This window comes from Pelodiscus sinensis, chromosome 1, assembly GCF_049634645.1.
Source record: "Pelodiscus sinensis isolate JC-2024 chromosome 1, ASM4963464v1, whole genome shotgun sequence".
Lineage (NCBI taxonomy): Eukaryota > Metazoa > Chordata > Testudines > Trionychidae > Pelodiscus > Pelodiscus sinensis.
Window position 1 is genome coordinate 310,667,201 of NC_134711.1, and position 276,065 is coordinate 310,943,265.

At 45.4% G+C, this 276,065-nt stretch overlaps 2 protein-coding genes and 1 long non-coding RNA gene across 12 annotated transcripts; 1 reads left to right on the top strand and 2 right to left on the bottom strand.

Annotated features, from left to right (window-relative positions):
- Positions 1-54,200: 54,200 nt before the first annotated feature.
- Positions 54,201-169,858, top strand: PICALM (phosphatidylinositol binding clathrin assembly protein). Of its 9 annotated transcripts, none has more exons than XM_075919405.1 (23): positions 54,202-54,645; positions 89,425-89,567; positions 99,485-99,560; positions 102,015-102,117; positions 109,974-110,067; positions 110,629-110,740; positions 112,427-112,533; positions 118,192-118,233; positions 118,847-118,932; positions 122,549-122,672; positions 124,552-124,688; positions 128,120-128,208; positions 132,612-132,761; positions 133,922-134,002; positions 140,127-140,234; positions 142,643-142,774; positions 142,869-142,899; positions 144,174-144,273; positions 146,910-146,933; positions 149,295-149,354; positions 153,371-153,475; positions 161,757-161,858; positions 168,527-169,858. In XM_075919405.1, the coding sequence occupies exons 1-22, from the start codon at positions 54,516-54,518 to the stop codon at positions 161,847-161,849; spliced, it is 2,127 nt and encodes a 708-aa protein (XP_075775520.1). In that variant the 5' UTR covers positions 54,202-54,515; the 3' UTR covers positions 161,850-161,858; positions 168,527-169,858. The 9 variants fall into 9 exon arrangements, with proteins under 9 accessions (XP_075775521.1, XP_075775520.1, XP_075775519.1 ...); XM_075919404.1 differs by having other exon boundaries at positions 54,203-54,645; positions 128,120-128,220; XM_075919406.1 differs by lacking the exon at positions 146,910-146,933 and having other exon boundaries at positions 54,201-54,645; positions 128,120-128,220.
- LOC142826564 (uncharacterized) lies at positions 136,306-140,137 on the bottom strand. Its single transcript, XR_012900774.1, has 3 exons — positions 140,005-140,137; positions 139,353-139,409; positions 136,306-136,474 (listed from the first exon to the last, which is right to left on the bottom strand). It is a non-coding gene; the product is annotated as an uncharacterized LOC142826564 (long non-coding RNA).
- Positions 169,859-184,212: 14,354 nt separating the features above from the next.
- CCDC83 (coiled-coil domain containing 83) lies at positions 184,213-244,224 on the bottom strand. Of its 2 annotated transcripts, none has more exons than XM_075919414.1 (11): positions 243,987-244,010; positions 233,986-234,108; positions 225,691-225,775; positions 224,375-224,543; positions 217,262-217,429; positions 197,293-197,384; positions 194,878-194,946; positions 189,786-189,907; positions 187,107-187,201; positions 186,132-186,316; positions 184,213-185,274 (listed from the first exon to the last, which is right to left on the bottom strand). In XM_075919414.1, exons 2-11 carry the CDS (start codon positions 234,069-234,071, stop codon positions 185,098-185,100), a joined length of 1,248 nt encoding a protein of 415 aa, XP_075775529.1. In that variant the 5' UTR covers positions 234,072-234,108; positions 243,987-244,010; the 3' UTR covers positions 184,213-185,097. The 2 variants fall into 2 exon arrangements, with proteins under 2 accessions (XP_075775529.1, XP_075775528.1); XM_075919413.1 differs by lacking the exon at positions 243,987-244,010 and adding an exon at positions 244,066-244,224 and having other exon boundaries at positions 184,214-185,274.
- Between the last annotated feature and the right edge of the window lie 31,841 nt (positions 244,225-276,065).

Here is a 276,065-nt window from a genome sequence, read left to right on the forward strand (position 1 = left end):
GAGGAAGTATCTGTCAATTGTAGTCCCAGTGCTAATGAGGCTAACTGATTGGACTGGAAGTGTCCCATACTTAGCTAAGTATAGACACTATCTACACTAGCTGAAGCAGTTATCTTGTCAATGCAGTTAATCCACCTCCCTGAGAGATGATAGCTAGATCGATAAATAAATTCTTCTGTTGATCTAGCACTGTCTACATTGGGGATTAGTTGTTATAGTTACATCTCACAGGGGTGTGGATTTTTGAATTTTTCACATACTTGAGAGACTTTGTTGATGTAAGTTCCCAGGGTAGGGGCAGCCAATTATTTTTTGACAAGGTCCAAATTTCTTGATCAAGGTATAGTAAAGGTTCAGTTTCCAGAGAAAATAACAAAGAAAACAATCAACAATAATGATACTAATGAGCAATGAAAAAATTGGGACCCACTCAAAAGCATTTGGCAGTCCAGATTTGGCAGTCCAGCCTGTTGACTACCAGTCAACCTGTGGAACTCCTTGCCAGAGGACATTGTGAACACCAGGACTTTAACAGGGTTCAAAAAAGAACTAGATAAATTCATGAATAGGTCCATCAATGGTTATTAGTCAGGATGGGTTGGACTGGTGTCCCTAGCCTCTATTTGTCAGAAGCTAGGAATCGGTGACAGGAGAGGGACCACTCGATGATTAACTGTTCTGTTCATTCCCTCTGGGGCATCAGGCATTTGCCACTATCAAAAGACAGGATACTGGACTAGATGGATCTTTGGTCTGACCCAGTATGGCTGTTCTTACGTGTCTTAGTACCTGGAAGACTGTAATATCACAATCTTAACCAAGGCCTTGTCTGTATGAGAAAATTGTACTAATATCACTTAAGCTGTGACTTTAAATTAAGCATAGGTCTGCACTACAAACTTATATTGCTATAACTATGTTGCTGAGGGGTGTGGAACCCATGCCCCTGAATAATGTAGTTATATCAACCTACCCCCTAATAGGGATCTGTCATTGACATAGCTACTGCCTCTCAGGGAGGTGGAGTGCTACACCGATGCAAGAAACTCTCTCACCGACATAGGCAGCATCTTCCCTAAGCACTACAGTGACAGAATTGTACTGGGGCAGTAATGCTGCTGCAACACGATAGTTAAATGATTGCAGCACCCTGCATGGACACTCTTCATTCAGTATAAAAATGGTTTTTATTCGGATTAGTTTCAATTGATTGGAAACAAGCTTAAATTAAACCAAAATAAGCCTCTCTTGAACTAAAGTAAGAGTATCCACATGGGCAGCTGAACCACTTGATGTCATCATTTTATAAAACAAGTGGAACTGGTACAAGGACTGAGACTTAAACTTAATCTAATCTATTTGGTTTCTACCATTATAGTATCTGCGTTTTTTTCAAGACTAGATTTGAGATTGAATTAAGAGATGAAGAGCTAGTCTAGGCTCGAAAATTAGGTTGGTATCACTACGCAGCTCAGGAATGTGAAAAAAAACCCACACCTCAGAGCTGTACAGTTAAACTGACCTAAGTCACTGTGTAGAAAGTGCTAAGTCAATGGACAGATTCTTCAGTTGACCTAGCTACTACCTTTGAAAGCACTTACCTGAATTACCTACATGGTGGGAGAACCCAACTTGTTGGCACAGGTAGTGTCTACACTGAATTGCTACAGAAACACAAGCTGCAGTGCTGCTGTAGCATTACAAGTGTAGATAAGCCCAAAGAGTGGTGCAGTAGTTTGAATACTAGGCTAGAATATGGCAAACAAGTCCTGGTCTACCACAGATTTCCTATGTGACCTTTTAATTACTCTGTGTCATAGTATTTCCATACCTCCGAGCAGTGTGGTGAGAATAAATGCATGAAATACTGTAAGGTGTTCAGATATTACATAAAGAGGCCATACAAGCAACCAAGATTGCACAGGCACCAGCTTCAAATTTCCTCAGGGTGCTTAACACCTGCTCCTTCCCTGTTTCTTTCCTCATGCCCCATCCTCACTCCTCTGTCCCAGTGCTTACATGTTACAGAACAGCTGATCCATGGCAGGAGGGCGGCACTAGGAGAAAGGGGGGCAGAGTTGATTGGCGGAGCTGCCAGAGTCAGTGTGGGAGGGGAGGAGATTGACTGCCAGTGAGTGCTAAGCACCATTAATTTTTTTCTGTGGGTGCTCCAGGGCTGAAACACCCATAGAGTCTGCACCTGTGCAAGATTGTTACAGTTTGAGTATTCCCCTAGTTCAGTGGTCTCAAACCTTTTTACACCCAAGAACACTTTTTAAATGTCAGGACAAGCCAGGATCTACCCCATCCCTTTCCCAAGACCCAACCCCTTTCTTGAGTTCCTGTCCTCTCCAAACTTTTCCGTGGACTACCCTCACTGATGTGGCCCCCAACTGAGACACCTCACTCTTCTAGCACTCCTGCCTATATGGGATGAGGGGAAGGGACAGGGAGGACTGAGGTTCAAGGCTTCCCATAGGCCAGATTTACTTTTCTGGGGTTCCAGAGTTAGTTGATTTTGTGGCTCCCTTAGACTCTGGCGTGGGAACAAAAATGAGGGGCTCAATGTGTGGGACAGGGCTGCCAGCAAGTGGCAAAGAGAGGCAAGATCTATGTGGGAGGTGGGGTGCAGAGTCTGGAAAGGAGTTTAGCAGTAGGAGAGGGTGTGGGGTGGGGTACGTGATGGAGTATCAGGGTGGGGGGTGGAGGTTGGGGCAGTAATGCAGAAAAGGTGAAAAGGTGAGAATGCAGCCAAATAGCTAGTTGGGGAAGGAGGCAAAGAAGTGGGGAGTAAAGGAAAGTGCAGCTTCTCCAAAGTAAAATTGTATCCCCCCTCACATCTTCCCTCTGCTCCAGCCTTGCTCCCCTCAGCCCCGTGATCCCCCCAGCCTGATCCCCTGCATTACCCCATGCCCCTCAGTGCAACCCCTGCCCCTTCCCATCCTTCCCCTGCATCCTCCTTCACCCCACTCTTGCTCCCACATTCCTGTGCCCCTAGCACACTCACCAGCAGGACAGCAGTGCTGGGACTTGCAGCCTCTGGTGAACAGTGCTGGGGCAAGGAGGGAAAGGGGGCAAAGTATCTTGCTTGTCCGGCCCAGCCATTTGCCTGCAGGTGGTGGCTCCCAGGCTGAGGCTGAAGCAGACAGAGCCCAGGGCCACCCAGGGCTGGCTTCAGCCAGGCCAGGTGCAACAGGACACTGGGAAAGGGGCTCTCCAAATGCACACACAGCCTGGCCGGGTGCAGTGGGGCATTAGGGAAGGTGGCTCTCTGACCCTGCACACAGCCCACGGGAAACAGCGTGGCATAGTCCTGTCCCCAGCACTCCACTTGTGCCAGCTGCCCAGCCCCCTTTCAGTGTGGGGATGCGCTCATCCCAAGCAGCTGGATCAAAGAGGGGCAGCCCCCTAAGGGTGTCGCAATTAACTGGTTGATCGCGATTAACGGGTTGGTGACCACTGCCCTAGCTGAACTCTAACTCACTCCCCAGCCACACTCCTGAGTCCTTCTTTGAATTAAAGCCAATCAGTCTAGTTCTTCAGCCACTCACAGAGTTCCAGGATAAGATATACCCTGAATTTCTAATGTAAAAGGGGAGATGGGAGACCCCCTTTCACTCTTTTTAGGACTCCTTTGCCCATCATAAAGAAAAATGAACAAAGCTATCTATTTTGTTCCTTTGTAATTCCCCTTTATTAGGCAGCAGCCTCACTCATCACATTTGATTTTAGCTTTTCGTAATTCATTTGCTAATCTCATTTGGCATGAAAAACTGTTATTCCATATAAGTTCAGCTAACATCCCTCAGTATAATAATGCATTCTATTTCTCTAGCATAGTTAATCAAAAAGGATCCCAAAAGTACTTAGGTTGTGGGCTGCCTTCTGCTCTCCTATAACATATTGTGGTGAGTTTTGTACAGCGATCCTTTAGCTGCATTTCAGTCTACCTGGCTGTGGGCAGTCTCTTGGTGGGAAATGCAGCAGCCATTCTATGCCACTAATATTACACAGAGGCTACATCTACACTGCCTCTTTTGTTGGCAGAGAGTATGCTAATGAAGCGCTCATTAGCAACTTCTCATGCCTCATTTGCATATTCTCTGCCCGAGGCTTTTTGCACAAAAACAAGCAGTGTAGAGGGATCTGTTTTGCACAAAAAACCCTTTTGTGCAAGATTTGTATACCTCCTTTTTTGAGGCATAAGGATCTTGCACAAAAGGGCTTATTTGCGCAAAACAGATCCATCTACACTGCTTGTTTTTGCGCAAAAACCTCTTGCGCAAAAAGCATTGGAAGAGAATATGCAAATGAAGTGCAAGAAGTTGCTAATGAGCACTTCATTTGCATTGCCTCTTCTGCAAAAAAAGAGGCAGTGTAGATGTAGCCAGAGGGTGGGAAATGAGAGTAAGGGAAATGGCATTTGGCTTTTAAACATCTCTGTTTAATGCAATAACTTCTTGGATGAAATAGTTTATTTCCTCAGAGAGGACTTACCAATGAAATGAATCTATGTTTTGGACTGTAGCACTGTTTCAGTAATGGTTTCCAGGAAGTTTGTGATTATCTTTTGCACCCAGCTAAGCCAGGTGGCTGTTCTTCATCAGTGTTCCTTGAACTGTCTTCTGCTTTGGATACTCTAGTCTTGAGGAATGTTTAGAACAAATGGTTGCTGTTGCTTAGAACTGCTGTATTTTGGATCAAGATTTCACTTGCATTCCATTACTATAATCTGAGTCTTGTTCTCTTTTGGAATCTTTGGTTTTCACTTTCTACACCATCCTTTGAACCCACGTCTCTAATCACAATCATATGGTTGATTCTTAGCCCCAAGTTGCACTTTCTGCAGTTCAGCAACAGGGCTGGAGCAAAATAGCCTATCTAGGCTTCCGGTATCCCAAAATATCTATTCCGTGTCTTTTAAACAAGCCAGTTATTTCAAAATAGCTTTTGAAATAATAAGCTCACTATTCTGATGTCCCTGTAAACCTTGTTACACAAGGATTAAGGGATGTTTTGGAATAGCGCTCTATTTCGAAATTTGGCGCTGTGTAGACCGTGCCAAATTTTGAAATAAGCTATTTTTAAATACACTAGAAATAAGCTATGCAATTTGTATAGCTCAAATTGTGTAGCTGAGTTTGAGTTATGGGTGCAGTGTAGACACACCCTTTTGTAACTCAGAATCAGACTTACATGGTTCACAATAAACAAACACAAGATCTGTCTGTCTGCCTCTTTAAAGTCAAAAACATAAAAACTAAAAAATCTCAGATGGGTAGCCATTTTAGACTGTAAATTTAAAAACAAAGAGAAGTCCTATGGCACCTTAGGGTATGTGTAGACTGCATCCCTCTGTCGGCAGAGGGATGCAGATTAGGCAGGTCGACATTGCAAATGAGGCAGGGATTTAAATATCCCACGCCTAATTTGCATTAAAATGGCCACTGCGTTTTGCCGACTCAGCACTTTGTCGACCAAAAAGTTGCAGTCTAGAGGGGGATCTGTTGAGAAAGAAAGCCTTTTTAGACAGATCCCTTATGCCTCCTGCAAGGAGGTTTACAGGATCTGTCTAAAAAGGCTTTCTTTTGCAACAGATCCTCCTCTAGACTACCACTTTTTGCCAACAAAGTGCTGAGTTGGCAAAATGCTGTGGCCATTTTTATGCAAATTAGGCATGGAATATTAAATCCCTGCCTCATTTGCAATGTCGACCTGCCTAATCTGCATCCCTCTGCCGACAGAGGGATGCAGTCTAGACATACCCTTAGAGACTAACAAATATATTATATCCCAGCTTTTTGTGATGATGAAATGAGTTTTACCCATGAGAACTCATGATATAATATATTTGTTAGTCACTAAGGTGTCATAGGACTGCTCTTTGTTTTTAAACGCAAAAGTTGACTGTTTAGACACAGTGTTTAATCGAGGGACCTGACCTGGTTCTGGGCTAGTATTGAGGAGCTCCACTTGTGTTCCATCCCACCTCCACTCAGCTCTACCCTTCAGAAGAAGCAGGCAAGCCCATCTTACCTGATATGCTGGCTCGCTATAGGTCATTATCTTCTCCTGGCCCTTCTAGGCCTCTGGAGGACTAATCTCACTGGTAGCCTTGCTTGGATGGGCTTTCCATAATCAAGGGGGCATCAGGGCACTGACGCTTTCAACAGGGGGCAAAGAAGGCCTTACAGTCCCCGTCACATACATTTATATCTAAAACTCTCCTGACACTAAATTCCTTATTTAGGGCCTATTCCAAAACCCACCGAAGCCAATGGAAAAACTCTTACTAATGTCAGTGGTTTTGGATTAGAGCCTTATTGGAGACAAGACTTTAATGTCCCACAAGGCTTGTGACAATCCCCTCTCCCATGCTGTATAAAATTGTCTAAATAATGTCTAAATAATGAATAAAATCTACATAACTCAAAGATGCTTTGGACAAAGTATCTCATATAACCTATCAATTTTAATGTCACCATCTGCTGGGTCATATATCTTATTTTGGTGTATGTATCATTCTTGTATGTAGTTAGAAATATGAGGTATGGAATAGTTTATGGTTTTAAATGTGCAAATGAAAGCCATCAAGAGTGGGAGATCAACTTAATGACTTGAGAACAGCCTTCTTTGTCCTTTAATTCTAAGCAGTGGTTGGTCTGAGGAAGACATGTGACCACCCCATTGGTAGGGTCTGACCAGTTTATTTTCCATGATAAGTGGGAGAGAGAACAAGTTCCTGCCCAAAGTGGAATCTATAAAACATTGGGAAGCTAGATGGGTGGTCGATGCAGCCAGAGCTGGGGGAGGCAGGCCCCCAGCCTCACCTACAGCCCTGCCCCCACCACAGGGAGAGGAGGAGCATGCATGCCCCAGCCTCCCCAGAGCACTGGGGAGGGAGGAGGCCATGCAGCCCAAGCTGGCCCAAACCTCCCTATAGCAGGCGTTCTGGGGACAGAGTGTGGGTGGGGTCATGCCTGGCAGTTTCAGAGGGCAAAGTCTTCCCCCGCCTAGCATACCGAACACCCATGGGAAGCTATCTTTCCCTTTATCTCTGGCTAGCATGATACACCCAAGAGAGTAGCTGGAGATCCAGGGAGGAAAAAAGATCTTTCCTGGCTTGCAGGTTTGTCCAAAATAAGTACCGTTTTAGGGTGAGTTTGCAATGAGCTTTAGTATGTTGGAACTAGCTATGTGTTTTCTTTTATTTTAAATTTGTAATTTACTCTGCTCTGTCTATTTTCGCTTGCAACTACCTAAATCTTACTGTTTGTACCTAATAAAATTACTTTTATTTACTATCAAGTTCAGTGTAAATAATTGTTACCTAAGGGAGCAATCAGTGTGTATGTCTTCCTTTGATGGTTAAAGGGGGCTTACCTGAATGTGCTTTTAACATATGAAACTTGCACACCAGGAAAGATGGATTTATCGGGGGTTTGATCCCATTTGGGAGTTGGTTTCCTGAATGCTGTGTCCTGGAACTGCATTCTCCTTACAACTGAAGTAATTCAGTGTCTACATTGCTCTTCGGGGTGGGGAGTGATCTCATCTCTGTGCCTTGGCTGGGGGAGACCAGGAGATCTGGCCTAGGAGGACAATGGCACCTTGAAAACCAACACATTTATTTAGGCATAAGTTTTCATAGGCTGGAACCCACTTAGTCAGATGCATAAAATGGAAACATCAGTTTGGCAGGGGTATAAACAAAAGCAAAGATGGGTGCATTGCATTACTATGCAGAGGACCAGTGCTAATGAGGTCAACTCAGTCAGGGTGGATGTGGCCCCTACTCCCTATCGTTGATGGCAAGGTGTGAATACCAAAAAAAGGAAATTTTCTTTTTGTAGTAAGCTAGCCACTCTCAGTCTCTATTGAGACCCAGTCTAGTAGTGTCAAATTTGCATATGAATTCCAGCTCTGCAGTTTCACACTAAAGTCTGTTTTTGAAGTGTTTTTGCTGAAGTATGGCAATTTTCAAGTCTGTTATCAAGTGTCTAAGGAGACTGAAGTATTTTCCTACTGATTTTTGAATGTTACCATTCTCAATGTCTGATTTGTGTCCATTTTGGCCAATGTATAGAGGGGCATTGTTGGTGCATGATGGCATATATCACATTAATAGATATGCAGGTGAATGAGTCTCTTATGGGAATGAACCCAACTGAAATGATAGAATCATAGAAGACTAGGGTTGAAAGAGACCTCATGAGGCCATCTAGTCCAGCTCCTTGCTCAAAGAAGGACCAACCCCAACTAAATCATCCTTCCAGGGCTTCGTCACACCCACCATTAAAAACCTCTAAGGATGGAGATTCCACCATCTCCCTAGGTCACCTATTCTCATACTTCACCATCGTCCTAGTGAAATAGCTTTTCCTAATATCCTACCAAGACCTCCCATCTCCAACTTGAGACCATTCCTTCTTGTTCTATCATCTGTCACCATTGAAAATAGCCTGGTGCCACCCTCTTTGGAACCCCCCTTCAGATAGTTGAAAGCTGATCTCAAATCTCCCTCAATCTTCTCTTCTGCAGACTAAATAAGCCCAGTTCCCTCAAGTGCTCCAGCCCCCTAACCATTTTCATTGTCCTCTGCTAGACAATTTGTCCAATTTGTCCTCATCCTTTCTGTAGTGGGGGGCCCAAAACTGGACACAATACTCCAGATGTGGCCTCATCAGTGCCGAATAGAGGGGAATAATCACTTCCCCCAAGCTGCTGGCAATGCTTCTACTAATGCAGCCCAATATGCCGTTAGCCTTCTTGTCAGCAAGGGCACACTGATGACTCATCTCCATCTTTTCAGCTACAGTAATTCTCAGGTCCCTTTCTGTAGAACTGTCACTTAACCAGTTGGCCACCAGTCTGTAGCAGTGCTTGCGATTCTTCCATCCTAGCTGAAGGACTTTACACTTGTCTTTGTTGAAACTCATCAGATTTCTTTTCCCCCAGTCCTAGATCATTACGTATCTATATCTCCGCCCAGTTTAGTGTTATCCACAAAATTGTTCATGGTGCATTCTATCCCCGTTACAGATCATTAATGAAAATGTTGAACAAAACTAACCTTAAAACCAACCTTTGGAGTACTCCACTTGATACTGGCTGACAACTAGATTTTAAGCCGCTGGTTACTACCTGATGTGCCCAATGATCTAGCCAGCTTTCTATCCACTTTATAGTCTATTCATTCAAGCCATACGTCTTTCACTTGCTGACAAGAATGCTGTGAGAGATGTAGCAAAAGCTTTCCTAAAGTCAAAGGTATATCATGTCTACCACTTTCTCCATTTCCACACAGCCCATAATAGAAAGCAATTAGGCTGGTCAGTCATGACTTGCCATTGGTGAATCCATGTTGACTGTTTCTGATCATCTTCTTCTCCTCCGAATGTTTCAAAAATTGATTCCTTGAGGGGCTACTCCATGATTTTTCCAGAGACTGAGGTGAGTTGGTGCTCTCCATCCAGTTGCTAGCCGGCAGATGTCCATATCACAAATCCACTGTTCCAAATGGTATCATTACTGACCTCTCCCACAGAGAAACCAATTGCTGAGTCAACACAGAAATTAAATGACCCTCTCAGGTCCTTCTAAATGAGAGTTAAAAATCCCTGGAAGTGGAGTACATCAAGGAACCTTGCACTGCTGTGGGCTTCATGTTGCTCCTGTTCTTTACTTTTTACTAACATCTAACAAGCTAACATCTAAAAAGTTACATTTTTGCATAAATGTGGAACTTATGAATGGCATCAGCTCAACATCCCCGGATCATGAAGCCCTCTCTTTATTCACAGAATATATATACACAAAGAGCTGCAGTATAAGCCTCCCCACACTCACCACACCAGATTTGGGGACATGACATCTTCTGGTGAGGGCACTCTCCAAGCTATTCAGTCTTTAGCCTTTCTGCTTGTACTGCCCACAAATGCACAGCTGATGCCAAGCAATATTGGCTTTGTGATGTGGCCCCTGTCCACTGGAAACATAACTGAACCCACCAAATATTTCTCAACATGCCACTGCTCAGCCATGAGACTGTAATAACTTTCAGTCTAGAATAGGGATCCTCACACTTTTTTTTTTTGGCTGGGAGTGGGGCCTCCTTTGAAAATATTGATGTCTGTGATTATCCCCTCCCAAAAAGTGATTACCCACACTTATACAAAGCCACACTTACTTCTGTGCTGCTCTCATGGTGGCTCTGACTTTTGAGCTGGGCACCTGGCCAGAAGCCACCATTATCATGACCCTTCCCTCCCCCCAATATTCTTATGATTGCTTTTGTTTGGGGATCCCCAGTTTGAGAAACACTATAAAAAACAGCTGAAAGACCTCAGCTGATCAAACCTCCCTCTATTCAAATTATTAAACCACGGCATATTTTCTAAAACCAGTCATGTCCACAAAAAACATTAAAACCCAGAAAGAAAAGTCCATAGACTTTAGTAGATTAAACCAATAGTGTTTTACACAAATTGTTCTTTAAAACCTATGGAGTTGACTAGAGAATGAGATGATCTCTATAGTATTTTAAACCTTCCCATAATAAATATTCAATATTATGGGATGGTGTTAAAAGTGGAGAAAGCCTATAGAAAAGACATACTTACCTATGAAATTAAAAAAGATTTTTAAAGTGTGGAGGTAGAGGGAACAGCAGCAACTGCAGTTTACTTGGACCCTGAGAAAGGCATCTCGGCCCCTCTCCAGATGATTTGCTAATAGGCTCCAATGAGGTCTGCATGCAGCTGGCTACAACAGTGGATCGCAAACTGAGCTTCACAGAACTCTTTCTGAGGATGCACAGAGAGCTGCCTGGTCACCTGATGCTGGCTTTCTTCCTCACTTCCCAATGCTGACTAGCCTAAAATACATTAAAAATGCATTAAACACCTGCCTGATGTTTTTCTATGTAAACAATTGCAGTATTTGCCATCGGGATGTTATTAAATAGTGAATGAGAGGAGAGGCACCCATGAAACAACCTTTGATGCATTCCACTCTGTGAAACATTTTGAGAGCTCTAGACTTATAAAGCATGGGGTATAAAGCAGGGGAAAATGAGGGATCTTTCTAGCTCCAGAAGGAATGTAGAAGAGACTCCTGATTTTAAAATAATACAATAAAGCCCTTAAAAAGTGGAAGTTTCCACGTAGTCCTGGTGTTATATGACCCTTCCTCTTCTTGAGTTTAGAGTGGACATATACCATGTTTCACCTTCAGAAGACAACCACTTTAGTGTAAGAAGGTTGTTTGTTCTGTTTTTTCTGAAGTGGTTTGAAGCTGATTTCAGTTTGGTGCCCCTGATGAATAGCCGCACTCCCCTAAGAAGATCTTGAAGGACCCAAATTGTTCTAAGATACAAGTGAAACAATCTATTTGAACAGGGTTTCCCCTTTTTACTTTGATATGTTTTTCCTCTTATTCTGGTTTGTCCCTGACAACTTTTACTAAAGATAGATTGATTTGTGTGCATATCCCTGGAGGAGAAGAAGAAAAAAAATAAGATCAATGGTGTATTCGCAGGCAGTGTTCTGTCTAAGGTACAACAGCACATCTTCACAGCACAGAATTGACTGACTGGGCAGGGCAGATTAATCACCTGGAAAGCTGTGCTGCCTTGCAGTTTAGAGGGAACACTAGTCACTTGGGTTTCAGCTTCCAAACATGAATGTTCAAAATTTAGGCCACTTGTATTACAGAGCTATGTTGAGTATCTCGAGCACAAGTCTGTCTATGTAGACTGTGAGGCACACTCCCAGCTGCAATGGTAACATATACTTAATGCCTCAGACATAGTTATCTTGCCTTGATACAGGATTCAAACTCTCTCAACTACTATAATCCAACAATAGAGATTTATTTCCTTATTTTGTTCACTGTCACAGCACATGAAGGGTTAAAAGGATATCAGTGGAGTTGTGCCTGCTTATGTCAAAGATGAATTTATCTGGGAGATGTTAAATTTAGGTTCAGACAACAGAGGTTTCTCAGCTGACCTTAAGGATGACCAGGACATTTTTATATAAAACAAGATGAACTTGTACCATTTTTTTTTGTTTCCTTATGATCAGTAATGAAGACCAAAATGGGGTTCGCCTAAGAAAAAAATAGCTTGCTTTTTATATTAGAAATTCAACTGATATCTATCTTGGAAGAGACTGGAGAACTTGTGAAATTCTAACAACACAAAAGACAAAAACAAAACAAAAAAACCCAACCCACAAAACCCTGATGGTTGAGCAAGTGAAAGAGGAAACGATTTTTAGCCATTGTTTGCTTGGGGTTTTCATTATTTTTGTTAAGGCTTATTTAACTGCATTCCCTAATGAACACTTTGGAGAAAACTTTGCTAACAATCCAAAACCCCCATTCCTTTAGCTTGCAGTACATATCTCCTGAGACATCTGAGAAGCCAACCAGCAAAACTGGGACAGAGTTGCTATTCACAGGGCATTATTTTAAAATGTGGTATAAAAATTACCAAGTCAAACCATCCAAAGCTTCTTTATACAACATGAGGGAACAAAAAGAGGTAAATCCCCTTTCATAGAATCATGGAAGATTAGGGTAGGAAGAGACCTCAGGAGCTCATCGACTCCAATCCCTTGCTCAAAGCAAGACCTACCTCAACTAAATCATTCCATCCAAGACATTGTCAAACCTGGCCTTAAAAACTTCTAGCAATGGAGATTCCACACACACACCCCAGCAATCCATTCCAGTGCTTCACCACCTTACTAGTGATATAGGGTACGTCTAGACTACATGCCTCTGTCGGCAGAGGCATGTAGATTAGGCTACCAGACATAGAAAAATGAAGCGGCGATTTAAATAATCGCCACTTCATTTAAATTTACATGGCTGCCGCGCTGAGCCGACAAACAGCTGATCAGCTGTTTGTCGGCTCAGCGCGATAGTCTGGACGCGCGGGTGGCGACAACAAAGATATTTGTCGACCACCCAGGTATGCCTCCTGGGATGAGGTTTACCTGGGTGGTCGACAAATACCTTTGATGTCGCCACCCGCGCGTCCAGACTATCGTGCTGAGCCGACAAACAGCTAATCAGCTGTTTGTCGGCTCAGCGCGGCAGCCATGTAAATTTAAATGAAGCGGCGATTTTCCTATGTCTGGTAGCCTAATCTACATGCCTCTGGTGACAGAGGCATGTAGTCTAGACGTACCCATAGTTTTTCCTAATATCCAACCAAAACCTCTCCCACTACAACTTGAGACCATTGCTTCTTTTTCTGTCATTTGCTACCACTGAAACTAATCTAGCTCCTTTCTCTTTGAAGCCCCTGAAAGGTAATTGAAGGCTGCTATCAAGTGCCCTCTTCTTCTTCTGCAGACTAAATAAACCCAGTTCCCTCCACCTCTCCTCATGTGCCCCTGCTCCCCTAATCATTTTTCTTTTTACTTGCCCTCTGCTGGACTCTCTCCAATGTGTCCACTTCCTTTCTGTAATGGGGGGGCCCAGGATTGGCTGCAATACTTCAGTCCCAAATAGAGGAGAATAATCATTTCACTTGATCCACTGACAAAGCTCCTACTAATGCAGCCCAATATACTGTTAGTCTTCTTGGCAACAAGGGCACACTGTTGACTAATATCCAGCTCCTCACCCACTGTAATCCCCAGATCCTTTTCTGTCCTTTTAGCTTCTCTTGACTTGCTATAATCCCAAACGTCCTTTCAGTCTTCTATCTACAGCTTTCATCTTACTGTGTCTTGACTATCTTAACAATATAGGCTATTTCTTGATGTTATTTATACCAGTGTAAATTCAGAGGGACCCCATTGAGGGGATTACAAATAGGGTAGGTGCCTAGAAGAGTTCATTCACTACAAGGCCATTGCTGAGGTTAGTGGAGTTTCTCTGGTGTAAATGAGCATGGAATCTGGCCCCATTCTCCACATCAGCCTCATCCTTGTTAATGACAAGTTCTATGAGGATGGCAGTTCCCTGCATCTGAATGCACTGCTGACATTAAACAGAAATTCAGCCTTGAGAGCCTCAGTCTGTGTGTTTCGCATGCAGCTCCGGTCCCTTTCCTCATGTCTGCACTCTGATCTATTCAGCAGCTGCCAAAATCCTGCTTAGAAAAAGTCAAATACAGGCAGTCCCCGACTTACGCGGATCCGACTTATGTCGGATCCGCACTTAAGAACGGGGCTTTCTCGCCCCAGAGCTCACAGGCAGCGGTCCCGCCACCTCGACCTCCGGGGCGAGAAAAGCAGCTCCCGGTGCCCCTGGTCTGCTGGGGACCGTCTCCAGCAGACCAGGGGCACCGGGAGCAAAGCCGCAGCCGTGGCGGGTTCCCGCGCTTCTGAGGCTTTGCTCTGGCTGCTTCTGAGGTTTTGCTCTGGTCAGTTTCAGCAGCGGCTGAATCAGGACGCCTGGGGCAGATCAGCTGGGGTGCTGCTGGGTTGGTCCAGTAGCGCCGAAGAGCGGCGCTACTGGAGCAACCCAGCAGCACCCCAGCTGCTCTGCCCCAGGCGTCCCCAAGTCAGCCGCTGCTGAAACTGACCAGCGCTGACTACCGGAAGCCCGAGGCAGAGTTGCTCTGCCCCGGGCTTCCTGGAATCAGCCGCTGATCAGTTTCAGCAGCAGCTGACTTGGGGACGCCTGGGGTTCTTAAGTTGAATCTGTATGTAAGTCAGAACTGGCGGTCAGTTTCAGCAGCGGCTGAAACTGGATGCCAGTTCCTACTTACATTCAGATTCAACTTAAGAACAAACCTACAGTCCCTATCTTGTATGTAACCCGGGGACTGCCTGTAGTCTCTATGGTCTCTCATTAAAGTTTGTTATGACACATCTGCTCCAGTAGTTTCCCTTATATCTACGATAGCACTAGAAAGGCGGAGAGCATTTTATCAAACTTAGAATTTCTTAAATAGCAGATGAGGTTGATCTGGTTGTTGCTGTTGCAGTTTTGGGGCTATGGCTATTATTTGATATTGGCACATCCCTTTCAAGATAAGTTGTGTAACATTTAAAAATAATCATGTGAACCTATTTACTGTTCCCACTGGAATAATTTTATGGCCCTAGAAACTCCCCGTTTTGCTCGTTTTCCCACTGGAACTTTCAAAATTGCCAAACCCACTTCTACTTATGGCATTACCAGCAGAATTGCTTGAGTATGAGTTTGTTTTTTGTAAATGAAATAAGTTAATGAAGCTACACAAAGACGAAAACATGGTTCAGTCACCAGCATATGATACATCAGTCTTACTATCTTGAACCCTGAATACAGGGGGAGAGATGGACAACCATTTATTGGGCTTTTTCCATCTCTTAACTGCTGTGACTGACACCATCTCCTTAGTGTATGTGCAGATAATACCCCATAGACTAGACCTAGGATCTTCTGAGCTCCACTTGCCCCAGGACCACAGCAGAATGGAAAAAAAGGAAACTATATTTCATCTGTACAGCCCACGGACCACATGGAGCCAATCTGGCACCTAGCATAAGTAAAAACAGCCTCTGGGAGACATACCACTACCATTTCTTTAATACAATAAAACCAATACATTTGCAAGGCCAAAACTTTCAGTTACATATAAGTTGTGACAGTAAATAATATAACCCTTATATAAAGATCACGACAATTAAGAAATGTAAGCCTTAAAAAGAATGGAAATGACCAATTCAAATTCCTTGCATACCTATTCTACTGGTCTTACAGTTCATACATTACTGTACACAATACAGATATATGAGCATTCACCCTTACACATTTTGCTAGAAGCCTTAATTCTGATCCATAGCTCATACTGAGGAACTCTTCCCATATCGGTCTCAATAACTATATAGGGGTATGTCTACACTACAAAGTTAATTCTAACTAACAGCCGTTAGTTCGAATTAACTTTGGTAGGCGCTACACAGGCAAACCGCTAGTTCAAACTTAATTCGAACTTAATTCGAACTATCGGAGCGCTTAATTCAAACTAGGTAAACCTCATTCTACGATGACTAACACCTAGTTCGAATTAACTAGTTCGAATTAAGGGCTGTGTAGCCACTTAATTTGAACTAGTGGGAGGCTAGCCCTCCCCAGCTTTCTCTGGTGGCCACTCTGGGCACCACCAGGGAAACTCGTCTGCCCCCCCTCCCGGCCCCGGAGCCCTTAAAGGGGCATGGGCTGGCTACAGTGTCCGTGCCAGGTGCAAGCCTGCCAGCACCCAGCCATCAGACCCTGCACCTGGCACGGCTCGAGCCAGCCACCCGCTGCCACCCAGCCCTCCGCCTCTTCCCGGGACCAGGCTGGCGGCTCCCAGGAGCCTGCCTAGGTCCACAAGAGGCGGGCGCCCGCCTGGTCTAGGACAGACATCGTGGACCTCATCCACGACCTCCGCACTAGGCACAGGAAAGTGGCCATCTAGGGGAGGATAGCTGCCAGCCTGGCCACCCAGGAGCAGGTTGGCATGAAAATCAAGGTGGTCCACTGAGACCCCCGACCCTGAGCCCGGAGCTTAGAATGGCCGTACTGGGTCAGACCAAAGGTCCATCTAGCCCAGTAGCCTGTCTGCTGACAGTGGCCAACACTAGGTACCCTGGAGGGGATGGACCGAAGACAATGACCAAGCCATTTGTCTCGTGTCATCCATCTCCAGCCTTCCACAAACAGAGGCCAGGGACACCATTCCTACCCCCTGGCTAATACCACTCCATGGACCCAACCTCCATGACTTGATCTCACTTCCCTTTAAACTCTGTTCTAGTTCTAGCCTTCACGGCCTCCTGCAGCAAGGAGTTCCACAGGTTGACTATTTGCTTTGTGAAGAAGAACTTTCTGTTGTTAGTTTGAAGCCTGCTACCCATTCATTTCATCTGGTGTCCTTTAGTCCTTCTATTATGGGAACTAATGAAGAACTTTTCTTTAGGCACCCTCTCCATACCACTCATGCTTTTATAGACCTCTATCATATCCCCCCTCAGTCTCCTCTTTTCTAAGCTGAGAAGTCCCAGTCTCTTTAGCCTCTCTTCATATGGGACCTGTTCCAAACCCCTGATCATTTTAGTTGCCCTCCCCTCTCCCATCCTCTCTCTTCCCCTCTCCCACCTTCTTTTCCCAGTCTCCCTGAGTTTTGTTCAATAAAGAGAGTTTCTATTTTTGAACACACGTGTCCTTTATTTTGTACATCAGGAAGGGGGGCTAGGGAGGGGTAAGTGGAAGGAGGTGAGGGAGGAATGGGGTACAAGCCTCCGATGGGGAGGACTGGGCTGGCTCTGCAGGCTCCTCGGGGTGGAAACTCTCCTGAAGCCCCTTGATTGACCCCCCCCCCCCTCCGGATGGCAGCCTGTGGCAAGTGCAGCCGGGCTGATGGCCGAGTGCTGTGATGTGCTGAGTGTGGGCACTCAGGGCACTCCAAGCCAGGACTGCTTTGCAAGCGGGGAACCCCTGAGAACTGTCTGTCCGGGGTGGGGGTCGGGACCCTTTAAGCACAGCCCTCGGCTAGCCTGAGGCAGCAGCTCCACACTCTAAGTCCTAATCTGATGCCCTGCTGGCACTGCTTCCGTCCAGCCTTAACCTCAGTTCAGGGTCCACTCAGTGTGGACATGCTAGTTCTAATTAGCAAAACGCTAATTTGAATTAGTTTTTAAGTCTAGATGTGCTAATTCGAACTAAGTTAGTTCGAATTAGTGCTGTAGTGTAGACATACCCTAGTTTACATAGCAGAAACATACACCTATCTCACCAAATGCTGAAGACAAAATCCCTCGCAGCTTCCCTCTGTGTGCTAGCTAGCTGGGATTTGGAGCAACCCTGCTATCTGGGTGTGTGCTTATGTAGAGCAGGTGTGGGTCACCCTCCCTTTTCCCCTTTCCCCCTAAGAGCCCCATAGGGAATTGAGGAGAGCTGGGCTACTGGCTTGGGAGGGGGAGGTATAGCACTTTGAGTTATTGGGGGGAGACCTTTAAATTACCCCCCACATCCCTCCCATTAGCAGATCTTGTCCTCCTGCGTCCCTGGCTGGCTCAGAAGTTTTGCTCACTTTTTTGAGGTGGTGGGGGGAGGAGGAGAGCTGCTGCTGCTGCTTCTTCCCCAGTGTGATGCAGGTGGGTGCAGAGAAGATGAGTGTTATTGAAATCAGCTCTCCCATGTGCCCCATAGGGAAATGAGTCACAGTGGGTGATGTCTAGCTGGATGGTTGAAACACATTTACCTTCCATTCAATTCTTAATGACCTATCCACACCCTCAGATTTTGTTTATGTTTTCACTACAAGTTGTATTTATCAGTACACTGAAATTTCTCAGGTCAGGGCCTTGTTGAAGCTGTTTCTGAGCAGTGTTGTTCTCCTTCCACTGATTGCTCATGTGCATTCCAATATGTGTGTGTGTGCAGGGGCGGCCCTAGACTAACTGCCAGCAACTGGCACCCTAAGCCAGTGGTCCCCAACACGGTGCCATTTGTGTGCGCCCACCAAGTGCTCGGGGTTGGCCTGGCCCCGGGCACGTGGTGCATGCATGCTGCCGGAGCTGGCCCGGGCTCATGGTAAGCACCGGCCCCGGGAGCGCCGCGAATTGGCCGCTCGTGCCCCGGGCGCGCGGCGCTTGTGGGGAAGCGCTGGCCCCGGGAGTGCAGTGCTTGGGGGGGGAGGGGCGCCAGCCCCGGGTGTGCAGCATTTGGAGGGGGCGCCGGCACGCGGTGCTTGGAAGGAGCACTGGCCCCGGGAGCGCGGCGCTTGCAGCGGGGGGCCCGGCCCCAGGAGCGTGGCACTTGCAGCGGGGGAGCCCGGCCCCGGGAGCGCGGCGCTTGCAGCGGGGGGGCCCAGCCCCGGGCGTGTGGTGCTTGGGGGAGGGCGCCGGCCCCAGGCGTGTGGCATTTGGAGGGGGCGCACGGCTATCGGGGGGGGCCCGCCCCTGGGCGTGCATGTGTCCCTGCCCTCTGGCGCCCGGCAGGCGAACGGCCACGCCCCCTGGCGCTCAGCAGCCTCTAAAGGTTGGGGACCACTGCCCTAGGCGAACCATGAAATTGGCACCCCCCCCAACCCCAAGGGCAGATATCTACTGAGGGTTTTGGTTCTGTGCTAGGGGGGAGGGGGAGGATGGGGTTCTGTGGCTGGGGGCTGAGGGGCTGGGGATGGCGTTCCGGGACTGGGGGCTGGAGTTCTGGGGCTGGGGGCCAGGGGCCAGGGGCCAGGGGCTGGGGATGGAGTTCAGGGGCTGGGGAGAGGGAACAGGGTGCCAGTCGGGGGAAGAGAGTCCCCTGCATCCGCCTCCTTCCAAGATCCCCTCCCCCCAGAGAGAAGCCGGCATGCACCTCTCCCCCTGGGCCGACCTCCCCCTCCCGCGGGGCAGGGGAACCCCCCCCCACGTTCCTCCTCCCCCGGGGCCGGCCGACACCCCCCTCCCGCGACACAGGGGAACGCCTCCCCGCGTTCCTCCTCCCCCGAGGCCGACCCCCCCCAGTGGCCCAGGGGAAACCCCCCCGCATTCCTCCTCCCCCGGGGCTGACCCCTCCCCTCCGCGGGGCAACCCCCCCACGTTCCTCCTCCCACGGGACCAACCCCCCCCTCCCACGGCACAGGGGAAACCCCCCGCGCGCTGCCTCTCCCAGGACTTACCCCCCTCCTGGCCGCAGGGAAGCCGTGCTCCAGGTAAGGCACCGGAAAGGGAATGGGAAATTGAAGGCGCAGGGTTTGGAATTTGGCGCCCCATGCAACTTGGCGCCCTAGGCGGCTGCCTAGTTTGCCTATAGACACGGGCCGCCCCTGTGTGCGTGCGCAGCGTGCACGCGCCATTGGAAGTTTTTCCCTCAGCAGTACCCTTAGGGCCAGCAAGGAGTCCCCAGGAGTGGTGCTGGTATACCGGCCCAGATATACCCCTTCTGGCCCCCTCACCCACTCAGTTCCTTGCTACCGCCATGATGGTTGTTGGAACAACCCTCAGCTCCTCAATGTGATCGTTGTCTTCATTGTTCTTCTTCAATCTTTAGTTAATCTTCAGCTAAGTGTGTGCAATTTAAGTTAAAGACTTTTTTGTTGTTTTCTGTTGATTGCTCCCTGCCGCAGCACGCCGTGCACCTGCAGCAGGGCATGCCCGGCCCGCAAGGCTTTAAGCCCTGCAAAAAGTGCAATAGGCCTATGCCGTACGGTGACCCGCACTCATGCTGCTTAAAGTGTCTGAGAGAAGCACCTTACAGAAGCCTGTAAAATCTGTAAGGCCTAGGGTTGCCAGGTGTCCGGTATTGACCCGGACAGTCCAGTGTTTTCGCTACCTGTCCAGTAATAAAATTCAGAAAATACCGGACACCTAAAATGTCCGGTATTTTCTGATTTTCTTTTCCTGGCCAGGAGGCGAAAATACCAGACACCTGGCAACCCTACAAACATTCAGCACACAACTTCCCGCCCTCTCCCCTCCCCACCCCCGCCAGCCCTCAACACCCCCAGGCCCCCGACCACCAGACCCCATGCTTACCTGGTTCCACAGGGAAGCTAAGTTCTAAAAACACAAAATGGCCGCCAGCAAAAAGACCAAGGGGAAGCAATGCCTCCCCTGGGTCTTAGTACTCAACCGCTCCCCTGTTCCTATCCCTATTCTGACTGCACTCACTCTGAAAGGGCTGTTTTAATGCTGTTTTATTAATTATACATTTATTTATGTATTTATTTATTTATTTTTGCTTAATAAGTCTTGGAGTCCTTTTTTTTGTTGTTTTTTGCTCAACAACTTTGGTCTCCCCCCCTTTTTTTCTTCAACAGAATTTTTTCCCCGGTGTTTTTTTTGGGGAGGGGGGGGGACAGTGTTTGGTATTTTTGGTTCAACCATCTGGCAACCCTAGTAAGGCCTTCAAGCCCAGGACAAAACGCAAAAGGGAGTCGTGCCTTCAGAGCCTCCTCCCGGAGCACACCATGCCTCTCCGGCCCCACAGGGACCCTGGCACCATTCTGAAATGCCGGCGCTTCAGAAGAAGAGGCAGCCTAACAGGGGTCGGTCCCCACCTAGGCACATGCCCTCCGTGCACCCTCCAGTAGGGCACACGGCACCGACGAGCCCAGAACCCAGACCTTCTAGGTTAGGTGGGCCTGCCTCCCAGCAAAGGGACATCAGCCCTCTGGAGGACTTCCTAGAGCCATCCACACCGCAGGCCTTGGAGACAGCAAGGGTTCTAATTGACTCCAGCACCCTCTAAGTGGCACGGGGACGCTCAGCACCGATCGTCTTCCGGGGCGACTGAAGACATGGTGCATGAGGGCAGACATTGCCCGGCCCCGATTGCACCGCATGCGGCACTGGCCATCGAGGTACTGACACCCTTGGTACCGGACTCAGTGAGGCAACATCATTCAGCACCATCACCGCCCCAGGGCCCATCGGCACCTACCTCCGTACGGGACCCCCACGCAGCCATGTCTCCTCTACTGCCTCGGCGCCACAGCAAGCTGGAGTCCATGTCTCGACGCACCGCAACTTCTTCAGCACCTGCGTTGGCACAGCCCTGGTCCACCTCGGAGTATTCATCCAACTCCAAGGCAGAATCGGTCCAGTCCTCGAGGGCCTCCATATCTTGCTCGCGGTGCTGATCCTGCTCTCGGCACCATTCCTGGCACCGTAGTCCTCCACTCCCGTACCAGCAATAGTGGGCTCAGCCAGTTTCGGTGCCCATGGTGCAAACATGGCCCCCTCAGCCTCCAGGGCAATGGCCCTTCTGGACTACCTGGGCTTATCACCAGAGCCAGGGCACGGACCTCCCCAGACCAGCTTCTGTCTCTTCAGGGCCACGAGTTCCTCCATCGGCAACACCTCTGGTCAGGTCCCCCACCTCGGTACATTCTCTACCTCCAGGCCAGTCATTCCCAGGTCCAGGGGGAAGTGCGGCTCCGGTGAGCCAACCTCCCCCTCTTCGTACATGGACACCTTGGACAATCCAGATTGCGAGGATGCCCCCATGGGTGAGGTCCAAAAGTGGTCATCATCATCCTCTACGGACAAGGCGTTAGCCAACTCCATCCCATCCATGCCCTCCATGGATGCTAAAGCCCATCAAGACCTCTCCACCACCTGGCCCAAAGTTTGGGGGTTCAGGCGGAGAAGGTTTCCGACGACTAGGATCCTACTGTTGACATTCTGCATGCCAACACCCCCTCTAGAGTGGCTTTACCAGTCAACAAAACAATGACCAAAATCTCCAAAGCCTTGTGGCAAACCCCCGCCTCCATTCCTCCAATGGGTAAGCATGCAGAAAGGAAGTACTTTGTCCCCCAAGAGAGTAACGAGCAACTCTTCTCTTACCCTCCCCCAGGCTCATTGGTGGTGCAAGCCGTTAATCAAAGGGAGAGACAAAGGCAGCCTGCTGCCACCCCTAAGAACAGGGAGGCCAAAAAGTCTGACCTGCTGGGATGGAAGGTCTACGCGTCTGGGGGCATCCAATATCGAATTGCCAACCAGCAAGTCCTCTTGTCCTGTTTCGCATACAACACCTGAGCGTCCATGGACAAGGTTACGGACTTGCTCCCTAGGGACTCCCACTCGGAGTACAAGGCTCTTCACAAAGAGGGGAGAGCAATCTCCAGAGCGGCTCTCCAAGTGGCTCTTGACATGGCAGATGCCACAGCTCGAGTGATGGCCACTGGGGTGGTTCTGCACTGTAGCTCATGGCTCCAGGATTCTGGGGTGCCGCTGGAGTTCCAAAACACCATTCAGGACCTCCCGTTGGAGGGCCCCTTGCTCTTTTCAGAGCAGACCAACCAGAGACTTCATGGCCTCAAGAATGCCAGGGTGACGTTAAAGTCCTTGAGCCTGCACACTCCTGCTACCCAGAGACATCCCTACTCAAATAGGAATGTTCCTAGAGTGCCTACCCAGGGCCCATGCCCCGACTTCACCCGCCATAGGAGCTGGAGTGGCAATAGTAGGAACAACAGGCGCCAGCCGTGCCCAGTCCCCAACAATAACCAGGGGCCCCCTACCAAGCCCCTGGGGCCCCGTCAGGGGTTTTGACGGGACCTTCAAGGGCATCTTACCAGTCTCCCCTCTAATTTTCCGGGACCGTTTATCCCATTTCCTCCAGGCCTGGCGGTCTGTTAGGGTATGTCTACACTACCCCCCTAGTTCGAAGCCTAATCCGAACTAGCTAGCGCGGCACGGGGTCCAACCTAGCCGGCATTTAAAAATGGCGCCGGCCGGCTTTATGCAAATGAAGCCCGGGAAATTCAAATCCCGGGCTTCATTTGCAACTCCGTATGACTACATTACCCCCCCCCCCCCAGTTCGAACTAGGGGAGTAGTGTAGACATACCCTTACATCTGACCAATGGATTCTGGAGATACTGGAAAGGGGTTATGTAATCCCTTTCCACTCACCCCCTCCTCCCCAACCTCCTACCCCGTCCCTTTTCAGGGACCCCTCTCACGAGTCTCTGCTACAGGAGGAAGTAAATCATCTCCTCACGCTAGGGGCGGTGGAACGCATTTCCCCCAAGTTTCGGAACAGGGGATTCTATTCCCTTTACTTTCTGGTTCCAAAGGGGAAAGGAGACCTTTGTCCCATTCTGGACCTCAGAGCTCTAAATTCCTTCATCGTCAAGATAAAATTCAAAATGGTGACTCTGGCATTCATTATCCCTTCCTTAGCCCCTGGAGACTGGTATTCTGCCCTTGACTTAAAAGACGCTTACTTTCACATTTCAATTACCTCCCACCATCGAAGATTCCTATGGTTTACCGTGGGCGTGGACCATTACCAATTCACAGCCCTCCCCTTTGGTATTTCTACGGCCCCTCAGGTCTTTACAAAATGCGTGGCAGTGGTGGCTGCCGAGCTCAGAAAAAGGGGTATCCAGGTGTTCCCCTACCTAGACAACTGGCTCCGGAGGGTGGAGTCAGAGACTCAAGTGAGAGTCCACATCACCACAGCCCGCAAATTCTTCAAAGATGTAGGCCTCTGTTGAATCTGGACAAATCGACCCTGAGTCCTACCCAGATAATAGAGTTTGTGGGCGCCACCCTAGATTCCCTGGCACAGAGAGCCTCTCTGCCCAGCTCCCGGTTTCTCTCAATACAGACAGTGGTCAGGGTGCTCCAGAACTTTCTGGTGACCACTGCCCAGACTTGCATGCAACTACTGGGCCTCATGGCCGCCTGCACTTATGTAGTGCAGCATGTCAGACTGCTCATGCGCCCACTACAGATGTGTCTATCGCAAGTCCACAACCCGGTCATCCACTCTTGGGACAGGGTGCTTACAGTCCCCACCACCCATCCTTGCATTGGAATGGTGGACCCACCAGGCAGAGGTCTGTGCAGGGGTTCCATTCTCCAGACCAGTGCCGTCCATCTGACTGGTCATGGACGTGTCAGACCCGGGCTGGGGAGCTCACCTAGGAGATCTCCACACACAAGGTATGTGGTCTGCGGATGAAACCTCCCTGCATATCAATGTCAGGGAGCTCCGGGCAGTCCAATTGGCTTGTGCGGTTTTCCTTTCCCTTCTGAGGGGCAAGTCCGTCCTAGTTCTGTCGGACAACGTGATAGCGGTGGTGTACATAAACAAGCAGGGCAGGGCCTGTTCCCCTCACCTGTACTTGGAGACGATCTACCTGTGGGACCTCTGCATCGGAGCAGACATCCACCAGATGGCCTCCTATCTCCCAGGCTCCCAGAACATCCTGGCGGACAGGCTGAGCAGATTGTTTTTGGGTCATGAGTGGTCCCTGCACTGATATGTAACCCATTCCATCTTCCATGCATGGGGGTCTCCTCACCTAGACCTGTTTGCCACCGGGCAGAACAAGAAGTGCCTGCATTTCTGCTCCCTCATGGGTCAGGGGCAGGGTTCCTTAGGGGATGCTCTCCTCCTCCCCTGGCTGCAAGGCCTGTTGTACGCCTTCCCGCCTTTTTCGCTAGTTCACAAGGTCCTCCTGAAAGTGCGGGAGTTCAGGGTGTCCCTGATTCTAATCGCCCCAGCATGGCCCAGGCAACATTGGTTCTCGACCCTCCTCAGCCATTTCTGCGAGAGGCCCGTATCCCTCCCACTGGTCCTGGACCTGATATCCCAGGACTCGGGCAGGCTCCACCACCCGGACCTGCAATCGCTGCACCTGACAGCATGGAAGCTCTGTGGTTAACGGCAAAGGAGCTCCAGTGCTATGAACAGGAGTAACGGTAGTTCGGAATAGGAAGCCTAGTCCGAACTACCTAGTCTGTGCCGCGTGTAGTCGCGCGGCACAGAGTCCGCACTAGTGGACATTTAAAAATGGCGGCACCTGGCGAGATGCAAATGAAGCCCGGGAAATTCAAATCCCGGGTTTCATTTGCAACTCCGGTTGCCTACATTACCACCCTAGTTCGAACTAGGGTGGTAGTGTAGACATACCCTAACAGATTAGTAAGACAGGATTTCCCTTTACAGAAACCATGTTGACTTTTGTCCAACAAATTATGTTCTTCTACATGCTTCACAATTTTATTCTTTACTATTGTTTCTACTAATTTGCCCGGTACTGAAGTTAGACTTACCGGTCTGTAATTGCCAGGATCGCCTCTAGAGCCCTTTTTAAATATTGATGTCACATTGGCTACCTTCCAGTTATTAGGTACGGAAGCTGATTTAAAGGATAGGTTATAAACCACAGATAATAGCTCAGCAATTTCCCATTTGAGTTCTTTTAGAACCCTTGGATGAAGGCCATCCGGTCCTAGAGATTTGTTAACATTAAGTTTTTCTATTTGTTCCAAAACCTCCTCTAATGACACTTCAATCCGGGACAGTTCCTCAGATTCATCACCCACAAAGGACGGTGCAGATTCAGGAATCTCCCCAACGTCCTCAGCCGTGAAGACTGAAGCAAAGAAATCATTTAGTTTCTCCGCAATGGCTTTATCATCCTTGATTGCTCCTTTTATAGCTCAATCATCTAGGGGACCCACAGGTTTTTTAGCAGGCTTCCTGCTTCTAATGTACTTAAAAAACATTTTGTTATTTCTTTTTGAGTTTTTGACCCTCTACAAGGGCCACTTATCTGGCTACGTGGCAGCAGTTCTGCTGTTGGGCTTCCCAGAAGAGGGTGCACCCAAGGCGGGTTCCAATCCCCCGATCCTAGATTATCTGTTGGACCTTAGGCTCCAGTATCTTTCTTCCTCCTCCATCAAGGTTCACTTGGTGGCCATCTTGACCTTCCACCCAGGGGAAGGGAGGAAACCCTATTTGCCAATCCAATGGTCAACAGGTTCCTGAAAGGGCTGGACAGGCTCTATCCCCATGTCCACCAGCCTGTTCCCCAGTGGAACCTAAACTTGGTTCTCTCCAAACTTATGGGCCCCCCGTTCGAACTGTTAGCAACATGCTCCCTCCTCCACCTATCTTATAAGGTGGCTTTCCTGGTGGCGATCACTTCCGCCAGGCAGGTATCTGAGCTTAGGGGACTCACATCAGATCCCCCCCTACATAGTACTTTTAAGGATAAGGTTCGCTCCGCCCTCACCTGGCTTTCCTGCCAAAGGTAGAGTCATCCTTCCTCACCTCCCAGGACATCTTCCTACCGGTTTTTTACCCTAAACCGCACGCATCTGGGAAAGAGCAGGCTTTACATACTCTAGATATCTGTAGGATGCTAGCCTTTTATTTAGACAGGACCAAACCATTCCGGAAGTCACCACAACTTTTCATGGCTATTGCAGATCGCATGAGGGGCCAACCCATGTCCACCCAGTGAATAGCCTCTTGGATAACTGCCTGCATCAGGGAGTGCTACACCCTGGTAGGCATTTCGGCTCTGCCCCTTAGAACCCACTCCACGAGGGCAGTGGCCGCTTCCACTGCTTTCATTGCACAGGTTCCCATCCTGGACATCTGCAGAGCCGCCATATGGTCCTCCGTCCATACGTTTGCCAACCACTATGCACTGTCGCATCAGGCCAGAGGGGACGCTGCCCTGGGTAGGACGGTCCTTCACTCCTCTGTAATTTCATCGTCCAGCCCACCTCCTTAGGTTCTGCTTTGGAGTCATCTATATTGGAATGCACATGAGCAATCACTCGAAGAAGAAAGAATGGTTACTTACCTCGTAACTGTGATTCTTTGAGATGTGTTGCTCATGTCCATTCCAAATCCCCACCACCGCCCTTTATCTGGAGTATGCCGGTAAGAAGGAATTGAGTGGGTGAGGGGGCGAGCAGGGTTATATATGGGATGATATACTGGCGCCACTCCAGGGGGCTCCCTGCTGGCCCTAAGGGTACTGCTGAGGGAAAAACTTCTGACAGCACGTGCACGCTGCGTGCACACACCTACATGGGAATGGACATGAGCAACACATCTTGAAGAATCACAGTAATGAGGTAAGTAACCATTCTTTCTTTCATTAAGATTAATAATAAGGAAATTTTCTTTGCTCCCATCTGCAAACCTTCTTCATGCTCTGGAAGTCACTGGGGCTCTGGAAGTCACTGGGGTTCCTAGTGTGAGAATCTGAAGATAGAGTGTGATTGTTGTGACTTGCAGTTTCAATGAGGCACTTAAACTCAGAAGAACTCAGTGGAAATATAGGCTCTTTCCCATGGCAGTGAGTCTCAGAAGCTGGGTCTACAACAGGGGTGGGCAATAATTTCTGGCTGGAGGTCAATCCAATAATTTGGAAAGTGGTTGAGGACCGCACTCTTCTATGATACTAATGGAGGGAGTGCAGGGTCTGGGATGGAGGTTAGGTGCAGAAAGGACATTGGGGTAAGGGAGAGAGTTTGGGTGAAGGAGGCAGTTGTGACCTAGGGCACTGGACTGAGGTGTAGTGGGTTGGATTGTGACCTAGGGAGGGAATTGGGGTATAGGAGGATGTGCATGGGATTGAGTTGTGAGCTAAGGCTAGAGGGGACTGTGATCTGGGGCAGAGGATTGGGGTGCAGGAGGAGGGCAGAGGATTTGGGAATGTGGAGTGGGAGGGGAAAGGGTTGGGGAAGGGAAGGGCTAGGGTGCCAGAGGCAGTCTCTGGCCAAGAGACTTACCAGCGAGCAGCCCGTTCCTGAATCAGCCTTGCTGCTGCAGCCATGTGTTCTGTAAATAACTACAAGCCCTTTGTGCATTGTGTCTGCTTGTTATTGAAACAGGCAGCTGCCATTGGCCAGTTTCTGGCCAGAAGCTGGCCAATGGGATTGTGCTGGGGGTGGGAGCAGCTTCTAAAGCTTCCCTCCTGTTCTCTGAGCTCAATTTTTAAAGTGAAACCGGTACACAGCTAGGGTGGCCGGGTGGCCAGTTTTGAACCAGACAGTTCGGCATTTGAACTTTCTGTCCGGGAAACAAATTGAGAAAATACCGGACATATAAACGTCCAGTATTTTCTAATTAAGTAAGTTTTATTATTATTATTATGAGTATTAGTACGTAGTTGCGTACTGCCTGGCTTGTAGACATGCTCACACTGCTCACAGCCAGGCAGTACGCAACTACACAGTAGAGAGGACAGGGGTGGGGCCGGGATGGGATGGAATCCCCAGGGCCGGACTCACCCATGTGCCCCGCCGGGACCGTGTGCGGGACGAGCAGCACTCTGGGATTTACATGCGCCCGGGACAGCCCCGCTCCCCGACAGCCAGTTCCCCCCCGGCCAGCCAACAGGAAGCAGAGTTGGCCGGGAGAGGATCCGGGGAGCGGGAATGGCAGGGGAGGAAATGGCCGGCGGGGAGTGGGACTGGCCAGGAGGGGATCAGGGAGAACCAACAGGCAGGAAGCAGGGCGGGAAGCCAGGGCATCTCCCCAGGCTTCAGAGCCCAAGCTAAGCCCAGCCACATAGCTATTTTAGCAATTTAGCAGGAGCTGTGCAAGCTCAGTTTGGCAGGAAGTTCCACCCTTTCATCAAAGCAAAAGGAAATGGGAATATTTTTAACAGGCTCAAATATTTCACAGAGCCTTATTTTCAGAGGGATGAATAGTGCTTTTGCTGGGCATCTTTTGGTATTTGGCCTTGCACCAGAACACCGATTGCAGAAAGCTCTCTGTACCTTCTCTAGCTACAATACAGAATCACTTTTTCCCGTAGCTTGTTATTAGCAATTGTTAAAATTGCATCTTAGAGACCTTCCAATCGCATATTCAACTGCTTTTGCCAGTATCTCATGTTGGCTTGCTCACTAATGGAGTCTGGGTTAGGCTGCCTAGGGGATGGCTCTTCCTGGGCATCCTGCCAGTCTTTGACAATCACTGTAGTAATGACAGCTTTCATCCGGCAACAGAAGCTGAAAATCAAACAGAATGGCAGCCAAACGTAAGTGCAGACTGGTTTTAGGCTGCATGCTTGGTTGTACAGAGCAGGATTATAATTCTGCTCTGGTACTGATAGGCACGTTATATATGATGCACTGTATGTGTATACCATGCCTAATAAAATAATTTAGAAAACCTAGCCATTGCTTGAAGGGATTCTCAGTTGTACAAATATGTGGTCAGATTCATCACTACACTGCCTGCTTTGCACTGTTCCAGTACTGTAGTTATGTCCGTGGTGCATATGACTAGTGAATGAAGTTCATAGCACTCTGCTTTATCAGAGCAGCACAAAGCAGCCAGAGTTATGTGGAGTTCTGATTCAAATACCAGGGAAGAAGGAAGAATGGTCTGTAGACTCATACATGATGAATATGAAGGCAGGCACTGGGCAAGGATGAGGTTTGAAATTCTGCTCCCAGATACACTGGTTCAATGCCATTGTTCTCCATGCATTTATCTCCAGCTTAACTATACGCACATTTGGCTTTGGGCTAGGAGGATTTTCCCAGTGTGGTAAGCAGGGTGAAAGAAGGTGCAGAAATGAGAACAAGAGGCAAAGACAAAGGGTATTTCTTCACAGTACAGTTTGCCTGGGTTCTTACCTGCATGTCGCGCCGAACATCACTCCTGACCACGCACAAACCTCTCTGACCCTGGTTTGGTGAGAAAGAAGCAGTATCACAGTACAAAGAACCATAGGGTGCACCTCTACGAGTCCTAACACCACTCTGCTGGGAGTGCTGTGCCCATGAGGACACAGAAATGCAAGTGTACTTTTCCCACTCACAAGCTAAGTCAGTGATGGGCAACCTGTGGCCCGCAGGCCGCATGCAGCCATTGGGATTCTATGAGTGGCCCACAAGACATTTTAAGCCTGTTGGCTGCCCGCCGTGAAGGGGTCCCGATCCTAGAAGTTAAAGACACGGACGTTAAACTCTTCAGGGCATCCATCAGCCTTCCCTAGGCTGCCCGCTGCGAGGGGACCTTGTGTCCCAGCAGTTGAAGACTCGGGTGTAACATACACACACACACTGCCCTGACCATCGGCTGACAGAATTGGCGTAGTCGGCAGGATTGTGTTATTGGTTCAAATACAGCAGCATGAAGCCAGTCATGATTGACATGGATTTTAGCTGTATAGAGAAAGAATTTGCCCAAGAGGGATGGGGCAACCCTAAATGAGATAAGAGATGTTAGGGAAAGGCACTTGCACCTAGCTGTTAAAGGGTGTGTGGCAAGCAGCCTGTTCCAGCTACTGCAACTTAGTAACAGAGCTGATAAGGGTACAAAGAGAGAGATACGAACTCTGGGAACAATGCCAGAACCTAGATACCTGGGTGCGAACGCTAAATAAGGACATGGAGCACATACAGGAACGGCTCCTCCCGAGGCTAGAGAGGGGAAGGAGAAAATAATTAATGGAGAAAAATGAGCTTTTGGAGCTGGCTTTAAGAATTTTCTGGCTCAAGCCCCTGTTCTCCCGCCTTCCACTGTAACCAAGATAAAACAGTTCAGCATTCCAGCGAAACTATGGCTCTGGTCTCTGAACTAATTAAAGATCTGGAAAAACGGGGAATCTTAATTTGTACCTACCCCCCGTATAATTTGCTCAGGAAGCATGCTCGCTGGAAATGAGCCCCCACCCACGAGGAAGCTCTGAGAGACAACTGATAAACGAGATACACACTTATCAACTGATAAACGATTCACCCTAATGCCCCATTTCATTTGTACCTCACTGTGGGAAACACAGAGATGTCCTGCCTTATGAAAAGGTGCTTCTGGCAGCCTAAACAGCACTAAGGGAAACAGAGGAGCTAACCCAAGCTCAAGACATAACACTTCACACTCCTCTCCCAATCATTAAGCCCATATTGGAGGGAAAGGAGTTGCCACCGGGAGTAGCCCAAAAGAAAATGACTGTCCAAAGATGAGCACTCTATTTACACCACAGACTCTGCTGCAGCATGGATGTTATGAAAACCCTATACTGAGAAGTTTAAAATTAGTAATAGCTGACTGCAATAATAAACATTCAGATTTACCTATTGAAAGGAATCAGGAGGTGTGGGTGGCTAATTGGAAAGCCCACCCTCCTCACCAAATTAATACTGAACAAACCTGTGTCATTGGGAAAAGTCATTTAGCAGGAATCAGGATGGACCATAAGAAGAAAAAAGCATGTGAAAGGAGAAGGCAAAAAGTTTTGGAGCCCTATGGGCATAGTTGAAGGAATAAGGAAAGTAAAGCAGACATTGGAAAGTTACTAGGAATGAGGAACATTTTCTTTGAAAGGACAAAGCAAGTGATTTGAGGGTATATGTGAAGGTAAAAAGTGGACTCCGTGGGAGTGTGGAAGGAATTAAGCGATGGTTGTAATATGTGAAGGGAAACCTGCTTTAAAAATGATACCTCATTTCTTTGCAGCCTTTTTCTTAAGCAGTGTGCAAATCATTTAAGCAAAGAAACAATCAAATTTAAACATTTGGGTATGGACACTTTTGTTAAATCTGCAAAGGAAAAATTAGGGATTCTACTGAAACTTAATTGGTTAACTGCATAAAAGTATAAGCTCTATATATCGTAACTCTATTTTTGTAGATTTCAAATGAACTAGTTTTATTTTGTTTTGGATAATGTCCTCTTGCTTAAAATTGCAAAAAGACAAGGCACAAATTAGTTAGTGCTTGTGTTGAGCATTCAATTCTTAAAGTTAATTTTAACTCTCTAGAAACCAAATTATTATTTTAGAAAGCTTTGAAGCTTCACTGTCTCTTTTCAAGGCTGAGTTGATAACATTTTTGGCTTGCTTTCAAATCCAACATTATATGTGAATACAGGCTGCCTGGCTATTTCAAAGGAAAGTGGACAAGGAAGGCTGTGGCGGTCTCAGCAGACACATCCACTGCACCCCTGACTGCAAACATAGAGGGGTCAGCTCAGCTTGCAGAGCTGGCAGCAATCAAACTAGCTTGTGAGGCAGGTGCCAGTACCATCTACACTGACTCCTATGCTGTATGGGCTGGAGCCACCCAGTGGATAACTAACTGACAGAATAATAACTGGGAAATAGGGGGAAAGCCTGTTTGGGGATTGGAATATTGGAAATGGATATACCAGCATGCAACCCAACATGCCTTAAGCATAGGTCATGTGTCAGCTCACCAAAAGAACAACACCCCAGCTGCACAGCTGAATAACTTAGCAGATGCACCAGCACAAATTTTTGCTGCCCAGGTGGATTGGGAACGCCTGTACACTTGGCTACATGAAACCTTGGGACACACAGGAAGTGATGAGCTGGTGAGGCAGGTACATGCTAGGGGGTGGCCTATCACCCACAAACAGGCCAAAGATCTGGTCCAAGCTTGCACCCTTTGTGCTAAGCTCAGAAAACATATAGCAGAAGGGCAACGGTTTGCCAGACTAAGAAATGGAAAAGTACTATGGGCAACCTGGCAAGTAAATTATATTTGTCCACTAACCACTAGTAAGCAAGGGTGGAAGTATGTTTTAACTGGAGTAAAAATTGTTTCAGGAATTGGTTTTGCTTACCCAACCAGATGGGCAACAGGGTTGTTTACGATCATGGGACTAAACCGCTTAATAGCCCTTGTCCCAACACCCCAGGAGACTCAGTCTAATGGCATGATCGAATGCTGGAATGGACTGTTGAAAGCCTACTTGAGACCCACAGATGGTAAATGGGGAAACAGATTAAATCCTGTGGTGAAGAGATTAAACAACCGGCAGACCTCTACGGGCAGTCCGATCAGTAAGGGATTCTTCCCTACAGGGAGAACCTCTCCTAGCCCCACTGTACCACTCAAAGATTCTAAATATGCACCTGGAGACACTGTGGTAATCAAACACCCCAGTTTGGGAACGCAAACCCGCGTACTGCACTCCTACAAGGGAAAAGAAGTCTGGACCACTGCAAACGCTGGGCTGACACCAATAACCATTATTGAGGCTTGGATTGTATCCAAGACCGGCAAACCTTATGTTTTATTACAGGAAACTGAGGCAATAGCCCCAAACAGACCTCCCCTCCTTGTCCCTCAATATCCTCCCTCCCCGATGGGCTCAGGCAGTGCGACAAGAAGTCGGCATTTGCGTGCATTTGCCCCGCCCTATGCACAATCGTGAATTTATATTGTTGCAAAAACAAGTACCACCTCATTATGCACGGATTGGACTCGCACATGTTGTGCATCCACTGTTAGGGCGCATGGTCCATCATCAGCCGAAACGGGCTTCCCAGAAAATAGTAGCGGAGGGCTTCTATGGCCCACCGCACCGCCAGGGCTTCCCTTTCTATGGTCGAGTACGCTTGTTCATGCGACAGCAGCTTGCGGCTTAGATAGAGGATAGGTTTCTCAGCGCCTTCGTGCTGTTGGGCCAACACGGCATCGGTCTGCACCAAAAACGGCTTGTTGAAGTCTGGCTGCGCGAGCACGGGTGCTTGCGTTAGGGCCCGCTTTAGCTGCTGAAACACTCTCTCGCATTGTGGGGACCAGCTCACCCTCTGGGGTATTCCGTTCTTTGTCAGGTCCGTTAGGGGTGTGGCTAGGGTGGCAAAGTGCGGTATGAATCGCCAGTAGTACCCGGCAAGGCCCAGGAACTGCCGCACTTGCCTCTTTGTCACGGGTGTCTGGTGGTCCCGCACTGCCCGCACTTTGTCCACCTGGGGTTTCAGTTGCCCATTCCCCACGACGTAACCTAAGTAGGCCACCTCATTCTGGCCAAAGGTACATTTGCTGGGATTCGCCGTCAGTCGGGCATCCGCTAGCACCTGTAAAATCGCCCGTACGTGCTCCAGGTGGTCCCCCCAGGACGTGCTATAGATTACCACATCGTCGATGTAGGCTGCGGCGTAGTCTCGGTGTTCCTCTAAGAGGTGGTCCATCAACTGCTGGAAGGTGGCTGCGGCCCCGTTTAACCCAAACGGCATGGTGAGGAAATGGTATAGCCCAAAGGGCGTCGCGAACGCCGTCTTTTCTTGTGATGTAAGTGTAAGGGGGATTTGCCAGTAACCCCTCGTTAAATCTAACATCGTTAGGTACCGCGCTCTCCCCAACCTCTCCAGCAGCTCTTCCATCTGGGGCATCGGGTAGGCATCGAATTTCGAGATTGCGTTGACCTTCCTGAATTCTATACAGAACCGAAGAGTCCCATCCTTCTTGGGTACTAGGACTATGGGACTGCGCCATGCGCTCCTGGATTTCTGGATCACCCCCATCCGCAGCATCTTTTGCACCTCTTCTTGCACTGTCCCCCACAGCTTCCTAGGGTGGGGTCGAAGGGGTTCCCGGACTTTCCGTCTGGGGGTTGTTTGTACATGGTGGTAAATAACTGTGGTGCGCCCTGGCTGCGTCAACAAGACCGCCTCGAACTCATGAAGGAGCGCCTGTATTTCCCCCTTCTGCCTCCCCGTCAGTGCGGGCCCGAGGGCTGGCTCCTCTTTTGTGGGGCCCAGGTCTCCACCCCAGGGTCCTAACTCTGGGTCCGTCCGTCGTGTGGTCGCCAACAGGCTTTCGCGTGTGTTCCATTTTTTTAACAAGTTGACATGGTAAACCTGTGTGGATTTGCGTTTGCCCATCAGCCGGACCTCATAGTCCACAGGGCCCACCTGGCGCAGGATCTCATAGTGGCCCTGCCATCTCGTCAACAGTTTGGAGTCCGTGGTCAGCAGGAGCAGTAGCACTCTATCCCCCGGGACGAAGATTCGGCTCCTGGCCCCTTGGTTGTACCATTGGGTCTGCCTCGCTTGTGCTTCCCGGAGGTTGACGCAGGCGAGCTCTCCTGCCACTTTCAGTTTTTTTTGTAGTTCGAGGATGTAACGGATCGTCCCCATGGTGCGAGAGTCCTGCTCCTCCCACTCCTCTTTCAGGAGGTTCAGGACACCCCTGGGTTGTCGTCCATATAAAAGTTCAAAGGGTGAGAAGCCGGTGGACGCTTGCAGCACTTCCCGCACCGCGAACAGCAGGGCAGGCAGGAAGAGGTCCCAGTCTCGAGGGTCCACTCCCACGAACTTCTTCAGCATTGCTTTTAGTGTCCTATTGAAACGCTCCACAAGGCCGTCCGTCTGGGGGTGGTAGACGGACGTCCTAAGCCTTTTTATCTGGAGCAGCTTCCCTAGTTCAGCCCTGACCCGTCCCGACACGTTTGGGCCCTGGTCTGTCAGGATTTCGCGGGGGGACCCCCACGCGAGCAAAAATCTTCACCAACTCAGCGGTCAGCCCCGAGGCCTTGGTGTTACACAGGGGCACCGCCTTGGGGTAGCATGCGGCATAGTCTATGAGGACCAGTATATACCGGTTACCTCTTTTCGATCGTTCGAGGGGTCCTACCAGGTCGAAAGCCACCCATTCAAACGGGGTATCCACCACCGGGAGGGGTACGAGTGGGGCCCAGGGTACCCTCTTATCCCCGGCGTGCTGGCACTCCGGGCAAGAGACACAAAAGTCTTTGATTTCCCTGTGCACCCCCGGCCAATAGAATCGCTGGAGTACTCTTTGTGAAGTCTTTTCGATCCCCAAGTAGCCGGCCCACGGACTAGCGTGGGCTAGTTCTAATACCCGCCACCTGAATTGCGCCGGGACTAGTAGCTGCCGGGTCTCTCCCGGCTCCCCCGGCCGAGTGGCCACCCGATAGAGTCGGTCTGCTCTTACCTCGAAACGGGGGTTCCCTTGGGGCTGAGGTCCATCTGTTGGGCTTGTCTCCGCCTGTTCCCAGGCGTGGGCGAGGGTGTTGTCCTCTCGCTGCTCCCATAGGAAGTCCTCACTTCCGCTCATCTCCTCCGCCCGGTTACTTCATGTTGCGGTCTCGCCCGCCTGAGTTTCGGTGAGGCCGCTCGGTCCCCAAGGATCCCAGGATGCGACCACTGTCTCGCCCCTAGGGGTCTGGCCTCAATGCTGCACGGCCCGCCGGAACCCCGGCCAATCCCTTCCCAGGATTACCGGGTAGGCTAGTCTCGGGGCCACCACTACCCAGCAGCGGGCTTGGCATGCCTCGTCCCGGATATGTGCCCAGCGAGTAGGGTACTGTCGGGTTTCGCCGTGGATGCATCGCACCACTATGGGTGGGCCCCCGTCGCCACCCCTTGGGGTCCCCTCTTCCCGTACCAAAGTTTGATTACAGCCTGAGTCCACGAGGGCCCAGGTTGCCCGTCCGTCGAGGCTTACCTGAATAGTAATTCGGGTAGGTTTAGGTCGCTGAGGTCCCCTCTTGGTGAGTGCGGCCCGCCCCAATGAACAGTCCATAAAGGGGCATTCTCAGCGGAAATGCCCCTCCTGGCCATACTCGAAGCACGCGCCCCACTTGGCGCTCTCCGTTTGCCGGGGTGGGGGTTCCGTGGCTTCGTTCTGGGGCGCTGGCTCCGGATTTCCTGAGCCTCCGGGCCCGGTATTTTTCTCCCAGTGAGCCCATGGGATGGGTGGGGCTACCCCTGCCCCCTGGCTTCTGGCAGGGCGCGCCCGCCCTGGCAGTGTGGGTCCCCGCCCTGAGGGCTTGGCACCCTGGCGGTTTCTTTCCTCCTCCTTGGCTGCCAGGTAGTTTTCCATGATAGCCACGGCCTCTCCCAGTGTTGTGGGTTGGTGGCGCCTCACCCACGTTCACCCCTCGGGTGGTAGTATCTGCAGAAATTGGTCCAAGATAATCATGTCCACCACTTGAGTGGCCGAGCGCCGCTCAGGATCCAGCCAACGGGTGGCGGCCTCTTTTAGCTGCCGCACCACTGCCCTCGAGCGCTCCCCGGGTCGGTACCTCTCGGCCCGAAATTTTTGCCTGTGGGTGTCAGGCTTCACCCCTGCTTGGTCTAGTATAGCCTCTTTTACCTTGTGGTAATGTAGGGCGTCTCGTGCAGGCAACCCCCTATATGCCCCCTGGGTGGAGCCCGTCAGATAGGGTGCCAACAGAGTTGCCCTTTGTTCCTCTGGCCAATGAGCGGCCGTGGCCACCCTTTCAAAGGTAACTAGGAAGGCCTCCGGGTCGTCGTCCGCTGTCATTTTTACCAACCGCAGCGGCAGCGGCAGGGCCGTGCCTACGGGCCCCCCCTTGGGCGGTAGTCTCCCCGGCCCCCGCCTCCGGCTGCTGTCGTTGCTGTCCTAAGACCTCTCGCACTAGCTGCTGCTGGTCGGTAAGTTGCTGCAGCAACTGCGTCTGCTGCTGCTGCTGCTGATTCTCCACCAGCCATTTCAGCAGCTCTCCCACCTCCATCTTAATCCAGAAAGACTTTTCTTCCCTCTTTTTTTTTTCCACTCTCTCACTCTCTCTCTTTTGGGGTCCCCTACTGGGTTGCCCACATTCTCCACCAGTGTGGCGAGAGGGCTCCCCCGGCCCGCTTCTCCACCTTAAAGAGACAGAGGAGCTGGCTTTCAGACACCTCCCCTCTCCCGCTGCCACTCTGCCCCCAGTGTCAAATTTTCCCCCTGGCTGTAGGGGTTCCTTGAAATTCTTCTGAGTTTAAAAGGGTTCCGTGGCCAAATCAAATTGGGAAACACTGCCTTGGATAACTGTCTCTAAAACTTTTCTATCTCTATTTGCTTTATTAAGAGGTATACACACACCTCTTACACACAGGGGTTATGAAAATGCTGTAAGACCAGGAGGTGAACAAGGTGATACTGTTTTGAGTGAGCATGTAAGCATCACTGCCTTATGCAGGGTGAAGCCAAACCAGCCCCACTGTGTGCCATAGGCACTCCAATATAAGGTCTCATTTAGTTCAAGTGACAGAGCTCCTGGTATTTTGACCCAGTAGGAATGGAGTGCAAATCTCAAATTCTGAATCTCCATGATTTGGAAAAAGGGGTAAACAGTGAGGTGGTAAAATTTGCAGACCATAAACTGCTCAAGATAGTAAAGTCCAAGCAGACTGTGAAGACCTTAAAGTGGATTTCATAAAACTAGGTGACTGGGCAACAAACTGGCAAATGAATTTTAATGTTGTTTAATGCATATTGGCAAAAAATAATCCCAATTACATGTACAAAATGACAGGGACTAAATTAGCTATTACCACTCAAGAGAGAGCTCTTGAAGTCATTGGGGATAGTTCTCTGAAAACAACCACTCAAACTGCAGCAGCAGCCAAAAAAAATAGAATGTTGGGGATAATTTTAAAAGGGATCAAGAATATCTTATTGTCTCTATATAAATCCATGATACCCCCGCATTTTGAATACTGCATGCAGGTATGGACAACTCATCTCAAAAAAATATCTTGGCATTGGAAAAAGTTCAGAAAAGAGCAACTAAAATGGTTAGGGGTTTGGAGTAGTAATGGTATAAGGGTATGTCTACACTACCCCGCTAGTTCGAACTAGCGGGGTAATGTAGGCATACCGCAATTGCAAATGAAGCCCGGGATTTGAATTTCCCGGGCTTCATTTGCATAAGCAGGGCGCCGCCATTTTTAAATCCCCGCTCGTTCGAACCCCGTGCCGTGTGGCTACACGCGGCACGAACTAGGTAGTTCGAACTAGGCTTCCTAGTTCGAACTACCGTTACTCCTTGTGGAATGAGGAGGGATTTGTACCCTTCTGTGGTTTGGCCCTCTGGCCAGTACACAACACTCAGTGTGGGAGTTGAGAAAAGATACAAGCTGAAAAAGGTCCATTGCAGGCCTGGATGGGAGCCAAATAATGGATTCCAGAGATGAGGATCCTCTGATATTTTGTCCAAACACAGGAGGCACCCTAAAGATGTGTACTTACTACCCCCAAGTTCTTATGGCATACAGCACTCCATGAGTGATAGTAAAGAATCTTCCACCAGGCTCCTAGCAATGGAGGGAGTATGTCACAGAGCTATTCCTGCCCCCTGGCTATCCAACATGCCCCTGCCCCAGCCAGGATCTAACAAATGGGGAAACAAAGGAGAGAATATTGCCCTTAATCTGTGGCTCAATTTCCTCATCTGTAAAAAGGAGTTAAGAATACACACTTGCCTACCTCTCAGGCAGGTGCGGAAAATAAATTTTTATCAGGAGCTCTTTGTAACTGCTACACATTTTACTGGGAAATGCACAAGCAGCATAATAAAAAGAAATCCTACTTCAAGTCAAAGCAATGATTTAGCTGAAGCCTTACTGTAAAGTAGCCACTTAAAATAGCAATGGGTAATTCTTACTGCAATTTTAATATTACAGGAAGTGCAGACTAGCAGGCATTGTTGGGATGCACAGTGTACGGAGCAACCTTACTCTTCGTTTGAAAAGACATTAGAATGGTTATCATCTCTGATAGAGTCTTTCAGTGCAGGGAGCCTCTCTAGCTAAAGGGAATAAGCCTGAGTGTTAAAAAGAAAGCCTTATTTAATACTTTACTTTTCAAATGCCTTAAATTTTCCCTTCTTTTTCTGTATCTTTAATAAACACATTGGATACATCTAGACTGGCATGATTTTCCGAAAATGCTTTTAACGGAAAAGTATTTGCGGAAAAACGCGTCTAGATTGGCATGAACGCTTTTCCACAAAAGCACTTTTTTGCGGAAAAGCGTCCATGCCAATCTAGACGCGCTTTTCCGCAAAAAAGCCCCGATTGCCATTTTCGCGATCGGGGCTTTTTTGCTCAAAACAAATCTCAGCTGTCTACACTGGCCCTTTTGTGCAAAGGGACTTTTGCCCGAACGGGAGCAGCATAGTATTTCCGCAAGAAGCACTGATTTCTTACACGAGATTGTCGGTGTTCTTGCAGAAATTCAAGCGGCCAGTGTAGACAGCTAGCAAGTTTTTTCCGCAAAAGCAATTGCTTTTGCGGAAAATCTTGCCAGTCTAGACACAGCCCTAGTGTGATGGTATTTGCCATGATACTATGAACCCTCGGGTGTCTAAACTCCAAATGTTTAAAATTGTTCAGTATGAGACCATTACAGGTCATGTTAATACCTTTGGGTGCGTCTACACAGCATCCTAAACTTGAAATAAATGCAATTTGCGCTGTGCAAATTGCATATCTTATTTTGACTGTATTTCAAAATAGCTTATTTGGTGCATCTACACAGCGCTAAATTTTGAAATAATATGCTATTTCAACACATCCCTTAACCCTCATGGAATGAGGGTTACAAGGATGCTGAAATAGCATGATCGTTATTTTGAAAAATATTTCAAAATAAAAGGCGCATTTAAAAGATGCGGGGTAGCTATTTCAGGATACCTCCAGTATCCCTAAATATCCAGGCTGTCTAGACATGCCCTTTGATTCTTTGGGCTCCTTTACTCCAGCTAAACTAGTGCAACAGTCCTTATAATAGAATAAACGTAGATTTGCCTTAACACTGTGCTAGGGTTGAATTTTTTTCCATTTTCTTGTATAATACTCAGTCCTGCCTTGAATGCAGGGGCCTGGACTAGAAGACTTCTCAAGCACTGATGTGAATAACTCCTTTCCTGTTACATAAATAGCAATATTTACACTATGCAAAAATAAAAAGAGTAGGTGAGGAGCTCAAGTAGCCTGAATGTCAATGATTTCTACCTATCCCATAATTAAATTTAAAAATAGTTGCAGTCACACCTCCACACTGGCATTTGAATAACTAAAAGTGGATTGGCTCTCCTCACCCTTCTTTCTGGTGACTCCCACATCCGTGTCAAAGGTATTACTGTATGACAGCCAACACTTAAGTAGAGGCTTGCTCAGAACTGATTACAAGCTGTGTTACTCCCAGTTGGACATTTGTGCTACCTGCAAGACAGGATCTGCTTTTTTTTTTTTTTAAATTGCTGTATACAGTGAAAAGTGAAAATACCCAGAATGTTCCCTAAACATTCCTTGGAGAACTTCTCTATGGTGTAAACCAAGACCAGGAGAGAACTTTCAAAAGACCTATTCCAGCCAGCTGAGCTTTTCAGTAGGCTCCAATAAAACAAAGTTAAGTGTTTATAATAGGTGATAAGCAAATTTCCTGGAGCAGACCAAAATGCCAGCAAATTCTAATCCTGTTCCTGACCCTGGCTCAGATTTGCGACCACAAACCCCAGAGAAATCGGTAGGAGCTGCAAGAGCTTGATACTACTAAAACACAGGACTTTGATGCCTGGCCTTTTGGAAAGTCACTGTATGTCCCAGTTTGTAGATATTAGTATAGTACTTTGAACATGCAAAATGCCACGCAATTGTAATTATCTCTTCTTAGCCGTGTTAAGCTGGAAACTGGACTTTGAGAGTTGCATGTCTTTCATTCAGCATCATTTGGCTGGATATCAAAGGCATGAGGAAATCATGTTAGCCAGGGACAACGCCTTGTGGGGCAAATATTCAAAATGGCCGAGACCAGATTATCTTTTGGTGCAGACAGTTACATAGTTAGAAAGCTGACATTTGCAGCTCCACATCCAGGTAGAGAAGTTTGGGGTAGTTGCCTCTGGTTCAATGCTTTGGGAAACCCGGGGGGAGGGAGGAAAGCCACAAGAAGGAGAGTGATCTGGCCCCAGCTTGCAAAGCCCAACCATCTCCCAGTTGGGTCACTCTGCTTTATGGTGGTGATGGAAGCAGCGTGTCTCGGCCCCAGCTTACTACACTCCCCCAAGTGACATGGCCGGGAGATGGCTTAGCAGAGAACAGAGGTCTGGGTCTGGGTCACTCCATTTCCCACTGCAGCGAATGAGGGGGATCCAGATCCTTACTGCCAGGGCTAGGCCCCATGGTAATATCCCAGGTCATGGTGCTCGGGGAATGGTGGCCTGTGGACACCTCAGTCATTTCTCCTACAGGGTCCCCTCCATGAACCTATCCTAGTTTATTGATAAGAAAACAGAGTTTGTTTGTTTTTTTTAATTGGAAGCAGGAACTTCCCGCGGCAGTCCTTGTGTGACCAGAACAGAGCTGGAAGAAATGGATTGAGCAATATCCATGTCTAGGGAAGGACTAAATCTTGGAACAACAGATATGTGAGTAGAACAGGGAATGTTTAGTCAGACTGATCAGGTTATTTTCTTTATTTTGGGGTTTGTTGGACTTTTCTGTGCTGAGCCCATGTACTCTGTCCTCCCACTGCCTTCACTGTAACTTTTAAACTGAATCCCAGGGAAGAAATTATCTGTTACAAACCATCCTTTTTTTTCAGTTGCTCTGTAATATCTAGTAACCAAGTAATGTTTTACCAAGTATGTCTTGTTTTGTTAATAAAATCATCTTTTTAAGACTATGATCTGATTTCTATGTTGTAGAAGGCAGGACGTTCTGTGTGCATGTGCCTAAAACTACAAGGTCAGCTATTAAAGAATTTAAAGAGGGTTTTTTCAAGCTCTCTTCAGAGGGAGGGTTAAAAAGTGTGAGGGTATCCTACATGAAGAAATTCCCAAATGTGTTTTTCTGGGTTGTCAAATGGGTTTTTTGAATTTGGGTGGTGGCAGTGTACCATCCAAGGTCAGGAAATCTGTGACCTTAAGGAGTTTTTAAACAGAAGCCTTATCAGCAGGGTATTTTAAAGTCTCTAGAGGCTACATCTACACTACACAGTTATTTTAGAATAAGCTATTCTGGAAGAGTTATTTTGAAATAAAATATTTTGGAATAGCATGTCTACACTGCAGGGAAGCCTCAAAATTAGTCCAAGGCAGGCATCCCTAATGTAGACATACTATCTTAATTTAGAGCCCAGGAGGAATAACTTAGAATGGCCCTGGTGAGGGACTATTTCGAAATAGCAGAAGTGGAGTGCCTACACATGCTATTTCGGAATAGACATTCTTCATAGAATGAGGTTTACAGAAGTTGGAATAAGCTGTCCGTTATTTCAAAATAATGGAATTGCTGTGTAGACACTTACGTAGTTATTTCAGAATAATGGGCATTATTAAGAAATAACTTTGCTGTGTAGACACACCCTCTCATGGGCCTCCACCTTCTGCACTCAAAGTGCCAGAGTGGGGAACAGCCTCGATAAGGGAGAAAAAAAATGACAGCATACAGTTGAGCAGGCCATGAAGCGGAAAACAAGGAGTTTAGATATGAAGTGGAAGGTATCTGAAGAGGGGCTGATCATGCCTGGGAAAGTTGTAAAGACATATCCGGATTTTTACAGCAGTATTTAGGATAATAAGAGGGCTAGGGGGACAGTCTGGGAGGCCATGTTTTTCTTCCTATTTTGGTGGTCGGCCACCCAGAGTCTGAAGCCAGCAACTCAAATGTTCTGACTGATACAATATTTTAATTAAACAAATTGTTTCAACCCCAATCTTCCAGTCTCAATCTTCAGAACTCCTGCTCTCCCAGTTAGGCACAAAAATCCAGACACCTTTTTGGTCTCAGTGAAGTATCAGCATGGCTCTGAAGCAGAAGACATTACTCCAGCTCCTGGACTGGCTAGATGTAAATAATCTTATAAAATGTTTCATACACGTAGAAAAACCCCTCCAATAAATAATCATCACATAGTTGCTCCTTAATTGGCTGTATATTCATGTGGCTGCAGTTTGGTTTGCCAACATGTTTATGTTCCTGTTTTCTTTATTTAAAAAAAAAAGAGGCAGTATTGTTCAGGGCTTATTACAGGGGACTGGGAGATAGGACTGTGTTCTCAGCTCCGCCACTGGGTCCCTGTAGATCCTTGGGAAAATCACTTAGTGGTAAATGCACCCCCCCTACTCTCTTGGTTCAGAAGGCATTGGCTGAAGTAGCATTAGTGTAGTCTTCCTGTGTGTCAGAAGGAAATGGTGAGTAGCATGTGCAGGGATTCTGAATACTCCACCCCCAATGCCTTACAGCAATGCTGAAGCTTCATGCAGAGTAATACAAATGGGATTTCATTCCCAGATGATGTAGAGAAGAGGCCTGTGGATCTCTAATTATGGTGGTCAAAGGTGGTAAAATAACCCTTATATGGGGAGGCCACAGCAGCTGTGTGGGGTAGGCTGCAAAATGAATCAGTGGCTATAACTGTCATCGTTTGTCTCTGGGGAAAGTTTCTGCCAGGTGGGTAGGTGTGACTAGGGATAGGGAATCCCTGGTGTATAACTTTGTCTGAGCCAGAGAGTGAGGAAAAGGGGACACAGAGGGAACGGATTCAACAAGAGTTTGTACATAGATGGCCTCTTCATTGGGGTTTCCAGAGAGAGAAACCTCATCTTCCACTGAACACTTGGGGAGAAATTCTTCATAGGGATCTTCCTTCCTCTTATCCCTCTCTTGTGAGCTCTAACCCAAGCAGGGCCATCAGGTCTGTGGAGCAATACTGAGGACCTGTAATCCTATAGACTTCAATAGGAGATTTGGGTGCTCAGCATCTCAGGCTCTGGCCTGAGGACAGTAGGATAAATCACAAGGAATAAGCACATCCAAAAGCAATTTATTCAGAGACACAAAGGTCCTCAAAGTTGGTCTGCACCTTTATAAGTTCTATCCTCCCACAACAAATGAGATACATTTCAAGGGGACATTCCATGTTTGTCTGCACTGGTGGAACAAAAAATTAAGGACATACATCAGGCTTTGCTGACAAAAGGGGAATTTTGCTGGTAAATCTGTGTCATATAGATCAGGATTCAGGCAGGGTATGCATGCTACACTTCAGCTTCAGAAGGTTGTATTTTTAACTGGCATCCTATCCCAACAGAGGAAGAATATTCTTGCAGAAATGCCTGTGAAACAGTGAGTCATCCTTTCAAGGAAAAGTAGAACGCTCCAGAGAGGAGAAGCACATAAAGCTATGTTCCTTCAATGCACAGTGGAGAAGTTCAACTAATCTCTTCCTCTAAATCAGGGCTATTCAATGTCACGTCCATAAGCAAGAAGAAACAGCCACATAATTAAGTTCTTGGTGGGAAATGGTAAGCATTTCTAAATACAGACAAGTCCAGTAAATAATAAACCTGTTAAGTTGTCAACACAACTTTTTTTTTTCACAACTCGCAGCTGTGGGCATTAGAAATCATTTTAGGTAAAATTTCTGCTCATTCCTAGATAATAAGGTCCATGTATGCAAGGATAGTATGGACAGCAGCTCTTCACAATGCCACTCTACCATACTGTCTTAACTCTACCCCGGAGGGACCATCTCTAAGGGAAGCCCCTTCAGACATTGCCGAGAACACTAAGGGGCTCTGGCAGCAGAAAGTCCACCCAAACGAGGTTTGCAGTGGCACAGTACACACAGGCTATGTCTACACTGGTGCGATCTTGTGCCAGAGATATGCAAATGTGGATAAATCCCTGTAATATTATATTTTGTATTAAGATCTTGTCCTTTTAGATATATCTTTGTTAGGTGTTCTTATAGAATCTCTGTAACATTTCTCCTAGAACTTTTATTAAGATATATAGATCTTGTAAGAAAAAATGTCTTTTGAGCTCTCCCCTTTCCTCAATTGCCCTGTTGAAATGAATGAGGTGTGAATGGAGACTGAAAGGGAAGCACCTCCAGCAGCAGTTGCAAGGGTGGAGAAGGTCTGGGAGCCAGATCCAAGCCAGTCCCTGTGCAGTGAGCTCATTAAGAAGACTGGACATACAGATGCCTTGGGAGTCCAGCAGCAAGTGCCTGCCCTTGGAAGAACTCTCTTTGAAGCAGCATTAGGAAAGGCGAGGTGATGACTAATTGGCTGAATGAGAGGGATAAATAGGAGGCATCTTGCAGAGGGACCCCGGGTTTTCGTCTTGTCAACATGGGAGCATCGATCCCAATCGGCAGAAGCCTGGCTCCACCCCTCCACCATCTGACTCACCTGGCCAGTGCAGTGAGGGGGAGCAACTTTTGGTAACAACAAGATGGAGTGTGGTTGTGTGTGTGTGAGTGTGTGTGTGTGCATGAGTGTGATGTGTCATATGCATATGATAAGTATTGATTATTCTATGTGTGTTCAATAAATGTGGCGTGTTGCCTTATCCCCCTGAAAAAGATCCCGACTACTTCTTTTAAGTAAAACACAAATGAGGCTAAGCATGGAATATCTGATAGGAGCTATTTCCAAGGTAAATGAGATTGAAAGGAATGCAGTCCCTTCAGAGCTCTCCCTGATGCCTTAGTCCAGGAATGGGGAAACTTTTTGGGTTGGGGGCCACTGACCCACAGAAAAATCAGCCAGGGACACAAAGAAAAAAATCCCCTCACTGAGGTGTCCTCCGAATTAGAAGCAGAAAGACACTCCCCATATTCTCCTCACACGCCAGAGGCTAAAGGGGCCCAGGCTAGTAGATTTTGTGTGTTCTAGTCTCATGGGGGGGGGGGGGGGGGCACGCAACCCAGACTCCCTGGGCCTTAGGTTCGCTGCCTTAGTCTTTGTGAGCTGGTAAGGGAGTGAAATTTGTTAACTGTGGCCCAGTATGAAGTACTCAGAGAAGGAGTCTTATCTACTTTGTGCTCCTGCCAAGTCACAAGAATACAGCCAGCCTGGTATGATAGAGAAAAAAGTTTAGTTGTCTGCTCTGTCAGTTTGTTAGAAAGTACAGAGTATTCCCCCTAGTAAGGCAACAATAATTTAGTTATTTTTCAACGGTATTTTTGGTTAACATTTCTTTTGTGTGCCAAGTATTACTTTGTTCTGATTGTGTGGGAAATGAAAAAACGGGATAACTGCTGTGTCCAAGGCTGATTTGGCTATCTTTAAACTGCTCATTATAACAGCACTATTTTATTCTATTTTAATATATTAGAGAGATGAACAAACACATCTATTTTGGTGCACAATTACTTAATTTTTTAAAAGCTATTTTTGCCACCTCCACCCCAGCCATGCCATAATAAGGGATTCCGTGTGAGTGCAAGGGTCCATTTATGAAGATCCATTTGCAGAATCAAGCCCTAAGAATGTACATTCTGATAGCATCTCTGTTCTGATAACGTCACTGATTGGGGCCAAGAAAAAACGGAGAATGAGTACTGAGCTTTTATAAGACTTGATGGGCAACAATTGCTGTCAAATTTCTGCTTTAAAGTTAATTTTTTTTTGCTTAACCAATTTTTACATTTGCTAAAGTAAACCACTAATCAAAGTTTACTAGCATTAAACATGTTTGCAGTCAGACTTTAAGATATTTAGTATTTTAAAAATGTAAGATCAGCAAAACATACTTTGTCTTTGTTAATTTGGGGATAGAGTGTGAAGAAAGTCAAGATGCCAAACTTGTAGGATGCGTCTAGACTGGCATGATTTTCCGCAAATGCTTTTAACGGAAAATTTTTCCATTAAAAGTATTTGCAGAAAAGAGCATCTAGATTGGCACGGATGCTTTTGCGCAAAAGCACTTTTTGCGGAAAAGCGTCCGTGCCAATCTAGACGCAGTTTTGCACAAGAAAGCCCCGATCGCCATTTTCGCCATCGGGGCTTTTTTGCGCAAAACAGTTTTTAGCTGTCTACACTGGCCCTCTTGCGCAAAAGCATTTGCGCAAGAGGGCTTTTTCCCGAACGGGAGCAGCACAGTATTTGCACAAGAACACTGACAATCTTACATTAGATCGTCAGTGTTCTTGCGCAAATTCAAGCGGCTAGTGTAGACATCTGGCAAGCTTTTGCGGAAAAACTTGCCAGTCTAGACGCAGCCGTAGTGTTTATTCCACATCCAGGGCACCTTTTTCTGCAGATACTCTATCAATACTAATTTGCATGCTCTCAACTCAGACAAATTCTTCTCTGTATTCAATGGGAATTTTGCCATTGATCAACAGGACTGGGATTTAGCCTCTGAAAATAATGTGTACATAACAAAATATACCTACAAAATATCAGATTTGTAGTTTTAGCTGCCTATTTTATTCTCTTCTATTTAGAACTGTTCTTGCTGAGATGTTCTTTTGAGCATCTGAACTTTTATGTCAACAGACTGTTTCACAAGTTACTTATCTTCTACTTTCTCTACAGCTGGGTTATATAATATGAACAAGTACAGCTCAGATAAAAGGATAAAAAAACTATTATCTTTTACTGTTTTATGGGCTCTGGTGGCTAATAAAATTATACAGCACACAAAGCTCAATAGTACAGCTCCAACAGTAAATCTGCATTCAGACTTGTTTTGCAATGAACAAGCATTATTAAGCAGATGGTTAAAAGAAAGTTTAAAAAAGGATACAATACATGCTGGATTATTGTCTAACTTAATGACATCTCAATGCAGTTCAGCAACTATATCCCATTTGTATGGATCATGCTCCTTCATTCCTATAATGATAAGCACCATCCACTTGTCTAGCTTTCCCACTAAAAAAAGCAGCTTGTTATATGTGCAATGCCTCAGCTGGCATGTAACCAAGAGTCATCACAAAATTTGGTCCACTGGTTGGCTCATTAGCTTCCCCAGACTGGGCTGGATACCAATGCGCTATGTGACATGAATGCTGCAAGGGTTATGAAACAGTGTCAAGTAGAGGAGTAGTTTATTATTAAGAATTTTAAATACATTTAAAAAAGTGGTTCCTAAGAGTGGAAATGGTTTGCTGTATTTATTGGTGATGAGATGCAGAGCCCCTTAAACTCTTAGGTCACAGGTTCAAATAAAGACCATCCTGGTGATGAATGAAAGTTATCTGCTGGTCATTTGGTGGCCCGTGTACAATGAGTTTGGTGGTCACTGACCAGTTGCCAATATTCAGGAGTCCATATCACAAAACCTCCATCACAGGCATCTTGTACTGACACCCTCTACACCCAGGGTCACTTTGGTGAGAGATTTGTTTGCAATATTAGCAGACAGAACAATTATTGAATGGGCACGGAGAACAAGTGATCTGTTCATCTGTAGGGACAAACTCTCTTAATTGAGATTGGGGCCCATTGGTGGGCCAAGCATAGGTGTGGGAAGTACAGGTGTGGGGGGTACTGCAGCACCCCAGGTTTAGGGCCCATTGTCTCCACTGCCAACCCTGCCCCAGGATCCCAGTTGCCAGCCTGATGGCTGGGGGGTCTGCTGCCAGTACAGTTAGTCCCTGAGGCTACGTCTAGACTGCAGGCTTCTTTTGGAAGAAGCTTTTACCGGAAGAGATCTTCCAAAAAAACTTCTTCCAAAAGAGAACGTCCACGCTGCCAAAGTGCATCGAAAAAGCAATCTGCTTTTTTGAAAGATAGCGTCCACACTGAATGGACACTATCTAGCATTTAAGTTGTGATTACTATGGATGGAGTGGCCACCAGGGCACCTGTGCTTTTTCCTCTTACCTCTTCTTTCAAAAGAACTCTCTTTTCCCTGTCCACGGACACCTTTTTCTGAAAGAGCTCTTTCGGAAAAGGCTTCTTCCTTGTAGAAAAAGGTTTACCAATGTCGGAAAAAACCCTGTTCTTTTGATTTTTTTTTTTGAAAGAATGCGATGGCAGTGTGGATATAAATGAAGTTTTTTTTCAGAAAAACAACTGTTTTTCCAAAAAAACTTTGTAGTGTAGACATAGCTTGAGAGAGTTTTTAACAGGAATCATCCCATTAGCTACATTTATATTATTTATAGAGTGGCAATAGGTTGAAGTGGCTGTTCTATTCTAATTCTCTACTTCCAGTTGCCTATATCTTTCTTTAAAAGTATTCCTTTGGGGCTGGAATTTGTTACCTTTGCTCTTGGCTCAAAGGTGATTGAAAAATATGATAGGAGCTATTTCCAAGGTAAATGAGATTGAAAGGAATGCAGTCCCTTCAGAGCTCTCCCTGATGCCTTAATCCAGGAATGGGGAAACTTTTTGAGTTGGGGGCCGCTGACCCACAGAAAAATCAGCCAGGGACACAAAGAAAAAAAATCCCATTACCGATGTGGCCTCCAAATGAGAAGCAGAAAGACACTCCCCACATTCTCCTCACACGCCAGAGGCTAAAGGGGCCCAGGCTAGTAGATTTTGTGTGTTCTAGTCTCATGAGGGGACAACAAGGTGGGTGGAGCGCAACCCAGACTCCCTGGGCTTTAGGTTCCCCACCCCTGCCTTAGTCCTAGTGAGCTGGTAAGGGAGTGAAATTTGTTAACTGTGGCCCAGTATGAAGTGCTCATAGAAGGAGCCTTATCTACTTTGTGCTCCTGCCAAGTCCCAAGAATACAGCCAGCCTGGGACGATAGAGAAAAAAGGGTTGGTTGCATTTGGTGGCTGAGAGTGGGCACAACTAGGGGAGGAGGGAAAAGGTTGTAGGCGGTTTCATTAGTTGGGAATAGATGAATTGCTTTGCCTTTGGAGGTAGTCTTATCTGTAGCTACCTATAAGGTGTTAATCAGGCCATTTATCATTGGGATTGAGTAGGGTTACATGGAGTTTTTACAGATGTACCCGTTAGGGCAGTAGAGACTATAGAAGGTCAGTCAACCCCAATTTGACTGCATGACCCTTTAAGGTTTCTAAACTTGTGGCGCAGATGAAGATCTAGGGAAAAACAGAGGCAGGAGTTAGGAAAGAGGAAGCAGTCACAGCAAATAGTACGTGTTTGAAGAAAACATAGATTATTGGCTGTCTAAGGAGTTGGGACCAGGAGCCTTTTAGAGTATGATGAGGTAAGGGTTACCTCTTGCCCAGCAACTAGGATAAGCTCTGCAAAAGAGGGCAGTGTATAATATGCCTCTTTCCTCATAACCGGGAAGAACTGCTCTCCTAGGTCAGGAATGTAAGGACCTAGGGCCTGGATTTCCAAAGGTATTTAGGGTTATAAATTAAAGTCTAAATATGTTTAGGAGGTTTAGGCCTAAATAAAAAGAAACCATATGAGAAAAGCTGATCTAGGGTTGTATGTGGTCTGAATCCACACTGCCCTAAAAAGGGCAGTGGGACCCTGAATGGAGAGGACTGAAAGGAGATGGGGTCAGATATACAGAGCCCTGTGTGGATAAAAAATTGGTATCCACATCCATATTCATATCCACAAAAATGAACAATGGATATCGGCTATTTAAGGTACACAGTGATTCTGTCATCAAGAGATGCTAAATAGGGAGGTGGTAAGTATGTGGATTAAGGACAATGTTCTGAGGAAGGTTGTTAATACTGTGGATTTTCTGGAGGTAGTTGTGTTCTAGAAAAAACTGGTGCTTTGTACACAGTGAGTGGTTTGAGGATGATTTCTAAAAGGCCTGGCAGTCTTCAATAAGGGTGCATCTACACTGCAGGGCTTAACTCAAAATAAGCTAAACGAATTGAGCTACGTCAATTGCTTTGAAATAGGGAGCGTCTATACAGGACTTATATATCGAAATAGAGCACTCTTCCTCCAACTTCCCTTATTCCTCGCATAATGAGGGTTACAGAAGTCGGAGTAAGAAGTCCTCCAGTTCAACAATATTTTGACACTATTTTGAAATAATTGCCTGCTGTGCAGACACAGACAAATTTATTTTGGAATAGCGCTAGTTATTTTGAAATAGTGTTGCACTGTAGATGTACCCTAAGAGTGCCCTACCCAGAGCTGATGGGTCTGCTCTGGTTGCTTGTGTATCTTGAGAAGTATGTAGAATTCCCATGGAGTGAGTTCCTTGAGGTCTGGGGATGATATCATAGAGTGTCTCTTGAAGATGTGGGGAGAAGCAGAGGAGGCAAATTCTTTTTAAGAGTTTCCTGCTACCTACCCCTATAGCCTTAGTCTTGCTTGTTTTTGCCAGCTTTCTTTCATCCTGGTGCAGATCTCATTTGTGAGAGACATTAGAGCTGGGAGCCTCACCTAAATGCTGCTTCTGCACCCATGGGCGGCGAGTTATATGGGCTCGTGGTGCCCGTGCTCCACCAATATTCAGAGCTGGGGGCCCTGCTTCAGCAATATTTGGAGCCAATATTTGGAACCGTGGGCCAGCCCTGCCCCCGCACTCTTGCAGCACATGCTCATGCCACACACTAGGTATTTTAAATGCTGGCAGCTCGGCAGGCAAGGGAGAGGGAGTCTACCCGGGGCCTGGGCGGTGAGCTTGGGGAAGCTCCCACACTCCTGCAACAGCCGGAACCCAGCAGGCAACCCCGCAGGGTGGACGCTCAGACTCTGCAGCCCCAGAATGAATGGCCAGTGGATGCCAGAGCGGCCTATACCCCTTCGACGGACAGAGGGGTGTCAGGGCCTGATCACAGACTCCAGCCCCGCAAACTGGAAGGCAGAAGGTAGGGGAGGGGGAAAAATAGGGGGAAGGAGTAGGAGGCAGGTCAGGAGAAGAAAGGGGCAGGCATCAAGGGTCTGCGTGGAAGAGAGACAAATGTGTGGGGGGGAGTGAATGAGGAAAAGGGCAGGAGGGGAGGTGTCAGGGTGATGATGGGAGAGGAGAGGGTAAGAGCACTGGGGATTAGAGGGGGGAGGGTGCAGTGCTGGGAGAAGGCTTGAAAGAAGGGGTGGGCATGAGAAAGGTGTGGCTGGAGCAAGTCATGTGTGAGGGCACAGAGGGACGAGAGGGGAATAGGGGCAGAGGGTGGTGAGGGGAGGGGCATCAGGGGAAAAGGGGGCAGGGGCAGTGAGGGAAGGGGGAGGCACCAGAGGGTGCAGGGCTAAGGGAAGGTGCAGGTGCCAGGGGATTCTGGTGGTGAAGCAGAAGGGCAGACACCTGCAGGGGAGGGACCAGCACTAGAGAGAGGCAGGGGAGGTTTGTAGAAGGAGGTGTTAGAAGAGGGGATGAGAAGGTGTAGCTCACATGATCAGAGTGGGACTACTGGAGGAGTGGACACAAGGGGAAGAGAAGGGCTGGTGGAGGGGGACAGGCTGCAGGAGGGCTGAGGGCAGTGAGAAAGGCAGGAGTCAGGACAGCAGAGGAGGGTGAGGAGTTGGGGGGGGGCGGCAGCAGGCACCAGGGGAGCTGATGGAACAAGGGGAGGAGACATGGCAGCAGAAAGAAAAGGTAAAGGTTTCAAAATATTTATAAATAACTTGGGTGCCACAATGGCACACCCAAACAAGCAACATGAACACAGGAATGGTGCACAACACAAAATTCATTCTGCTCATGGGAGGAAACTCTTAGGCTATGTCTACACTGGCAGTTTCTTGTGCAAGAACATCTTGCACAACAAATCTTGTGCAAGAAGTCTTGCGCAAGAACATGTCCACACTGCCATGTGCGAGCTGTGCTTTTTACACAAGAGCATCCATGGCAGTGTGGATGCTCTCTTGCCCAAGAAAGCTCTCCACACTGCTTTCTTGCACAAGAGAGCTTACACCTGTTAGGAAAGAGCATAGCTCCTGTGCAAGATGCCCTCTCTTACCACGCCGTACTGTAAATTTCCTTGTGCAAGAGCAGGTGGGCAGTGTGGATGCTCTCTGGGTTCTTGCACAAGAACAGCTGTACTTGCACAAGAAGCTGCAAGTGTAGACATAGCCTTAGAGGAAACACTTCCCCCAGCCTCTCTGCCCCGGAGTTAATGTCACACACATTGGGTTAATGCAACTGCAGAATAGCTGCATGGGGGGGGGGGGGGGTTTAGTGGGGCCAAACTATTCACTGTTGGTAGGTGGATGGTGGGAAAAGTCCTTCTAGAGGGGTGACATGACACCTTTTACTTCTGGTCAGGTGTCCATCTTGCCCGGAGTGTGTTACCTCCAGAGGCGTGGCTGGTGGGGTGGGGCGTGGCTAATGGGGCACCACCAAAAATTGTACAAAGCTGCTGCCCATGGCTGCACCATTGTGCGTTTACAATCAACTCCCTCCTGTCGCTTCTTCTGGGAAGTTAGGAAGGGCATTTAGGGCACGCTGCAGATAGAGCCAGTGCGCTGAATTCAGACAAGCACCGCTGCCCAGAGGCTGGCAGGTGCCCAGCAGCGCAGCAAGGGCAGGCCCTGGCTCACTCACACTTGCAGACAGGGATCGCGCTGACACCCCACTTCGGCAAACGAAAGTACCCCAACACCCAGGGGCCTGTCCCCGGCCCAGCCAATCAGCAGCAGAGCTAGAGACTGAACCCAGGAGTTCTGCGTGCCGGCGCCAGCTAACCCCTTAGGAGCCAGGACGCGTAACCTGGCGCCGACCCCACCCCACCCGGGACCTTGTACAGCGGCTCCCCCTTATTACGCCGGGACTGGGGGAGCATCACGTGATGTGGGCGGGGCAGGAGGAGGAGCAGCGAGAGCTATATGATCCGCGCGGGCGGGGCCCGGCTTTGTGAAAAGAGGGAGGGGGGGGGCAGTCACGTGATTTCGGCGGCCCGGAGTGATCCGAGAGGCGCTGCGTGGCCGCCATTTTCCTGCGGCGCCCAGTGTGCGTGTGTCCCCCGACCCCGGCAGAGCGGAAGGAGCGAGGGGCGGGGGCGGGGGCTGGGGCCGAGGGCAGGAGGAGGGGGCCCTGCCCGGCTGACAGGGCCGTCCCCGGGGGCGGAGCCCCGCGCAGCTGCCCGCCGCGGGGCAGAGCGACTTGTCCGAGCGGGTCCGTTCCCCTGTCCCGTCCCAGCCCGGCGCCGCGCGGCCCCGCAGCACCATGTCCGGCCAGAGCCTCACCGACCGCATCACGGCGGCGCAGCACAGCGTGACCGGCTCCGCCGTCTCCAAGACCGTCTGCAAAGCCACCACCCACGAGGTGATGGGGCCCAAGAAGAAGCACCTGGACTGTGAGTGCGGGGTGGCGGCGGGCGGGGGGAGGTCCCCTCCGTGGGGTCGTGAGTAGGGGGCAGGCGAGCTGTTTCCCAGGGCTGCCGGGGGACAGTGAGTACAAGGCGGCCCCACCAGGGACCGTGGGGACAGGGAGCAGGAGAGCTTTCCCCTGGGGGCTGGCGGGGAAGAGAGGCGTTCCCTGGGGGCTGAGTACTGTCGGGAAGGGGGTAGGAGAGGTTCTGCCATGGGGAGAGGGAGGGGAGGCAGGAGATACCACAATCCTCAGGACTCCCGTGGGGGGAATAGGAGGGCATAGGAAAGGCTCCCCCAGGGGCCTTGGAGTTTGAGAGTAGAAGTGGGTCAGAGGAGATTCCTCCCCAGGGGTCATGGGGAGCTTGAGAGGGGCAGGAAAGATGTTCCCTGCTTGGGACCTGTGAGGACTGTGAATAATATGGGGAGGAAGGGGAATGTTTTCTCTCTAGGTGGTGTGGGAACACAAAGTATCAGGGGAGGGGGGAGAGTGATTCCTGCCCTGCCAGGGCCACCTCATCTGAAGAAGAAGGTTTTGCCCATGAAAGCTCATGATATCATCTACACATTTTGTTAATCTTTAAGGTGCTACTAGTCTATTTATTGTTTTTTAACTTTTTCATTCTCTTGAGGCACCTTTTCCCATAGATTCATAGGCCTGAGTGTACTGAGACTGGGCTTGCTTCAAGGGATTCTTCCCCTGACACCTTGAGGCTGTAAATATTTGGCAGACTTTCCTTCAGTCCTGCAGGGACTTCCTCCTCTCCCCCATTGCTCAGGACATGTGAATGATGAGTATCTGTGGCTGTCCTCCTAGGAACCATATACCCCATGTTTCTTGGGATTGTGGCAACTGATAGTATCTGGGAGGCTCCCCCATGATTCTTCTGCAAGTGCTTTGTCAGCTGGGGTGTCATGCTGTCTGTTTTCCCCCTCTGTTTAGAGTAGGGATGTTAAACATTGTTTAATTGAATAGTCAAATAACCTTATGCATTCTTATTGATCAGTCGACTATTTTGTCATCCCTGGGGGCAGAGCCGGCAGCCAGTGCACTCTGGCCTCACTCCCAAGAAGACCCTTGCCACTCTGCACTGCTGCCACTGTATCAGAGACAGCAGCGCGAGGTCTCTGATGGGAGCTGGCCCACATGGGGAGCCAGTTTAAAAACCAGCTCCTCTTATGGACTGCGGCTTGTTGCCCTGTGCTGCTGCCTATGATAAAGAGGCAGTGGCGTGGGGTGGCCTGAGCTCCCGGACCCAGCGTGAGCTAGAACTGAGCTGGGCTGCCTGCCTGCCTGGCTCCTAATATGCTTTAAATGCAGAGCTGCAGCAAGGGGTAGGTCCCGGACCTGTCACAAGCCAGGACTGAGCCTGGTTGCTGGGCAGCCTGCTAAAAGATTTAGTGGCAAGTGTGTGGGTGGGAAAATGTGTAGTCTATAACATTAACCTATAAGCTTTTGCTTATTGGTTAATAGACTACACTTTTACATTACTAGTTAAGACCTCATGCTGATGGTTACTGAGAGGGTAAGGATGTCTATGGCTCTGTCCTCCACTCTCTTCCACCCTAGGGCTACGGGGACTTTGAGAACCTGTGGGGTTGTGTCCTCCAAGATGACAGTAAAATGGTTCTTCATAGCCCCTTTTCACACAAGCAGAATATGAGTTGTGGCCTATAAATGTGTTAGTAGCTGAGAGATCAGCTCCTATCTACTGGAAATCTCAAAGGGGTAGTTGTGTTAGTCTGTAACTAAAGAAACTTAAACAATGAAAGGTCCTGCAGCACCTTAGAGGCTAACAGAAATATAGATAATATTAATATAGAAATATAGCTTTTGTGAGCCCAACCCACTTACTCATATTTGTCATCTGAAGAAATGGGTTGTGCCCACGAAAACTCATATTATTTTTTGTTAGTCTCTAAGGTGCTGCAGGACCATGCATTGTTTTTTATCTACTGGAAGGACGTTCTGTCCCCAACTTTCCTCTCAGGATATTTGGAGCCAAGAAAAAGCAAATAGTCTGAATGTACAAGGGAGTTTCCTTACCTACACAGCTTGTTGGAAGGGCCCATTTCCTCTATCACTCTTGCAGTACATTCCCTAAATCCCACCCAATAAAGGGGTCATATGTATTGAGTGCCTGAGAAGTGGATTCTTCTCTCCCAAAAGTTCCTCCTCCTTCTCTCCCTGCCTCTACTTTCCCATGAGGCCATGGTGACTAAGAAAACTCATCTATATTGTGAATACCTAGGGGAGTGGAGTAGAGCGCAGTGGACTGGGGCACTGTTACTTCCCGCTGGCACAGTGAATTAGAGCGAAGTGGCACAAGCTGCTACATGTAGTGTTCTGCTTTCCGGGTTCCCACCGCTGCAGTGAGTGCAAAGGAGTGGGGGATGCTAGCTCCTCAGATCATACCCCAGGCCACCCTAGTAATGTAAAAGTGTAGTCTATTAACCAATATGGGGGATTGTCCTGTCCGTAGAACAGTTGGGACAGCATGGGGCTTCGAGTGGCTGCCCTGAATCATCCTATGGATGAGACAGCTCTGGCCAACAGCATCCATTCCTGAAATCACCCCCTGGTTATTCAGTGGAAGTACAGCATGCATACTAGGGACATCTCTCACTTCTTGCTCCCGCCCTTGCTGCCTCTGTATCAGAGGCAGCAATATCTATATCAGAGCAAGGGGCGGGGGAAGCAGGAGCCAGTGCTGGGGGGAGCTGGCTTAAAAGCCTTCCCCACACTACCATCTTTGGGGGGGGGGAGGGGAGGGCAAGCCTTTTAAATGTATTAAGAGCTGCCTGGCTCTTACTACATTCAAAATGCAGGACAATGTAGCACTTTAAAGACTAACAAGATGGTTTATTAGATGATGAGCTTTCGTGGGCCAGACCCACTTCCTCAGATCAAATAGTGGAAGAAAGTAGTCACAACCATATATACCAAAGGATACAATTTAAAAAAATGAACAAATATGAAAAGGACAAATCACATTGCAGAACAGAAGGGGGATGCGGGGGGGTGGGAAGGGGGAGGAAGGAAGGTAAGTGTCTGTGAATTGCTGATATTAAAGGTAGGGAGAGTGGGATGTTTGTGAGTTAATGGTATTACAGGTGATAATTGGGGAAACTGTCTTGGTAATGGGTGAGAAAGTTCAAAGACTTGTTAAGTCCTCGTTGGTAAGTGTCGAATTTTAACATGAATGACAGTTCAGAGGATCACTATTCTACATTCAAAAGGAAGAGGTGCAGCGAGGTGTCCCTCTCCCATTGTCTAATTGAGTAGTCGATGGAAATTCCATTGACTACTCGACTAGCTGATTACAGGTGGCCCCCAACTTGCAATGCGATTGGTTCCTGGGGAAGCGTCGCAAGTCAGGGGCATCATAACTTGAACTGCATTTACGATAGGTGCTGTGTACCATCATAAATGTGGGCCGAGGACATAAGTTGGGGGGTTTGGGCCCCTTCTGCACTTACAAAATGGTCGTAAGTGCAGGGGATCACAACTTAGGCTGTCGTAAGGCGCGGGTTTTCTGTATTCTCAATTTAGCATCCTTAGTGCAAACTTTGAATAGCTCAGCCCTCTCCCTTCACCTCAATTCATAAAAGCGTAGGCCCACAAGAGATACACCAAGAATGATAGGTATGTCCCTAATAAGTCCTCTCCTTCCTACCATATACTTGTGATACTGTATAGCCATTTGTGGAGGGAGCATTCTTCTTCCAAAGCTGTAATATTAACTGAATTTGATAGACTAAGCAGTTCATTGTAACTTCATACTAGGCATCTCAGTTCAGATCCTCGATAGTGCAATAACACACATAATAAAATCTTGTGCGCTCCATACAAACAAAGACAATATAAATGTGGGATATATTACATTTTAAGTATAGTGGGGGAGAGAAGAAATATTTTCTCCATTATAAAGATGAAGATCTGAGGTACAGAGATGAAGTGGCTTGCTCAGGGTCCTATGGGAAGTCCGTGGAAGAGCTGGAAATAGTATCTATTTCATGAGTTCTAGTCCACTGCCATAAATATAACACCAACCTTTCTGAAATAGAGCAGCAAAGAAATTGGTCAGTTTTAATGCGTCAGTAACTGGTTTGTTGTTTTGTTCTGACAGATTATTTTTGGTGATGGTAAAGTACTTTACCAGCTTCATTTTTCAGTGTAGTTCATTCAAAGATTTCTGAAGATGAATTGTTATTATAGTTGATTATTATGCAAGTCTAGGTAATTTGCATTGTTGACTTTTTTGAGCTACTCTTCGATCTTTTCTGGATTCTTATATGATGCTAGCTTTGTATCACTCTTTCTAGATTTTTTTGTGGACTTTTTCAGGGTCATCAAGTCTTGCCTTCATCACAGTACAAGAACTGGCTTTCTTGCTCAAATCACCAATGGGTTATTTGGTTCTGCAGCTGTTGTCTTTATCTTGTATCAGTTCTCAGCTTCTTTTGATTTTGTGCATCTTACTTCATCTGTAGAACACAGCTGTGTTTATGCCAGGTGCCTTCAGACTTCTGATGTCTCCTTCACTGACCTTTGTCTTTGAGCTACAACATGGTCTAACTTTTAGTAGGGTCATCATCAACTTTAATATATTGTGCTGTTCAAGCAAAGCTGCTAAGGAAAGGTTTCCCACATTCCTTTGCAGCTTAGACTACATGCCTAAGTCCATCGGTAGCTCCTGATTGAGAACTGTTTCTTGTATGTTAATTTATATGATAAGTAAAAGTTTAGATTTAATGAGCTTGTTTTGAATCAATTTTATATTTGGAGCACTAGGTAACTGTACTTTCTATGACACATTACAAAAGGTATGCTCTTTCCCATCTGAAATGTTGCATTTTATAAAAACTCCATGTTGGAGCTCATCAGTGACAGATACTACCAAATTATATTAGTAAAATGTTGGAGAGTTCATAGGTGCATTCCGTTACTAAAAAACTTGAGAATTTAGTCTACCCACAAATGGTATGCTTTTTCTAAAGCACACACGGAGATAGTATTTGAATGCTTAGTATTTCTTTAAAAGTTTGATCTTTTATCAGCAGTTGGTCAATTTATGCATAAATCATAACAAAAGTTAGACTAACCTGTCCCAATGTAGTCCTCTTAAATTTGTTTAAATTGTGCAGGTACTCTGTATATGTGTACTAGCTCTAGTACAGTGTGCTTGTTAGGAATCTTGGAAGTCCCCTAGTAGTTAAATAACAGATGTTATATTGTTTACCATTTCCAAATGGTTCCAGTTTAAGAATCACATCCCCCTTTACCTTGCTACAATCCATTAAGCTGCCAACTATTTAAAAAAGGCAAAATACTTTGCCTGTGTTACAGTACTTACTTTGTGAATCTCCTCTTTTGTGATAGCATGTTAACTTTGTGTTTTAAGAATGATTTACTATATCCATTCTTACGCATGATGTTCTCAAGATCCCTCCAGTTTCCTACTAATTTACGTTTTTTCTTAAGAGGAATAATAATTTGGGACAAAATATCTTACTGGCATAGCACAGGGAGATCTCTAAAAGTTTAAAGTCACGATAATATCAGATTTGAAAGAAATAGCTAAGCAATGAATGTTTAGCTAAATATAGATGAATGCATGGCTACAGTACAGCATAAAAATAAATTAGTCAAAGTTAACTTGGCATCACATTGTTTTCAGTTTTTTCTTGATATTTCGCATGTGTTGTGTGAATTGTAAAACATAGTTCAAGCAATTCTGATGGAATCTGTAATACATTTTTGTGATTGTGACTGACATTGTATGTTAGGTGGTGGTTGAATATTGATTGCCATGCTCTGACGTTTTGTTTTATAGAAGTGTTCTTAGAGATAGTGTCTCAGTGCATATTTTTCTCTTTGGTCTGTTATGACTAGTGGTCAACCAGCATTGTCTCTGAACCGTTTTAGTGTTGTTAATGTGGTACTCAAGTCTGTTAATAGAAAATTCATGTTACAGGATGTTTGCATCAGGTTTGCTATTGGAAGTATAGAACAGTCACTTTGAAGTAATTAATGTGCTTTTTTTAATTGAATTTTATTTAGGCAAGCTTTTCACAAACTAATGTAACACACACAGGAAAAATATACACCGAATATACCTTTGATTAACCCTCCCTATAGTTATTTTCTTGAGTAATGTCCATATGGACCATTAGCTGTATTAAACCCAATGAAAATATTTCTTCTTTAATGAAAATGACAGCTTGTAGAAACCTAAGGCCTGAAGTGACTGGTTCTGCTACTCCAAAAATAACTCAGCCCCTCAGTTTGTAGAGCATAGTATTAGAATATATACCAGAGGGAACAATGCTGCAGCAGCTGGAAGATGGCGTAAAAGGCTTATTAGGTGCCCTCAATCTCTAACTCCTGTGGTTTTTATTTTGCAATTAGTATCAGAAATGTTTTCAGATTGGTCACAGTTAAGGCTACAATTTAGTCATGGGTATTTCTAGTAAAGATAGTGGATTATGTTCCCCTGACTAAAACTTGGAGGGGAGGAAGTAACTCAGGGGCATGCCTTGGGTGCTGCTGCAGGTGCTCTAGGGCAGGGAGTGTGCAAGGGACTGGGGCAGTTTCCTTATCTGGCTCCTGGGAAATAGCAGTCTTCAGCTCCTAGCTCTACTTGCTGCCTCTGCTCTGCACCAAGCCGGGTAAGGAGACGGGGGCAGTGAACTTCACTATGAGCAGTGGCTGCAGCTGGCCCAGGGGCTGTTCAACTATCAGGTGGCACTCAGGCCAGGCACAACCTCTGCTGCAAAAGTTACGGAACTCACAGAATTCATGACTTCCTTGATGAACAAGGGACCTTAGTTACTGTCCTGCAAATGACACAGAAAGGTCAAAACTTTTAGAAAGGGGGTTCCATCTTGAATCTAAATTCAGATGATTTGGTTCTCCCATAAAACTTTCACTTTCTGATACCAGGATTAGATTTTCTGGCAGCATTGCTTTTTTGGACTGAGCTTTTTGTAACTTTTCCCTTTTTACTTCTATGTGCTTCATCCTCACCAAAAGAAAAGACTTCAGTTTTTCTTACCCCAGAAACTCTTAGGCTACATCTAGATTACATCCCTCTGTCAACAGGTTTACAGGATCTTTTGAAAGCCTGCCTGCGATTTTTCAAAAGAACCGCATCTAGACTGCGGTTTTACTTTCAAAATGGCGCTTATTCGAAGGAGCGCCATGATGCAATTATGCAAATGGAGTGCGGGATATTTAAATCACCGCTTCATTTTCACTTTTGAAGTGTCTCATTTACATCCCTCTGTTGAATGAGGGATGTAGTCTAAACACAGCCTTCGTGTACATACAGGAAGCTTTACCCAGCATTGCTTGTGTCCTTAACTCAATTTTTGTTTTTTGGAAAATAAAATGAACATGCTTCATTTGAATAATTGCTTTGGGGTGAGGTTGGGAATTAGAGGTTTAGTATGCAAGCTGCTCTTGGGAAAGAGGGTTATGCTAGCCATCTCTCATTGTTGCAGCTTGTGATGGTGTAAAAGTGCAAACTATTAAGTGATGAGCCTGGGCACATCGGTTAACCTTCATGCTTACATTCAGCCTCCTCTTCCCCGATACAGCCCAAGACAGTGGGTAAGGGAGGGCAGGCAGAGTTGGTGCTTGTGGTTGAGCAAACTTGTAAGCAGGCTCTCCATAAGCACCGGCTCTCTGGGAGCTGCCTTATCCTGCAGGTAAACGTGTAACCACTGAAGTGCCTCTCCATGGCTGCTGCTCTTCCAGCGGGCACAGCTGTGATGGGTGCATGTCTCCTGGCTGGGGCAGGTCCAGGTTTGTCTTCACCCTGCAGTCCCTACTCAGACGCTTCAGGGGGTAGACAAGTTAGTCTGTGCAGGATAAACTTAAAAAACAACAAATAGTCTGGTAGCACTTTAAAGACTGACAAAACATGTAGATGGTATCATGAGTTTTTGTGGGCACAGCCCACTTCTTCAGATGACCAGAGTGTTGGATGTCCAGAACTTTTAAATCTTTAGACATAGAAGACTTACCAGGCATTGTCTGGGTCCTTCAGGAAAGGGAGCTGGCAGTGTGGGGGGATGCGGGAGTCAGGGCCTTGGGATTTTGGGAGCTCAGGGCAGGAGACTGGCAGTGGGGGGGGGGTTCTGGAGGTGCTTGCCCATGACTCCCTCCCTCCCCTCTTGGCCCGGGGGTGGAGGGCCACAAGGAGGCTTTTCTCCCTCCCTCCCCACTCTCTCATTCCAGTGCAGGAGGGCAGTGGTGGCTGTCTCCTGGGTAGGGGGGCCCCCACTTACCTGGTCTGGTGGTAGACAAGATGGTGAGCCCTACCTTTCCACTCTCTTGATGATACATCTGCCTGCAGCGATCACTCTGCAATATAGCTCTCCCCTGTGCTCTCTGCCCCCGGTGGTGACTGTGAATACTGTGTCCCTCCTCTCTCTCTTCCCTTCCTTTCCATATTTTGGAAAACAATCTCATTCCCTGTATTTGCCATTTTCCTGACATAAAGAAACCCTGACCTTGCTTTAAGTTAGGAGAAGAGGAAGCTGCATACCAAATTTGGTGGTCCTAGCTCTTACTGTGCAGGAGGAGTTCTTGAACAAACGGACTCACAGACAGACAGATGCACATTTCTAAAAATAGATAAGCACCTGTTTTGCTTTCTACAGTAAACTTCCAATAATACAGCATCTTTAGGACCCAGGGGGTGCCGGATTATCAGATATGCCGGACTATCGGAAGGGGGGGGCTCTGAGGGGTCTAGGGTGGCGTGGGGAGGATGCCACCCCAGACCTCTCATAGCCCCCCCTTCCGATAGTCCGGCTCTGCCCCAGGCGTCCCTGATTCAGCCGTTGCTGGACAGTTTCAGCAGCAGCTGAATCGGGACGCCTGCGGCAGAACAGCTGGGGTGCTACCGGGTTGGTCCCACAGTGCCAAGGGGCAGCGCTACGGGACCTACCGGCAGCACTTCAGCTGCTTTGCCCCCGGCTTCCCCGATTCAGCTGCTGGTCAGTTTCAGCAGCAGCTGAAACGGGGAAGTCGGGAGCAGAGCACTTCCGGGTTCCTGATGGTGCCGGACCCTCAGATGCTGGACCAATGAAGTTTTACTGTAGTATTGGAAGTGCTAAAGTTAACGTCTTTTAAAAACACTCTCTGGTATTCTCTGTATGTATATTTACTATGGTACTTGGTGGTAGTTTCCAGTTTAGCTACTACATGTTCCAAATGTCTAAGGGCGCCCACAGTGTCAGTGGATAGCTGTCATTAGCAACCGTTGTGTGACAGGAACCACAGCAAGGTGATATGTGCTCAAGAAGCAATTCTGTAGTCTGAAACAAACTCTAGTACTTGTTAGGGTTGCAAAAGTGTAACTATTTAAATGGTTAACTGATAAGCATAGCTTATTGGTTTCTGTTACTGAGGAGCCTGCTATCATCCTGTGCTGCAGGCTTTGTAGTATAAAGTTACACAATAGAGCCCTCAGTGCAGCTGGCTCCCTGGAAGGGGGGCCAGGAGTTGGTGTGCTGCACGTTCTGCAGTATAAAGCTTATAAATAAGTTTTATACGGCAGAGCCTGTAGTGCATGTAACTGCTAGGATTTTTAATGGTTACACAGTTACAGTATTAATTTATGTACGCATGCACGCACTAGGTTTTTCCCCTAACATCATTGTAATGGATTTAGTTTGAACATGATGGAATTTCACAAATATAATTAATATTGTTGGCTTCTAATCCGCATAATCAGTTAGCATTTGTTTTATGAGAACAGAATCTTTTGTTAGTGAAAACAACATCCAAACATGATAACCCTTACTTGCGTGACAAGCTATAATCCTGTTTTGTCAATTTACCCATGTTGAGGTAAGAAAACTACTTTTTCAGCATTAAAATCAGCACAGCATACAAACTTAGCAACAGCATTATTCCTATTTGGCTAGAAATTAGAGGAATTTTAATGCAAATTGTGAAACATCAGTTTTAATAGTGATAGAAATGTAGCCGTGTTAGTCTGGTGTAGCTGAAACAAAATACAGGACTATGTAGCACTTTAAAGACTAACAAGATGGTTTATTAGATGATGAGCTTTCGTGGGCCAGACCCACTTCCTCAGATCAAATAGTGGAAGAAAATAGTCACAACCATATATACCAAAGGATACAATTAAAAAAAAATGAACACATATGAAAAGGACAAATCACATTTCAGAACAGAACGGGGATGCGGGGGGTGGGGTGGGTGGGAAGGTAAATGTCTGTGAGCTAATGGTATTAGAGGTGGGGAAAGGTAAATGTTTGGGAGCTAAAATTCGACACTCTACGCGTCGGTCTCAGCAAAGACACTAACTATCTTACCCATTACAAAGATAGCTTCCCCAATTATCACCTCTAATACCATTAGCTCCCAGACATTTACCTTCCCTTTCCTTCCCCACCCCGCACCCCCTTCTGTTCTGAAATGTGATTTGTCCTTTTCATATGTGTTCATTTTTTTTTAATTATATCCTTTGGTATATATGGTTGTGACTATTTTCTTTCACTACAGGCAGTCCCCGGGTTACGTACAAGATAGGGACTGTAGGTTTGTTCTTAAGTTGAATTTGTATGTAAGTCGGAACTGGTACATATTGTAGGGGGAAACTCTAGCCAAACATTTCTCCAGAGCTCAGTTTTATTCTCCCACACCTCACTTCCCTCAGTCCTTTATTCTCAAGCTGAGGTGTCTGCTGAGAAAAGCCGCTCCGCGTCTCCCTGGTCTGCTGGGGGGGGAGGGGGCGCTAGCTTTGCGTCTTCCTGATCTGCTGGGGGGAAGCAGCTAGTACGGGGTTGCCTCACCCTGTTTGTAAGTAGGGATCCGATGTAAGTCGGATCCATGTAACCCGGCGACTGCCTGTATTTGATCTGAGGAAGAGGGTCTGGCCCACGAAAGCTCATCATCTAATAAACCATCTTGTTAGTCTTTAAAGTGCTACATAGTCCTGTATTTTGTATCAGTTTTAATGAAAATTTGCATTTATTCTATATATTTGATGTAGACATTATTAAAATGATGTTTTTGTTTTATATTATCGAACATGTTTGCTAACGATTTTTGGCATTTAATGTTCATGACTCAAATGATCTAATTTTTACAAAATGTATATGAAAAATGTTTTCATTAAACTTTAAACAAAATCCAATAAAGCAACTGATTTGTTCTGAGCTAAAGATTGTGCTGTGATGTTTACATCCCAAATATTGCTGCTTTGAGAACATGACAGTAAAACTTTCAGAGCCCACAATGAAAGATACAAAAAAGTTTTACTAAATTTCAGATTACACACACAAATAAATATGAAACATCTACTGAAATGGAATGCCCCATAAATGACCATAATTCAGCAGCAATTTCTGTAATATTTCATTAGCTTATTAATGTTTACATTCAGAATATCTAGACAGACAAATTCATATTTTGATACTAAAGTAAAGCTGCTATGTTAAAAACCCCATTTATAGTCCCATTTATGTTAAAAACCCCATTTATACATTTGTAGTACAGTATAGTTATTTGCAAAATTATGCAACTGCAGACTCTTCTTTGCAGTTTCCAGTGGAGTAAAGCTTGTACTTTGCTTCACTATGTTAAAGATTTCTTCTTTGATGTAACTGTAGCATATATGTGTAAGGATTTAGTACATGGTTTTGTATTGCATGTTTTTCTTTTTTGCCGTAGGAGTAACTGATTAAATTACAAATTGATATCCGCATTTTCACTGACGAATAAGTGGGTCATTATTAAATTAGAATCACTTTTATTTTCCAAACATGTTAACTGCCAAGAGAAATAGTCATGAGCTACACTTATGGCTGTAAATGTCAACCAACTGTTCCATAAGATAGATTTCCAGTTTCCCAGTTTCCTTGGCTTTACTTTCTGCCATAATATTTATTTAATGCAAATTGATGTTGTGTCTGCATAATTAAACCAAGAGTAAAGGCAGTGTAGCTGTGAGTTTAAAAAAATACTGTTTATAGCTCATTCTTATTTTAAACTAGAAAGAATCATGTGGGTACATGTTGTTTACATATATGGCTGACTATATTGCACACTAACAGGGCATTCCTAATTCTTTCTTGCACTAATATTTGTTCAAACTAACTTTACATTGGTATAAAAGCTGATGTAATAATGAACTAGACTATGCTTTTTCCCCTGGGATTCATTTTGCAGGTTTATGATTCATATGATTTGTTGTCTTTGTGTATTAAGGATGAAAACCTTTTTTTTATTCTAAGTAACACTAACTTTTAAAAAGTACAGCTAGCTGTTTGGGAAGTATGGGAATTACTATTTCATTCAACAAGATGAAAATGTATTTTTTAGCTCTTAATGTCATTATTTCCCCCTCTAACTTCAGTGTTAATTCTGTGTTAGCTAGTCTCAGATAGGGACACCTTTTTAATGGACAGCTTTTGGGTTTGAATTTCTGTGCCATGATTTGTAAAATGTCATCTTTTACTTTAATTAAAAATTGGTTAGTCTTTCAAATGACAATCCATGCCACTTGTCTATAGTGGTGAAAGACAGTAATTTTAATTTGGATAGTGATTTTTTTTCTAAATACTTTATTGCAATTGCAAATGTATGCATTATTCTGCCATCCCTAAACTATTGTATATTGCACTGCTGTATAACTAGCTAATTCTGAATTTCTCCTAGAAATGGCTGAATTTCAGTTGTGGATGTGATAGTACTGGAAATCTAATATCTAATGTTACAAAAAACCTGGATTTGTTTATAAATAGGGGCATAGTATTCACACTTAAGTGTGCATTCACCTTCAGTTTAAATTACTGTTCTGGAGAATTTTTTTCTTTTTCTTATCAAGTATTTGAAATGCACAGTAGCTCTTTCTCTTCTTGGATTGTAACATCTAATGCAAAAAATTAGAGCCAGGGTTAGTAGATCCATAACCATTGGAAGAACACAGAGTACTTAGTAAATGGGTGTGTAATTTTGGAGACAGGGGGAGAGTTGTAGAAGCTGAGGTATAATCTAGCATTTCTCTGCTTAATGTTGGCAACTGGAGCTTAAAATTTGTTTTGCATATACTCCACTGTTCATGATCACACACCACGGATTTCAGACTTCTTTATTCAGAAAATAAAAGAATATAGCTCAGAAAACCCTTTTTCAATAAATTAATGAACCATTTAAAAGTACAGTGTAAGTATTTTAAGACTCAGGATAGGCTAAGTAACTTTTATTTATTCATTCTTCATTGGTACAAAACATTTAAGCAAAGAATAAAAACAATAGCAGGCTACATAAAAGTAATTTTTACACTTTGGTAAATCATCATTTGTCCAGCTAACTCATGAGTTGGGAGAAGCAGATAACCTAGCTGAAAGTTTGAATGTCTGGGTCGGGTTGCTAGTTCTCCTTCCTTTTCTAGGGCTTTGAGGTTTTAGAATCTTGTTTTATCTCAGACTTACAGCCCTGGAAAGAGTAAACCATTCTAGCCTTGATGGATCTATCCAGATAGCTTCTTCCCTCACTGAGGACCCAACCATTGTTATCTGCTGTTTTTAAGGTGTGTTTCTGAGACTGTCTTATTTGTTTCATGTCCCTTGAATTTTCCCCATTTACAGCCTCTTTTGATTTTACTCCACAAGCAATACTGACAGTTTTTTCTCATATAGAGTAAACCTTAGTGAATGGCAGCTGCCAAGAAGTTTTGCTCACTACAGTGCATTCAATAGTTATATTTTTCTCACTGGCAGATGTTTTAATCATTTCAATAAAATTGAAAGTTAATGTAAACTTGTAGTAAGCTAACTTTGCCATGTAATGTCCAATTTCATGCAGACTTCAGAGCAGCACTGCCATATATGTTGAAAGTCCTTAGTTACTTTGTAGTAGAAAGAGCCTTTCAGCATGAGTGTTTTCAGAAACTGAAATGCTGAATCTATAGGGGTGCTTTAATGGTGCCTAATGCAAGAACTAAATCTAGGATCTTGGTTTATCTTTTTAAAATTAAATGTAAATAGTTCATTATAGCTTGCTTGGAAGAGTGCCGCAACCCACCTCAATTACAAGACACAAGTAAAATCCATCCGTGTGTGTGTGTGTGTGTGTGTGTGTGTGTGTGTGTGTGTGTGTGTGTGTGTGTGTGTGTGTATATAAATAAATATATATAAAAACCATTGCAATGTCAGTGATAGGGTTATTTGAGATGTTTGGACACAGTATGTTTATGAAGTTCCCCTTTGCCAAGCCTTTTCCGTTTTTGTAAAACAAAATGCAAATTGAAATAACTATAATTCTCCTCCTAAATCAAATAAAAATGAACGAATAGGTTTACTGAAAGAGATGGGGGACACTAATGGAAAGAAAGCCCTATTAGCATAGTGAAGGGCATAACTTGATCAGCTGTCTCCAAGATGTGTTTTTTCATAGGAGATGCAGATCCAGAGGCAGGTGAAGCTTTTGTGGGGCTCTGGGTGGGAGGAAGTGGTGACCTCTCCCCATCTCTTCCTCTTGCCGTCTACTCCCCAAATGCATGCTTCTGCCAGGGAACAGGGTCAGGGTATGAGGGCTTGATTCTCTCTGCTTGCCCAGTGTAGCTAGCAGGGAGAAGGGAAGCTTGATCCCAGCAGGAGCACTAGGTGGGTGGCATCGAGTAAGTACCTGCACTAGAACCCTGTCTCCCGGTAGGTGCATGAGGTGAAGTGAGCAGGGGCACCTAGTTGGCCAAGGCCTTGGGCATGGCTTCTGTTGGTCCAGGGACTAATATGCCACTTGGCAGGGCATATGCTTAAGGGTCTTGGTCTGAAACAAAAATCGCAATTTGTTTCAAATAGTAAGCCCAGAGCAAACCTTTTTAATTCAGCTACTTCCAAAACGTATCTTTCCTCCAGTAATTTTGAAAGGAAACTAAGACATCAAGTTCTATTCTGGATTACATATTAGTTGACAGAGGAAAATGTGTTAAATGATCCGTTAATATGGAAGGTTAACATAAGATCCCCCAAACAGGGCTAGTGTTTATTACTGAGATAGGAAATGGAGTGAAGAGACAGTATGGTAGCAAGTGAAAACCAAGGTAGAGGAAATCAAGATCATGCTGAATGGACAGAATAATTTGAACTGCACATAGGTAATGATTAGTTCTAAACTAACTACATTATCAGCAGAAAGATCTAGACAGCATTTTAGACAGTTCTGTGAAAATCTGTGTTTAGTGAGAAGTGGTAAAAATAAAAAAAATCAATTGTAAGATGTATACGCACTAGTATAGAAAGTTCTGCCATGACATCGATTGATGGTCACACTCACTTTAAATATTATTCAGTTTGGATCATCCCATCTGTAAAGCAACATAGTAGAAGTAAAGTATCCTGTGAAGGATGACTAAAACTAGAGCTGTGAGAAGACCTGTATGTGCTTAATTGTTTGGGGTAGGTGTGCACTGCACACCGTTTAGAATGGATATAAATGGCAGTGTAGACAGTGAGGCTTGGTAGGTTACCTACATAGCTCTCTACACAACCAAACACTGCCTTTCTGTAGAGTCCTGCTGCTTCCCCACTGCCAAAATCCTTCCTTTCTAGGAATGTGAATGACTAGTTGACTGATAAGCAAATGACTGTTCCTCTATCTGAAAGAGGCAGCAATGGAGAAAAATGGGGGCGGGGGAAGGCTTCAAAGTGGAAGTGCCACATGGAGCCCAGGGCATGGGCTGGAGCCCAGGCTCCATGTGGCACTGCTGCTTTGAAATGCCGTGGAGAGCACAGCATTTCCTGCTTGAGTCACCCTGCTGGCCCTCTGTTTCCCGCATCATTTATTAGATTGGCCAATTAATTTAATTTTAACATTATTATTCCCTTCCATAGGGAAGTATGCCAGTATGCCATAGGGAAGGCTCCTGGATGGAGAGGTATCCAGGAAAGGCTAAGGCAACACCCGGCTGCTGGAGCCTTTCTGTAGTTCAGAGAGTTCCTGAAGTCTTTTTTGCCACAAGAAAAGAGATTCGAGCACTGGGGAAAGGCTCTGACTCTCCTCTACCACCAGGGCCTTTCACTGATGTATGGGATCAGTCTGTTTTTGCTGCAATGTCCTGCATTTTTCCCCATGTATTACACATGCCACCTGTGGTGTGCAGTACACATAGCCGTAAATGATTAAGACTGCTTTATCTGGGGTCAGATTGGAGATGCAGACAAGTAGTCAAGATATCAAGTTATTTGGGTGCTCTTGTTTACTTGGAGCAGCTTCTCTCAAATAGTGAGATGGGAGTAAGCTTTTTACATTTGCCTGCCACAGAAACTTATTTCTCTCCAAAATAACACTGCTGGGAAGCTAAGACGTGAGATGTAATTCTTAATTAAAGAGTCACCAATGAAATTGAAAGGGAATGCATATGAGAATTTTTGAAAAATGTACTCTGTGGAAAAACATTTTTTCTTCAGTGTCAAAAGTGATTTAGGAGTTTGTCCCCTTGAAACAGTGGCATTTAGGCATCTGTGTGACCTTGGAGTCTTTGGGAAAGGTATCCATATTGAATAATTAAACTGGCAACCTCACTGACTTCAATTTCTGGCTGAGAGTTTTCCAGAGTTCAAAAGGATTAGACATGTATGAATTGTACGTAGTTACAGTCAACACTTCTAAGGTATATAAATTCCTGTTTCGAGACAACTGGATAATTGTCCTTCATGTGGGGTTTTACACCATTCTTTGACGTATATGTTACTGAACACTATGGATGTAAAATTTCTGTTTGGCTAATCGAATAGTCAATGCAATTTGCATCCATTATTCCATTAGTCGATAAAGGCATTTCTGCCTTTGAAGTGTAGCAACAGCTCCAGGACTGTTGCTATGCTTCAAAGGAGACAGTGCTGCAGGGATCACAGGGCCAGTAGGGGTATTAAGCAGTCCCCACTGAGCCTGTGCTCTCTGTGGTATTTCAAAGCAGCAGCGCTGTATTGAGCCCGGAATCAGCTGGGGACTACCCTACTGACCCTGGGTTCCATGCGGTGCTGCCGCTTTGAAATGCTGCGTGCTATAAAAGTTATGACACGTCAAACATCCTGATTCTTGAATTGTAGCTGCAGGTGGCATGTAGTTGGGTGTCTCAAACCTTTAGCTGGAAATGCCACCCAGTACTTAATGCTGCATCTTGCTAGCTAATTCTGTTCCTTATTTTTGGAATCTGTCTGGTGACATAATTTTTCCATTGCCTCTGTATTGGCTAACACTCAATTTTGGGCATGTTCTTTTGCCTTATGGGCAACTAACACCATTTGTCCCTATTGTAAACATAGTGGTCAGCACTCTACTTTCAAACAGATGTTTTATGAATTAGAAATCTCACTTTATTTATTTGATTTGCAGGTAGACCATATTTGCCTTGTTGTCATATAGTTCAGATTGTAATGTGGGAATACTAAACTAATTCAAGCAGCCATTATTGACCCTAACAGGGCTTGGAAACTGCTTGCATGCACTCATGTGTTATGCTGGCCCTTTTCTAAACCTCTCATATTTGTTCTCAGGAGCTTCAGGTTCTAGTTTTGGTGATGAGGATTCCATTGTGCTAGAGTCCAAAAAAGTCTGACCCAAAAGTTTACAATTTTTGCAATGGCACAGACAAACAAATGGAGGAGTACAAGGAAACATGAGAGGATAATGTTCAGCAGGATAGCCTGTGGTTTCAGCTCATCAGCAGCCTAACTCGCAGCATCACAGCAAATGTGGATACAGGGTGTCCCCGCTGTAAGTCACCCCGGATACATCCATTTTGCACTAAAGTCATTGACACTTGCATTTCAAGTCCTCCCATTCCCCGCTTTTAAATCCCTCAAAAAAAAAAATTGCGCAAATGGAAATCAACCACGGGAAAAAATTCCTTGCTTTCAGTTGTTTTGCTATAAGTCCAAGTTTTTTGGGATGTATCTTGGACTGTATACCAAGGACGGTCTGTATGAGGAAGGTAAGACTACCTTTGTAGATATTCACAGGTATCTTCTCACAGATATGATGAAGTTGACATGGAACAAAGCACAGAGATGTTAAAAAAAAATTGGCGAGAGTGTGATGACACGACTGGCACAAAGTTGATATTTTGATAGTGAACGAGGGATGATAGGATAGGCTGTGAAGAGCTTTGAAAGTAAAATGAGCAGTTTGGTATAGTAGAGAAAGTGAGAGCCAGTAGATTAAATTAAAGAGTGAATGTCAAAATTAACTCTGATTCCTTATGTAATAGAGGGAGGATCATAGATCTGTAATCATTTTATTGTGTAATGTATTATTTTGGTAATAAAAGTGGTGGCATTTGGGAAATGCCAGTTTTCCTGCCCAATCAAGGAATCACCCAGGGAACTGACCTTCAAACCCCTCTATAGTAAATATGGCATGAGATTTTTAGGTGTGCTGAATTTACTATTTTATTAAATAGTACACTTAACACACTGCATTAGTGCAGGTACGCTGTAGTCCTGTAGCAGTTCAATGAACATGCCTCTGAGAGATGACTGAATTGCTGGGAGGATCTTTCTTGCTGACATAGAGTTGTCTGTATGGGAGGATAGGCCTCTAACTCTGTAATTGAGGGGGTTGGATTTTTCACTCTGAGCGGCATAGTTATCCTGATGTAAGTTTGTAGTGTAGAGTAGATGTTATTTTACAGTGGCTAACATCGTAGAGTACTAAAGGCTTGTTCAAAAAGTTCCCATTGAAGTACATGTTAACAATTAGGCATGGCACACTTAAAAATTAAGACTAGCCTTGCTACATCAATCTGGACTGGGAAAAATTTATCACCGTGAGAAACGTAATTAAGTTGACCATTGGATATAAATTTTCCTAGCTAATGGAAATATTCTTCAGTTGATATCATCACAGGCTCTCAGCAAATTACAAATTACATTGATAGAAGGAGCTTTTCCATCTATGTAGGAAGTATTTACTCCATCTTCAGTGGCAAAGCTGCAGTGCCATATCTGTGTCACTTTAGTGAGTGTAGAGTGGGTATGTCTTTAGAAGTTATAGCTTAAATCGAGCATTAATTTTTGTGTCCACTGAAACGTGCTCTGATTTCATCTAAATGAGTGTTTTCACATATAAATAATAGTATGAAACATAAAATTTTAGATTGGACAACATTCTTCCTCCTTCATTCAAAAGAAAAACAATCAAGATACAAAGTATGTAATCACCCAATGAAAACCGATTGGGTATACAGTAGGGATATAAAATCCCTTTTAATTGGTTAACCAGTTCAATGGGAGGTTGTGGAGCAGCCTGCCCCTGCCTGCTGAGGAAAGGCTGCTTTGACTGGGCTGGAGTGTTCCTGCCTATGGCAGGCAGAGGGCTGCTTTAGTCCCTGCTAGTTAACCATTAACATCTCTAATATACAGCCAACAACTTATCAGTCATAAAAGTAACTTTAATATAAAACGAGTTTGGTTAAATAATGAGCCGGGGGGGGGGAGGGGGGGAGGCTGAATCTTATCTTGCCTGTTAAATTCTGGAAGATTTTGGGCTGTATTTGTTTTCTGTAGGGGCCCCTTAAACTTGATTTCCATTCACATTTTTGAGGCCTTTCCTCTGCATCCTTTGGACCCCAACTCTTGAAATGAAGGCAAGCAACACGGGAATGCAGGGGCAAGATTAGAAAGGCAAAGGCACAAAATGAGATCAAACTAGCTACAGGCATAAAGGGAAACAAGAAGACCTTTTATAAATACATTAAAAGCAAGAGGAAGACCAAGGACAGGGTAGGCCCACTGCTTAGCGAGGAGGGAGAAGCAGTAACAGGGAACTTGGAAATGGCGGAGATGCTCAATGACTTCTTTGTTTCGGTCTTCACCGAGAAGTCTGGAGGTGTGCCTAACGTAGTGAATACAAGCAGAGAGAGGGTAAGTTTAGAAGATAGGATACACAAAGAACAAGTTAAAAATCACTTAGGAAAGTTAGATGTCAGCAAGTCACCAGGTCCTGATGAAATGCATCCCAGGATACTCAAGGAGCTGATAGAGGAGGTATCTGAGCCTTTAGCTATGATCTTTGAAAAATCATGGCAGACAGGGGAGATTCCAGAAGACTGGAAAAGGGCAAATATTGTGCCCATCTATAAAAAGGGAAATAAGAACAACCCAGGAAATTATAGACCGGTCAGTTTAACGTCTGTCCCAGGGAAGATAATGGAGCAGGTAATTAAGGAAATCGTATGCAAACACTTGGAAAGTAATAAAGTGATAGGGAATAGCCAGCATGGGTTTGTGAAGAACAAGTCATGCCAAACTAATCTGATAGCTTTCTTTGATAAGATAACGAGCCTTGTGGATAAGGGAGAAGCGGTGGATGTCATATACCTAGACTTTAGTAAGGCATTTGATACGGTCTCGCATGATATTCTTATTGATAAACTAGGCAAATATAACTTAGATAGGGCCACGATAAGGTGGGTGCATAATTGGCTGGATAACCGTAGTCAGAGAGTTGTTGTTAACGGTTCTAAATCCTGCTGGAAAGGGATAACAAGTGGAGTTCCTCAAGGGTCTGTTTTGGGACCCGTACTGTTCAATATCTTCATCAATGATGTAGATATTGGGATAGAGAGTACTCTTATTAAGTTTGCAGATGATACCAAACTGGGTGGGGTTGCGACTTCTTTGGAGGATAGGGACATAATTCAAAATGACCTTAGCAAGTTAGAGAAATGGTCAGAGGTAAACAGGATGAGGTTTAATAAGGAGAAATGCAAAGTGCTCCACTTAGGAAGGAACAATCAGTTCCATACATACAAGATGGGAAGCGACTGTCTAGGAAGGAGCATGGCGGAAAGGGATCTAGGGGTCATAGTGGACCACAAGTTGAATATGAGTCAACAGTGTGATGCTGTTGCAAAAAAAGCAAATATGATTCTAGGTTGTATCAACAGGTGTGTTGTAAGCAAAACTCGTGAAGTCATTCTGCCGCTCTATTCTGCACTAGTTAGGCCTCAGCTGGAGTACTGTGTCCAGTTCTGGGCGCCACATTTCAAGAAAGATGTGGAGAAATTGGAAAGGGTACAGAGAAGAGCGACAAGAATGATTAAAGGTCTAGAGAACATGACCTATGAAGCCAGGCTTCATGAACTGGGCTTGTTTAGTTTGGAAAAAAGAAGATTAAGGGGGGACATGATAGCGGTTTTCAAATATCTAAAAGGGTGTCACAAGGAGGAAGGCGAAAATTTGTTCCTCTTGGTTTCTGAGGACAGGACAAGGAGTAATGGGCTTAAAGTGCAGCAGGGGAGGTTTAGATTGGACATTAGGAAAAAATTCCTAACTGTCAGGGTGGTCAAATATTGGAATAAATTGCCAAGGGAGGTGGTGGAATCTCCCTCTCTGGAGATATTTAAGAACAGGTTAGATAGACATCTGTCAGGGATGGTGTAGACGGAGCTTGATCCTGCCTTGAGGGCGGGGGGCTGGACTCGATGACCTCTCGAGGTCCCTTCCAGTCCTATTATTCTATGATTAATGACATACGGAGAACTCCGCATACAGCCCGGGGCCAGTAGGAAGTCCCACTGACTCCGGGCTGCATGTGGGTGATCCTGGGCTCCATGGCTTTGAAATGCACAAGAGCCCCTGCTGGGGACTCTTGTGCATTTCAAAGAAGGCACCCACATGCAGCCCAGAGTCAGTGGGACTTCCTGCTGGCCCCGTGCTTTATGTGGAGTTCTGCATTCTTCCTTTGAAATGTACAAGAGCCCCAGCGGGGCAAATGCTTATCGGATAGTCAACTTGTCTATAACATCCTGAACACAAATCAGATATTCAAAATGGTAACACACACAAACCTGTCAGGGAACATTTTAATTTGACTGGGTATGATGGAGTGTATCAACCCCACGCTGGCTTGAGGGATTAACCAGTTTGGGCTGACCACAGCAGAGGAAAGAGCTTCTGACAGTACCCCCGGAGCAGCCACCTCTGTTGGCCCAACGTCTGTGCAGTTCCCACTGCTGCAGCAGTAGCCACTGTGGCAAGTGGATGACTGGGAGAGCTATTAACCAGGAGGACACAGGTGGGGAATATACTGGCCAACAGCTGGGGTAGGAAGTAGCCCAAGAAGGGGAGCTGGAGGCCTCCCGGCAAGCTTGGCGTGTTTAGGGGGTACCTCCCACTGGGAGGGCCTGGGCTTCCCTACCCCCACTTCTCTTTACACCCGGGAGGGTGAGGTTGGGGGGTGGGGGGAGGGAAGAGAACCTATTGCAATAGAGACTTAGCCACTGGGCCTTATTGCCATGAAGATTGGAGTGCTATAGATTAGGCCACTAGGCCTTACTGCCCCCCTGCCTGGGGAGACTATAAACTTGGCCCCTGGGCCTTACAACCCTGCTAACAGGTTGCTAGAAACTAGGCTGCCGGACCTTACTGATTGAGGCACTACAGGCTAGGCTGCTGAGCCATAACACCCGGCTGATAGAGGCTACAGGGAGGTCCTTGTCAAAGGCTTTCTGAAAATCTAAGTATACTGTATCTGCTGGATCCCCCTTGTCTGCATGTTTGTTAACCCCTTCAAAGAACTCTAACAGATTAGTAAGACATGATTTCCCTTTACAGAAACCATGTTGACTTTTGTCCAACAAATTGTTCTTCTACGTGCCTGACAATTTTATTCTTTACTATTGTTTCGACTAATTTGCCCGGTACTGAAGTTAGTCTTACCAGTCTATAATTGCCAGGATCGCCTCTAGAGCCCTTTTTAAATATTGGTGTCACGTTAGCTACCTTCCAGTCATTAGTTACAGAAGCTGATTTAAAGGATAGGTTACAAACCACAGATAATAGCTCAGCAATTTTCCATTTGAGTTATTTTAGAACCCTTAGATGAATGCCATCCGGTCCCGGAGATTTGTTGACATCAAGTTTTTCTATTTGTTTCAAAATTTCCTCTAATGACACTTCAATCCGGGACAGTTCCTCAGATTCATCACCCACAAAGGATGGTGCAGATTTGGGAATCTCCCTAGCATCTTCAGCCATGAAGACGGAAGCAAAGAAATCATTAAGTCTCTCTGCAATGGCTTTTTCGTCCTTGATTGCTCCTTTTATATCTTGATCGTCTAGGGGACCCACTGGTTTTTTAGCAGGCTTTTTGCTTCTAGTGTACTTAAAAAACATTTTTCTATTTCTTTTTGAGTTTTTGGCTAGCTGTTTCTCAATCTTTTTTTGCTTTTCTTATTACATTTTTACACTTGATTTGACAGTGTTTATGTTCCTTTCTATTTATCTCACTAGTATTGGACTTCCACTTCTTAAAAGATGCCTTTTTGTCCCTCACTGCTGCTTTTACATGATTGTTAAGCCACGGTGGCTCAAGTCTCTTACTATGTTTTTTTTTTAATTTGGGATATACATTTAAGTTGGGCCTCTGTTATGGTGTCTTTAAAAAGTTTCCATGCAGCTTGCAGGGATTTGGCTCTAGTCACTGTGCCTTTTAACTTCTGTTTAACTAACATTTTTTTGTGTAATTCCCCTTTTTGAAATTAAATGCCAGGGTGCTGGACTGCTGAGGTGTTCTTCCCACCACAGGAATGTTAAATGTTGTTATGTTATGGTCACTATTCCCAAGTTGTCCTGTAATCGTGCTCTCCTGGACCGGGTCCTGTGCTCCACTCAGGACTAAATCGAGAATTGTCTCTCCCCTTGTGGGTTCCTGTACCAGCTGCTCCACGAAGCAGTCATTTAAACCATTGAGACATTTAATCTCTGCTTTCTTCCTGAGGTGACATTATGCCTATTATGTCAATCTCCTTCTTTAATATGAGGTATTCTAGTTCACCCATCTTATTAGTCAGACTTGTAGCATTTGTGTACAAGTACTTTAAAAATTGCCACTGTTTATTTGTCTGCCCTTCGCTGATGCATTGGATTCCTTTATATGCGGTTGGTTGTGTGCTCTGGCCCATTTTTTGTCCTCTCCCCTCCTCTTTCTGACTACAGCCTAGAGAATCTCTATCAATGGATTCTCCTCTAAGGAAGTCTCCATCTGATTTGTGTGTTTCTCCGCACCAATCGGCTTTCCCCCGTCTCTTTGTTTAAAAACTGCTCTATGGTCTTTTTAATGTTTAGTGCCAGCAGTCTGGTTCCACCCTGCTTTAGGTAAACCAGGTCTTACCTGGTTCCAAGTCAAACTGCCTATGTAACCTTAATTTTGTGTCTGGTGTGAACACATGGATAATACAGTATTTAGTGTTATAGTCACAATTTTCTCCTTTTTTGGAGGGGGGGACCTCTGCTTCATTTAGGTGCTTATTGGTTGATGCACAGTGAATGTTGCAGGGAGGTATACTAGTTCATTCGTACATTATTTTTGTCTAAATACTGTCTTCACTGTTACATTCTTCATCCATTTACAGTGAAATGAGAAATCTTGTATCTACATGCATGTACTTCCAATAAACTATGGTGGGACTTCTATAAATTTTTTAAAATCAATGACCATGCATAAAGTCTTTGTTTTGGTGGATTATTTTGTGTATAGTTTAGTTTTATTTGTTTTCTGCTTTAAAACTGACTTTGTTCCAGTACATGGCAGAATCTAAACCCTTTCATCAGGTCACCTAAAACCATGTTTTAAGCTTAGGGTCTAGAATGATCAATGATGAATATTAGAGTACTACCACAAACTGGAGCTATGAAGACTGTTATGTAATAATAAATACCTCCTCTCCAGTGTGAAACTTACTGGACTGTGCTCAGATTATTAGAAAATGCTACATTCATTATAGTTGTTGCTGTGTGCTTGGCCTTGAATGGTCAAGCACATAACATCTGCTTTGCAGTATAGTTAACGATCGTGTCATCTTTCTCTTCAGCTCATTTGAAGATAATCCATGTTACTGCAAAAGAATGCTTTATTGGCCATGTGTGCTCTGTAGAATTTATTAATATTAGAACAGTTTCATAGGCAAAATAACCAAAACTATTTAAAAAAAACACTAGTTAAAATCACTAGTTGTGTTTTAGTCTCAAGGGCTTTTTCTGCCAAAAATATGCAAACTTAATCCGGTATATTAAGTTCTGTGGAATGGATCCACATACCCATGTTTGAAAGAAGAAATCCACTTTTTCTTGACCACAATTGTTATGAATTTAACCATTTACTTATCAGAATTCGTTTACCTACAAGTGTGAAGTTTAAAATAAATTAACTGCTTTGTGAAATCCAGCAGGCTTCATTGTCAGCAGTTCACAACTTTGTATCCCTGCAATGTTGAAACCAACATGCATTTTTATCAAAAGCTTTTTCTCTTTGTAGTGTTAAAAAAAAATACAGCTACATATGATAAGCAAAATTGTAGCATTTTCCTTAGCTTTTTTTTGTGTGTTGTTTTTTCTGAGCCACCATAATGCATGATATTTGTAAAGGATTCAGCACATCAGTATGCACACTTTTGTGATAGGGCTAATAATTAGGACTCTCAAATGATTTTAAAAAATTGTGATTAATCATGAGGTTAAAAAATAATTGTAATTTTAATTGTGTTAATAACAAACCATCCATTTAAACAATTTTGGATGTTTTTCTACATTTTCAGTTTTATAGAATAGAAATTATACAGTGCTCACTTTACATTATTTTGATTGTAAATCTTTTTTATCTTTTTTTATACTGCCATGTGCTTAGTTGAAAATTTTACATTAACTTTTTCATATTGAAATCTGTTTCACTGTGATGCTACAATCCACAAATTTTAATTGTTTAATTTAGGGCTTACTTTCATATAGATCATTCACAGCTTTTGTGCTTTCAGCATACATTTATGATAGGTCTACTTCTATAGTAAGTAGTAGAGATCTAAGTGAATAGTTGACTAGCTGATAAGCCTACGCTTATTGATTAGTCGAGTCGACTACTCACATTTCCCCTTTTCCCCTTGCTGTCTCTGTCCCTTGCCGTCTTTGTATCAGCAAGGGGCGGTGAAAGCAGGATCCTGTGCTGGGTTGGTTGAGCCATCTTAAAAGCTGGTTTTCCCCCCAGCACCGTCGATAGGGACCTCAGCTCATTCCCATCTCGCAGCGGGTCTAGGACCAAACCCCACATAGGCTCTGCAATTTAAAAGGCAGTAGGAGCTGGAGAGTCTGCTCCCTGGCTTCTACTATGTTTTTAAATGCAGAGCTGCAGTGGGATTTTGTCCCAGACCTGCTACGAGATGAGAATGAGCTGAGGTCCCTATCAACTAATCAAGTACTTGACTAAAATTTCTATTGACTACTCAATTAGCAAATTAAGCTCATTTTAACATACCTAGTTAGTAAAAGCAAGAATTTTTGGAAATTGCATTGGACTTGCAGCCAAATATATATATTTTTTTATTATGCAGGTTAGACCTCTCTGTTCCAGCACCCTTGGTACCTGACTGGTCCCAGATGATGGATTTTGTTGGACCGGGGAGGTCGTTTCTGGCCCCCCTGCAACCAGCCGCCTCCAGACCTGACCCCACCGCCGGCATCGTGGCTGGCTCCCCTCTTTCGCTGGCCCCCGTTGCCCTGTCGGCCCCCAGTGCCCTGCCACGCAGCTCCACACACACTTGGACTCCCACTGCAGTGCCCAGCAGCCTTGCTGCTTCCGCGCACTGGGGCCTGCTACAGTGCCCGGCAGCTTCTCTGCCTTTGCAAGCCAAGCTACAGCTGCAGGGCCTAGCAGCCCTGCCACCTTTCCGCCCTTATTCCTGCTGATCCACTGGGTAGTCCTGCTGCCTTGAGTGCTAGGCCCCTGCGGGGCAGCCCCAGTCCTGCATGTAGGGCTCCCACTGCTGTGCTGGGAGTTCCATTACTGTGCCTGAAGCTCTCACTGCCCTGACAGCCCTTCAGGGCTGCCAGGCACTAGCTCTCCACCCCGTCTCTCTGGTCCTGGAGAACCAGAGAGTTTCAACCTGTATTAAGTGTACTCTGCTCAGTAAATTTTGTGAATTTATTCAGAACGACTAGAGCATCTTTCCTGTAGCAATGTGTTTGTGCATTTTTTTGCCATCAGTTTGTTCGAGCATGTAAGAAATATTTATGCCATATTGCTTGGGAGATCTTATTTCCCAGAGAGAAAATGGGATACCGTTTGGGGCTGGCTTGAGGATTGCCCCCCCAAGGTGTGCACCCAGCTGAGTGCATGCACACATCATGAGACAGTCACTGGTCATTCCAACCCTGCTGCCCCCTCGCCCCAAGGATATCTTTTTAACCCTGCTGGACCCCTCTGCAAGACTATCGCTTGAACCCTCCTGGCAGGCTGTGCCTTGTCCCTCTGTATGGGGATGGCATCTCTGCTCACCCACAAAATGTTCCTCCATACCACATTCTACTTTTTTTTATAAAAGTGGATATTTGTTCCATCTGCTTTTGCCATGAATTACATGTCAGCAAGAGTGAACAGTGCAAATGTCCACTTAGGCCAAAAAAAGTGAAAATGGCCTCAACAAGGCTTAAAAAGAGGCTGTTTCAGCCAAAGCAGAGTGTACAGTCATGCTACATAAAGCTCCTCTAGCCAGTTTTCTGTTTAATACTTCAGTGAAGTCATAATGCAGAATGCACAGCATCAGTTTAAGTATGTGGCAACAGATTAGTATCAAACCCAGGAATATGAGTTCACTTGGACTTCTAGGAGAAACTGGTGGTGTGGGGGAGCGGACAGGCAGCCTTTGTTAGAATGCCAATACTTGAATTACAATAGGAAAAACCAAAAAACAAGCCAGCCAAGCCAAAATGCCATTTGTTTACATACTGGATCGCTGCAATATGAAAATTGGATATATTAAGCAACATTAATAATTAGTTCCACAGGCTTGTGGAGTTCTTGCTTTGATGCTCTTTATGATGAAATATGTAATTAGAATAAATAAAAACCGGGATAATGGTCATGACCTTAATTTCCTTGGGTTTGTTTCAAGACTGATAGCTTGTGGTATAGTTCCATCTTCCTCTTCTTACTGCTCCTTTGGTTGGAAGATTTCCTAAAATCCACTAGATATCTATAAACTGGCTACTTCCTAGGTCTGCAGTACTTCCACTTCAAATCTTGGTCCTGTTTCCCTCTAGGTATACATAAAGCTTACATGGCAAAGAATAATTACTCCTTTGTGTTAGAGTAATGAGTACAGAATAATCCTGTTTATTTGATTATAGTGTCTAGAATTGTCATGTCTGGGAATGTAACCCTATTTTCCCCATTTTATTCTTTAGTTCTATAATATGTTTTCATGTAACGTAGTTTTCTAGGAACATAATTACCATGTTACATAAAGATTTACTGAATATGTGCTCTGACACAGTGGCCAAAAAGGCTAATGTGATTCCTGTTTATGCATACAAGGATCACAAGTAGGAACAGAGGTTTTTACCTCTGTTCAGCATTGGTATGATTGCTGCTTGAATACTACGTCTAGTTCTTGTGTTGACAATTAAAGACTGATGTTGAGTAAATGGAGAATGTTCAGAGAAATGCTACCAGAATGATTAAAAGATTAGAAGATATGCTTAGGGAAGGAGACTCAAGGAGCTCCATCCATTTAGCTTCAGAGAAAGTTAAGAGGTGACTTGAATAGTCAGTAAGTCCTTTGGCCTATGTTTAGAACAAATACTTGTTGTTGGGCTCTTCAGCATAGCAGATTGTATAGCATCAGGGTTTTCTACCTGTGATTAACCAAATATGTTTCTGATTTCTACGGGGGTCTGCTTCTCCATTTGAAATTTTTAGGGGTCCAGAAATAAAAAATGGTTGAAAACTACTTGTATAACACAATCCAATGGCTTGAAGTACAAATTTGTGCACATTTGTGATAAATGAACTATTGTGTTTATTCTAAAAGATTTGCTCTAGACATTTTTTGGAGGAAATTCTGTGACTTGTTTTACACAGACGGTCAGACTAGATGATCACAGTGGTCTCTTTCTTGTGGCTTTGGAATATATTTATCTGTTCAGCTAGTTAACAAACTGGGTACACATGGTGTACAGGTCTCCTTCATGCGGAATGGAAAGTTTTCTATTTTAGCAGTATTCAGTTTTACACTGAGGAATAAATGTGGTTAAATGACATAGTATGTGTTTTGTCTGTCTTCGTAAAATCTTAGTGGGCTTGTCCATGTTTTTTCAGGTTGGGAAAAATTACAGTAACCCTCCTTCACTAACAGGTGGGAGAAGGCTGACTACAGTTTTTATTACAGAGAAGGTATTATCTAAACTGAAAGATGAAAGCAGCAGTTATGGTAGCAGTCTTGAGTTATTGAATTTTGACTGATCTCCTTAGGTGTGGTCAGAGGTGTGGGAAACACTTTTTTTCCGGAGTGGTATATCTGAGTTTTGGAAACATTTTCAGACTGCCATTTATGAATAGGAACATTGTGCAGAGTGCAGGTTATAGCTTAAACACTTAGGAAATATTAATACACCATATGTACAGTTTTCGCATATGTTCAGCTTGCAGTATGTCCAGTCAGTGCTAATGATGTAAACCAAAAGGTTTGAACTAAAAATAAGTTTTCATTTTCAAATCAGAATTTGAAATGTTCATCATAATTTTTAGAAACCATACTTTTGTATGGCTTTGTATTGAAATAGTACATATAAGAAGGGGGGGAAGAGATTGCTCAGTGGTTTGAATATTGGCCTGCTAAACCCACGGTTGTGAGTTGAGTGCTTGAGGGGGCCATTTAAGGATCTGGGGCAAATCTGTCAAGAATGATACTTGGTCTTGCTGTGAAGGCAGGGGACCGGACTCAATGACCTCTCAAGGTCCCTTCCAGTTCTGAGAGATAGGTATATCTCCATATTATTAAGAAGGGATGCAAGAACTGCCAGGAATTTGTTCTGGTGTTTTCATGAGTAGACAGTGTTATCCTTGCTTGAGCACTGCCTTGAGTATGTTGGTTTGCTTTTGATGGAGAACTCCCACTCTCACAGTAGCCAGGAGACTTTGAGAAGGATTGTAAGGCAGAACACCTCCTTCTTGCTAGCTGGAGGGGTAGGGAAGAGTCTCCACCTCTTGTAGCTACTGGAAAGTGGACTAATATATAAGATTTCTTGTAATAAAAAAGGAAGATGGAACTCCCACAGATGGTCTAAGGCAGTAGTCTCTGACCTTTTTAAGCACAAGATCACTTTTTGAATTTAAGTGCAACCCAGGATCTACCTCTGTCCCAAATACCCTTGCCTCGTGTCCTTCATGCCTCTTCTCTGAGCTCCTGTCCCTGCTCACTCCGTCCTCCCTTCCTTTCACCAGGCAAGATCAGAGGGTTGGGGCACAGGCTCTGGTCTTAGGCTAAGGGATTTGAAGAGTGAGATGGACTCTGAGCTAAGCTTGGGACAGAGAGTTAGGGTGCATGATGGGGTTCAGGATACAGGCTGTGTAAGACAGTTGGGTCCAGGGGACTCAGGACTAGGACTAGCCTCTTGGCCAAACAAGTTAGGATCACCTGTCAGAGGCTACAAAATCTACCAGTAGATTCCGATCTAAGGATAGTATGATAGAAATCCTAGCACTCTTGCCTTGCCTAGTAAGCATTGCAGTGATTCTCTATAGCCGTGGTCCCCAACACGGTGCCCGCAGGCGCCATGGCGCCCGCGGGGGCATTTGCATGCGCCCGCCAGGTTCTTGGAGCTGGCCTGGCCCCGGGTACATGGCGCGGTGCTTGCGGGGGGGGGGGAGCGCCGGGCGCGTGGCGCTTGCGGGGGGGGGCTGCCCCCGGGTGTGCAAGTGTCCCCGCCCGGCGGGCGAACGGCCACGCCCCCTGGCGCCCGACAACCACAAAAGGTTGGGGACCACTGCTCTATAGTGCCTTGCTTTCGGTATTGCTAGTGAGGGCCTCACCCTCATCTTTCATATTTACCCCTGATCAGTAGGTTTAATCTTCGTGGGTAGGTGTTTGCCCTCTCATGCCTCTGTATGTAAACTAAAATTGTGAAATATATGTTCCAGCTAACTATACAAAAAACAGTACAGGTAGTCCCTGGGTTATGTCAGTCCAACTTAAGTCTGACCCCTAGTTACGAACGGGGGGGGGGGGGGGCCCGCAGCTAGTGCGGGGTGCCTCCCGCACTGTCGCCGCCTCCGGCGGCGCGGGGGGCACTTCTCTCCAGCAGACCAGGGAGATGCGGAGCTAGCCCCCCCCCCCCCATCCCCTCCAGCAGACCAGGGAGACACGGAGCGGCTTTTCTCGATGCGTAGGACGTGGGTGGCGGGACAGTTGAGACGCGCCGTGATCCCGCCGCCCACGTCCTCCGCGGCGAGAAAAGCTGCTCCACGTCTCCCTGGTCTGCTGGGGGGGGGGCGCAGCTAGTGCTCCCTCCTCTCCCCCCAGCAGACCAGGCTTTTCTTGCCGCTGGTCAGTTTCAGCACCGGCTGAATCAGGACGCCTGGGGTAGAGCGGCTGGGGGTCTGATGGGTTGGTCCCACAGTGCCAAGGTGCGGCGCTACTGGACCAACCCAGCAGCCCCCAGCTGCTCTGTCCCAGGCGTCCAGATTCAGCTGCTGTTGAAACTGATCAGCGGCTGATTCCAGGAAGCCTGGGGCAGAGCAGCTGGTCAGTTTCAACAGTGGCTGAATCTGGACGCCTGGGACAGAGCAGCTGGGGCGCTGCTGGGTTGGTCCCCGCAGCGCTGCACATCGGCGCTGCGGGGGCCAACCTGGCAGCAACCCAGATGCTCTACCCCAGGTGTCCCCAAGTCAGCTGCTGATGAAACTGATCAGCGGCTGATTCCAGGAAGCCCGGGGCAAAGCAGCTGTGCCTCGGGCTTCCTGTAGTCAGCCGCTGGTCAGTTTCAGTAGCAGCTGAATCGGGGACACCTCGGGTACAATATGTACCAGTTCCAACTTACATACAAATTCAACTTAAGAACAAACCTACAGTCCCTATCTTGTACGTAACCCGGGGACTGCCTGTATATTCACATAGTAGGAATTAAACACAGCAGTGAAATTTATATTAGAATGTCTAAGTGCCCACCAGCAACCTATACTTTCTCCAGACTCTTATCTGGTGATGTGATGGGAATCTGTAACAGTCTCTTGTTAAGTGCAGGAAGTGGAAGATTTAAAAACAAAACTGTTGTAACTGTTATCCTTGTTCCCTATTGACAGTTGTATGTATGTATGTATGTGCAGGACTAATCTGCAAGAGCTGCTTATGTATGTAGCAAGGTCTGTCTGAGCTGACAGCACCTTGCATACCATGCTTCTGCGCTCTGTTCTTTGCCTCACTGCTGGTGTGATAATTGCTAATAGAAGTCAAATGTAGCTATCCAAAAATATTTTATTAGCTAGAGTTAAGTAAAGTCAGTTCATTCATATGTAAATATTGGTGACATAATAGCAGAAAATTTGGAAGCCTTATCAATCCATTGATAACATGCTATGATAGTTCTTGAGAGAGAAAATTGTGTGATCTCCCTTTCCCTTTCTTCTGATTTGTGGCTGGTTAAATTGTACTCATTTGAGTTTCGATGGCAATTCTTCCATTGCAGGTCTCTAGCCACTTACTTCATTACAAAGCCCAGCTTCTCAATGGTGCAAAACATTGAATTTTGTAAATGGTAGTTCAGTACATTTTGTGATTATTTTGGGCGCTGTTTTCTTGTCCTGACATTTTTTTTTTTTTTGGTACTACTCCTGAATGTAGCAAATTCTGGACCAGTGTAACTTCAAGTGCATTTCTTGCTATAGAAAATTGTCTCTTGAATGCGTTTTCTAGATACTATGTTTAAATCAGATCAATTTAAAAATGAATTACTGTAAAACTGTATTTTGTTCAAAATTGACATCACATATATAGTAGCCCAGTGTCTGTGCGTCTGTAACGCTGACGTACACAGCCACACCCCCTGGCCATGTATGTCAGCGCCATGCCCCCCTTCCCCTCGCTCCATGGTGGTTCGGGCCACACGGCCCCCCTGGACATCCCTCCCCCCGCCAGCGCTGCTTCCCTCCCCCCTTCCTCCTCCCCCCCATCCTCCCCTCCATCCCCACAGCCCCCAATCTCCCCCCTCAGCTCTGCTTTCCACCTGCCAGCCCCGCCCCCTTTCCCTTCCTGTCTGGTGCTCTGTGGCACGCTGCGCCGCTCCCAGCTGAGCAGCGCTACCACCGGACCCCGGCGGAGGTGGAAGCGGCCCTTTGTGGTCCGCGCTTCCCACGCGTGGGGAGCGGGGACCCCAAGGGGCCACTTGCCGTCGCTTGCTTCCCTGCCGGGGCCCAGCTGAGCACCACTCAGGTGAGCCTGGTGGGACAGGAAGAGGGGCGGGGTGGTGATGTACATGGCCAGGGGGCGGGGCCGTGTACATCACCACCCAGCCCCCCTCCCTCGTGGCAGCCTGGCTGAGCAGGCAGCACTCAGCCAAGCACCACGGTGGGAGCGAAGGGGGATGGGGAAAGACGGGGGGGGGGGGAGAGAGAGGCAGGAGAAGGCGAAGAGAAAGACAGAGAGAGGCAGGAGGTGGAGCAGAGCTGAGAGAGAAGGAGGTAGGCAGGGGAGAGAGAGAGAGAGAGTGCGCACTCAGGAGAGAAGCCCTGAAAATCCTGTCTTATGACGGATTAATTGGCTAGTATTTTAATAAGTCCCATTTTAAGATTTTAGAAAAATCAAACCTATCTGAAGATGGTTTTCTTTGTAATTTAGTGCAATATGCACAAGAAATCCAGTTTTCAATGTATTTGATAAAATTATGAAATAGACCAGATTTTAAAACTTAGTAAGCACAAAGGCCAGAGTTAGTCAGACTTTTCAACCTCTAATCTGAAGTGGTTAACTTGATTCCTTAAGTTGTTGCATTCATGCTCATTTTTTTTGCATTCAGCATAATTACATTTCTGAAATTAAGGTTGCTTGTATGCTTGCTTTCCTCATCTATCTAAAATAATCATATGGGCACACATTCTGATGCCACTTAACCAAAAAATAAAAATAAAAATCATTCAGTCCAAAGAGTATAAGGACACTTCTATGTGATATGGTGACTGAAATATTTTAAGACCCTGTTTTTGCTGCCCTTTAATGGGCTGAGAGAGAAGTTGGAAGTAAATATTATTTTCCCAGATAAATTATATGCAGCAATTACATTTTGTGCAAGAGTGGTTCTCTCACATAGGAAAGATGGATGATTCATTTGTTCATTTTAGAATGGCTTAAAATTGAAAAAGTCAATAGTGTGCATGGAAAAAGTACTCTTTATTGAGAAATAACATAGAGGAGGGCTAGAAATGGGACTACATGACTCAGAGATCTGATTAACAGGATAGGAGGACTTTCATATCTAGCTCACTAATTTGAGTTTGACCAATGTCAGTGGTGATAATGTTACCCTACCGTTGCATGGCTTTTCAGTGGTCTGTAGGAAATAGTGTCAGTTTAGTTTGTAATAGACAAGTGTTAACTGCAATGGCAATTTTCATGATTAACTAATGGTATAGTAAAGTATGAGCAAACACCAAAGATTAAATAAGCATAGAAAGTGACTCTTAACTGTAGAAAGCCATTTTTAGAATGAAATTGAGAAGCATATTTTTAATTATACTATGTATTCTGTGGCTGAATGACACTTTTTAATGACTCTCAAACTGCAGCTCTGAGATCTTCCTAGTGAACTACAGTGTGACCCTTGATAGCTAAATCGGAGGTAGGAAAGACTGCATAATCTCCATAGAATGAAAAACTGAAATGTATATCATCATGCTAACCAAGTTTCAAGAAAACTAAATGTATAAGTAAAATAACAATTAATTTTCTTGATTACAGATTTAATCCAGTGCACAAATGAGATGAATGTGAACATCCCACAGCTGGCAGACAGTTTGTTTGAAAGAACTACAAACAGTAGCTGGGTAGTGGTTTTCAAATCTCTCATCACAACCCACCATCTAATGGTGTATGGAAATGAGGTAATACAGCTTTTGTATTCAAAAAATTGTATCTTTGCTATAAAGATACATCATGGAGATGGCTTTGACTAGTTACCTTTATAAGAAAATGTTCAGTATTTCTGCCTTTGTACTTAATAGGAAGTAATGCTTCCTGGAATCAGCCGCTGATCAGTTTCAGCAGCAGCTGACTTGGGGATGCCTGGGTTTCTTAAGTTGAATCTGTATGTAAGTCAGAACTGGCATCCAGATTCAGCCGCGGTTGAAACTGATCAGTTTCAGCAGTGGCTGACGCCAGTTCCGACTTACATACAGATTCAACTTAAGAACAAACCTACAGTCCCTATCTTGTACGTAACTCGGGGACTGCCTGTACTGCAGAGTTCCTCATTTCAGGGTGGATTTGATTTTAAATGAAATTGAATGTTCCCGATTAGTGATTTAAATCAATTTAATCATGTTTTTCTATGTAAGAGGGCATTCTTGTTAGTTGTTACAACTTTAATACATATTCTTCACAACTCAGAGAGATGTACAGTTTGTACCTCTGAAAAACAGCACTCTGGTACTGCAACATCTGGGATCTGGTATGACCATGGATGGTTTTGGACCAGAAAGCCCAGGAGCCTAAGGCAGGAGGGTAGGCCTGGGCTGAGCGCAACAGGGTCAGCAGCCCAGCTAGCAATGTGGGGCCACACAGCAGCAAGTGGCTGGAGCCTGGTGGCGGGGGGCCGGGACTGGCGTTCCCCAGGAGCCTGGATGCTGGTGTTGGCCCTCCCGCCGCCAAGTGCGGGGGCCAGAGTTCCCTTCCCTCTCCCCTCAGGAGTTACCCTGCCTCCGCCCCACTCGGAAGCACGGGTCTGAAGCCCTCCCCCCATCTGGGAGAGCGGGGCTAGAATGCCACAGCCTCCCGGACCATGGGGCTGGAGCCACTGTCTTCCCCCCCCCCCCTTCCCCTCGGATTGCTGGAGCCCAGCCAGGTTGTAGGAGGGCAAGGCAGGATGCCTGCTGTGGGGCAGTCTGCTGGCAGCAGGCGATCGGTTTGGGGGCCTGTGGCAGGGGACCTCCCCTGTTCCAGCAAATTCTCTTGTTCAGGACAGGTCAGGTCTCAATGGTGCTGGACCAGGGAGGTCAAACCTGTAGGTTTCATTTTTAGAAGGTACACGCTATACGTTTTTTTAAACGGTGATTTATTTTGAAAACTTTTCACATTTAGTTTTATAGCTATAGCAGAAAATGAATTATTTGCTATTTCATTTACCAAAGGTAATTGAAGCCTATATTTATGAAGTCATAGTTCACTTATATCCAATTGAAGAGGTTAATCATTAATATTTGGAGGATTTTCTTGCCCTGCTGTTTTAGAGGAGACATCACCAGACAGACATTTAAATTGCTTTATTTAATTATAACAACAATGTTCTATATTCTAGACTTTTTTTCAACAGCAAATGTAATATTTAACAAAACAAGAATATAAATTTTTTGAATTTAGGTAAACATTCAAGTTTTTTTAGAAATCAGGTTTGTTTTTATTTAACTATTTTAGCTAAAAACCATTTAATAAAACATTAAAAAAATCAACTCTTGTCAGCCAGGCCATCATGAAAAACTTAAAATATTGGCTTCTGCAGCTAACTTAATTGTCTTCACCTTCCATTTTTCTGTTTGTTCATAATCTGGAAAAGAAAAACAAGCTGGTACAGGAACCCACAAAGGGAGAGGCAATTCTTGATTTAGTCCTGAGTGGAGTGCAGGATCTGGTCCAGGAGGTAACTATTACAGGACCACTTGGGAATAGTGACCATAATATAATAACATTTAACATTCCTTTGGTGGGACGAACGCTTCAGCAGTCCAACACTATGACATTTAATTTCAAAAAGGGGAATTATGTAAAAATGAGGAGGATAGTTTAACAGAAATTAAAAGGTACAGTGACCAGAGTAAAATCCCTGCAAGCTACATGGACACTTTTCAAAGACACCATAATAGAGACCCAACTTGAATGTATACCTCAAATTAAAAAACATAGTAAAAGACCTAAAAAAAAGAGCCACCGTGGCTTGAGCACCATGTACAAGAAGCAGTGAGATAAAAAGGCATCTTTTAAAACGTGGAAGTCAGATCCTAGTGAGGTAAATAGAAAGGAACATAAATACTGTCAAATCAAGTGTAAAAATGTAATAAGAAAAGCAAAAAAGATTTTGAGGAACAGCTAGCCAAAAACTCAAAGAAATAGCAAAATGTTTTTTAAGTACAGTAGAAGCAGGAAGCCTGCTAAAAATCCAGTTGGGCCCCTGGACAATTGAGACACAAAAGGAGCTATCAAGCATGATAAAGTCATTGCAGAGAGACTAAATGATTTCTTTGCTTCTGTCTTCACTGCTGAGGATGTTAGGGAGATTCCCAAACTTGCACCATTCTTTGTGGGTAATGAATCTGAGGAACTGTCCTGGATTGAAGTGTCACCAAAGGAAGTTTTGGAACAAATTGAAAAACTTAACAGTAACAGATCACTGGGACCAGATGGCATTCACCCAAGGGTTCTGAAAACTCAAATGTGAAATTGCGGAACTATTAATTGTGATTTGTAACCTATCCTTTAAATTAGCTTCTGTACCCAAGGATTGGAAGACAGGCAACATAACACCAATATTTAAAAAGGGCTCTAGAGGTGACCCTGGCAATTACAGACCAGTAAGTCTAACATCAGTACTGGGCAAATTAGTTGAAACAATAGTAAAGAATAAAATTGTCAGACATGTGGAAGAACCAGTAGATATAGTATACTTAGATTTCCAGAAAGCCTTTGACAAGGTCCCTCACCAAAGGCTCTTGTGTAAATTAGGTTGTCATGGGATAGGAGGGAAGATCCTTTCATGGATTGAGAACTGGTTAAAAAACAGGAAACAATGGGTAGATATAAATGGTACATTTTCAGAATGGAGTGGTGTAACTAGTGTTCCCCAAGGGTCAGTCCTAGGACCAATCTTATTTAACTTATTCTTAAACGATCTAGAGAAAGGGATAAGCAGTGAGGTAGCAAAGTTTGCGGACGATACTAAGCTGTTCAAGATGTTCTTCACAGTCTGCTTTGGTCTTGACTTTCACAAAGATCTCAACAAACTGAGTGACTGGGCAACAAAATGGAAAATGAAATGTAATGTGGATAAGTGTAAAGTAATGCACATTGGAAGAAATAACCACAACTATACATACAATATGATGGAGGCTAATTTAGCTACAACTAATCAGGAACGAGGTCTTGAAGTTACTGTGGATAGTTCTCTGAAAAGTCCACGCAGTGTGCAGCAACAGTCAAAAAGCAAATAGGATGCTAATAATTATTTTAAAAGGCATAGAAAATAAGATGAAGAATATCTTACTGCCCCTATATAAAACTATAGTACACCCACATCTTGAATACTGTATACAGATGTGGTCTGTTCACCTCAATAAAGATATTTTGGCATTAGGAAAAGTTCAGAAAAGAGCAACTAAAATGATTAGGGGTTTGGAATGGGTCCCATATGAGGAGACTGGGACTTTTCAGTTTAAGAAAGAGGAGACTGAGGGGGGGAATATGATAGAGGTATATAAAATCATGAGTGGTGTGGAGAGGGTGAATAAAGAAAAGGTATTTACTTGTTCTCATAATATAGGAACTAGAGGACACCAAATTAAAGGGTAGCAGGTTTAAAACTAATAAAAAAAAAGTTCTTCAAACAGCGCACAGTCAACCCATGGTACTCCTTGCCAGAGTGTGAAGGCTAGGATTATAACAGAGTTTAAAAAAGAGCTAGATAAATTCATGGAGGTTAAGTGCATAATAGGCTATTAGCCGGGGGGTAAAGAATGGTGCCCCGGCCGCTGTTTGTCAAAGGCTGGAGAAGGATGGCAAGAGACAGATCACTTGATCATTGTCTTCAGTCCATCCCCTCTGAGGCACCTGGCATTGGCCACTGTTGGCAGACAGGATACTGGGCTGGATGGACCTTTGATCTGATCCAGTATGGCCATTCTTATGTTATGTTTTTAAACTCTCCTGATTTTTCAGGTCCCAAACAATTTCTCAATTAGAAATGAGTTAGTTCAAAGGAAGAAAATATAATTTCTACACCAGCAGAAGAAGCTACTGCTATTAAAAGTGAGATGATCTCTTCAACAGTCTTTGAATAGAAGTGCTTTAAATGATTTCCACCAGTTCACTGGTGTGACTTTCTTTTAAAATATCAGCAATGAACATATATTTCTTGAGTGGTTCACCCTTAGCTCTAAAGTTTTACTTTTTGCATTATGGAAGGATGATTGCTGGATGCACACATCGTAGCCAACTCTTCATCTTCAGCAATTAAAGTTTGACCCTGCTACCGAGTTTTGAAAAAATTTGCATGAAAATGAGTTGGAGATGGTGCTTGTCCCATTTTTTTTAATACTTGTAATTTAACTGTCATTACATATTTCTCTCTTTAAGATCTCAGTTCCTTCCAGGTTTCAGCAGCATCAGCTGTTTCCCTGCATTTTGTTCAAGACTACAGAAATAGGCTTCTGGTTACACATTGTATGTTCAGTGTTTTTCTTAAGCCCAATGTTGAGAATTTTGGCTGTGATAGTGCCATCTTTTTTCACGATTTTGTTTACAAACTTCCATCAAATTAGGCCAGTTCTTGATACAGTGCACAAATCAGTCCACTGCTGAGGTCCATTTTACATCTTGTAGGAGAGTTAACTTGGTCCCTCCCACTTTTTTCAGAGAAACTGCTGCAAAGTGGTTGTTAGGGAATTATTTTGAAATTTCAACAGCGTTTACCTTTATTTCTGTAACACTGAAGTGTTTAGCTAGGAGGTACATCAGATGAGCACTGCAACTATATGTTATTAGATTGGGATGCTCTTCTAAATTCCTTCTCATCTTGGATATATTTGCAGCATTGTGACCAAGCTGCATGCTAGACATTTGATCCCCCCCCACACACACACAGTTTCTTACAGCTTTTATTGCTGCTACTTGTAAGTATTCTGCTGTGTGTGCATTTCCTGATGCATCAATTGTTTTTGTGAGGAAGACATTCCCTTCTGTTGTCACACAAGCACATATAATAGAATCATTGTGGACATTGCTCCACCCATCAAGACTCAAGTTGTTTTATCCTCTAGACTTTTTGCACACTTCTCTATTTCTCTTTCATACACTTTATCCAGCAGTTTACCTGCAACATCTGCTATTTTGGGTGTACTGTATCCTGGTCTTTAATGACTGAATCATGTTAATGAAGTATGGGCTCTCAAGCATGCGGGAAGGAGAGTTTGTTGAATAAACAAACTGGGCATTTTTTTCATTAATTACCTCTTTTTGAAATCTACTGGTTCTTTTTTAAAAACTTCTGCTTATTTCTGTATGTTGGAGATTTTGGGTTTTTTTTGCTACAGGTGATAGTTATGTGACATACATGATGTGACTGAAACCCTATCATTGACAGATAACTCAAACTATAGGAAATGATGGTGATTTTGAAGGTGGATTGTCTTCAGAATTCAGTATGTTGAGGATGGATTCTCCTAAACAAAATAAGTCAAGTTATATAATTACTATTACCATACTGCTCACTTAGTATTACTTGTTCCATTCACTGATACTCAGTATTACTTTAAAGGTGAAATTGTAAAAGGTAGATCTGTCCATCTCAGCGATGTGTTTTTATCACAACTGCATCACAAATGACAGTACCATAGAGTAACAACTATATTTTTTGCTCAAACATGAGAATTCAGAAATAAACCAGAAGGAGGACAGGCAGTCCTTAAGAAAGAAGTATGAAGTAAAAAAGTTTACCAGTCTGAAGATCTTGCATGTTCAGACATGTTCTTTTCATCATCTTCAGCGCAGCAGCCTCCTGATAACACTTCTCGTGATGTTGTTTCATTCGGGCAACTGGGGCAATCTTTCATTTCTTTCTTTGCATTTAGTGTGCTTGCCTATCTTGCCTATAGGCAAAGGAACTTCCTTAAAATATTTCCAAAATGAGTCTTTTATGACCTGCTGCCATTATAGGTTTTCCTTTCCAAGGAGAGAATAGTATGGTAGATCTCAAATCAATCATGGCTACACTCAAAGACCTCAAGACTTCTGAAATATGCTGCTCAAACAGATTCACTTCTCTTTCTACTGCCTATATCTCACTACTGACATTTATCTCCAGACGTCTTCTGTTTGTCCAGATCTATTCCACCCCAGCAATCTTCTGTTGATTGAAGTTTTTGAAACATTGCACTTTTACAGTCAGGTAAGGGACTGAATTGGTGTACCCAAATTTGCAGAGGGACAGGGGGGGGATAGCTCAGTGGTTTGAGCATTGGCCTGCTAAACCCAGGGTTGTGAGTTCAATCCTTGCAGAGGCCATTTAAGGATTTGGGGCAAAAATTTGTCAGGGATGGTACTTGGTCCTGCTATGAAGGCAGGGGACTGGACTCAATGACCTTTCCAAGTTCCCTTCCAGTTCTAGGAGATAGGCAATCTCCATTAATTTAAAATTTAATTTAAATTTAAACAATAGGGTTGAGATCTGTTAATTTCTCACTTCTGTATATTTACTTCAAAAATTTTTTGCTATTTATCAATCATGTTATCTCTGGAGACACAAATCCATAGTTTGAGAACTGCAAAACTAAACCTCTCTAATGGTATCTTCTAGACTGGGGTGGGGAACCTTTTGTTGGTTGGAGGTCACTAGCCCACAGCAGAATCAGTTTGGGGTCCTACAAGTGAGAAGGAAAAATAGGGGCACACCTTATTTGCAGGAGGAGTTGCTGGCAGCATCTGGTTGAGGCTGGATAATGAAGGAAGTGGCTGCCCAGCTGACATGTGGCCACCCGGTGTGGAAAAGGGTGGCAAGTGCTCAGGTGGGGAACTAGCTCCTGTTTCTGCGCTGCTGCCTGGCCCCCTGGTGCAGGGAAGGATCTCCAGCATTTGATGCTGTATGGCTTCCCCTTCTGGCCACCTTACCTGCATGCTCTTCTTCTCCTATGTTCAGGAGGAGGAGCCAGAAGTTTCTGGCTGGTACTGCAGGTGAGATTGGGGTGAGATCTCTATACGTAGCCCCTGACCGACCCCTCCTCCCCCCTCCCGGCAGCATTACACAACTACTGGATCCCTTGGGGCTGGATTAAATTGTTTGGGGGGGGGCAGATGCAGCCCACAGGTCAGAGATTCCCCACCTCTGTTTTAACACAGCACTGAGTCCCATTGGGGAGATAGGTTAATCTATACTGAAGCTTCTGGAACCCCATAAGATTTCAGGCCTGTACGCAGGGTGCATGTGAAGGGTCTGAGCCACGTTTTCAGTTGAGATTTCTTTTAAGATAGTTAGCCACAGGAGGGCAAACATTTTATATACCCATTAAAAATTGCAGTTGCATATAAAACATTAAAACTTGGCCAGAGATTGGTAAAACCCAAATTCTCAGTGAGCTCCCATTTTTACACTTGACCACTTAAACTTTACATTTGGAGATAACTCAGAAATATTATAGAAGTCTAGTGTAATCATATTGTGCCTAGAATTCCAGACACACAGGGAGGGAGAAGTTGTATCTTTTATTGGACCCACTTTTCTGTTGGTGAGAGAGACATGCTTTTGAGTTTATACAGAGCTTTCCTTCAGGTCTGGGAAACATGGTCAGTGTCAGAGACTTTGAGAATACTTTTTATTTACCTGGAAATAGTAGTATAAACCTCAAAAAGCAGAACTCTTAGGGCATTTCTTGCTTTTGATGCTTATGATAAATGTATTTGAGCCTGTATCAGACCATCTGCTCTTGCATCTATTTGCCTTTTTTAATCAACAAAAGGTCTATAATGAATAGCCTCAATCTGGAAGGAAAAAAACCTGAAGTATGAGATACAGATTAGACAGGATGAAACCTTTCAATCTCCTTTAGGTTATTGAATTTATTTTTATATGGATAAAAATCTTTATGTAGAATTAATAGTAAATCTTCATGCAGCTAAATACCACTTAAATAAAATCCCAGAATTGTATTTATGGATAATTATATTAGATAACTAGAAGTAAAGTTTGTCAACTCCCACTTCACTTTTTGGTACTGGTAGCCATCATTTCCTTGTAATCTACTGATATCCTGATGACAAATGCCAATGTGGTGATGTAGGCACTATAAGCGAAGAAAGTTTTTGTAGTACAGTCAGTCCTGGGAACCACTGCATGTGAGAAATAACCGATTAAGAAATTTTGAAACAGATGGCTGTGGACGGACACTGTACACCATCAGAGAGAGAGAAAAAACCCTTAGTTCTACAGAGGTATGATCTCTATCCCTCCCCAACTACAATGTGCACACTGGAAAATGAAAGACTCCCTTTTTTCAGCTAGAACAGAGCAGCATGATTACATCTAAATAATGTCTTAAAATACAGACACTCACTTCCAGTTGATTTTATATTACATGGAGTGACTACTGCTAATTTGATCTGGTAGAGAAATAGTATCCTTCCCTACTATAGGTTGGACCTTGCTGGTCCAGCACCCTTGGGACCTGATTGGTCCCAAATGAGGGGATTTACTGGACCAGGGAAGGTCCCTCGCCTCATGACCTGTGTTTGCCACAAAATTAGGGCTCCAGCCTGCACCCACTGCTGCCCCAGCCTCCCGGGGCTGTCTAAATGCTGGCTTTTCTGCTGCCAGCCTGGAGTGCCACGGCCAGAGCTCCGCAGCTGCGGCATAGCTGCACAGCTGCCTGGTTCTGTGGCTGGATCCGGAGCTATGTAGCCAGAGTAAAGCAGCTCAGCAGCTGTCTGACTCTGGGACCAAGGCTGGAGTTGTGAAGGGTCAGGGACAGAGCTCCCCCGGCCACTGCTGGGGCCAAAACTCCCTGCTGTGCTGTTCATTCCCTCCCCTCCCCACCCCACAAGGTTGCCAGTACTCCCTAATGCGCTCCTTCCCTTCCGCCAAACCTCCCTTTTCCTGGGCTCTATGGTCCAGGAACATTCATGGTCCATGCCGGACCACATTTGTTGCCAGACTGGAGAGTCCGGTTAAGGGAGGCACAAACTGTAGTTTCAGGACATCTGGCATTGTTTGTGTGGAGATGGGGGAGAGGTCTTGTCTTGTGAACCAGAATTCCTTGTGCAGAAAATGAGTCAAAGCAACTGAGAAACTGAAGAGTTAATGTCTGATACATTTACTGCTGAGTCATTTCTACTAAAGCAGGAAAGCACAGGATTATGTATTGTTAAGATATGCACTTCTGCTACAGGTTGAAACTCTCTTAACCAGGATTCTCTTGCCCGGCAATGTCCATCGTCCGGCATTGATGTTGCAGGACTAGAGAGTCCTGGTGGAGGGCCAGTGGCAAGGATCTCTGTAGGGCTGGCAGGGCAGTGGGCTGCTGTTAGCATGTGGAAGCAAGTCTGAAAACATGTGCATGGCTGCCTGGTGGGGTTGCGAGCTGCTGTAGCTTGGTGGCTCAGGGATCTGTGGTATGTGGCTGCCTGCTGGGACCCAGAGCTCCTGGTGGGACCCGGAATCCCAGTGTTTTGCATGCTGCTGCCCAGCAGAGCAATGGGGCCATCAGGTGATGAGCAGCAGGGAGTCCAGAAATGACATCCCCAGGACCAGGTCAGGTTCCAAGGGTGCTGGACCAGGGAGCTCCAACCTGTATTTGTCATAATTAAAGGCTTGATTTTGAGGGGCACTGAGTATCTGAGTCCAAATAATATGAATGCAAGCTGTATGACTTTGCTTAGAAATATATGGGTTATTTGCCTATTTGCAAGTTATGCTCCAATTTTTAAAAAAATTTTGATAGCATTGAATTAAGTAACTAAACTGTTTGCATGCTGAATTAAATAAAATTCTAGCAAAGCAATAAGTTGTTGATGAAAAATCTGATTCAAAATGTTCTTTTATTCCATGTAGCGTTTTATCCAGTATCTGGCTTCCAGAAACACATTGTTTAATTTGAGCAATTTCCTAGACAAAAGTGGATTGCAAGGTAAGGTATTTTTGTTATAAAAACCTAACTTAGTATTTTAGCAAATAATTAACATTGTATTTTCACAAGTTATAGTGAGCTTCCTCACTGCAGTAGTTAAAGTTACATATAATTCCAAGAAGTGAATTTTAGTACATTTTTTGTGGATGTCATTCAAAATCTTCCAACTGACTACATTTGCGGCAATGTAGAAAATATTGCCACATGAAAAAAAAACAAATACAGTTTTGTATCTTACATAAGATGCTTTTGGTTTTAATAATGCTATTTATTCTAGTTCTGAACAAGTTTCCAACAGTTGCAGATACCAGATAAAATTAGGCTAAAGCTCTCATGATGCGTTTCAGTTTTATCATTGGTCAGAAGAGATTTGTTCTTGATACTGGCTGCTATTAGTTGAAACAGAGGGGCAGGTAGCACTTAATTTTTATTTAAGTTGGTGGTCATCCAGCCTACCCCTGGTCCTATGTAGGATTAATTAAATGAATGCATACAAAATAAAATTTTCAATTTCTATGTTGGAAATGTATTCTACCAAGGAAGAAATCAATTAAAAAAACTAATATTAGTGCCGCATAGAGGTGTAACTGAGATGGGAATCTTATTGTGTTAAGCACTGTATACAAGCATATAGTAGGAGACTGGTCATACTCCAAAGATAATGATTTTATCAGCTCAGAATATATTGTGTTTTCTACAACAACAAACTTCACAGCTCCAGCATCACACACTGGGGTCTTCATTTTATTATTATTATTATTTTATTTGAAAATGATTAAATTCTATCTTGCAAAATTCTTCTTGACGCATTACAAAGAAAGCAGGGGTATGTCTACACTACCACCCTAGTTCAAACTAGGGTGGTAGTGTAGACATACCCCAGGGGGATGGGAATGAACAAGAAAATAATGATTATCTGTTGTCATGGTAAAGGGTGGAGAGACACAGCTTTGTGCTTGAGCTGTTCACTTTTTGTGTATTCTTTAAGTCTGGGAGAAGCATAACAAAATACAAGGACAAAATCTAACTCTTGTACGTGCTGTAGTAGGGACCAATTACTTGAAACAGAAGTTTCAATTAGATGTCTGGCTTTGTTGGAGTAGGCATGAGGCAAGATTCTGATCCTTATTACACAGTTCCCCCTGTAGCGCATTGTTGATGCATTGACCTATTCTCAAGTTACTAATTTGCCTGTACTGAAATAGCAGTTTTTGTCTCCAACTTTGCACTTTTATAGCTGTTTAAATTTTGTTTTGCCATAATTGTAGTATACATACTCTGCTGATGGCTATGAACTGCAGTTTTCATTGTGGTAAATGATGCCAAATTGTCAAGCTGAAACTTAATTTTCAAAGGTAGGCTGGTAATAGAATACGGAAAGAGACAGTCACCATCTAATGCCACTATTTCCATATTCTAGCTCTGTTATTTCTTGAGAATAAAGTGGAAGATAGGATTTCTTGATCTGCACCTGTAGGAAATATTTTTGGATGTGATTAAGATGTCAGCCTAATTTTACTGTCTTCGAATGTGCAAACTGCCACTGATTAATTTTAATTTAGTGCATTTTGCTGTATTAACACCCAAAAGAGTACATGTGAATTGTGAGATTGGCTCTGGAAACATAAGACTTTTGTACATACTTGTATGCTAGTTAAGAAATCTTACTACAGATAAATCAGTAAGCATAAATAGGCACTTTATATGGTGGTATCCACAACGTTATATAAAAATACTTAATCTGCTCACTGACTTCCAGGAGATTATTAATTTCAGATAAGAAAAGAAATTTCACAGCTCCTGTGACATCTCTGGATATATGTTGCATCATATTTTCAGGATGTTTACAGTACAATGTATAGCTCTTTACATTCCAAACTTTTTGACTGTCAAAAAATTGAGACCAGTCTTTTGTAACCATTTCTGTATATTGGTGGGTCAGGAGAATGTTTGTTTTTGTTTACAAGCTATCTGTAAGGCTGTGTCTACATTGGCGTCCCTTTCCGGAAAAGGGATGTTAATGAGACACATCGCAATTGCAAATCCCCCACGGCGTTTACATGGCTGCCGCTTTTTTCCGGCTTGGGGATAAGCCGGAGAAAAGCGCCAGTCTAGACGTGATTCTCCGGAAAATAAACCCTTTTCCGGAGGATCTCTTATTCCTACTTGAAAGTAGGCTTATTTTCTGGAGAATCACGTCTAGACTGGCGCTTTTTTCCAGCTTATCCCCAAGCCGGAAAAAAGCGGCAGCCATGTAAATGCAAATGCCGCGGGGGATATTTAAATCCCCCGCGGATTTGCAATTGCGATGTGTCTCATTAGCATCCCTTTTCCGGAAAGGGATGCCAGTGTAGACACAGCCTAAGTGTATATCTCATTGCCTACTCAAAATAATTGTTTTTTGTACAGGAATTGACTGGACGAGGGATAAGCTGTTAACCTTTTCTCTTGTAGGGTATGACATGTCCACATTTATCAAACGGTATAGTAGGTATCTGAATGAAAAAGCAGTTTCTTACAGACAAGTGGCTTTTGACTTCACAAAAGTAAAAAGAGGGTAAGAGCTGTACTTATTTTTATTTTTAGCATCTGGCTTGCAGTACATACTAACAAGCTATGCTCAAATAACCATGTTGGATGTCTTTTCACTTGTATTGATCAATATACTCTGTGCATTATGCACTAAAAATGTCAGTGCAGTTGAGTTATAATGTGTTGTATTTCAGAAATTTTGGGGAACACCTTGTCTTTTGAAAAATATTAAATGGAAATAAATCTGTGAGGCAACTGGTGGTAGCTACCTAATCTGGCCAATAAGCTTTTCCTTGATATTCCAGAAAGCTATTCTTTTGTTTGGCACCATTGGTGTTTAAATATGTTTCTCATTTAAGAAAGTTACGGGGATAGGCGTTTATGTGAAATACCTTACTGTACTTTATCGTCCTCCTTTGTGCTGTTCTCAGAGTGGCTGTGTTTACAGTCCATTGTACTGTAATGCACTGGGGTAATTAGAATGACCATCATGTCCATTTTGGGATGGAGAGTAGTGGAAGTTACATAATCACTTTATGCATCTATGGCATTCAGTGGGTAACTGCTCGCTAAGCAACTTCTTTAGATATGGCATACATTAAAGTTATAGTGGCTCTAATATTGAAGCAATAAAATGAACGTTCTTTAAATGAATGTTTAATGTGACTTCTGCCATTGGTGATGTTCCCTGTTTCCTCAAGTTTTGGTTCTGTTGGCTAGCAGTACTTGCTGGGACCCTCTCTACTCCACAAATGTCTTTGTACTCCCACCCTCATGGTATAAAGGATGGGACCAGCCATTCCTCAGGTTTTTTTTCTTTCAACAGTGGCAAAAAGAAAGCCTTGCTTCTCTGTGACTTACAGTTGATGTTAGCAACTAGTGTAGCTCTTAAATAGTTAACTTTTAGTTTGCCTGTAGGCTTTAAAGAAGAAAAAATGACTACCCTTTTAATTAACTTTTCATGATTGGTATGCATCACCTTCTTTCTTCAGCCCTTCTATCACCCAAGATAATATTGAGGCAAGTGGTGGACTTTTCCTTAAAATAATGAGAATAAAATTCCTTGATCGTGAACTCTCCATACCAAAGAGAAAAAAAGGTTGGTGTCCCATTCTGGGCATTCGTCTCAACAGGTTTGTTCATCATTTCACGCTCAGGATGGTGACACTGGTCTTCCCTGTAGCATCAAGTGTGTTTACTGAGTATTTGGCAATGGTAGCAGCTTGCTTAAGGAGACAAGGATTCCAAGTCTACTCTTACTTCAACAATGGAATGATCCAGGGAGTATTGTCTCTGTATGTGATCTTAAAACTCTTTGCCACGTTGGGCCTCAAAATCAATAGAGAAATACCCACACTTATTTTTCTCAACACTTAGAGGTCATAGAAGTAGTGTCAGTAAGAACTTACCTTCTACAAAACTTCAGTCCATAGTGGACCTCATGAACTACAATCTCAGTCAAAGACTTCAGTTAGACCATGACTCAAACTTCTGGCACATATGGCCTCATACTTAGAATCTCAAAACTGGAAGGAACCTTGAGAAGTCAAATCCAATCCCCCTGCACTCTTGGCAGGAGCAAGCACCACCTAGACCACCCGAACAGGTATTTGTCTAACTTGCTCTTAACTATCTTCAATGATGGAGATTCCACAACATTCCTAAGTGCTTAACCACCCTAACAGCTAATAAGTTTTTCCTAATATCCAACCTGAACAGCTCTTGCTGTAATTCTGACTTATCAGACATCATTTTTTTCTCCCTCCTCCTTGTTATAACCTTTTAGGTCAGCAGTGGGCAACCAAGGACAGTGAGTGGGCCACATGAGTGGCTCTCCTTTGTCTTACTAGGCCGCAGCAGCCCGTGGCACACTGTGTGTACCACCTGTAGACCTGCGGTCCTCCTGTCTGCCTCCCACCACCATGTTCCCCATGTACACTGGGGTACCAGAGCACCACACTCCCTACTCCCTCCCCCCCCCCCAGCACTTTGAATGCCACAAATTGCCTGATTTACACACGGTGCTGCTCCTTCTCCCACACCCCTCCAGAGCTTGAATAGCTGCAAACAGCTGATGTGCAGCGTTCCAGCTCTGGGAGGGTGGGGGAGGAGCAGGGACAGAGCCCGAATCTGGTGCTCCAAAAGAGCATTGAGGGAAAGAGAGGGAGGAGTAGGAAGTGCAGGAGTCCAGTAGCCAAGTGCACGAGACACGCGTGGGGGAGGAATAGGGATGTAAATGGCTAGTTGACTCTAAACAAATGTTTACCGGATAGTCGACACACTCATGGACTAGTCGCTTCCTTCCCCCTCTCCCTTGCTATCTCTATCAGAAAGAGGCAGGCAAGAGTGGGGGAGAGGAAGGAGTGCTTCAAAGCAACAATGCTGCATGGAACCCGGGGCCAGAACCTGGGCTTCACGCAGCGCTGCCACTTTGAAATGCCACGTGAAGCCTGGGGATTGCTTGAATACCTTCTGGCCCCATGCTCCCTGCAGCGCTTTCGCCTTTTGAGTTGCTAGGCGCCCATATCAACTACTTGAATAGTCAATGCAGATTGCATCAACTATTCAATTAGCCAATGAATCTAAATTTAACATCCCTAGGGAGGAAGGTGTAGTAGTCAGATGTCACCATTTGTGGTCTCCTGCTCAGTCAGTGATAAACCATTCATCTGTGTGTATATGCTCCTCCTGTATGTATGCGCTGTTGACTTTGCACAAGTAGTTGACAAAGCAGACTCCAGGGGAGCTCCAAAAGATAAGGATAGAAGGTACCAGGTCAAGTTTATTGTCAAATGAAGTACAATAATAGTTGTCAGTCAACTCTACCAAACCATTACACATATTGACAGCGGACTCAGCTTAGTCAGTGCCAGAAATGCGACACTGTCCTCTTGGCTGGACCAAAGACAGGTCTTTGGGGTACGTTTTTTATACACAGGTATAAACAAGTTACGCATCACTCCTGACATATCAGGTTGCCATTTTCTGACACCCCTAGATTGACCCATTATCTTGTATATGGGGGTTCAGTCATTATCATTCATGATGTCAATTTAGACCCTGTCCTGAACCAGGGTGGGTATGTTCCTGTTATATATGAGGTATATATTGTTTCTTCCAAGGTGTTCTGTTACAGCCGCTATGGAATGCCTAGTACTTCTTAGGTATGAGTTTCTGTAATATCAGCCCTGTTCTTGCCAACTTCTATGAGCAGGGGCCTGCTTCTTGTTCAGTTTCACTTTGCATTATATTAGCAAAGTCTTCACCATTGCTGTCTAGGCCTCAGGCCTTACACCAAGCCTGTGATACCTGGGATTATGTTTCAGGCTCTCACCTTACTACATTGGGCAAACAGGGATCTGTGGGCTGCAGGTGACACCCCAGTGGGCCACATGTGGGCCACTACTGTTTTAGGTATTTGAAAGCTCATCTCATTCTTGTCTTTACAGAATAAACAGACCCAGTTCTTTCAGTCTTCCCTCGAAGGCCATGATTGCTAGATCTTTCTTAATTTGTATTGTTCTTCTCTAGACCTTCTGCAATTTGTCCATATCTTTCCTGAATTGTGGCACCCAGAACTGGGCACAACTCCTGTCAGTCCCCGTAATACATGAGGTTCGAAGGGATGCCGGAAAGGATGAGACCACAACTGGGGGTTTCAAAAAGCACAAACTGATTTTATTTTGATGGCGCCAGACAATCATCAGAACAAAAATTAAACAGATTGCCAGACAACACAAAACAATTCCCTGAGGCTTTTCTAAATCACAATAATTCCCAATAACTGCCCAGGGGTTAGGAACAGTTGAATTAACACTGGTATTATCCATAGGGCTGATTATTTACACAACTTTATACAAGGAAACAGTAAAAAACCTAAACCACAACTATTTATAAACTAACTTAGTAACTTTTTAGCCACTGTCACTTGGCAAGCAATAAGGACAACTAAAAAATCAATTAGGATAGGGATGATGGGGGGGGGGGAGGGGTGTTATACCAGTTCTGGAGACAGCAGGAACACAAGTACCGGTCACACGCTCATAAACTGTCTCCACTCGGGTCGACCAACTTGGAGTACGCTCAGTAAGACTCAAGAGCGGGGGGTGCAAGGCGTCTGGGTGATCAGGCCAGGCGTTCACTCAGTGCGAATCCCCAGTGAGAGAGGGGCTGCCTGCCTGTTTTATTGCCTGTGAACTTATCACCCCATAGGTTGGTTTTTGCTGCAGTGGGTGGAGTAGCAGGACTGAGCACCAGTCAGCCCACTGGCTGATCTGTTACTGCAATGGGTGGAGCGAGCAGGGGAAGATTATTAATTTACATGCCCTTATATGGAAAACACTCCACCTCACAGACAGAGCCCCCTATACCAGCCTCAGAGGTATTACAGGCTATGGCTCCCTGCGACGGGCAGCCATTTCTGATGTTCTGTCTCGGACAACTCCAATTGAGACCTAATCAGCATGGACTAGAATGGAAGATTTACTACTTGTGTCTTGCTTACAACATTCTCTTAATACAACCCAGAATTATGATTGCTTTTGTTGGCTCATATTTAGCTTGTGGTCCATTATGCTCCATAGAGCTCTTTTTGCAGTACTCCTTCCTACATAGTCATTTCCCACTTTGTATGTGTGCAACTTGATTGTTCCTCCTTAAGGAGAGGACCCTGATTTGTCTTTATTGAATTTCATCCTGTTTACCTTAGACTTTTTCCTCTAGTTTGTCCATATCATTTTGAATTATAATCCTATCCTTCAAACCACTTGCAACCCCTCCCAGCTTGGTATCGTCTGTGAACTTTACACTGCTGAGGCAGCTTGACATATTTTGCCTAGTCTCCAGGCAGGGGCAATTGAAATCCATGTAGCAGATCCCCTTATAGCCATGATGGTCAAGATTCCACAAGAAGTTCTGTCCTCATTAACTGGGAAAGACCCACTGCAGGTGTTCAGTGTAGTTCTTGTCTCTGCACCTCTAGGAGAGGCTCATTTAGATCCCTTTCAAACATAGGGCCTGTGGTCACTTCCAGGAGTTCATCTGCACATAAACCTTCTATAATTGAGCCATTCACTTTCCATGCAGGGCATTTCTGTTCCAACAGTGTAGATCTACCATCTGAGGACTGATAAAACACCACAACTATATATTTTGTCAGTCGACAGACCATTTGGCTTTGGGTTCCATGTGTTCATCACTGCATTGTGCCACTGGCCCTGCATCTTTCAGTTGTTCAGAGTTTGCTAGCAGGTCTCTTCAACACACAGTTCTCAGACAACCACAAGCAGTTGGTGAAGGACCCAGCATTGGAGAGCAGCTTTCGCAAGTGGGGATATCTAAACTCACAACAGACCAAACAAGCAATGCTAAATGTTCCGCTCTACAGGGGGTTTCCAGTGCAGGCTCCCTGTCCTAGGTCTTTTTTTATCCCCAGGCACCAAGACTGATGTATGCCTTTCTTTTAACCCTGCGTGTCAGAGTCATGAGGTCGTAAGGCAAGATGCAGGATTGATGATTATAATGGCAGCCAGCAATTCTGTCATTTTGATCTGATGAACCTCTCATTGTAGCCTGCACTCACTTTGCCTTCTCTGCCCAGTAGCCTTGCAGAACCATCCAATTCTACAGCTTGGCCAATTGTGATATCTAAAAGCCTAGATCCTACCTGACTGACATACCCCCAAAAGAATTTGTTGACCTGAAATTTAGACTATTGCGTTCCAAAGCAAAAAAAAAAAAAAAAAAAAAAAAAACCTACCCTCAAATTAGTCTGATTTAGCTTCATAAATAAAAGTCTTTTTAGTTGAGCATCTTGTCACTAGCTGTCTCCGTCAACATCCATTCAGCAGTATTGGACTAGACACTAGTCCTGAAATAATGTGGACTTTGTTTGTTTCATAAGACTTCATCTGGTAGCACTATCTGAGAATTACCTTTTTCCAGGACTGCAGTGTATTTTCTTGCTCCAAATGGGCTAGATCCTTTAAGTGCATTATTCATGTTTCTCCCTTAGCTTGTAGTCCCCACCTCTGGGTCCTCAGTTGCAGTATTGTCAGGGTTCTTGGTTCCTCCACTTTGAGATCTTTACTCCCTGTTCCTTTGTTTCATCTGTAACCTCAATGAATACTGTCATTATCAGCTTGAAGAGTAGAAGAGATTCAAGGCACTCAGGACAGATTTCCCTTTTTCAGGGTTCCACAAGCAAAGGGTCACTCCCAAGCCTCTTCCTATATTCCTGGCCAAAGCTTTTTTTCATGTTTCATATGAAAAAAGTTGGTTCATTTCCCTGTTTTCTTCCACAAGCTGCACTTAAGCTCTGAAAAAGCTAAAATTCATGCACTTTATCTAATAGTATTATGGTGGAATCACTATAGACAGTTACTTTGAGAGAATGATTACTTACAGCACCTGTGATTTTTAGGGATGTGTTGTTGTCTATGTGGATTCCATGACCTGCTCTCAGGTGCTCCTTTCCTATTATTATGAAGTTGTACTCCTCTGGAATTCTGTATTGGTGAAAGAACTGAGGGACATTTGGTCCTGATCAGTCCTTTATGTCCTTGGGGTGGGCAAGTATATCTGTGGTACAGCTGTGGCTCCCAACCACACTACTAGTGAAAAGAACCCACTCTTGACCACCTGAGGCATAGGTACACCAAGAGTGGGATCCACGTGGACACTGCTCTTGAAGAAAAACATCTGCTTTAAGAGTATTAAGCTTTCTTTCACCACCTGACCAATCTTCTCCAAGAGAGCCTCTTATAGAGAGTCAAAAGGTTCATACTTAATTGTAAATAATTATGTTAACAGGAGGAAGGTATTGCTGGTGGTCTTTCCTGAACATCTTCCTTTTCCATCTGTAAGAATCCTTAGCTTTTTGTGCTACAGTGTGTCAAGTTTTTAGTTTCAACAAACAAGAGGTTCTAAGAAGTTGAAGTTTTTACTTGGGTATCAAGTATTTTTACATGTGTAGAAAGCAAATGTTTAATGTCAGTAATTTTTGTTGATTGTTTATTTCCTCCTAGGGCACCTTCATTTTGTGTTATCCTTTGTGTCTTCTCTGGACATCTAGTTGAACACATCAACCAAATGTGAAAGTTAGATCTAGATAACTAACATTATTTGTCAAAAAAAAATTCCAATTTTATTTAAAAAAAAAAAAAAAAAAAAGCCTTGTCAAATATAATTGTAAATTCATGTTCGGTATTCCTGTAACTACAGATTTCCACATACAGTATATTTTTACAAATACTTTTAAAAGATCTTAGGGAGATGAGGTGGGCGAGGAAGTATCTTTCATTGGACCAGCTTTTGTTCATGAGAGACACAAGCTTTAAAAGATCTTGTCATACTGATTTGACTACTGTTTTAGGTTTTACTAATAACTCTAGATTTATAGTTAAAATTACATTTAGGCAGTTGGAAAAGCTTAGGCAACTTCTGTTTCAGAAATAGATTTCAAAAGTTTATTTGAAAAGGATTTTTAGAATTTTAGAAAATCTATCTTTGAAACATGCTTTTTAAATTGCTAATACTTCTATAACCATCTTCTGCATCATAGATGAAAGTGTAATAGTTTTGAGCATGGCCATTTCAGTTTCTTAGAGAATAAACACCAATCCTTGAAGATCCCGTCACAGGCACTATTTTCTAGCCAAGAAGAGCTGAATGTGCCTCTTCTGGACAATCGCTATTCGTTTGGCCAGACAACTTGAGTATCGTAAGGTGTGCCCCTGCATCAGTCATCTGAATATGCTGCCTCTGGCATTGCTATTCTTTTGATCTGTTTCGCATGCTTCATATTAACTAATTTCATATTAACTAATAAAAAGATTCTTTCATAATCCAGTTGGTGGTTTTTCTCTTTTGTTTGCATAATAGGGCTGATGGAGTCATGAGGACAATGAACACAGAAAAACTCCTCAAAACTGTACCAATTATACAAAATCAGATGGATGCACTTCTTGACTTCAATGTAAGTTTAATTTCTGCACCCATCAGAGTCTGTCCTTTAAAACAATTGGACTTGTTTTCATAGCTTGTGAAAATCTTAGAAGACAAGTGATACAATATGTATAAAATAAAACTCCCTTCTATATTTTTAACTGTCTTATATAATTAGTTTGAGGAACAAAATATACCAGGTATATTGCCTTATATCTATCTGGTATACTCAAATTTAACATGAAGTACTGATGCCACAATAAGACGACCATTGTTCATTTTTAGGGATACATGTGTTTAAGATTTTTTTTAAATAAACCAAATGTATTCCGTTCATTCTTTTGTCCCTTCTTAGTCTGTGATATATTAGTCATGTATTTTTGTTGATCTGCTTTTCTTTTATATATTAAATGTGTCATCTTTGCTGATGGAGCTTCCAATTAACTTTGAAGGCTGCCATATTATATGCATAGTCCTCTTGTCAGTGGAAATCATGTTTTGGGGTATGAATATTGAAACTTAGTTATTAACTGGAAGTTTTCTAATAAGATGTCAATACTGATGAGCTAACTTTCTTTTCTTATCTCCCTAGGTCAATAGCAATGAGCTTACGAATGGTGTAATAAATGCCGCCTTCATGCTCCTCTTCAAAGATACCATTAGACTCTTTGCAGCATATAATGAAGGAATTATTAACCTTTTGGGTAAATATTATTCTACAGCATTAGCTGTGTGCAGTTTGGCTCTTAAAGAAGTAGGATAAAAACTTCCGTCTTCATGGACTGCTTCAAGAAAATCTTCATTTTTTGCAGCAGTTTTGTTACCAAAAATTCTTTTGCCTAGTTAGTACTTTCCTTACATGTAATCAAAAGTATGCAATTTCCTAAAAATGAAGTCCAAGAATTTTTTGGCACGGAGAACTGTTTTTCCTTGAACTGTCTTTTTTTTTTTTTTGCTTGTCACTGAACCGTTGCTCAAAGTCAGATAGTAAAATTGTTACAGAAGCGCAGAAAGTTTTGTTTTTGTAGCTAGAACTTAATTCTAACAAGTTGCTAATCTTTTTATATGTATTATATTTGGATATTTGACTGGCTACGAAGGTTTTTATGTTGGTGCCAATCTCTGTGAAATGAGTATGTGGTTTCAACTATAGCATGATGTCACATAGATAGGGTCATCTCAACCATGAAAAATGAATCAGACTGTGAAATCCAGGCTTCCCTCCCCCCATGAAATCTAGTCTTGTGTGTGCTTTTGTCTATACTGTACAGATTTTATGGTGAAGATGGTCATTTCTCAAACTCAGTTCTGACCCGAAAGGGAGTTATGACGGGATGGGATATTTTAGGGGGATTGCCGTATTGCCACCCTTATTTCTGTGCTGCCTTCAGAGGTGTACGGCCAGAGAGCCGTGGCTGTTGGCCAAGTGCTCAGTTTTGAAGGCAGCTCCCCGCCAGCAGCAGCACAGAAATAAGAGCAGCAGTATCATGCTACCCTTACTTCTGTGCTGCTGCTGATAGTGTTGCTGTCTTCAGAGGTGGGCTCCCCATCAGTAGCCACTGCTCTCCAGCTGCCTGGCCCTGAAGACAGTAACACTACCTGCAGGAGCACAGAAGTAAAGGTAACAGTATTTACTCCAAGAGAATTCTGTGTCATAAGTTATTATACATACTGTTTAATATTCTGCAAAATTCTGTAAATGTTATTTGTCAATAAATGTGGCTCCAGCATGGCAGTGGGGAGCACAGGCTGTTGGCCACATGGAGGTGGGAGATCACCCTGAAACCCCCACTTTTCACGCTACAGGGACTTAGCAATGAGGCTGCACCTGTCCCTGACACAGTGCAAGGCCAGGGCCTTACCCCTCTATGCTAAGTGCATCAAGTGTGGTTAGGTAGGTTCAGAACAGCAGAGTCCAAGCGTGGAGGGGTTTAATGTGTGGCGATCCAAGTATTGGGTGGGGGAGAGAGAGCTTCTGTGTGGGGTAATATTGTTGCAGGCATTTCAGTGGGAGATTTGAGTGCATGGGACTCTTTGGAGGAATCTGGGTCTCTGCAGAGAATCCAGGTGATGGAGATTGGTGCTCAATGGAGAGGGGTGTCTAGGTGTGGAGAGATAGGAGGTGGAGGCTCTGTGGGGGCTCTGGGAGCAAGATGCAGTTGGAGTCTGGGTATGTCAGAAGGATCCATCTGTAGGAAGGTTCTATGATGTAGTATCATAGAATCTCTGCTGTGAACATGGAAAATTGAATGAAGAAAAAACTTTTTTTCCTCAGTAATGAATGAAGTAACTTTAGTCTTGCATGATATAATTACTTGCACTCTCTGTTTATAGCATGTGTATATAGTGTATTTATTTCTTATGTGATTTGAATACTTTCCCATTTGCAGAAAAATACTTTGACATGAAAAAAAACCAGTGCAAAGAAGGCCTTGACATTTATAAGAAGTTCCTCACTAGAATGACAAGGATCTCAGAGTTCCTCAAAGTTGCAGAGGTAAACCTTACTGGAGTCAAAATTGCCCTCATGTTCAAATAATTTATAAAATACTTAAGGCTTACAAAGCAGCTATTGTTTCCTTTCCATTTGGCACATTTAATTTCCATCAAGTAGCATTTTATCAGAATTTAATATGAAGTGGACCAGCTTATTAAGGACCTGATGGTTGAAAAACATTTTTTTGAGTTGACAATAGCTGCTTTTTGTTGAGAAGAAGCTTATAAGAACAAACTTAAAAATGTCCTACTGTAGAAGAGGCTAGTGGTTGCTGTGGTCTAGAGAAGCATTACATGTTAGTGTATATACTAAGGATGTTAAAGGCTAGTGCTTATCAGATGGTCAGTCGACTAGTCAATTCCCCCTCACCGTTGCTGCCTTTATTAGATAGGCAGCAAAGGAGTGGGGGGAAAAGGGGGTACTTCAAAGGGCAGTGCCGCACAGCTGAGCTGGCTCAGCTGTGCGATGCTGCCCCTTTGAAACACCCAAGTGGCATTCAAAGGGGCAGCACTACACAGCTGATAGCTGATCCTGGGCTCAGCTCTGTGGCGCTGCCCCTTTGAAATGCCACCTGGACGACTGCGGAACACCACGTGTAGCCCAGGCCCAGCAGTGACTCCGGGCTGCATGTGGGTGAGCCAGCTTTGAACTATATAGTATATCCCCAGCGGGGGCTCTTGTACATTTCAAAGGAGGAATGTGGAAGTTACTGTTGAGCAGTCGATGGAAATTCCATCAACTACTCGACTAGTAAATTAACCACAATTTAACATCCTTAGTATATACATGCATAAAATGTAGCTGCACCAGGCCTTCTTTAAAAAGTAAACTTATGCAGACAAAAAGCGTGTGTGAGGCTGTCTTTATTTTCTTTCCACGAGACAATGTCTAGCCCTTTCTCATTTGGTACCAATTCTGGTATGTCTGTATTGTATAGCTTGTAGAGTGATTTGGAATGTGGAAGATAAAAAGGGCTGTATCAATGTAATATATTATTTTTGTACTTCTAGATACAGACTATGTCAGTAAACAGTCTATAAACTATTTTGTAAGAGAAATGATCTTATGAATCTCCCTTCCTAACACAAATCATTACCTGCTTGATTCTCAATTCTTCTCTGCACCATCAAGGAGGACACTCCAAACTTAGGTGTGCTAACATTTGAAACTCACTGTATATACACATATTGTACATGGATTTCTTTTTATTCTTCTTCGAGTGATGTCCTCATGGGTATTCCACAGTTGGGTCAGGCTTGTCCCACACTGAAGGTCAGGACTTTTTCTAGCAGTGTCTAGTCATGCTGCGCATGCTCGAGAATGGTGCACGCTGGTTGCACCTTTGGAGTTTGCGTATGCAGCCTGACTTCCCTCAGTTCCTTCTTGACCACCCTCGATTGCAGATGGAGCTCAATCCCTCTCCTCTCCTCTTCAGTTCTCTGTAGATAGGATTTTAATTGTACTTAGTTAAAGGTGTTAGTTCTTTGTTAATTTTATATTTAGTATTAGTTACTTTAAAAAAGAAAAAAAATTCTCTTCATAATTATTGTAAATAATTAAGGCACAGCCCCTGAGTGACAGTGCGCTGCTACCCTCAGACCTCGACTTTGTCGAGAGAGAGAACTAAAAGAACAAACAGAAAAGACAAACAGAATAAACTGATTATCTTGGAAAAATTTCAGAGAATAAGACCTGCTAGGTGTATAGCTACAGACATGTCTTTAAAAAAAAAAAAAAAAAAAAAAAGGATTGGACAAAAGTGGCGGAACAGCAAAATGCGAGGCTCGTTTGATTTTAAGAAATGTGGAAACTGCTGACACCCAGTGCCCTCTTCAGCTGGCCATAGGTCTTGTATTCATTGCCTAGTGGAAGCACATGTCTCCCAGAAGTGCATCCATTGCTGTAGCCTTACAGTCAGAGCTTGCAAGGACAGGGAGCTCAGGCTATGCATATAGCTATTTGATAAGGTGCTCAATTCGCAGACAGTGATGACACCAATCAGTCGAAGTCTTCTACTAAGCAGAAGAAAACTTTAAGCTCTGCCTCACATAAGCCCTTGACCAAAAAAAGGGCATCTCCAACCTGCTCCCTCCCGCCAAGGGTTAGTACAGGAGACAAGCCAGGCACCGCACGCCCCCATGCCGTGTTGGTGACAGACCTGAAATCACAATCTGCGGCATCCACTACTTCGGCACCAAAGAGACCGGTGCCAGGGAACAGGATAAGACTTTGGCACCGCCAAAGGGTAGATCAAAATCAGTAAAATTAGTGCTACGTACGCCAAGCCCAAAGTTGGTGCCATCACCATCGTCGCCAATGCCACCTCCATCAGCACTGCACTCCATGGCACCTCAGGAACCTGCACCGAGCTGTCATTATCCTGCTGCATGCAGACAAGAATACAATGCACAATGGTGCCACATATGGAACTGAGATCTAGATCCCCATCTGCTTCCTCCTTGAGGCATTGATCCTGATCCTCCTGCTCAGTTCATGGCTGTCCTTCTCCATCACAGTTGCTATAATGTGACAGTATGGCAACTACAAAGGGGCTCATCGAAGTGTATTCTCATCCCAACAGTCATCTCCTACCAGAGCTTGTTCATCCTACACTATAGACCAATCATACTATTCGCACCATCCTCTGTGGTATCCTGAGTGGTCATATCTCCCACATTACCCATCCCATTGATCTCCATACAGTCATTGAGCACCCACACAGTACTGGTCTACTGGACTGTCAACGTTGGCCCACAGGCCTGTACCTCCTTCATGTCCTCATGCCTCTCTTCTCCAATGGTGGATCTGGACACAGAGGAAGGACAAATTATCAATGGCCCTAATGCCGACCAACCTGATGTATCACCAACTGAAAAATCCTCCTCATCACCAGATGAGGTAGTTATCCCTGATGACCTGTCAGCAACAGATGACCTGAATCAATTCCAGGACTTGTTAAAAAGAGTTGTTACCAGCCAAGAAGTGGTATTATTAGAGGTGCCAGAAGAACAACACAAACTTTTGAAGAAACTTCCTCCTCCTACTAAGTCAAGGATCGCACTACCCATAGATGAGGCAATTATGGAAGCAGTGCACGAGGTCTGGCAGACACCAACCTAGATCCGCCAACCAACAAGAGGGCAGGCAAGAAATATTTTGTCCCCTCCAAAATAGGGCTTTTTATTCCTTCAGTTGCAACCAAATTCTCCATTTGTTGATGCAGCGTAACACAGATCTAAGACCCCATAATACAGATCTGCTACACAGAACAAGGATTATAAGTGCTTAGATCTGTTTGATGGGAAAATGTATTCCTCCTCAATGCTGTAGCTTGACATAGCCAACTATACAGAACTGTGAGCCAAACACGACTTTGATAACTATTCTAAACTGACAGAATTAATGCAACACCTTCCTGATGATAAAAGACCTATATTAAAATGTATAGTAGAGGAAGGCTATACTACATCTTGCACAGTGCTGCAAGTGGCTCTCGACTCCTCTTACACAGCTGCAAGAGCATCTGCAACATCTATTGTCATGAGATGCATGTAATGGTTACAAGCAGCAGGGGTCCCCAAAGAGCTCCAGACCAAAGTAGAGGACCTAACATTTGACAAAAATAAGCTCTTTGTGGTGAAAATGGAAGTCCTTCACTCCAGTAAGGACTCATGGAACACCTTACACCAGTGTTTCTTAAACTTTGAGACCACAGAACACCAAATGATAATATTTTTTTTTATGCAGAACACCTATGAAAGTTTTCTTTAAAAAAAAAAAAATCAGACAAAAAAAGAAGTAACAAAAACAAATAAAAGGTTGCGGCACACACGCGAGTTGTTCACTGAATACTGGTGTTCCGTGGAACATAGTTTAAGAAATGCTGCCTTATGCACTTCGGGGATGTATATACTCCTATATCGTCGGAGATGGTATACTCCCTACCAGAGACATAGAAACTTTACATTTGGCAGGCAACAACATCAAAGTCCATTGAACAACAATTGCTTCAGGCCAAGAAACCAGCACCGACAAGCCATAGCACTCACTCGTCCACGCATCAAGACTCCAAGTAGCAGGTTTGAGGCTTTGGTTGAGGGCCTGCATTACCTCTCCCCTCCACCAGTGCCTTCCCAACACTCCATAATCCAATATCATTTGCGCCCTTTTTACAGCCAGTGGGCGGCAGTTATCACAGACTGCTGGGTCCCAGAGATCATCAACCCTTGTCCATACCTCGCCACACTATCCTCGACTACATTTTGCAACAAGGTGTATCCATTTCATCCGTCAGAGTTCACCTAGCTGTGCTTGTTGTATTCCACCCTCCAATTGATGGCTTCTCCATTTTTGCTCGCCCTATTTCAGAGAGATTCCTCAAAGGGCTACATAAGCATAATCCACTGTGTAGACCTGTTCTCCCATGTGGGATCTGGAATTAGTACTCAGTGCACTTTCCAGACCACCATTCAAGCCCATGGCCAAATGCTCGCTCTACCTCCTAACACTAAAGAGGATGTTTCTAACAGCCATCACTTCTGCAAGACAAGTTAGTGAAATTGTCTCTGTGAAATACTGTGTAGGGAGGAGATGTGAGAGCAGCAAAGTCATTCTCTGCTCCCACCCTTCATTCCTGCCTAAAGTTTACTCTGATTTCCATATCGAGCCTGTCATCCTTCTGGCCTTCTGCCCAAAACCTCATGCTTTTCAAGAAGTGGCTATTCTACATTCCCTGAATTTCCGAAAGGCATTCTCATTTTACATAGACTGTACATGGCCTTTCTGGAAATCACAGACCCTATTCATTTCACTAGTAGAGCGTTCCGGGGAATGCCACTTCTGTGGCACCAGGTCTCAAAACTGGTAACATCCTGTATTTGCCAACGTTACTCCCTCAATGGCACACATCTTCATATGTGCCTTAAGGCACACTCAAGCAATGGCAACATTAGTAGCCTTACTGAAGGGAGTTCCGCTTAAGGAAATTTGCGATGCTGCTACCTGATCCTTTAACCACACTTTCATGAGGCATTATGCAATTTCTGCACAAGTGAACACCTGTGTAATCCTTTCACCTGCATAAAGAAACCTAGCCAAAGCCCACCTTTCATCTTTGGGGTACTGCTAGGTAGTCACCAACAGTGTAGCACCCATGGGGACATCACTCGAAGAAGAAAGTGAAGTTATTTACCTTGAGTAGTAACAAAAGTTCTTCTAGATGTGTGTGTCCTCATGGGTGCTCCACTAGCCACCCTCTTCTTCGGTTTGACATTCAAGTAAGAGGGTGTTCATGAAGAAACTGAGGAAAGTCAGGCCACACACACGAACTCCAAAGGCACGAATGACACTTGCCACTCTCGCGCATGTGCAGCCTGACTAGACACTGCTAGAAAGTTTCTGATATGCAGTGCGGGACAAGCCCAACACCAAAAATGGAGCACCTAAGGGGGGACACATTTGGAACTGTCATTGCTGCACAAGGTGAGTAACTTCTCTTTTCATTTATATTTGTTTTATTCTAAAAACTTAACTAAAGCTCCATTGATATAATCTAAAAAGTATATACACGATTTTTCATGAATTCTCCTTTTTAGCAATGTAATATTTAAATAAGCATATGTGGTCACCTCTAAAGCTCATGAATCTGTTTTGTTACAGCAAGTTGGAATTGACAGAGGAGACATACCAGATCTTTCTCAGGTAAATAAAACTGTTATGCATGTTGTTCCGTTCTTGTTACGTGTTTAGAAAATTGGGAGTCGTATATTGGTTTTCTTGCATACATTATTACCGTATTCTTAAATTATTAGATGAGTTGTCACTAAATTGAACTCCAACCAGGAAGACTTTCACTCTCAAATTCCAAGATCCTACTTTATGAAAATGCAAACTAATTACAGTTGCAATATATTAGTTGTCAAATTAATGTCATTTTGAGAGCATGTCGGTGTATTGTTTCAGATGCATACAGCTTCCTTTTTAATCTCAATCTAAACTTAAACTACTCATTTCAATTGTGCATTTTCTTTATACCTTTTCTGAATCTTTATTTTTCCAATATTTTCATGGATTGCTTTTTTGATGGGTAATAGATGAGTAATAGAACTGGTATGGTAGTGGATGATATTGTATCACCTGATGTAAAATATTTTGCTCAGTTTATTATGTTCCTAGCACCAAAATACTGTGGTGTCCAGTTACCCTCAATTGCATTCTCTGGCACTGTGGTGACAGAATCTTACTTTTCTTTTTTATCTTTTTAGCTGGTGCCTGATTTTTGTCTTGGATTTTTCATATCTATGCCCTTTTGTAGGCACCAAGCAGTCTTCTTGATGCTTTGGAACAACATTTAGCCTCTTTAGAAGGAAAGAAAATCAAAGACTCCACAGCTGCAAGCAGGTATATGTGCCTTAGTCCTCTTATACAGTTATGTTAAGAATCAAATGTTAGATTCCTTACATCAGCAGACAGCTGCTTCTGTTACTGTATTGCTTCTCTGTGTGCGTACTTGGCTCCTCGAGTCTGCTGCTTTCCTCCTTAATCCTCCACCCGATCCCTTAACTCTCCTGGCTTATGAAGCCATACACCAGCCACCTGGACAGAGGCAAGGAAAGATTCAAGGCTCAGCCAGTGAAGAATGATAGTTAAATGAGCTTTTGGCAGATGGAAGGGTTATTGGCATTGTTCACTCATTAAATTGGATCTTAGTGTGAAAAATATATTCCCGTGGCTATAGTTACCTGTTATGTCCTGCATATTTGTGAAGCCACAGGAGAAAATTTGTCAAAGGGGTGAAAGATGGAGTGCAATGGCTGTCTGCTGAACTTGAACAGCCAGACACAACAATTATCACATGAGGTCCGTCCTCTTATGCCAGTAACCTGTTAACGTCTGCAGGCTCCATTGCAGTAATTGCTGCAGGAAAACTTTCTTTTGTGGAGGAAGAAATAAGTCTGCCATCCCTAGAAATCTTCAAGAGCAGATAGCAGTGTAAGTTATGGAAGTTTCATCACCATCTTTCAAACTGATTTAAAGGATATCAATGTGTACGTAACAAACTGCCCTGCCTAATTCTAGAGAGGAATGTAAAGCAGATAGCAAGTTCACTTTTTGTTGTACTACTACTTCTAGTGCAAGTAAATTAATTAAAAATTGATAGTTGTGGCTTGCTAATTTGGGAGTCCCACTGCTGTAATGGAAAATGCATTTACAGTTACCCAAGGTTCTTTCTCTTGTATCTGGCTCGCCTGCTAGGCCTGACTAAATCACAATGAAATAAAAAATGGGTCCTGATTCATAGCAGATTTGGATCCACAGTGCTGGTCACTGCATGGGCCTGTAACTTATGCTTCTAGGAGGTATTCCCAGTGGTATGCAGGGTGATGATGGGGTGTCGGCCAAATATGACGTACAGTTCAGTATAAAAGTGGTAGGTCTGTAGCTCAGCATCAAGTCGACTTTGACGTCATTGGACTTCTGGTATGTCTGCTTCAGTTCCTTGGCTTTCACACAGCACTGCTCTGGTCTCTATTGTACCCCTTCCCTTGCATCCCCCAAGCAATCTTCTTATTGATATCAGCATTACAACAGCTTGTTCTGGGCTATGCTTGCACAGTCTGTTACCGTATATTCCGGCGTACAAGACGACCTCTGAAGTTAAAAAACATCCCCCAAAAATCGGGGGTCGTCTTGTACGCCGGATGCCCCGCCGCCGGAGCCCCTCCGCGGCTTTGAAAGCCTCGGGGGAAGCCGGCGGCGGGGCATCCCAGGCGCGCATGGGCTGCCCGCCCGCCGGAGCCCCTCCGCGGCTTTGAAAGCCTCGGGGGAAGCCGGCGGGGGGGCATCCCATGCGCGCCTGGGATGCCCCCCCGCCGGCTTCCCCCGAGGCTTTCAAAGCCGCGGAGGGGCTCCGGCGGGGGGGGAGCCCATGCGCGCCTGGGATGCCCCTCCGCCGGCTTCCCCCGAGGCTTTCAAAGCCGCGGAGGGGCTCCGGCGGGCTGGCAGCCCATGCGCGCCTGGGATGCCCCCCCCGCCGGCTTCCCCCGAGGCTTTCAAAGCCGCGGAGGGGCTCCGGCGGGCGGGCAGCCCATGCGCGCCTGGGATGCCCCCCCGCCGGCTTCCCCCGAGGCTTTCAAAGCCGCGGAGGGGCTCCGGAGGGGGGGCAGCCCATGCGCGCCTGGGATGCCCAGCCGCCGGCTTCCCCCAAGGCTTTCAAAGCCGCGGAGGGACTCCGGCGGGGGGGAGCCCAGGCGCTCCTGGCGGCTTTGCTCCCGGTGCCTCTGGTCTGCTGGGGACCATCTCCAGCAGACCAGGGACACCGGGAGCAAAGGAGGCGGAAGGGCGCTGGGGTATAAGATGAAACCCTATCTTTTAATTAAAAAGATAGGGGGTCGTCTTATACGCCCAGTCGCCCTATACGCCGGAAAATACGGTATCATAAGTAGGATATTAAAAAGTGTTTAATATGGTAACAGTGTATTCGCTAAAAATCTTAGTGGTTACATGTGCTGTGGGTTCTGCAGTATAAAGCTTTGTTGCAAAGCCTCTCCAGGAGCGAGGCCCCCAGCTCCCAGGGAGAAGGCTTAACAATATGCATGTTCTTCATTTAGTCTTCTAATATCTCATGTTGTTCTTTTGTTTCTCAGAAAAGTCTGAAATAGAGTCAAAATACATAAGTTGGATCAGGCACTAAAATGCAAAATCAAGTCCTGGAATTAGAGATTTATTTGGGAATGTCCCTGGTTTTAAAATCATGATATCCACTTGTGATTGTTTTGCTACTAAAAATTAAGAAAAACTTAATTAAAAATACATTTCCATGTAACACAGTGACATTAAAATATAAGACTAACTTTTAAAACTAAATTTTAGTGGGATAGTGCCAGTCTTGAATGATTTTTTTCTCTTACTGTACTTGTGTTATCAAAAGTATAATAATGTAAAGTAAATCAAACAGGTTAATTTTTTTACTGAGTACTTAGACTAAAATAACATTTTCTTATTTTAAATTAAAATTAAAGCAGATTTGTCTATGCAGATTTTTTTCTAAAGGTTGTTTATTTTCTCATGTTTCTAAAATGTGATCACACATTTGAAAGAGCCACAGGATTGATTAAAGATAGAAAACATGCCTTACAGTGAGAGATTCAGAGCTCAATCTATTCATCTTAACAAATGGTGGCTTGATTACAGTTGATAAGAATCTGCATGGGTAACAGATAGGTAATAATGGGCACTTCGGTGTAGTGAAAAGAGGTAAACATAGTCCAGTGGCTGGAAGTTGAATCTGGAGAAATTAAGATTGGAAAGATGTTCCTCTTTCCGATTGGTGAGAGTAATTGATTTTTGAACAATTTATCAAGAGTGGATTCTCTATCACTGATGATTTTTAATTCATGATTGGATGTTTTTCTAAAATACCCAAAATAATTTCTGGAATATAACTTCTATGGCTTGTGTTAAACAGGAAGTTACCCTAAATGATCAAAAAAGACTTTTTTGCATTGTAACTGTGAAAACTCTTTTCCCTGGGAATGTAATTGAATCAAGTGCTTGAGCCAGATGGCTTGTTTTATGTGCTACTTTAAAATACAGTTAAATTACTTACCAGAAGTTCTATTCCTCCACAGAATGTACAAGTTCTCATTTTCAGTTCAATTTCCAGAAATTAACAGAGGACCAGAAAAAAAAATCAGCATCAATTCGTATGAAGCAGCTTGGAAGGGGCATAGGCAAGGGGTGTAATGAGAGCCAGTGTACAAGCAAGTAGACAGCACCATTTTTAGATGTTCCTGCTTTGCAGTATAGGCACTTAAATTTTGCACTGCAATATTTTATTTAACATAGTTTTATTTAAGTAACATTGGTTTATATAATTTCAGATTTGTGTGTCAGACAGGCTAAGATAACATATTCTATAAAGGGATTGAGAAAAAGCAAGCAAAGTATATCAGCTGTTCGCCTCATGTGACATGTATATTAACAACCGGTTAATTTTCCCCTGTCCAATTATCAGGGCTACCACACTTTCCAATGCAGTCTCTTCCCTTGCAAGCACTGGCCTGTCTCTCACTAAAGTGGATGAAAGGGAAAAACAAGCTGCATTAGAGGAAGAGCAAGCTCGTTTAAAAGCTTTAAAGGTAGGTGTTTTACTGTTTGTAAAAAGTAAAGGTCACTTTTTTGTACTCACACATTGTGTGTATGCATCTTGTTAGTGTCTTACAGTCTTCAGAAAAACAGTGATCAGTGACTTCGTATTAAATGTGCAATGTTTACAAAGGCTACAGGCCTCATAATATAGAACTCTTATTTACATGCATTTATAGGGGTGCCCATAAGTCCTGTTTTTAACAGGACAGTGACTTATTTAAGCCCTCTTGCAGGTGTCTTGCCTTCTTTAAAAAAACCAGGCAAATTGTCCCTTATTTTCTACTCCTCCTGCTGGTCTGATCAGGCTGCAGTCAGAACAGCTGCAGCGCCTTCCCACCCCCCTCTCCGGGGGCGGAAAGGGGGCGAAGCCGCAATTCCCCCCTCACCACACACCTATGGGGCTAAATGCCCCCTTCCTGGCTGATGCCCTGATTTGCAGTGCCCCTTGAATGGCCATCATACACACTCACTATAACCTACTGGATCCATACTTCTTCCCACACCCTAAGTCAGGAGTGGTGGGGCTCAAGTTTGGAGCAGCGGGGCTTAATCCTGCATGCCCAGTACTCTCTGGGCAGAGTCTGGTCTGGATTAACTTTATGTGGGGCCCTCAGGGGGAAATGAAGCATGATGCAGAGAGGTCAGTCCACAGAGGAAGGGGCCAGCTAGAGGCAAAGGGCCATGTCATGGCAGGGACAGGTCTACTCTGTCAAGGCCAGTGTTGGGACATTATTTACAAATTGGTAGTTGTCAGACAAAGTGGGCCACCTGGCCCTGTGCTACCAACATGAGCCTTTCCCTTGAGGGCAGGGCCATGTCATGTCCCACAGCTTCCTGACTCAACGTGCCCCCTAACTCCCTATTGCCAGTCTCTTCCGCACCTTACAGCCCTTCCAGAAACACAGCACGCCTGCCCAGTACCCACCTGCCCACAGCTCCACTACAACTTCCCAGAACCCTCACTCCTTAGTCTCCCAACACACACATCTTTCCTGCCACCTTACAGTTCAGCTACCACCAGGGCCCTTTAGACACACACTCCTCCACACCCTGCCTCTTGGTTGCATTTACTGACACTGCTGACAAGCAGCTGTGTCTTCTGGGCTGAGCCAGCAGCATAGCCAGGACTGGTCCTCGAGGGGTGGGTGGGTGGGTGTGTGTGTGTGTGTGTGTGTGTGTGTGTGTGTGTGTGTGTGATTTTTACCTCCTATTAATCATAGTCATGCAGTATTTCTTTTTAATGGTTGCTTAATCATCTATGCAGTACAAATGTTCTCCTTGATTTCTGTTGAACTTGTTTAAACTCGAACGGTTTTACCAGATGTCCTGTATGGCATAGGAGGAAAGGGCCAGCTCGAGCCATTCATGTGCCCCGGGCAGCAGGCGCACAACACATGCACGGCTCCGCCCCCGGGTGCACGGTGCATGCATGGCCCCGCCCTGTGACACGCAGCACACCTTATAGCTGCAATTGGGTGTGCGGCACCTAATTGCAGCTCTAAGGAGCGCCGCACTCCTGGGGCCGAGGGCCACGCCGCACCTGAAGGGTGCCCCCCCTGGGTTGGGGCCCTGGGCAGCTGCCTGGCTAGCCCCCCCCCCTTAATCCAGCCCTACATAGGGAAATATGGTCACCCTGTTCATGTATGTCATAAAAGTTGTGGATGGTCCCTTCATCAGTTATGAAGGGCTTTTAAAATAAATATGTATAAATGTACCAAGTTTTCTATATATAAAATAAACATTCATATGTGACTGCCATCGTATTGTATGAAAGAAGTCAAGAGAATTTTTAAAGGTTTTACTTATCTCAGAAGCCATATAAACAATTCATGTTTCTGGATTTCTTATGCCAGCTCACTTTCCCAACAGGAACAACGTCTAAAAGAACTTGCAAAGAAACCTCATACCTCTTTAACGACAGCAGCCTCTCCTGTGTCTACTGTAGCGGGAAGCATAATGACCACCCCAGGCATTGATATTTTTTCCACCCCTAGCTCTTCAAATAGGTATGCTTCAGTAGTTTCACTTAAGTTAGTAGTTCGCTCCAGCTGCTCTGCCATTGTGTGTTTGGAAAAACTTACTCTTACCTAAAGTCCATACGTAAGAAGCGATTTTTTTTATAGTCCTTTCACTGAGAATAGTCCATTTGTATAAGCATGACATTAGAAAGAATAGTCCTTCCTCTCTTAGATGAAGTTGCATAATTACCTTGCATTGTTCTTAGTCTAAATGCTAATTATGCCCAGCACATATACTCTCTGCCCTCAAGGACCTTACTAAATAGATTGGCAAAGGTGAGAGATATCATATTATCACTACTAGGTCCAGAGGATGGTGCTTAATTTAATCTCTCTTCTGTGTGGGAGCTATGCAAATTCTGTGAATTACTTAATGCCAGTCCTGACCTCCCATACCAACAGTTCTGCTCTTTCAGTTCTGGGCTTCATTTGAAAACATACTGTTAGGTCTGGCTTACACAATAGAGTTAGATGGACATACAGCAGCCTATGTAAACCTAATTGACAGTGTACACACTACAGCGTTATTCCCACCGATATAAGTGCCCCTTATACTGACTTAACTGCCTCCACAAGAGGGTTAAGACTTGGGGTGAAACAATGTCTGTACAAGCGACGAGGAGTCCTGTGGCACCTTATAGACTAACTGAAGTGTAGGAGCATAAGCTTTCATGGACAAAGACCCACTTCGTCAGATGCATGTAGTGTCTGTACAGACACTACAGATTACTTACATTGGCTTTTGGCAGTCATTGTCAGGAAGGCCAGTCACAGCTCAGGCTATTACCTTGGGATGGGTGTGAGGCTCCTGCTAGAGACAAGCTGCCCCCCACCTACACTTGGGGCTCCTGGCTCCCAGCTGATGGGCTGCCCAGAGAGGGAGACAAATTGCAGTCCATATGCCACATCTGAACTATCAGGCCCTTCAGTCTGGCTCCTGAGTTCCTGGCAAGGAACAAGGTTAGGACAGCCTTGCCAGGAGGCATCAGCACAGCCTCAGGGCAATGTTGTGAATAGGAGGGGCTAGTCCCTGACCCCTCCCCTTTTATCTACTTCTCTTATAGTCTCAGATCTCCCAGCACCTGGGAGGTACAGTCACTGTGCTGCTAGCCCCAATGCTCCAGGCGTCGTGGCTGCAACAATGGGCTGTGTGGCTATAGTGCTGCCAGTCCCTCTGCTCTGGCACTGTGATCAGAGGCCAGGGATCTTGGGGGAGAGGTGAAGAGGCAGGGAGTGGGGGTTTGGGTTGGTCAAAGGAAGGGGAGTGGTGTGGGATTGGATATGAGGTAGGGAGCAGGGGCTGGGCCATGCCTGGCTATTGGGGAGACAGAGCCTCCTCTAGCATTCCCTCTCTGGCTCTCCACACAATTTCCATACACAGTGTGGTTTCCCACTCCTGCCTTATACAGAAGAAGTCATCTTAGAGTCCCCTAGACATCCTAGATCTAGCAGTGTAAATACACTTTGGGACATTTTCCCTAGCCACCTCCTCAGTGGGGTTTATTGGATCTTCTGGGGACACTCTTGTGAACAGTTTTTTAGGGTACCAGCCAAAAAGATGACTCAACATCTGCTGGTGCCACATCATTTTCTGAGAAACCATCCTCTGGCAGCATCTACTTCATTGGTTACGAAGAGATGCAAGATGAACGGGCGTGTCAGACTGAGGAAACATCACTCCTATCAGCCAAGTCCTCTTCCTGGTGCTAATGCCATTCCTGCTTTTTTATGCTGATGCTTTCAGGGTCTTCAAGCGGTGGCCATGTTTATGCTAATGAAACGCTGGATATTTAAATCCCTGCTTCATTAGCAATTTTGACGTGCCTAATCTACATCTCTCTGTCGACAGAGAGGTATAGTCTAGACAGCCTGAGATCCTACAGTGATGGGCACCAACACATAAGTTATATTAACCTTTTCACCTCCAACATAACTTGAATTTAAGAGATTTTTCTGCACTGGGTATGAAGTATTTATTACTAGAAGATTAACCCAGTGTTGCTCAGGTCCATAACTCAAATAAATATTGGATTTTCTTCATTTAAATCGTTACTCTGGGGTGGGTCTGGGGATGTGGGAATCAGTATACAAGCTTCCCCAGCGAAAAAGGACAACCCCACCCCTTTCTCACTGCTGCAGCTTGGGGCAAGGTTAAGAAGCGCCTGTCCATGGCTGAGGCAGCTACAGTGGGCACATCTGGAGAAGGGGGTGACAGACAGACACTCAAACTCTTAGAAATATAAGTAGATACCTGTCCCTTTCTTCTACCTCCTGCCCCATGCTATCCCAATGGAATTATAGCTGTCTCAGTCCCCATCTCTGGACCTCTGTGGTCATTCTGCAGTATAACTGTTCCTCTTGCTACACCCCTCCCCTTTCCATTTTATGTGAAACAATCAAATTTCAGGCACTTTCTATTGTCATGGCATAACCAAACCCTGACCTTGCTGTGTTATAAGAGGAAGCTGCATAACAAATTTTGGTGGTCCTGGCTCTTACTCTTTAGGAGGAATTCTTGAACAAATTGACTCCCTCCCATTTCTAAAATATATAGTATGAGGCTGTCCTCTATATTGCTGGTGATTAAAGGACTATATAACTTGATGTACTATCTATAAAAATATAATGACACAATACTCCAGATTTTGAAGACATCTTCTATAACTTTAAAATCTTGGTTTTTTTCCTCACCATTGTTTGAAAGATACTTGACAAACACAAATGCTGTAATGACTTGTGTCCTTCTCCCCCCGTTTCCATATGTTAATCCATGGAAATTTTACCTCTTCCTCTCAATGAGATTTGGTGCTTTGGGTTTGGATCTGTTTCCAGTGCAGAGGTAAATAAATGTACCTTTTTTATGCATCAGCATTACTGACAACAGTACAGCTCTGGCCAGTGTTTAAAGAACTTGCTTTAACAAAGTATATCATTATTACCGTCCTTTAATACAGCGGAGAATTTGGCTCAGTAGTGTAGCTGAGTGATCAGAGGAGCTATTTTTAGTTCTAGTCTGGGACAAGTTCCCTGTCTGTTGGATTTTCTGTCACGTTTAGAGCTGCCACTGGCTACCAGTAGCTTCTGGGAGGCCATTTTATATGCTTGGCATAATTGAAGGCATTGCTCTGACTACACTTAGACATTAGGGTCTGAGGAAAGAGTGAAAAATTGGTAGGTTAAGACCACCAGGCTTATGCTTGCTATATGATGGATTGGCACAGAAGGGCTTTAGCATAGCAGAGAATTGAGCTTGCTATGTTTACAATCCAAAGATATTCCACATCAAATTAAAAACAAACTTCTAGAGCTGTGCCCCCTTAATGTTTGTTTAATCTAATAGTTCATAATAGCTGAAACACTACCTTGTACTGAAAACTATTTGACACAGTTGAAACAGTTGTCCTAATTTGTCTCTGCAGCACATCAAAGCTACCAAATGATCTCCTTGATTTGCAGCCAACCTTTCATCCATCTGTACTTCCTGTGTCCACTGGGCCACAAGTAGGAGGTACGTGGGGAGGTAAGAATTCTAAAATATATCATGCTTCTAATTTCTGTATAGCTACTCTCCCATCACTGATATTCTCCAGAGTTTAGACTGTCCTCCTTGCTAAAATATGGAAACTCTCTGAAATCTTTAAAGTGAATTCAGCAAGGTTAAATGTAAGAGCTATATGTGATGGAAGGAGCAAACATAGGTACAAACTAGAGCATGGGTTCTCATACTTCACTGCAGTGTGACCCCCTTCTGACAACAAAAGTTACTACACAAGCCCAGGAGGGGAGACCAAAGCCTGAGTACCATAGCCCTAGGTAGAGGGCCAAAGAAGAAACCAAAGGGCTTCTGCTCAAGCAAGGGATCTGTAACTTCAGCCCTGTCACTCAGAGATGAAGTGCTCAGCCCACAGCAATGGGGCTCAGGATTCTGCTTTGGTCCTGAGCACCAGCAAGTCTAACACCAGCTCTAGTGGCCCCATTAAAATAGGGTTTTGGCCCTCTTTAGTTGTGGGTGGTTGTGACACTCACTGAAATTAGAAGGATGCAGAATCTAAGGGAGCTACTGGTAAAATAATTTAGTATGACAAATTGCATGTCAGCACTGTAATACTTTGTCCAGGGCATCCAGCAGTCCAGAGATTGAAGAGATGCTTCATCCACAGCTGGGAGGAATCTTCCAGATAGTTGTCAAATTTTTTGGTGCTAAACATCCCAATATAAGAGACACTCAGTTTTGAGCACAGGTGAATGAATGAATGAATTTGAAATAGTGCAGAAAAGATCAGTTCAAATTATTTAAAATATTTGAAACTAAGATCTGAGATAACCATGAATTGGGCATCTTCTCTAGAGAGAGAACGCTGAAATAAGACAGTGCAGTCTGTAATATAAAACAAGGATTCCAGTTAGGCAAGGAATACAAACTACAAAGGCACATGCTTATAATTTTGGAGCAGAGAATTTTGGGTGAATATTAACAAAATGTTTAACTAAAGAACAGTTAAGAAATAGAAAAAAACTGCATGGGAGTGTTGGAGCACTTTGAAGCTAATGAATATTAGAACTGACTTGATCTTTCTCAAGTTTTGTTTAATAGTAAAATTATCCCTTCACTCCATTGCATAGGGTGGTCTGGACCCATGAGAAGCCTTTTCTGATGCATATTATGTTGTAAACCTGTGCACATCAATTTTTTTTCCTGACTAGCCAACACCATTCCACAATTAAACACATTAAACCATTTTCCTTCATGAGTATTCAGTTCTGAGATGCTTAGCAATATGGTATAAGCATATTTAAACATTTCTTGGTTTGCTGCACCTTCCATGTTTCTTCACCTATTCCTTTAAGAGTGTTCTAGGATTTTGCAGATCATGGTGAAACATGTAATTGATATATAAACTCACTGTTGGATTTGTGGGTATCAGGAGAGCACTAGAAACTTCAAGGAAGTGGTATATATTCTTTTGTTTGTATATAAAGATGTTGGATTAAGTACAATGGTGAGCTATCTGATGTAACATTTTAACTCCATAAAACCATCTAATAAATACACATTATCTTTCCAAATGAACCCTGAGTACTAAACTCTCACTTAAAATTGAGAAAAGAACTTGGTTTCAAAACAGTCGGAATATTTTATGTGAATACTTTTGGATTAATGAAAATAAAGGCATTAGAACAGTGTTATTTCCTGGTTTTTCTTTGACAGGATGAAATCACTCAACTTACCTCATTCTTCATTTTGTGAGCTTCGGTCTACTTCAACTAATTTTTCCACCTGCTTGAGTAAATTTTCATGAGATACTGTATATATGTTACTTGCTATTCTCTGTGGGCATGCATGTGTGCACTTTCTGTATAACCTTGACAATTTACATTTGTGAGCAGTAAAGCTTTACAGAAAATTCCAGGTAGTACCTGGTGGATCTGCTACTGAATAGTTGCTGTGGCTTATTTAAGTCCTAAGATTTCAGGTTTCACAGAGATCTCTAGAAGTTTTTCTTTATTCTTTGGTGCTTCGCTAACTAGTGATGATGGTTTCAAAAATAGGATAATTAATCTGTATTTCCTTTTAGGGATGTAATTGTGCAGTCGATTAACCGATAAGCTTTTGCTATCAACTATATGCATTTCCTCCCACCCTTGACAGTAAATTTTTAGCAGGCTAGCCAGCAGCATGGCTCAGTCCTGGCTCACACCAGGTCTGGGACCTACCACCACTGCAGCTCTGCATTTAAAGTGTAGTAGGAGCCAGGTGGGCAGGCAGCCTGGCTCAGTTCCAGGTCATGTATTGGAGGCAGCAGCACAAGGTGGTGACAGGCTGCCAGTCTGGGCAGCTGGTTTTTAAACTGGTTTCCCTCATGGACCAGCTCCTGCCTTGCACCCCCTGCTGCTGCCTCTGTTACAGAGGCAGCAACGTGGAGTGGCAGGGGGCTACTTGGGAGTGGGGTCTTTGTTCCCCTCAGGTTTTAAGATGCATGCATCTGACGAAGTGGGTCTTTGCCCATGAAAGCTTACGCTCCAACACGTCATTTAGTCTATAAGGTGCCATAGGACTCCTCGCCGCTTTTCAGATTCGGACTAACACAGCTACCCCTCTGATACTTGATTTGTGTGTGTGCTTTGTTTGCCAAGTGTCAATTTGTACCTTAAGCCAACTGTATTTTTGAAATGTCCCTAAATATGGAATTAACCATACTTGTCTTAATTGTACTATTTTCTGTGTATTACAAGGGAAGAAAATACAACCAAGAGAGGATAAAACTTGGAAGGGCAGAATGTCAAATGAAAATCCAGTTTCATTTACACTGTTTTAATCAGTGTGCTCAAATTTTCTTGTATAGCCCTCATTGTAGACCATAATTACAAGGCTGTAATGTTAAAGCCTTAATTGTGGGTAAGATATGTGGGCACAGGATTTCTTATTACCATTTTATAACAATCATGGTCTTGTTTAATAGTGTTTATCTTTTACTAAAGCATGGTTTGTCAAGTAGTTGGTCTAAAAACATTTTCTTATAAGGCCTCTGAGCTACTCCACTGTTGCACATGAGCCAAACTGAATCTGGGGCAAATGAAGATTATATGTTTTTTTATGTACAATAGTTCATATCTAAAGCCAAATGCCTCTTAAGAAAAATTGCAGCCACTGTTCTGAAGTTTCATACTGCTCAGGGCTAAGGTGAGACTGAAAGCTATGACTTAGCCCTATCTTGTGCAGTACTTGTTATGGCAAATTGACATGAATTAATTCATATTTGTGTTGAATATATAATATTTTGCAAGTTGCATTTGAAACATTACAAGTCTTAGTTTGATCTTGGTATGAAATCAGTTTCTCTGTTCAGCAAGTGTAAAAATGCCAGAAATTGAACATGACTATTCAAATAGCAGAATTGCAACTGTTTTCTTTCTCATTCTCTTTCTCTTTTTTATTATAAAAAAAATAAAATGAGAAACAGAGTGATGTTTCTTGTCTGGACACTGTTCAGGAACAGCAAGCGGCCTGGCAGCTCAGCCTGGGCAGATTCTGCCTCCTAAGGGTCCTGGCCGCAGCCTTTTGGGCAGCTTGTCCCCTGGCCCACAGGCTGCTTCGGCTGGTGTGAGGTCCACTCGTATAGTTGTCTTGCTTAAAGAGCCAAGTTTAACTCTCCCCTCATTTCAGTGGCACACAGGGTTGAGGCAGCAGTGAATCAAGCCCACTATGATGAGCCTTCTGTCATCTGCTGATCCATGGGATTGGTGCTGACTAGATCGCCTGCCTTTCTTTTTTCTTGCTGTTAGTGGTAAAAAGGAGAATACGCTAGTTTACCAGCCCACCTCAGGAGGAATAGGAGCTCCCTCCTGTCCATTTCTGACCTCTATTAGCCAGATATATTTGTTACTTTCAGACTCCAGTCCTAGCTTGGATATTTTTGGCGGGCAGTCTCAAATTTGGTTGCTGCTGCTTGAAGCAGAAGCAGCCAGCCTTTGCTTTGTGGCCAATGCTATGTTCCTACTGAGCTAATTACTGTCTTTGTTCCAAGCAATGGGGAGACTCTTTCCTAGAAACAGGAAGCATCATAGATTTGTATGGTATTTTTGATCCTGTCCCTAAATACATCCTTCTTAGAAAAGGACATGGTGTTCAGAGACTGGTATAAGGCTATAAACATGTCTTAGGTTCTTCTTATCGGTTTACTGGATAACAATTCTGCTTTGTAAACTAATAATTTGTATTATGGTAACACATTGGACTATCTTTTCAGAACCAGGATCTGTTTGTTGTTCAAGATGCACTACAGACTAAAACAGTTGCTGCCCACTGAATAAAACAATGTGAATTGTTATCTCTTCTGCTGTTTCTAACCCTTAATTCTTTACTAATTCAGTTCCCCTTTCTTCTTATTCTTACTCACTGGCATTACACAGATCCATTTTCTGCTACTGTTGATGCTGTTGATGATGCCATTCCAAGCCTAAATCCTTTCCTCACCAAAACTAATGATGCTGTTCATCTGTCTGTTTCTTCTGATGTGTCTACTTTCACCAGTAGGACACCCACCCATGAAATATTTGTTGGTAATGTACCTTTTAGCTAAATAACTGCTGTAAGATATTTCAAAAATTGCATTGTTTAAGCAAGTACATATTTTTCCAGAAGCAAATTAAAATCTGTTCTAGTTTTAATTATTGGTGTGAGCTCACTATTTTATGTTAACTTCTAGTACTTCTATTTCTATCATAGCTATATTAAGTCATTGCTTAATTTACAAAAGTAGTTGTCAGACATTTCAAAGTAGTTGAAGCATGCTTCAGTTTAAAGCAATTGAAGAGACTGCCTTAACAGATTGGCTGATCTTTTGTTTGCACAATAAAAGTATATTTATGTAATGAAGGGCTGCGTAATAAATATATTTAAGGGCCATATTTAATATAATTTGTAGGCATGCAAGAATGAGAACAGATGAAAATGCCACTTGTTTTTGTTGATTGTCATGAGCTTGTAAACATGGCAGTTTAATCTGAATTTCTTTGGTGGCATGGAGTTTTTGTTTAGAAATTATAATTTTTAATTGTAGTGATAACATTAATATTGACAACATTGATCTACAATATTTTGGTACTCTAACTTTGTAAATTACCATTGATACTTATCATTGATAACTTACTTAAACTCGCTAGCTCGCTACTCACTCACCCCTCCCCCAACTCAACTTTAGCTACTGTAGATGAAACATCAGGATTGCCATGTTAAAATCCTCCTAAAACTTGTGTTAGCGGAAGTACATAGTAATTGGATTATTTCTCCAAGTGGAGAATGCAGTTAACTATTTAAAAGAATTAAAAATACAACTTCCAATATTGCAGCAAAATGAAAGGTAGATCAGATTGTTTAGCATAAATAGTTGACACTTAAGGTTTTTACACTCATTTTTGTCTTGCAAAGATGTAAAAAATGATATTTGAGCAAAAAATGTATGTTTTAGTTATAATTTTGCAACAATGTCTTTCTCTTCATGTTCTAGATAATATCAAACTTATGTTTCCCTTTTTAAAGTGTTTGATACATTATGTTGCCACTTTTGGTTCCATTTTATGATTAGATTATGGACGGGTGTAGTCTTTTTAATTTCAGTTCTAAGTATTTGGCAAAATAAATAGTATGCTTTGGCTCTTTTCTTTTCTGTAACTCTCCTATTCTTTCTCTGCTCTTTCTATTGTGTGATATGACTTATCAGATTCATTTTGTGGTCCTCAAGCTTACCCTAATGCTTCTCATTTCCGCAATGAGCCCTCTACTGTAGCCGGTCTATTTGGAGGTAGGTGGTATGATATGGCTTTGTCACACACAGCAACTTGAATTAATTTGATATGCACCTAGAAAAAAGAGAACCTCTTGGTGCATTAGTTGGCTTACAAAACTGCATTATTTTGATACATTGGTTTAAAATTTCCAATTACTTAATTGCATCAATGCAGATAGTCAAGTGAATGACAAGACCTTATGTTTTAAATTTGTGCTGCATGTTTATTTGAAGTAATGTGCAATAAACTCCTCTGTTTCAAGGACACTCCTCTGTTCCTAATATTCTAACATTGCTACATCTTACACTGAACAGTTCCTTATGAAAAGCAACTGTTACAGCAGGATCCAATTTAGTTTGTTCTTAAGCAGGGCCCTGTGTAAATCATGATTTCAGAGAGGACAGAGGAACTGTGAAAATGCCTTTTGTGTAGTGTAAAAAAAAAAAAAGGCAAGAATGTCTACAATAAAGTCTTTTAATATGAAAAATGACCTCAAATTCAAAGATGGAGTAAATTGTATAAACTTGTGTGGAACACTAAATTGCTGTGTGCATGCGATAGAAAGAAGTAAACATTTAGTGAACTTCATGTGTTTGTGTTTACTGCTGATTTTAGTTGTAAATTTAATTAAATATAGTTGTGTAAGTCATTCTGCACAACTCCATGAAATCCAATACTTTTCCATTTACAATGTTTTCTAAAAAATGAAGCGATTTACATAGAGCCCTATTCATAAATGATCTTACCCTACCCCAGAGTTCTAAGGTAGATGAGGAAGGGTAATTTGGTAATTTACAATTAATTTTGGTAAGATGTCTTTTTGTCTTCTGCTGATTGATGTAATTATTGGCATCTCTGTTTTCCTCAATTTTTGTTTTGTTTTGTTTTTGTTTCTGTCATGTGGACCCTTCTGGGCTAGGTGAATCCACTGCATAAGGACATCTTTTGTATGAAATTATTGGTTTCTCCACTTGGGCTTGCAGGGTTGGTATATCAGCACAGCAACTTGATACTTGTGCAGCCCCAACAGTGATATAGTGTATCTGCAAGTCACTACATAGTCTGGTGTGGATATACATTAGTAGCCCTGTTGCTGTTAAGGAGTATTTTCTGTAATTTATAGAGGAGTTAGTGTTTGAAGACACTATGAAATTGTTTTTCAGTTAAGTTTACAGGAATTGCTAAAGTTAAACTAATCTCTTCAGTGGTAATTAGGGATGTCAACTAGACTATTAACCAATCTGTTTGACTACTCCCATTCCTCCCTCTCCCCCTGCTGCCTCTGTATCAGAGGCAGCAAGCTGGGGGAAGCAAGAGCCATTGCTAGCTTAAAAGCCGGTTCCCCCTGCACCAGCTTTATCAGAGGCAGCAGTATGGCGGGAGCAGGGGAGGCTGCCGCAAAGCAGCCTCTGCCTGAGGTGAGCATGGGCCCACCACGGGCAGAGGCTGCTTTGTGGCAGCAGCCTCTGTCTGTGGGGTGCTTGGACCCCCACAGACAGGGACTGCGCCAGAGCAGCCTCCCTTGCCTCCTCTCTCCCCACCCCCACCCATATCTCTGTCTGGGGGGATCTCGGACCTCCGTGTTCAGGGTGGCAGGCATCTGGTCCGCGCAGGTTGCTGGTTTTTTAACTGGCTTCCCTTGCAGACTGGCTCTTACCTGGTACCCCATGCTGCTGCCTCTGATACAGAGGCAGCAGTGTGTTGTGGCGGGGGCTCCCCGGGATTGGGCTCAGAGCACACTGTCTGCTGGCCCTGCCCCTTGGAGACTATAGAATAGTCTACTAGCTGCTGAGAATTCATGCGGTTAGTCAACTAAATCTAGTTCATAGATTTCAAGGCCAGAAAGGACCATTGTGATAATCTGTCAGCCGACGGTCAGGGCAGTGTGTGTGTGTGTGTGTGTGTGTGTGTGTGTGTGTACACTATACACCCGAGACCGGGGTCCCTTGCAGTGGGCAACCTGGAAGAGGTTGAAGGGCGCCCCAATGAGTGTACAGAGAGAGCTTATTACACTTCAGATTTCAGCTGCTAGAATTCACAATTCCTTCACAGCGGGCAGCCTCGGGGAGGCTGAGAAGCGCCCCAATGAATTTTGCCACCTGGGTGTGACACAAATCCAAACGCCCAAGCTCTCCCTATATCTGTCCCTAATGACCAGCTGAAGTTCTTTTAAATTGTGCTTGGTTCTATTACAGCAACTGAAGGAGTCAGGTTAAAGCTTAAACAGTTACAGGTTTATTTGAGGAAGCTTATAAATCATATGGTTGCAATGGCTATTGTTCTATTTCTTAATTACTAGCAAAATATAGATCTTAAAAATGGTTACAAAGAAGATAAAGATAGAAAAATAAAAATAATGGTACCAAGTAACAGCTTACTCTTTCTATGTGTACACTTAAGACAGAGGACCACATCCAGGTACAATTTTTACCCCCTTCTGTGCCTCTCGACTCCAGCATGTCAGGCCAGGGCCGGTCCCTCAATTCCTAGGAAAGACGAAAATACGAGGTGGGCGTCCCCATAGAACCTCGGGAGGTCAAACACCTAACCTGACCAGCAGGTAGAGGGTAGAATGACACTCAAAGTGAGTGTGTGCTGGACCTATCTTATACTCATGGGGTCACGTATTTCTCTTGCTTATCTGTCATGCCAAATGGGGCTGGTCTGTCTTTTGTGAGACCAGTTCTTACAAGGGAGTTGTGAACTTAATTTACACTTGTAAGAGAGAGAACTAAATTGGAAGTACTGGGCATTCTTTTCTCAGTGGGAAATTCCTCTCCCAGGGACTCTGTGTGTGTTCAAATCAACATAGGTGCCAGCCGGGCACTCTCGCATATCCTGATCTCGCATCAAAGCAGATCAAAGCTTAATGGCTATGCTGATTGCCTTAATCGCTCTCTCTCCACATATCTGTTTTTTCAGCTTCTCAGGATCAGATGAGCCAGCATAGACTATGCTGATTTTACTGCTCCTTCTCTGCCCTGTATGCTTCAGAGAGGCAAATAAGATGGATGATATGGGGGGTGGCTGTCTGGCTACATAATCTCATCTGACCTATGAACCACAATCCATAAATCTTTAAAAAAAAAAAAAATAATTCCTAGAGCATATTTTAACAAATCAGTCTTGATTTAAAAATTGCCAGTGATGGAAAATTCACCATAACCCTTGGTAAATTGTTCCAGTGGTTGGTTATTCTCCATTAAAATATATGCCTTATTTCTAGTCTGAATTGTCTAACTTCAACTCATAGCTATTAGATTGTCGTACCTTTTTCTGCTAGTCTTGTTCTCTATGTAGATACTTAAACTGTGATCAAGTCATCCCTTATCATTCCTTTGTTAAGCTAAATAAATTGAGCTCCTGGAGTTCCATCGCTATGAGGCAAATTTTCTAAACCTGTAATTATTCTTCTAGCTCTTCTGTGAACCCTCTTCATTTTTATCTGTATTTGGTACTGGTGGCACTAGCTGCTGGAATACTGCATCCACAAATCACTTAGCTAGTACCACCAGTGCCAAATACTGATTGGATCTGACTGATCCTAGATGAGGGATTTTGCTGGACCAGGAGAGATCCCCTCTTCTGCCCCTACCCATGCCCTGCTGCCCCACCAGGCTTCTTGGCTCTCGCTGGCAGCCCAGCAGTGCTGTGTGATGGGCTTCCTGTACTCCCTCTCCTCGGCAGTCCTGCTGAGCTGTGCGCCAAGTTCCCACAGCATGCCAGGACACTGATCCTGGAACATCAGTCTCCTGCCGGACCAAAGATGTTCCTGGACCATAGAGTCCTGGTTTATAGAGGTGCAACCTGTACAGAGGTAAAATAGTCTCGATACTCCTAGTTGACATTCCCTTGTTTATCCATCTATGGATCATGTTGGCTCTTGCAGCATCACACTGGAAGCTCATTTTCAGTTTATCCCCTCTGGCCCCCAAATCTTTTTCAGTCACTGCTTCCCAGTATGTATTCCCTCATCCATTTAATTAGAATTCTTTTATGCACATCTCAAGACTGATGAAAAAGCAATGGAAAACAAAGAAGCTTACTCTTTCGAGGAAAAACATGCATAATCATTGGTTCTTCACTCCTGTTTTCTCATCTTCCAAATCAATTATTTGCCAGGCACAAACTCACTTAAGAACTTAAAGGGTTTTTTCCCCCCCTCCTCACTGGTTAAAATCTTTGGAATAAACCTGTGGCTGAATAATTGCCTGGGTTGGTGACAAAAACCCAGGAGTAAATCTGTCCTCCCCCGCTACACAGTTACAAACGGATGAGTCCGTAATGCTGTTCTCTTGATTAGGATTTTTCAGATGTAGAAAACAAAAGTATGAGAACAGGAGGCTTGGTTTCAGAAGCAGACTTTTTGAGGAAAGCATAGACTCTGATGTAAATCAATCTTTCTGTTTATGCAATGATTATTTTTAAAAAGCCACATTATATCCTACCAGATGGATTCCTCAGTAAATTTGAAATCTCTGAAATGCACTTGCATCCCTTATCTTGCCATTAACCCATTACTCAAAGTTTCTGTGTAACAAAAAGGAATAATAATTAGCTGTCTTGCAGGCTTTTGGCTCATCGTTAGTGGCTTTGCTTCAGCTCAACTGTTACTTTATGACATTTAAGTGTGTGATTGAAGAAATACAATTGTTATTGCCAAGGGGTTTGTATTTTGTCTCCGTTAAAAAGAACTTTATTTTCTTGAGGTAAAATGGTTTTCCATGGTAGGAAAACATTTTAGCAAACAGAAGAAAGAAAAGAAAAAGTTTGGTCTTTAATCATTTGTTTATTTTGATTAAGATACCTTTATTTCCAGGTGAACTTGATCTTGTTTAATCACTACTTCTTCACTCAGTGATATAAAAAACAGAGCTGCTACTGTTTCACTGATCAGGAAAACCAGTTTTAAAATGTTCTATTATATGATAGGCAAAATAAAATAATTTAATGTTCTTAATTTATCTGCTCAAGTAAAATGGCAACATTTGCAATATATACTGCAAATAATATACAGTATTAATTTTGGCTTTATTTTATTTAATATAATGAACTGGGTCATAAACTTTCACTTATCTAGTATTTAATAATATATTATACTTCCAGAATGGTGGTGTGCATTCAGTAATTCTTGCAACCAGTGAAATGGTGACTGCCTGTCTGTTCTACAGATGCACAGAAAATAAGGTGGTGCAACTTCTGACAAGCCAACAATTAGTGAAAGAACTGAATGTTAGAACTTGTCTGAGTCCTTGTCCCATGCCTCAATTACCGGACATACTACTAATGCATTCCCCATAGAATTATACTGAACAGGCATTATAAAAATATTGGTAGTTAAAATGTCTAAGTAGCTTCAGTTACCTCTCAGAAGATCGTCTTTGTACATTGGTGAGACATCTGTCCTAGGTTTGTGATATGCTGCAATAAAAATAAGTAATTAAGTAGCAGCACTCCACCTGTTAGCATAAAGGCATGGGAGAATTTGCAGGGAAGATTATATGCACAGATTTAAGTTTCAGGAGCCCATCTTCCTTTTTTGTGAAGGTGTGATAGTGGCACACCTTGTGAGCATTGGGTATGAAAAAGGCATATTGTTTAGCCCTGATCTACACTAAAAATGTTAGATGGATCTAGCTGTGTTGCACAGGGTAGTGAAATATTCACATCCTTGATCCCCATAGTTTAGTCATATTTTACACAAGGGATTAAATGATGCTCTTCGTTGGGGGTGGATTACTTACCTTGAAAAGCCCCTTCCATAGATGTAGGAAAGCATTTGTATGTTACAGTGGTGCTGCTATAGTGCCCCTAATGGAAACGTGCTCTAAGTCTCACCAAAAAAGAGTTAACAGTATCTTGAGATTCTGTGTCTAAATATTGTTGACCTTGTCTCTTGTGGATTTGTTTGGGATAAGAAGGAAAATGGATTTGGAAAAAGACTAATTGAAGCAAATTGTATCTTGTGTGCATTTCTACTTCAGGGAGTGATCTGGGCCTTTTTTCATATACTCACTTATTCAGTCGTTTGAGTATTATTGAATAGCTGCAATCTGTACACATGGTTTGGTATATATTTCAGAGTGGATTTGTGGAACAAGTGTTATATAATCCATTTTTATTCTCTGTTTTGTTCAGGGTTCACTCCTTCTCCTGTTGCTCAACCACAGTCCTCAGCTGGCCTTAATGTTGACTTTGAGTCTGTGTTTGGAAACAAATCTTCTAATGTCGTCGTAGATTCTGGTGGTAAGACGGACTATCATTAATGTAGGCAACAAATGTGCTTTAATCATTTGGCATTTGTGGAAGGTAGATCTCAGAAGAATATAAGAGTGGTTATACTGGGTCAGGCCAAAGGTCCATCTAGATCAGTAGTCTGTCTTCTGACTGTGGCTAATGCCAGTGCCGGAGAGGGAATGAACAGAACAAGTAATCATCAGGTGTTCCACCCCCTGTTGCCCATTTCCAGAGTCTGCCAAACAGAGGTTAGGCACATTTGTTCTTGGGGTGAACACTGGAAAAAATTGCCCGGGGCGGTTGGGGAATCTCCATCTGTGGAGATATTTAAGAGTAGATTAGATAAATGTCTGTCAGGCATGGTCTAGACCTGTGGTGCCCATGGGCGCCATGGTGCCCACCGGAGCATATGTGCGCCCCTGGCTGCATAGCACATGCACGGTGCAGCCCCCGCCTCGGGCTCACGGTCACAAAAAGATTGGGGACCCCTGGTCTAGACAATACTTGGTCCTGCCATGAGGGCAGGGGACTGGACTCGATGACCTCTCGAGGTCCCTTCCAGTCCTAATATTCTGTGATTCTATGAAATGCAAATTGTTAGGGTGAGACTCCTGCTGGTAAAAGCAAAGGGGAGTTAAACTAATAATAGCAGCATCTTTTACTTCCTTTGTATATCATCTTTGTATTTTGCTAAAAGGCTTTTCCTTTCTAATGAATATTTCTGATGGAATTGCTGTATAGTATTTTTGGATCACTCCTTTTATTGAGACTCTGATCCTGCAAACACTTACACATGCAAGTAACTTCACCCAGATTATTTTTTTACTAACTTCAGTGGGACTAAGCCCATACTGTTGTTTTAAATATTTGCACAACTGGCTTTAATCACTTACCTGATCACAACGATATATGACGATTTAATATATTACATGAAATATCAAGTAAAGTTCTGTCTTTACTGTGTAATGCTGTGAAATTAAAAGGCTTTTTTCTACATCGTTTATTTAGTGTGTCTATTAACCAGTGAGTCTGTCTACCCAGTATCCTGTCTTCAAACAGTGGCTGATTCCAGATGTTTCAGAAGGAATTAACATAAGACAGTTATCAAGTGAGGTTTCCCCTGTTTTTCCAATTCCAGTTTACGGCAGTCAGAAACTTAAGGACACCTGGAACGTGGGTTTACATCCCATCTTAGCGAATAGTCATTGATGGACCTGTTCTCCAGGAATTCACCTAATTATTTTTTTGAACCCAGTTATACCTTTGGCCTTCACAGCTTCTTCTAGCAACAAGTTCTACTGGCTGTCTGGATTTTGTAAAGAAGTACTTCTTTACATTGATTTTAAATCTGCTGCCTTTTAATTTTTTTAGGTGACCCCTGGTTCTTATGTGAAGGGGTAAATTACCTTACCTTTCATTATTTTATTAGACTTCTATCATAAACTCTCTTGGTTGTCTCTTTTCTAAGATGAAAAGTCCCAGTCTTTTTAATCTCTCCTCCTATGGAAATCCTTCCCTATTCCTCTTCATTTGTGTTGCTGTACTACTTTTGGAAAAGATAGGTTATAATTGGAGTTGGGGCAACCAGAACTGTATGTAATATTCAACATTTGGGTGTACCATTATGATATTTACTGTCATATTTATCCCTTTCCTGATAGTTCATAATATTCTATTAGCCTTTTTTTACTGTTGCTGCACATTGTGCAGATGTTTTCAGAGAGCTATCCACAATGACACCAAAGTTTCTTTCTTGAGGGGGTCACAGCTCCTTTGTACACTTTTTTTAATAGTTAGGATAAAGTTTTAATTCCTGATTTTTTTTTTATTTGTGTTGAAATAATTTGGAGCTTAATCTTCTCTTTAGGGTTTGATTGTTTCAAGTTCAGGATAGTAAATTTTGATTGTTTCAAGTTCAGGATAGTAAATTGCCAAAGCCCCATTATGCACACACTTCACAGATAAATTAGGCTTATATTGAGTAGCTTTAATTCTTCTGACCACCCAGAAGTTAAGCCTTTTCTGCTTGATGGATTTTATACAGATTTGGGTTAGCATTCCTGTGCTTTTAAAAATATTTTTTTTCTGCAACTGGAAAATCTAGAGGCATCTTGACTTTTAAAATTGTACATGTTATCCTGAAAACCTTCCATACTTGAAATTTTCATTGCATTTGAAGCAAACCTCTCCAAAGCAGCTATTCTCATGTGTCATTAATATCTGTGTGTTCAGTTGAGGTATAATGGCTTTATTCCCTTAAATTACTGCAGTTTTATGCAACACTTGATTCAGTCTTCCATATTTTTAACCAATGTTTGATTGGACTCCTTCCCTCCTCCCCCGGTGTAAGTGTGTAATCTGACCCTCAGTGGGAGCCTCAAATTTAAGACCTGTTTTATATGTTTTATCATTTTAAGGCTTTGATGAATTAGGCGGACTCCTAAAACCAACAATAACCTCTCAAAACCAGAATCTTCTGGTTGCCAAGCTGCCACCTAACAAGTTAGTATCAGATGATTTGGATTCATCCTTAGCCAATCTTGTAGGAAGTAAGTATTTGGAAATTTTCAAGATAAATGTGAGTTTAATTCTATGAAATGAACAGGCTAGTTAGTAAATAATGTTTTTATCATTCTGTGACAGATTTGGGCATTGGAAATGGAACTACTAAAAAGTGAGTTTATCAAACTTTGCAAATCTTAGATTTTTAATAGCTTTTGTTGATAGTACTTAGCACTTCATGTTCATAACCATTGTGTGCATGCTAATCTTTACAGGAAATCAGTACAGGCTGAACCTCTCTAGTCCAGCACCCCCAGGACCTGACCAGTGCCAGCCCAGAGAATTTACCAAACCATGCGCAGGAGGTCACTATTGTCTAGCAGAATTGCCAACACTTTCATTGTTTACTGGGCTCTTAGAAGACATTTAGGGATAAATTAGAACTAAACAGCACAGAACACTGAGAGCTATGACTGGTGGCCATAAACAAACTTTATAGGACCACAGGAATCTTGGCCACACCCATGATAAGTGGACATCCAGCTAACTAAAATCATGCCAGACCAGAGAGTGCTGTGGACTAGAGAGGTTCAATCTGTATTATCACCATTTTATAGGGGAGCAATCTGAAATATAGGTGAAGTGACTTGACCCACAGCTGCGTATGGCATAGGAGCAGATCAGCAGCAGCAACAAACCGGGGATTAGAGTTCAGGGCTAAATCCTGTTGTTGCTGTGTTAATTCCTCTGGATCCTGCTGCCTGTTAATCTTATTTAGTGAATGATCTTCACAAAATACATAATTTATTGGTCATTCAGTATGTGGCTTTTTTAGTATTACAGTACATGCCAGCAATAACAAGCAGCCCCATAACAGACCTCAGCACATCCTTTTTCCAAAGATGTGAAATAAAATTATCTTTGTACTATTCCATGATGTTGAAATCTGGGTTGTAATGGGCCAGTAGGAGAAAAGTGAACTCTTTATCCAGAATAATTATAATCAGCTTTATTATTGTATTTAACAAGCACGGTATGTTTCAGCAACTCCAGCACCACTTCAAACAAAAGAATCCTGTCAATGCAAGCAGAGCTGCTGTAGTGCATTTTGTACACAAACACTGTTCTAGCTTTGAAACCATCCAGAAACTTACACATATCTGCTCATGCCCAGGCTATAATTTGACCTGCAAAAAATGAGCTAAGAGTATCACAGTGTGTCTATGCAAAGAGAAGTAGTTGTGTTTAAGTCACTCTTAGCTAGTTTGTTAGCTGAATCAGATCTACATTTTACAGACCAGGCATATTATGACTGTACAGGTTGATTTGATGACTAAACGCATAAAGGTTATGGAAATAGACAAGCTTAATTGACTAATGTACTATATCTGAGGATGGTGCAAAGAAAATCTGTTTTCTGATGTTTCTTTAAAAATTTATTTGAAGTGATGTAAATTGGACTCAGCCAGGCGAAAAGAAATTAACTGGTGGTTCCAACTGGCAGCCCAAGGTTGCACCTACAACTGCATGGAATGCTCCAACAATTGTAAGTGAAGTAGTGAGACGTGTGTAATATAAAATATAAACAAATGTAATAAAAAGTTGTGGAGGTGATGAGTCATTACATTGGATAGGCTATGAAGATTGAATGATAAATGAATGGTTAATTTGAGAATGAGTATTGCTGTTGTAACAGTAACTGGGTGGCCAATGTCATTTACATTTTCCCCTTGTCAGATGCACTTTTTTCATTGTATATGACATCTTTTGTAATATGATTGTGAATTAATACTGTAAACTGAAAGTATTGCTAGAGCAGAATCTTAGGTTGTAGAACATCAAACTCTGAGTCGTTATTTGAGTAGAGTGACTTGACATTTTAAAAATGGTGGTGATTGTTGGGACTGTTGAATTCTGTTGAAAGTGTGGAAATATTCTTGATACAATACTGTGTGGTGAACCTATTTGAGTCAGTTTAAACCTTTTCAAATTACGGTGAGGATCTTCCTGAAATTCTTAGACAAGTCTACAGACCCACAGGTTGAAAACCATTGTTCTATGGTAACAAACACCTTTCATTGACCCCTTAGACCAAGGTTTCCTAACTTATGGGTCAGGATGAGTCACCATTACATTTCAAAAGGGTCGCCAGGTGTCTCCCCAGGTGGCTCTTACGGAGCCATTCACATTTTTTTTAATTGCCCTGGGTCACCAAGTCTTCCTGAATTGTCAAAATGGGTCCCCATCTGCAAAAGGTTGGGAACCGCTGCCTTAGATATAGTCTGCAAACCCCAGGTTGAAAATTACCGGTATAGACCACAGCACTGAGACTACTTCCTGACATGAGGCAGCAAGTAGTGCACCTTTGGCTACCCAGGGATGCGGGAAGGATATTACAGAGATAGAGATGTCCTAGAAATGTTTACAACTAGTACAGACACAGCCTGAAGTGTATGCTTGCTTTTAATAGGTCTAACTTAAAACCTTCAGTGACGAATCAGATTTTTCTCTAGTTTGCAGCTCCATTACAGATAGCATGCGTTTTGGGTTGTATATCAAAGTAGTTTGTTCTCCCATCCATTAATGTGTCTGAGAGAGGGAGCTATACTTAAGTAGCTCCTAATAATACTGGTGGGAGCTACAGTACAACTCCAACTGTCCAGCATCCAGTGGTCCAGCACTCCTGATAGTCCGGCACCAACTGGAACCCAGAAATGCTTCGGCCAGCTGGACAATTGGAGCTGCTCTGCCCCCGGCTTCCCCAAGTCCACCGCTGCTGAAACTGACCAGCAGCTGACTTGGGGAAGCCAGAGGCAGAGCAGCTGGGGTGCTGCCAGGTTGGTCCTGCAGTGCCATCCTCTCCCACGCTGCTCAGTTCCCTGCCGATTTTTTTTCCCCCCCCTCTTCCCCCACCCCAGACCCCTCATAGCTCCCCTTCCGGTACTCTGGCATATCTGATAATCCGGCATCCCCTGGGTCCTAAAGGTGCATCAGTTACACACACACACACACACACACACACACACACACACACACACACACACACTCCCCTGGGTCCTAAAGGTGCATCAGTTACACACACACACACACACACACACACACACACACACACACACACACACACACACACACCTGTGGCTCTGCATTTAAAGGGTTTTGAGAGCTGGTAGACTGGCACACTGCCTCAGTCCTGGCTCGCACTTGGTCCAGCATCTTACCCCTGCTGCTGCTCTGCATTAAATCTAGAGCATCAGGTGGGGTAGCTGCCAGGACCTGGTGCAAGGCAGGATTGAGTCATCAACTTCCTTTAAATGCAGAGCTGCTTATTGGGTTAATTGTGTAAAGGACAAAACTTTTGTCTGCTACATGATTACCAAATTATGTGCTTTCTAACATCACTAAATCCTACTCTTTTAACGTAAATTGGATAATGACATACAAGTGTAATAAACTTAACAAAGCAAGTGTTTTGATCTCTTATGTCAAACAGTATTACATGATTTCATGATTTAATAATGTAACACATGATTTGTTACAGATTTGGACAGAGAAACAGTATGTCTTTTCAGGTCATCTGCCTGCTGTCATTTTGGGTGGCAGCTGCCAACTCAGATCTTATATGCAGGTCAAAGTTGTTGTGGATGATAGTCGCTGTAGTAGTAATCTAGTACCTGAATGATTTCTCCTGTGCTTGAAGATACTTAATTGTTCTCATAGCAAAATATGTGAGATCTTTGTATGCAGCTTGTAATATAACATTGCATTTGTAAATAGTTCTTTTATTAATATTTAAAGACAACATCAAGGCATATTGCTGTATAGAAAACCTTTTTCACTATTGTTTGGAAAAAACTAGGATGAAATTGGTTTGTTCATCAGATTCTTGTCCACATAGTAAACCAAGTGCTGTGCTGCTGCTTCATAAGCTTTTGAAAAAAAGGAAGAATGTGTTTTTGGAAAATAAATGCACAAAAATAAATGGATTATGTGGACAAGTATGAAACCCATAAGCTGTGACAGTATAGTTTAATCACTTGGATAAAAATAATTTTTATTTTAGGGCAAACATGAAGTGTACTTGTGAACTAAAATGTTCTTTATATATATATATTCTGTTATGTAAATACTTGTTTCTAATTCAGTGTTATTGCATTATATAATTGTTCTCCCTGGGAAATACAGAATGGCATGCATTTTCCACAATACGTAAGTGAAAAAACCCAGCCTTTTTGCAATCAATTGGCATGCTGTATTAACCACTGCTGTAGCAGAATCTCATAACCTTCCTGCTATTACACATTTCTCATATTAAGATCTTTGGTGTGCAGAAAATTTGAGCTTTTCCTAGCATATTCAATTCTCATGGGTGTTCTGCAGGCTCTTGAATCGATGGATGGCATGGGAAATATGGAGATTTTTTTCCTTGCTTTAAATTGTGCCATTTGCTGCCAGATAGCTGGGTCTGTGTTTGTGCTGCCTTCAATGCATCTGGTACAGTTTGAATGAAGATAAGTTGTTTGTGTTTGAATAACTGCATGATATCTCACAGGCTTCTGTTATAATTGGCACTTTATTCACTTTTATTGTAGATCTTGTTTTCAAGTAGGGAGAGACCAGTATATTAATATTCAACTAAACAAAGAGAAAATCTCAGTTCATGCTTAAGTTTATAAAGGGCAAGCCATAACTTGTGCATTGTTTTCTTAGAGGAATGCAATCTTACTCACAGATCATCTTTTTGTATTTCAACAATATTGGTCTTTCCCTTTATTCAGTTTTCATTGGGGGATAATTTTAACAATAGCAAATATAAAGTTTGTACTGAAGCACTGCAAAAATAGTTATCCAGTTTTTGTATGTATATGTATGTGTGTGCATACATATAATGTGAATGACTAAAAGAATGTTCAGAGCTTCTTGAACTGTAAGTAATAACAATCTAGCTAATTCTTTAAAATAGTGATCTGTTATAATAGCTGCTAGAGTGCTGACTACCATTGGCTAGTGCATATTAAAGAGCAGCTGATACCTCAAAGAAAGGTTCTATTTAGAAATAGACCTCCTTACATCAAGATTTTAAGACTTGATTGAAGGTGAAATGACCTGTATGTGAAATATGGTTCCCTACAACATATCTTTTCTCCAGTTATCTTCTAAATATCATAAGTAATACTGATTCCATCACTGTCTTTGAGATACTCTTGCAAAATAAAACCTTTAATGCAAGCGACGTGTATGAATCCATGATCTTGAAGTTTGCTTCAGTTGTCTGTAGTATCATGAATTACAATTTTCACAGAAAACAACTAGGCTATCACAAGCAAAGCATTATTAATTTTAAGTGAGGGAATAACAGGAAGTGGAGCTGATAAAGATCCCTAGATATCAGTCAATTGATACTTAAGTACTCAGCTAGATACAGTTCTTGTCTCCATGCAAAAAGTCTGTCCTAATGAATTGGATCAGGAGTGTGGAAAGATGAAGTGGTATCAGAGGCTCTTTTATATATGCATTGCATTTTATAAACAATAGGGGATATATTGTCTGTTTTCTGTTGATGGAGCTAAAGCCTAGAGCAGGGATGCTAGTCTCACTCTTCCATTTCACAAAAGCTGTCATGTAGTGACTTTAGTTTATATGTATTGAATAATAGTAGTGACTTACCACTTTTTTAATTCATTGTAGTAACTAGGATATTCCTAACAGTTTTAGAGAAACAAACTTTGTGGCTGATCAATGTTCTGTAAATATTGTGGGACCGTGTCTGCACACTGAGATTTTAGAGCTATCTCCTACCATTGCTCTAGCATAGGTGCTGCTCCACCAGTGATCAGCCACTGACGTACTATGTCATGTAGACTCACTATGAATGGGGTTAGACAACAGGGTGGTAAAACACTGAAATTCATCCTGCTCTAGAACTTCCACCATTGGTAGGTCTGGCACAGCTGTATTAGTGCTGAGGTAATGGAGACCCCCATTCCCCTAAAAACTTTAGTGTATATGTAACCTAGTTTGAAAAGAAAGAACTTTGGGTGGTTTTAGTCTAGTAGTAGTAGTAGTATGGCCTATATACTTGGTTCAGTTTTTAGAATTAGAGGGGGAACAGTTCATTAAAATAAGTACTAAGTTCTGTACTTCAGTGGATTTGGGAAGCATTCGCGTTTATCATGTAATATTGATTTTATTTGTATATAAAGTAAATATTTCCTGAATTTCATATTAAGTTCAACATGCATATATTTATCTCTCTACACATTCTTTGGAGTGGAGACTGAGAGATCTATAGGTGGACATTTAGATTACCTTGAGCCAAAACCCTAACAGGTTTGGTCTCATCAGTAATTATGCACATCGAGTCTTTCTACAAATCTTGAGCATAAGTTTTGCAGTTGATCTAAAATCAGATAAACTTTAACACCAACCTACCAAGGCTAATAGGTGTTAGTTGATCTCTTTTGCTATATTAATATGCTGTCTAGCCAATGCTCCTTAAGGCAATTTATTATCATATATACAACTCAATCAGTCTTTCATGCATTTCAGTATTATTTCTTTTTGTCTTAGGCACCACCTGTAATGGCCTATCCTGCTACAACACCAACAGGAATGATGGGATATGCAATGGTTAGTGACTTTTCCTGTAACTTAATTTGTCATAAACATGGTTTCCTTATTAATTTTATTAAGAATTAGTTGCAAACATAAAGCATTGTAGAAGCAATATGTCAGTTGATCTGAACATGTTAAGTAGCTTTAATATCAGCCCCCCTTGTTCATTCTTCACTAAACTGAATCTTATTTTTCAGCAGGAAAATAAACTATGGTTCTTAAACACACCTCTACTCTTTTTTTCTTCACCTACCCCCTGGATGATATTTAGTGCATATTGCATTAAGTAGTTATGCTATAGGCGTGCATGGGGCAGTCCTCATTGGCAATGACAGTGTCAGGGCAGGATGCAAAATGGAGAGCAGATACTCCCACGACTGCTAGTTAACATTGAAGTTAAATTTCCAGTCAGTCACACATTGTGCTTCTGATCCCCCATGCTGATTATCAAGAAGCCAAAAAAGAAATCACAAAGCTCCCTTTATTGCATTCCAGTTCTCTGGTTCCCAGTCAACACCCAGAACCAGTACAGTGAGAAGTTGTGTTACAACTCTGCCCACATGTACAAAATGTTCTTCTAACTCCAAAGGGTCAGCCACACTTCCAGGTCAATATACCCAAATGCCATGCTGCCAGCCAATCTTTTAGTATCTAAAACGAAAAGGTTTATTATAAAGAAAAAAGAACAAGAAGAGAGATGTTAAATGATGATAATCTCACACACATAATAATTTAAAGTCCAAATATCAGGTTCCAAGTAGTATTGATGAGTTTGCTGGCTTGGAAGTCCCTCTAGAACACATCCGCAGCTTGACTGAGTCATTCAGACCTTTGTTCAGAGGTAGGTTTGTAGAAAGGTTAATCCAAAGGTAAGAAGCAGAAATGAAGACAGGAGGGCCAAGATGCAGCTGCCTTTTGTATTCCTTTTGCCATGAGGCTTCTACTTCCTTTGTCTCAAACACAAACCGCTCAGCACGTGGCCTGGAAGCCTTATAGCCTCTGCCTATGGTCAGAAGTGTACTGAGTAGCAGAGCGAGCGGCCAGCCTTCTATGCTCTGCATCTTGCCTCGCCCCAGTTGGGTGCGTGGTGGTTGAACAGGGATCCAACCAGCAGCTGGACCCACCAGTACTGATGGGATGGTGAAGGGAGACAGAAAACATGGGACAATATGCCCTTTAAAAAAAAAAAGTTGGGATACTTGCAGGAGGGCTTAAATATGGGACTGCCCTTTTAAAAATGGGACATCTGGACATCTTAGAACAGGCCTGGGCAAAACATCTGCCATGGGCTGCATCCATCCCACCAAGTCACTAGCTCTAGCCTGCTCGTGCAGTGGGGAGTCTCATGCAGACCCCCTTGCATGCCCTGCCCCCACATGCAGTTCAGAAAAGCAGGTGCTAGGCTGTTTGTGTGCCCCAAACTGTGAGCCCAGAGGAGAAGGTGGAGTGGTGCTTCATGGCACAATCTCATTGGCCAGTTTCTGGTCAATGGAAGCTGTCTGTTTGAAAAACCACTCCCCACTTCCCTCTGGCTCTTATTCACAGAGCACGTGGCCTTGCAGCTTGTGCATGGGCAGGCAAGGTTCTTGCCTGAAAAATGTGCTGGGCTGCTGGCCAGGATTCTCACTGGTAAGTCTCTGGCCAGAGCCTACCTCTGCCCCCCACACCTTCATTGCAGGAGGAATAACGGTAGTTCGAATTAGAAGCTTTAATTCAAACTACGTAGCCCGTGCCGTGTGTAGCTGCGGGCAGGCTTCATTTGCAAGTTCGAATGACTGTTAGCCACCCTAGTTCGAACTAGGGTGGCAGTGTAGACATACCCTTATTTACTAGAATCTCACCCAGGTTTTCATCTTTCCATAATTTCAGTGGCAGTGGTCGACTTAGCATTTCCCTTTTTTTAAGGTCCTTATTGACACACAAGAATTTTATTGGATGACTATTTAGGAACGTTTTAGAGCTATATTTCAGACGACTCAACATCATGAAGAAAGCAAACTAATATAATTATATGTAGGTCAGATCTTTGTTTCTAGAACTTCAAATCTGGAGTAGTAACACAAATATATAGAAACATAGAATACTAGATCTGGAAGAAACCTCGAGAGGTCATCTCCTTCCTCAGCCCACCATTTACGTAAGACTTGCATGCCATATAATTAATGGCACAAAAAGGTCTAATGGTGAAAATTTTACAATCTGCATTTATTATAGACCTTTAACTTACATTTATACTCTGCTAGTGCAAGTGCTACCATAGCAAGTACTTCCTTGAACTAACAGTAAAATGTGGAGCCTTCTAATTGTCCAGTTAATCTAACTGTGAATGGAATAACTCTATCTAGATTTTAAGAGGAATGAGCACCATGTTACTTAAGGAAAGAATTAAGTGCACCTTAGCCTGTTCCTGAATGGAGGGAAAAACATCTAAAAATAATGCTTCTGTTATGGTTGACATTTTTCTCACTACTTAATCAATGACTATATTTACAAAGGTACTATTGTTAATTCAGGTTTAAAATTTGTTTAACCCTTCTCAATTTAATTCCTGCTGAACTCCACCAAAAGATTCCCGTTACCAAAGTATCGAAGTACCTACCAAAGAAGGAAGAATTGCACAAAAATTCTGTATGGGACCCTACTCTCCATCACTTGTATTCAGCTGCTATTACTTAGGCTGTGTCTAGACTACAGAGTTTTGTCGACAAAAGTGAACTCAGCAGTTTTGTCGACGCTGGTAAACCTCATTTTATGAGGCATAACACCTTTTGTCGACAGAGTTCTGTCGACAGAAGGTGTTATTGCATGTAGGGTTGTGTCTAGACTACAGGGTTTTGTTGACAAAGCAGTATCTGCCATCCAGCAGACCCTGTTAAACATCCATTGTAAACAAATTATCTAGGATAGCACTGTGCTGCAATTTGAGGTTAATAGTACCAGGTTTTTCCACTAAATAAGTAGCTGAACTGTAATGTAAACCTCTATAGCTGGGTCAATATGATTTAAAAAAAAAAGCCAAATTGGTCCACATTTTAATTATGAGGGCTGAGTGAAATTCACAAACACTCAGAGTTGGGAGAGGGAATGGAAAGGGGAAATACAATTGAATTAAGTGTGTTACTTGTATGGGTCTTCAATCTCAACAGTAATCTGACAGTCTCCTTAAGAACATCTAGACATCTCTGTCAATTAGGAATTAAGCCATTATCTTGATTTTATATGCATATTTAATCAGTTCTTGAAAGTATAGTATAGCCACAACGATGGCATGTTAAATACCCATGTTATGTAATGTAACTTGTGCTTTCTTGTACCTTCAGCATATCGGGTGTGTCTAGACTACAGGGTTTTGTCGACAAAAGTGGATTTTTGTCAACAAAACTATACCTGCATCTACACTGCTGCTGAGTTCTGTCGACATAACGTTGATGGAACTCAGCAGTTTTGTCGACAGCTGTAAACCTCATTCTACAATGAATAATGCCTTTTGTCAACAGAGTTCTGTCAACAGAAGGCATTATTGCATCTACACTGTCCTTTGCGTCTACACTTTCATGTCGACAAAGCGTCTTGCATTGTCGACAGAACTAGATGTAGTCTAGACGCTTTTTGTCGACAGAAGCTTTGTCGACAGTATCTGTCGACAAAACTTCTGTTGACAAAAGCCTGTAGTCTAGACGTAGCCATAGAGAGGAGAGATCTTATCAAAGTGTCAGTGTTTGTGGTCAATATGTTTGTGGTACTAACTCAAGTTCTTTATATATATTATAAACAGCTGCTTAAAGCCTCAAATGTTTTGAGGGCATAGTACATAGAAATAGCTTCAGTATCTGCCGTCCAGCATAAACATGTTCTCTAAAGTGAAGGTTTGCAGCAGTCATTTTTAGGGACCCTTAGTTTATTGTCCAGTTTCAGAAGCCTTTTCTGTTATTGATCAAAGTGAATGCTTGAGTCATTTTTCACCCATCCTCCCCTTTATGTGTTTGTGTTGACTGATTTGTAATTCTGTGCTTTTCTTTGTTTATTTTTAGCCATCACAGGTGGGAGGTGTACCATTAATGACACAACCAACATTAATATACAGCCAACCTATCATGAGACCACCAAACCCTTTTGGCCCTGTTTCAGGAGCACAAGTGAGTGTAAATCTAAAATATTTATACTTGATACTGAAAATTGGTTGGTTGCCAAGCTACAAATAGTTTTCTTATTTTCACCCTCACTGTTTGTTTTAATGATGGTTTTATCTTATGTGGTGACGTGTCAAGTCAGTTTCCACTGTGCCAGACGGAAAAAGGACTGGTTCTCAGCTGCTTATTCCAATTTGATGCCCACAAATTCAAGGGTCAGTTGCCTGGAGGAGGTGGTTGTTGGCTTTCTTCCCTTTTGCTTTAGCTGAATAATGATGGGAGACTGTTCTTAGTCTGACATTCATGCATCCCCTTTAATCACTAAACTTGTGTTTCATTGTACCTTACCCTCATGTTGTTCTTTGCAGCTTCTCCCAGAAGCACATCATTATGCAAATTTGTTTCATGCCAGACTTCTGAATTGCATTGCAATGTTACCTCTCATGCTCCTAAACTCATACTTTTCCAAAGTAAAATACCCCAAGGCTTATGCAGCCATAAGCCCTTTTATTATAGCACTGTATGTCAAAATTGCAGGTAATTCCTGCAGAGGTCAAATTTGGGCACCAAGTATGGTCTCTGTAAATCTGTGAAAGGTTTCAGCATCTTATGACCGTGTAGTCCTGACTTTGCAAACTCTAGGAACCACACTCCCCTCACGCCGCCCAGAGATTATATTTACCCCTTTCCTGAGTGTACTGTCCCTACAGGGTTTAAAGCTGGCCAGCACCTGTAAACCAGCCTTGGATTCAAAGAGCTAATGTACAACATTTTTAAGTCTGTCTGGATCTTTTGCCTAACATTATATCGTTCCAAGTTTTGTTCTCCTTCATTGCCCAGGGGAAGTAATTCATGTTGCATTGTATGTACATACATAAAGGATACCTAGTTAGTGTTGGCAGTAAAAAAAAAAATTATTATTTCAATTTTGAGTAATGGGTTGTAGAGTCAGGGCAGGCTCTGATTAATAGTTTCTCTCATACTGCCTTCTGTATGTTCTGTACTCCGTTGTCAACATCTGAGTGAAAAGGAAACTAGTTTATTATCCCCTTCAGTGTTTGTATTGGCTTGTTTGATGGAAGCCTCACTTTAAAAAGTGAGTACGGGCAATAGGTATTGCAGTTGGATTCATAACATTTTTTTCCTCTGATCTCTGCCTCATCTTTAGTTTAGTCCAGAGCACTTTTTCATTCTCTTCTTTGTTGTCTTCTCTTGAGAGAGAATTTTGAATGAGAGATTCTAAAGAGAGGGGTTTTCCAGTGCTCTTTTTCCCACCTTTTGAGAGGACTCTAAAACAAGAGAGACTGCTTTGAGGAAATCATGTTCATTTCCATAATAGAGGACATCGAAATATATAGATGTCTGACCTTCACAGGCTGATAGGATTAAACAATGACCCCTCAATTTTTACATTCCAATAAAATGAGGTTTTTGTCGTCAATGCTAGTTTTTCTCTTCTGAAAGTATTGGTGACAAAGGGGCTATAGCAGGGGTCGGCAACCTTTCAGAAGTGGCATGCCAAGATGTAATGTATTCACTTCTGTTTATGATCTGTGTGTCATCGATACTTTTTAAAGTCACTAATAGTCCTACTTATATTTTAACAGCTTCATTAATCTCTCTCGGTAGCCTCAAGTGTGCACCGCATCCTCCTTCACCTCCCTCCAGCCCCCACATCCCTGTGCCCCAGCGCACAAACTGGCAAGACAACAGCACTAAGACTTGCAGCCCTCCGGGAGCAGCATTGGGGCAAGGAGGCTGGCGGAGAGAGGGCTGAGCCTGGCCCAACCCCCCAGAGGCTGGCAGGGAGAGGGCCGAGCCTGGCTGCATGTGGCTTTCAGAGCAGGAGGCAGCCATGCACTATTCAAAATCTTGCGTATCACTTATGGCACGTGCTGTATGTTGCCAACCCCTGGAATATCGCATACTCCTTTTGCTGCAGAGAGCTTTGCCTTTTACTTTTGATCATAATGGGCCATTTAACTATAGATGCGCTATATTGTATAACATGGGTTAATACATATGGCCATATACAGAGAAATGTGTGTAAATAAAATGTACATATACACACAGTAGCCGTATTTATAAGTGAAAGCTATTAGACGTCTGTCGGTCTGCCAGTGTTGATACTGCTGATGCAGTGACTTTATTGATTCGCTTACTTCCTTATGCTTACAACTCTGCAGAGGCATCAAGTGGGAAGTCCTCTCACCATATTGCAGTGCTTTGCCCCTCATCTCAGGTTGATCAGAGTAGTTGTGTCCACATTGAGCCTCACCTCTTTAAAGTGGGGACTTCAGGATAGCATCTTTTGCAGATCATCTTGTCTTCTATCAGCTAGAAATGTTTTTTAAGCTGAAGACATAGGGGTTTTTTTCCTTTCCATTGTTTCGTTTGGGCATATAACAGCCCTCTGTGTAGAATCACTGTCTCATCTCCCATCTAGTTAGTAGGGATGTTAGATATCGTGTGTGTGAGTGATTGTGCAACAATTTTTAACAATTACTTGGTGATTGAAATGGTCCCCAGTGATGGGGCCAGCAACCAGTGTGCTCCTGGCCCCACTCCCAGAGAGTCCCCTGCACTGCTGCCTCAGATACAGAGGTGGCAGCGAGGGGCAGCAACAGCCTTTGTCTGTGGGGCTCCGAGCTCTGTGCCCAGCTCCCTACAGACCGTGGCTGCTTCGGCCTCTCTCTAGGGCCACCATCATCCTGCTAGGCTGCCGTGGACAGAGGCTGCTCTGACAGCCTCACCTGCCCCCCGTGCGCTGGGAAACTCCATGGAGCTGGTGCTCATGGGTTTTTATGGTTTTTATGCCTGCTCCCCCCATGCACTGGCTTCTGCCTATCCCCATTTTGCTGCCTCTGTGGGAGGCAGCAACGGGGGCAGGTGGCTCCACAGGGACCAGCACACGCAAGGAGCTGGCTTAAAAGAGGAAGCAAGGGGGGGAGTGGGGTTGTGTGTAGTCATTTGGATTAACCAATAAGCCCAGGCTTATCATTTAAACATCTATATGCTAACATCCCTATTAGTCAACATCTCTAGTTTACGGATCTTCCGTGCAGCATTAAGGGCAGAAAGTGCCTTTATTTAATATAGGAAAACTTCACCAAATTTCAAATTGACTATCTTTTAATAACAGAGGCAAACTTTACTACTTGATATTTATTCTGTCACTTGATTGAATTTGGTTCTAGAGTAAATATGCATTTAGATGTATTGTGAATGCTTAAAATTACAATCCACCCATTCCTGTAGACACTGCAGGGGGTAGGACTAGATTGAAACCCAACTAGGGCTATAAAATAGGGATGATGTGAGGAGAAATGAGTGCAGTTGAAGTGGGCAGTGTGTTTAATCTGGCGATATGTAGGTTTCCTTTAACCCTCATACTGGACTACACACATGCAGTTCTTTCCATATATTATGGGTCTCCAAGACCCCAATGTCAGCGAGGAGGAAAACACATGGATTCATTTAAAACTGGATTCATTATAACCAGTGAACTATAAAATTAAGTTAAATCGTCCCTAGATTCAGAAACACACTGCACAACACTTGGGTTGGGTTTAACTGACCCCTGGAAGTTTTTTATACGTTGCACATTTTTTTAAATATTTTTCTGTCTTCCTCTCTGGAAAATATGTAACACTTTCCTTATTTTTCAGACTCTGGGTCAGTGATCACCGTGCTAGCCACTACTTCCCTAGAGCTCTGAGGCAAGGCTGCAGTGATCCTTACCTGCACTGGGTCTTGACCATTTCGGTACCCAGGTTCCTGAGAAACGGCCCAGTCTTACTAAAAAATGTATTATGCCATGTGTGATTGAGCAAAATCCAAACAATATGTGTATTCAGACTTGCAGTGTGCAATGCAACAGTGAGTTTTTGCCCCAGCAACATCTGCCAAGTGGTGAGAGTTTACAAAGTTTCAACAATTGTGGCTTCCTCAGGAAACTCATCTTAGCAAGCATGAACTTCCCAGAAGATCAGTTTGATAATCTATTCAGAGAAACCCAGTGTGCTGGTCTGTTAAGATAATGGGTCAAAATATGAGGCAGATACAGGTCCCCAACACCCTTTTGGTTCCTTTTTTGAAAACCAGAAACTACTGAAGCTGTTGTAAAGACAGTGCTGAAAGATTCATAAACTCGTATCCTAACTGCAGTCTCAAAATAAAAACAGTCTGATGCTCTAATTACCTGCATAATTAATTAACTTAAGAACAGCCATACTGGGTCAGACCAAAGGTCCATTTAGCCCAGTATCCTGTCTGCCAACAGTAGCCAATGCCAGATGCCCCAGAGGGCATGAACACAACAGATAATCCTCACGTGATCCCTCCCCTGTCATCCATTTCCAGACAAAGAGAGACTAGGGACACCATTCCTAGCCATTGATGGACCTAACCTCCACGAATCTATCTAGCTCTTTTTTGAACCCTGTTAAAATCCTAGTCGTCTTCAACATCCTCTAGCAAGGAGTCCACAGGTTGACAATGCGCTGCATGAAGAAAAACTTCCTTTTATTTGTTTTAAACTTGCTACCTATCAATTTCATTTGGTGACCCCTAGTTCTTATATTATTGGAACAAGTAAATAACTTTTCCTTATTCACTTTTTCCACACCAGTCATGATTTTATAGACCTCTATCATATCCCCCCTTAGAAAAGAGGAGACTAAGCTGAAAAGTCCAAGTCTTTCAAATCTCTCTTCATATGGGACCCGTTCCAAACTAATTATTTTAGTTGCCCTTCTCTGAACCTTTTCTAATCCCAGTATATATTTTTTGAGATGAGAAGACCACATCTGTACGCAGTATTCAAGATGTGGGCATCTCATGGTTTTATACAGAGGCAACAAGATATTCTCTATTCTTTCTTTTTTGAATGTCGCTGCACACTGAGTGAATGTTTTCAGAGAACTAACCACAATGACTCTTAGATCTCTTGAGTATTTGTAGTTGAATTAGTCCCCATCATTTTGTATGTATAGTTGGGATTGGATGGATGGATGTAATCTGGGGTCTGACCCTAATAATTTTTTGAGTCTCAGATGAGAAGCCATGTTAGTCTGTAACTTAAAAAACGAGTCGTCCTTTGGCACCTTAGAGACTAACAAAATATATACAGTACAGGTTGAAACTCTCTTAACCGGGATTCTCTGGTCCGGCAACATCTGTGGTCTGGGTCGCATGTTGCAGGATCAGAGCATCCTGGTGGAGGGCCAGTGGCAAGGATCCCTGCAGGGCCAGCAGGACAGTGGAATGCCTTCAGGAAGCCTGCTGTCAGCACATGGCAGCAGGTCTGCCCAGCACGGTTGTGAGACACAAGCATGACTGTTCGGTGGGGCAGGGATCCACGGTGTGTGGCTGCCCAGTGGGACCCACAGCTGTCTGGGGGACCTGGAGCCAGGGCAGCGATGGCTGCCCAGCAGGAGGTGAGTAGCTAGCTGGAAGGCCAGCAAGCCAGGCAGGGGGAGCCAGCTGCAGGAGGTCCAGAAATTACCTCACCTGGTCTGGAAAAATCCCTCATCTGAGGACAGGTCAGGTCCTGAGAGTGCCGGACCAGGGAGGTCCAACCTGTATCATGAGCTTTTGTGGACACAACCCACTTCTTCAGATGAGTGGAACAAAAGGCACAGGAAGAAGTGGGTTGTGCCCATGAAAACTCATGCATGCATGTGCACACACACGCACTTGATAGTCGCTAAGGTGCTACAGGACCACTTGGGTTTTTTAAAAGCCTTTTGAGTGACTCTTGTTACACTAAAACCACAACAGGTATGCAGACAAAACCCATGCTAAGAGTTATCTTTATCATGGTTTGAGAATCCTTAAGGAAAGAAAAGGCACAGGTTTGCCTATTATGTTTTACTTGCATTTCTGTACATGTTTAGAGTCCAAGAGGTCCCCAAAGACCTTGGAAATGTAGAACTTTCATTTTCCTCAGTGACTAACATTGAAGAATCTAACTGACCTTTTTCATGAAATCTTAGCATGTATGGTGATCAAATAAATGCAGAAAGACCTCATCCTAATTTGAGACTACTTAAGATGTGAAGAGGCATAGGTTTGTCATTAAATCTTTTATTTACATTTGTGTTTTGGGGTCATAGAGAAAAAACTTCAGGATTTGCACTTCCTTGAGAGAAACTGATTTTACTGGAAACACATCCTTTTGTTAGGCATTTACTGTTCCACCAAGGAGAGTTTGACACTGGCCCGATCATTTATTTGCCGCAACTGAGTTTTTAAATGTCTGACATCAGTAAAATCTTAGAAGGAAAACAAAGGAATATTGTGAGAGCTGTTTCACCATGCTAAACAGAGACAGTGTTGGCTATAGATATTTAAATTATTCCGGAGTTGGACTATAATAGTCAGTGACACTAGAAAAATTGTCTATTGAGAAATGATCATTTCTTACTTGGGTTTAGTTTACGTAAGATTCTTTTTTGTAGTAAGTTGGCAGTGGTCTTGTTAGCTGAGCTACACAATTAGATTGCTCTGAAGTGAGGCTTACCTACAGGTTATACATCTAAAATCCGTGATTCTCTGGTCCATCAACATCCGTGGTCTGGCAGGACCACAGATGCTCATGGAGCAGAGAGCCCAAAGGCAGGAGGGCTAGCCAGATGGGACATCAGAGTTGGGAGTCCAGTTGGGGGTAGTGCAGGATCAGAGCTGGAGCCCTCCAGCAGCCCTCAGAAGGGGGGGCCAGGCTGTGGCTGTGCAGGGGCATGTCTAGAGCCCCATGGCTTCCTCCGTCTGTGCACGGCCAGGCTGTGGCTGTGCAGGGACGGGTCCGAAGCCCTTGGCTTCTCCCAGCTGTGCCGGGCCAGGCTGTGGCTGTGCAGGGACAGACCCGGAGCCCCAGGTTTCCCCCAGCTGTGCAGGGCCAGGCTGGGGCTGCATGGGGACGAGTCCAGAGCTCCAGGTTTCCCCCAGTTGTGCATGGCTAGGCTGGGGCTGCGTGGGGACGAGTCCAGAGCTCCAGGTTTCCCCCAGTTGTGCATGGCTAGGCTGGGGCTGCGTGGGGATGAGAACAGAGCCCCGTGGCTTTCCTTGGCTGTGCGGGGCCAGGGTCGGAGCCCTAGCCCGACATTTGCTCCTGGCTGCACAGGAACGGAGTCCTGCAGCAGGAGCAAAAGCCTGTGTCATGCAGGGAGCCAGCAGTAGCTGGGCAAGCAGCCCAGCCAGGTTGGGGGGGACAGGCAGGGTTGCCTGCTGGGAGGGGGCAGCCTGTCAGCAGCAGGTGATGGGCTTGGGGGTCAATGGCAGGAGGCCTGTCCTGGTCCAGCAAATTCTCTTGTTTGGGACAGTGCAGGTCCCTGTGATGCCAGACCAGAGAGGTTCAGCCTGTACTTGTTGGCAATTTATTGTGCTGTATTGCAAAATAAGCTGATGGTTGATTCATACTAGGCTGCACAGTGCCATGAAGGTGATACTAATGTCTTCTGTCACTAGATGTATTAGACTAATGCTGTGAACACTTTGCTCCCAGCTTTCCCTTTCCATTTGTATATTCATTATCCACACCCCTTTCTTCCTTCCTCCAGCCCTCTTCCCTTAAAGCACCCTGATTGAAATATCTCTTTTGGCTTTTACTTTCTATACAGCACTTGGAAAATCACTTCAAACTAGTCACCATAAAGCCCCTCAGTCATGAATTGTTTGAATAATATTCCTAACTCATTATTGGCCCATTAACAAAAATATTTGTTTTTAATTAGATAATAGTACTGATCTTACCATTAGATGAAATAGCAAAACAAGCAAAGCAGGAGAGGGGGCTATTCTCTACCACAAACCTTTTCTTAGAAAATTATAATTTATTCCCTGCAAGATTCTGGTGACTGGAGAAGTGGTATGAAATTCTGACATCAGCCAAAACAGTGGAAGCCGAGTATTTGAGGGAGAAAATAATTTACCTTGGCTTTCCTAGCTGTAAAATAGGAAGAATGCTGGCGTCATTAGACCTAATGTTTGCAAAGGGCTTTGAAGAAGAAAAATAAGTGTGAAGTATCCTGAACTCGGTTGACTCTGCACCCAGACATGTCCCCTTTACCACTAATAGGATAACACCTAGCTTGTTTCCACAATACGCATTCCATCAAACAGGCCTTCAGCTTCCCATGCAACCAAGGGTGTCTGGTTTTAATGATCCATTTCTGTCCAGGATGCCTTTTTAGATCCCTTCCTCTTCATTACATTTTCTGCTTTCATATTCTGTCATGCTGAGACCTTTTTTTCTTTCTTTCCTTTTCTCTGTCGTCTTCTCTACCAGCTGTCTGCAGCATCCAGCCCTTCCAGTCAGAGTCCTCACAGAGCCTCAGGAAAGGATCCCTTTGCAGAACTCTCTCTCCAGGATTTCTTGTAGAACAACTAGGTATTGCTCACTGTTCTGGGGAGATGGTGGTTTTTATAAAGTGAAAGATCATTTAAAGAGTTCCTTTTTATATTTTCTGGGAAACGTATATAGCTCTTCAGTGATACTCATTAATACATTAAGAAAGGTACTGTGTCACAGTGGGGGCATTGTGGAAGTAGCAAATGTTTGGTGTTCTCCTGCTAGGTGCTTTTGTTAGACGTGACTTATCTTTTTCAGGGGAAAACCAAGAAGAATCAGTTACAAAAACAGATCACATTTGATACTTAACAGGCACACCCTAACCTTGCCAGAGCAGTGCTTATTTCTTGGAGCTTATAAAGCAGCTTAATTAACTATATATGGTTGACCCATATTATTATCAAAGGAGTTTTACACTGTGACTGGAAATCCTAACAATATGATTTCTTCAAGTGATGGCCTCTGTTGTATTCCACTGAGGGATTATGCACATACACTCCAAGTCAGAGGTTTTGTAAATAGTACTCTGACAGACCTCACATGTGTCTTATAGTGCCTTGTGGCTTTGCCTGAGGCGATAAAGTACATGGCATATCTCCAGTGTCTCCAATTCCTTCTCACTGCTGCCTGGTCCAAGACAGAGCATCTGCTCTTATTGCCCCCATGATGCACTTTTCAAAACTATCCTTACCTACTGTTAGTAGTTTAGATTTTAGGCATTCTGCATGTACTTTTTTGTTTTCTGTTCAAATCTTCCTTTAATACCAAATTTAGGACTTTGAATGTGGCTTCAGCAGTGTTCCCTGCCAAACCTGATCTCTTTTTTCTGCTTTTCCACCTACCCCTAGTACTTGGATCTGGGTCTGGGGTTATGCCAAAGACTCTTGCATTCAAAACCTCCTCTTCCTGCCCTTACACAGAGCACCAGCAGTGTTTGTATTGCTTAGGGGAAGCCCACATTGCCTCCAGGTGCAGTATCTACTTCACCTTTCCTGCTCCTACTTAGGAGAACTGGACACACCACTTCAGGAAACATCATACAGAGGCTTCCATGGGATTGATACCAGGTCAAGGCTGGGAGACCCCTTCTGCCCCATACTTTGGTCTGAACAAGTGAAGAGAGCTCCTCTGCCATTGAACCCCCATCACTCTTTGCTGGTACCAGTCCTAAGAGCCTCATGTTACCACCACAGCCTTTTACATAAACAAGGGGAGACAGGATCCTGAGCCTTGTGTGCAGAAGCTATAGACCTCTGGGAATGGGCTGCCAAAAAACTTTTACTGATGTTGTTAGCAGAAACTTTGCAACCAACCACGAAAGGGAATTGCATGATCATAGAGCAGTGAGGACCCCTGGTGACAGATCTTTTTGCACCGCATAACAAAACCAAATGCATCCAAGATCGTTGGAGGATAAGAGCTGGAATCCAGTCACAGGATTCCCTAGTTCTCAATTGCTTGGACCAGCTAAATCATGTCTTACTCTTCTTACTGCAAATGATTCACAAGATCAAACAATAGACGGCAACAACCATCCTCATAGCCCATTCAGGCCTCACCAATTGTGGTTTCTGTTCCTCCTCTGCATATTACAGTAATAAGTCACCAGGACCACATGGTATTCTCTCAAGTTCTGAAGGAACTCAAATGTGAAATTGTAGGACTATACAAACTGTTTGTAACCTATCTTTTCAATACGCTTCTGTATCAAATGACTAGAGGACTCAATGTGCAGTGTCAGAAAAGTAAACAGAATGTTTTGGAATCATTAAGAAAGAGATAGATAAGACAGAAAATGCCTCTCTATATGTCCATGGTACAGCCATATCTTAAATACTATATGTAAAGGTGGTCATTTCATCTCAAAAAGATACATTGGAATTGGAAAAGGTTCTGAAAATGACAACAAAAATGATTAAGGAAGTGTTATTTTCTTGTTCTCATAACACAAGTAGGGGTCACCGAATGAAATTAATAGGTAGCACATATTAAACAAAAGTGTTTTTTCAACAATGCACAGTCAACTTGTGAAACTCCTTGCTAGAAGATGTTGTGAAGACCAAGATTTTAACAGGGTTCGAAAAAACTAAATAAATGGAGAATAGATCCATCAATGGGTATTAGCCAGGATGCCTAGCCTCTGTTTGCCCGAAGCCAGGATGGATATTGGGACAGATCGCTTGATGATTATGTTTAGTTCATTCCCCCTGAGGCACTTGACACTGGCCATCCTCCAAAGATGGGATACTGGGCTCGATGGGCTTTGGTCTGACCCAGCTTGACTGTTACGTTTGTATGCTTTGAACATTCCCAGGGTTGCTGACTCAACACGATGGCAAACTTAGACACTCCACCCACATACGCTTCACTTTATGGTTTGGTTTTTGGGTGGAGTCTTCCGCTAGTGCTCTATGGTGATTCAAGATGTCCACAAGGTGTTCATATCAAGTCAAGTGGGCATGTTTCACTTCCTGAGCTACAAGACAGGGCTTTGTCCCTGAAGTGATGGGCATCCCACTGCTCTTAGAATATTCCTTTATCTGAAAGTCTCAGGACAGTCAGTCAGTCCCATTAAGGTTCATGCAGCTGCCATACGTGCTTTTCATCCACCAGTGGACAGTCATTCAGTCTATGCTTGCTCCTCTTTACTGTGTAGTTCCAAAAGAGTCTTCTGTGAAAATGGCATCCCATTCAATCTTCCACCTGCTAGTAGGATCTTAATCTAGTCCTCAACTTGCTGATGACCATCACTTTTTCAAACCTGTGCTCGCTATCTCTTTTTTCCATGAAAGATGCCTTCCTTGTTGCCATTACATTTGTGAGGAGGGTTGGCAAACAGGGCCATGATAGTTAAGCCCCCTCACCACTTTCTATAAAGACAAGGTCATTTTACAATTCCAACCAAATTCCTTCCCAAGGTGGTTATCTAATTCCATCTCAAATCAACCAACACACTTACATCATTCCCATACCTCACATCTTGAATAGAGGAAAGAAGGCTTCAATCATCAGATGTTCAAAGGGTATTGGCTTTTTATCTTGAGCAAAGAAAGCAATCCCTTTCATAAATCTCCCAGGGTTTTTTTGTTGCCACAGTGGAGAGAATGGAAGGACAAGCCATTTTCACCTAGAGAATTTCCAATTTGGTCTCAGAGTGCATTCCATGCTGTTATCAAGAACAAATTCTGTCTGATAGGATTTGGGCCCCTTCCACGGAGTGTAAATATCAGCAACAGCCACACTCCACAATGTGCCTCACACAACACATGAAAGTTGGTCACATGGAGCGTATACATGCTTTTCTACGTTCTGATGCACGCCTGGGCAAAATACAGCCTGTGGGCTGTATCCAGTCTGCCAAGCCGCTGGATCTGGCCCGCAGATGGACCCATGCCCCCTGCGTGGCATGCAGGTGGGGTAAGGCAAGCGGGGATCCTGCGTGCTTCACCCTACCCACACGCTGCTGAGGAACGCAGCTGTGGGGCAATTTCACTTTAAAAACTGAGCCTGGAGGGATGGGGAAAAGTTTTAGGAGCTGCTCCTGCCCCCAGTACAATTCCATTGGCCAGCTTCTGGTCAGAAGCTGGCCAGTGGGAGCTACCTGTTTTGATAACAGGCAGCCACAAAGCACAAGGGACTCGTCGTTATTCACAGAGCATAATGGCTGCAGCCTGTGCAAGGGCAGGGCAGGCAGGCTGATTCAGGAATGGGTTGCTGACTGGTAAATCTCCTGATCAGAGCCTGCCTCTGGTACCCCAGCCCTCTCTTCTCCAATCCTCTGCCCCCCAACTCCACGTACCCAAATCCTCTGCTCCCCTGCTACACCAATATCCCCCCTCATATCCAACACCTCAATCCCCAGCCCCAGATCAGTCCCCTTCTGCCCTAGGTCACATTCCAACCCCCTGCACTCCATTCCAGTACTCCAGATCACAACTACCTCCTTCACCCAAACTCCGTCCCTTACCCCAAGCTCCCTTCTGCATGTAACCTCCATCCCAGACCCCACACCACCTCCATTAATATCATGGAAGCTTACGGGCCTTGAACACTTTCCAAATTCTTGGTGCCCCCCCAATCAAAAATTATTGCCCACCCCTGTTCTAGTGCATAATTCTGCGACTGATGCTTCATTCAGACCAGCAATTCTCTATTCCACTGTCTCCTTGCATCATGATCTCACATAAGTACTGTTTCTTCATCACTCTCAGTGGAATACAATTAGGGACTTTGACTCACTGACGAAAATGAGATTACTTATCTGTAACTGAACGTTGTTTGAGGCGTGTTGTCTGTCTTTGAAACCCATTCTTCCCATCTGTTGCAGTCAACTGCTCTGCAGTGGAGAGAGCTGCAAATTCCAACAGCCCATCACATCCTTTATCATGTCACATGAGACCATTAGGTGACACAGGACACATGTGCAGAGTATCAAACAGTAGTACTTTCAAAAGCTCTGGCTCCTGACACAAGGCACATGCATATAATCCCTTAGTGGAATACAGACAGGGACCATGCATCTCAAAGAACTTTTCAATTACACCTAAGTAACCTGGGGGGGGGGGGGCGGGGAGGAGGGTTGTCTGAAGATGTGACTCTAAAATTAGTGATTCACAGAAATTATGCTGAAGCAGTGCAGTTACAAAGCTTGCTGAAATCCATTACTACTAATTTTGCTTCTGTCCATTGGAAACACCCTATTATTCTCCCTGTTTTGGGCTACTTACTAGACTGCTGGCAGCACGCATACCAAATTCCCTGGCTGAAAAAATCAGGGACAATTGTTTTCATTGAGCGGAGACCACCTCGCAATTGATATCTTAATTGTGTACAGATGTACACAATTGTTTTGTGAATATTTATCATCTGTGGCATACAACCTAATTGCGCTCCTCATTATGATGGGAGAAATAAACTATCGTATGCTCTGGGGAAATAGAATTTTGAAGAAATGTGAGATACTGTGTGTGTGTGTGTGTGTGTGTGTGTGTGTGTGTGTATATATATATATGTATTCAAACAACACACAAAGTGGCTGGTACTATACAGTAATAGCATTAGAGTTTTCTTTTCCATCAGCAGTGATGTTAATTTCTCTGCTTTTAAATGTTTGTAAAGATGTATATAATGTGTGTGCAAATATAAACTACTTTGGAAATAATCTCTATATAAAAAAAATTCCTATGGGACAACAGAGTGACATCATCATGTCTCTCTGTGTTGCTCCCCCCCCCCAATCCCTGGCAGAATTGAAAGGAGAAGCAGCTGTGGGAAGTGGCTCTAGCGCCACGCTCTGCCATCTGCTGCCAGACTCCAGCTCCAGTGGCTGGGGGAGCCGGAGAGCCAGGGCTGTCATGCTGCAGCCTCAGCCCTGGAGCCTCCCCAGAAGCCCAGGGCTGGCACAAACTCAGCCTGGTCCTCCCCACAGCCTGAGGGGAGCACTGGGGCTGCCTACCCCCAGAGAGAATGGGGGTGGGCAAATGTAGCGAGCAGGGGGCACAGCACCCTAGTACCTTGCAAAAGAACTGATTTTAGTGTGCATAGTATTCTGTTTTCCCTTGTATCAGAGGGGTAGCCGTGTTAGTCTGGATCTGCAAAAGTGACAAGTAGTCCTGTAGCACCTTATAGACTAATAGCTATATTGGAGTATAAGCTTTCGTGGGCAAAGACCCACTACATGCATCTGACAAAGTGGGTCTTTGCCCATGAAAGCATATGTTCCAATACAGCTGTTTAGTCTATAAGGTGCTACAGGACTACCTGTTTTCCCTAGGTTATCTTTCTGGGCCGAAGAGAATAGTACTTCGAGCTTTTCCTTTTATGTCTGAGGTTTTGTCTACACTAACCCCCACTATTGATCTAATCTACATGACTTCAGCTATGTAAATAGCATAGCTGACATTGACATACTTATGGTGGCATGTTCTGTGTTGTAAGGTCAGCGGGGCTGCTCTTCTCATCTTGCCGGAGTTCTGGAGTCGATGGGAGAGCATTCAGATCGATTTATCGCGTTTAAGTAGACTTGTTAAATTGATGGCCAAGACATCAATTGCTGTAGCATTCATCCACTGCATCGTGGAGACAAGCCCTTAGTAGTGGATTAATTTTTTACAGTGCTTAGACAGCAACCATGTTGTGATGGCTACTTCATTTTTTCTTGTCTTTTGGACAAATAGTGCAACCAGTTCACAATAATATACAGAAGAAATCCGAAGGGCTTGTATGAATCTTAATTGTTGCTGTAAATTTTTATCCTGATCAGCATCTTTGAAACTTTTATTTCTGATAGTCTGGATATGGAGGAATTTGTATGTCCAAGTGCTAAGGGATCAGAGAAACCTTTATTTCTGAGGTCAGGTCTATACTAGGGGAGAGAGTTGATTTAAGATGCATTATTTTCATAGCTGAAGTTGCGTAACGAGTCCACTTCCCTTAAGCTGAATTTCTGCAGTGTCCCTATTACTGCAGGAGGTTGATGGGAGAAACTCTGTCATCAACTTACCTGGCTTCTCATGACCCATAGAGTACCTGGGCTGACAGAGACACCATCGGAGGTTGACTTAGCAGGTCCTTATTAGACCTGTTCAATCGTGCACTGGAAGATCCATCTCCAGAGCATCAATCTCTGTTAAGTATGGATAAGGCGTAAGTTAGTCTCATTATAATGGGTAAAGAAAAATTAACTTTTAATATTTTTGTCTTTCTAGATTCAGTTTATGTAATCGTGCCAGGTGGAAGAGAAAGGAACAGTTCCAAAAAAAAGTGCTCAACAGCAAACCCCCTACTTCCAGCAAAATCCAAGTTGCTGTATTTTAACTCTCCTCTTCCTTTAAAATGATGCAGGAAAATCATAAAGGCTCACAAAGGAAACTGGAACAACTCTTCAGGAAAGTGTCAATACATGGTATAAAGCCAAGAATTCCTCTGATTTAAGCTTTTGTTCTGGTGACTAACACGTCAGTACATTCAACTCCTATTAATATCCATAATCAGTAACATGTGAAGAGAAGCTCTTACTCTGAAACTGTAAGATTTGTATTGGAAATGCTGTGGGAAAAGAAGATGTGTGTCCTTTACCAAAACTCAAAACAAGGTTTTCTTTGGGAGGGGTCAAATCCTAACTTTGTTCTGTGGCTATCTTTTCTTCAGTCCTCACAAAATATAGACACAATAAGGAAAATTAACTTTTCTTTAAAAAAAATAATAATTATATATTCAGTTTGCAGTAGACATTCCTTATGTATTGTTTGTATTTATTTATGATTATCAAGTTAAGTAATATTAATATTGTATCAAACTCCTTATGGAAATGAGTATGGATGTATACAGTATGTCTGATTTTTATCCATAAGAATGATTCTGATTCAAAATGCTTTTCAGCTGACACATATAGAGCACTAACTATTTTAAAAGCCTGAAACTTATGAATTCTCAGTCTGTGGGAATCCAGAAAGTTAATAAAAATGCATTAATCCTTATAGTCAATTCTGTGCCTAGGATTTTGCAAGGGAACAGTTAACTGACACGGGGAAGCACTACATTTTTCATTCAGCATTAGTGAATTGGGAAGGAACTTTACTGCTTTGTGCTTGGCATGTCATTATTTTACATTTGACATAAGGCCTTTCCAGAATGAATGTGAGGAATTGCTTTCACTTTAAGACTTTCCTTTTCTTAAAAAACTCGGTGGAATTATGTGAAAAAAGCCTTGATTTTTTTTTATTTGGCTAATGCCATGATTGTTCATATACCTTTTAAAAAAAAAAATAAGGGAAGTAGCATCTTTACACATGTCTAGCAAGAATTTAGTTAATGAAGATTTAAAGCAGCACTGTTGATCGGTGCTTTGTGTAAATATATCATAACTTTTGGGTGAAAAGGGGCCTTCAGAAGGATAGTCAATGATATGAAAGCAATTCTGTACATGAATTAAGCATACTTGCTGCATTGTCTCTGCAGATTCTATTTTTGTTTAAAATATTAAAATGTATGTTAGCAGAAATGGGTGGATTTTCAAATAAAATGCAGCTTCCACAGAACTTTTGTTACTGTATAAAAGTCTGAAGTGCTTTTTTCTTTTTGTCTTTAAAATAGGCAAGGATTTGTTACTTAGGGTACCAGGTCTATGCGTATATTTCATGCTAGGAAGTGTACCAGTGTGAATCAGTCTAGATGTTTTGTATTGTGCCTCTCCCCATGGTGGTACAGCATCTTGGTTTTATTGAAGCAAGCGAATCTAGCCTCTTGCCAAGAGCTGGATCTGTTACTTGAAATCATTGATGTCTGGTGTCTGCTAACATTCTTAAAATGCTTATAGAAGGCAACTTGGCGTTTGTCATTGAGTAACATAGAAAGAAACATGAACAGACACGTACCAGTTTCCCTTAGATGATTGCCTCATATGTTCCAGCCTGACAAGCTAGAAGCAGCTTGCTGAGACACTTCCCATCGTGAAAGCAAAAGGCTTACGCATAGTCCAGGAAGAAGGATGTAAGTTCCTATTCATAATGAGGGAAATCTAGTAGGGCTGTTCTCAGCTGTTCAGAGGTTTGCTGGGATGCTTAAAACTTGACTATATTGGCATGCACTGTCAAATGGCAACTACACAAGTAACTTTAAGGACTGTCTAAAGAAATGTGAGAGTAGGGCCAAGCCACTATTCTGTAGAAAGTAAGATGGGCATATTGTCTGTACAGGTTGGTAAAAGGTTTGGAACCTATTGTATCCCCCACTAATGCTTTAACAGGCTGCTATCTTCTACTTCGCAGATTCATTTGAAAAGTATGTTTGCAACCAACAAAGGGCTATAATCTTTAGAATGAAGAATCTCTGATGTGGTGAAGGCCTTGTTTTATAAGTAGGGCCTTACCAAATTCATAGCAGACTTCCCCATGAAATCAGGCTGTTGTAGGAGGGTTGCAATATTGCCACCCTGACTTCTATGCTGCCTTGACAGCTGGGCATTTGGAGAGGAGTGGTTCCTGGGTAGGTACCCAGCTCTGAAGGCAGCAGTGCAGAAGTGAGGGTGGCATGGTATGGGCAGGCAATGCCAGTTCTATGGATGGGCAGAGTAGTCAGGGGGAAGGAGCACACTGTGGGTGCTCCCACATCCCTCAAACAGTCCACCAAGGCCCCTTTTACCTCTGAGAACTGGGGAGTAGGAGGACTGGGGTGCCCTGGCTGGGCTTCCTACCAGGTGCTGGGCTCCAGCTACTAGTCCTGGCCAGGCTGCAGAGGGACTGGACTTCTTTTCCTGCAGAGATCCTCTTCTGGGGCTGGGTCAGACCCACATCTGATGTTCACACAGAAGTAAGGGTTGCAATGCCATACCATGCCATCCTCTCTTCTGCATTGTTGCCTTGAGAGCTGGCCTTATCGACAGCAGTTGCCACTCTCCAAAGGATAGCAACACCACAAGTAGCAACAAGAGTAAGGTTGGCAATACTGCAGTCCTCTACAGTTGCCTTGCGACTCCTCCCACAACCTGTAGTGTTATACCATGAAATTTTACCAAAATGGACCATGAATCTGGTAGGGCCACAGCTACATCTTGATTGCAAATAAAAGGTATGTTAAAGTGGGTTGGCTCACAAAAGCTACCCAACAGGTTAAAATAACAGTGAAGACACAGCAGCTTAGCTGAGGGCAAGGCTACACATGAGGAGGCAAAGGGGCAGTTGGCCTGGAGCCTGGCAATTTAAAAGAGCTGGGGGCTCCAGGCTGCAGCAGCAGCCCGAGCCCTATGTGATGCTGAGAACTGGGTGGGGGAGGCTAGCTTCATCTTCAGGGTGGCCTAAAGGGAAGGCCTCCCTTACCTTGCCAAGAGCCCAGCAAAGTCTGTTGCTAGTCCTGCCTGAGAGCAGCTCATGGTCATCATTAGGATGTTGTACAGGGATTCTTGAGCTGTTCACCTGAGTTAAAAGAAGTTGGCATATTTTTATTGCTATTTTAATGCAGGTTAAGAACATAGTGTAAAATGCAAAAGGTGTAGTTAATCCAAGTGCTAAGGCAAGTCGTAGTTTTAATGTTAGCAGGAGTAGGTGGGTTCCCCGCAGTTTGTCCTGACAATCAAAATACCACCTAACTTGGCATCCCTTGGGCCATGTCTACCTGCGCCAGGGTCACTCAAGAAAGTTAAGGCAAGTCAACTAAAGCTGTGCAATCAATGCACACCAGTGCATCAAAACCCCACATGGCTGCTCTCCTTCAGGAGTAACATGTTCTCATGTCCATAGGCTGTTAAGGCTGGGAGTTCCAAAGGCACCTAAGCCAAAGTAAGCACCTTGTGAATTTTCAATTATGGGTGAGTGCCTGATTCCCTTAGGCTGGATTGTTATATTTGTAAAAGCAGAAACTCCTGCACAGGTGCTGTCTTCTCTGTGCTGTTCTGTACACCTGTCATGGCTCCTTTCCCACTCTGGCACAATAAATGCAGAAGTGGGAGCCAGCACGTGTACCCTAAAACCTTATCTACCAGGCTTTGGTATAAAACTTCCCCCCAAAATCTTAAAATCCTAGATTTTTGGGAATAAAACTTCCGCTGCCACCACCCAAATTAAAAAAGAAACCAGGGCGAGACCATTTGGGAAAATCTCACCCCTAAAGTAAAAAGCAGGATACCACCATTAACCAATACCAGGTTTCTAAAAGGAAAAGAGAACTTTTATCACTACAATATTCCTGTTGCAAGCATAATGCCCAGATGGAAAAGTAACAAAATATACTCATGGAGAAACTCTATGGGCCTAGAACTTAATTACAAAGAAAAGCCAAAACATCTTTTTAAAAGTGCACAGACAGCAGATCCCATACCCAAACCATAAAACAATTAAACAGATTTATCTAAAGTTTACCCTACTTATAGAAAGTGAAGAAAGTCTTTTCTCGGAGGGAGACAGTGTCTATACCCCTCAGCAGCTGGAGAGAACTGCCCAGGACCAAAGAGAGGGAAAAAGCAAAAATTCCTTTGTTCCAGTTTGAAATTCCTTCCTATTGGCCACTCCACCTGGCTAGGTGAGGGACATAGTTAACCCCTTAGTCTCCAGGCTGCTGGCTAACCCTCATGATCATGGCAACACCTTTAATGAGCACTGGAGGAGGAGATCTTATTGCAGAGGGATCATAGAGATCGATCTATTTGAAAAAACGGAAAAGCAGCAAGCAAACCAGGGTGGGGAATTTAAAAAAATAAAACCTTATGGTGTATATTAGAGAATCAAAGCAGTCAGAGCAATGGAACTTTCCCTCTCATTTTAATATATTTTGGCCAAAGTCATCACAAGAACCTCAGTCACTGGTGTCAATTTGAGAAATAGTGGACATTACATGTATTTGTAAATTTAAGCTTTTAGAGCACTCTGCATGGATGATGATCAATCTAAAGGTCTTAAGAAAATGCAGACACTAGGGAACAGGTAGGTCACTGACACCTGAAGACCATCGCACAAACTAATGGTCGGTTTCTCGGTTGCTGTTTCTATCACATTTTGTTTTTTATTGGGCTAGTAATCCTCCTGTGTTTAACACCCAAGCTAGAGGATCAAAGTGTCTGTTTTGTCTGGCCCCTTCCACCACAGACCCATCCAGCATGGTTAAACCTGCCAGGTGCAAAAAGCCCCTACTGCTATGGACTAGGGATGTAGTAGTATAGTTGATTAACCAATGAGCAAAAGCTTATTGATTAATGCTATAAACTAGCGGTGTGCAACCCATGGGTTGTGACTCCCTTGGGGGTTGCGGATGCTTTCCTGGAGAGGTTGCAGTGCTTGGATCTGGCCGGCCACTTTTCCTGGCTTCCTGGCTTGGCGCTCGATGTACACGTGGCAAGGGTGGGGGAGTGGCAGGAGAGCAGCCTGACAATTAAAGGGGCCATTTCCTTTTTTTCCCCTCAACCAAATTCGGCAAATGAAAAAAGGTTGCACACCATTGCTGTAGACTACAGGCATTTCCCCTTCCCTCTCCCCTCCCAGTAAACTTTTTTAGCAGGCTGGCCAGGAGCCTGGCTCAGTCCTGGCTTGCACTGAGTCCTGGACTTACCCCTGCTGCCTCTCTGCATTTAAAGTGTATTAAGAGCCAAGTAGGCGAAGATCTACTGCCCCACCCCTTCCTTGAAGCCCCGTTCTTTCTATTCTCCTCCTGTCCATCACTTGCTAGCCCTAGCCCTTACTTACACTCTGATAAACAGTTTATTTTTAAATTATGCGATATATAAAATTAAAATCATCACGTGTTTATAGTTATGAAATAAATGGTCTATTTTTTATTCATGCTATTTAAATCTAAAATGAAGCATTTATAATTATACATTTTGTGGGGACAGAGTTCTGCAGCTGGGGGCAAGGAAGAGGGAACAGGGTGCTGGGAGGGCAGAAGACAGGGTTCCGCAGCTGGGGACAGAGTGCCAGTGGGGACAGAGTTCGAGGAGTGGGGATGGGAATAGGGACAGAGTTCTGTAGCTGGGAACAGGGTGCCAGTGGGGACAGAGTTCTGCGGCTGGGGGCAGAGGAGAGGGAACGGTGCTGGGAAAGCAGAGGACAGGGTTCTGCAGCAGGGGACAGAGTGCCAGTGGGGACAAGTTTCTGCAGCTGGGGACAGGGTGCCAGTGGGGACAGAGTTCGAGGAGTGGGGATGGGAATAGGGACAGAGTTCTGTAGGTGGGGACAGAGTTCTGTGGCTGGGGAGTGGGGTGCCAGTGGAGGCATAGTCCCCTGCATCTGCCTCCTCCCAGGATTCCCCCCCAGAGGGAAACCAGTGCGTGCCTGTCCCGGGGCCGAACCCCCCCCCCCCCCCTGCAGTGCAGGGAAGCCATGCATGCGCCTGCCCCAGGGCCAGCCCCCGCCCCTGCGCAGGGAAGCTCCACGTGTGCACCTGCCCAGGGGGCTGACCTCTCCTGGCGCAGAGAAGTCCTGCGCGCGCCTCCTCCGGGGCTGACTCACCCCTCCTGTGCAGTGCAGGGAGCCGATGCTCCCTCCCACAGTACACCCGGTAGAGCAGCTAGCACTACTTCCGGGATTGCCGGAAGTGGCGCTAAGCTGCAGGACTTCTGTCCATTCCCAGGAAGCCGACACTACCTCCATTTTCACTGGAGGTAGGTAGTGGGGCTTCTCAGTGGTCGGAGGAAAATGGGGGTGGGGCAGACAGGACGCCTCGCGATCGACTGGTCGACCTGTTGGTGACCACGGGTCTAGACCATCCCTGATTGACATTTATCTAACCTATTCTTAAATATCTCCAGAGATGGAGATTCCACAACCTCTCTGGGCAATTTATTCCAGTGTTTGACTACCCTGACAATTAGGAACTTTTTCCTAATGTCCAACCTAAACCTCCCTTGTTGCAGTTTAAACCCATTGCTTCTTGTTCTGTCCTCAGAGACCAAGATTAACATGTTTTCTCTCTCCTCCTTATGACACCCTTTTAGATACCTGAAAACTGCTATCATGTCCCCCCTCAATCTTCTATTTTCTAAACTAAAGAAACCCAATTATTTCAACCTTCCTTCATAGGTCATGTTCTCTAGACCTTTAATCATTCTTGTTGCTCTTCTCTGCACCCTCTCCAATTTCTCCATATCTTTCTTGAAATGAGGTGCCCAGAACTGGACACAATACTCCAACTGAGGCCTAACTAACGCAGAGTAGAGCGGAAGAATGACTTCTTGTGTCTTGCTCACAACACACCTGTTAATGCATCCCAGAATCATGTTTGCTTTTTTTGCAACAGCATCACACTGCTGACTCATATTCAGCTTGTGGTCCACTATAACTCTTAGATCCCTTTCTGCCATACTCCTTTCCAGACAGTCGCTTCCCATTCTGTATTTGTGAAACTGATTGTTCTTTCCTAAGTGGAGCACTTTGCATTTGTCTTTCTTAAACTTCATCCTGTTTACCTCAGACTGTTTCTCCAATTTGTCCAGATCATTTTGAATTATGACCCTATCCTCCAGATTAGTTGCAACCCCTCCCAGCTTGGTATCATCTGCAAACTTAATAAGCGTACTTTCTATACCAATATCTAAATCATTGATGAAGATATTGAACAGAGCCAGTCCCAAAACAGACCCCTGCGGAACCCCACTTGTTGTACCTTTCCAGCAGGATTGTGAACCATTAGTAACTACTCTCTGAGTACGGTCATCCAGCCAGTTATGCACCCACCTTATAGTAGCCCCATCGAAGTTGTATTTGCCTAGTTTATTGATAAGAATAATGCTGCGAGACTGTATCAAACACCTTACCAAAGTCTAGGTATACCACATCCACTGCTTCTCCCTTATCCACAAGACTTGTTATCCTATCAAAGAAAGCTATCAGATTGGTTTGACATGATTTGTTCTTTACAAATCCATGCTGGCTGTTCACTTGGTAGGTGGCAAGATGATAGGGTTTACAGATGATTTCCTTAATTACTTGCTCCATTATCTTCCCTGGCACAGAAGTTAAACTAATTGGTCTGTAGTTTCCTAGGTTGTTATTTCACTTTTTATAAATGGGCACTATAGTTGCCCTTTTCCAGCCTTCTGGAATCTCTCCTATCTCCCATGATTTTCCAAAGATGATAGCTAGAGGCTCAGATACCTCCTCTATCAGCTCCTTGAGTATTCAAGCACATCTCTTCCACAAAAGCACATGGCAGTGTGGACGCTCTCTTGTGCAAAAACTTTTGCACAAGAACTCTTGCACAAAACTGTTTTTGCGCAAGAACCTTGCAGTGTAGACGTAGAATAAGTCCAGTTCTTTCAGTCTTTCTTCATAGCTCATGTTTTAGCCCTTTAATCATTTTTGTTGCTCTTCTGTGGACCTTTTCCAATTTCTCCACATCTTTTTTGGCATGTGGTGCCCAGAACTGGACACAAAACTCCAACCTAGGCCTAATCAGTGCAGAGTAGAGCAGAAGAATGACTTCTTGTGTCTTTCTCACAACACTCCTGTTAATACGTCCCAGAATCATGTTTGCTTTTTTTGCAAGAGTGTCACACTGTTGAATCATATTTAGCTTGTGGTTCACTATGACCCCTAGACCCTTTTCTGCAGTACTCCTTCCTAGACAGACGCTTCCAATTCTATATGTGTGAAACAGATTGTTACTTCCCAAGTGGAGTACTTTGCATTTGTCCTTATCAAACTTCATCCTTTTTACCTCAGGCCATTTCTCCTTGCCTGTCATCAGTTAAGAAGGGCTGTATTTTGACCTTTGTATGTCTTCCTAGCACTAAAATAGGCAAGACTGGTGAGTGGGCCTCTCCTTGGTTGGTGCTGATAGGCTGTGAGGATGACACCCCCATATCTAGGTAATTTACTTTGGGGGAAGCTGGGATGTCCCTGGTATTAGCTTGCTATGCATTTTTATTGAGGATTGAAAAACTTAAGGCAAGTAAACACTAGTTCCACTGTACAGACTGGGAAACTGAGGGATGGGGATTAAGTGATTTGCCCAGTCAATGATAGAGCTGAGAATAGAACTGAGCACCCTTGCCTCACCCAGTGTCTTGGGCCAAAGACAATAACATCTTGGGGCAAAGGTGAACAGGCTGGCACTCTATAGAAGAAAAGCATGAGCTGTCACAGGTTGAGCTGATGCACACCAGGCTTTGTGTCAGTAATAACTCCTGTTCTCTGTAGGAAGGGGAAACAGCGCGCACACCAGTGAGTTACCTACCTGTGCTAACAATCCATAAGCCAGAATGTAACCAAATAAAGTGAGCAAGATGCCATTTTTAGTCACTTCAGTGTAGAAGTGTATTTGGGGGACTGATGTTACATTCTGTTCTAACCATAGGATCCAAGTCTTGCTGCTGCAGTGACAGCATGTGTGCCATATGTTTTCATGGAGACACTAGCAAGACTGGAGTAATAGTGGTGACTTGCATCCCTGAGCCAACCCAACACACCTGCATGTTCCCTAGATGGTTTTTATTTTCTGGCAAGTCTGCAGCTGATGTAGCTGCATCTCTGCTCAAGCAACTACCAGCTCACTTGTATGTCTCCTACAAGCTTTTCCTTTGCATCTTTTCACCCTAACTCCAGGATGGCTTTGCCTAGAAACTCAGCCAAAACTGGGGCCTTTGCCAAGGACTCCTGCTTTTGATTATAGTTCTGGTGGGGCTATTGGCAGAATTTGTTAGCCATGTTATGAATGATAGCTTCTGTACAGAGCTGGAATGCTTCATTGTCTTTATGAGGAAAGAGCTGAGGTAGTAGGGACCGATCTTAGGAGCTCCTCATGGAGAACTAGAGCGACAACACAGGGCAGGATTCACACTGGGCAGGAGAGGGGCCAAGAGATGAATACAGACAGACACAAAAGCATAAAGGGAAGGAAAGAAATCCCATCTAGTGTTCCAGAAAGTGCTCGCTCAATAGCAAGCCCCAAATAGCATGCTGCAGCGTTGCCTACTATGACAGCAAAAGCATGAGGTAAGGTGCGGCATGGTGGGATGGTACCACACCATGTCCCTGGACAGGGTGGGAGGAACCCACTAGGATAGCTCTGCAGCACTGATTCCTGTAACTGAGTAATTCTTACAGGAGAAACATTAGGCAAACCCCAGCACTGAGTAGGCATTAAGGTGATAAACAGCATGCACCTGAAATCCTTTAAATGTTTTTTTACAAAAATAACAAATTCTAGACTGGGAATTCCGTGTTATGTTAAACAAAAACTGATAAAGTACGGGAGTGCATCATGATGTGCACCCAAACCACATTACTTCTGCTCCATACACAGCATTACTAGAGAGGAACGAAAACCAAAAGCCAATCCTATCTTCAAAGCATAGTCCTGTCTTTTATCACCCCAGTGACTTAGCATGCTGAGAGACATGAGCTAACCTTGCTCCTATTGCTACTTTCTGCTACTGTAGTATATAAATTAATTTGCCTCTGTGTCTGCATCACTTTGGAAAAAAACTACTGCTCCTTTTTTGTATTTTTATACCGTCACGTGAGGTGGCCCAATGGGCACATGGCCCCAAAATACACAGGGATGGCCATGTAAGTGTTGCTGCAATGTTACCCAACACAGTTGTTATAGTTGAGTCTAAAGCCCTTGGAAAACCAGAACAAAAATTAAATAAGTGATAGACACTCCTGGGACTTTTGCTCCCAAAGAGTGCTACTTACATAAACCAGCTGTAGAGCTGTGTAATCCACAACAGGCAAATTATACAAAGCAGACTCAATCCTGAGCAGGCTGGCTGCAATCCAATTAAGCATGAGCATATGGGCTTTTCTGGATGAGAGCCAAAGTACTTACCACATTGAGGAGCTGAACTGATAAAGAGGCTTTTAGTGGATTCAAGATGTTTACACTTCCCTCCGTAGCTTTAGTCCTGATCAGAATGTGCCTATTAATATGACACTCCTGGTGCATTGAGGAAAGACCAGCAGTGGTAGGAGGGCAGTGGATAGGATTTTTGGGTGATGCTTCCTAACTACTGCACCCTTAACTTTGAATGTTGCCTAGGTAGGAGGTAACACTGACAAGGCAGAACTGAATCTGGAGCTTAGCACGAGCCTCTAGAGCTTCAGCTAAAAACCAGCTGGCTCTCAGCTAAGGCCATGGAAGAAACTCATTCTTTTTCTATGTAAGTGGTCTGAGTGTCACAACATGGGACACTGAAATGCACCCAGCAGGTGTATGAGTTACACCTGCAGTGAAGAAAAGCCTACAAGGAAGCAGGGCACACAAGTGGTAAACAGAGTAGGTCATAGGAAGCTCAGCGCCAGCTGTGAGGTGGTAGGTTGCTTTGGTTCTATTCCTGCAATTTAAGAGGAAAGCCTGTCTAACTTACCTGGCCATGCAGTGTAAGATTAGCTCAGACTAATATACGTACAACAGCTGTTTGTTGTTTTAAAGCCCTTTTTCCTCCAGTCCTTGGCTCCAACTATAAAACACACTGGCTACGTCTAGACTGGCATGATTTTCTGGAAATGCTTTTAACGGAAAAGTTTTCCGTTAAAAGCGTTTTCGGAAAAGCGCGTCTAGATTGGCAGGATGCTTTTCCGCAAAAGCACTTTTTGCGAAAAAAGCATCTGTGGCCAATCTAGACGCACTTTTGCGCAAAAAAGCCCCGATCGCCATTTTCGCGATTGGGGCTTTTTTGCGGAAAACAAATCTCTGCTGTCTACACTGGCCCTTTTGCGCAAAAGTTTTTCGGAAAAAGACTTTTGCCCGAACAGGAGCAGCATAGTATTTCCGCAAAAGCACTAACAATCTTACATGAGATCGTCAGTGCTTTTGCGGAAATTCAAGCGGCCAGTGTAGACAGCTGGCAAGTTTTTCCGGAAAAGCAACTACTTTTCCAGAAAAAGTGGCCAGTCTAGACACAGCCACTTTGTTCTAACCAGGCTGTTGGTCAGCGTAACAGGCTGCTGAAGAAAGGAACCACAGATGTTCAAAGTTGAGTTAAGCCTGCAGTGTGATAGGAGGTACCGGACCCATGTCCTGATCAAATAGCAGATGAATCAGTAAGGATATGTCTATAATAGAGGCTATATCTAGACTATAACCTTTTTCCGCTTTTTTTTCCTGGAAGAGGCTTTTCCAAAATTTGGCCCATCTACACTGGGCCAAATTTCAGAAAAAAACCCTCTTTCAGAAGAGCCCTTCTTCCTCGTGGAACGAGGAAGACAGGGGCTTCGGAAAGAGCACATCTGCTCATCTGCCAAAAAAAAGCAGAAGAGCAAACGTGTTCTCTGGATGCGACAGTTTTTTCTGGATATCGCTGGTATCTCGAAAAAAACCCGCAGTCTAGACGTACCCAGAGAGCATACAGCAGCCCAGCTGTACCAATGCAGCTGCACTGCTGTAAGATTTCTTGTGTATCTGCTCTATGCCAACAGTAGAGAGCTCTCCTGGCCATGTAATTAATCCACGCCCTACAAGCTGTTGGCAGGAGTGCTTTTGCCTGTGAAGCATGTTGGAGTGGGGTGTGTGGAATATTCACATCCCAAAACTATGCACCTTTTCCCTAAGTAATAGTATGTACATTGTTGTACTTCAGTGGTCCGTACTGCCAGTGTTCAGTGTATCATTTCCAATCTGTCAGTGATGATAAACTTTCAGCTGCTTGCGTAACAATGCTCCCTTTATCGAGCGTGTTAGACCCCATGCACTTTGGTCAACACAGGAGATCTCTGAGAGCTTCCAGAAATGACAGATGCAGGCAAGGTTTGAAATTAGTCTAGCAGGTTTATTGTCAAATGTGAAGCTCTAACAGTTGGTAGCAGAAATTTTCAACGCTACACCACTGTACATTTGGTCCATGTTGACAATGTACCAACACATAGCAGGCCTATTACCAAATAGCAGATATTAACAGCGGTTAGTCAAAGTTAAGCCACTGTGCATTCTGTAAGTGTAGGCAATGACACCTGCTGTTCAGGCGCCTAGTGCGCCCCCCCCCCCCCCCCCCCCGTTCGTTGGAGAGTACCCTTTGCGGTGTCCTTTTATAGACAGGTACAAACAACGTACATCACTTCTTTACGTACCAGGTTGCCTCCCTCTGTTGCCTAGTTACCACCCCTCACCTTATGCAAGGGGGGCTTACTTATTATCCTTCATGCTGTCAATCTCAACCCGGTTCTGAACCTAGGTCGGTATGTGCATTCGTTTTTGGATAGTCTTTGTACCAAGACATTTCTTATTAAGATGTTCCACTACTCCCCTTTGGCTTACAGTCTGTACTTGGTGCCTCCCTGTGTCCTTCCATGCTCCACCTAACTTACACAATTACCAATAGGGCCTCTTTCTTGGCTCCCGTGTTACTGAACCAAAGTCTTGCTCACTAGATTGCAAGCCTGTTGCTGTTTTCATGTTACAGGCCTCTATTTAGGCCTGCTGACTCCGTGTTACTGACCCTCAATTTACTACACACATAACCAAAGGCAGTGGTCCCCAACCATTTGAGGCTGCCGGGCGCCAGGGGGCGTGGCCGTTCGCCTGCCGGGCGCCAGAGGGTGGGGACACTTGTGCGCCCGGGGCCCCCTTCAAGTGCCATGTGCCCGGGGCCGGCGGCCCACCCCCCCCCAAGTGCCGCACGCCCAAAGTGCGGGCAGCCAATGTGCGGCGCTCCTGGGGCCGGCGCTCACCGTGCGCCATGCGCCCGGGGCCGGCTCCGGCACCATGCATGTGCTACGTGTCTGGGGCCAGGCCAGTCCCGAGCACATAGCAGGCACACACAAATGCCCCCGCGGGCGCCATCGCGCCTGCGGGCACCGTGTTGGGGACCACTGACCTAAGGTGTTCAGAGTGAGGAAGGAGACAGATACACAGCCAGCCTCATAACTATGAGAGGTCTGAACAATATGCCTAGCATGTTTTTAAATATTTTAATGGAAGAATATATATATTTTAAAATCCACTTTTGGCGTTGTGGTTGAATTTAATGCCATTTATTAAAATATCTCAGAAGGGTAGCCATGTAAGTCTGGATCTTTAAAAACAATGAGTAGTACTGTGGCACCTTAAAGACTAACATAATATACTTTTTGTATTTTTATACTATATTATATAATATATATTTTTGTTAGTCTCTTAAGGTGCCACAGGCTTACTTGTTGCTGTGGAGGCAGGAAAAGGGAATTTGTGTGCAGCCATCTTGATCTTGTTAACAAGAGAGCAAGAGTCAGGCTAAGTCTGTGGCCTGACAACGTGAGATCTGTAATTAGATATTAAAGGAGATTGCCTATCTTCTAGAATTAGAAGGGACCTTGAAAGGTCATTGAGTCCAGTCCCCTGCCTGCACAGCAGGACCAAGTACCATCCCTGACAATTTTTGCCCCAATCCCTAAATGGCCTCTTCAAGGATTGAGCTCACAACCCTGGGTTTAGCAGGCCAATACTCAAAACTACTAAGCTATCCCTCTTTGCCTCTTGGCTTCATACAGAGATAAGGATAGAATGCTGACTCTGGCAGGGACCTTGAGATAAGGAGCATCTGGGTGGAACTAAAGTAACTGTTAGCCATTGGTGTTTGTAATGGGAAGGAGACTAATTGTTATTGTTATTATATCTAATGGACAGTATATAAACTGTTCCCCCCCCCCCGAACCAGTTTTTCCCTTGCTGCAGCTTGTAATAAAACTGCTTTTGGCTACTTGTTGTTTACAAACGCAGAGGACAATGTTTTCTTCCACATTGCCTTTTATTTATATGCAGCTGATCTTTTATTTCCAGAGGTGAAAAGAAAATAATTAAACCAAGTATTTCGGTGATAAATTGGATTATTCTCAACCCATGGTATTTTGCTTAAACCGAGTAGTAACTTCCACTTTTTATGTCCGCTATGTTTATCTGTGTGTAATAATGTCTAATCAAACTAGAATTCTTTATCTGGGAGACTGCAAGTAAGGGCCAAAGACGACAAATATTGACCCTGATCCTGCATTAGCTCCATCCCATCTATGTTAGTGGGAGTTTGTAGTACAGGCAGTCCCCGGGTTACATACAAGATAGGGACTGTAGGTTTGTTCTTAAGTTGAATCTGTATGTAAGTCGGAACTGGCGTCCAGATTCAGCCGCTGCTGAAACTGACCGCCAGTTCTGACTTACATACAGATTCAACTTAAGAACCCCAAGCATCCCAAAGTCAGCTGCTACTGAAACTGATCAGCGGCTGATTCCAGCAACTCTGCCTCGGGCTTCCTGTAGTCAGCGCTGGTCAGTTTCAGCAGCGGCTGACTTGGGGACACCTGGGGCAGAGCAGCTGGGGTGCTGCTGGGTTGCTCCAGTAGCACCGCTCCTCGCTCCTTGGCACTACTGGACCAACCCAGCAGCACCCCAGCTGCTCTGCCCCAGGCGTCCTGATTCAGCCACTGCTGAAACTGACCAGCAGCAGCTGAATCAGGACCTGGGGCAGAGCAGCTGGGGTGCTGCCGGGTTGGTCCAGTAGTGCCCAGAGCGGCGCTGCAGGACCAATCGGCGCCCCAGCTGCTCTGCCCCAGGGTCCACAACAAAAGCCTGGTCTGCTGCGGGGGGGGTGCAGCTAGTGTGCCCAGCAGACCAGGGACATGGGGAGCAGAGCCGCAGCGGCAGCGGGGTGCCGCGCCTCTGAGGCTTTGCTCTGGCAAAGTCTCAGAGGCGCGGGACCCTGCCACGGCTGTGGCTTCAGTCCCGGTGCCCCTGGTCTGCTGAGGACCGTCTCCAGCAAACCAGGGGCACCGGGACTGAAGCCGCAGCAGTGTTGGGTTCCCGCGCTTCTGAGGCTTTGCCAGAGCAAAGCCTCAGAAGTGCAGGAACTGCCGCCGCTGCGGCTTCAGTCCCGGTGCCCCTGGTCTGCTGGAGACGGTCCCCAGCAGACCACAGGCACCGGGAGCGAAGCCACAGCAGCGGCGGGTTCCCGCGCTTCTGCGGCTTTGCTCTGGCAAAGCCTCAGAAGCGCAGGAACCCGCCGCTGCTGCGGCTTCAGTCCCGGTGCCTGTGGCACCAGGAGCAGCTTACGAACAGGGCTTTCTCACCCCGGAGCTCGCAGGCAGCAATCCCCCACCACGACCTCCAGGGCGAGAAAGGCCCGTTCGTAAGTGCGGATCCGACATAAGTCGGATCCGCATAAGTCGGGGACTGCCTGTATACAAGGAGGCTACGTCTACACTGGAATGATTTTCCGGAAATGCTTTTAATGGAAAAGTTTTCCGTTAAAAGCATTTTCCGTAAAGTGCGTCTAGATTGGCCATGGACGCTTTTCCGCAAAAAGTTCTTTTGCGGAAAAGCGGCCTGCCAATCTAGACGTGTTTTGGGCAAAAAAGCCCTAATCGCCATTTTCGCGATCGGAGCTTTTTTCGGAAAACAAATCTCTGCTGTCTACACTGGCCCTTTTGCGCAAAAGTTTTTCGGAAAAAGACTTTTGCCCGAATGGGAGCAGCATAGTATTTCCGCAAAAGCACTGACAATCTTACATGAGATCGTCAGTGCTTTTGCGGAAATTCAAGCAGCCAGTGTAGAGAGCTGGCAAGTTTTTCTGGAAAAGCGGCTGATTTTCTGGAAAAACTGGCCAGTCTAGACACAGCCAGAATGTATAGGTTAATGTCCACAGTCTGTTGGGCTAGGAAAGAGGCCTTTATATGTGCTATCTAGAGACATTCCTATTAATGCATCCAGCTATTCAAACTGTCTAATATATAAATCTAATGCTTTAGGTACTTAAGAAAAGAACTTCCAGAAAGCGCTGTGTCACAAATTACCTGGAAAACAGATCAAAGATTTAATGAGCTGCAAATTACATGTCTAAATGACCAACATATATTAATCTATTTTTAACCAACAGGACTTTCTTTTCCTAATTAAATACAGATTTGACCATGCGATATGTGATGTGGCCCTCTGATTTATAGGTTTCAAAACTGTCTTCAAACTGGCATTTGCTTGGCATTTCTCTCAATTCTTCATGAATAGGCATGGCTGTTCCCACTGCACTCATTAGTTTCGTCTCTAGGGGACCCAGCTTTAAGTATTCCTGGAGATACAGAAGAGAGAGAGAATATTGTTGTTCATCAGCAATTGCATAGCAAAAGAGAGGCTCTTCGGAAGATGACTGTTTTAATTTTTAAAGAGACATGGTAAAGATGTGCTCCAGGGGTTCCGTGTTCAACAATTTCCGTATCAAATGTGCTTAGTTTACAAGTAAAGAAAGATTGTCATTCCAACTGCCAGCTCAGCTGGGATTCCATAGCCTGAAATACGCTCTGGGTCCCTGGAAAGCGTGAGTCCAAGGCTGTGTCTACGCAGCACAGCTTTCAGCAAAAGCTTTGCTGCTGTAAGGCAGGCACTGTAGCCGCTCTCTTGCTAACAAAATAAAATCACCTCCAACAAGGGGAAGCAGCTTCGTAAGCAGGAGGGCATCTCCTGCCGCACAGTACTCTCCACACCAGAATTTTTCATCATTAAAACTTGTCAGTCCAAGGTGTGTATGGTTTATTTTCACAACCCTGACCAACACAAGTTTTAACTACAAAAGAGCTGTGCATAGCCCAAAGCTCCCCACAGAGGGTGACGTCTGGAAGAGGTGGCCTGGCCATTTACCCTTCCCAACACAAAGTTTGGAAAGATATAAGGCTCAGACAAAGAAGAGCACTGGAATCCTCATAGTACCCTTACTGGCACTCTGGGTGCAGTGTCTCTATGGCAGCATCTTCAACTCTTTGCATGGGGAGTTTCATCCTCACTGCTATACTGCCAAATGTGGATATCAACGGCACCTTTCACCATAACAGTACTAAAAGCTGACCCAGTGCAGCTGGTAGCTCATTTCCTGACTACAAAAAGGTAGTGCCACAGTAAATGAAAGAAGCCCCATTGATTTTAAACCTTTACCTGGAAATCTTTTTCATCTTCATACAGTATGGAGCTGAAAACAGGAGACACTGGCTGTCCCCACAGATCCTCATAGCTGTATTCTTGCTTCTCAGCTTCTGTCTCAGATTGAGTATCTGAAAACACTTTCTGCTCTATGGTTAGGACTGTGCTCTCGGGGCTTTCATCTCCAGCATCTGTCTTTGCTTTGGGGGGAAGTACAATGATATGCAATGGGATTATGCTTTGTGAAGTTTAAATTAGGGTTTACCATGGAAATTGCCTATCAATGGGTAGCCAGAGAGTGGTGGCTACTGACTAACAGCCCTGCAGGGAACAGCACAGATGTAAGGGTGGCAATATCATACCAGGCCATCCTTATTTCTATGCTGCCGCTGGTGGCAGCTCTGCCTTTAGAGCTAGTTTCCTGGCCAGCAGTCACCAGTCTCTAGCTATGCAGTTCTGAAGACAATGCTGCTGCCAGCAGAAGTAAGGGTAGCAATACCACAACCCCCACACAATAACCTTGATACACAAACACACAACTCCTTTTTGGATCAGGACCCCTACAATTACAACATTGTGAATTTTCAGATTGAAATAGCTGAAATCATAAAATTTACCATTTTTAAAATCCTATGACCATGAAATTGATAGGACCCTAACAATAATTCATAGGCAGTAAAAATCTAAGATGTATTCTTGTACAATGTAGTTGATCCTAGCATCCTGGCCTGGCCTTGTTCCATTTTGGGAAACTACCTTCCACAGATCTAAATATCTATTTCACTTAACACAACAGTGTATTATTTTCCTCCTGTCCTGCTCTGTGATGTGGAATTGCTGTGCAGATTGCTAAACCTGAGGTAACTACATTTCAGTGACGGAGTAAATGATCACCATGTATAGTAGAATGTTCCCAAAGGTCTTTGCGTAGAAAAGTACTTACTGAAAAATTACTTATAAAGTTCCATGACTTTTTGACATGTGCATTACCTGCATAATCTCTACATTGTAGTCCTTCCAAGTCCTCACTAAGCAATTCCTCTCCCTGAACTTGCAGGCCAGCTCCCTGGGTAAGAAATAAATGCCTATGAAAATAAAATATAAATAAATGACTTTAGAGTTCTGTACATATTTCCCCAGCAACTGCAACAATTATCTGTGCCAGGTTTTCAGAAAAGATATGCTCGAAAAGCTATCTGACATTTAACCACAAACTCAGAATAGTGCAAGAGTTTAAAAATGTGATTGAGGCAGCCAGGTAACTTACTGACTATGCTCTTTTGTATTCCTACTTCAAAATGCCCATAAAACACAAAAAAATACAAATATAGTCTCAGATTAGTACATGGTCTAGACCAGGGGTTTCCAAACTTTTTGACACGGGGACCAGTAAATCCATTCACGAGCATTTGGAGGACCAGTAACATTCATTTGTATATTTGCATATTCATTAAGCAAATGATAAATATTTAAATAAGTTGTTTCTGGTCCTTCCAAAGCCCCCAGTGCCAGCGTTAGCAAAGCTTTTGATACAGTCACCCACAATATTCTTAACAGCAAGTTAAAGGAATATGGATTGGATAAATGGACTGTAAGATGGATAGAAAGCTGGCTAGATCAGGGTTTCCCAAACTTTTTACTTTAGTTGGAACCTGGTTTTTTTAGTACAGTTTTTTGCAGCCCAAAAATATAAACACACATTAAAAAAAGAATAAAAATGAATACATTTTCAGTTTTCACCCGGCTGCATCCTCCACCCAGCCTGGGCCAAGGCTTGGGGGACCCGGCGCTGCATGGGCACTCCAGTAGGTGGGAGCAGAAGCAGTCTTGGGGTAGGGTAGATGTCTAAGAGGGAGGGTGCAAGGAAGGGTAGGGTTGCCAGGTGTCCAGTTTCTCCTCCTGATATCCCCTGGCCAGCCCTGCTGCCCCCGTCTAGCCCTGCTTCCAGCAGCCAGTTCCCCCCGCCTCCCACCAATCTCCCCCATCAGCCCTTCTCCCCCAACAACCCCCCCCCCCCGCCAACCAACCCAGCTGTTCCCATCCAGCCCTGCTTCCCGCAGCTGGTTCTCCTGTCCTCTTCCTCCTGTTCTCCCCTGGCCAGCCCCTCTGCCCCCAGTCCAGCCCTGGTTCCGCCGCCTGCCCGCCTGCCCCCCCCCATCTCCCATCTGCCACCAGCCCCACTACCCCCAACCTTGCTTCTACCCCCTGCCAGCCCCACCCCATCTCTGCAGGACAGTCCTGCTGCCCCCAACCCTGCTTCCGCCGCCCGCTCGCCTCCTCCTCCCCCCATCTCCATGGGACAGCCCCATTGCCTCCAACCCTGCTTCTGCCGCCCGCCCGCCTGGATCTCCACGGGACAGCGCCGCTGCCTCCAACCCTGCTTCTGCCGCCCGCCCGCCTAGATCTCCACGGGACAGCCCTACTTCCCCTAACCCTGCTTCCACCGACCGCCCACCTGCCTGCCCTGATCTTCACAGGACAGCCCGGCTGCTCCCAACCCTTCAGCCCGGCAACTGGTTCTTCCTTCCCCCGCCGCCACCTCCTCCCAGCCCACTCCGCTTTGCTCCCCTACCGGCAGCCATGCTGAGGCCCGGTATTTTTTTCCCGGGGCCCCGTCCACGGAAAACGCTGGTCTAGACTGCAGCTGACAGTCTGCACTTAGCAGCAGTCCAAGGTTCTTCTAACAAGGAGAGCTAAAGACCCCCTTTTGTGTTAAGTTGTGACTGCTACAACAGAGCTATAATTACGGGAAAGTGACAGTAAAGAGAGGAGTGATAAACATAGCATGTACCACCAGGGGTTATGATATCACATGTGCTCAATCAATCCCCTTGTGAGAAACAAATTAGCTCCGTTAGATGTGAAAGAACAAGAACATCATGCTGTGCAATGTACTCTTACAGGGCTATACAGGAATCTCTTCCTTAGTTCTGCTTAGTACTTGGGACTGAAAAAACTGAATTAGCAAGTTACCCTTCATGCTCTCAAATATTTGAACTAACAATAAGGGGTAGAGCCATATGCTAGTGTCCAGCCTCCACAGCTTGATACAAGAGAGAGGTGGCAGGAAGGAGGAATTCATCCTCCCAACTCCATGGGATAGCAGCCCTAAAAGAGTGAGCCTGGGGGAAAGAAGGGGAGTGAATGGGAGACTCTGTACAGCAGGAGATAATCCAGCTCTGCCACCCCCACAGCCCGATCCCTATGTGCTAGTGAACAGAGCTTCACATCATGCCCCCAATACCCTTATTCCTGTCTCTTTTGAATGGTAAAGCTGTATTGGTTCTGCTGCCCAGGGACACTGATTGACTGTGGAGGCAGCAGAAGTAGTTTCTAGGGTCCAGATTCTCAGACGGGGTGGCATGTAGGTGGGGCACAAGGGGTTACATGCTCCCCACAGCTTGGGTGGGAAGGGCCGAGCCAGCAGCCAATGAGGGACTAGCAGGTGAGCTGGTGCAGGTGGAGCAGAGGCAGGGAGAGGAAGAGCCTGGGTGGGGTTGCTCGAGCCCTTCCCTAGGCTGGGGGGTGATGTGACAGGTGGCCCCATGGGTTGCCCCTGACAAGTCACCTCTGGTCTCAGAATCATTTAGGATTCAAATGCTCACTGAAGTTAGGAACTAAATACCTTTGAGGATCTGGGACTACATCTGTAAGTAGAACCATTCTTACCTGGATACTTTAAGGTTCTTAAGTCTGCAGTTAAACAGGCTCTTTATCATATATATATTTTCTTCTTCTAGTAGCTGAGCAGATTCTTCCAAGTCACTTACTTCCGTTCGGTATATTTCAACCTATGGCAGATGAGAGAGACATGCGGTAATGTTTGAGAGAAGGGGACCTGAAAAAAGGATCACGATCCAGGAGCTTCTGAGTTCTTGGTCTCATACTAGCTCCCTTTGTTGCCTTAAACAACACAGAAGGTCAAGCAAACAAAAACTGGTTGATCTGGTCTTTCAGACTAGAAAGAAAAAGATGGGTTGAAAACAGGATAACTATCATGGGCAGCAGGTGGAGCCCCTTTTCAAAGAGGCTAACCCCCATGCCCCCACCTCTTCCACCTGAGGGCTCCCTAAAGAAGACCAGAAGGCTCTCTCTCCTCCTCCCCACAGCCAGAGGACCCCCAGGACAGCTGGAGCCCCGAGACTCCCTGTGCTGGCCAGAGGCCCTCCACCCTGTAGTTAACACCTCCTTTCTTAAGACCACAAGCCACCCCATGGATAATCTGAGTTGTGAGATGTGTCATGCTGGCTCTAGGGCAGCTGAGGAGGCTGGAGTTGAGGGAGATTACTGATGAATCCAGGAAGCTAAGTAGCACATACCTCAATCACCCCGGAACCTGCATGGGGCATAATAATAAGGAAAAACTTCCCCATGCAAACCCCACAACAGGCAGCTGCAGCTGCACTAGGGGATGCTTAGTCTGCCCTGGCCTGTTTTACCCGGCACCTACAACTATGAGCCTTCAGTGACATGCAACTGTGAAAAAGACTAATGCAGTCCTAGGGTGCATCAGGAAAGGTATTTCCAGTAGAAACACAGAAGTGTTAATACCATTGCACAAGGCACTGATGAGACTTCATCTGGAACACTGTCTCCTTCTGGTCTCCCAGGTTTAAGAAGGATAAATTCAAAATGGAACAAGTGCAAAAAAGGGTTGCTAAGATGATCCAATGAATGGAAACCTGCCTTACGAGAGGAGGCTCAAAGAGCTTGGCTTGTTTAGCCTAACCAAAAGAAGAATGAGAGGAGATAGAATTGCTCTCTACAAATACATCAAAGGGCTAAATACCAGGCAGGGAGAGGAGTTATTTTATTAAGTGCAAATGTAAACACAAGAACAAATGGATATAAACTGGCCAGAAACAAGTTTAGGCTCAAAATTAGGTGAGATTAACCATCAGAGCAGTGGTTCTCAAACTTTTTGGGCTCAAGAGCCCTTTACCATGTGTAAAAATTTATGTGGAGCCCCAGCGGTCCACTGATTGTACGTTTTGTACCTATCGATGTTTCCAGTTTGTCAACCTCGCAGAGCCCCTGAAGATGTCTTGTGGAGCCCTGGGGCTCCGTGGAGCACAGTTTGAGAAACACTGCATCAGAAGAATGAAGTTCCGGAACAATGGAATCAGTGAGGACAAAAAACTTGTAGGACTGAGCTTGATTATGGAGGGGATGGTATGGTGAGGCTTCCTAAAAGGCATGTGGCCCATTAGCAACTGCTAGTTCATGGAGACAGGATATTAGATGGGAAGATTTTGAGTTACTAATAGGAATTTTTTCCAGGTATCTGCCTGGTGGCTCTTGCCCACATGCTCAGGGTTTAACTGATTACCGTATTTGGTGCAGGGAAGGAATTTTCCTCCGGGTCAGATTGGTAGAGACACTAGGGGGTTTTTGTTTTCCTATGAAGCATGGGAAAGGGTCTTTTACAGGTTTAAACTAATGTAAATGGTAAACTTTCTGTAACTTGCAGTCTTTAAAGCATGATTTGAGGACTTCAATAATTCAGCCAGATTTTAGGAGGTATGTGCAGAGCCATCCCATTCATAGGACGGTTTGGTGCAGCTGCTCTGGGAACCACAGCAGCTGCCCAAACCATCCTATGGATGGGATGGTCTCTCATACTAGGGATGTAAGCAGTTAGTTGGCTAGTTGACTACCTGATTAGCCTATGCTTATCAGGCAGTCAAGTAATGACTCGACTAATCGCTCCCCCCCCTTGCTGCCTCTATCAGAGAAAGCCAGCAAGGGGGGGAGCAGGAGTCAGTGCTGGGGGGAGCCAGCTTAAAAGCCGATTCACCCCCAGCGGCACCTCCGCAGTGGGGCAAGGGAGGCAGAGGCTTAGTGTGGGGAGCGGGCATGAGCCGGGAATCAGCTGTCCCGGCCCATGCCCAATCCCAGACACTGCCTCTGCTTTTTTACATTTAAAAGGCAGAGGTGCAGCCAGGGGGACTGGGCGCAAGCTCGGAATCAGCTGTCCCGGCTCATGCCCAGTCCCAGATGCTACACCTCTGCCTTTTAAATGAATTAAGAGCTTGTGGCTCTTAATACATTTAAATGGCAGAGCCACCGTGGAGTTAGCTCCCAGGGTTGGGAGCTAACCCTGCTGCAGCTCTGCAGTTTCCCCCCTTATCTACTAATCAAGTAGTTGATGGAAATTTCGACTACTCAATTAGCTGAGCAAAGACAATTTAACATCCCTGTCTCAGGTTAGGGTAGTCCATAGTACCCTGGGCAATCTGCTTTACTCCACCGTCATCTGCTAAGCTGCCCATGTTGGGGCTGGGTGCTTTGCTTCCCAATGCCTAGATGAAGCAGAGCAACCAGTCTGGCCTGTGAGATGGCAGCAGAGCAAAGACTGCTACATCACTCCACACCACTGCAGAGGGTGTGGGGGGGCCCAACCCTTGCTGCCACCCCACGCCAGGCTCGCCTGTAATCCTAGAGGCCTTGTTCCTCGGGGTTGAAGGCTTGGGAGAAGAAGTGCACTGCGGGAGAGGGTGAAGCTGGGGCAGGAAGAGGCAGGATGGTAGCAGAGATGGGGCTGGACTTGGAGGAAGGTACAGATATCCCATAGAACTGTAGATGGCTCAAGGGCCATGAGTTTGAGACCTATGCTGTAAATATCGGAGGGTATGTCTACACTACAACGTTAATTCGAACTAACTTAGTTCGAATTAGTTAATTCGAACTAAGCTAATTCGAACTAACGCGTCTAGAACTAAAAACTAGTTCGAATTAGCGTTTTGCTAATTCGAACTAGCAAGTCCACATTGAGTGGACCCTGAACAGGGCTTAAGGATGGCCGGAAGCAGTGCCAGCAGAGCATCAGAGGAGGACTTAGAGCGTGGAGATGCTGTCTCAGGCTAGCCGAGGGCTGCGCTTAAAGGGTCCCGACCCCCACCCTGGACAGACAGTTCTAAGGGGTGCCCCGCTTGCAAACCAGTCCTGGCTTGGAGTGCCGGAGTACCCACACTGGGCACATCACACCACTCGGCCATCAGCCCGGCTGCACTTGCCGCAGGCTGCCATCTGGGGAGAGGGGGAAATCGGGGGGCTGCAGGAGAGCTTCCACCCCCAGAAGCCCGCAGAGCCAGCCCAGTCCTCCCCATCGGGGGCTCGTACCCCATTCCTCCCTCACCTCCTTCCACTTACCCTTCCCTAGCCCCCCTTCTTATTGATGTACAAAATAAAGATAACGTTTCTTCCAACATTGACTCTGTCTTTATTGAACAAAACTGGGGGAGACTGGGAAAAGGAGGTGGGAGAGGGGAAGAGAAAGGCTGGGAGAGGGGAGGGCAACTAACATGATCAGGGGTTGGGAACAGGTGCCAGATGAAGAGAGGCTACAGAGACTGGGACTGTTCAGCTTAGAAAAGAGGAGACGGAGCAGGGACAGGATAGAGGTCTCTAAAAGCAGGGGTTGGGTGGAGAGGGTGCATTCAGAAAAGTTCTTCATGAGTTCCCCTAAAGAAGGACTAGAGGACACCAAAGGAAAGGAATGGGTATCAGGCTTCAAACTAGTAAGAGAAAGTTGTTCTTCTTGACAAAGCAAATAGTTAACCTGTGGAACTCCTTGCTGCAGGAGGCTGTGAAGGCTACAACTAGAACAGAGTTTAAAGGGAAGTGAGATCAAGTCATGGAGGTTGGGTCCATGGAGTAGTCTTAGCCAGGGGGTAGGAGTGGTGTCCCTGCCCAAAGTTTGTGGAAGGCTGGAGAGGGATGGCACGAGACAAATGGCTTGGTCACTGTCTTCGGTCCATCCCCTCCAGGGTCCCTAGGGTTGGCCGCTGTCGGCAGACAGGCTACTGGGCTAGATGGACCCTTGGTCTGACCCAGGACGGCACACCTGCTCCTGGGTGGCCAGGCTGGCAGCTCTCCTGCCCTAGACGGCCACTTTCCTGTGCCTAGTGCGGAGATCGTGGACGAGGTCCACGATGTCCGCACTAGCCCAGGAAGGTGCCCGCCTCTTGCGGTCCAGGGCAAGCTCCCGGGAGCCGCCAGCCTGGTCCCGGGAAGAGGGGGTTGGCTGGGGGACATCGGGTGGGTGGCTCTGTGCCGTGCCAGGTGCAGGGTCTGCTGGCTGGGTGCTGGCAGGCTTGCACCTGGCACGGGCACCGTAGCCAGCCCGTGCCCCTTTAAGGGGTCCGGGGCCGGGAGGGGGGCATAGAGTTTCCCTGGTGTTGGCCACAGTGGCCACCAGGGAAACCTGGGGAGGGCTAGCCTCCCACTAGTTCGAATTAAGGGGCTACACACCCCTTAATTCGAACTAGTAAGTTCGAACTAGGCTTAATCCTCGTAAAATGAGGTTTTCCTAGTTCAAACTAAGCGCTCCACTAGTTCGATTCAAATTTGAACTAACGGAGCGCTAGTGTAGCGGCTATGAATGTTAGTTCGAACTAACGTCCGTTAGTTCGAACTAACATTGTAGTGTAGACATACCCTGAAAGACTGAGCCGTAAAATTGCATAATGGATAATCTTGTACATTTCTACTTATTAAACAGCCGATCGAGTAGAGTAGTGTTGTAACTAGCAGAGACAAAGTTTTGGCTTGTCATTGCAATTGTGACAGGACATGTATCTTGATGTCACAAACTGAGAAGTAGTTTTTCCAACACAACTGTGATCTACTTAAAATAACATCCTGGTCACCTTTCTCTCTGCAGTCCTTAGAGGCCTATGATAAGAAGCATAGTGATGACTACAGACCACCATTAAATTCAAAACTTATAATTGGATAAAAAAACTAGTACTCCTCTTACCTCTTCTTTCAGCCATTCATTTTCTTCAATCTCCCTGTGACTGGTTTTATCAATGTGCTTTACAGCATTCTGAGAAAACATAGTTTTAGATCTTCTCTGTAGACAGGTTTTTACAATGACACATTCTTGAGGAAAACATTTCTAATAGGCTGTTTAGTCCTCTAGGCAGGAAATATCCACACAGGGAAATGGAAACTGTGAAAGATTCCCCTATACCATTCCCTTGGGGGATGTGTAGTGGCTCTGCCATGGGATGCAAGCGGAGTTATCGCTCACATCAGCTGTTCCAGTCCAATGCAATTTGTCACCAGTTATTACTTCTGACATGAGTTTCCTTAAATAAGAGCTATGTCCCTCCCTCCTATCTATTATTTCTGATTTATCCAGCACTGATGTTACAATCTACGGCTGTGTCTACACTGCACCCCTTTTCCGGAAAAAGGATGCAGATGAGACAAGTCGGAATTGCAAATGAAGCGGGGGATTTAAATATCCCCCGCTTCATTTGTATAAACATGGCTGCCGCTTTTTTCCGGCTCGGGGCTTTGCCGGAAAAAAGCGCCAGTCTAGATGGGGATCTTTCGGAAAATAAAGCCTTTTCCAAAAGGTCCCTTATTCCTGCTTTTAAGAGTATAAAATCAAAGCCCAGAGCCGGAAAAAAGCGGCAGCCATGTTTATACAAATGAAGCGGGGGATATTTAAATCCCCCGCTTCATTTGCAATTCCGACTTGTCTCATCTGTATCCCTTTTCCGGAAAAGGGGTACAGTGTAGACACAGCCTACGTGTGTGAAATCAGACTTTTGCAAAGGAAGGAAGGTAATACCACAAATTTAGTGTTATGGCTCTGATCCTTTGGGGCTCCTTTCAGGGACAAAGGTCTGTACTAGTGAATTTGATTGCAAGATCAGAGGTTTGTCTTCCTTATTGACACAAATAAGAAATGAACTAGCAGGAAGGAGCAATCCTTTGTTTAGCATCATATGTTTAAAATCCAGGGATCTCACTCTCTTCTCAGTGATTTAACTGAAGTCAGTGAAGCAAAACCCCTAATCTCTGAAAGGATCTAATGAAGTGTGGATTTCTGGTGATAGACATATAGATCCATCAGCACTGATCACTTTGTTGACTGAATACTAACACTGGTATAAATGAGAAGAATCAGATCCCATATATATTGATGAACTCTAATAGTTTGTCTTTGGACTATAGAAAACTGAAGTATCTTTTTTCTAACTTTCTGACCATTTTGGTCCATTATTGGATCAATCTTAATTCTTGAGTGAGAAAACAATATAATATAAAATCTCAAGAAAATCACATACAGTAAAACCTGTGTTATCTGGCATGCTCAGGGATTAGGGCGTTCTGGTTATCTAAAAATTCTGGTTATCTGAGGGTCCCATCAACCTAGGAAAAACCAATGGACAATAATAGTAAAACTCAAGTTTTTAATATTGGTAGTTTTGTAGTGTGAGGCAGTTGGTCTCACATTTCTATTTTGAGTTAAAGATGATTAGTACTTCTTAAATAAAAATTTTTAAGCAAATCATGGTAAAGCCAGGCCTGTGCACCTGAAGATGTGACAGAATTGTGGTTGGGGGCAATGCCAGTTAACAAAGTTTTCTGGATAACAGAGTTCCAGATAACAAAGGTTTCACTGTACTACAGCTTCAAACGTGCAAACATTTACGCACATGTTTAACTTCAGTGGGACTATTCACATGTTTGAAACTAAGAACACATGTAAGTGTTTGCAGGAACAAGGCTTTGATCATTGCTGGTTTTGTTTCTGCAAAGATAGCCTTGGGAAAATACTTTTTCATCATTTTCTGAAATGTAAAAAGCTATTTGTTGAAAATCATTTTTTGTATGTTCATGTTAACATTTATTGTTTGACTTTTTAAAATTGAAAGATATATCAACATCTGAATATTAACATTTGTGTATAAATGTAAAACATGCCACTCTGGGTATTTTTGTTACAGAGACATTTTATTGTAAAGCCCGCAATCTTACATGAATTCTTATTTTTCAAAATTAAATTCACAGTAAAAATGTAAAGTTCTTGAATGAGCTTTCACTGCCTCAGTTTCCCCCACTGTAAAATAGAGATGATGGTACGGACCTATGCAAAAGCACTTTTAGCTCTACTGATGAATAGCACTATATAGCAGCTAAGTGTTATTTTTATCACAGTATATTATATTTATATAAATAAACAGCACTCCAATATTGGTCAATAAAATATTTTACAGTTCATTTTATTGTGTTCCTACCCACAAAATATCCTGTCATTCCACTAAAGAAGGCCCAAATCAGCCTTTTTTTAAAAAATCTGGTTTAAAATCAATAAGAGAATGAGTATTTGTAATCAAGACCTGATTAGCACTCAGTATAAAAGCAGAAAAAATACCTCAGTAGCCCATTCCTTCTTTTGGTTCATTTGTTTCTCAGCCAATCTGTCCATTTTTTCTTTTGTCGCTCCCAGAGTGTATCTATAATACTCTTTCAAAAGCAAAGCAGAAATCATTAGATGACACTGATTTCCTCTGCAGATGATGAGATAACTTGGGGTTACTGAGCTAATGTGACACCAGAGTCAGTATTGTTTTAGAGCATGTAAATATTGCTGTGAAAATGTGAGTACAGCACAGAGAGTCATACCAGGCTCAGTTAAATCTATCTAGCATGGATAACAGAAGTAGTATAGATGTGGCAGCACAAGCGTTAACTTGGGTTAGCAACACATGTACAAACCCAAGAGTAAGTACCCAGATGACCAGCCTATGCTGCCTTCTCTACTTTGTTGCCCCTGTTAGCTAGATTAAAGCTAGCATAGTTATGCCTACCATCGGGGCCGGCTCTAGATTTTTTGCTGTATGTGCCCAATACAACTATATATGGAATGAAGCTTGCCTTAGAGACATCAAACACAAAAGTTTACCCAGATCAACGAAGTTTAATTCTTTAAAGAAATATCTATGAAACAGCATGTGTGGTTCTTTGAAGAGAGTAGAACAGTTAATATTCTCTCTCTCTCTGTGTGCTGGATCCTTGTTTGGTTCTACTTCTACTACAAACATGAACAAGAAAAATATACTAGGAACAGACTTCAAAGGGTTCATGGGGCTGAGGCTGTCGGGGGCTTGGGGAAGAGGCCAGGGGCTGGGCCAGCAGGCTGAGTGTTTGTAGGTTTGCCAGGTGTCCAGTATTTTCTGATTTTTTATCAGACAGGAATCGAAAATACCGGATACATGGCAAGCCTAGGCGGAGAGGGGGCATCTTACCTGGGATTTCCATACTATGTAGGCAGAGGGGTGGCTGATGGCTTGGAGTGGAGAGGCTCTTAGAGGTAGCAGCCGCCGGGGAGGAGCAGGACTAGGAGACAGGGCTGGCCAGCAGGCTCCGGGGCTAGGTGCACATGGTGCCAGTGCTGGCTGCGCAGCCGCCGCATCTCCCGTGGCCCTTTAAATCGGCGGAGCAGGGCAGGGCAGGGCTAGGCATTGACAGGGAAGGGGAGGAGCAGGAGAGGAGACAGGGGCAGCCAGCAGGCTCTGGGGCGCATTGGTGCTGCCAGCGCGCAGCTGCGGCGTTTCTTGGCGTTTCCTGGCTGCGGCCCTTTAAATCGGTTTAGCGGGGCGGGACCGGACGGAGGCACGGGCGAGCCGGGCAGCTGCCTAGGGCACCAACTGATGGGGGGCGCCTGATGGCAGCTGTAATGGGAGTGCGGCGTCCCTTACAGCTGCCATCAGGCGCCTCGCGCCCGGTTCCCCGCGGCGCCAGCCAGCAACGCCCTTCCCCCCATGGCCACAGGGCCCTACATGGCCGTAGCCGGGCCGCGCATGCGCCCTGGTGGCGGGCCTGCGCACCCTAGGGGGGTGGGCCCGCTCCCCATGGGCGGGCCCGCGCATGCGCTGTGCGCCCGGGGGCAGCACTGCATGCCCGTGCCCAGGGTGCCAGAATGCCTCGGGCCGGCCCTGGGGCGGGGCTAGGCGTTGCTAGTGGCGGCACCGGCTGCTTACCTGAAATGCTGCCCCTGGCAAAGTGCCGCCCCAAGCACCTGCCTGATTTGCTGCTGCCTAGAGCCGGCCCTACCTACCATGCTACAATAACCCCTTCACCGTATCCCAAAGATGTCTCATGCCCAAAAAACTACGTATTCAGGGAGTATACTCAAGTGAATTATGCAAGTGCTCTTCATGCACAATTGTTGTGTATTGTGTATACTGACTAACATTAAAGCATAACTCAAAGGCTATGTCTAGACTGCAAGCCTCTTTCGAAAGAGGCTTTTTTGAAAGATACTTTAGAAAAAGCCTCTTTCGAAAAAGAGCATCTAGACTACAACCAGTACCTTGGAAAACGCAAGCTGCTTTTTTGAAAGAGAGCACCCAGGCAGTCTGGATGCTCTCTTTGGATAAAGAACAGTTTGCTTTACATAGTGCCTTTTTTCGAAAGAGCACTTTCGAAAAAAGGCATTATTCCTCATAAAATGAGGTTTTCCGTGGTCGAAAAAACTGCCGCATTCTTTTGATTTACTTTCGAAAGAACACAGCAGCAGTCTAGATGCAGAGGAAGTTTTTTCGAAAAAACCCTGTAGTCTAGACACACCCAAACTGGACCCTGTCCTGTGCTGGTATGTAAGAGAAGCAGGGATGGAAGACACCTTCTTGCCATTGTGCTGTGGCTAATCACAATCCTTTCACGAGGCAAGGATGGAAGGAACTTTCTTCTCATTGTGCTGTGGCTAATTATAGTCCTTTCATTCCATGAGTGCAACATCTTTAAGGTTAGTTTTGAAACACCACACTCTCTCCAAGACAGGTGGGGAAAAGACATAGCAAAAAGAAGACATGTTGCCCTGCGCTGGTTGGTGCACATGGGGAAATGTTGTGCTCTATAAAAGGGTACAACAGAGGCTACTCTTGCCTACACTCTGATGGTATTTTGCTTTAGGCAAATACAGTACAATGTTTCTACAAGCTTTCCATGCCAACTTTTGTGGGCAGTGGTTTGCATGCAATAGTCTTACAAATGGGAAGAACACTAACTGTATAATACACTGCCCTGAGTAGCAGATTCAGGATATCTTTGTCCTGTAGTGGGTCACCCACTGATGTGGAAGAGGAGGAGCCCCTCCGGTCATCATGTTGGGCTGGGGCTGAGGCTGATCCTACCCAGTCACCTGACTGGAAGCCAGGGGGAGGGGCCAGAGCTATAAAAGCCCAGCCAGCAACCTTCCTGGGGCCAGAGGCTGACTACATACTCCCTGCATGGGAAGCTGAGGCCTGGCCCAGCCCGCCTACCTTCGCCAACCTTGCGGAGGACCCAGAGGGCCAGCCTGATCCCGTGCTCCAGCCCCTGCCCAGAAACCAAGAGAAGCGGCTGCCAAAGGCTCGGCCCGGGACTCTGACAGAGCTTGACCCTGTGGCCTGGCCTGGACGCCTGATGCCGCCAGCACTAAGAGCCCAGCTGAGCGAGCCCAGCTGACCTGAGGGCGGCAGTGGACTGGGCCGGACTGCCAGGACCCCAGTGGGACGAACTTGCCATGAACTCCATGAGCACCCAGCCAGAAAGCCAGGAACCGGCTGAAGGGAAGACAGGAAGTGGCCCAGGGGTTAGTGGAGGCTGTTAAAGGCCCCAAGGCCGGTGCGTTTTGGGCTGGAGCCCCCGCTGAGCCCGTAGCAGCCTGCATTGCTACTCCTAGGGCCCTGGTCCGGGGTGCAGTGGAGTCGGTGGGCCTGTGCCCCCCCTGTCACCTCCCTACCGGGTGGCAGTCTCCCCCTTCTTGTCACTACCACAGGCAATTGGCCTGCACTCCTCCTGAACAAGGAACCTGGCGTACCGGTAAGACTGACTCTGAGCTTATAAACTCTGTGATTGTGTGCAGCCATCCCTGAACCAGGGCCTGACCTCCCAGTAAACTGATTGCTGAATTGCCACGCGCAGAACCAGGGCTTAGCCTAACCCCAAAGGGGGACTTCTGGGGACTTGCTGCCCTCCTTGAACTAGGGCTGGGCCCGCCTATCCCCGCAGACTTTGTTGTGTGCCGCCCACCTGAAGGAAGGTCAGGCACAGACTTGTGACATGGGGGCTTGGTTTAAAGGGACAGTGTAGTGGGGCAGAATGGCCGCCCACTGATGCGGAGGAGGAATCCCCCTTCGGGAAGCCAAGCCGACTACAGTCCACAAAAAGTTCTCTCGAGCCCAAATTATAGTAGCATTAAGTATAAAACTAGAGGACAGAGTGCAAGTAACTTATATATTTCCTTTGGCAATACAACAGCTGAATATACAGATACGGAAACTTCAGTAGGGAATATCTTGCTATTAAGAATTATGTAACCTGTTCTGCTAATAGAACTCTAACAGAGAAAAACAAGTCATGTCTTGATAAAAAGAAGTTACTCACCCTGTGCAGTAACGATGATTCTTCGAGATGCTTGTCCCGTGGGTGCTCCACTATAGGTGTCGGGCTTGTCCCGGCGCCGCAGATCGGAGAACTTTTGTAGCCATAGTCTGCCGGACCGCACATGCACGAAGCGCGGCTCGTGCTCTTTCGCGCCGTTTGTATTCACGCCGTCTGGCTCCCGCCAGTTCCTCCTGATCCTCTTGGTCTGAAAAAGACAAAATGATATTTCTGTAAGAGGGGAGGAGGGCGGGTCGTGGAGCACCCACGGGACACGCATCTCGAAGAATCATCGTTACTGCACAGGGTGAGTAACTTCTTTTTCTTCTTCGAGCAGTGTCCCGTGGGTGCTCCACTATAGGTGAATATGCAGCAGTAGCCCCTGAAAGGAGGGGGGTTCGGAGCTATCGTGCTGCACCTGTGGGCAGCACCGCTGTTGCCACTGCTCCCTCTGGAAGGTGAAGGTTGGGAATGGCATAGTGCTTGGCAAAGGTGAAGTTTGACGACCATGTGGCAGCCCTGCAAATGTCTTTTAAAGGGACGCCCTTTAAGAACGCAGTTGATGTAGCAACTGAACGTGTTGAATGAGCTGTCGGATTCTGCAACAGTGGTCTACTATTTAGAGCATAGCATTCCTTTATGCAGTTCACAATGATTGACAAAATGCGTTGAGCTGACAACGGGTGACCCTTAGAGCGGTCGGCTGTAGACACGAATAGCGTGTTTGTCTTCCTGATGGACCTAGTCCTGTCTATGTAGAAAGCCAGGGCACATCTGGCATCCAGAGTGTGTAACCGAGTTTGCTCTGCCGAGACATGGGGCTTTCGATAGAAAGTGGGAAGTACTACTGATTCATTGATGTGAAATTGTGAATTCTCTTTCGGAAGGAAAGTGGGTTGAGGACGTAAAATGACTCCTTGATCGGTAAACACTGTGTATGGGGGTACAGCGGATAAGGCAGCTATCTCACCAACCCGTCTTGCAGAAGTTATCACAATGAGAAAGGTAACTTTCATTGTGAGAGTGCGCAAGTCGCATGTGGCTAAGGGCTCAAAGGGTTTTTGAGTTAACGTGTTAAGAACTAGCTCTAGATCCCATGGCTGCGCTGGCCGTGTTCGGTGTGGGAAGAGATTAGTCAAGCCTTTCATGAAGCACCACATCATCGGGTGGGAGAAAACTGAATAACCATCTACAGCGTGGTGTAACGCAGTGATTGCGGTAACGTGCACTTTAATAGAGGCGCAGCTGAGAGAAGAATTCTTGAGCTGCATGAGGTAGTCTAGGATACGGTGAATGGGCACGGAGTAGGGGTCCAGGGATGCCGACGAGCACCATGCTGAAAACCGTGCCCATTTGTGAAGGTAAGTGGATCTCGTAGATAATTTTCTGCTATGTAAGAGAATGTGCTTGACCTCCTGCGAACAGATCATTTCTGTTTGTTAGAACCAACTAGGAACCACGCTGTCAGTGCCAGTAGGTCGATCTGGGGATGGAACAGACGTTGATTGTTCTGGACAAGAAGGTCGCGCCTCGTGGGCAGAGGGAATGGAGGACGCGCTGACATTTGATGGAGGTAAGGAAACCACGTTTGTCTTGGCCATGCATACAGCAGTTGATGGCTCCAATCGTATAGGAATGCGTCCCCCTTGGAGTTCCGACCCATTCCTGCCCTTGAACAGTATTGGGGGCATTTGGCGTTCATTTGGGTCGCAAATAGGTCCACTGTTGGAAATCCCCAGTAATGGAATATGGTTGAGAGGACTTCCGGTTGGAGCTCCCATTCGTGCTTCAGGGAGAAGCGTCTGCTCAGTGCATCGGCCATAGAATTCTGCTGACCAGGTAAGTATTCTGCAATCAGGGAGATTTTGTGGAGGATGCACCAATCCCATAAGGCAATTGCCTCAGCGCAAAGTGACCGGGATCGGGCCCCGCCCTGCCTGTTTATATAATATACTGTGGTCATGTTGTCGGAAAGGATTCGGACAGTTTGAGTACGAATCTTTGGGAGAAAGTGACGACAGGCATTGCGCACCACTCGGAGCTCTAGGAGATTGATATGCATCATCGACTCCGAGGGGACCAAAGCCCTTGTACCTGATTGTGTTCCAGATGTGCACCCCAGCCTAGTAACGATGCATCGGTGGTCAGCTGTGTTGTCGGCTGTTGGCGATGAAATGGAACACCCGACATCAGATTTTTGGGAACTGTCCACCATGCTAAAGAATTTCTGACGTGAGCAGGAAATGGTACTCGTTTGTGGACGTCTCGAACATTTGGAGTGTAAACAGTAGCTATCCAGTGCTGGAGACAACGGAAGTGCAGTCTTGCATGCTCGATGACGTATGTCGTGGTTGCCATGTGCCCCATAAGCCTGAGACATTGTAGGACTGAGGGCTTGGGACTGGTGATGATGGCCTGTATAAGATCTTGGATTGCTTGAAATCTGGTTATTGGTAAGAGAGCACGAGCAGTGGTTGAGTCGAGTTGTGCTCCTATGAATTGTATCGATTGGTGCGGCGTCATGGCCGACTCTGGGATGTTGATGATCAGGCCCAAGGTTTCGAAAACTGTTTTTGTGAGGTGTGTCACACGTAAAGCCTCTGCCGCTGAAGGCGCCCTGATTAGGCAGTCGTCTAGGTAGGGGAATATTATTACGTCGAGACGTCGTAGGTACGCCGTTACTACTGCCAGCGTTTTGGAGAAAACCCTGGGAGCCGACGAGAGACCAAAGAGCAGGACCCTGTATTGGAAATGGCCTGCGCCTAATTGAAAGCGTAGAAAGCATCTGTGAGCCGGGTGTATTGTTACATGGAAATAAGCGTCCTGTAAATCGAGGAACGTGAACCAATCTCCGCTGTGAAGGGCTGGAATGATAGTGGCTAGGGTAACCATCCTGAAGTTACTGATTTAATCCTCTGAGGTCGAGAATCGGTCTCCATCCCCCTGATTTTTTCTCTGTTAGGAAATATCGGGAATAGAACCCCCGTCCCCGGAACTCTTTTGGTACTATTTCTATTGCTCCGATGGTGAGGAGGCGATCGATCTCTTGTTGTAAGAGAGGTTCGTGAGATGGGTCCCTGAAAAGGGACGGGGTGGGGGGGTTCGGTGGGGGTAGAGCGGTGAATGGAATGGTATGCCCTAGCATGATTGTCTGCAATACCCATCTGTCGGTGGTGATGTGAGACCATCGGTATTCGAAGGGTCTCAAGCGATGGTGGAATAATGCCTGTTGAGGGTTGGGATGGGTGTTTAGTGGAATGGTGCACAGTCCCTGGACTGGGATGTCAAACTTGTTGCTTGGCATTTAGATGGCCAGATGTTTTTGGCTGAAGTGGTCTTTTCTGCTGGCGCTGCCGGCTGCGTTGCTGGTCCTGCTGTCTATATTGAGATGGTTGGAAGGTGAACGGTCTCTGTCTCTGATAGGCAGTGTACCTCTTCCGATGAAAGGGAGGCGTATACATGCCTAGGGTCTTGAGTGTGGTTCTTGAATCTTTACCCGAATGAAGAACCTGGTCGGTTTTGTCAGAGAAGAGATTATGTCTATCAAAGGGTAAGTCCTGGACCTTGGTGAGAAGGTCTTTAGGGACTGCTGCCTGGTGCAGCAGAGAAGCCCTGCGCATGACCACGGATGTGTCTGCAGTGTCTGCCGTGTCCAAAGCTATGTGGAGAGCTGTTCTGGAAGCCGCATAGCCTTCTTGGACTACTGATTTGAGGACCTCCCTCTTGCTCTCAGGTAGATGTTCCAGAAGGGGCACTAATTTAGCATAATTATCGAAGTTATGATTAGCTAATAGTGAGGAATAATTTGCCATACGGAGCGTAAGGGTAGCAGACGAGTAGACCTTTCAACCAAAGAGGTCTAGCTGTTTCATATCCCTGTCCGGCATATTTGATCTTTGTTGCGGGCCCCTCGTTCTTTGCTGGGCTGCATCGGCACCTAGAAAATTTGGTTGGGGATGAGAGAAAAGAAACTCCATTCCTTTAGCCGGGACATAATATTTTTTGTCTGCTTTTTTGTTAGTGGCCGGTGTAGAAGCCAGTAACTGCCATATGTCATCAACAATCTCAAGAATGGCGTTATCGAATGGAAGAGCCACCTTAGCCTGATGTGAAGGGTGAAGGTTCCTGAGGAGGTGATGGGACTTCTGTTGGACTTCTGCAATTTGCACGTTCTGTGACGCCGCCACTCTCCTGAAAAGATCCTGAAATTGCCAGAGATCGTCCAATGGTGATGTATCTTCCTGGAACACTGCATCATCTGGCGAGGAAGAGGATTGATCTGTGGGAGATTCATCCTGAGGTTGGTCTTGAACAGTATGTTGTTGTGGGACCTGTGGCTCGGGCGGCTGGGGAGGCGGAATACCCGATGGAGTTGGTGGTCTGGTTGATGGTAAAGGCTGGCACTCCCTGCTGGGTGGTGTGTGTGACCGGTGTGGAAAGCACGATATTGAGGAACGACGTGTGGAGGAGTGAGAATAATGCCTGTAATACCGGTGGTGTTCCGGAGACCTATGGTAATATCGTGAGCGATGAGGTGATCTGCTATAGTAGCGGGTCCTGTGGGAGGTATAGTACCCATAGCGACCGGAGACTGATGGAGACCTAGGGGATCAGGACCGTTCCCTGGATCTCGGAGCTGGTGAAGGTGACCTGCGATAATGGTGTCTTGGTGAAATACGAGGAGAGCGGTAGACCCTCTGCATGTGTCTAATGGATTGGGCTGAGAGCCCTGATAAAGGAGAAGGCGGTTCTGGTGAAAACTGGATGTTTTCAGGTGTGGGAGATGGTGTAATGATTCTCCTGGACCTGGTTGGTTGTGGCAGTTTGCCCTGCAGAGGGTCGCGAGGGCTGTGCATGAGATTGGGTTGGTGCCGGCGGTGCCACGCTGGGAAGCGGAGAGCCTTGTGGGAGAGGAGACTCCCGAGCCGGGGTAAGTTCCCGCACCGAAGAGTCACTCGGTGCCGGCGAGTTGCTCGGTGCCGCTGAAGGGCATGGTGCCAAGTGGCAACTCGGTGCCGGCGGCACGCTCCGTGACGGCAGTGCGCTCCATGCCGTGGGCTCGCTCGGCGTCGAGGTGGGAGCCAGTGCCGTTAGAGTAGCCCGTGCCGAGGTCACTTCCGGTGCCGGAGCGGCGAGTGTTTTCGGTGCCGCATGTACAGACGGCACCGGGGAAGGCTTCGGTGCCAACGGCAACTTAGGCGCAGGAATAGTTGCGGGCTGTGGAGCCGAAGTGCTGCGGCCGTGCTTCGCCTTAGAAGGGGCATGCATGCCCGAGGTGCCCGGTTTGTCCCCCACACTAACCCGCGTCGGAGGTAGAGAGCGAGAAGGTGAAGGTCTTTTCTTGGCTCTCTGTGGGGACGGCTTGGGAGAAGGAGCAGGGAGGGATCCGGGAGTTGCTCCATCCTGTGGCTGTAATGCCCTGTCGAACAGGAGCATTTTAAGCCTCATGTCCTGGTCCTTCCTCGCTCTTGCGGTGAGTTTAGAGCAGTGAGGACACTTCTGGGGTATGTGTCCCTCACCCAGACACCTGATGCAGAGAGCGTGACCGTCGGAGGCAGGCATTGCTTCCCGGCATGAACCACACTTCTTAAATCCAGGCGAACCCGGCATGATGGCCCCTGTCTTCCTCTGACTGAGTCAGGGGGAGAAACTATTTACAGATAACTTGAGGAAATTTTTTTTTTTAAACTAGAATGACTACGACTAATTAACTAATTAACTGGGGAGAACTAACTATTAAATAAACCAAATGTAACGAATTCTTCCTCTCTCTCAGTCTGACAGGGCTGAGGAGAAACGTATATTCCGTCCGTGGCCGAGGACGGTCAGGAGGAACAGGCGGGAACCGGACTGCGCGAATACAAACGGCGCGAAAGAGCACAAGTCGCGCTTCGCGCATGCGCGGTCCGGCAGACTACGGCTACAAAAGTTCTCCGATCTGCGGCGCCGGGACAAGCTCGACATGTATAGTGGAGCACCCACGGGACACTGCTCGAAGAAGAAATAAAAATTATAATTTTCTCTCTGTTCAAGACCAGAGGGGGACCATAGGATTTTCTACTCTATCTTCTCCACTGCCCAGGCCATTAAATTGTATCTAGTTATCTTTATATTGAGCCTAATAATGTATATTTGGCTAAATCATCTCTTCTAGAAAGCCATCAAGCCTTGATCTGAAGACATTGAGAAATGAAGAATCCATCACTTCCCCAGGTAGTTTATTCCCACCATTAAAATTTGTGCAGTTTCCAACTTGATTTTTGTCTGGCTTGTGTGTCCAGCAATTATTTCTTGTTATGCTTTTCTTTGCTAAATTAAATAGTACTTAAAATGCTCTATAATTTTCTCTCCATGAAGATACTTATAAACTGTAATCTAAGGCATCTTCTCCAGCATTTTTTTGCTTTTTCTACACTTTATCCAATTCTTCAACATCCTTTTAAAATGTGAACACTGACCATATACAGTATTCCAGTATTGGTCTCACTGATGCCAAAACCAGAGGTTAAATCACCTCCCAAATCTTACTCACTACTCATTTATACATCCAAAGATCACCCCAGAACACATCTCTGCAGGATGCCCACTTTACAGCTTAATTGTAAACCACTGATAACTGCCCTCTGAGTATGGTTTTCCAACCTGTTGCGTACTCACCTTACAGTAGACTCATCTAAACCAGTAGTTTTCAGCCAGGAGTCTGCACATCCCTAGAGGGGTGGAGGCTACAGGCTATATCTAAGGGGTCATACATAAGAACATAAGAATGGACGTACTGGGTCAGACCAAAGGTCCTTCTAGCCCACTATCCTGTCTTCCAACAGTGGCCAGCACCAGGTGCCCCAGAGAGGGTGGACTGAAGACAATGATCAAGCGATTTGTCTCCTGCCATCTCTCTCCAGCCTCTGACAAACAGAGGCCAATGACACCATTTTATCCCCTGGCTAATAGCCTTTTATGGACCTAACCTCCATGAAATTATCTAGCTTCTCTTTAAACTCTATTATAGTCCTAGCCTTCACAGCCTCCTCTGGCAAGGAGTTCCACAGGTTGACTACACGCTGTGTGAAGAAGAACTTTCTTTTATTCATTTTAAACCTGCTACCCATTAATTTCATTTGGTGACCTCTAGTTCTTCTATTTAGGGAATTAATAAATAACTTTTCTTTATCGGCCCTCTCCACACCCACTCATGATTTTATAGACCTCTATCATATCCCCCCTCAGTCTCCTTTTTTCTAAACTGAAAAGTCTCAGTCGCTTTAACGTCTCCTAATATGGGACCCGTTCCAAACCCCTAATCATTTTAGTTGCCCTTTTCTGAACCCAAAGCTGCGGGGGGGACTGCTCCGCTGCCGGCTTCCCCGCGGCTTTGCAAAGCTGCGGGGGGGCTCGGGCAGCGAGGCAGCCCAGGTGCGCCTGGACTACTCCGCTGCCGGCTTCCCCGTATCTTTGCAAAGCCGCGGGGGGGAGTGGGTGCGGGGGCCCGGGCAGCCCCTCCGCGGCTGCCCTCTGCGTCTTCCTGGTCTGCAGACCAGGGAGACGCAGAGAAAGCCCCAGAGTACACGGGCGGCAGGACCGCGAGGTCCCGCAGTCCGTGTACTCTGGGGCAGCCCCGTTCGTAACTGCGGATCCGACGTAAATTGGATCCGCGTAAGTCGGGGACTGCCTGTACATCTTAAAATTTCCAAGCAGGTCAGCACATCTATGCAAAATTTCTTAGGGATACACAAACAAAAAATGTTGTAAACCACTAGTCTAGGCTATATTTCCCTAGTTTGCTTAAAAGAAGGTCATGACAGAGGATATCAAAAGCCTTATGAAAGTCAAAATATATCACATCTACTGCTCCCCGTCACACCCAAATTTATAAAGATATTAGGTTGGTTTGACATGATTTGTTCTTGACAAATCCATGTTGACTGTCACTTATGTTATTATCTCCTAGATACTTACAAGTTCATTGCTAGTTTATTTGCTCTATTACCTTTTGGGTACCAAAGTTAAGATTTTGATACTATTACCTCATTGACTGTTACCTTCGGAGATCTGTCAGTTGGCCAGTTCTTAATCCATTTAACATGTGCTCTATTAATCACAGAATCTTAGGATTGGAAAGAACCTCCACCAATCAGCAGCTGAGACTCTACAGAGTGACAACCCTCATAAGGGACAGCAGTGGGGCAGTGAGCAAGGACTGTGGGAGTGGAGCAGGCAAGGAATGGGTCAGCCACAGTGGAAGGGAAGAGCATAGGGTTCCTTGTGGTGGGAATGAGTAGGGGAGAGCAAAGGGGACCAGTGTGGGGGGGATATTGCAGCCTGGGTGGGAAAGGGTAATCAATATCCAGAGAAAGGGAGAGGTAAGGGCATAGGGATGTTGCCTGAGGGAGGGAGCACTGAGCGTGGGAGGAACAGTTAAAGAGTAACCATCCCTGCAGCCATTATTCTGAGAGAAGGGGCGCTGAAGAAGGGTCGGGGGCCAGTAGCAGCTACAGGGATCTTGCAATACCCTCCCTGGAAAGAGACCAGGGACAGATTCCTTTGGTCTAGAGCCATCATGTCCACTAGTGGTTGCAGCTTCAAGGACAAGTGTGTGTCCCTGTTGTGCTGTAAATTCTGCCAGCAGTGCTGAGCTAGCAGGGGATAAAGGTTGTACTGCTGGCCAACCCAGAGATTGACCTATACTTCACTGACATTCCACCAACCAGGTAAGTCCTCTTCTTAACAGCTGACTAATATTATAGCAGTGCCAAAATACCTTAGGGTACGTCTACACTACAGCGCTAGTTCGAACTAACTTAGTTCGAATTAGTTAATTCGAACTAAGCTAGTTCGAACTAACGCGTCTAGAACTAAAAACTAGTTCGAACTAGCGTTTTGCTAGTTCGAACTAGTAAGTCCACATTGAGTGGACTCTGAACAGGGCTTAAGGATGGCCGGAAGCAGTGCCGGCAGGGCATAAAAGGAGGACTTAGAGCATGGAGATGCTGTCTCAGGCTAGCCGAGGGCTGCGCTTAAAGGGTCCCGACCCCCACCCCGGACACACAGTTCTAAGGGGTGCCCCGCTTCCAAAGAAGTTCTGGCTTGGAGTGCCCTGAGTGCCCACACTGGGCACATCACACCACTCGGCCATCAGCCCGGCTGCACTTGCCGCAGGCTGCCATCTGGGGAGAGGGAGTAATTGGGGGGCTGCAGGAGAGCTTCCACCCCCAGAAGCCCGCAGAGCCAGCCCAGTCCTCCCCATCGGGGGCTCGTACCCCATTCCTCCCTCACCTCCTTCCACTTACCCTTCCCTAGCCCCCCTTCTTATTGATGTACAAAATAAAGATAACGTTTCTTCCAACATTGACTCTGTCTTTATTGAAAAAAACTGGGGGACACTGGGAAAAGGAGGTGGGAGAGGGGAAGAGAAAGGCTGGGAGAGGGGAGGGCAACTAACATGATCAGGGGTTGGGAACAGGTCCCAGATGAAGAGAGGCTACAGAGACTGGGGCTGTTCAGCTTAGAAAAGAGGAGACGGAGGGGGGACAGGATAGAGGTCTCTAAAAGCAGAGGTTGGGTGGAGAGGGTGCATTCAGAAAAGTTCTTCCTGAGTTCCCATAAAGAAGGACTAGAGGACACCAAAGGAAAGGAATGGGTAGCAGGCTTGAAACTAGTAAGAGAAAGTTGTTGTTCTTGACAAAGCAAATAGTTAACCTGTGGAACTCCTTGCTGCAGGAGGCTGTGAAGGCTACAACTAGAACAGAGTTTAAAGGGAAGTGAGATCAAGTCATGGAGGTTGGGTCCATGGAGTCCTATTAGCCAGAGGGTAGGAGTGGTGTCCCTGCCCAAAGTTTGTGGAAGGCTGGAGAGGGATGGCACGAGACAAATGGCTTGGTCATTGTCTTCGGTCCATCCCCTCCAGGGTCCCTAGGGTTGGCCGCTGTTGGCAGACAGGCTACTGGGCTAGATGGACCTTTGGTCTGACCCAGTACGGCCATTGTCAGCTCAGGGCTCAGTGTCGGGGGTCTCAGTGGACCCCCTTGATTTTCATGCACACCTGGTCCTGGGTGGCCAGGCTGGCAGCTCTCCTGCCCTAGACAGCCACTTTCCTGTGCCTAGTGCGGAGATCGTGGACGAGGTCCACGATGTCCGCACTAACCCAGGAAGGTGACCGCCTCTTGCGGTCCAGGGCAAGCTCCCGGGAGCCGCCAGCCTGGTCCCGGCAAGAGGGGGTGGGCTGGGGGGCATCGGGTGGGTGGCTCTGTGCCGTGCCAGGTGCAGGGTCTGCTAGCTGGGTGCTGGCAGGCTTGCACCTGGCACGGGCACCGTAGCCAGCCCGTGCCCCTTTAAGGGGTCCGGGGCCGGGAGGGGGGCATAGAGTTTCCCTGGTGTTGGCCAGAGTGGCCACCAGGGAAACCTGGGGAGGGCTAGCCTCCCACTAGTTCGAACTAAAGGGCTACACAGCCCTTAGTTCGAACTAGCTAGTTCGAACTAGGCGTTAGTCCTCGTAAAATGAGGTTTACCTAGTTCGAACTAAGCGCTCCGCTAGTTCGATTCAAATTCGAACTAGCGGAGCGCTAGTGTAGCACCTATTAAAGTTAGTTCGAACTAACGTCCGTTAGTTCGAACTAACTTTGTAGTGTAGACATACCCCAAATTAGTAGGAGTCTCACACTGTACTAGGCACCATACAAACCATTAAGAAGTCTAAATATTAGTAGTGTCCCTTAAGTGACTTTGGGCAGCTGAACAGAGTAGAAAACCAATATTAAAAAGGCCACACTGGTGCTATAAGCATCAATAGAGCGTGGTCCTGCTTGATATTCAGTAACAGTCTGGGTCAGAGTGACATGGGGTAAATCGTAAATGGTTGTACAAAAGCTTGTCTGTCCATGGCAACAGGAAAGCATCCATCAGACACCTTGGTCTGTGGCCTGTTTGTGACCAAAATCACTGACACTGCCTGTCGATTCTGTGCATGTATATAACTAGTTCACTTCTGTATGCACAGGAACTAGAAGACTAACTTCAAAGCAAAGATCTGCATTGCCTATTCTTTCTCGGGGGAAGGCTCTGCTGTGAAAACATGTGTGAGGAGCCTTTCCATCATGCTAGAAGATCTACAAAGGAAAGCTTTAGGCCTGATCCTTTCATTGCAAGGCTGCTTAAACTTTGAACAGGTAAAGTATAAGTCATAAGATGGAGATCTTCCAAATAATTATTCGGCATACACTGGAAAATGCATGGAAGAACTTAAATGGAATCTACACTTGTATTTTCTATTGGACTGTAACTTTTTGAACTGACTCCAGTGGAACAGACACATGCAATCATTCAAAGAACCATCATCTTTTGTCTTTTATCTCCTCTTTTGATTGTAAGCTCCTTCAGGCAGGGACTGTCTTCATGTTCTCAAGGAGCTGATAGAGGAGGTATCTGAGCCTCTAGCTATCATCTTTGGAAAATCATGGGGGACGGGAGAGATTCCAGAAGACTGGAAAAGGGCAAATATAGTGCCCATTTATAAAAAGGGAAATAACAACAACCCAGGAAACTACAGACCAGTTAGTTTAACTTCTGTGACAGGGAAGATAGTGGAGCAAGTAATTAAGGAAATCATCTGTAAACACTTGGAAGGTGGCAAGGTGATAGGGAACAGCCAGAATGGATTTGTAAAGAATAAATCATGTCAAACCAATCTGATAATTTTCTTTAATAGGACAACTAGTCTTGTGGATAAGGGAGAAGCGGTGGATGTGGTATACCTAGACTTTAGTAAGGCGTTTGATATGGTCTCGCATCATTATTCTTATCAATAAACTAGGCAAATACAACTTCGATGAGGCTACTATAAGGTGGGTGCATAACTGGCTGGATAACCGTACTCAGGGTATGTCTACACTACAAAGATAATTCGAACTAACAGATGTTAGTTCGAATTAACTTTGGTAGGCGCTACACATGCAAACCGCTAGTTCGAACTTAATTCGAACTAGCGGAGCGCTTAATTCGAACTAGGTAAACCTCATTCTACGAGGACTAACGCCTAGTTCGAATTAAGTAGTTCGAATTAAGGGCTGTGTAGCCACTTAATTCGAACTAGTGGGAGGCTAGCCCTCCCCAGCTTTCCCTGGTGGCCACTCTGGGCACCACCAGGGAAACTCTTCTGCCCCCCTCCCAGCCCCGGAGCCCTTAAAGGGGCACGGGCTGGCTACGGTGCCCGTGCCAGGTGCAAGCCTGCCAGCACCCAGCCAGCAGACCCTGCACCTAGCACAGCTCGAGCCGGCCACCCATTGCCACCCAGCCCTCCGCCTCTTCCCGGGACCAGGCTGGCGGCTCCCGGGAGCCTGCCCAGGTCTGCAAGAGGCGGGTGCCCGCCTGGTCTAGTGCAGACATTGTGGACCTCATCCACGACCTCCGCACTAGGCACAGGAAAGTGGCCGTCTAGGGCAGGATAGCTGCCAGCCTGGCCACCCAGGAGCAGGTTTGCATGAAAATCAAGGTGGTCCACTGAGACCCCCGACCCTGAGCCCTAAGCTTAGAATGGCCATACTGGGTCAGACCAAAGGTCATTCTAGCCCAGTAGCCTGTCTGCCGACAGCAGCTAATACTAGGTACCCTGGAGGGGATGGACCGAAGACAATGACCAAGCCATTTGTCTCGTGCCATCCATCTCCAGCCTTCCACAAACAGAGGCCAAAGACACCATTCCTACCCCCTGGCTAATAGCACTCCATGGTCCCAACCTCCATGACTTTATCTCACTTCTCTTTAAACTCTGTTCTAGTTGTAGCCTTCACAGCCTCCTGCAGCAAGGAGTTCCACAGGTTGACTATTTGCTTTGTGAAGAAGAACTTTCTGTTGTTAGTTTGAAGCCTGCTACCCATTCATTTCATTTGGTGTCCTTTAGTCCTTCTTTTATGGGAACTAATGAAGAACTTTTCTTTATGCACCCTCTCCACACCACTCGTGCTTTTATAGACCTCTATCATATCCCCCCTCAGTCTCCTCTTTTCTAAGCTGAAAAGTCCCAGTCTCTTTAGCTTCTCTTCATATGGGACCTGTTTCAAACCCCTGATCATTTTAGTTGCCCTCCCCTCTCCCACCCTCTCTCTTCCCCTCTCCCACCTTCATTTCCCAGTCTCCCCGACTTTTGTTCAATAAAGAGAGTTTCTATTTTTGAACACGTGTCCTTTATTTTGCACATCAGGAAGGGGGGCTAGGAAGGGGTAAGTGGAAGGAGGTGAGGGAGGAATGGGGTACGAGCCCCCGATGGGGAGGACTGGGCTGGCTCTGCGGGCTCCTCGGGGTGGAAACTCTCCTGAAGCCCCTTGATTGACCCCCCCCTCCAGATGGCAGCCTGCGGCAAGTGCAGCCGGGCTGATGGCCGAGTGCTGTGATGTGCCGAGTGTGGGCACTCAGGGCACTCCAAGCCAGGACTGCTTTGCAAGCGGGGAACCCCTGAGAACTGTCTGTCCGGGGTGGGGGTTGGGTCCTCTAAGCACAGCCCTCGGCTAGCCTGAGACAGCAGCTCCACGCTCTAAGTCCTAATCTGATGCCCTGCCGGCACTGCTTCCGGCCATTCTTAACCTCGGTTCAGGGTCCACTCAGTGAGGACATGCTAGTTCGAATTAGCAAAATGCTAATTCAAACTAGTTTTTTAAATCTAGATGCGCTAATTCGGATTAGCTTAGTTCAAATTAACTAATTCGAAATAAGTTAGTTTGAATTAGTGCTGTAGTATAGACATACCCTCAGAGAGTAGTTATTAATGGTTCACAATCCTGCTGGAAAGGTATAACAAGTGGGGTTCCGCAGGGGTCTGTTCTGGGACCGGCTCTGTTCAATATCTTCATCAACGATTTAGATATCGGCATAAAAAGTACGCTTATTAAGTTTGCAGATGATACCAAGAGGATAGGGTCATAATTCAAAATGATCTGGACAAATTGGAGAAATGGTCTGAGGTAAACAGGATGAAGCTTAATAAAGACAAATGCAAAGTGCTCCACTTAGGAAGGAACAATCAGTTTCGCACATACAGAATGGGAAGCGATTGTCTAGGAAGGAGTACGGCAGAAAGGAATCTTGGGGTTATAGTGGATCACAAGCTGAATATGATTCAGCAGTGTGATGCTGTTGCAAAAAAAGAAAACATGATTCTGGGATGCATTAACAGGTGTGTTGTGAGCATGACACAAGATGTCATTCTTCCGCTCTACTCTGAGGTTAGGCCTCAGTTGGAGTATTGTGTCCAGTTCTGGGCACCACGTTTCCAGAAAGATGTGGATAAATTGGAGAGGGTCCAGAGAAGAGCAACAAGAATGATTAAAGGTTAGAGAACACGACCTATGAAGGAAGGCTGAAAGAATTGGGTGTGTTTAGTTTAGAAAAGAGAAGATTGAGGGGGGACATGATAGCAGTTTTCAGGTATCTAAAAGGGTGTCATAAAGAGGAGGGAGAAAACTTATTCATCTTGGCTTCTGAGGCTAGAACAAGAAGCAATGGGCTTAAACTGCATCAAGGGAGGTTTAGGCTGGACATTAGGAAAAAGTTCCTAGTTGTCAGGGTAGTCAAACACTGGAATAAATTGCCCAGGGAGGTTGTGGAATCCCCATCTCTGGAGATATTTAAGAGTAGGTTAGATAAATGTCAATCAGGGATGGTCTAGAGACAGTATTTGGTCCTGCCATGTGGGCAGGGGAATGGACTCAATGACCTCTCGAGGTCCCTTCCAGTCCTAGTATTCTATGATTCTGTGTTTGTATGGCACCAAGCACAGTGAAGTTCTGGCCCATGACTAGGGCTCTGAAATGCTATAACAATATAAATAATAAATCTTTCTGAAAGCATGCTTTAGTTCAAACACATTATTACATTAGATGCAAGAATCATTGCATAAGAGAGAGACTAGATGATCATAATGGTCTCTTCTGGCCTTAAAAATCTATGAATTTATATAAATGTTCCTTCTTTTTTCTGATTTACATCTTGGCACAATACAGTTTTGAACAGATTTAAAACAGGGAAACTCCAGAGTGCAAAATACCAGTCTTTCCTTGGTAGTTACTTAAAATACACACTGACAGGCTGATATGCAATAGGAAAAACAAATAAAGTATGTTTTCAGAACAATTACCCTGAGGAAAACAGGAAAAGTGAATATTTCTTATCTGCAGCACTTGATGCTTGGCAATGGCTGGCACCAACTGTATGGGGACCATTCTAACAATGGTGTCACTGCCTGTCACTAGCAGCTGCTTGGCTGCGGTAATGAATTCTAAAAGTGTTGCAAGAGGGAAAAATCGGGACTTTTTAAAAATAATAACACTTGCATATTATTTTGAAGTCCTCTATACAGATGAATCTATCTAATGGTTTTATAAAACACTTGTCATCCCTATATCCAAGCTCTTGCATATGATCCGTTGCTTCGTCAGAACTGCAACTGTGTCTTGCATTTGCTAATATGCACATTGGGGATGACTACTGGGACTTTGTAACCATTAAGTTCAATTAATTTATTGCATAACGAGATGAAGCTTCATTTGCACCTGGTTATACTAGGTCTGAATTTCACCAATCCCAAAAATGATCTAAAATGTTTCCTATATTCACATAGCTTTCAAATGGAAACTGTGAAGTGTGGTACATGGCAAGCACTCACCAAAGTAGCACAGTCCAACATTTGCAAACTTAGGTAGCTAAATTTGACCCCACAATCTGTTTTTAAAGATGCATGTAAAAGCAGCCTGTTTTTAAAACCTATTGCAAACATGCAATACCACCTTGACTTCTGTGGAACACCTCAGAACAGTAAGTTGCTTTTTTTTAGTTGCCTACAAACAGATTACAGAGCCCAACATTAGACATACAAGTTTAAATATTTTGGCTTAAATGGACGTAGTCTAAGCACAAATTATTTTCTGCAAATGAATACTGTAGCTTATTTGTGCACTATATGTACTTGTATTGACCTTGCCATAACTGACCTGTCATTTGCTCAAGGTCATCTTTGAGTCCACGGATATTCTCTTCTAGAAGCTTGATCTGTTTGGCATGTTCTCCACTTCCCACATTTTTGTATTCTAACCAGTAATCCTTCTCAGCCTGTTTTATCACTAGTTTTTGGTCAACTTCCTTTACCTTGGAGCGCAGCTCTATAAAAAATAACAAAACTAGAAGCATGAGTCCTTTTTGCTATTACAGGTTGAACCTCTCTTGTCCGACCACCTTGGCACCTGACTGGTACCGAACCAGAGAATTTGCCAAACCATAGGAGTTCAACATTGTAGTGAACGAGTCTCTTTATATGTATTTCACCAAGGCAAATAAATGGAACAGTGCTTTCAATTCTGCTTAATAATGTATGCCTGTACTGTTATCGTCATCTTCTGACTATATATTTTAGAAATATGCATGATAGGAACCCCCTACCCCTTGCCGTATGAAATTGTCTTATGTATACAAAGATGCATAACTTGAAGATGCTTTCAACAAAATACCACTTGTAACTTACCAATTTTAATGTCATAATCTGCTGGATCTGTATATCTTATTTTGATGTATATATCACTTTTGTATGTAAAGTTAGAGGTATTGGGTACAGAATGGTTTATGGCAGGGGTGGTAAACCTTTTTTGAGTTGGGGGCCACTCACCCACAGAAAAATCAAGTTGGGGGCTGCAGAAGTGAAAAGGGAAAAAAAAACACCCAACCCACTTCTCGCTGACGTGGGCCCCCCAACTAAGAAGGAGAAAGACACTCCCCACATTCCCCTGGGGGACCCCACCTAGTAGATTTTGTGTGCTCCAACCCCAGGGTGGGCAGTAGAGAGACTGGAATGACAGCACAGACTCCCCAGTACTTGAGGGGGCTTTGAGCCTCCGGGGCATGGATCCAGGCAAGCAGGGGCCAGCCTGAGGTTCCCCATCCCTGGTTTATGGTTTTAAATGTGCAAACAAAAGCCATCAAGGGTGTTTCCAAAGCTCAACCACCTCAATGTCTGGGTGATCACCTGTAAACAGCCTCTTCTATCTTTTCAGTCTAAGCAGTGGTTGGTCTTAGGAAGCCATGTGACAACCCTAACTGGTAGGGTCTAACCAGGTAATTTTCCATGGAAGGGTGGACTATAGAAACAAAAATTTCTGCCCAAAAGGAAGTTTATTTAGGATGCAAAGTTTTCAGGCTCTTGGTCTTTGGCTGGCATGACACACCCAAGAGAATAACCAGAGACCCCAGGAAAAAAGATCTTCCCTGGCTTGGAGTTTTAGTTGAAATAAGAACATTTTTAGGGTGTCTGCAATATGTTTTAGTGTGTTAGAACAAGCTATTTGTTTTCTTTTATTTTTAAATTTGTAATTCTCTCTGTTTTCTCTTGCAACCACTTAAATCCTACTGTTTGTACGCAATAAAATTACTTGTATTTACTATCAAGCCCCATGTAAATTATTCTTACCCGGGGGAGCAATCAGTGTGTACATTCTCCTTTCATTGTTAAAGGGGTTCTGATCCCATTTGGGGGCTGGTTTCCTGGATGCTGTGCCTTGAATCAGGAGCGGCCCGAGGCCGGCTGCAGCAGCTGGCACCCTAGGTGGGGCGGCGCAATCGGCGCCCCTGCCTGCACGGCTGTCAATGGCCGTGATGTCATCACAGGGCGCCCGGGCCAGTGGCGCCCTAGGCAGCTGCCTAGCTCACCTAGGCTCACGGGCCGCCCCTGCCTGAAATTGCATTCTCCTCAGAGCTGAATTAATTCAGGATCTGTATTGCTCTTCGGGATGGTCATCTCAGCTCTGGGCCTTGGCTGGGAGAGACCAGGAGATCTGGCCCATCAGGACAGGGTAGTGAATAGCCTTAGAGAGCAAGGAAGTGAGTGTCAGTGGCTTTGTCAGCACACCGGGAAGCAGCTCTTCCAAGGGGGTCTTCTGTGACTGCACCGGTCTGTTTGTCCATCTGTGAGTCCGTTTTTTCAAACACTCCTCCTATAAGGTAAGAACTAGGACCAGCAGCAAAGATGCAGAGATGGGACTGAAACATCTATAACCCCATTTAGCCAGCAGGGGCAGGGGTGGAAAAGGGGATAGCTAGCTACTATATTTTTCAGATAATTTCTCTGTTTGTCTGTGTCTATCTGTCCCCCAGCTGGGGGACATGAATCCCTCCCCTGGCTGTGCCCACTGCAGTTACAGTGGCCCTGGACAGCACTTCTCACCTGGCCGGAAGCTGTTACAGTGAGAGAGAGCTGGAGTTGTCCTCTCTCCCCAGTGCAGCCTGCATCTGAACCTCTCATCTCCTACCCCAGAACAATGATTTAAATAAAGAATAACCTTATTTGGATGCTTCAGGGTGTAGCCGAGCTAGTCTGTACAGGATAAACTTAAAAAACAACAAATGGTCTGGTCACACTTTATAGACTAACAAAACATGAATAGATGGTATCATGAGCTTTCGTGGGCACAGCCCACTTTCCTATGCATCCCTGCCATAAACCATGCTTGTTATTTGTGCCATGGAGCCGGAGCTGTCCCTGGGCATGCAATGGCCCCACATGGTCATGCTGCAGTTTTTGCAGCACTTTGTGCCAGTTGCCTTTCTAGTCCCGCAAGAGCTGGATCCAGAGCTCATTCTGGGGACCCTCTCCCTGGGTACAGGAGCTACATTCTGGCAACTGCAACCCACTGTGGAGAGGCATTTTTGGAGGCTTGACACCATTCTGGACCAGCTGGTCATGGAGAGGTGGGACGACCAGCAGTGGCTCCAAAACTTCCGCATGCGAAAGACTACCTTATTGGAACTATGTGCCTGGCTTGCCCCTGCCCTCTGGAGAGAAGCAGGTTGCAATCACCCTCTGGAAGCTCACCACCCCCGACAGCTACCAGTTGGTAGGCAACCAGTTTGGTGTGGAGAAGTCCACCATCAGGGCCCTCCTCATGGACATAAGGCACTGTTGGGCTGCAGTCCCAGCAGGGGGGTGGGGAGAGTGTTGCATAAGGGGGACCCTCGGGAAAGGAGGGCTGGGGGCTGTAGGGGGTGGAGTGGAGGTGGGGGAAAGCCCTGTCCCCAGGGGCTTGTGCCGTTCTGCCCTTACACAGCCCTGCTGCTGGGGGGGGGGACCTCATAGGGGGTGGCTCCTGGGGTGTTTGAGGTGGAGGAAGGATGGGAGGGGTTCAGGCATCTCTCAAGGGCTCAGGCATTCCCTTTCTCGTTCTCTGTTTTGTGTGTTTGTCTGCTTCTGCAGATTGTGAGGGCCATCAACTCAATCCTGCTGTGGAGGGTCATCAGTCTGGGAGACCTGGACTCAATTGTGGGCAGATTTGCTGCCCTGGGGTTCACAAACTGCAGTGGAGCCATAGATGGGACCCACATCCCGATCCATGCATTGGACCATCAAGCGGCCCAGTACATAAATCGGAAGGGCTACTTTTCAGTGGTGCTGCAGGTCCTAACCACTGTGGACACTTCACAGACATTTCTGTCAGATCGTCGGGCAGGGCACACGATGCCCAAGAGTTCAGAAACTCCAGCCTGTACCACAAGCTGGAGACGGGCACATTTTTCCCCTGCTGAGACCTTGCCATTGGAGATGTGCAGATGCCACTGTGCATCATGAGGGATGTGCCCACCCCCTTGTTAGGCCCTAGTGCAGTTATGTTAAGACAGAGAATTGGGCCTAGTGCAGTTATGTTAAGACAGATCAAGGAAAGAGGTTAACAAAGGTTTCTGGGTAGTCCCTGAGCAGAACTAGAGATATGGTTCAAGCAAGGGGACCTCCCTACATGCTTGCTTGAGTTGCAGAAGTAAAATAAGTGAAAGGCTGCATTCCTATACCGGTTGTGATGGGAACAGCTAGTTTGAGAACTGATAAGGTAACTCCTTGTTTTTGTTCTCACCCTGATATTAACGAACTGTCTCTGCCCTCTGTTTGTTTTAACTCCCTGTCTCCTTGTTGTTTGGTACTTGCCTTCTGGGCTGATAAGAAAACTGTTGACCCGAATTGCTTAAAGCCATGAAGTATATGCATTAACACTAGAAGCTTCTAATTAATTAAGGGGGGGCTGAGATGCTTGGGCAAATGTTTTATGACGCGACGGAACTGTCTATATAATCTTACTTGTTACTGAAATCAGGGCTGGTTCACTTGGGAGATGGGCTGCTCTCTATTGTAGTGCACACTATTCAATAAAGAGCTTGTGATTGGATCTTGCTGGTGTTGCCTGTCTCTTTGCGGTCAGACAACGAACGGAGGCCATCCGGGTACAATTCCCCGACACCCTCATGCCATGGCTTATGAAGCCGTATACTGGCCATCTGGACCCCAGCAGGGACCACTGCAATGCCCACCTGAACTAGGCCCAGATCCAGGTCGAATGTGCCTTTGGCCGCCTCAAGGCACATTTCCAATGCCTGCTGACCCACCTGGACGTGGGGGACCATAACATCCCCGAGGTGGTCGCGGCATGTTGTGTCCTCCACAACATTGTGGAGAGGAAAGGGGAGGCATTCCTTCTGGGGTGGGGTGGGGACTGACACTGGCGGCAAGGGGTGAGCATTCAAGCAGCCGAGGACAGCTGTCATCCGACGGGCCCATCAGGTGGGAGTGTGCATCCAGGAGGCCCTGAGGGAGAGGTTCTCTGAAGGACCCCAGTAACTCTCCCCAGGGTCTCCCCAGCAGGGGCCCTTGCAGCCCTATCTCTTCCCCACTACACCCCCTCCCTTTGCCCTTTCCCTGACCTCTCAATAAACACTCCTGTTTGGTTTTGAAAAAAACAAAATCTGTATTGATGTAACTTTAAGAAAAGGTGGGGGGGGGGAGGGAAGGCTCATAACCTGGAGCGGGGGGCTCAGAGTTGTGAGGGTCATGGGGGGGTGGCTTGATGTGCCACCTCGAGTGCGGGGACCTCATCGGAGTTGGGGTTGGGTGGGTCCGGGGACCGCTGGCACCATGCATGGTTCCACACACTCCAAGTCCTCGCAGATCTTGTGCACCAGAGTCTGCTCCATGTCACGCAGGATGCTGATGTGCTGGCACATGAGGTCTTCTTGGACCCTGGCGCGTCTTTGGGTCCCCAGACTCTGGAGGCTGGCTGCGGTAATGTGGCTCAACTCTCAGTCCCAGCTGGTCTGGCTATGGAGAACACAAAGAGGGAGAGGTGGTCAGTCATCCATGCAGACACTGTCCCTGAGGCCCTCCTCTGTGAGCAGCAACCAACAGTCCTTGGGGCAGAGGAGAGGCATGTTCCGGGAGCAAGGCTATGTGTGTCCTGCTCAGTGGGCCATGCCACACAGGGGTCCCGTTGTGCCCAGAGGACCATGCTGCCCACTTCCTGCCCCCCGGCCTGGACAAGCAGGCAAGGGAAGTGTCCGGCCACAGTGGGATCCCCTCATGGGCAGTAGAGAAGCTGGGAGCAGCCTGGCCCTCCCTGAGGTCCTCACACACAGGTGCTGCTTGCACTGCTGTCTCACATGTGCAGGCATGCCCGTGTACTGCGTGTGGCACTCCTCAGTCTGTCTGGGGTCGTGCCTGCACCCTTGAGGCTAGACTGCTTCCTGCATTGGTGGCTCCCCCGCTGTGGCAGGATGTGTGTGACCTCCCCTGAGCCTGCCAGCAGGATCCCACCCGTGTTCAGCGGCTGCCTGCTGCATCCACATGCCGCATACTAAGACTGCACACGGTTGCACGGGCACGGACCGCAGCACAATGTCCAGCCCGAGTGACACTCGCCTCCTGCCCCCTGTGCGCCTGCCTCCCCCGCCTTGTGTGTGAGACACAGTGAGACCACTCACCTGAAGATCCCTGGGAGACATCCTGGCTCACTGGCACCGGCTCCAGGGACAGGGTCACGATGTCCGTCTCCTCCTCTTCCTCCGCCTCTGGTTGGCGCTGGTCCTCCTTCTCCTCCTTCACTGAGACCTCTGGCCAGGTGATGATGGGGGTCTCCAGGCTGGAGTCCACAATGACAGGTGGAGAAGATATTTTCCCACCCCCCAGGAGCCGGTGCCATTCGTCAAAGTAGAGGCAGGTGATATCCCTGGCGGAGCTCCTTCACTTTACTCCAGACCTGTTCCAAGGTCCAGGAAGGGTGTCCGCACTCGGCCAGAGACTCAGCCATCTGGCCATAAGTGTCCACGTTTCAGCACTTGGACCGGAGATCCTGCAAGGTCTCCTCCTCACCCCACAGCTGAAGGAGGGACAGGATCTCCAGTCTGGACCAGGAGGGTGCCTGCTTCTTGGTCCCCTTGGGTGGATTCTGGAACCTCTGGGACTGCTCCCTGCAATGGCCAGAGGAGTCTCGGGGGGCTTGTGGCTCTGCCATGGGTGGCAAGGCCTGTGGCAAGGAGAGCAGAGTGGTGAGTTGCTGCTCCACAGCCGGCTTCCTGCTACAAGGCTTGTCCAGGATGCCTACCGCTTGAAAGGGGACCAAGAGACAGGAACTATAGAGTTGTGATTACTTTGTATGGAGTGGCCACCAGGTCACCTGTGCTATTTCCTGGAGGCCTCTTCTTTTGAAAAAAAAAAAAAAGCCCTCCCCCCGTCCACACACACCTTTTTCCGAAAGAGCTCTTTCGGAAAAGGCATTCTTCCTCGTAGAAAGAGGAAAAAGCCCTCCATTCTTTAGATTTACTTTCGAAAGAACGCAATTGCAGAGTGGATGTTCCGCAAGTTTTGTCAGAAAAACAACTGTTTTTCCGACAAAACTCTGTAGTGTAGACATACCCAGACTGAGCAGAGACTAGGAAAATCTGAAACCTGATTCCAGAAGGCATACTGAAAAGTTCTGAAATCAGACAAGACAACAAGCCCTCAGGATGGAGGGGTCTGTGCCCAGCTTAGTTGAGGATGGAAGACAACTTGTATGTTTTTTCAATGTGGATCCTCGAGAAGGAGTGGAATTTTTCTTTACTGACTTTGCTGGAGATCCAAATCACTGTAGCAACCAAACCAGACTGAAAGTTTGGGAGATGCAACTTGACTGAGGTAAACCTAGGGAGACACTAGCCTGACATCAGACCAGGTAGATAGGTAGTACTACTTTTAGTACAAAATTGAACTCAACTCTAACTATGAAAAACGGGAAACAGCATCCCATAACTAACTTACTACTCACCTTTCAGAAGCATTTCTTGGTCTCTAACATACTGCCATTTCTCCCTCATTGCTGCCTCTACATCATCCCTGGTTACAGTCTCCTTTTGCTCTAGTTCTTTCTCCTGTATTTTCAAATCGCTTAGTAGATCCCTGATGTGTCCCAGCTGTTCTGCCTTCAGACAGTCATTCTATGAGAGGAACAACAGTAAGATATATAATAAAAGGAGGGTTAAAAGTTTCTTACAGGTTAGGAAGAGTTCTTTTTATGCATCTTCGTATGAACTGGGGGTGAGGGGAACTTCAGTTCCCTCCTCCACACAACTAAACCCTTACCTTGCTTTAAGTTATGATAAGAGAAGCCTGGATACAAAATTTGGTGGTCTTTGCTCTTACCCTTTAGGAGGATTCCTGAACAGATGGACGAACAGACAGACTTGCTCACTCAAGTATACAGACAAATTCTCTCAAGTATAGCGAGAGAGAAACAAAAGTGAGTATTTCTTCACACAATGCACAGTCAACCTGTGGAACTTCTTGCCAGAGGATGTTGCAAATGTCAAGGGTTCAAAAAAATAAACTACCTAAATTCATGGAGGATAGGTACATCAATGCCTGTAAGCCAGGATGGGGGCAGATGGTGTCCATGGCCTCTGTATGCCAGATGCTGAGAATGAGAGACAGGGAATGATTGCCTGTTCTGTTCATTCCCTCTGGCCCACTTGGCACTGGCCACTGTTGGAAGACAGACTGCTACCTGGCAATGTTGCAAATTGAGCCTGCAAAGTTGAGCTGGGCTCTTTTTCTCATTTTTCACTATATTTGAGGTTACACAGGCCAAACTAGTCCCTCCCTCATTTTCACTAGTGCAACACCCACTACATCAGAAGTGATTATTTAAATGGCATCTTCTTATTCAACAAATCTCTGAATCATTATCTGCTCACTTAAGTGACAGAAATAAGATCATACTGCTATTTATTCCTCTTAGCCCTGCCCAGCCAGTAATGCTAATTGATTCCATTTCTTTTTGTTCAGCACCCAAAGAATTGTTTACTACAGTCCAAATTGTTATTCCCACGCAACCCATTTTTACACTTGCTTTTAGAACAGACCAGCACTTTAAGTTACATATAATCTAGGTGACAAAATTATATCTCCTTAAGCATATAAAATAATTCACTAACCATGTTTGCAAAATAGGCTTTGCAAAATATTAATTGCTACTAATACTGTAGTTACAATAAGCATGTTTAGTTTACAATGATAAATTATTTAGTTTTACTAGGTAAATACGGTAAAGAGTATGAGATGGAAAAGAGATGCATGTTTACTTACTCTTTCATGATATTTGTCATTCTTTTCTTTTAGTTGCTTTAGTTCAAATAGAAGCTGATTAATTGCCTCTTCTTTTAACTGAATTCTGAAGAGAAAGAAGCATATAAAGAAAGAGTCATAATACATCTATGGAAGAGAGAGGGAAGGAGAATTTTTTTTGTAGATGCAAATACTAGTTATGCTTTTTGCCTATGGATCTCAAATTGCTTTGCTAAGGTGAGTGAGCATTGCTATTGCCATATTATACATGGAGAAACTAAGCCTCAAAGCAGTTAAGTAACTTTGCACAGCATCACACAGTGAGCCAATAACATAGTCAAGAGTAGAACTCAGATCTCTCCACTTTGTCAGCTGCCCTGTTTCCAGGACCATGCTGTCTCCCTGATAGGTCAACCAATGCCTCTTCAATGCACAATTTTGAATGAGAGGTGGAAATTCCATGGGTCTCTAGTCACAGATTCCACTAAATTGTCCTGACAGAGGTTGGAGTTTGCTCCCTACAGAAATATCTGGAGATTTGGCTTCCACTATGCATTCCCTGCTAGTGGGCTATACTGAAACACACAAATATATGCACGTGCACACACATATGCATACAACTTGTTACAGCAAAAAAAGGGAACTGGCCCTTAATAATTGTATTGCAGAAAGGCTGCTTCCACAACAGTGTGGAAAGGCTTCCTGTTATTCAAACAGGCAGCTTCCATTGGCCTGTTTCTGACCAGAAATCAGCCAATGGGATTGTGCTGGGTGTGGGAGCAACGACTGAATCATCCCTCCTCCCTTCCGGTTTTTAAAGAGAAAACACCCTGCAGCCGCGTTTCTGAGTGGCATGCAAGGCTGCGGGTAAGCCGGGGAGCCTGCGTGGGGCTCCCCACTGCCTCCACGGGCCAGATCTGGTGGCTTGGCAGGTCAGATCCAACCCACAGGCTGTATTTTGCCCAGGCCTGCTCTAGTCTGTCCAGCCTAAGTTCTAACTCTTGCTTCCTGAAAGTTCTGGACTTTCAATATCTGTTTCTCCACAGACTAAAAAGTAACATGTGCAAAGAAACAAACATGCTGGATGGGATTGTTTTTGTTCTGTGCCTATGTGGTAGTGGTCATAGGTCAAGCACAGCAGTGGAGTTAGTTAAGATATTGTCTTAAGACAGAGATAATATATAAGAAAGGACGGGGGCAGCATAGAAAGGAACAATTCAGTAAACTGGCAAGAAAACGGAAGACATTATTCAGCACACACACGACTTCCTATATTCCCCCACACTTTTCCCACAGAAAAACTGTCACGAGACACCCTACCTGGGAATATTTTGAAGAAATTTGTCTCCTTGGTAAAAAAGGAAAATGTGTCTAGTGTGAACAGTGCAGGTCACAGGGGAGCTGCTGGAGTTCAGGGGCAGGCCCCAAGAACCTCATCTCCCAGAAAACATGCAGGCCACAAGGGGAAGATGCTGGAGGCCGGGGTCAGCCTTCAGAGCCCTGACCTCCCCAAACATCCTGCAGGCTGCAGGGAGGGCTGCTGGGAAGGGCAGCCTCTCAAGCCTGCTCCTCCCAAACAACCTGCAGGCTATGGAGAGGCTGCTGGAGGCCAGGAGCAGCTGCTGGAGCCCGGTCCCCACCAGTCAGTCTGTAGGCCACAAGAGGGGGAGCTGCTGGAGAGGAGGGCATCCCCTAGAACCTCGTCCCTCCCACACAACTCGCAGGCCACAGGGGGGCTACTGAGGCCAGGGCAGCCTGCAGAACCTTGCCCCCACTTCAACAGCCTGCAAGCCATGGGGGGGGGGGGGGTGCTGCAAGCCAGAGGCAGCCCTAGGAATCTTGCCCCCCTCAGACAGCCTGGAGGGGGCAGCAGCCTCTAGGACCTGGTCCCCCCAGGCAGCTTGCAGGCCGCAGGGCGAGACAACTGAAGGAGGCAGTAGCCTCTGACGCTCCAAAGCCCGGCCTCTTCCCAGACAGTCTGCTGGCCCTGGGGGGTAGGAGGATGAGGAGAGCCTGCTCCCCAGAAAGCTTACAGACTGCAGGGGGGTCGCTGGAGGCCGAGGGCAGCCCACAGAGCATGGCCTCCCCCAACAGCCTGCAGGCTGTGCGAGGGAGGGTGCTAGGGGGACGGAAGCCCCCAGAACCGTGCTCTTTCTACACAGCTTACTGGCTGCAAGAGTGCCTCTGAAGGCAGGAGACAGCCCCCAGAGCTACATCCCCACCTCAACATCCTGCAGGTTGCAGGTTGGAAGGGATGATGCAGGTCAGGAACAACCCCAGGAACCTGCCCCCCACAACCTGCTAGCTGCAGTGGGGGCGGCTGGAGACAGCTTCTGGAACCTGGTCTCCCCCAGACAGCCTGAACGCTGCAGGGGGGCCCTTGAACAGGCAGCCCCAGAACCTGTCCTCCCGATAGCCTGCAGGCCAGGTGGCGGTGCTAGAGGGCACGGCAACCTCCAGAGGCAACCGGGAAAGGACCCGCTGGCAGGGGAGTGCAGCCCTGGCCTCCTGGCAGGAGTCACCACTGGAGCAGCACCACCCTCACCGCCAGCCCTGGTAAGACCCCACCACAGCCCCTTGCCCTAAGCCACCCGCCCACTGCCCCTCCTCACCTCGAAACTCACTCCAGCCTTCATTTTCCTTCATTTTTTAAAAATACAGTCATTGAAATAAAGCATGTATATTTTTCATTTATTTAAAAAAAATTACTTCAGTTAAAGACCCAAGCAACACCGGGAACATCTGCTAGTTAAATATATTAGGTTACTAGTTATGCCAGTTTCTAAAACCATACTTAATCTACTTCATACCTCTTTCTAGAACTATCTTATCCTGGGGCCCAATAAAGGCATATGTAACCAATTACTGTTAGTTCCTCTACTGTTCCAACAATTATCATTCTTCCCCCCATTCCTATTAGCATGAATTGAGTCAAAAAGAGATTTTTTTTCTCAATAATTTTGATCTTTGGATCATGCAGGGATTTAGTCATGTAAGTTGCAAGTTATCAGTGTTGCATCTTCTGCTATCAATATGCCATTCTGGATATCTGTTCCAAGGCATTCTTTAGATTCTCTCAACGATTTTAAGGTTATTAAGAGGAAAGTATAGATTGAAGACATGGAGGAGCCTTTGGCTACAGTAAAAATGTACTACCGATCAAAGACATTATGGTTCAGTAGTTTGCCCAATGTTTACTAATTTGCTGCTATTTAAATTGCGTTCATTTTATCAAAATTCTTCTGGTCTATTTTGCTACTCTGAACATCGATGCTGATCTTAACTTTCATCATAATGGGTGAAGGAAGTGTCAAGGGAATCTGAGGTTTAGCCATCTGATGATATTAATGTCTCTGGTTTTGGTTTTTCAGTATCAAAAGCACATAGATATAGAATACATTCTCAGGGATTTTCATTATCCTGAAAGCACTATCAAAATTATGTCAGATTCAAACAGCCAATGAACAGGCTTGATTAACAATCTCTTCGGTACTGTTTTCTTCTGGAATATCACATGCAATATTTAAATCAGACTAAAATCCAGTACCAAAATAATTTGATAACTCATTATGGCACATCACCATAGTTCACAAATGAGTTGATAAAGGTCAAACCTCCCTTGTCCGGCACCCTTGGAACCTGAGTGGTTATGAACCACAGAGTTTGCTGGACAAGGGGAGATCAAGGCTCCCTATCCAGGTGTAGGGCTCTGCTCCTAGCTGGGGGTGCATTCCCTGTCACCTGCTGCTGCTTCCAGCCCCCCACCCTGCCAGCCCTGGCTGAGGCTGCATTCCCTATCATGCCAGCCCCGCTACCTCCAACCTTGTTCAGTACTGCACCCCCCACAGCGCCAGCCCAGGCTGCACACCTAGCTGCCGGCACTGCTGACTCCAGCCCTGGCTAGGGGTGTGCTCTCCACTGCCAATCCCAGCCAGGACTGCACTCCTTATTGCCGGCTCTGATGCCTCCAGCCCTGGCTGGGGCTGCGCTCTCCCACTGTACCAGCCCCGGCCAAGGCTGTGTTTCACACTGCGCCAGCCCCATTGAGGCTATGCTCCTGACTGCTGGGCCCATTGCCTCTAGCCCCGGCTGGGGCTGCGCTTCTTGCCACCAGCCCTGGATGGGCTTCACTCCCCACCTGAGGATCTACTCCCCACCACCAGTCTAGCATGGGTTGCACTTCTGAAACTGGGCAGCCTGGATTCTCTAGTCTAGCAATATCTGTGGTCTGCCAGACCAGAAATCCTGGAGTTTAAAGGTTCAACCTATACTATCAAACATTGCATTAGGAAATTCTATTAATGATTTAAAAACTAGCAAAAAATCTATGAACAGTAATGGTAGGAAATTTCAAACCAAGAGAGAAAAAGCAGACATGGAAGTTTTTTTAGTACTTGCCAAATTAATCCTTAAAATATACCTGAGAGATAGGTTCATATGTATTATTTTGCTAATTTGTACAAATAAGAAAACTGAGGCAAACATTAATAGAGGTCATTAACATTAACAGAGATTTACAGAGGTCCTGAGGGAAAAAATAAGATATGCAAATCTTCCACTATGGTATTAAGAGATTAAAAATAAATTATTGTAATTCCCATATCATCAGAAGACTCTCCTGACAAATGAGGCATCTGTTGAGATGCTGGAACTGCCAAAACTGTGAAATGACAAGAAAGCTATTGTTTTTCTCAGCTTAATAACACAGTTTGACTGTTTTGCAATGGGATGATGTATCATTTTCTTTGTTGATTTATTGAGCCATATTCATCCCTAATTTAACTCAGCTGAATCTGATTACTCTATGGGAGCGCACAGTGTGCTTCTTGCAAAATGTTAAATAAAGTTTATGCAGTTCTACAGAAACACTACACAAAATCCTGAAAACTCTGGCAAAATACACTTGATCTGTAAGCAGCTTCTATTCTGCTGCCTGGCTTTGTGTTCCTTTTCCAGACACTGAGGCTTTGTCTACACTGCAGGGCTTTTATGCAAAAAGTTTTTTGCAGAAGACATCTTCTGCAAAAACTTCTTGCTCAAAGGCACATCCACATCTCAAAAAGCACATTGCAAAAGCAATGTGCTTTTGCGCAAGAGAGTGTCCACACTACAGACACTCTTGTACAAGAAAGTTCTGATTGCCATTCACAGAATGACCATCAGAGCACCCGTGCTTTTTCAGATAGGCTCTTTTTGCACAAGTAACCCCTGCAGACTGTCCACACATGACTTTTTGCGCAAGAGTTGTAGCGCAAAAAGGAGTTACTCCTCATGGGGAGAGGAATAACTCTACCGGCAAAAGCCTTCTGTCCTGTCGATTTACTGTATTATTTTTTTTGTGCCAAAATGCGCCTGAGGTCTGTATGCTCTGCTGTTTTTTGAGCAAAAACGGCCATTTTTGCACAAAAACTTTGTAGTGTAGACATAGCCTGAGCTAGTACTTGTTATCCTTCAAATGCTCATGTGAACTATTGAATATTTGCCCGCTGCTGGGGGCTTTTTCTTTCCAAATTAAGTCTGATAAAAGTCACAGAGCTAAAAAAATTCAGATAGCTAGTAAATCAAATTATACAATAACATATTGATATGTTCTCCTCTTTCCTCCCTTCTCCACTGCTTTAACATTTTTTTCACTTTAGGGCTTTCCCTCCATTATTTTCAGTCATCAGTGGACTATCAAACATGTAGCTTTTCCCAGTGCCAATAGTTTACAATGAAAGAACTTTCCATATGGCCATTTCCACAACTATAATATTTAACCGTGACTGTGTAACTTAGAACCACAGTCACCATAACACTGGTTCCAAACAACACTGTTCAGTTTGTGTCGACACAGCAGCTTTTTCTGCCATCATGACAACTATGTTTGTGTGGCCACACCTACCAGCGAAGTTGCCTGAATCCATACAAGTGCATGCTGGAGAAACATGTTCAGCTTACCTGTTGTTGCCTCAACAAAGAACAGACTGCCTCAAGGACATGCAAGCAGACACAGAGAGCAAGACAGGCTGGGATGCCTTCCCCAGGAAGTAAAACAGATCCATATGCAGAAGAGGTGTGAAGGGGTGTGAAAACATCCCTCGTGATCCCCCAAGCAAGAATGCTCCAGCCAGCCAGGGGAAGGCAGGAGTGTTGCGCTGCCAAAGCCTTCTTCCCTCATGCTCTGACTAGCCGGGGAAGGCTGGGGCTGATTTCCCCACTTGTTTGGAGGGCCATGGGGGGTGCATTCAGAGGTATAAAAAAGTACCTCTCCCCCCCCCCCAGAAATTCCTGCATATAGGCCAGTCAAACTGGTTACTTAAATACAGTTTGGGAGGCTCATCTCCAGTGAAAAATAGAATAGTGTGCTGAACTGTTTACAAGAAGGGAACCAAGTGCCAGATATGCCTTCAGCAGGGACAAAATACTGTTAACTCTCATGCGGAGTAACTAAGCTTTAATCCTATGGAGATATGTCTTCAGAAACGACCCTCCCAGTGACCAGTTAGAGATACAATTCAAAGTTGTAGTGTGGATGGGCCCTTAATCGGCTATGGGTCTTGATGGATTTTGTGCCATTAGAAGGTGTTATTTATAATAACCAGGGATTTTACATTCTGACATGAATCTGTGATGTATCTGATTATGTAGCTATTGAAAGAGGGAGGACTCAACTTAGTTAGAAAGATACAGTTGGGGCAACAAAATATGTGCTCCCAACCAGTTATAAGAACTGAGCATTGTTTTTAGTAGGGGAATTGTATGCTTAAGATACATCAGTTAGTAACAAATTAGTAACAGCATGATAAATGTAAATAAATAATTCCTTTAGCCACATGTGCCACTAATCCATTAGTAACCTGACAGAAAGTCCTTGTGTGAGCAAGGCCAAAGATGCTATCTTTTGGTAACCATCTTTCCATTCAGTTTGCAAATCCTGGAATGAGGCCAATGATGCTTATATATAGCTACATAAAATGTTAAAGCTGCAATTTTGCCCAATGTGCTAGTTCTACCAAAGATACTAAATAACACTGACTTTTATTTGGTTGTTGTTTCTGATCTTTGTTAATACATTGAAGCAAAGATGATTCAGTAACTACTATGCAACCAGTAATCCGAATCTATCTTTGACAAGAAATCCAGGAGAAGAAAGGATGGAGTCTATGATTTTGGGGAGATCATTTCTAGATTATCTATTTCAGGAGATATATTTGTAAGATCCAATGGATCCACCAGCTTTTGTTTGTTTGTTTTTGGGGTTTTTTGTTGTCATATATCATGCATGGATCCTGCTCCTATTGAATTAATGAAAATAAGGAGTAAGTAGTGGGATCCATAGTATGTCAAGACTGGCTTCTCCTGATAAGCTTTCTGAAATATGACTTTAAAAATGCTTTTTTAAAAGTCACACTAAACTTACTAGGATTCCAGTTCGATCTCAGAGATAGGTAACTTGGAAACTTTTCACAAAACATTATCACTGGGCCAGCATAACTACTGATCTTACATGGCATAACTTCTAATTTACACTGTTGTGAAATGAAAATTGGGTCCTTTATGTTCAATGAACAATGTCTGTGCGCTGGATATTTACCCTATTAAGGCTGCTTTTTATTTTTAAGTCACTGGGATTTTCGATGGGTAGCCTAATGATGATATAGGGAGAGCACCGTTGTACTCATGTGATTCCCAGCTGACAGAATGGCCCCACAGGATCTTGGACAGTGACATAACTTTTAGCAGCCCTGAAGCTGCTCTGTTACTTCTTGAAACCAAACTAGTGCCTGGCAAAATGAGGATCTGGAGGTTGTAAAAGTATTTCTCAGTCTATTTCACACCCCACCCCGAGTTGCACTAGCAGACCAGACTGCTAGCCCTGAGTATCTTGTTCAGTGATTTCATATCTATGTGAAATCTAGGCAATCTTAGAAATCTACAATTACCAGAATCAGATGTCAACTTCAAATTTTTTTGTCTGATATTTATTATTAATAGACAAAAGGCCCATTCTGTACAAGTGTATAGATACGTTACTTTAAAAAAACTTTGAGAAAATTCAAGCAAGAGGAATTCCTAATTCCTAACCTGAGCAAAAACTAAAATGTTTGACCCATTTTAAACATTTTCTCCCATATGCACAGGTTTATAATTTGCATATTTCTAGAATATCCATAAAAACCACAAAAAAGTACAAAAAAATAAATTATAATCATCACATTTCTCCATGTTATAACAGCAAATATTTTGACTGGCTATGGTAAGTGCCTTTTGCTGTCTGTTTTACATGTGACAAGCATTTTATACAACTTGAGATTTTAAATTAATGAAACATACTGAAATGCCAGCAAGGCTTCTGGGAAAGATGATCTAGCTTGTAACTGCCCAACCTGATTCTCTTTTTTCTTCTTCTTCTTCCCCATGGTTTACGCTGTATTTATTCTGGATATTAGAACATATCTAAGAAAAACAAATGAAGAAAATTAATGATCTCTATATCTACACATTCTTACCTGGCTGTGGCACCTGCAACAAACAGCTCTGAAAAGGTGATCTTTTTATGAGGGAGGGGGAGAAATAGTGAAACATTAAATCAAAGGCTAACCCAAATCACTTACCAAAAAATCTTTCCAATTTCAGATTGGTTATTTTCTCCAAAATCTAATATTATAAAGTTACCTGGTGATGTTTAAAATAAGTTTAGAATACAAAATTCCTTACCTGTGAATACAAAGGAGCAGCAAGGTCTGAAGTAAACAGGATGAAATTCAAAAAAGAAAATGCACAGTACTCCACTTAAGAAATAACAATCACACATAATACCTAGGAAAGAGCACTGCAGAAAGAGATGTGGGGGTTAAAGTGGATCACAAACTATGGAGTCAACATTATAACACAGTTGCAAAAAAAAAAAAAAAGAAACACCATTCTAGAACAGGAAGCAGCAACGTGCGGCCATGTCATAAGTGACACGCACAATATCAACGGGCTCCCCATTACTCCCCCCAACCACAATAGGGAACTCATGTAGGTGATCCAGCATCGTGCCTCCCACAAGATTGGAGCCAGCGGTGGCTTCCTGCGGGGCGGGAGCCCATTCATTGTGCATGCTCTGCAGACATGAGACTAAGCAAGGGGGAAGGAGGGTCTAGGCACGTTCGCACACCACAGGGTATGTGACACAGCGTTATGTGTGCGTTGTCTCTGCTTGCAGAAGCGGAAAAGATATACGTCAGCAGTTTGGCCCTGTCCCTTTCTCCACTTGGGTGATGACTTCAAGGCATGTTCCAGGCTAGTCAGTTGCAGCCAATGGGGATGGTGGAGGGGGGAAGAAGGCGGCATCTGCATGCATTTGCACTGAAGGCCAAAGTCTGGCAGTTCAGGCTGGCCTGGGAAACCCCTAGGCTCTGTGCCAGATCTGGCTTGTGGGGAAGTGCACACGCGCTCCTCCTCCCCTCCCCACAGGAAAAGCTGGAGCAGACCCCAGGACAGGAGACTAATCAGGGCACGCTGTGGAGAGAGCCCCTTCCCCTCCCAGGAGAGTGGCTCAGCCCAGGGCAGGAGGGCTAAATCTTGGCACAACCCTTCAGAAAGGTTGCCGGCCCGTTTTAAAATGTATTAGCAGGAGTATTATAAGTAAGAGAAAAGACATAATTCTGTGTCCAGTTCTGGATGCCACATTTCAGGAAAGATTTGGACAAACTGGAGAGAATCCAAAGGAGAAAACCAAAAATTATTAAAAGTCTAGAAAACAGGAAAGATTGAAATAACTGGGTTTGTTTAGTCTGGAAAAGAGAAGACTGAGGGAGGACATGATAACAGTTTTCAAGAACATAAAAGACACACAAGGAGGAGGAGGAAAAATGGCTTAAACTGCAGCAAGGGAAGCTTAGGTTGGACATTAGGAAAAACTTCCTGTCAGGGTAGTTAAGGAATGGAACAAATTGCCTAGACAGGTTGTGGAATCTCCATCACTGGAAGATTTTAAGAACAGATTAGACAAATACCTATCAGCAGGGCTCGCCGAACCGCAGTGAGCCCCGCTCGCGAGCCACGCTGTCCGGCTATCTGCGCATGCGCAGATTGTTCTGCGCATGTGCAGATCGCCTGAACCCAGCTCTTCCGGGTTGCAATCTACTCGCCATGGGCGAGTAGATAGCATTATTTGTCGAGCCCTGCCTATCAGAAATAGTCTAGTTGTTACGTAGTTCTGAGTAGAGAGGATTGAACTAAATGATGTCTTGAGGTCCCTTCCAGTCCTACACTTCTGTGATTCTATAAATTTAAAGAAATAATTAAACTGAAATATTTCTATTTATTTTAGGTTTTGAAAACACCTGTTTTTACAGTTTAAATTTAGGACCTCAGTTCAGTCGTAGAATCATGGAAAAGTAGAGCTCAAAAGAACCTCAAGGGGTTATTTATTCAACCTAAACCCAGACAAGCTTACAAGACTGAGCCCACTGTCACAGTTGTAAATACAGGCAGTCCCCGGGTTACATGGATCCGACTTACATCGGATCCCTACTTACAAACGGGGTGAGGCAACCCCGCACTAGCTGCTTCCCCCCAGCAGACCAGGGAGACGCAAAGCTAGCCCCCCCCCCCCCCCCCCAGCAGACCAGGGAGACGCGGAGTGGCTTTTCTCAGCAGACACCTCAGCTTGAGAATAAAGGACTGAGGGAAGTGAGGTGTGGGAGAATAAAACTGAGCTCTGGAGAAATGTTTGGCTAGAGTTTCCCCTACAATATGTACCAGTTCCGACTTGCATACAAATTCAACTTAAGAACAAACCTACAGTCCCTATCTTGTACGTAACCCGGGGACTGCCTGTAAGGGCCAAACCCTGAAAAAATATTATTTTGCTAGTACCACGAGGGGTTGCACTGACTTCCGCAGAACAAATGATGGTAATAAGCATTAGGCTCAGTTGTAAATGCTTTCAGGATCAGGTCCTTTATGCTAGTAGGGATCTATGACCCCCAATTCAGGAAAATTCTTAAGCACATGGTAAAGTCCATACCTCCTCAGGACAGCACTTAAGCTATAGTGCCAAGAAAGTGGATCTCTTGTGTGGACTAGTCCAGGCTAAGGTTGATGATGGGATGGAAGCTATTGAAATTCCTGTGAAATTGACACTACAGTACAATGATGGCCACGTTTCAACCTACCAGCAGTTATACTTACCTATATGCCTCTAGCTTGCATCCAGGACACATTACCCGATCAATTGTTTACAGCCAGGCCCCAATATACAACCATATTCGCTCCAGACCCACAGACAAACACCTATAGGATCTCTATGAGGTATTCTTAAAACTTAAATACCGACCCAGGGAAGTGAAAAAACAGACTGATAGAGCCAGATGAGTACCCAGGCATCAGCTTCTTCAAGACAGACCCAACAAACAAAATAACACAACACCACTGGTCAACATCTATAGCCCCCAATTTAAACCCCTCCAGTGAATCATTAACAATCCACAACCTATCCTGGAAAACCATCCCTCACTCTCACAGGCCTTGGGGGACAGGCTAATCCTCACCCACAGACAACCCTCTAACCTGAAACAAATTCTTTCCAGCAATCACGCAACACACTTCAAACATGCTCACCTAGGAACCCACCCCTGCAATAAACCCCAGTGCCAACTCTATCCACAAATCTACACAAGCAACATCATCACAGGACCTAACCACATAAGCCACCACATCAGAGGCTCATACAACCAGGGGCGGCCAGTGAGCCTAGGCGAGCTAGGCAGCTGCCTAGGGCGCCACTGGCCCGAGTGCCCGATGATGACATCACAGCCATTGACGGCTGTGCAGGCAGGGGCGCCGATTGCACCGCCCCGCCTAGGGCGCCAGCTGCTGCAGCTGGCCTCAGGCCGCTCCTGCATACAACTGCACATCCACTAACATGATATATGCCATCAAGTGCCAGCAATGCTCCTCTGCCACCTATACTGTCCAAGTCTCTATGACCCATGATGAATGGACACAAATCAAATGTTCAAAATGGTAACACACAGAAACCTGTTGGGGAACATTTTAACTTGCCCTGGCATTCATTAATGGATTTAAAGGTGGTTATTCTCTTACAAAGCAATTTCAGGAATCAATTACTAGAGAGAGTCTACAGAATGCCTTCATATGCAAATTTGATCCTATCTCGCATAACTTGAACAAAGACATGAACTGGATGGGCTGTTTTATTCAAAGTCCAAATGACATCAAAAGCTAAGTACTGGGCACTCACAGCCTACTCTATTAGCCTCATTTACCACTGACACTTTAACTGACTGTGGGGGTTGTGTGTTTTTTCTCCTCCTTTCCTACCTTCTTTTTGTGCTTCATAATTCAACCTCTGTGCCTGTTGCTCCACATTTGTCATCTGAAAAAGTGGGTTGTGTCTACGGAAGCTCATGATACTATCTCTATCAGCGGTTCCCAACCTTTTCCAGATGGGGACCCATTTTGGCAATTCGGGAAGACTTGGTGACCCAAGGCAATTCAAAAACGGGGGAGGGGGAGGCATAACTAGCTAATTGTGTGCCTGAGGCAAGAATATGAAATTGTGCCCCTCCTGTTTATATATTCATAGTAGTTATTCCATAGAAAAACTGAAAATACATTAATAATAAAATAACAACACTACATTTATTTGGGTTGTGGTGGGGGAAAGACACTCATCTCCAAACCCCTCCCCCCCCGACTTAAACCCCACACTCAGAGACTGGAGGAGTCACACTCAGGGGCTGGAGAGCCTGAGAGTCACACTCAGGGGCTACAGGAGCTGGGAGTCTCACAGTCAGGGATCTAGGGGGCACACTCACTCAGGGGCCTGAGAGTCACACTCAGGGGCTGGGAGTCAGGGCCTGGGAGTCAGGGTCTGGGGGACGCACTCTGGGCCTGGGAATCTCACAGGTGTTCCAAAAATATTAGAAACATAATACACATTCAAAAAAAACAAGTAAAATTTAGTATTTTACCAAACAGTTTCACCTGAACTTAAATTAATGGGATGGCTGAGCTTGCATTTGCTTTGCTAACTGTTGTATCCTCAGAATTGTTGTGGTACCCTCCAGCACAGTCCCAGCCTCTTCCCCTCAGGCTCCCGAACACAGCCCCAGCTCCCACCCTGATCCCCCAGGGATGCAAGCTGGCCAGGACTCTGCCCTTGTCGGCCAATACCAGCCACGGGAATCCCGGCCAGGGCAGTTGGAAACCTCTCAACCAGACGCCCAGACACCTGGCCCTCTCAACTGGATGCCCGGACATCCAACCTGAGTTGGGTGCTGCTTCTTTTCTGCATTCCCTAGCATTCTAGCTTATTTCCCCCCATGTCCAGGCATATTTCCTTACTCCAGTGGTCACTAACCAGTATATTGGGATCTACTGGTAGATCTTGGAGCCTCTGACAGGTGATCCTGATTGGTTTGGCTAAGAGGCTATCAAGTGTAGGTACTTCAGCTGCCCCTCCCACTGCTGCTGAGCACCTCCTGCCCTTTTCCTGGGAGCTTTCCTCCCACCCCTCAGAAGCCTCCTGCTTGTGGTACAGAGCACGGAAGGGAGAGGATGTCAGAGTGCCCCTTTTTCCATCATGTACTCTATCTCCACAGAACGGGGAGAGAGGGACAACAGGGTCTGGGATGGAAGGAGTTTGCTGGCTGCTTTTGAGAGTGGTGCAGGGCCAGGGCAGGAGTAAGCCTGCCTTAGCCCCACTGCACCACCACCCAGAAGCCACCTGTGGTAAACAATGTCCAGCTGGCACTAGCTCCAAACCCCTCCCCCAGTCATGTACTCTCCTCTATACCCCAAGCTCCTGCCCTAGTCCTGAGCCCCTCAGACCCAAACTCCCTTACAGAGCCTGCACCCTGAACTCCCTCCTCCATCCCAACTCCCTGCCCCAGGCTCAACTCAGAGCCCCCTCATACTCCAAATCCCTTAACCCAAGACCAGAGCCTGTGCCCCAACCCTCTGCCCCTACCTGGTGAAAGGGAGGGAGGACGGAGTGAGCAGGGGCAGGGCCTAGGAGAAGGGGCAAGAAGGAGGCAGGGCAAAGGTGTTTGGGTTTGAGGTAGATCCTAGATTGCACTTACATTCAAAAAGTGATCTCGTGCTTAAAAAGGTTGGAGACCCCTGCCTTACTCTGCTCTGAGTCACTGAAATTGTATTCAATTCAATTGATGGGTTTAACTGCATGAACAGTGTTAAACCAATTAGATTGAGTACCACTTCAGGTGACTGGCTCCTTAAGACTAAGCCAGCTGTGGAGCTGACCAGCCTAAGACCTTTTCAAATGTGTGAATGGCTCCTTAAGAGCCCCACCTGGGGAGACACTTGACAACGACCCTTTTGAAATGTAATGGCCCCACATATTTGGGTCCCAACCCATAGATTGGGAAACCCTGATCAATATGTTTTCTGGTTAGTCTCTAAGTTGCTACAAGACCATTGTTGATTTTTAAGATTTTTTTTTTTTAGTTACAGACTCACATAGCTATCCCTCTGAGACGCTCCTATCTCCCACCTAGAATAGTGATAGAGATGTAGCCGTGTTAGTCTGGTGTAGCTGAAACAAAATACAGGACTATGTAGCACTTTAAAGACTAACAAGATGGTTTATTAGATGATGAGCTTTCGTAGGCCAGACCCACTTCCTCAGATCAAATAGTGGAAGAAAATAGTCACAACCATATATACCAAAGGATACAATTTAAAAAAAAATGAACACACATGAAAAGGACAAATCACATTACAGAACAGAAGGGGGATGTGGGGGGGAGGAGGGGGGTAAGGAAGGTGAATGCAAGAGAGTTAATGATATTAGAGGTGGGGAAGGGGAAATGTCTGTGAGTTAATATTATTAGAGGTGATAATTGGGGAAGCTATCTTTGTAATGGGTAAGATAGTTGGAGTCTTTGTTAATTCCCCTGCGGAGAGTGTCGAATTTTAGCATGAATGCCAGTTCAGAGGATTCCCTTTCAAGTGCAGATTTGAATGTCTTCTGAAGTAGGATGCAGGTTAGCAGGTCACCTGCGCCCCTACTATCACCCTCCCTGCACCCCCAGCCATTATCACCGGTACCCACCCGCGCCCCCACTATCACCCTCCTGCACCCCCAGCCATTATCACCGGTACCCACCCGCGCCCCCACTATCACCCTCCTGCACCCCCAGCCATTATCACCGGTACCCACCCGCGCCCCCACTATCACCCTCCTGCACCCCCAGCCACTATCACCGGTACCCACCCGCGCCCCCACTATCACCCTCCTGCACCCGCAGCCACTATCACCGGTACCCACCCGCGCCCCCACTATCACCCTCCTGCACCCGCAGCCACTATCACCGGTACCCACCCGCGCCCCCACTATCACCCTCCTGCACCCCCAGCCACTATCACCGGTACCCACCCGCGCCCCCACTATCACCCTCCTGCACCCCCAGCCATTATCACCGGTACCCACCCGCGCCCCCACTATCACCCTCCTGCACCCCCAGCCACTATCACCGGTACCCACCCGCGCCCCCACTATCACCCTCCTGCACCCGCAGCCATTATCACCGGTACCCACCCGCGCCCCCACTATCACCCTCCTGCACCCCCAGCCATTATCACCGGTACCCACCCGCGCCCCCACTATCACCCTCCTACACCCCCAGCCACTATCACCGGTACCCACCCGCGCCCCACTATCACCCTCCTGCACCCGCAGCCACTATCACCGGTACCCACCCGCGCCCCCACTCTCACCCTCCTGCACCCCCATCCACTATCACCGGTACCCACCCGCGCCCCCACTCTCACCCTCCTGCACCCCCAGCCATTATCACCGGTACCCACCCGCGCCCCCACTCTCACCCTCTTGCACCCCCAGCCATTATCACCGGTACCCACCCGCGCCCCCACTATCACCCTCCTGCACCCCCAGCCTCTATCACCGGTACCCACCCGCGCCCCCACTATCACCCTCCTGCACCCCCAGCCTCTATCACCGGTACCCACCCGCGCCCCCACTATCACCCTCCTGCACCCCCAGCCACTATCACCGGTACCCACCCGCGCCCCCACTATCACCCTCCTGCACCCCCAGCCATTATCACCGGTACCCACCCGCGCCCCCACTATCACCCTCCTACACCCCCAGCCACTATCACCGGTACCCACCCGCGCCCCCACTATCACCCTCCTGCACCCGCAGCCACTATCACCGGTACCCACCCGCGCCCCCACTCTCACCCTCCTGCACCCCCATCCACTATCACCGGTACCCACCCGCGCCCCCACTCTCACCCTCCTGCACCCCCAGCCATTATCACCGGTACCCACCCGCGCCCCCACTCTCACCCTCTTGCACCCCCAGCCATTATCACCGGTACCCACCCGCGCCCCCACTATCACCCTCCTGCACCCCCAGCCTCTATCACCGGTACCCACCCGCGCCCCCACTATCACCCTCCTGCACCCCCAGCCTCTATCACCGGTACCCACCCGCGCCCCCACTATCACCCTCCTGCACCCCCAGCCACTATCACCGGTACCCACCCGCGCCCCCACTATCACCCTCCTGCACCCGCAGCCACTATCACCGGTACCCACCCGCGCCCCCACTATCACCCTCCTGCACCCCCAGCCACTATCACCGGTACCCACCCGCGCCCCCACTATCACCCTCCTGCACCCGCAGCCATTATCACCGGTACCCACCCGCGCCCCCACTATCACCCTCCTGCACCCCCAGCCATTATCACCGGTACCCACCCGCGCCCCCACTATCACCTTCCTGCACCCCCAGCCATTATCACCGGTACCCACCCGCGCCCCCACTCTCACCCTCCTGCACCCCCAGCCACTATCACCGGTACCCACCCGCGCCCCCACTATCACCCTCCTGCACCCGCAGCCATTATCACCGGTACCCACCCGCGCCCCCACTATCACCCTCCTGCACCCCCAGCCACTATCACCGGTACCCACCCGCGCCCCCACTATCACCCTCCTGCACCCCCAGCCACTATCACCGGTACCCACCCGCGCCCCCACTATCACCCTCCTGCACCCCCAGCCACTATCACCGGTACCCACCCGCGCCCCCACTATCACCCTCCTGCACCCCCAGCCACTATCACCGGTACCCACCCGCGCCCCCACTATCACCCTCCTGCACCCCCAGCCACTATCACCGGTACCCACCCGCGCCCCCACTATCACCCTCCTGCACCCCCAGCCACTATCACCGGTACCCACCCGCGCCCCCACTATCACCCTCCTGCACCCCCAGCCTCTATCACCGGTACCCACCCGCGCCCCCACTATCACCCTCCTGCACCCCCAGCCATTATCACCGGTACCCACCCGCGCCCCCACTATCACCCTCCTGCACCCCCAGCCACTATCACCGGTACCCACCCGCGCCCCCACTATCACCCTCCTGCACCCGCAGCCATTATCACCGGTACCCACCCGCGCCCCCACTATCACCCTCCTGCACCCCCAGCCACTATCACCGGTACCCACCCGCGCCCCCACTATCACCCTCCTGCACCCCCAGCCATTATCACCGGTACCCACCCGCGCCCCCACTATCACCCTCCTGCACCCCCAGCCACTATCACCGGTACCCACCCGCGCCCCCACTCTCACCCTCCTGCACCCCCAGCCATTATCACCGGTACCCGTCCGCACCCCCACTATCACCCTCCTGCACCCCCAGCCATTATCACCGGTACCCACCCGCGCCCCCACTCTCACCCTCCTGCACCCCCAGCCATTATCACCGGTACCCACCCGCGCCCCCACTCTCACCCTCCTGCACCCGCAGCCATTATCACCGGTACCCACCCGCGCCCCCACTCTCACCCTCCTGCACCCCCAGCCACTATCACCGGTACCCACCCGCGCCCCCACTATCACCCTCCTGCACCCCCAGCCACTATCACCGGTACCCACCCGCGCCCCCACTATCACCCTCCTACACCCCCAGCCATTATCACCGGTACCCACCCGCGCCCCCACTATCACCCTCCTACACCCCCAGCCACTATCACCGGTACCCACCCGCGCCCCCACTCTCACCCTCCTGCACCCCCAGCCACTATCACCGGTACCCACCCGCGCCCCCACTATCACCCTCCTGCACCCGCAGCCACTATCACCGGTACCCACCCGCGCCCCCACTATCACCCTCCTGCACCCCCAGCCACTATCACCGGTACCCACCCGCGCCCCCACTATCACCCTCCTGCACCCCCAGCCATTATCACCGGTACCCACCCGCGCCCCCACTATCACCCTCCTGCACCCCCACTCTCACTGCTGTCACTCTCCTGTACCCCGGTCGCTACCACCGTGGCGCTGCTATGACCCGCCGACTCGCGCCCCCGTCCTCCCTTCAACGGGCGGGGCAGTTACCAGGGCCTGGCCGGCAGGGGCGCCCCTTTTCCTGAGCTCTGAGGCCGGCCTCGCTCGGGCTCCTCAGCCCAAACTTCCCCGGTAACTGAGGCAACAGCAGCCCGCCCCGCCCCTGCGCGCCCTTTGCTGCGGCGCTGCCGCGTGAGCGTTCAAACGGCGCCCCCTGGTGGCTCCGCGCGGTCGCTACTGGCCAAGGTCCGCCCCAAGCGGAAGGGAGGGGGCGACAATCCGCTCCCATTCGAGTAGCCGGGCTGTGGGGAGCTCTGTGCACCCCGCCCCCCTTTTTTTATGGTGGACAATATCATCTCGAAAGCCATCTCGTCTCATCTCCCAGCTGCTCTGCTGGGAGCCTGCCTCTCCCTGGGAAGCTCCCCAAATCCCTATCTCAGTACCTCACCCCCACCCCTCTGTGGGGCCAACCACGAGCACCTGCCAAAATTGGGTTCAGACGTTTTTGGGATTTGCTGAAGAGGTCAGCAGTGGCAGACACCAGTCAGGAAGTTAGAATTGTTCTCCAGGCAGGAATCTCTGGCCCCATTCACAGCAGAGATCCCCAGGAGGGAAGAAGACCCAACCCAACTCTTGTGCCAGTGTGGAAATGTATTATTTGTACTGTCATCATCAGGGCCATCCTATCGCATACGTGGCTGAATAGCGCACCTGAAAATTTTGGTCCCCACATTTTCAGGTGCCCCTATGAAGCCATTTATACTTGTGCCTACGCTGGCTCTGACTGCCATCTATTGGCTCCTCTGTAGCCCAGCCCTTCCCCCACTTGCTGTCTCAGCCAATGGCAGCAGGGCTGCTTTCTCTGTCCTGCCTGCCCCCCATCCTTTCCAGACTCCTATTGGCCACACTCACTGTGTGGAGAAGGCCCTCCTGCCCCACTGCCACCACAGTCCCATGGAATTATAGGGCTGGAAGAGACCTCAGGAGTCATCAAGTACAACCCCCTGCCCAAAACAGGACCAACCACAACTAAATCAGCCCAGCCAGGGCTTTGTCAAGCCAGGACTTAAAAATCTCTAGGCATGGACTGGGCCACCCAAATAACCCAAGAGAACTGGCATCACTACAGAAATAAAATCCCTTTGATTGCACATCACACTTGGCATCTACCACCTCACACTGGAACCCATACAGGATACTATGAAGCAACTATAATCCATATTCAACGGGGACCCTAACTAGAAAGAAATATTTCTTGAATACCCACTTCTGGCCTTCAGATAACTCCCCAGATTCATCATCAAAACTAGCAGACATCTCTCCATTGAAACAACCCCATCCCGTACAAGACACCTTTCAAAATCCGTAGATCCTACACATGGCTATCACAACATATGGTGTACCCCAACCAGGGCACTAAATGCCCCACTAACAATTATGTTTGTGAAACCAGATAACCATTGGGGCTACATCTAAACTACAGGCTTCTTTCGAAAGAAGCTTTTCTGGAAGAGATCTTCAGAAAAAAATTCTTCTGAAAGAGCGTCCACACTGCCAAAGCTCATCGAAAACATAATTTGCTTTTTCAAAAGATAGCATCCACACTGAATGGACGGTATCTCACATTTAAGCTGTGATTATTATGGATGGAGTGACCACCAGGGCACCTGTTTTTTTTCCCCTTTCCTCTTCTTTGGAAAGAACTTCCTCTTCCCTGTCCACACACTCCTTTTTCCAAAAGAGCTCTTTCGGAAAAAGGCTTCTCCTCATAGAAAGAGGAGAATGTCGGAAAAACCCCTCTGTTCTTTCGATTTTCTTTCGAAAGAATGCGATTGCAGTGTGGAAGTAAGTGAAGTTTCTTCAGAAAAATGGCCTCGCGGTCCTGCCGCCCGTGTACTTCAGGGCTTTCTCCACGTCTCCCTGGTCTGCAGATCAGGAAGACGCGGAGCAAAGCCTCGGGGAAGCCGGCAGTGGAGCAGCCCAGGCACGCCTGGGCTGCCTCGCTGCCCGAGCCCCTCCGCGGCTTTGCAAAGCCTCGGGGAAGCCAGCAGAGGAGCAGCCCAGGCGTGCCTGGGCTGCCCCGCTGCCCAAGCCCCTCCGCGGCTTTGCAAAGCCTCGGGGGAAGCCGGCAGCGGGACAGCCCAGACGCCCCGCGGCTGTCCCGCTGCTGGCGTCCTCAGAGGCTTTGCTCCCCGTCTCCCTGGTCTGCTGGTCTCCAGCAGACCAGGGAGATGGGAAGCAAAGCCGCGGAGGACCCAGGCGGTGGGACCGCGGTGCGTCTCGGTCCGCCGCCCGCGTCTTCCTGGTCTTCTGGGGTGGGGGGGGGCGCAACTAGTACGCCCCCCCTCCCCAGCAGACTAGGCTTTTCTCCGGACGCCTGTGGCAGAGCAGCTGGGGCGCTGCCAGTTGGTCCCACAGCGCCGCTCTGGGCGCTACTGGACCAACCCGGCAGCACCCCAGCTGCTCTGCCCCAGGCGTTCTGATTCAGCCGCTGCTGGTCAGTTTCAGCAGCGGCTGAATCAGAACGCCTGGGGCAGAGCAGATGGGGTGCTGCTGAGTTGGTCCAGTAGCACCGAGGAGCGGCGCTAATGGAGCAACCCAGCAGCACCCCAGCTGCTCTGCCCCAGGCGTCCCCAAGTCAGCTGCTGCTGAAACTGACCAGCGCTGACTACAGGAAGCCCGAGGCAGAGTTGCTCTGCCCCGGGCTTCCTGGAATCAGCTGCTGATCAGTTTCAGCAGCAGCTGACTTGGGGACGCTTGGGGTTCTAAGTTGATTCTGTATGTAAGTCGGAACTGGCGGTCAGTTTCAGCAGCGGCTGAATCTGGACGCCAGTTCCGACTTACATACAGATTCAACTTAAGAACAAACCTACAGTCCCTATCTTGTACGTAACCCGGGGACTGCCTGTACTAGTATAATAGAAAGTGTTGTATCATCATACAATATAAGTACATCTAGTGTTTTCCAAATATAGAACAGAAATATTTATTGAATATTCTGCCCTTTCTCCATTATTATTGACAGTTCTACCATTTCCACTTAATAATTGTTAGGATTCTTTTTGTTCCTAATATACTTTCAAAAATTGCTTCACTTTCAAAAATTGCTTCACTTCAAGTGCACTAGTATCTTTAATACTGAAATGCATTTGCTTTTGGCATGAAGTGGAGGAGCAAAAGTCCCCAGCAATTTAGAACAGGAAGAAAAGAAGAATGCCACATAAGTATGTGAAACTCCAGCAGAGATTTATGTACATCAAATTTAGTCATTCAAGTTAGAAAGGGAACAGGAGAGTAGACCACTATTCTTATGCAAAGTACACTAGTATCTTTAATAACCACAACAGATCAGAAACTTGGTTTCACATTTCTGACAAACAGCGCAGAACCCCTCACACCTCGTGGAATGAGGAGTACAGCTAGTTCGGATTAGGAAGCCTAATCCGAACTAGCTACTCCGTGCCGCATGTAGCCGCGCAGCACGGGGTTCGAACTGCCGGCATTTAAAAATGGCGCCGGCCGGCTTCATGCAAATGAAGCCCGGGAAATTCAAATCCCGGGCTTCATTTGCAAGTGCGGTATGCCTACATTACCCTCCTAGTTCGAATTAGGAGGGTAGTGTAGACATACCCTGAGTCATTTATCATATCTTCAGCACCATTGGCTGTGTCTATACTACAAAGAAAAATCAGAAAAAGATATGCAAATTGTGAGCCTCAATTTGCGTATTTTTTCTGCTTTTCTTCCGAAAGAGGCTTTTCTGACATTTGCCCCATCTACATGGAGCCAAATGTCAGAAAAAAACCTCTTTCAGACCATCCCTTCTTCCTCGTAGAACAAGGTATACAGGAAGGCCGAAAAAACACGTCTGCTTTTTCCTTGGACGCGGCAGATACCTCCGATATCCCAGAAAAGCTCTGTATTCTAGATGTACCTATTGTCTTCAGCAGCTATGTTCTAATTTGTGGTTTCACTTCCAAGTTCTGGCCTGACCTGAGTCTAGGAATTACACTAAAGGGCCTGCCAGAAAGGCCCTATGTGGCTAAGTTGGATGTATCTATATATTTAGAAATATGCATCCGTCTGTCTGTCTGTCTACGTTTGTTCAAGAACTCCTTTTAGCATCACTAAATTTGGTATGCATCCTCCTTTTATTCTAACTTAAAGCAAGGCCAGGATTTGGTTGTGCCAGGAAAATGGAAAGAGTCGGGAATAGGACAATTTTCCATTGCATGGAAAGGGAGGGAGCACAGAGAGGAGGGAGATCTTGTGAGAGTGGCCGCCGGAGGCAGTGAATGAAGGGGAGAGCTATACTACAGAATTACCATTGGGAGCAGTGACACCACCAAGAAAGTGGCAAACTGGAGCAGGGCTTGCTATCTTGCCTGCCACCAGACCCGGTAAGTATCCCTCTGCTCCACACCCTTTCCTTCCCCGGTCCTTGGAAGAGAAAAGGCCCCTGCCAGCCAGGGGACTGGGGTGGACAGGCTTCTTCTGGCTGAGAGGATGTGGGAGACAGAAGGCCCCTAGTGGCTGGGATGGCTGTGGGGAGACAGAAGCCCCTTGCTAGCTGGAGGGAGCTTGGGAGAGACAGAAGGCCCATGTTGGCTCAGGTGGGCTGGAGGGAAAGAGAACTCCCCTGCTGGCCAGAGGGGCGGGGGAGAGGGCGAAAAAAAAGGCCCTGCTGGCCAGGGAGCAGAAAAAGACTCACCAGATGGGACCCCTTGCTATGAGCACCTCCTTGCTCCCCAACCTTCATTCTCGCACCTCCCCCACATTCTTAGCCCCTTGCCCTGAACCCTTCCTCAATCCCCTACTCTGACTACTGCAACCCCATGCCCCCAGCCTCCAGCCCCCCCCAGCTCCAAGGCTCTGTCCTGACTCCCCCCCCACACACACACACCATCAGCCCCTTCATGAAGGACCCAGGAAATGATGGGTAAATCTTCTAGTAATCTATCTATATATTTTAGAAATGTCTGTCTGTCTGTCCATGAGTCTGTTTGTTCAAGAATTCCTCCTAAACGATAAAAAGCTAGGATCACCACATTTGGTATGCAGCTTCCTTTCATCCTAACTTAAAATAAGGCCAGAGTTTGCTTATGCCAAGAACACTGGAAGAGCCTGGAATGGGAATGCTTTCTCTAACATGGAAAGGGAAGGCTCTGAGAGGAGGGACACTATACTGAGAGTGACCACTGTGGGTAGTGAGCACAGGGACAGCTATAATGCTGGGGGCAGCCACACAGGGCAGGGAGTGGCTGGTTGGGGATGGGGCTCTGGTTGGCTGCCCACCAGACAAGGTACATTTTCCTCCTCTCTCAAACCCCTCCCCCCAGGCACTCAACCACATTAGGGGCAGAGCCTTGCCAGCCAGCCACCCCACTGTGGGAGGGGGCCACAAACCTTAGCCTAGTAACCTCCCTCACCTCCAGGAAATGCTAGGGGGAATGCAGCCCCCCTAACGTTCCCTTCCCACAGGAGACACCAGGAGAAGCCACAAACCATGGCCCAGATATTCTGCCCCAAGGAGCCTCACCCTAATACATGACTATGGAAGCTGCAAATTGCCGCCCAATATCTCCCCACTCCGAGCAGATGCTGGTGGGGCCCAGGAACCACTGCCTGGAAGCCCCCTGCCCCAACTAGATTCCAGAGAACCAGGAACTATGGCTCAGTGCCCCCTTCCCCCCCACATCCACAAAATACTGGTGGGGGCCAAGAACTGTGGCCTGGCAGCCCTCCCAGTAACCCCCAGAGACATTGGGTGGGTGGGGGCAGGAACTGCCACCCCCAACCTCCAGAGGAGATGCCAGCATCTCCTGGGCATACAACCCAGGGTGGCCCCAGAGAGCCACTTCTGTCTTCTCCCCCCTGCCCCTGTCCTGTCTCTGGGATCAAGCCAGCGGGCAGAGGCCCAGACCCTCCTCCCCCACTCCGAGCCAGACCCAGGAAACTCAGGGTAGATCTACTAGTATAGTATAACTGCAAGCTTGATTACTTGAAAAGCAGCCATAAGAAGCCAGTGAAAACACATAATATGATGTAGAAAATTACTCTGTTGTTTAACTTTAAAAAATAAAAATTATATCATCCATGGGATGGACTTGGCTCCTTCTCTCCCAGTTTGAATGTCTGCTTGTTATTTATTTAAGCTACCCATTCATTTAAAAATCTGCATTGCATCTTGGCTGGCATGGCTGCATTCTCTATGAGATTCCACTCCTACAATATCAATATTTGCCAAAGGTTAATTGTACTGGTACAGAGAGAAACTATTTACACCGCCTCTCAGAAATGAAGATGGGCAGAGCTTTGAAAGAATTCATTTATTTGCCATTAACTCAGTTATTGTGGTTTCCATGAAAGTATATCTCTTAAGCTAACAATGGGGTGAATGCTTTGGGGTTCTATTTTTCCCTCAGCCCTCAATGATTCCAGAGACTGACCATCAGGATTAAGAATCTGGCTTTTTTTCCTGTGGATATCCAGAGCCGAGTTCTTCAACACTCCACCCCACGCAACCTCAGTGATGATTTCTAGTTTTTAAGTCTTAAGTCAGGGCAGAACTTGGTCCTGTTATATGTACTGGTGAAGAGAAAGTATCAACAGAATGATACTCAATGTCTCTCTCTCCCTTTCCTCCTCCCCTTATAGTTGCAGGGGAGTGTTTATGCCCTATCCAGGCAGTCTAACACAGACCACTCTCTTCCACCAAAGTGAGTTGTGTTTGGAAGTCCACAATGTGCACAAATGAAGATAGAAGTTCATCCACATTCCTCTGGAAGAGAAAGAAGGGCATGAGGCATTTTGTGTGAGGAAGTATTTCTTTTGTGTGTGTGGGGAGGGTCTTCCAAATGGAATAATTCTGTTTTGAGCAGTGAGTCAAAAGCTGGTGCATGTGACTTAAGAGAGTATTCCAAGTTTGTTAATTTGTTTTTTCCAGAGAAAGCAGAGACTTATGAGTTTCCAGATGGTTGTTCTGACTGATGATAATTCAAAGAGTCTGTTTAATCTCAAATGAAATTTCCACTACATGCATCTGACGAAGTGGGTCTTTGCCCACGAAAGCTTATGCTCCTACACTTCAGTTAGTCTATAAGGTGCCACAGGACTCTTCGTCGCTTTTGCAGATTCAGACTAACACGGCTACCCCTCTGATGTTTAATCTCAGTAGGTTCTAACTGGGGACACCTTGCTAAGTTATTCAGGTGAGTGCCCATGTATTAGATCCAAGATACAGGCCATGATTTCCAAGAATGTGTGCCTAAAGTTAGACTCCTAAATCCAGATTTAGGACCTGAATAAGTGACCTGGCTTTTAAAAGTGCTGAGTGTCCTTTTGAACAGCTGGGGGAAGAACACCAGGAGAGGAAGGAGCCCATCACAGATTAAAATGTATAAACATAAATAATAGCATATAAGTAATATATGTAATAAGTAACATAGGGTATATTTACACTGCAAAGTTAATTCGGAATAACGGCTGTTATTCCGAATTAACTTCCATAGTGTCTACACAAGCAAACCGCTATTTCGAATTAAATTCAAAATAGCAGGGAGCTTAATTTGAGTTTGGTAAACCTCATTCTACGAGGAGTAACGCCAAACTCAAATTAGCTAATTCGGAATAAGTGCAGTGTAGACGCTTAGTCCGAATTAGCTGGCCTCCAGCCTTCCCAGTTTCCCCCGGTGGCCACTCTGGGCCAAACCAGAAAAACTCTTCTCTCTCCCCCCAGACCTGGAACCCTTAAAGGGGCAGACTCTGGCCACAGTGTCTGTGCCAGCTCCAAGCCTGCCGACCCACAGCCAGCAGTCACCGGCCCGACCCAGTGGCCCCAGAACATGAGCCAGCAAGCCACTGGCAGCCAGCCCTCCACTGCACCCCAGGAGCAGTCTGCCAGCTCCCAGGAGCCTGCCAGGGCCCGGAGAAGGCGGGCGCCTTCCTGGTCCAGGGTGGAGATCAGGGTGAACCATACTCAGGTTTGGGGGGATGCCCCCAAGGTCCATGATCTCCGCACTAGACAGAGGAACGCAGCTGTCTATGGCAGGAAAGCTGCCAGCGTAGTCACCAAAGACCACATGCGAACCCAGGAGCAGGTTTGCATAAAAATCATGCTGGTCCGGCAAGACCCCCAACCCTGAGCTTCTTCTCCTCCTTCCTCCCCTTGCCTCTCCCTTCCAGCTTCCTCCTCCCAGGTTTCCCCCTCCCCTCTTCCACCCTCATTCCTACCCCAGTTTCGATCATTAAAGAGAGTTTGTTTTTGGCAAGACATGTGTTTTTATTTGACATCAGGAAGGGGGGTTAGGGAAGGGTAAGTGGAAGGAGGGAGGAATGAGGCACAAGCCCCCAGTGGGGCACACTAGGGAGGCTCTTAGTGCTCCTCAGGGTGGAAGCTCTTCTGCAGGGCCTCCTGGATACTGACAGCCCCCCGACGGACCTCCAGGATGGCAGCCTGCAGAAAGTGCAGCCAGACTTGCAGCAACACATCCACGAGAAGCACCAGAGTGCCCAAGGGCAGCTCCGGCTCCATGTTACAAAGTGCTGTGGTGTCCTGAGTGAAGGCAGCCAGAGCATGCAGAGTCACAAATGCTTTGCTGTCCCTCATCGAGGCAGGCAAGCAAGCAGGGACACCTGAGAATCGGCTGCCCGGGAGGCGGGGGAGAGGAGGTGTCCCTTTAAACACAGGCAGATAGCCTCAGGCAGCAGCCACACACAGACACTCCTGACCTGATGCCCTGCCTGACCTGTTTCTGGCTGGATCCAGTCAGTGTGGATGCAGTATTTCGAATTAGCAAAATGCTATTTCGAGCTGCATTTTGTGTGTAGACGCGTTAATTCAATTAGATTAATTCAAATTAAGTATTTCAAATTAAGATAACTCAAATTAATGCTGTAGTATAGACATACCCAGGGCTTGACAAATGGTGGCGAAAACTGCTCACCAGCCCCGTACAGCACATGCACAAGAGCCATATTGCGCATGCGAGTGCCGCAAATTAATGGGGCGCACGGCTGAAATCTACTCGCCACAGGCAAGTAGATTGTATTATTTGTCGAGCCCTGGACATACCCATATATAGTAAGCATATCAAAGGCACTCATTCTTTTCCATTGAAACACTAAGAATACAGCAGGCATAATGCGATTAATTTTTATTGGCTTTTATAAATTAGAACCCATAAAACCTGTACATACATTTTTCTCTTTTCTCACCCTTAAAAATAACTATGTCATGTCACATAATTTAAATAACAAGATCTTAAAGGAGTGGATTCCCATTAAACTCCACCTTCCTGTGCCAAACTGGAAAACCCCTAGCTATGCAGAACTAAGACCTATTAAGGAGCATGTTTTGCTTTTGGTATGATTGTCTCATATTCTAGTAAGTTGATGCTTCCACCAAGCCAGAGAAAGGATGGTTCAAAGATTAAGGTGCTAGCCTAGGACTTAAAATACTTGGTTTCAAGTGTCTGTTCTACCACAGACTTCCTATGTGACCATAAGCAAGTCACTTAATATTTCTGCATATCAGTGCTCCGTCTGAAAAATGGGGTCTTCCCTACCTCACAGCGGTCCTGTGAGAAAAAATACATTAAGCAAGATGAGGTGCTCACTTACTATGTAAGTGGGGGCTAAATAAGTAGCTAATCTACTTTTTCTCTGGTGTAAGGTAGCATAGACAAATAACCTGTTTTTTGGATCTTGCTTCTATCTCTATCTATAACAGAGTCAGGAACGCCTTACCAAGTACACAAAGTTGTGTTTGAAAATGGTTAGCTATTTCTGTTATGTCATTTCCCACAACTCTTTATTCTGTCTTACTTGGAGTGCTTCACAATAAACCATTGCACTCTCTCACACACTTTTTGACAAAATAAAAACTTACCTGAAAAGTCAGAGCTCCTCACAAATTAGTCTCACAAATTAAATTGAGGAAGCACCATAACCGCAGTGCTACTGATATAACAGCATGTGTCACAAGCCAGGTGACTTGGGGAGGACCTACAAACAGATGACTCAGAACAAGTTAATTCCAGGTGCAAAAATAAAACATTTACTGACAGAGGAATGATATATTAAATATGAGTTACAGTCATCTAGATATCACAAGAGCAACCAGAATCTAGGACATGAAGCAACATTAGCAGCTTTTCCCTCATACTCCTCCTTAGCTCCTAGCAAATGTCAACAAGGGCTTCAGGTCTTACCATAAAATACTGTATTCAACAGTCCTTTCCAGAACTACTGAATATGAGCCAAAATGTAGGGAAACTCTGCATGGTAGCAATAGATACTATGGCTACGTCGAGATTGCGTCCCATTTTTGTAAAAGGGATGCAAATTAGACGTATCGCAATTGCTAATGAAGCGGGGATTTAAATCTCCCCTGCTTCATTAGCATAAAAATGGCTGCCGCTTTTTATCAGCACGGAGCTTTGCCGGAAAAAAGCGCCAGTCTAGACATGAATCTTGTGGAAAATAAAGCCTTTTCCGAAAGATCCCTTATCCCTTATTTTAAGGGGGATAAGGGATCTTTTGGAAAAGACTTTATTTTCTGCAAGATCCGCCTCTAGACTGGAGCTTTTTTCCGGCAAAGCTCCATGCTGAAAAAAAGCAGCCGACATTTTTATGCTAATGAAGCGGGGGAGATTTAAATCCCCGCTTCATTAGCAATTGCGATATGTCTAATTTGCATCCCTTTTACAAAAAAGGGATGCAATCTAGACATAGCCTATATGTTTGGCTTATATTGGCGCAAGAGAGACTGGAAAAATATAAGACACTGTCCCCTGTCTGTGGTCAGTACACTCAATAAAGAATCCCCTTTATAGTCATTATCAATCCTTATCTCTTCCCTACCATACCACAAAATTACCCACACTATACCAATTTCCTTTTTTACAATAGGTACAAAGGAGGAAGTAAAAGAAAGAGAGAGATGAAGAAATCTAAAAACAAGAAAATCAAAAACAATTTTTCCTTTTCCAAAACCACAGTTTCAAGTAGAAGTGAAATTTAAAATTGCACATCACTTAACATGTTGATCAGAGATAATTTTTTTCCAATTTAAATTTTCCAGTTGGAAAATCAAAACACTTAGGCTGTGTGTACACTGGCAAGTTATTCCGGAAAATTCGCTACTTTTCCGGAAAAACTTGCCAGCTGTCTACACTGGCCGCTTGAATTTCCGGAAAAACACTGACGATCTAATGTAAAATCATCCCGTGCTTTTCTGGAAAAACTATGCTGCTCCCGTTCGGGCAAAAGTCTTTTTCCGGAAAACTGGTCTGGAAAAGGGCCAGTGTAGACAGCACAATAGTGTTTTCCGCAAAAAAGCCCTGATCGCAAAAATGACGATCTGGGCTTTTTTGCGGAAAAGTGCGTCTAGATTGGCCACGGACGCTTTTCCGCAAAAAGTGCTTTTCTGAAAAAGCATCCTGCCAATCTAGACGCGCTTTTCCAAAAATGCTTTTAACGGAAAACTTTTCCATTAAAAGCATTTCCGGAAAATCATGCCAGTGTAGACGTAGCCCTAGGGTATGTCTAGACTGCATCCCACTATCGGCAGCGGGATGCAGATTAGGCAGGTCGACATTGCAAATGAGGAGGGAATTTAAATATCCCACGCCTAAATGTGCATAAAAATGGCCGCCATGTTTTGCTGAATCAGCACTTTGTCGGCAAAAAGCGGCAGTCTAGAGGGGATCAGTCAAGAAAGAAAGCCTTTTTCGACAGATCCCTTATGCCTCCTGCAAAGAGGTTTACAGGATCTGTCGAAAAAGGCTTTCTTTCATGACAGATCCCCCTCTAGACTGCCACTTTTTGCCAACAAAGTGCTGAGTCGGCAAAACATGGTGGTCATATTTATGCAAATTAGGCATGGGATATTTAAATCCCTGTCTCATTTGCAATGTCAACCTGCCTAATCTGCATCCCTCTGCCAACAGAGGGATGCAGTCTAAACACACCCTTACTCAAAATGGCAAAAACACATTTTCCAGATGGCACATTTTGTGGTAAAAATTCTGACCACCATTTTTTTATATGTATCACGACAGAAGAATCTTAAGAAAGAAGTTGAAGGAGGACTATGTAGTGACTTGGCAGGGGTTTATAGGGAGCTCCTCCAAAGCATGTGGGGCAGCACTGAAGAAAGTACAAAAGTGCTTGTTCAAGAATTTCTTAAAGGGATGATGAAGATTGGCATCACTGGCACATCCGAGACGGAAGTTTATGTCTCTGTAGCTTATTTAAAAGGTAGGGCAGGACTTGATGAAAGAGGAAATGTTTTGTAACACTTTTATGAACAATGATGTAAGCAGGGGCTGAACTGCTGCTTGCTATCAGCCAGCTAAAAGGAGGGGTGGGTGTGCCCACTACAATTGTTTAGCTCTGCAAGGTAATTAACTGTTAACTGCTGATATGTAAATACAGCTCAGGAGAGAATCCGAGGTGTGGCTATGTAAATCCCATTCAGCCATGGCTGATGGAAGGTCAGTGTTGGAATGGAATGTGGAGAATTGCATATAATTTGGGACTGTCCTGGGGGTCACTAATCATGCTACCCCTAAATGTGAGAACTGTAAAACATGCCACCAGTGCTTGCAGGAGAGACACCACCATCACGGTAAGAGGTCTCGGAAGAACAAGCTTCCCCCCTTCCAGGGTTGAGTGAAGTGAGCTGGGGAGAAGGTTTAAAGGGCTTGAGTCAGCCTGCTTCACACCTGCCAGGTGTGAGCTATAAGACCGGCCCAGCCTGCCCCTTTCCCCCTGGCTGTGTCTAGACTGGCCAATTTTTCTGGAAAATCAGCCGCTTTTCTGGAAAAACTTGCTAGCTGTCTACACTGACTGATTGAATTTCTGCAAAAGCACTGACTTCCTACTGTAAGAAATCAGTGCTTCTTGTGAAAATCTTATGCTGCTCCTGTTCAGGCAAAAGTCCCTTTTATGCAAAAGGGCCAGTGTAGACAGCTCAGATTTGTTTTCTGCAAAAAAGCCCTGATTGAGAAAATGGCGATCGGGGCTTTTTTGCGGAAAAGCATGTCTAGATTGGCATGGACGCTTTTCTGCAAAAAGTGCTTTTGTGGAAAAGCGTCCGTGCCAATCTAGATACTCTGTTCTGAAAATGCTTTTAATGGAAAACTTTTCCGTTAAAAGCATTTCCAGAAAATCATGCCAATCTAGACGCAGCTCCTTTGTTTTAAGGACAGACCTAAAGCAGACTCCCTGAGGAGACTTTTCTTTTGCTAGTCCAGTGGAAGCTGGATTCATTTGCCAGTCCAGCTGGTGGCTAAAGAGTTGAAATCACTGAGAGCTGAAATCACTGGTTCGGCTGAGAGCCAGGCTTATTGCAGCCAGTGAAGTGGTGGCGACCAGCGGTGTGGCGTGGAGCGGTGGCTGGCGAGGAGCGGCGACCAGCGGTGTGGCGTGGAGCGGCGGCTGGCGAGGAGCAGCGACCAGCGGCGTGGCGTGGCGTGGAGCGGCGGCTGGCAAGGAGCGGCGACCAGCGGTGTGGCGTGGAGTGGCGGCAGGCGAGGAGCGGCGACCAGCGGCGTGGCATGGAGCGGCGGAAGGCGAGGAGCGGCGACCAGCAGCGTGGCGTGGAGCGGCGGAAGGCGAGGAGCGGCGACCAGCAGCGTGGCGTGGAGCGGCGGAAGGCGAGGAGCGGCGACCAGCGGCGTGGCGTGGAGCCGCAGAAGGCGAGGAGCGGCCACCAGCGGTGGCAGCAGACGAGGAGCAGTGGCAGGCGCCCAGCGGAGCGTCCAGTGGTGTGGGACGAGACAGCTGGTGGAGAGTGGCAGCGTTTCATATAAGGTGCCCCCATCTATTCCCCCACCCCCATTTCTACCCAGGTTGGGAGGTGAAACCTGCGGGTGAACTTTGGGACTTTGGGTGGCACGGACCAGGGACAGAGACTTTTGGGGTGTCGGACTCATTGCACTTCGAGTGATTCTTGGCTGGGGGAGGGGAGCTTGGCTCATGTTTGGGTTATGAACTCTGTTTGTGGTGTTTTCCCCAAGTTAATGCCGTATGACTTCTCTCTCTGTTTCATTTAATGTTTCTTTCCTACACTCAGACTCAGTGCTTGCGAATGGGGAAGCATTGCCTCTCAGAGGCACCCAGGGGTGCGTGAATTTCCCAGATTACTGGGTGGGGGCTCGAGCCGGTTCTATGTGAGATGGACCCCAAGAGATTGAACCCAGCCCTGGTTACTGCCAGGCCTACCTGGCAGAAGGGTTACAATATGAATGTTACTGGACCCATGTGACTTGGTACTACTACTCAGTGGGTGCAGATGAGTCAAAATACTTCTCATAGGACAGAGAGGAAGGCATGAGGTATTTCTGTCACATCATTTGTATCTGGGTTAGTATGAATGTTTGCTCTTAGCAACAGGCTACCGCCTCCACATATCAGTGAAGGATCAGAAAACAATGGAAACTTCAATAATCAAATGATTAGTGGGGACAGCTCAGGCAAGCTGAACATGTGAACTCAACATGTTTTGCTGTGGGGGGGAAATGGACTGGAGACATAAGGAACCTGTGATAAAAATAGAGTGTGCCAACTCACAGCAGTTCCGTGGGGACTGAGAGACTTGTGGGGGGTGTAGAATGAGGATGAAGCTCAAGAAAGCAGGGCTTACCGAGGTCTTAGCTTCCACCCACAGGAACTCCATCCAAAGTCTGCCTTTCTCATGATATCCTAAAGGCTTTCAGATTTTGTATTCCAGGTAGCTAATACATTGTTCCCTGATGTCACTGTAGTTACAGACTGAAGAACACTGTACCCTGAAGAGAGGAAAAATTCTCTCACGGGAGTCTGGCTTGGCTGGACCAGCTACAGACAGCCACAGAGAGTGACAGGGATTGCTGGGGCCCGAAGGCCCAAGAGTATTGGAGGCCATAGGCCTTCTCCTGTAAAAGAGTGGGAACTGTTGGGGTCCAGCAATCAGGAGACTGGTTAAAGAGTGGGGCACAGATCAGATCATGGGAGTTGTTACTTTGTTCTTCCCATTCCAGCTGATCTGTAACCATGCCATAGCAGCACTCTACCACAATTATTGGGGTTAAATGGCAGAATCAATGGCCAGGATTTGGGACTATATGGAAGAAAGACTGAGAGGTAAGAAAAAGCGTGATTTAAATTACCTCCTCTTCACAAAGTGCCAGCCATTTCAGCAGCAGTTTTGACTCTATTAAGTACTTTTAACTCATTTTTAATTGTCAAAGCTAAGGGCATGATCCTGCCCAAGCACTGCATTAATTTTTTTACATGAAAATTACTTCCATGAGGCCTATTTCAGGTGCTGCTCACTATTCTGAACTAGGGCTGCCAGGTGTCCAGTTTTGAACTGAACAGTCCAGTATTTAAGCTTTCTGTTCGGGAAAAAAATGAGAAAATATAAATGTCTGGTATTTTCCAAATAAGATGTAATGTAGATTGTGATGTAATGTCAAATGTGTCTGGTATTTTTGTTGAAACCATCTGGTAACCCTATTCTAAACTGAATTTTTATAAAAGAAAATGTGTTGCCATGACTTATTTTGTAACGGTACCATTATTCTCATCCATTTACTTTAGCAAGTTCACGGCCAGTTGGGGCTCACTGGTTTTCCCTACACAGGACACCATAACCACAAAGAACTTGCTGGCAACAGCAGAAACAGGATCTATGGCCGGGATCCACAAGGGGACTTTTAGGTATCTAGATAATCACAGGAACAACACTGAGCTCCACAAAGCTTGAGTTAGGTAACAAGGGTCCCTATACAATGAATGGGGGGAAAGAAGTACCCTAGAATACAAACCAGAAGGCCAGCACACTCAGCAGCAAGCTGTGTAAGCTAAGAAGTGGAAAATGCTGGGGATGGGGTGTGGTTCCTAATTAGACTGTTTAATTATTTAATTTTAATTCTGTGTTACTGGATTTACTGCTGTAAAAACAGATACTTCATGCTCACATGAAAATAATTTCCATGCCCAGAAGTGTCATAAAGTGCCTTACCTCACTAATATTTTACTTGCTCAGATGTCTTCCTTGAGCTGCTTCCTGATTGGGGGGAGGGGACCTCGACTAGATGGTAGCTCAGCACTCTACATACAGTAAGCAGGTAAGGTGATGAAAGAGAATCATGAGAGCTGAATAACAGACATTTAGGATTTAATTGGATCTCTCATTTTCTCCTGGTCCTCTTGCATTAAAATGAAGCCTTTTCAGATATGCAGAATTTCATGGGATATTGTAGAAATCATATTGTTGTCTTTAAAATAGGTAGAACAGGAAGGAGGAAGCTATTGAAGATTCTGGTAGAAGTACTACAGTGAAACAAGTAGGCTACGTCTAGACTGGCATGATTTTCTGGAAATGCTTTTAATGGAAAAGTTTTCCGTTAAAAGCATTTTCGGAAAAGAGCATCTAGACTGGCACGGACGCTTTTCTGCAAAAGCACTTTTTGCAGAAAAGCGTCCTTGCCCAATCTAGACGCGCTTTTGCACAAAAAAGCCCCGATCGCCATTTTCGCGATTGGGGCTTTTTTTGCTCAAAACAAATCTCAGCTGTCTACACTGGTCCTTTTGCGCAAAAGGGACTTTTGCCCGAACGGGAGCAGCATAGTATTTCCGCAAAAAGCACTGATTTCTTACAGTAGGAAGTCAGTGCTTTTGCGGAAATTCAAGCGGCCAGTGTAGACAGCTGGCAAGTTTTTCCGGAAAAGCAGCTGATTTTCTGGAAAAACTGGCCAATCTAGACATAGCCGTAGAGAGAAGTGCTAGAGATAACATGCACTTATTCTGAAGGTTCTTTGTTTGGTGTCAGAAGAAAGTAACTTTTGTAATTCTTTATCTTTGTCAAATTACATAACTGTCCTTCCCTTGTAAGAATAAGGGTTTGGAAAAACAACTGGACCAGAGCAAGCCATCCTCTATGAATTTAGCCCCAATTGAAACCCCTTTTTTCTCTATTAATAGTAATTTCAGAACTGATTCTGACATTCTTTAAATACATTTACAGAATATCCTGGATACATAATTTTCTAGCTATTGATTGTACGGGTCATGATTTGTGGCATGTGGTTGGTCACTTGAAGTAATATTATACGCTTTTGCTCCTGCTTGGATGACAACCTTTTAAAAAGAATAATAATATTTTTCCAGCATGACTTTTGGGTAGAAAATGATTAACCACCGGCTATATGGCGGTTGCCAGAATACCTGCAAATATAAATATCACTCCATGAATTGAACTCTGTATTTTTTTTGCAAAAATATTCATGAATTGAGTTTGGCCAGTTCTATTAAAATTGATGCTTTAAATCTACAGATCTCTGAAAGGAGTAGAAAATGTTTCTACACACATAATTAAAGACAAGCAATTCCCCCTTCCTAAAAGATGTTGCTTTTCAGAAATTCTCAATTCTTCTTTGAGTAGTGTCCTCATGGGTGCTCCACTGTTGGTGTTGGGCTTGTCCCAGCACCGCAGATCAGAGATTTTTTAGCAGTCGTCTGCCAGACTGCGCATGCGCATCGGTCATCTCGCGGCTTTTTCCGCGGTTTCTGGTCATGCGGTCCAGCTCCCGCCAGTTCCTCCTAACCGTCTTTGGGCGCAGACAGAGAGAACTCCCTCTCATGTTAATCCTGTCAGAAATCGAGAGACAAAAAAATTGTAAATAGTTAGCAGTTGTCACCTAGTTATTAGTTAGTACTTGTGTATAATAGTTCAGTGCGTTTGCTTAAAAAAAACAAAAAAAAACCCCCAAAAAACCAAGGATATTCTTCATGACACCATGCCAGGATCACCAGGCTTCAAAAAGTGCGGCATATGCCATGACCCGATGCCCATGTCTGATGGTAATGCATCGTGCATAAGGTGCTTTGGCGAGGGACATATTCCCCAGAAATGTCCCCACTGCTTGAAGCTTACCACTCGAGTGAAACGGGACCAGGAGATGCAGTTGAAATGCTGCTTTTTGATAAGGCTCTCCAGCCACAAATGGACTCCCCTGGCCCTTCACAATCGCTACTAGCAGCCAAGCATCGATCTTCTCCAAAGGCAACGCATTCTAAGAGAAAGCCTTCTCCCTCTCGCTTCATGCCAACAATCCGCGTGAGAACGGGAGACAAACCAAGCACTTCGGGCACCACAGCACCATTATCCTGCGCAATTCCCCAGGCGGCACCAACTCCCACGTTGACACTGCCATCATCACCAACACAACACTCTCTGGCACTGACCAAAGAACATTGGAAAATGCACAAGCTACCAACCCCATCACCAAGTCCGGAACAGGCTGTTTTCTCTCCTGAATCGCCTTCACCTCTTCCAGTTTCATCAGTCTGTTCAGGCCACCGATACTCACCAAGTGCCTCTCTTTCTTCAAGATACCACCATCGGCACCGTTATCCGTCACCTTCTCCATTGCGCTCACTGGGTAGATCCAGATCACCAAGGTCACCCACTAGCTTCAGGTACCGAGAGATTTACAGACACAGCCATCACCACAGATACTCCCCGCACTACTACGACCATTGGCATAGACACAGTCATCATGACAGCCCATATTCAGACTCACCGGATCTTACTTCTCACAAGTCACTGTCCTATCATCGGACACACACGACCCATGACAAAACACTCTCTCCCTCTCCCTCTATGGTGAGGCCATCCACACCCACAGGAAACCAGCCAACCATAACACATCAGTCTGAGCCAGAAGAGGGACAGCTGTCAGACAGAGATGAACCATGAGACCGTTCTCCTGTAGACATCTCTTCCTCTTCACCTGATGATGCTGTCTTCCCTGGAGACTCCTCACCCATTGACGACTTACGCCAATTTCAGGAGCTGTTTAGAAGGATTGCCGACAGCCAAAAGGTACAGCTATCAGAGGTCCAGCAGAAGCAGCAGCATCTCCTAAGAAATCTACAGCCCTCACAAACTTCAAAGGTGGCTCTGCCACTCAACGAGGCAATCCTAGAAGTGGCCAACGACATATGGCAAACACCGCCTCCACTCTGGCGACAAATAAAAAAGGCCAACAAAAAGTACTTTGTACCGACAAAAGGCATGGAGTTTTTATTTAACCATCCACAGCCTAACTTCCTTGTTGTTGACATGGTACAACAAAGAGCCAAAGTGCCACAATATAAGAATACCTCTGGAGACAGGGATAGTAAGCGTCTGGACCTCTTGGAGAGGAAGGTCTATTCATTGGCCACTTTTTAACATTGAGAATGGCCAATTATGCAGTATTATTGGTCAACCACAATTTTGATAATTATTCAAAATTAGTTCCCCTCCTCAAACACTTACCGGACACTAAGCATCAGGTACTCAAGGCTGTTGTGCAAGAGAGTTACGCGGCCTCCTGATCAGCACTGCACATTGCCCTTGATACCGTGGATGCGGCGGCGCGGACCACAGCCACATCAGTGGTCATGCGCAGGGCCTCATGTCTCCACATGGCAGCAGTGCCAAAGGAGCTTCAACTGAAGGTAGAGGATCTGCCTTTCGATAGGCACAGCCTGTTCACTGAGAAAACTGACCAGGTATTACACTCGGATAAGGATTCCCATACAACACTTAGGATGCTAGGCATGTACATGCCGCCCTACCGTCGCAAGAGATATACACCTTACCAGAGACAGAAGCCTTTCCTTTACTCAACACCACAGTTCAGACACTACGAACAGCAGCGTCCCAGGCAGCATCAACAGAGACAGAGACCGCAAGCAAACAAGCCATCCAATCAGCAAAACACCAGGCAGCAGGTTTGACACGTCAATCAAGGGATTGCAAGCCATTCCAATTTCAACTGGCCGAGACATCACCACCAGACTCTTTCACCATCATTTAAGGCCATTTCAACATCGTTGGGCTGCTATAACCACAGACCCATGGGTCCTACAGCTGATCACATCAGGCTACACAATTCCATTCACTTCGCCCCCTCCTCCTACCCTTCCTTCCCCGTCCCTCTTCAGAGACCCCTCTCATGAGTCCCCTCTAAGACAAGAGGTGGCTCATCTACTGGATATTGGCGCAGTGGAGAGGTTACCAGAGGAATTCAAAGGGGAGGAATTTTATTCCCACTATTTTCTAACTCAAAAGAAGTCAGGGGGCTGGAAGCCAATTTTGGACTTTCGTCGGCTAAATCAGTACCTCTGCAAACAACGATTCAAGATGGTGATGTTAGCAACTATTATTCCGGCACTTGACCAAGGGGACTGGTTTGCATCCCTCAGTTTACAGGACGCCTACTTCCATGTGAATATCCATCCGGCACAAAGGCGATTCCTATGTTTCGTAGTAGGATCCGAGCATTTCCAGTACAAGGTCTTACCATTCGGCCTCTCTTTAGCTCGAAAATGCTGGCAGTAGTAGTGGCAATCCTCCGACATTTGGGAATCATAATATTCCCTTACCTAGACGATTGTCTCCTCAGAGCGCCTTCTTTTGACAAAGCACTCCGTGCCACGAACATGGCAAGGGCACTATTCGAGACACTCGGTCTTATAATCAATGTTCCCAAGTCATCCATGACACCACAATAGTCCATAGAATTTATAGGGGCTCGACTCAATTCACTCACGGCACATGCATACTTGCCCACCACTAGATTCCACGTGATTTGAGACCTTGTTCAAGTTCTCACCACTAGTCCAAGGGTTTCCATACTTACCTGCTCATGGGACACATGACGGCTACGTATGTTGTGGCACATGCAAGACTGCACTTTCGATGCCTCCAGCATTGGATGACGACAGTGTACGTGCCACACAAACATAATGTACACAGGATGGTGGTGGTGCCACGCATGGTCAAGGAATTGCTAACATGGCAGACCCTTCCCTGCAATATGTTGGCTGGGATACCTTTCCACTGACCCCAACCAACAGGGGCAGCCCGTGAGCCTAGGTGAGCTAGGCAGTTGCCTAGGGCGCCGCTGCCCCTAGCGCCCCGTGATGACATCACGGCCATTAACGGCCGTGCAGGCAGGGCGGTGATTGCGCTGCCCCGCCCAGGGCGCCAGCTGCTGCAGCCGGCCTTGGGCCGCTCCTGCCAACCAACCATGCAAATCACAACCGATGCATCCTTATTTGGCTGGGGCACCCATCTCCACGATAAACAGACCCAAGGTCGGTGGTCTGCACAGAAGTCCATTCAACATATAAACCTTCTCAAATTGAGAGCTGTCTTCAATGTCTGCAAACATTTCCTTCCTCTTATCCATGGCCACGTGTTGCGTATCCTCATGGACAATATGACAAAAGTATACTATATAAACAGGCAAGGAGGAGCTCGGTCCTGTTCCCTGTGCATAGAAGCCATAGGTTTATGGAACTGGTGCAACCGGCACGAAGTTGCCATTATGGAGGCGTATCTCCCTGGTGAGTACAATACCACATCGGATGCCCTCAGGAGGTATTTTACCCAGCAGCATGAATGGGAGCTACATCCACACATGCTGCAAGTGCTATTCAACCGCTGGGGATATCCATACATAGATCTCTTCGCCACTCAGTACAATGCAAAGCGCCCTCAATATTGTTCAAGAGCAGGCATCGGTCTGGCATCCAGGGCAGATGCTTTCCTCTTCAGTTGGAGTCATTACCTCTTATACGTGTTTCCTCCCATTCCTTTGATTCCAAAAGTTCTGGAGAAGATAGCTATAGACAAAGCAGAGTGATATTAGTGGCACCCTTCTGGCCATGTCAAACGTGGTTTCCTTACCTGTTCCGCATGTCTCTCCATCCTCCATTTCATCTTCCCTGATGACCCGATCTACTGACACAGGACCACGGGCACCTGCTACATCCTTAGCTGAATCGCCTCACATTGACAGCATGTCTCCTAATTGGCTCCAACAAGGAGAAATGAGTTGTTCGCAGGCTGTCAGGTATGTTCTCCTACATTGCAGAAGATGTAACTCATGTACCACTTACTAACACAAATGGCACCAGTTCTACTCTTGGGCTGTGTCCAGACTCAGGGGTTTTTTCAGGAAAAGTAGTCTTTTTCCGAAAAAACTTCCCCTGCGTCCAGACTCAAGCCGCGTTCTTTCGAAATTAAATCGAAAGAACGCGGCTTTTCTTTCGATGGCGGTAAACCTCATTTCACGAGGAAGAACGCCTTCTTTCGAAAGTTCCTCTTTCGAAAGAAGGCGTTCTTCAATGTAAATAGGGCTTCTTCAAAAGAGAGCATCCAGACTCACTGGATGCTTTCTTTCGAAAAAGCAAGCCGCTTTTTCGAAAGTTCAACGTGCAGTCTAGACGCTCTCTTTCGAAAGAGACTTGCAGTCTAGACATAGCCTTGGTGCTCAGACAGGCAGCTAGACCCTAACAATGCTACCTGTGCAATCCATCTTCGACTACATTCTCTACCTCAAACACCTGGGCCTCACACTTTCTTCTCCGAAGGTCCATTTAGCGGCAATCACAGCTTTTCGACAACCTGTGGACGGCTATGCTGTTTTCTCTCACCCTATCACAAGAAGATTCATGAAGGGGTTGGCCAATATCTTCCCATGCCATAGGCAACCCCCAGACCCATGGAATCTGGAATTGGTTCTAGATACCTTAATGCAACCACCATTTGAACCCTTAGCCACATGTGATTTACCCACTCTAACCATGAAGGTTATATTTTTGCTGGCAATAACCTCAGCACGCAGGGTGGGAGAGTTGGCAGCCCTATCGGTGACACCTCCCTATACCGTCTTTATGCCTCAGGGAGTCATATTATGACCCCAACCAGCATTTTTACCTAAAGTTAACTTGGAATTTCACATAAACGAGCCCATATTCCTTCTCATATTCTAACCAAAACCACATTTTTCAGAACAGCATGCTCGACTGCATTCCCTGGACGTCCACTGATCACTGGCCTTTTACATGAAAAGAACTCGGGCCTGCCGAAGTCTCAGTGTCTACTTCTTTCCATAGCCGATAGTTCCAAAGGTCTCCCATTATCAGCACAATGTATATCGAAGATAATCATCTCCCGCATTACACGGTGCTATGTATTACAAAACAAAACCCTTCCACATACTATCAGGGCCCATTCTACCAGGGCAATGGCATCCTCCACTGCTTTCCTCAAGGGAGTTCCTCTCAAGGACATTTGCTGTGCAGCCACATGGTTCTCGGACTGTACATTTGCAAAACACTATGCACTTTGTAACATTTTTGTGACTGATGCAGCAGTTGCCTCTGCGGTCTCCATTGACTCTTACAGTCTTTTAATAGTTTAGAGGTTTTGATAGTTGTAATTAATTCTGTTACTATAAAGTAATTTTGCTTGGTCTGAGGGTGAGTTTAACCTTTAAATTAGATGTTTATCTCTGCATAGGAGATTTTCATATTCCTGCTTTTTTCTTATGTTTCTTCATATGCAATAACCATATCAGGTTCAGCTGTAAGCCACCTCTTCGTTTAGTTCACCTTTAAAGGCTTTTTTTGTGATAATAAATTTTTAATTCTAGTTGTTTAATAAACTTTATCTCTAATCTGGCAATTGTCCCATGTTCATATTGATAATAATGCACCAGTTATTAGAGGAATTTAGTGAATTAATGTATGGTGTATTACTTTGTTTTAAAAGAACCCCTTTATAAAAATGAAGTAAAGATTTGAAAGTGATACAAATACGAGATGGCAAAAGCAACAGAGTAAAGCAGCAATTAAGAGTTTAAAGCTAATAAAATCATTTCTCATCGAAAAGATGCCTCAGCCATTAGATGGTGACCATACTGACAGTGACACTTCCAGATCTGATGATGAAAACTTTGTACCTACAAATGACATTTCAATGCCACTGCCTCAAAAATGAGGAGTCATTAATCAAGACAGAGAAATCTAAACAGTTGCAATAGATGCAGAATCTATGCTCAATTTTGAGACTGTTCAGGCAGAAAATGAGGACCTCGGAGATGCTGCACAGTAAGGGTATGTCTACACTACATAGCTCCGTTGACAGAGCCATGAAGATTTATTTACTGGGCAAAGGGAAATGAAGCAGTGATTTAAATAATCACCGCTTCATTTAAATTTAAATGGCTGCTGCGCTGAGCCAACAAACAGCTGATCAGCTGTTTGTTGGCTCAGTGCGCTAGTCTGGACGCTCCGCGGTCAACATCAAAGGCCTTTGTCGACCGCCCCGGTAAACCTCATCCCACGAGGAATAATGGGGAGGTCGACAAAGGGTTTTGATGTCGACCGCGGAATGTCCAGACTAGCATGCTGAGCGACAAACAGCTGATCAGCTGTTTGTCGGCTCAGCACAGCAGCCATTTAAATTTAAATGAAGTGGTGATTATTTAAATTGCTGCTTCATTTCCCTATGCCTACAACCCTAATCTACATAGCTCTGTTGATGGAGCCATGTAGTCTAGACACAGCCTAAGAAAAAGAACTTATGACTAGCACAGGACACGGTGTAATAACAGTGGCATCAGAACCTGATATTGGACTTCTTGCAGTTAGTTGTTTTCACATTCCAAGTAATATACCGAAAGATGCTAAAAATCATGCTTTTCCCACTCGTCTGCTGACAAAAACTCTTCCAAATTGAGAGAGCTACAAGAGAGTAGCTCTGCTGGAGCATGGAAAGGCAGGCTCTACACTGTGTACTCTGTTTAATTTTTAACTGTAATACTTTAAATGCATCAATACCATCTGATCCACCTGGTTGGAGCCTCAGTAGAGGTTGTAGGAAGTTGAAAGACCAAATACCTGCAGATGAAACTTCAGAATTGCATAAAGATAACTATGTTACATGGAAATCAACTAGTAGAGCAGCACTAGCTGACAGTTCAGTTGAAAATGTACTCCTAAGTGAAATAAACCCAGAAACTAATAACTAGAAAAAAACCTCCTTGAGCACATACTGAATGTCATTCTTCTTTCTGAACAGGGATTAGCTTTGTTTGGTTCCAGTCAATGTATCGGTACCCTACAAACAGAAACTTTCTTGGTATACTTCAGCTTCTTAGCAAGTTTGACCCACTTTTATCAGGCCATATTAAGTATGTTCGTGAATCACATGTGAGTGGAAAATGCATGCAAGTCCACTATCTGTCTACCAGAATACAAAACGAGTGTATTGATCTGTGTGGGACATTTGTGCAAACAACAGTTCTTGAAGAGATACAATATATGAAGTACCTTTCAATTATTATTGATGCAACTCCAGACTGTTCTCATAAAGAACAGATTACCTTGGTTGTTCAATATGTTAAAATTGCAAGCAGTTCAAAGGTTTCAACTGAAGAACAATTCATTTTGTTTGCTAATATCATGAAAAAATGGAAAAGAAATGAACATTTGTGTATTAGAAATTCTGAAAGGCTTCAAATTAAATTTTCAAATCTGCACTGGCCAAGCCTATGACAGTGGATCCAATATGGATGGGAAGTACAACTGAATACAAGTAGTCCTTCTTGAGAAAAAACTCAACTGTATTTTCTCCAGTTGTGGCAACCACACACTAAATCTTGTCAGCATGGCGTCCGAGAGGAGTTGTTATAGAAAGATTCTGAGAATAGGATGGATGCAGAAGGTTACCAATGAGGAATTATATAGGAAGATACAGCCGAAAGAGAACCTACTGCAGAAAGTTATACAATGGAAGTTACAGCTATTTGGGCATATCTGCAGAATGAACGACAAGCGAAAAATTAAGACCCTGGTATTCGGCATAATGGATGGTCCAAATAGGAGAGGCAGACCCCGCAGAGAATGGTTAGTTGATATAGTAGGTTGGCGTGGAGCTAGTCTACAGAAACTAAGCCACTCCACACTGGACAGGGAAAGATGGAAGGAAATAGTGAGGGAGGCATCGGACACCAATGGGCACTGAGCCCATGGTTGTTGATGATGATGATGATGATGATGCAAGGAAGCAATCACATACTTTGGAACAATCCAGCAGTTGTACAACCTCTTTAATAGCAGTCCTCAAATGTGGGAAATTCTGAAGCAGCATCTGCCTGTTTCCCTTCATGGCATGTCAACAACGAGATGGTCAGCATGAACTGATGGCGTTAAACCAGTTGCACAGCATTTGGACTTTGGGAAAGGCTTTAAGTGAGCTTGAATCTCTTACTCTTACAGCACAGGCTCACACTGAACTTAAGTAAATTCAGAAGTATACATTCAAATTTGAATGCATTTTAATGTCATCCATGTGGATGAAACTGCTAAAAATGATCTACGAAACTAATCTTGTAATTGAAGCACACTATGCTACATTAGATGTTGAGAGGGATAACACTGAACAACTTCCTAAAGATATTCAAAAGATTTGTGGTCAATGGGCGTCAGGGGTGACCGTTAGTTACTTCTGCTGTTTTTTGCAGGTGGCTCGGCTGGAGCCGGTGGAGCTGGTTCTAACCAGTGATGAGCTGGCTCAAGGCATCCTTAGCTGCATAAACAAGTTGTGAGATAATTAAGACCAAGTATATGTGTGGGAATGGGTTAGCTGTGGTGCTTCTTGCTAGAATCTGCCTGTGAATGTTTGTGCTTCTCAGAAAGAAAGAGCTATAAAGCAGCTGAAAGGCACTGCTTGAATGGTCAGTCCCACCTGTGGATCTAGGCTGTGTGGATGCCCAGGAATTCCCCGTGCGGGAGCAGCACCCGCTACCAGCCCTCGAGAGCACGGATAGAAGGGCCCGGGACTGGCGGTAGCCAAAGGGGCGTAAGCGTTGGATCCTTGCTTGACTGTTTGCTCGCTTGCTTGCTTAATTGCCTGCTTCGCTGCGCTAAGAAGCACATATTTAGGAATGCGTGAAGGCTGTAAGGCGTAATATGCTTTGGCAATAAAACCTCTTATGTTTATGCACTAAGCATGGCTTCACTGAGTGTATCCGAGCCTCCTGATAGAGCAACAATGGGATGCAATCCTTTCTGATCAATGAGACACTTCCATATCAATAGCACAGGATATTGACATTTTATCTGAGTTTTTCACCAAGTGCAGCCTAACATCTCAGTCTGATACAGAAAGGCACTATTGAGTCAATGTTGTTTTTTTTGTTGTGGTTGTTATTATTGACTCCATCAAACCTGGTCTTACATGTTGCTTTGAAAAAAAATTAAAAACCAACGAACCGTCTAGCAGCACCTTTGAGACTAACAAAACATGTAGATTGTATCATGAGCTTTTGTGGGAACAACCAATTTCATCAGATGAATGGAGTATAAAAAGTCCAGATCCAAGAATAAATACGGGATGGAGGGGAGGGGCAGAATGCAAGGGGAAAAATAGTGAATTAGAGTGTTCAAGTTACAAGAAGCTGATAGAGAAGGTGCAAATTGTTCTTAAGTACCCATTGTTAGTTGGTTAAGTAATTAGGATGTGGAAGGCAGTGTGCAGGTAATGTCTTTATTCACACCTTTTTGATGGCTCTCAAACTTGTAAATGAACTTAAGTTCCAACACTTCCCTGTGTATTTGGCTTGTGGAATTGTCCTGAAACATGATGACTTTGGGATCTACTAATGAGTGCCTGGAGAAGGTTAAAGTGTTCTCCAACAAGTTTTTGTGCATTGCCTTTTCAGATATGTGATTTGTGTCCATTAATTCTTTTCCATGGAAGCTGTCCAGTTTGGCCAATATTCATGGCAGAGGGGCATTGCTGTCATTTGATGGCATAGATCACATTAGTGGATGTGCAGTTAAGTGAGCCCCTGATGTAGTGGCTGATGTGGTTGGGTCCAGTGATGAAATTGCTTGTGTAGATGTGTGGACAGAGTTTGCACTGGGGCTGATTGCAGGAGTGGGTTCCTCGTTGATTATGATGGAGGTGTGCTGCGTGGTTACTGGAAAGAATTATTTTTAGGTTAGGGGGCTGTCTGTAGGTGAGAGTTGGCCTTTCTCCTAAGGCCTGTGAAAGTGAGGGGTCATTTTCCAGAATAGGTTGTAGATTGTTGATTTGAATCATTGTGACAAACTTGTACTCTTCTTGGATTTCTTTAGTAGTTCAGAAAACTAAGTGATGAAGATCTATATTCAGAGGCTGAACAGTTTCAGCAAAGTTACAACAATGAAAATTCAAGAGATGTCTGTGACAAAATCATCTTCCTGAAATGTATACATTACATCAACTTTAAATCGGACGATAATCCAAAAGAACTGCTTCAAGAAATTTTCTACCCTGGCCTGTTGACTGTATTTCCTAATATCACAATTGCATTATGTATTTTTGGCAGTCTCCCTGCATCAGTGGCTTCAGGTGAATGCACATTCAACATGTTAAAGCAAGTAAAGAACTAACATCATTCCACAATGGGTCAAGAGTATTTGAATGGGCTTGCAATGCTTAACATTAACAGTGATGTTGCATATCAATTAGGTTTTTCTTTTCTTCAGTTATAAGTGAGTTTGCACACAACAAAGCCAGAAAAGCATTCCTAAAATGAAGAGTTTTGCTTGCAGTGGAAACTCACAATTAACGTTACATTTTTTATATATCTCCTATAGGTATAATGACTTAATTGTTAATAAATAAATGTCTCGAGTGTTCATTTTCATATATTCTTTTGGTTTTTGTATGACTCTGTGGATGAGAAGTTAGATATGTCAGGGGCTTGTGGCAGTGCTGGGGCCTCTAAACTCAATGTGGCCCAGACCTCTGTCATTTTCTGAGAGGGCCTGGCTCTAACGACCTGCTGAGCAGCCATCACTGCTGTGGCTCTGCCGGGCAGCCCAGTGCTGGGGTTCCAGGGAGCCATGTGCGCCAGGGCTCCCTGGGCAGCTGAGCATGCACCACGCATTGGGACGTCCTGAGTAGCCCCATGCGTCGCATGCCAGGACTCCCTGGGCAGCTCCGCATATGCCTCACACTGGCACCCCCAAATTCGCTGGCCAGCCACACACCAGGTTTCCCAACCCTGCTGGGCAGTCAGGCTGTCAGCTCCCTGTGGGCAGCCCATTGCCTTTCTGCTCCACAGGGATCATTATGCTGGCCCTCTACTGGGAATCTCTGGTCCTGCAACATCCATGCCGGACCAGAGAATCCGGGTTAAGAGAGTTTCAGACTGTACCAAATACACTCTTGGTGCTGAACAAATAATACATATTTCTACAAAATAAATGTTCAGATTATAATTCCTCTTTACAAATGACTGAAGTGAATGGTTTTGTGTAATGAATAGCAGAATGGACAAGAGTATCTTACATTCATACTAGGTGACCTAATTCTGCCTGATTTACAGTCTGATATTTGGTGCATTTTGATAAGAATCATCTGACCATGTCACACAGCCAAACCTAACTTTGCAGTGTTTTAACAAAATTCACTCTCTGTTCAAATAAAAGTCCAGCAGAGACATAGCACAGAGGTGAAATCAGTTCTCTTTTGTTCATTTAAAAATGTGCTTTGAATGAGTCACAAAGGTACAGAAAATGAAATCGTAGCTGCACTGACCGTATCCACTGTGGGTAGAGAAGAATTCTCTTCCTAGTTCTGGTAGTTCTCATCCTTCCAGAAGGCATGAGCTTACCTCACCACAGATAAACAAACAACTTGAAAATGTTCTCATTGCTTTTAAGGACACATTTCAGTGATTATTCAAGTACATCCTACATTTTCCTTTCAAAACACTGGCAATAACTGTTTCACTTCACTTCAATGAGAGCAACTCCAAACTCTTCAGAAGCACATTTAATTTCAGCTACCTATTAATTTCATTTAGTGGCTTCTAGTTCTTGTGCTATGGGATGGAGTAAATATCTCTTCCTCATTTACTTTTTCCACACCAGTCATGATTTTATAGACCTCTATCATATTCCATTTTAGTTCTCTCTTTTCCAAACTGAAAAGTCCCACTCTTATTACTCTCTCCTCATATGGCAGCCATTCCATACCCCTAATAATTTTTGTTGCCCTTTTTTGAACTTTTTCCACTGCCAAGATATCTTTTTTTGAGATGAGGTGATCACATCTGCACGCAGTATTCAAGATATGGGCGTACCATGAATTTATATAGAGGTATTAAGATATATTCTGTCTTATTCTCTATTCCTTTCTTAATGAATCCTAACATTGTTTGCTTTTTTGAAACATTCCAGTGATGCAGCTGCATGCATATTGCAGGCCACCTGATAAGCATGGCCAAAGATTACAACGGCCAAAGATTCAGCCACTCATCTTGCCTCGATTCCTGGAGGAGTGAAGTAGCTGTGAAAATTAGGGAGTTAGAAATGGTGGCAAACGATTGGTGGAGCCAGCGAAGGCACATATGGTAGGAAGGGAGAACTCCATGGAGAGTATGGCTGAAGGAGTATAATGGGATAACGGATGTACTATGGATGCAGTGTGATGGGAGAACAGAGGACTCTCCATCAGCAAACTCTAGAAAGTTTCCTGGCTGATAAGCTCTCTCTTGTTGGAAGAGAAGAGTGAGGAGCTCAACTTACATTTGGTGATAAGACTATTTTAACAGTGTTCACTAGTGAATTCCATGCACAGGTACATACAAAAATTGAGCCTCACTTGTTTCTGATTATATTTTCATTCTTTTTACACGGAGATAAAATGTCAGGGCTGACAAGGCACAAGTCAGTTTTACCTTGACGTAACTAGTCAAGGTCAATCCTATTTCCTGCATTATGTGTTTGACCTCAACTAGCTACACTAGAGGTAAAAAACAAAGTGCCTTGGCTCCCCTCATATTTTACATCATGCAAGTTATTTAGTTATCTCTAAGTAAAAACTCACTCTCAGACCCAGTGGCTGTTGACCAGCATGATTAGCAAGGTGATTGGGAGCAACTAAGGAGCACCTGTGCATGAAATGGGCATGTTACAGCTCTGAGAAGTGGGAATCAAGACAAACATTTCTAATGAAAACCAGGGCAAGAGAACTCATGTTAAAATTCTGACATCTAATCTAATGGATATTACTCCTGCTGATGCTAGAGCTGTCATACCAAACCTGTAGTTCATAAACATGCATCCAAGCCATTGAACTATATGCCATGCACCAAAGGAGAGGCATTTTAAATAAAATAAAATTCCTGAGTGAAAGCAAGAAACCCCTAGAATACTCCTCCCACAAGATCCCCTCCCCATACTTCTAGTTACAGAATTTGGATGCTGCAGTGCAACAAAATATCCATGGGTGTTGGATACCACACCAACCTCCCACAGATCACCCCCACTCAGGTCTCCTGGGGCCTGCCCTTCAGGAGAAAAATATACTGAAGGGAGGGAAGGAGGAAGGACAGTAGGAGGGAGAAGGGAGGAAAAGGTGAGGGTAGCTGGGGAAGGGAATGGAGGGACAGGTGGGGTAACTGGAAGGAAAGGGGGAGGGTGTCTGGAAAAGGGAGTGGAGGGATAGGTGGGGTAGTGGGAAGGAAAGCCAGAGGGTAGCTGGGGAAGGGAGTGGAGGGATTGGGGAGGGTAACTGGGGACAGGAGTGGAGGGATAGATGGGGGGAGTGGGGAGGATAGCTGGGAAAGGGAGTGGAGGGATAGGTAGGAGAGTAGGAAGGAAAGGGGGAGGGTAGGGAGCGGACGGATACATGGGGTGTGGGAAGGAATGGAGGGATAGCTAGGTATGTAGGAAGGAAAGGGGTAGGGAGTGGAGGGATAGGCAGAGGAGTGGGAAGGAAAGGGGAGGGTGGCTAGGGGAGAAAGTGGAGGGCTAGGTGGGGGAGTGAGAAAGAGAGGGGGAGGGTGGCTTGGGGAGGGAGTGGAGGGCTAGGTGGGGGAGTGAGAAGGAGAAGGGGAGGGTGGCTGGGGAAGGGAGTGGAGGGCTAGGTAGGGGTGTGGGAAGGAAAGGGGAGGGTGGCTGGGGGAGAGTGGAGGGATAGGTAGGGGAGTGGGAAGGAAAAGGGAGGGAGTGGAGGGATAGGTAGGAGAGTGGGAAGGAAAGGGGCGGGAGTGGAGGGCTAGGTGGGGGAGTGAGAAGGAGAGGGGGTGGCTGGGGAAGGGAGTGGAGGGATAGGTAGGCGAGTGGGAAGGAAAGGGAAGGGAGTGGAGGGCTAGGTGGGGGAGTGAGAAGGAAAGGGGGGTGGCTGGGGAAGGGAGTGGAGGGATAGGTAGGGG

What these genes read in the sequence shown, in the direction of transcription:
- PICALM (XM_075919404.1), top strand. Translation starts at nt 54,516, where the DNA reads ATGTCCGGCCAGAGCCTCACCGACCGCATCACGGCGGCGCAGCACAGC. An exon ending in CAAGAAGAAGCACCTGGACT is followed by an intron (nt 54,646 to 89,424) that starts GTGAGTGCGGGG and finishes TCTTGATTACAG; the next exon opens with ATTTAATCCAGTGCACAAAT. An exon ending in ACATACCAGATCTTTCTCAG is followed by an intron (nt 118,234 to 118,846) that starts GTAAATAAAACT and finishes GCCCTTTTGTAG; the next exon opens with GCACCAAGCAGTCTTCTTGA.
- CCDC83 (XM_075919414.1), bottom strand. Translation starts at nt 234,071, where the DNA reads ATGGGGAAGAAGAAGAAGAAAAAAGAGAATCAGGTTGGGCAGTTACAA. An exon ending in GAAGCCTTGCTGGCATTTCA is followed by an intron (nt 225,776 to 233,985) that starts GTATGTTTCATT and finishes CTTTCTCTTCAG; the next exon opens with AATTCAGTTAAAAGAAGAGG. An exon ending in ATGAATGGCTGAAAGAAGAG is followed by an intron (nt 189,908 to 194,877) that starts GTAAGAGGAGTA and finishes CATCTGCCATAG; the next exon opens with GTTGAAATATACCGAACGGA.